This window comes from Simochromis diagramma, unplaced genomic scaffold, assembly GCF_900408965.1.
Source record: "Simochromis diagramma unplaced genomic scaffold, fSimDia1.1 OVJJ01000419.1, whole genome shotgun sequence".
NCBI lineage: Eukaryota > Metazoa > Chordata > Actinopteri > Cichliformes > Cichlidae > Simochromis > Simochromis diagramma.
This window is the reverse complement of record NW_024387244.1, coordinates 2820168-3108525: the sequence shown is the minus strand read 5'-3', so window position 1 is coordinate 3108525 and position 288358 is coordinate 2820168. Positions and strand designations below refer to the sequence as shown.

The 288358-nt window shown below is 41.2% G+C and overlaps 13 protein-coding genes and 1 long non-coding RNA gene across 33 annotated transcripts; 6 read left to right on the top strand and 8 right to left on the bottom strand.

Annotated features, from left to right (window-relative positions):
- Window positions 1–337: 337 nt before the first annotated feature.
- plpp2b (phospholipid phosphatase 2b) lies at window positions 338–16064 on the bottom strand. Its single transcript, XM_040052832.1, has 6 exons — window positions 15558–16064; window positions 6262–6413; window positions 5784–6046; window positions 5531–5588; window positions 4372–4548; window positions 338–3449 (listed from the first exon to the last, which is right to left on the bottom strand). The coding sequence occupies exons 1-6, from the start codon at window positions 15616–15618 to the stop codon at window positions 3294–3296; spliced, it is 867 nt and encodes a 288-aa protein (XP_039908766.1). The 5' UTR covers window positions 15619–16064; the 3' UTR covers window positions 338–3293.
- Window positions 16065–24212: 8148 nt separating this feature from the next.
- Window positions 24213–40428, bottom strand: mier2 (mesoderm induction early response 1, family member 2). 4 transcript variants are annotated; one of them, XM_040052963.1, is made up of 13 exons: window positions 40318–40428; window positions 38987–39158; window positions 37594–37707; window positions 37259–37367; window positions 36467–36546; window positions 35794–35863; window positions 33754–33899; window positions 33163–33244; window positions 31054–31148; window positions 30828–30958; window positions 29168–29310; window positions 28479–28579; window positions 26988–27098 (listed from the first exon to the last, which is right to left on the bottom strand). In XM_040052963.1, the coding sequence occupies exons 2-12, from the start codon at window positions 39131–39133 to the stop codon at window positions 28524–28526; spliced, it is 1173 nt and encodes a 390-aa protein (XP_039908897.1). In that variant the 5' UTR covers window positions 39134–39158; window positions 40318–40428; the 3' UTR covers window positions 26988–27098; window positions 28479–28523. The 4 variants fall into 4 exon arrangements, with proteins under 4 accessions (XP_039908895.1, XP_039908896.1, XP_039908897.1 ...); XM_040052964.1 differs by having other exon boundaries at window positions 28479–28576; XM_040052961.1 differs by lacking the exon at window positions 28479–28579 and having other exon boundaries at window positions 24213–27098.
- Window positions 40429–65215: 24787 nt separating this feature from the next.
- Window positions 65216–69851, top strand: s1pr3a (sphingosine-1-phosphate receptor 3a). The gene is made up of 2 exons (XM_040052955.1): window positions 65216–66134; window positions 66841–69851. Exon 2 carries the CDS (start codon window positions 66949–66951, stop codon window positions 68146–68148), a length of 1200 nt encoding a protein of 399 aa, XP_039908889.1. The 5' UTR covers window positions 65216–66134; window positions 66841–66948; the 3' UTR covers window positions 68149–69851.
- Window positions 69852–77436: 7585 nt separating this feature from the next.
- shdb (Src homology 2 domain containing transforming protein D, b) lies at window positions 77437–101683 on the bottom strand. Of its 6 annotated transcripts, none has more exons than XM_040052648.1 (8): window positions 101574–101683; window positions 97760–98134; window positions 95973–96123; window positions 92466–92687; window positions 83349–83426; window positions 82401–82575; window positions 80714–80833; window positions 77437–78602 (listed from the first exon to the last, which is right to left on the bottom strand). In XM_040052648.1, the coding sequence occupies exons 2-8, from the start codon at window positions 98087–98089 to the stop codon at window positions 78416–78418; spliced, it is 1263 nt and encodes a 420-aa protein (XP_039908582.1). In that variant the 5' UTR covers window positions 98090–98134; window positions 101574–101683; the 3' UTR covers window positions 77437–78415. The 6 variants fall into 6 exon arrangements, with proteins under 6 accessions (XP_039908582.1, XP_039908581.1, XP_039908578.1 ...); XM_040052647.1 differs by lacking the exon at window positions 101574–101683 and adding an exon at window positions 101367–101566; XM_040052644.1 differs by lacking the exon at window positions 101574–101683 and adding an exon at window positions 101079–101183.
- Window positions 101684–101777: 94 nt separating this feature from the next.
- ankrd24 (ankyrin repeat domain 24) lies at window positions 101778–115087 on the top strand. 3 transcript variants are annotated; one of them, XM_040052635.1, is made up of 22 exons: window positions 101778–101881; window positions 102118–102186; window positions 103909–104039; window positions 104479–104567; window positions 104654–104718; window positions 104853–104910; window positions 105084–105154; window positions 105237–105343; window positions 106071–106243; window positions 107194–107267; window positions 107617–107742; window positions 107869–107988; window positions 108115–108244; window positions 108409–108587; window positions 109231–109394; window positions 109846–110624; window positions 110727–111043; window positions 111708–111941; window positions 113217–113393; window positions 113477–113638; window positions 113924–113989; window positions 114701–115087. In XM_040052635.1, the coding sequence occupies exons 2-22, from the start codon at window positions 102151–102153 to the stop codon at window positions 114767–114769; spliced, it is 3327 nt and encodes a 1108-aa protein (XP_039908569.1). In that variant the 5' UTR covers window positions 101778–101881; window positions 102118–102150; the 3' UTR covers window positions 114770–115087. The 3 variants fall into 3 exon arrangements, with proteins under 3 accessions (XP_039908569.1, XP_039908570.1, XP_039908567.1); XM_040052636.1 differs by lacking the exon at window positions 101778–101881 and adding an exon at window positions 101888–102029; XM_040052633.1 differs by lacking the exons at window positions 101778–101881; window positions 102118–102186 and adding an exon at window positions 102225–103642 and having other exon boundaries at window positions 107623–107742.
- A 540-nt stretch (window positions 115088–115627) lies between these two features.
- On the bottom strand, window positions 115628–132387 carry shc2 (SHC (Src homology 2 domain containing) transforming protein 2). 6 transcript variants are annotated; one of them, XM_040052638.1, is made up of 15 exons: window positions 132014–132230; window positions 131265–131315; window positions 128797–129607; window positions 125640–125710; window positions 123374–123434; window positions 123026–123145; window positions 122328–122381; window positions 122111–122162; window positions 121347–121473; window positions 120207–120387; window positions 119482–119578; window positions 118654–118833; window positions 118101–118441; window positions 117843–117994; window positions 115628–117573 (listed from the first exon to the last, which is right to left on the bottom strand). In XM_040052638.1, the coding sequence occupies exons 3-14, from the start codon at window positions 129562–129564 to the stop codon at window positions 117866–117868; spliced, it is 2181 nt and encodes a 726-aa protein (XP_039908572.1). In that variant the 5' UTR covers window positions 129565–129607; window positions 131265–131315; window positions 132014–132230; the 3' UTR covers window positions 115628–117573; window positions 117843–117865. The 6 variants fall into 6 exon arrangements, with proteins under 6 accessions (XP_039908572.1, XP_039908571.1, XP_039908577.1 ...); XM_040052637.1 differs by having other exon boundaries at window positions 128797–130879; window positions 132014–132228; XM_040052643.1 differs by having other exon boundaries at window positions 128797–129057; window positions 132014–132221.
- Window positions 132388–132463: 76 nt separating this feature from the next.
- Window positions 132464–135435, top strand: cks2 (CDC28 protein kinase regulatory subunit 2). The gene is made up of 3 exons (XM_040052656.1): window positions 132464–132635; window positions 132852–132979; window positions 134867–135435. The coding sequence occupies exons 1-3, from the start codon at window positions 132577–132579 to the stop codon at window positions 134908–134910; spliced, it is 231 nt and encodes a 76-aa protein (XP_039908590.1). The 5' UTR covers window positions 132464–132576; the 3' UTR covers window positions 134911–135435.
- Window positions 135436–135479: 44 nt separating this feature from the next.
- On the bottom strand, window positions 135480–137367 carry odf3l2b (outer dense fiber of sperm tails 3-like 2b). The gene is made up of 4 exons (XM_040052693.1): window positions 137328–137367; window positions 136764–136874; window positions 136130–136243; window positions 135480–135984 (listed from the first exon to the last, which is right to left on the bottom strand). The coding sequence occupies exons 1-4, from the start codon at window positions 137365–137367 to the stop codon at window positions 135497–135499; spliced, it is 753 nt and encodes a 250-aa protein (XP_039908627.1). The 3' UTR covers window positions 135480–135496.
- A 1624-nt stretch (window positions 137368–138991) lies between these two features.
- cpamd8 (C3 and PZP like alpha-2-macroglobulin domain containing 8) lies at window positions 138992–185246 on the bottom strand. Of its 2 annotated transcripts, XM_040052631.1 has the most exons (44): window positions 183346–185246; window positions 181170–181321; window positions 179785–179807; window positions 179043–179208; window positions 178703–178755; window positions 178133–178150; window positions 177435–177489; window positions 177110–177223; window positions 176755–176839; window positions 175025–175133; window positions 174561–174788; window positions 174124–174294; window positions 173908–174036; window positions 173598–173796; window positions 173201–173376; window positions 172082–172231; window positions 171708–171869; window positions 171459–171601; window positions 169917–169979; window positions 168707–168938; window positions 166417–166570; window positions 165235–165350; window positions 165039–165090; window positions 164655–164953; window positions 163224–163292; window positions 162980–163136; window positions 162618–162794; window positions 161097–161178; window positions 156573–156729; window positions 156217–156291; window positions 154588–154753; window positions 153804–153890; window positions 153514–153650; window positions 153210–153365; window positions 152155–152217; window positions 147904–148166; window positions 147745–147832; window positions 145306–145380; window positions 144998–145103; window positions 144493–144603; window positions 144200–144412; window positions 142681–142752; window positions 140463–140664; window positions 138992–140018 (listed from the first exon to the last, which is right to left on the bottom strand). In XM_040052631.1, coding segments are annotated over exons 1-44 (5592 nt in total). In that variant the 5' UTR covers window positions 183432–185246; the 3' UTR covers window positions 138992–140017. The 2 variants fall into 2 exon arrangements, with proteins under 2 accessions (XP_039908565.1, XP_039908566.1); XM_040052632.1 differs by lacking the exons at window positions 138992–140018; window positions 140463–140664; window positions 142681–142752; window positions 144200–144412 and having other exon boundaries at window positions 144540–144644.
- A 111-nt stretch (window positions 185247–185357) lies between these two features.
- Window positions 185358–189969, bottom strand: sac3d1 (SAC3 domain containing 1). Of its 4 annotated transcripts, none has more exons than XM_040052652.1 (4): window positions 189822–189969; window positions 187797–188217; window positions 186299–186581; window positions 185358–186110 (listed from the first exon to the last, which is right to left on the bottom strand). In XM_040052652.1, the coding sequence occupies exons 1-4, from the start codon at window positions 189845–189847 to the stop codon at window positions 185629–185631; spliced, it is 1212 nt and encodes a 403-aa protein (XP_039908586.1). In that variant the 5' UTR covers window positions 189848–189969; the 3' UTR covers window positions 185358–185628. The 4 variants fall into 4 exon arrangements, with proteins under 4 accessions (XP_039908586.1, XP_039908584.1, XP_039908585.1 ...); XM_040052650.1 differs by lacking the exon at window positions 189822–189969 and adding an exon at window positions 189501–189733; XM_040052651.1 differs by lacking the exon at window positions 189822–189969 and adding an exon at window positions 189163–189449.
- Window positions 189970–190073: 104 nt separating this feature from the next.
- Window positions 190074–195822, bottom strand: haus8 (HAUS augmin like complex subunit 8). Its single transcript, XM_040052655.1, has 10 exons — window positions 195690–195822; window positions 195301–195365; window positions 194625–194686; window positions 194305–194422; window positions 193421–193531; window positions 193239–193342; window positions 192945–193103; window positions 191506–191647; window positions 190727–190868; window positions 190074–190571 (listed from the first exon to the last, which is right to left on the bottom strand). The coding sequence occupies exons 1-10, from the start codon at window positions 195752–195754 to the stop codon at window positions 190445–190447; spliced, it is 1095 nt and encodes a 364-aa protein (XP_039908589.1). The 5' UTR covers window positions 195755–195822; the 3' UTR covers window positions 190074–190444.
- A 9793-nt stretch (window positions 195823–205615) lies between these two features.
- On the top strand, window positions 205616–206962 carry foxe3 (forkhead box E3). Its single transcript, XM_040052696.1, has one exon. The coding sequence runs from the start codon at window positions 205616–205618 to the stop codon at window positions 206864–206866; it is 1251 nt and encodes a 416-aa protein (XP_039908630.1). The 3' UTR covers window positions 206867–206962.
- Window positions 206963–211631: 4669 nt separating this feature from the next.
- Window positions 211632–216164, top strand: foxd2 (forkhead box D2). Its single transcript, XM_040053080.1, has 2 exons — window positions 211632–211915; window positions 212012–216164. The coding sequence occupies exon 2, from the start codon at window positions 212110–212112 to the stop codon at window positions 213211–213213; it is 1104 nt and encodes a 367-aa protein (XP_039909014.1). The 5' UTR covers window positions 211632–211915; window positions 212012–212109; the 3' UTR covers window positions 213214–216164.
- Window positions 216165–231821: 15657 nt separating this feature from the next.
- Window positions 231822–275505, top strand: LOC120747329. The gene is made up of 3 exons (XR_005699091.1): window positions 231822–232835; window positions 258588–258712; window positions 274251–275505. It is a non-coding gene; the product is annotated as an uncharacterized LOC120747329 (long non-coding RNA).
- The last annotated feature ends 12853 nt before the right edge of the window (window positions 275506–288358 follow it).

The window sequence follows — 288358 nt, the reverse complement described above, 5'->3', positions numbered from 1 at the left end:
GGGGGTCCTTTTGTCCCTCTGTGGGGGGAAACTCCCACTAGGTTTAAATCTGGGACTCCCCACCATTTGACCTTAGAACTGAAGAAGCTTCTCGGATGAGAGGTGAAACGTCTTCAAGCAACTTAAAAGAAGTCCAGTCGCTTTTTCTTTGCAAGCTCCTTTCACATAACTCTCTTCAGCAACCTAAACCTGAAGTAATGCCTTTATAAAGCATGGCAATATCTATATTATATATGAAATCTATGAAGCTTCAAATCTTATTGTTAACGCTCTTCATAGCCAGCTCTGCTTGTATTGCAACATCAGTCATGCTAAAGAGATACATTCCAACAATACATTTGAAGTGTAAATTATAACTTTATTTAAAATTTGCTGCTTTAAAGACTATAGACATAATCTATAGGTTACACACAAGCAAACACAACATGAACCACAGGCACAAGTCGATATATAAACAGAAGTATCAAATCTAAAGTATTAAACCAATAAAGCATACACATGGAGACTTATCGCCAGCTGAGAACTTTAGTTTCCAAAAAGCTCGAGGGGAGTCGAACACCGTGATACCTCTACACCCTCATCCTCATTTTCTGCCATTCGTCAGGTTGAGTTATATACACATGCTTTAGATATAAGTAGCAAGCACAAGCAGAGCATTGCACATCTGTGCAACCACTTCCAGATGCTTCTTGTTGTAAATGTGCACTTTAAATGTGTGGAAATCCCTGTGGACCAAGGTTTGCCATAGGATACCCCACCCCCACCCCCACTACAGCACAGCTTTGGGGCCTCACAGTCGCTGCCAGTTAAGATTCCCTCCGTGTTCTTTTCTCACCAAGTCCATCAGCCTATCAGGTTTGTGGTCTGTCTGATCTATTGTCCATCATCCCTGTGCTTGTTTATACACTGTACAAGATCTACACATGAGACCTTATGCACACCATTCATCAGCACAGGAAGGGGAAAAGGAACATGGACCAATGTTTGAAGTGGAACCAGAGCAGTGTTACAAGCTTCAAATACACAGCTGGGTATGTAACTCTTCATCATTACAGCAGCCATTTAAGAGCCCTGCCAAGGCATCTGGCATCCGTTTGGACCTGGAATTGGATTTGTTTGTGTAGCAAATCCAACAGGCACCAGTCTGAGAAATCCCGGGCCAAAGCACACTGTACAGGTAAGACTAAAACATCCCTACATTTGAAATAAAAGCATACAATTTATATATTAATCATTCTTTTTGTTGTTGTCTGTTATTTATTTCAAATATAGGTGTATAAACACACACGTACTTCACAAAACTTAAAAACATGTCTCATAGCATTCATGGATACAGTATTTGTGGCTCATAGTGGCAAGCTGGGGTGATTGCACAAAAAACCTTAGAGCTGGCACTTCCAACCTTATAAAAGTACATAAAGAACATTTTATATTCAAAATAACTTATTAACCACTTTCAAAATGGCTGTCTCGTCCATCTTTGATTATTATTTGCTAAACAAATTTTTTTTTTCTAACAAAAAATTAGAAAAAAAAGTGGAAAAGGGACACAAGATAGAGGCAACGTTTCTTAATATTTGATTGATTGTATAGTAGTGGTATGACACATCAAGTCCAGCAGAAATAAAATCTACAGGCATCAATGGTGTCTGCTGCTGCAGTCCATTTCACATAGGTGATCAAACAAATCATTAATCTAATCCACAATTACATGTTTACATTTCAGAAACTTTCCAGTCTGGACATGAGCCTAAAAGCTGAAGATTCGATGTGTCCTCACCTTAGCTCAGTTTCATGCTAAACGTAATGAAATCAGTGATATCACATGACAGTTAGTGAAGTCTGCCAATATGAATGAGCACTAATCTAATTAGTGTGTTGTCAGCTGGTAAACCTGTCTAGCACTTTAAGAACAAAATGTTTGTTCTAGCAGAGACAGAGATCTGTTTGTACGGCAGTTATGAAACATTACTGGATGTTCTTGTTTCCCACGTTGGTTAACCGGCTCTACAGCTCATGTAAGCAGCTCTGGATGGTCTATAGCTAACGTTTCAGGAGTTTTTAGGGCCACATGCCAATAAGATTTTCGCCAGAGCCCAAGAAAAACCACCACAAAATCAGCAATGTAATAACAAATTATAACAACATTGTTAATTCGGGTAATATTTACTCAAGCATTTTAAAAATGTGTTTATCGAACAGGCAGCAAGATCCATAGATTTCTGTTGAACGAGGTGACACGGACTCCACGATTTGAGACATGCTGTCAACAGGATGGCATTATATAGGAAAATAAGTTAACCGACAGTCAGAAATTCAGTATTCTTCTACTGTAGGTCCAATAAAATGACATGAATCCACCAACACTTAGAAACATTCCTGCCTGAACATTCTTCTCGTTACAATTATTCTAGACAAATTTGGTTTTCTACTTTCACGAATCAAAAAATACACTCTAATGTTAAAGCTCCATTAATCGGTGTAGTTTGAATTAAAATTAAAGAACTCACTGGAAGTGAAATAGCTGCTTTGAATTCTGAAACCGTGCCCAGATTCTGGTGCAGTTTTTGGCACTTTTCAGGCACTTTTAGGTTATCACTGCATTCGCTCTGTATAACTGAAATCTAGGTGCTGTCACTGATCCATTCTGGAACAGATAACATGCATACTGTATAATAATAACAACCCTAATTTGCAAGTAATGAGTAAAGAAAGTAGAATATGTATCAACCCAAGTGCAGAGAGACTTTTATCTGACATTATTTTGTCAGTGTGCTGGAAAAAGACACTGGAAGCTTACAGCTATTGAAACCTGCATTGCTAACACAGGTAACAATGTTACCCATGTTGCATTTGGTTTGTGATGTTTCAGTTAATGCAGCTTTTTTTTTGCTTTACCGTTAATAATGATAGCTTGAAAATATGCTTCTTTCTCTCTTACAGGAGAAAAGTGTCATGGTTGTGTCTCAGGTGCCTAGGGATGGGCTGCATCCCTCAGTCCAGTGGAGCAGGTGGAAAGTGAGTGGTTGATGCAGAGAAAAGAGGTTGAAAGTTACAGGCCAGAAGTCTAGCTTTTCCTTTCTTTTTTAAAACACAAATACAAAGGGCCGATTGCAAAACTTACCAAAACATTAAAATTTGACACAGTTCCAGGACAGAAGGCATCCTGAAGAGTCAGGATTGCATATAACCCAGGTTATTACCTGATCTAGCCAGGTTGAAGCCCCTGGATTTGACGCTATCACACAGGTTTGTGGTCTGCAGGTTTGCAGTCTTTGTTCCTAAGTCCACTATCACACAGTGCCACGACTGTGGTAGTTGTAATGGTTGCTGTTCTCAGAGTCTGCAATCTGCACGCTGGGTTTCCTTTCTGGTTCCTCACCATCGCGAGTGCCCGGCCTCTTGGAACGTTTAGGACACTTCTCGAAGAAATCCGACACAAAGTGCACCTGCAGAGGAGAGGAAAGGAGAGATTAAGAGGGGACAAAAAAAGGAAGCCAGACAAGATTGCAGGTCACTTAGAAAATTATTTGTGCTACAGAGATTGGAGTATAAACAAGTAAGGGACACTGAGGAGGTCGGGCAGAGCTGGAAACTGTGATTACACGTGTCTGGAGAGGACTGTGAACAGCTGTTAAATGACACACTAACGCAGACTCTCACACACATCAGAGAGGAACACACAGAGAGCAGGCACAACCCCTGCAGACCATAAAATCCTATGCCCAGGAGGGTCTCTAATTGCGCGCAGCACTGTGAAGGCCAAAGGTGCAGGCTCACATCCCAATTAATCATGCATGGACACACACAGACACACAAACACACGCTCTACCACTCCAGAATTTCCACGAGGCAGAGCTGACAGTGGTTCAATCATAACAGGGAAGTGGCCAAACAATAAAGAAGCCCAGCTGGATGAAGGAGGTGAATGGACTTGTTACCTGCCAGCTGTGAGTATGTGGGTTTGTATCAAGACACACCATGCTGCTGTCACACTTCACTCTACTCATGCTTCCTCTCTACATGGCTTTTAACTTTGGGAATAAAATATATGTTTTGAGCTATTCTGCTAACGTTTCCACTAAATGTCATTTTTATGATTTAGACGGTCACACCCGTGTTTGCCTTTCCAGCACTTGGAAACCACAGGACTAAGATGCAAAGTTAATATGTCATCAGGTAGGAAGCTGGTGGTGCAAAAAATGTAATGAAAAAAAGTCTCCTTGTAATCATAAATTCTCAAGAGGAGAAGTAAAAAGAAAAACTGGCAAAAGTTCCCAGGCGTAAGCTTTTAAAAGTAATGGCTGTGTTACTATAAAATCACTAATTTTTGTAGCATTTATCTTGTAGGACGTTGCCGTGGAGACTCACATTTAGCAAAGCAACAAGCGCTCCCTGCAGCAGCCCCACCAGCACATCGCTCCAATGGTGCTTGTAATCAGAGACTCGGGTGTAACCCACATAAACCGCGAAGGCCACCAGGAAGAACTGGATGGTGGGCCGGAGAAGTCTGGCCCACTTTGCCACAAATCTCGCCTGCACGTAAAGCTGGAGGTGGAAACAGAGAGGAAAAAGAGAGCAATGATGCTATTAGCACTGCTGGAACCTAAAAAGGTTATCACACCAATACATAACAGCATAGTCACCAGTTATATTATGGCAATACTGCATCATACATCATAACTGCAATGTGATATGCTAACAAAACAGTAAAGTAGGGAAATTTCTGCCATTTCTAAATGTGCTTAAACTGCAACACGATCAAGATACTGGTTGGATCCTTTAAAAAAAAGGCTATGACTTTGGTGCTTGAGTTTGCAGTGAAAACAGTAGCTGGCACCTCTCAAATTAGATTTAACTTTAAAAAGGTGCTGAGTACAAATCTAATTTATGTTCTCCACAGACTCAAACCCCATTTATGCTGGAGAGCACCGATGCCAACAAAATATGAATCTGGCAATAGTTAAAAACTCTGCTCGGCTGCTGTTAAAGGTGTAAAAATTGGCATCGCACCACCGTCCGCCTGCCGTACGGCTACGCTGCATTCAGCACTATAGCATACTCTTTCAAGGCAGCCCAGAGGACAAGGGCTGGATGTCACAGCTGAGCTCTATGTTTGTTTGCAGCATATGCCTGGCAAAACAGAGAGCGCCAAAGACAGGAATGGACACTAGCTGGACGCTCTTTTTTTGGAACTGAAAAAAATAAAAGCTGCTTTGCTTGGAGCTTGCTGTCTAGCTGCGGTGCCTTTTAAAACAAAGAGATGGGGCCAAGTGGAATGAGCTGAATAGGCCTGGAAGACAGGTCAGAGCTCGTGCTTTGCCTTCATCATTGCTGGGAAAAGGGTTGCAGACTATTCCAGATCATTTGTCTCACTACATTCTTCCCCTGGACTCCACTTTTCCCTTTTATGTCTCTGAGTACAGATCTAAATGCATGAGAATGCTCTTAAAGGAGCCCAGAGGTTTAATTTTTTTTAACTGTACAGAGAGATGGGTTTTATTTCTTGAAGCTCACGTTCTGTACTTACCGCTAGGAAAAGCATGCAGTACATGCTAAAAGAGGAGTGACCAGAATAGAAGGACAATCTAGAGAAAAAACACAATTCAGATGTAACTGCTTTACACAGGGTATTTGTACAGTAGCATTTTGTAGCATCAATATCATGTAAAATATGTGTTAGACTTCCTTTTCACAGACAATGTCTGATTTTTTTGTGTGTAATTTGTGTGAGGTTCTTGTTTCCTCTATAAAGAAACTGATGGAAGTTCTTTCCCTCCTACCTAGACTCTGTGACATCCTCAGGAGTCCCAGTGCAGTTGATCACCGGCATGTATCCTGTGCAGACTTTCGGTGCACATACTGCCATGAAGTTTGGCCTTGGACGCCCAATAGTGTACTTTGCAAGGTCCGTAAGTGACTGGCTGACAGCTCCTCCAAACAGAAAGGTGCCTACTACCTTGTAGAGTGCAGCTATATACTGATTGAACTGTGTGTTAGACTGAATCCTCTGTCTGTAGACCAGATAAGCCTCTCCAGATGAGATCTGAGGAGAGAGAATAAAAAAAATCAAAGATTATTTCTTGGGTTTTTTCCCCCCACATTTTTCCTCCATTACATAAAAAGTCTTCTCCTACTTCTATATCAACTTATTGTCAAGTTCTGGCAAAATGCATTCATTTATTTAAGAAAGACCATAGAATCGTGTCAAATGAGTAAAGTCAGCTAGAACAATGTCATGAAACGTCCTGTTACACTTACAATGACGAGAGTGCAGCAGATGGTGATAGCTGCCAGCATACCGGGGGTGATGGTGTCTAGTTTTAGGGGATACTTGATGCTGTCATCATTGCAGTAAATGCCTCTTTGGTATGGCTTGGAGACAATGGTCATAATGATGAAAGGCAGTGCCGCTGGAGGGAAAACAAACCAGATGAACAGTCTTATTATGTTAGACTAATTGCATATCTGGATAAATTTTACTCTTGCTGGGATGAGATGGATGCATAGGTGTTCGACTGTGATGTAACAGAAGTTCCTGGGCTTTGGCCGTGATTGGGCGGCACATAAGTTAATGTACTTTAAAATCAAAGACTAATGAGGTAGAAAAACACATTTGGCTATTTTTCTGTATTTTTCAGACATTACCTCATGTCCTAACTTGGGGGATGAAATTTTTTTCTAAGGATAAATGCTAAGTTCACAAGGATGAAAACAACCCACAAGGAGAAACACATTTTGTGCTTTAAATGTAGGCAAAAATACACAGTGGGAAATAGATTTTATATTCATGAGCATATGCAAAAAGAAAAAAAAAAGATCAGACATCAGACATATACCCATGTGTACAATATAAACAGTTAAAAAACTGTACACAAATTCCTGCAGGCATGTGGTTGTGTGCAAAATAAGCCCAAATATAGCTGCTTACAGCTCCCCCGAGAATGCATGATGTCCTCGAGAGGTTCAGAAAACTCAATTCCTAAACCACACGCTCACCATCTTCCTCTGTCTAACAGACACTCACTAACAGGCACATTTCAGAATGTGAAGAACTAATAAACAGTTTCTGAATACATTTTGCAAATTGCTTCTTTGCTATGTGAATCAAAAACCTGTTAAATTTGCAGAAGCTCAAATGAGACTTGAAGATATGAGACTGCTGAAAAACAGCTGATACTTATTTCTACATCTTAGCAATGTGACCCAATTAAAACAAGCTTCTACTAGCTGTCTTTGGCGATCCCCTTTCAAGGCTACAATGCAGAGTGGTGAAGAATGACTCTAGGGAGATTTAGACAATATGTGAGACAAAGGCCTTATATGCACAGGTATAGGTATCTTTTGTCCCTTACACGGCACTGCAAATTTGTAGTTTTATAGGGTTACGGGTATTTCTGACATTCATTAGAGAAGTCAAAGACTAAACAATCAACTGACAAATGGCTGGAAATGATCAGGTGTTCCAGCCCTAGTAAGGAATGTGTTCTCCACCCTAATACCCACTACTGCTATCCATAGAAGGCAGACAGTCTTGGGCCCACTGTGAAAATACCAAGTGCCTGCATGCGAAATGCAACAAAAACAGCAATGCAAAAGCATCGCAAGAACTTGAAAAGTTCACTCACCAATAGCATTGAATTTCTGCGTAAATGAACTGTGCACCCCTCCCATTTAAAAACAAAAAAAAGTCTGCCCTTGACATATTTCTAGGAAGACTTCCAGTGAGCCTGACTGATGAGAGACCATTAAGACTGAAACTAAAGGAAAATATACAAGAGGAAGGCGGATTGGGATTCAGCTGAGATAAATGCTCTGTTGATTCCATGTTTGATTCCACCTCGTGACAGATATCTGAGAACAACCTACTGCAAATGTATGAACACTGTCACAAAGAAAAGCACTACTTAGTTTGTAAGTGGACCCGAAAACTGTCACTTCAGTACATTTAACAACTCGGTTAAATTCTTAGAAATACCCGTCGCTATTGTTCAGTATTCTCAGCAACAGGCCATGTATGACGACAGAAGAAGAATAACATGCACTTGATCTTATCTCTCTATGTCGAAGGTGACACGGGATGAGATGGGATATAGAGACATGTCGCCTGCACACCTGTGGACAAAGGGTTTTATGGGCTCAGTGAGCAAAGGCAGCAGCAAAATACAGGCTTTGTGCTGAGAGCAGAATAAACAATAGTGCTCAATTGGATGAACACATGATTGTGCATTGACCCCTGCTGACCTGGCCTTGATGGAGCTGGATTTAGACTAGACAAACATTGAAGGAAAAAAAGTAGAGACGTTACCTTTAACAAAGACAGTGTTCAGTCACAAAGTAACTTTATTTAAAAGCCTTTTGCCAGACTAGTCTTTCTAATCAAAGTACCCTGGGGAGGACGTGGGAAGCTTTCCCACTATGCGTAAAAACAATCAGAAACACTTCCCAGAACATGCAACTATTGTTACATGCAGCAGCCATAAATGTTTAAGTAGTTTTAGTGCCTACAGGCAGTTTAAGTACACTTATTATTTTATTTCTAAGACCAGTAACATTACAAGCAGCAGCTGGTTGTCACCTTTCACTGTGTGGCAGATTCCCACCAATCACTGCATGAGCACAGGACTCCAGTGTGCAGGATGTGGTAAACCAGGATTTTAAAGTCCTATTCCACACATTTTCCTGTTACAGCCACCAAATCCTGTCTGTGATAACTGTAGTGTAATACAGTCTCTTATATTTAACTAACATCCTGTCTGAAGCACCACAGGGGAGCTCGCTGATGCAGATTTACTGATGTGGCTTTTGGGTGGCAGCTTATCCATCTGTATCCTGCATCCTGCTACCAGCTGGAAAGAATGGAGCAAACTTAAAAAAAAACCCAACAACTACTACTTTTTATTTCTCTGTGGAGTCAGGAAAAAATAGTTGCACTAAAATCAGAGTCAGGTTTAAATGAAACCTACCTCCATGAATACATAGCACCAAGTTTGAAGGTTTTTATAAGGTTGGCCTAGACAAACTCTAGAGAAAAGTTTATTTACCTAACACAGAATGGTAAATGTCAAGCAGCAGTACAACATAATTATTTCTATGCTGGAGTCGCATGATAGAACCAGGCCATTAATCACAGCAAAGCAGGAGAAGAATTAAGGGGGAAAAAACCTTTAAAATGATGTGCCAGCTAATGAAATATCGCACAAATTCACACATGGCTAAACAGCTTTTGCACGTCCATCATCACCATTATTCTACTGCCTGCAAAAATGTATTCATCTCATCAGCTCAATATCTTTATGTTTTTTAATGCTTACTAAATCCTCTTAACAGGACAGGGTTTATGGACTGAATGAAGTCAGCCTGCAGGTCTTTAAAAAGCCCCTCTGACTTGTAAAAAAAGTATTAATTTTTCATGTCTGTTTTCATCCACGAAGCACTAATTCAGCTGACACCTGCCTTTAACTTTTAAGTCATGAATCAGAAGCTCAGATGAAAAGGGGGGGAAACGGCAGAAATAAAATGATGTAAGGAGTCTGGACTGCTCTCATGGGCAAAATAAATGGTACGCCCTGAGGTGCGTATGCGAGTGTGTCTCATGAGCAGTCCCCCTGCGTATAATATCTGCGAGAAACAAACCAGCCAGTCTCTGGAAAAGCAGACATACTGCAACACAGTTTTCAGACAAAATTAGACCCATCGGCACACAAAATAGGCCTCCAGCATACCACGAGACAATCCCACAACCCAAACTGACATTGCTCCAGAGCTGCCTCCACTTAAAGACCGAGCAGTGTCTCTGACTCTAATGGAGATTTTTCTGTTGAGAAAATCTGAAAGAACACAGAATACATGGAAGTAACAATAAAAAGAGTAGACTTATTTCTTTAGCGTGCGGAAAGCCTTGTTTTTGAATGTTTCCTCCAAAGATTGAGGGAGGAAAATGTGGCCAGGAAACGCTCCTGCCTGAGCCTCTAATGTGCAGTCCTTCTGCCTCCGTTTAAAGAAGGTTCACTTTAGAGTCTTTGGTTCCACTTTGCAGTAATACCTTGGTGACTCCCACTGCTACAATGGATACAAGAGCAAAATGAAGCTACATGAGAGTAACTGAGAATGACTGTCTGAAGAATCCAGCTCAGTCAGAGGGAGATTTCTGCATTAATTGATACATGAACAACAGCAGCATGTTCATTCTTTCCACCGCTGCTGAATCACATCCTCTCCCCCTGTTTCTCTGTCATGCTTAAAGCCATTCATTCTTCTCTTTCTGTCACTCACTCGATCACAGTGTCCTCCCACACACTTCTCCCTCTGTTGTAAATATAGAGGCCTCACTGGGCGATGCTTTATTTAGCTGGTAGATGTGCAATTATGCAGGACCATTTGGACCACAATCGCACTCTGGTGCTGACATTCAAGGCCCGTCACATCCTCTGCTAGCTTAGGTCTTTTTCTTCCATTTCCCTTCCCTCCTTTTCATGTCTACATGTATTTGCTGTACAGGGTCCATTTTTCTGCTCTGGAGGCCTTAGTCCCTTGAGTCAAACTGCCATGATTATCTGGAAGTCATAGTTTGAGAATAACTGACACCTACTCACCGTGGTTTCTCTGACATAACTTGCTGCACCTGCATAACCACACAGATGGACAATTATGTTCCCTAATTTGAAAAACATACAGTCTGGGTTTTTATTATGCATACCTAAAGAGTGCATAGCCTGTGTGTGGCGTGAGATGGGTGTTCCCATGCCCTTAGGATGCCCTGCGGGGCCTAAGACTTTCCTTCGGGGTCGTAGCTGGAACATTTGCTCTTCCATCTAATTTCTTCCACTCTGGTTTCCTGCCTTTGCAGCATGAAGGTCACCTTCTTCTTATTGTATTGCTAGCCTTCTTTTCTTCCTGTTGACTGTTTTACTTTCATCTTACATTTCACCGCTTCTTAGAAATCTGTGTCACTCTTTAGTCATTTACTCAATTCCTGACTGCTTCCAATTCCAGCCTGCGTGGATGAGGACAGAGGGAGGCTCCCCCCCTTTCTTTTAGCTGGAGTGTTTCCACTTTTTATTCCTTTGAATAAAAAATTTCTCTCCTTCGTTTGTTCCCTCCAATTCAAACATGTTTTTATGTCAAAGCAGGTCATGCTCAAGAAGATGTGTTGCAGTTAAAAAACCAGCTATAGCTCTCTCTCCTTCTGACTGTCGCCCCTCCAAGCTGGACTGACTAATGTGGAAGGTATGTGCTGAGCCTACAACCTCTGCCGGCGTAGGCCTCTGGAATTCTAATTCGCATGAGGAACGCCCAACTTCACCAGTCACACCAAATCCTGCTGCTGCTGTGGTCCATTCTTTATTTTTAATCCCACTGTTTCACTCCGTCCATCATTTACGCGTGCTTAGCTTCAAGCAGAGCAGAAGGAGACATGGCGGCAGGCGAGGCTGTGCGAGTAGTGGGAGAGCAGCTAAATCTGGGTGAGCAATCAAAGAGTCTGGGTTTGGAGGGGATCAAAGAAGTAGGCCACACAGGTTTCAACCTAAACCAGAAAGGCCTGCGGGAGGAGTTAAAAGGCAGTCTGATGTGTGCAGCTACAATGAATAATCCTGACCTTACTAAATAAACTGCTGCCTTGCTGTGTCGTACTTTATCCTGTATATATTTGATGTTGCCTTTATACGTTCTCAGCTTGTTTGGATTAGTCCTTAAAATCTAGTTTGGCTCGACATTAACAAGAAACATGTCTTTTAAACTGCGTTTGGCTTATTTACAGCTCGTATCTTTTTCTAGTGATCAAACAGCACTGTTTACATTTTTGATACTCGAGGTTTTATATGCAGCAGCAGCCCCAAACACCTGCTGTTCATCATTCAGAAAAAAAGGTTACCTAAGGAGAGAAGTGCTTATAGAGCTTATTCCAGAGTGCACGAATTGGGGGGTTACACCAAAACAAAGATTATTTTGAACTGTGAATCATGCTAAGCTCTGGTAAAGTCCAAAATAATAACGTAGATCTGCAAAGAGCAGTGGGTATCCTGTAATAAACATCAATAAATATACAGAAAAATAGAATATTGGATGTCGACATGGCAGAGCTACATAAAAGAACACAGAAATAAAAACTTTAAAAAACTGTAGAAACAAACAGTCAAAAATAATCAATGTGTGCCTATAAAATACCTGAATTCCACGCTCAACCTCACTTGCAACGATTTAAAATAATTTGAATATCAGCAACCAAAATATAAAGAAACTAAGTTCTCTGAGTGGAACGTGTCTGTTTGTTTAAAAGGGCTTCAGTTTCCATGACATGGCTCTCCTAAGGAAAACCATTCCCATCAAGCATCTTCATAGCTTTGCTCTGAGAACTCAAGCCAATCAGTCTTACCAACAAAAACCACATGAGAGGCCCGGCTCCCAGGAGACGCCGCTGGATGGCTTCACCGACAAACTAACCAGGGTTGGCAAGCGACACAGCAAGGGGACAGAGTGCATTAAGAGTAGAAAATGCAATGAAATGCGTAGAAAGTCTGACAGTTTTCCTGCCGTGGGAATCTGTGAGCAAGCGCTATTGTATGTGTCACTGTGATTGTGATCATATAAAATACTGAGAACAACTTGATATGTGCAGGCCAGGCGCAAATCAAAAACTCTGCTGCCATTGTTCTTTAGCTGTGCAAAAGAAACCAACAAATGCAGAGTGATAAGTGATAAGTATACAATTCTCTGAAAACAAAATTATAAAATACTGTAAATCTTAGAGATGGGCTCCAGCCCCCGTGACCCTAATTAGAATAAGCAGAAGAGACGGATGGATGGACTCTAACACCATTTTAAGAAATGCAGGTATGTTTCTTTTACATAATATCAACTTTTACATACTGTACAATACATACATAACACGTTTTGTAAGTGGGTCAGCAATCAATGACACAGAACAGGTTTGGCACAATCTTACAGACAATAACGAGCGGACACATGGGAAAACAAGAATGCGTTGGCAGTGCCTCGCCCCGAGGCCATTTAGTCTATTGGCCTGGTGTATTATCGAGCGCATTACTCACCATTCAAAATGTCATTCGTTTTTCCAACAGGAGCACCCATGAAATGAGGTGAGCTGTGACATACATGTTACACCTGCAGAGCTGTGGGCAGGGAGAGGTTAAAACCCGGTCTTTCCTTTCTCGAGCCAACACCCAATATCTATTTGTGCTGAGTGTAGACTTACACAGACGGGGTAGGGAGAGTGGGAGGAAGGGAGGAAGAATAGACGAAGAACCGAGGCCAGAAGCTCACAATAAACAAGAAATTCAAAACCAAGGTAGATCTTTGACGAGTACAACAACCTCAAATGTCCCTCACAAAAGAAAAAGAGACACGAGGCTTAAACTAGACAAATAATACACAATACGACAGACCTCGAGTAGGACGGCATCGGTAAACTGCCACAAACCAGCTATTTTACACCACATTCATCCATTAAGGTGCTCAGTAACTGTGTTGTGGACTGTATTAAACAAAAAACCACAACAAAAAAGACAGAGGCACATCTATTCATATGATACCACCAGTTATCAGTGTAGTTTGACCTGGGCAGGGCAGGGTGAAAGAGATAGAGAGCATGCCAAAGAAATCTTTCTTTCATGTTATCATTGATTTTGGCCTTTGGATTCCTGAACAAAGGATAGATGAAGGCAGTCTGCTGAATGTGAGACATATTTCTTCGGCTGAGCAAAAGTCCAGAGAGAAGAAAAAGGCAGATTTGAAAGGCTCACAAATTCAAGAAATGTAAACAGTCTGAAAATGCAGAAGAAACCCAACTCAACACTGTTTCCATACAGGCTAATGGTCAGCATAATTATAAGCTCTATCGTGTTGTTATTACACGCCTGGGGAAACCTCACATAAACTTGGGGTTGACTTGACGATTATTTGGGTGAATGACATGGGTGGCAGTAGGGAAAGCGAAGGCAAAAAGGGTGGATAATCCATCGAGATCTGACCAACCATCCGACCAACCCAACCCAGACATTAATCCCAGACTTGTGACAACCAAATGGTAAGGCTTATCATGTTCAGCAGTCTGTGGATATTCCCACTGATGGAAAATACTCCTAAGCTCTTTGTAAAGCCCGGGATGGAGTGGGGGCCCTGGAAGTCTTTGTCCTGAACTCCTTCCTCTTTTGTACCTCACCGGTAAAACTGAGACAAAACAAGTGATAAACAAGGTGCCAAACACCAGCAAGTTGCAAAACAGATGGCTGTCGTGCTCATGTGGCATTAACACAGTGAACCAACCTCCCACCACACTGGTATATTCCACATGTGCATATTATCCTTGTGTCCGCATCTGAAAACAACTTCTTCTGGACATGTCAGCTCAGAGTTTTTATGTTTGTTGTTTTTTTTTGTTTGATAAAGTTGATCTAATCATTATCTTTATGATGAAAACATTTGGCAGATTATTGAGCCCGGTGATTTTTTTTATTTTGGCATCTGTATTTATATGTTTTTAACAAACCCCCTTTGAATCTCAGCTAATTATTAAAACATTCACACGTCTGTCAAAAGTCTGTACAGTATGTACATGGTTATTTTCATCATGCAAATCTGAATACGGTGACATTAATATTATCTTTATAATGCATTGAGTTATTGATACAGCTGCACTGATTAAGCAATTTCATACAGTTCGTGTAAATCTCCAATAATGGATTCATTGTTTCCTCCCTAATCGTGGTCCATACCTTGAAGATGAATGTCAAAAGACACTCATCAGTGTGGAAAGCTGTTACTACAATGTTTGTTAGTATGGTGCATTTTCTGACCCTATCCAGAGGAGGGAGGAGACGAATCCGATACATATTAGTTCATTGGTTACAGCAGAAAATACTGTTTCTGCCTGAAGTTAAACGCAGAACATCCGTTTCCGAGCGCAGCAGAAAGTCAAATGTCGAGAAATGCACCAAACGTAGGAAGTTGGGAGCAGTCTTTTTAGGATTCCTGGCAGACAAAATATGTGGAATAAGCGGGGCGCACACATGCGTATCAGATTTCCATAAACAAATATTCAGCTTCCTGGGGCACTGTAAAGTCCTGCAAAGTTTTGGTGAGTAGGTTGAAGCATGCAAGCTTGCGAGGAGGATGACACTGAGATTTCCTCTTATGTTCTGCCATGGTGAAATTGCACCAACATTTAAGGCCGGGACGTTATCCCAGCCCGGATCTCCATAAACAAAGTGAGTGACAGGCTGCTCATTTAGCGCCAGACCCGAGTGTGGCAGTCCAGCTGCTGGATCAGCAACAGAGATTAAAATCAGCAGCCAGCCAGAAAACCTTTTGTCTGATTAAAAAAAAATCGCGCTTGAGTTTAACGTGCAAATAAACAAACACCGCTGAGTTCCCATTACTACAAGAGACCCTAAGCTGCTGTTATCGGTGCAAAACACACACAAAAAATGCGAATTATGAGAAGAAACGGATGTAGCCGCAAATATATTACGAGCGACGCCTGCCGACTTTTGCGCATTGTCCGTGTGCCAAATAAAAGGAACAGGTTGTTAACTTACCAGCTGTAACGCACAGCACATCCACCACCACGAACAGCTTCTTCTTCTTCTGATCCTTCATTTTCTTTCCGCTAATTTACTTTACAATCAGAAACTTTGAGAGATAATTTTTTTCTTGAATAAAGTAAACAAGTCCATCTGAGTTCGTTCACTCAGAAACGTACAAGTAACTCTAAAAACAAAGGGTAACCTGTACAACGAGTTCTTCCGGGATCCTGGTTCGTACCTGTGCTGCGATGACAGTGACAGCGGAGGTGTGTAAGTTTCTTATAGCGCCACTTTATCCAAACTCCTTTCGGAGCAGCACACCTCTGACGCTCTGCGTCCTTTTGCGCACATAACTGATTTGGGTATCAAATAAAGACCAGAGAGAGACCATCCGATTGAACAGTGACGGAGGCGTCCGCAGAATCCAGAATAAACTCTTTACTCCGGTCAAACCACGCCACTGCTCCTGATCCCTCCTCCTTGCTTCCTCGTCTGGCTCTTCTCTTCATCCGATCGCCACCAGGCACCGAGCTTTTGCGCACATGTGCGCAGAAAACAGGGAGGAAGACGTTTTTTTCTATTTGTGCTTTTGCCAGTGTTACGCCTTTCATGTATGTTCAGTAGAGACGACTCAATTACTGCTTTAATTGGAGCTGAAAAAAGTGCACTCAGATTTAAAATACGAAGGAAGAAGGAAGATGCCATTTCCCGAAACGGATAAATGTATTAACAGAAGGAATTGACTGATGGGGTTAATTATTAACGTTTACTTAAATGAACTAAAGCAGCCTCACGTGAATATCCAGCTCCCATTTCTTAAATCACACCCACACAACAAACTTGGTGCCCTTTTCTCTTGAGATCTTTCTTCCCCCAAACCCCTCTCACACATATAAAAGAGAGATATTAAAATATGGCTAAGAAGTAAACATATTAGCCAACCCTTTTATATAAGTTAGGACTGAGCACACGTGGTAGAAGACAGAATTTACATCCCAACAAAACCAGGGAGATTTTTACAAGGCATCCTGCGGCTGAAGCGAAATTAGCATGACTTTACATCAGTAGGACTCCAGGCCACAGTGCTTTATGCCCCAGGCAGTCAGGATGTTTCCCCTCCGCCAGTCATTACAAGGTTTGCTGTCTGCGTGCAGTCATGTGTGTAGAGCTTTAAGTCATGAGTGTGCATTAACAGTTCACTCTGTTTGCATGCCAAACACCACGTTTACCCCCCGAAGTATATTAGTTCAGCATCCTTGAGTTAAGCAGATAATCTTGCATGCACACACTGAAGCTTTACTTGAATTTTACACGTTTTTAAGCAGTAAAATCAACTCAGTAGATAAATTAAAATGTTATAGCGTGCAAAGTAAACATCAACGACACACAGAACAACAGAGAGCTGCATAGTTGGAGTCATTTTAAAGCTATGGCTTCTCTGCCCCCTTCTGGTTGTTCCTAACCATAGACGGCTTCTTTTAGGTGCCAGAAGAAGCCAGAAATATGATCCTCCCCCCAAACCCATTCGCCCCCAGTTTACAGTACTGAAGCTAGAAACAGGGATTCACAGAGTCATTCATATACTGAGCAGGCAAGAGCTTCACAAGTGTAGTGTACATTCATACGGGAATGAATGGTTGTGGTACTTGTTCATGCTCAACAATCCAGAAAAGGAAATCCCATCTGGACATAGAAATGCTGCATCCAGATGAACAGATTCAAATTTCAGGTATAACATTAAATATGTACACTACTGACCTGAGCGTGTAGATCAGTGAGTTATCAGTCTGGCTTTCTTACTGTTTAACGGAGGTTTTTCTTTCCCACTGTCACCAAGTCCACACTTACAGGGGATAATCTGATTGTTGAGGTTTTCTTTCTAATATTGTTGGGTCTCATTTTTACAATATAAAGTATAAAATATATATAAAATATATTTTTTACAATACAAACTAGAAACTTGAAGTGAAAACTCAAGAAATTCAAACACATCAATACAGAGATGGAGAACAATGCACAAGGAGCAGATTGTCGTATAAAACGCCAAGAATACTGCAGAAATATTATTCCTCTTAAACTGACACATTCATGAACACTGCAGGGAAATTGTTAACATGCTAAAATCAGTGGAACTATTGTTCATGTTTGTTGGGAAACTTGCTTTGCATTTTGGAGATTGTACCGTTACAGTTATGGACACCAAGCATTTTTGAGTGCGATCAGTCTCTTATTATTTTTATGTAGCTGTAGTAAATATAATGCAGACAGGCATATTTCACTGACCAGCTTTAAGAAAGCAAAAAGTGATTTGCAGCCAGCAGGAGTCTGCAGGGTGTGCCAACACAGACCTCCACCAGGAACAGAGAGGTGAAGCAGCCAGCTACAGCACCATTAATGTGAGCCTGCAAGCCATCAGCTGGCAGCTTGACACCCTGCAACTCCAAACTCATGAGCTCAACAAACTGTTCCAGAGTCACAGCTTTTCTGATGAAATTTCTAAAGCTAATGAGGAGCTGAACTATAAAATTCACACTCTGTAGCAACAAATTTAACAAAAGCCTGAAAGACATAGCCATGGCCATTGACTTTAATTAAATTAAAGCAGAACGTGAAGCCATAAACCAGCAGCATGAGGTGCTCAATAATGAACTTGAGCACATAGAGGAAGAGGTCCACAACAAAATAGCCTTTGAGGAAATGTGTGGTGAGATTAAAAAAGTCCACAGAGAAAATTAGACAACAAAACACAGCAATGCAAAAGGAAATCCAGCAACTCAAGGACAAGCATGAACAACCAAACTCACTGGATGTCACAAAAGCAGCAGAATGAAGCTTCGCAACAGGAGATTCAGGAGATCCACAGACACATCCAGAGCAAAATCTCTGCAAGAAACCACAACAGTGTAGTGTCAAAAGAGGCCTTGAGTCATCACAGTGATGCCTTACGACGGGAACGCCAGAATCTCTTCAAGAATGAAAGAAAAAGTAAATACTGGAGAGGCTCTGTGCGGTTAAACACAATGAAAAGGACAAATTGGAAGCTGTTGTCAACCATCAGCTGCGGATCGAACAAACTTTAAAGGACAGATACCTTTAACTGGAAGCTGAGGAGAAGGTGGCACCATGCAGGCACAGAGCAAAGTCCTAATTAAAACTCACGTGAAGGTCTACAGAAAGGCTCTGAATGAAGAAGCTTGGAAATATAAGCACAAGCTGAGAAAATAACGCTGATGCCTTGAAGAAAAGAATTACTCTCAATGAAAGTCAAAGTTTATGAAACTTTGAGTACTTATAAGACTAGTTATAAGTCAGGAGGTGCTGAGCAACACACTCTCAAAGGAGAAAGGTTTGCAGGGGAAAAATAATGAGCTAAAAGCTGAGAAACTCTGCAACAGACTCTGAGGTGAAAAAAATCTATGGTTTTATGTATGACTCACTGAAAACAGAGAAAGATGCCATCAGCCAACACATTGATTCTTATTTTGTTTCCTCCCCAAATTGACCACAATTTGCCATTTCATCAAAGTAACCAATTAATCAGTCACTCGGTCAATCAAACAAATTTGGAGATCCATTAAAATAAACAACTAAATAACTATTTTCATCTGTAAATGTGTGTTTAGTTTTCATTTCAAAGTCTTCTAACACCCTGGTGCACCTTATCGCCTGGTGATGTGTCAGCATGACTGTCCTATCAGAACGAAACAGCTGCACATCTTCATGCATGTAGGTTGATCCAAGCAGGAGGTATGTCCTGTACTAAGTCATCATAACTCTTAACTGCAAGTCTGCTTGATGTTCAAGCAGCTTGTTCTGCTTATGTTATTTCTGCAGATCGAGTAAAGAGTCTGAACAAAGAAACATTGTCTCTTCCTGTCTTTACACGCACGCTTAATGTGATCCTTAAGGTTCTTAATAAGTCAGAAGTGGTCAGACTCAAAATGTTTTCCCAAGACTGAGAGCGCTCTCTAGTGGCAGATCACTGAATACAACGTCCACATTCTTACTCCTGGTTTGTCTCAGAAGGTGGTAAACTCTCAACATGAATTTGGCATTTACCATGAAGCTGTGTAGTCAGAGTGCCCACATGGCAAAGAGTTTATGTGCAACTCTGGCAAGCTAGCATCCTCAGCGTGGACATAGTTTGCACATCCAACTGAGGAAACTGCTTTAAACTGATGGGTGGTCAGATCAAGTCCTGGTGCTTCCATCAAAGCAAGCACCAACACTTGTAATCAGCTGCTCAAAAAAATTAAAGACAGACTTTGAAAACACGTGAGGTCACAAAAATAATGCTGAATAATGTATTAGGAACGAAAGGATGCCACATCAATTGTCACCCTGCAGATCAAAGTGACAAAATGATGCGGCAGGCGGGTCCCTTTTGCAAATATTTCATTGCAGCATCTGTGAATGGTACTCACAAGTTTGTTTGACGTCCACGTGCCTGTACGCATGTCTGACAACATCAGGGCATGCTCCTAATGAGAAGACAGATGGTGTCCAGGGAGATCTCCCAGATCTGGATCAGGGCATCACTGAGCTCCTGAAGCTTGTGTCCTTTCTTTGCATCCATCTCTCTTTTTTTGTGGTAGGTGAATGTAGTGTTATTTGAGTGTTGAGTAGTGGATACACACCTTTGTGAACTTTTAACACACATGGAGCTGATGCCTGGGAAAGAATGCATGGAGCTGCAGTTTTTTACTGGTCCAATCTTCTTCTCGTTCTCATGCTCAGCTGTTTGAGAGGTGACCTTGTTTCTTTCAGTGTCTCTTTGACTTCTCACGGTCTGATGAATGAACAGAGTGAAAGATAGGACTGTAGGTGATCTCAGCTTCATTCAACACAAATGTGTAAAGGTCCTTGACATTCTTGTGTTGTGCTTACACTTTCTGTTACTTGCCAGATTTCAGATTCCAGTGGGAAGCTTTCCAGTCTGGCAATTAATGAACAAGCTTGTGATGTTTCTCACAGTTAGTCAATGTCAAGCCCCTTGACATGAAGCAGGGCATCTTAACAGGCAGTTAAGAGTCAGCACAGAGAGTCTAAGATGTTTCAGAGTGCTTAAGCATTCTTTGCTTAAATTCTAGGCCACTGGGTGAGTCTCTGAAAGCTGTCTGAGTGTCAAATATCTTGCTAAAGCAACAATTCAGGCATGCTAGTAGGCTTCATTATCATTTCTGTAGAAGGTAATGTCCATTTATTTTTTCAGTCTGAGTTATTCAACTGGAGTGATTGTAATTTCATTAATGAGGAGGATAAATACTGCAATACTCTCATGAAAAAGTGTTTGAATGGAGTGGTTTTGAATTGCTCTGCAACTGGAACCTTATTTAAGGTGACCCAGTTTGGTAACACCTGAGCAAAGGTGGAAACATCTACATGAGAAGGTGTTGGTATTGTTGTTACTAGCATGTTTTTTGCATTCATGTTTCTTTGTTTTTAACGTGCTTAATGTAGCATATAAAACCACAGTTTTGTCTCATATTTTATTACGATGAGCACAGAACACTTATCAAATGTTTAAACTGAGACATTTTACTATTTCATGGAAAATATTAGCTATAATATTAGTCTCAAAATACTGGAGGAACGTTTTCCGACTTATTAGTTTCACTGGCAACAGGTCAGTGAGATGATTAAGTATATAAATGGTGTCTTAGCTCAATTCTAAATCCGACATCTCAGACAGTATAGAGTTGCATTAGTGCCATTAGTTTCCACATCTGGAAAGCCATCATTTGTGATGAAGAGAAAAAAGCATTTGCCTCCTTCCCTGAGTTCTTTTTTTCTGTATTTATCACACTTTAATGTTTCAACACATCAAATCAATTTTGATATGAGATTAAAAAACACTTTACCCAAGTAAATATAAAACGATACTCTTCATGAAGGCCGTATCTTGCCTGTTGCTCACTAAACCCGTCATCTATGGCTCTGTTTTAGACAGTGTTGAGGAAATCTGTTGTCATGGATATGTATCAACATGTCTTCTTGAGTCATTTCAACGTATGATGAGATTTAACACTCAAAAATAAATGTTTTCTGTGTCTTTCTTATTTTTCTTAGGTTTCTTTGTGAGATTTCTTACTTTGCACACATGAATCTTCCATTGCTCATACACATGCAGCAGCTTGGGGACCTTTAGCTAGATTGCCCTCCTTCGGATTGTTACCTTGGAGAGTATACACCCACTACCAAACATTGGTGTGAATGTAATACTTTCTTTCCTTTGCTGTACTTGATCGCTGCACTGAATCCATGAGGGTACTGCTGAAATTGCCAATTAGCTCACGCGCTGTTGTGTGGGAGCACACGCTGACCCATAAATCCACACAGACAGCATGGAGCAAAGTAGCATTACCAGCAACAAACAAGACCTTCCATCATTTATCTGAACCCAGCTCATAAATGTCAATAAATGAAGGGCGTACTGTCGGGAACCAGGCCAGAAAACAGTATGCTGAAATATGTTGAAGTTCTGAGAAGTAATTATATTCAGTTTTAAAAGATAAAGACCATAAAAAGAAGGGAAATATATGGATAAAATATTATCAGTGTGGCATGTCAGTGACAAACCTCTTTACTGTTATATACGTCAGCTCACACAGTCATAAAACAAACACTCCCGTCTTCCCATTCGAGCTTTAATATTAAAAACTTTCAGGCCTTAGGTTGCAGAGTAGACTCGCAGCATAACTTTGCTTCTTGCTGAGAAGAGTCTGTTAAATATTTTAGTGCTGCATCGTTAATCTGTGAGAAAAGGCCCCAATATGTCAGAAAGCACAGCTGACAAATCAGTGGCAGTGGCGGAATTAAGTTGACTTATTGTAAACCTTCCTAAAAATTATATATAATATTTAATTGAACTTTATTTTTTTTCTACCTTTGTTTTTACTGAGTGGTGAAGTCCATGCTTCTCCACAGGGCCATGGTCCGCGTACAACGTAGGAAAGCTGCACTGCTGTTCTGGGTCTTTACCTGCAGCCTGGTGCCAGTAGAGGGCGCTAGAGAATCAAGTAGTAAGAAGCTACAAAGCTGCTTAAATAACAGTGGAGAGGACACAAAGGCAAAATCTCTTAAGATGGTAAAACACAAAATCTAGAGGGGTAAAAATTTGGGCAGAATTAAAGTTGTACTGACAGCAAACTCTGTTCTGCTTCAGCTTCTGATTTCCCAACGTAGTCTCCACAGCGGATAGATCCACATGTGATCTGGCACTGGTTTTATACTTCCTGACACAACCCAGGCTTGGGATCAGCACTCATGATCCCCTGAAGGTGGGTTGGTGTTTCCTTGTGGACTATTAAAGTGAATGTGTTAACAGCTACATTTGGAGCCAGGTTAACCAGCAACAGGCCCATTAACAGTTGCTGTTTTACTATAAACAGAGGGGGATAACACAGCGAAAATATTGATATAAACATATAACAATTATTTAAAAAAGAAAAAAGAAAGAAAGAAAGAAAGAAAGAAAGAAAGAAAGAACAACATTTCCATTGTTCAATTTATTTATTTTTTAACTTTTTCAAAGCGATTACAAACAAATAAGAAAGAAGCAGAAGCTTATAGATGGATAAATATGCTAGTAAAAAATAATAATGATAATAATGAAGAAAAGAGAAATGCTGTTAAATTAACTCCTTTTCCTTTGCAAATAACAAATGTGGAGAAAAAGGCCAGATAAAAGTCTGCTTTTTTCATGAGTAAGCCATTTATGTCTTAAAATACAAAGATCATAAAGACAAAGAAAATATACAGACAAAAATAATAATCTAAAAATAATTGTACTAGTTTCCCTTTATTGTCTTATCCAAAGTGCCTGAATATATAAGCATTTAACAACAAAACAAGCACTGATCTGAAACCAGCGTTAAACCTGGAGGACTGAAAGGCCCAGCACAGAGAGAAGAGAAACAGGGATAGATGGAAGGAAACAGCTGGGGCCAAATCTTTGTTTTCTGTGCAACTTGGACTAAAACTTACAGACATGCAAGTTTAGTACATTAATGTACACATGACATATGTACAATTATGATTCTGTGAAATTACCAAAAGAATCCATGAAATTGTTCCAGTAAGAGTCAATTTAATAGTATGCTGTGTATCATGCACTATACAAATATATATATATAAACTGGCATTCATCATCTCTTGAGTCATCATCATGTTCGCCTCTTTTTTAAGATTTGTTAGCTGAGTGCTCTTTTCATTCAGTCGAGGCTCTCAGTCACTTTGTGGCTTGCAGAGGTTTTGGGACATGCCAGCATGGTTCAATAAATTATCAATTATAAACTAAAAACTTGTCATTTTAAATATATGAGGCTCGAAGAGAAGAACGGGGAATTCCTCAGATCAAAGGTGGGACTTAGCTGGGAACTTGAGACAAGCAGGTCTCTGAACTTCTATGATGGAATAATCTTCATACACGACGTCTCGGACCAACAAGCTGTAAATATAAACCACTTTCCTCTCTGGATGTTCGGAGCGATGACTGACTTTACAAAAAGCATCATTTTACCAGAAACTGAGAAAACTGTTCACCTTCATTCATCAGAGTGGAAAAAGCATTAAGTGCACTCGTGCAGCATCACTACACTGCTGAATGTTTAAGTCAAACTTTGGGCGATTGGGTTTTATGCTAAAATAAAAACACGAGCAATATAAGAGTTTGTTCATCTTCTGGATTCTTTGTTGCTTTATTTGAAGTGCCCTTTGGATGGGATATACATAGAAAATTAAAAAATAAAAAAACAACCTCCAAGGCACTAGCTGGAAGGCAACACATGTAATATCAATATTCTTACAGCAAGGTCACATTTAATCTATAAAACTGAAGTTTTTAATTTTTTTTTAAATATTTTATTAAAACATTTAATTTATTATATTAAAAACAGACAAAACAGCAACAAAAATCTTGATTTTTTTAATTACTCAACGTGTTGGCTTCAATGTTCGACAGTCCTCTCAGCTGCTCCTTGTTGCTCTGCCTTTCTCTTTAAAATACTCTAATGGTGCTCTGTTCGATTCAGATGTGGTCGCCTCAGTTTAAACTATTTTCTTCCTATGGTACTTTTGGCAGTGACAATCTTTTTTGAAAATTCTGGAGACTTGGAGTCATCCTGTCAACCAGTAATTTATCTAAAGACATTTATCAAGATATCAAGAAACATTCCCCCAACACTTCATCCAGCCACAGGTCATCACAGTCCCACCTCCCTGCTCACTGCTGGGACTGTATTCACTGTGGTGGTCTTGGCCCAGCTTATGCTAAACATGCTGGAACAAATCTAGGGAAAACAAATTCATCCGTCATCTGACTAAGAAATCTGCTCCTAATAAGCATCAGGCTTATTCTCATGTTTGTAACAGTTTTGTGCTGGAGAGAGACTTCCTGTTCATTGTGGTGAACGTTATGTGAGTCATCTAACACGTGGCTGTGTTTTCAAGAGTTAGACCGTGCTAGAGAACAGCTACTGTGGTTTGATCTACTTCTTCTGATTATTTATGCATCTGTTCTTTTGCTGATAGACACCCATAAATAAATAAACCGTACGTTCTGATGCTCATGTTAATGGATCCGGGCTAACTGGAGATCTGAGAAGGACTTGTTTTGGTTTCAGTAATCAGATTTTCTGACTTGTCGCTGATCTTTTTGTTGTGGTCAGAAGTTTACATACATCACGGGTATGAACTCTACCAAATCTGCCAAGAAGAGGGGAGAAATTTACAGCTGGACATGTCAGCTACTAACGTGTCTGGTTCAGCTGCAGGTCGATAAAGGAAATTTAACCAAATGTATAAATTTGAAAAGCTCTATGTACATTTTTGACATTGTGTGGATTAGTGAAGATCCAAAACAAATTCAAACACAATTCATGTTTGTAAAGTCATTAAAGATGACTCCCCAGAAACTGAACAGTTCAAAGAAATAATTAAAAGCCCCAGATTTCAATGACATTCATGCACATGATGACTCGTGTGTAAGCTTCTGACCACAACTGCGTTTGTTTGTTTTTGTGCTTATGTATATTTTATGTTTTTGTTTTATCTTTATGTGGTGGAAATATTTCACTCGTGAACCGTTTTATATTTCAGCGATATTGCACACGGGTATTCTCACTTCTGTATATGGCAGCTTAGCATGTAAAGTTTTATATTTCAGTCTTTCATTTTTAAGCCCATTATATGAAACAGGCTCGTCATGGTAGCAGTTATTCATCATACGAGAAATGGTGTTCATGACCGATGACAAAACCCTGCACCTTTATAAATCTATATACATTTTCAGTGGTGGGAAAAAAAGAGGAAAATTTCCACAGAAGCAAAAAGAAAGGAAATTTAAAAAAAAGAAATAAAATACAATAAAACAGGAAGTTATTGCGCCCCATTAGGCTCCTACATTGCTGCATATTCAAATCAACCGTAGAACTTTTTTTCCTTTAAGGTGTTCATATTTTTTTTTAAATCTTAAGAAAGATGAACTTTTGTGTAGAATAAAGACAAAGCAGATATGTAGGGCCAAGAAAGGAGAAAACATTTTAAGTTAATGTTTAAATAAACTATTCTATGTTGTATAAGTGGACAGATTTTACTCTGTAGTCAGACCCCCCCACCCCCGTATTACATCAGGTGAGGTACAGTCCAATAGCAGATCTGAAATGGCTGCAGCAGTGAAAATGCTGACTGATATGTGGAGCATAAAAACAGTCATGTTGTCTGTATTCACGGTAAGAATCTGGGGGGGAAAAACCAAATCTGAGCAGCAGTCAAATTTGTCTGTTCTGATAAATAAGAAAACAAAGCAGCAGTGGTCAACATTGTCAATAATCAGTTTCAGGAATAATGGACAGCAGCACATAATCAATGCCTGAAAGTAGTGATTAACACAGTCATCATTCCACAATGGGCGTAGGATTCGAGCGCCTCCGTGTAAGAAGAGGCACACAAGTCACCTGCTAACACAGGTAATAGGTCCATCTGTTTTCAAGCAAGTTGCATTAACGCACTTTTTGTCCTCTCATTTCTTTTTCACCACTACCAACCAAAAACACACAGGGCAAATTACACAGAGTACCGCTTAGATATCTCCATGTCCCCTTCACTGTGTGAGAGAGCGAGGATGCTGGACGGGTGAGGGGTGAAGCAAACTGCCGAATGCCTGGAAGTGTGACGGGAGGACAGCGGTTGAGGATGATGAAGAGGACGGCAGGCTAAATTCCACCTGCAGCATGTGGGAAGCACTGGCCCCACTGCTCACTGTGCCACAGTCAGGGCCCTCAGAAAGTAAATGTTCGCCACGCATGTGTAGCTGAAAGAAACAAGAGTTTGGGAGCCCGTGGTTGTCATGGAGGGCCGGAGAGTTCCCGCAGGCCCACTGGGAGGTCTCAGCAAAGAGCTGAGACTGGAGCTGGACTGGAGCTGAAGGACAACAACTATCTGAGCCAGATTCCTGCAGGCCGTCTATGGGCGGGAGAGAGAAAGGACATCCGAACAGCTGCTGAGGACACTCGTCGCCGCACAGCTCTGACAAGCCCATCACCAGCTCGCCATCTGGACAGACGTATAGAAATTCACAGGACGACAGATTAATAAAACCTCCATTACTGTTGTCATATATTCTAGGGTGTATGTTTGATGTCTATGGTTACAATGGCATCTGAGGAGAGCTTTTGTGCTCTTCTAGCGTACCTATTTCTACTACAGAGTACCCAGCAAACATTTAAACGGCTGGCGGTCTTTTCTCGAACGATAGTCATAGTTCCAAAATGAAAGCTGAACCGATATCAAGAATGTTACCTTCACATCAGCACCAACTTCCTAATATAAACGAGGTTCTTGTCGAACGTCCTTGTTAGATTTTCAAGCACGAGAAAGTTTGTGTTTAAAAATTCTGTTTTACTGTCAGAATAAAGGAAATAGAAATTAAATTCTCTCAAGAAAAGCATGAGAAGAAAAGAAGAAACCTTAGTGGTGACTCAAACTCGTGACCTCACGCTTTCAGGTCGAGAAAACCGAACTTCATGTTTGAATGAAGCATTCCTGAGTCGACGTCGCAGACAGAGAGGGAATAATTGTCCAATGTGCTAAATTCACCAACAAAAAAATGAAAAGAAATTCAGATTTACGAAACTGAAAACAACTTAAAAGTGTTGTTTATTTAAAACATTTAAAAAGATTCCAGGAGCACGACTCTGTGAGTACGTGACGATGGAAAATCCACGGAAATATTCATGTGGATATCTGCTCACAACCACATATTAGTTGTGAAAAAATAATGAATAAATAATAAAAATGGCTATCATTCCATCTTTGCAATAACTTAATATTCATTTCTCACCGTTTAAGAGACGAGCCGACGTCCCTTTTGTTCTATGCGGAAACAACATCTACATCCATCGCTCTACATCGGCGTCGCACCCCGACCTGTCCTGACGAGGGACGCGACGTCGCAGTTTGAACCATGTTTGCTGGGTAATCTCCTCAAACATCCTCCTCATATGAGGAGATTATGAACTATCTGAAATATCTACACAACTCTGTTTCCTGCATGTTTTATACTGTGAATTCTACACATGCTGTGCTGTGTATATCAGCGAGCCACTGCAATAAATGCATTTTTAACTGTAGAAGTTTTGCTACACTGATTTTGAAGTTTATTTTAATACAGCCGTCTTATTTTGAAAAGATGTGACGGTATATAAGAGAAAAAACTGTATTTGGAAAAAACAAAGGGAAAAAAGCAAAAAGCAATATTTTAAATAACATCTCCAACATTATTCAGACACTATTTGCAAATGCGCTAATTATTACACAGCCAGAGGAGGCTGTTTACGTTAGACCCGTTTCTTTCCTTTCTCATTAAACTATTTATTTGTCTGATTATTTCCCAGTGACCACATCATTTTAGTTTTCTGTACTCATCCTCTTTACCTGCAGGCTGCTCAACCTGCTGTCTGTGGCCTGAGTGGACTGAGGTCATGGCTTTAAGAGAAAACGGGGAGTTCGTCTGCGCCTGGGGCGGCCCTCTTCTTCTGGAGCACCATCAGCATGCACAACATGCCCAAGCGCGCACACACAGACACACGCGCAGACGTGCATACATGCGAGCAAAAACACAACACAAAACAAATGTATACCATGAAAATATTGGGGAAAACAAAGGAAGGGAGACATAAAATGTTTCATATGAGACAGGGATAATAAATATGTCAAAATAAACAGGAAGAATATATAAACAAACAGGAAATCAATGGAGCCCATGTATAACATGACTGAAAGATGATTTGGCATGTATGTTTCACATGGCATGTATATGGTTTATGTACAAAAAGATGGGTAAACATACATAGCTTCAGTTTTATCAGACACTGAAACTTTTCTGTTTATCTACTTTTTCTTTTGTGAAGAAGAAGAAGAAGCTTGTGTCTTTACTTTGAACTTAAGGCCACAGTTAATAACACTTTAGACTGAAGCCTTTGCTTCACTATTATTTGAATATTATTTTAGTTCTCTGTAAGAAAGGACATTTTGTGTGGCAAGAGCTCACCAAAGTAAATATAAAGAGCTTCCATCTGAGCCATCACGTCAGGTGTTTTTATGAGGCGACCTCTGGTTTTTACCTTGTTTGTCCTGGTCCAGGTTCGACTGTGGAGGTAACGGGGACTCCAGCTGCCCTGTGCCCATGGAGCTGTGAGGCAACAACCTTGTGGAGCTGTTGTTTCCCTCGAGTTCCACCACCTCCCCATCCTGGTCTCCATCCTCCCTGCAACACACAGCAGAACTACTTCCAGCTCTGATAAATTATGTGTTTGCGACCTACAGAGCTCACAGTTTTCACTCAGACAGTAGTTGTTGTAAAATCTGTTCATATAACTTGGATTAACCAGCTCTTTGCAGACCACCAGCATCTTTAGACGTCCTTTGAGTTGAGAGACTTTAACAGATAGTTCACAAAAACTTTATTTGCTTACAGATCAAGTGAGGTGGAATTTGTCAAAATGCTGTTAAAGTGAAGCAAAAACATGTGGGAATGAAGAATTAGGCCCTTCCAGGTTCCAGTTGTAATAGGTCATCTGGTGTAACCTGATGTAGTTTTAGTGTAGACCTTTTACTTACCTGTACTACATTTATTTAATTTATTCGGTGGACTGGAGAAAGAGCGTAACAATGGTTTAACCTAATAACGCACTAAAAGCGCGCATCAGGTTTTCTAATTTGCAAGTTAGGTCAACAATTTTTATTTATCATGTTTCTAAAAATTCTGCAACATCTAAACCAGTTTAATCTAAAACTGAGCGAGCCAAGAGATCATCAATACCATCAGGATCATCAGTAACCCACAAAATATTAAGGAGGCAGTGTCTCATGAAAATACTGCCCAATGGCAGCATGTAAGAATTAAAAAGTAAGGGATTTAGAATTGAGCTTAGAAAGTAGACCTCTCTGAAGTCCAAAGCCTATCTGGCAATTTTACAGGAAGTGATTCTAGACATGTACCAAAGTGTAAATTAGCACTTCCTTTACCCGAACTCTACCTCTTTATCAAGTGTCATGAAAATGAGCTTCATAGTTTTTGTATGATTCTGTTATGAGACAGAATCATATGTTGCTGACATACAGTCAGTGTGCCCCAGGGTGGCTGTGGCTACAATGTAGCTGCCATCACCAGTGTGTGAATGTGTGTGTGAATGGGTGGATGACTGGATGTGTAAAGCGCTTTGGGGTCCTTAGGGACTAGTAAAGCGCTATACAAATACAGGCCATTTACCATTTTTACCATTTAGAAAAACAAAATACCAAAATTTTTGCAGGTATCACAAAAAAAAAAAAAAATCTTAAAGCTACTTTGAGCTACTCTGGAGAGCATGTTTGATATGGCAGAGTTTGGAAGTACTTCCTGACACATTCCTAAAAGCAGGTTTCCCCTTCAAGGCTGTCTCCTTGTGCAACACTTTAACACTTCAGAACTGCTCTCTGTAAAGTCCCACTCGGATCACTTGCACATGTACATTTGCTGGATTTCTGTAGTCCAAACTGTTTCCATTTAGATTTCATTGTGGGGTACAGGACAAATTCACAAAGAGGTTTGGGTGAATTTGTTGGCCATAATTAAGATGCAAGTGGACAGATGGGAGCAGCGGGGAGCAGTGCAGTGCTCCACAAGGAGACAAACCTGAAATCCGATGGCTGTTCTTGCTTTTTATGTGCCGTTCTTTCTGATTGCACCTTTTATCTAAAAGACTCTGGTTATCTTCAGATTGGTGTCCCAGCAACACTCACATGCTCCCTGATTGCAGGCTGTACTTCTTGCGGCTCAGCCTGGTAGCCTGCTGAGTAAAGTACTTGTGACGCTCAGACTTCTTCCACATGTAGTAATACTCCACACACTCGCCCACTGAGCGTGTTCGTACCTGTGGATAAGAAGAGGTTGTTTTTGCATTAGCGGAAAATAGTCAACACTTTTAAATCAGCATATCAGGTAGCAGGTCATCCTCTGGGTGCTCACCTTATTTGCCTGAATGAGGTGGAAGTTTTTCCCATAAACTCGATACCCATGCTCAAAGTTCCTGCACTCCTCCTCGCTCCAGGAGCAGAGCTCTTCTAAAGACAGCGGACATCAAAAATAAGTTTATAAAACTACATAATAATTTTACATTTTTACATAATTGTAATTACAATCACATAAACTAAATACAACAGAAAAACTGAAATGAAAAGTGACACTCTTAATATCATAATCTGTTAATTTTGCTTTCCTGTTTCTAGCATAATAAAACTGGACTTAAACTGAAGGCTCATTTCTGATTTAAAGGTCATGAGGTCACATCAGTGACTTATTCCTTCTCTGCAGTGGTGAAGTTGGCAGCTATAGTTCCACCGAAATGGTAATGAAACGTCATACTTTGCACCGGAAAAGAACTACACTGGCCTTGGGTTGTTGAATAAGCCTGCATTTCTCTCTTTTATTAAGAATACCATAGATTTTTCATTGACACTGGTATGCTGTTACTGCAGATCTAATTCTAACACAGGCTTTGTTGAGAAGACCAGGGGAGGCTGACTTTCAACGACTGAACTTTTTTCATACTCGCTTTTTTGTCATGGATACTTGAAAATGTTGTGGTAACACAACTATTTACACATCTACAGACCAATCAATTCTTTTCCCTGAAACAATTCGGCTTTAGACCAAAATATTACGCAGAAATAGTAACCTGTTATTTTACTAACACCATTAAGGGCTTTTTTGGTGGCAGTTTTGTGGGGGTGGAATACACACGAACTTTTGAGGGTCTTGTTATTCTTGATCTAAAAAACGCATTTGACACTGCCAACCATGATATACCCAAATGTGCAGTGTGTGATGGATGAACAAGAAAGAAAATTAGTGAAACTATTGAAAAACAGAATGGGCATTCCCCAAGGACTGCTACTTGTTCCAATGCTTTGCACTCTGTTTATCAGTGATTTGCCTGCAAGCTACCCAGAGGCTGATGATAACATTTTACGTTTTTAATAATAATTTGAGATCCGCAACTCAAATTTGATAAACATGAAACAAATTCAAAGACTGTTAAGACCAATCTGAGCGTTTTCAATCTTATTCGACACTAGATGAACTTTGCAGCAGCCCAGCTGTTTATGCATTCTTTCATATTTTCGCAATTTGTGATATTTTATGACAGTATGGGTCTAAGTATCACCATCTACAACTAAGCACCTTGTATCTTTTTATAAACAGGCTCTAAATAATGAATTTAAAAAAATACAGTCCACTTAGTTTTGATGGTTTCATTCATATCTTTTGTGTTAAAGTAGTTTTTAAATGCAGACTGGCCGCATACATCTAGATGCATAAGACGGTGACGGCAGTCACTAGGACCATGTTGGACAATTTTGGACAATCAGCATTCACCATAATGACCTGTCACCTATTCAGGAAGCATGTCCTGTCAGGCCTCCTGAAATCAAATTAATTATAGATATTGAATCTTATTAAAAGTCAAATTTTGGTTAATGGCAAATAAAAATCATTTGTTAATTTCTGTATCGTTTTATGTGCATTTCATTTTATTTATGTTTTTCCCTAGTTATCTCTATTTATTGACTTGTATCTATATTGTATAGTATGGTAACGGTTTTATGTAACTAAATATGATACAATTTTGTGTGTTGTGGGTATAAATGCCTAACTAGGGTCAACGGTTGAAAATAGGACACAGTTTCATGTCTGGGAATTCCTCAGTTAAGTTTTGCCCTTGCTAATGGATTACAAAATTGTATAAAATACTGTAACTGCAAAAATCTGTGACATATTCAATTCAATTCAATTCAATTTTATTTATATAGCGCCAAATCACAACAAAAGTCGCCTCAAGGCGCTTCATAGATACAGAGAAAAACCCAACAATCATATGACCCCCTATGAGCAAGCACTTTGGCGACAATGGGAAGGAAAAACTCCCTTTTAACAGGAAGAAACCTGTGGGTGCAACGATTTTCTGATGACTTTAAATTTACATACTACCAATCATTATTACAAACTTATTCTGGGTTGTTCACAAAGGTGTAAAATGCCCAGTTGGGGAAAGTAGGACAACGGGATAGTTCTTACCACTGAATACTTTCACGTTGAAACGAAATCGCCTCAGTGCTTCTTCGACATTAAAGTTGCATTTCACTAACTCGTACAGTGCCTGAAGGTTTAGAGGAAACACAAAAACTGTCACTCAGTGAAGACTTACCTCTCGGTTTAAGGCAAGTTAAAGAAAACAAGAACTCTTGATTATGGACATAAAGGCTGACCATGTTTAGCCATGGTCCACTATGAGTTCAGGTAATGCAGACTAAACGAGACAAGTAGAAGAAGTCTTCTGAAACGTCTTAAGGAGATTGGGATGAGGTTAGTAATCCAGACATCTGAATAACAAGACAAAAGTAAAATCTTCAAGTACACAGATCTAATAATACATGGACTTCTTTTTATCCAGCTGTTTGTTTCTTTCAGCGTGTACAGAAGGCATATTTATTATATTTTACCACAGCTAAAAACTTGGTTAAGATGAGTCATTCGCCTTTGTGTGGGGGGCAGTTGCGACATTACCATGAAGGAAGAGTACTTCGTTACTGAAGAGGGGTCGCTTACGTGTTACTACAGACTAGCTTAAACAAACAAAAGTAGCCAGCAGTGTTTGCTGAGATGTACCTGTTCATTGTCTTGGACAATGACCTCCTCGGTTCCTACTGCCTCCTCCTGGCCACGGGGTCTTTGTGCATTCAGCAAGAACTCCTCCACTTCATGCACTGGCAGAACCCCTGGCCTCCACAACAACTGGTCTTCGGTGCTGTAAGCTAGAGGGTGACAGGCACAGTTTCTCAGACTTACAGCGGACACATTAGACACGTTTACTCTGTATCGTGTTCGTGTTTGCACTGTGCTTTACATTATGGACTTGAATACACCTCGGTTTTTCTCAGTGCCTCAGCTCCTCTCTTTCACACTCACTCTCTCTTTCATGCATCAACATGCTTTGAAAGGCAGTCTTGCCGAGCACAATGAGGTTGATGTATTTTTTTGTGGATGTATTTGGGCGGTTTTTTAGAAGCAGTGACAAATTGTCCTCCCACATTCCTTATAGATTTGTTAATAATGTAACAGCAATTTTTAATGAAGGCAGCACGACCACACTCTGCACACTGAGCTGAGTCCAACAGAACTGTGCTGGTCCTACATCTTGAAGCAGGTCACAGCACAGTACACATCAATCACACCAACTCTGGGGAGTCAAAAGTGCTTGGACACAGTACTAAACAAGTAATCCCCTCTTCCATTAGTACCTCATCCGGTTCACCACAGTTTTCAGGATTTTCCATTAGATCATTCCTAAAAAACGTACCAGGCACAAGGTACACATGCTTGGCCGGGGTTCCAAGTGATCTGAGCAGATACTAAAATGTGACAGCAGACTGCATGCCACCGATTGGCTGGTCAGCGGTGTCACTTAATGAGTCAAGAGAGTCTCATTCACGAAAATCAACATCGCCATTTTTGAAACCCGGCAACGAGGGAAATGTCTACGGAAAACAACACTGTGGTCCCCGAGTGTGATGAAAAGCCACAGACAGAGCAACAGGTCTACTTCCGAGTCGAGTACATATATGTATATATTAGGGGTGCAACGATACTCGTATCGATATTGAACCATTCGATACAGTGCTTTCGGTTCGGTACGCAAATGTATCGAACAATACAACATTTTTAATTTATTTTATCAACTTTTCTTCTGACGATGCTGTCTGTGTTGAGAGCTCAGTGGATCTGCATTCGACTACTCCGCCTAGGCTGCACTGTCGAGCGCAGATCCATCACTGAGCGCAGTGCAAGCTAGCAAGACAGAAGCTCGTTGCAACATGGCAAACTTCCTCCCCCACCCTCATTCAGATCTGGCCTTTGGAACTATTTTGGTTTTCATGTGAAGTATGACCCTGAAGGTAAGCGCGTCATGGACAAAAGTAAAACAGTATGTCGGATGTGCCACGCAATGCTCAATTACATGGGTGGGAACTAGTGCGTTAGCGCAGTTAGCTCGTTAACGTGTTGACGCCGTCTAGCCCCATGCACGGGGCGATCCGCGGCAGCACGTTAACGGAGATTTGCCGTGTTGTGGCGTTAACGTCATTTCAGATTAACGCTGACAGCACTAGTGGGAACACAACGAATATGACTGCACATTTACTCCGACATCATCCTAGTGCAAAGACAAGTGGAAGCAGACAAAAACAACAAGCACGCACGCATGCTACAAACTTTACCCGAGTCATTTAGACAGCCGTTAGCACAGGATTCTCCTTATGGGGACCTGATATGTTTAATATGCTGCTGAGAATATAGCCCAGAAGAAGCGGATAGTATAGCTTTTATTTTGGAAAGAGCCATTTCTCTGTAATAAACTCTCTTTTCCAAAGATTAGTGATTTCTCGATCAGATAGATTTATTTTTTTTTATTACTTTGTTGTTTCAGCAACATTACATTTAAAAACTGTACGTTTGAGTTAAAATATATATTTATAATTTTAATAAATGACAAATTAAAAAAGCATGAACATTTATTTGTATTGAAAAAATATCGAACCGTGACACCAAAGTATCGAACCGAACCGTGAATTTTGTGTATCGTTGCACCCCTAATATATATGTGTATATATATCAGAACAACTGTCAAAAATGACATTTTCAGTTGCTTACCTCTCTCCTGGTAGGTGTACGGGCTGATTGGAGGGATTTTTGCCTGATACATGGAGCCAACCATGATCTCCTAAACAGGAAATCCAAACATGAATAGTCATAACTGTGAAACGTGTGATCATGCCTATAAAAGCTGAAATTTTATTTTAAAATGTACACATGTTAGCGTTCTTTGTGTCGACCTACAACCATGAGAAACACAGGCCTGTCCAAAACAAGCTGTTACATTTAGAAAGCTGAGCCACTGTGGTTTTAGAACTTGGGAGATTTTTTTTCCTATTAACCATTTCTCTGGCTTATATGAATTTGAATTTTCTTAAGTAGAGAATTTTTGGCCAGCCCATTAAAGGCATCGTGGTTCTGTTGAAATTAGGTCTCAGCTCAGTAGCCTAACTTTGAATTATAATTAGTGCCAGAGCAGGAAAAAGTGTCATGTTTATATAAATGTAACCAAAGCCTAGTGTGTATTCAGCTTTTGAGTGCACTGATCAAAAGAACCATTACCAAAGGGTTGATAATCCATATTTTATTGCTGCCTAACTGTCTTGCTATTGGCATTTTATCTGATTTGCTTTCCCATAAAGACAAGTTGCAACGTAATGTGTCTCCCTTAAACTTAAAGGTGATGGAGAGTCACTTAGTCAAAATAAGATTATTATGCTCAGTAACCCACCTTTTGCTCTTCATTGGATGGAATAGAGACATCATCAGAGTCTTCATCTGATGAACTGATCAATGTGTCTTTGTCTCCACCTAAAACACATGAAATATTAGAGAAAGATCAGGAGAACATTCAAATAACGCCACAAGATTTTCCATGCCATCTTAAAAGCCAAATCTTTCTGCTGATTAATAAAGGGAATCTTAAGCATATTTAAAACCACAATTCTTTATAGTCATGATAAAAAATAAAATGACTATACACTGCATCTAACTCAGTATGAACCACAATTCAGTATAAAGCAGAACATGCACAAAATCAATGAGCAAAGTGGCACCTCCTCTTTTTAACCTGTTCAGTGTGTTCAGTCTGTGCACCATGAACAACACTAAAGCTGCATACCTGCTGTACATTTGGTTTTCATGTTTTATAGAGTCAGCACCTTTCACATAGAATCACTATCTGGATATGACTGTTTCAATATATTAAAACTCCTGTAGTTTGAAATATCTCTCTGCCTTTGATTTAATGGTGTCATATGAAGAGTGACACATATATGCTATCAGACAGGAACATCTCAAAACAACTTCCACAGAACTGTATAGAATCAATACTTATTATGAGTGCATTTCCCTAGGATCACAAACCCTGACAGGTTGTGTTATTTGAAATGTCATCAAAGCACCAGAAATTCGATTCGATTCGATTCGATTTCAAACTGCGAACCTTTCTTTAGCTCAGAGAATTTCAGCGAGTTTTAGTGTTATATGAAAATGTGTTAATGCGTGTCTCCCTGGGTGTTACCTTGGATGCGGCGAAGCAGATCCGAGGTGTTTGAGGTGACTGAGGGGGTGAGGTCGTCGGCTAATGATTCTTCCTGCTCCCCAGGGAAGAGATCCTCAGTTATCTGATCCTAAACCAAACATATAATAAGACAAAAAAATAAAAACAAAAGACAGAACAGTAAAAATAGAAAAACAGAGTTAGCATATTCATTAGATGTACAATCATTCAATTTGATATTTTTGACTGATTCTCAAAAGTTCTCTGACCGATTCGACCAATCAAAATCTGTTTTGATGAATAAATGAAAGACGAATGAGGCCACGGGTGTGTTCTGTGCACCTCAGGTTGTATACCTTGTCCAGTGTCATGTCTGGCAAACTGGCAGCCATGTGACAGGTCTCCTTCTCTGGATCTGATACTGTATAGCCATAGAAAGCCAGCAGCTCCTCCAAGGGAAGCTCACTGGCCTACAAATAAGGCACAGAGGGAGGCAGTGACAGGTGGAGGGGAGGTGATGGGGTATGAGAGGGAAAGAAACCACAGAAATGTATAAATAACACCCACATTTCTTGAAAATCATCTACATGTCTGTCAGTTTAGCTATCTCAAACACACTTGACACTTTTCCCTGGTCTGTCCAAATAATGCCATCAGACTGATTGAGCAGTCTCCTTGTAAGATGCCTAAAACACCCCCAGAGTGTACTCAGTTTACTCAAAGTAATTGAACTGTTCTGTAAAAATGTCAGAGTCAACATCTGCACGTCCCATGTCATTTCCTGAACACGGTGTTCAGAATTTCAGCATTTTTAAAGGTAAAAATGAATATTTCTTTACTTTACATGTTATGACAACAGACGTAGAGATTATGAGAAAAGTAAATGGTTGCGTTGATTATTTAAATCATCTTCTTCTTTGACTGCTCCCTTTAGGAGTCGTCACAGTGGATGATCTGCCTCCATCGCACCCTATCCCTAGCATCCTCCTCTGTCACACCAACCCTCTGCATGTCGTCCTTCACTGCATCTATGAATCTTCCTATTTTCCTGCTGCCTGCCTTTCTCTCCTCTGCACATGTCAAAACATCTCAGCTTCCCACTAACTTTTTTCTCCAAACTGCTCGACCTGAATTGTCCCTCTGATGTACTCATTCCTAACTCCACCACCTTATTGCCATCTTATAAACCTTTCTTTTCACTCTTCCTGCTATCCTTCTGTCACAAATCACCCCTGACACTCCTCTCCACCCACTCCACCCTGCCTGCGCTCTCTTCTACACCTCTCTTGTGCACTGTCTGTTGCTTTGGATGGTTGATCTCAGGTATTGAAACTCATCAACTTCAACTTCATATTTACTCCTCTGTTAAACTACAATTTAAAATAATTCTGTTGAAATGTTATATTGAAGGCAAATAATGGCCATAAAAAGGGGGGTTTATTAAGAGTTATCGATGCTGCTGGTTAGAGTAATTATTAAAATTCACATTCACTTGCAGTATGTTGATAGATTTTGGTCCTCAGACTGTAGCTGTTAAAATTTCTATGAACTAGTAACTGAAATATTTCAAAAGCAAATGTTACATGACTTTAGAGTAACAAAACTGTACTGAACAATAATAGTCGATGCCATTACTGTCAGTGATGTAGTACACCCTGCAACTATAAGGTTCCCATAATCACAGGAAGCTATTTTGCTGAATATTTTTGTGTTTATCACACATATAAACATGGCAGAACGTGATCATACAGTGTGGGATGGTGTCGCCATCTTCATCGAGCGAGGACTCTTCTCCTCCTCCAACTCCTCTAAGACCCGTAAAGACTTCTGCTTCTCCAGATGAGGGCCTTCATTGCTGTATCTCCTCCACTCTCCACTAGGCCACAAGCTCTGCATTCATGTTTAGATGCTTATCACCCACCTACAAACATGCACATAGATAAAGACAGTATGTCTGTTATGTTGCATTCAAACTCATGTAAAATAGCACAGTACATTAAAATGGTGCCGTGGCACTCGGCACAAATGAACACATGAACAACACAGGATCAAATAGTGGCTGATCCTGGCTCATCCCATTACAGGTCAGCTGACTCCTCACTTTTCAAGGGCTCTTCTTTCAACTTATGAGACCTGCTGCTATCCAGACTTAGGTATTAAACTTAATAACAGATTGATCATAGCACTTGTGGGAAGTTTAAGTGCAATGTAATGTAACTTTAAAGATATTTAAATGTCCAAGAGCTCATTGTGAATTGTCACCACAGGATGGTCGGTTTTGCTGTGATACTACATTAACAAAAAAAAGCTTCACGGTGGTTTTCCTGATTCATCGACACGATTCCAGGCGAGGCTTTGGTCTGAACTAATCAGATACAATGTACGTACAGGATGAAGGCCACATAAAGAGTTTATAACCATAGTGGGAAACTTTGGGTAACACGCTTACAGCAGTGACCGTACAAGAATCTCGCCCAAACCTACTTCACATGAAGTCCCAGCGCTCTCTAAATTAGATTATAATCTACTTCTCACGACGCCAAAAGTCACCAAAAATCTCCCAACCCGTCGGTCGCTGTCTGACTGACCAGGGGCGCTTTCCTGCGACTTGGTGCTGAACGCCTCTTCCTCTCTCCGGCTCGCTACGAGTGGCAAGAAGGAAATAACTACTTCTCAATATTTCTGAAAGAGACGGTCGGAGTTTACCGCCGCCGAGTCATGACATGTCTCCCAACTTTTTCACTAAACCCACTTCGCCGGCAAGGCACACCTGAAATAGTTCAGCACCCCGGTGTTAGACCCTACCGGGCTCCCTATTGTTTTCTACGGCTTTACTATCAAGGCTGAGGGAATGGCTCTTTAAAGCCAAGAACGCGGAGAGAGGCGATACGCTGGAGAGGTTCTCCATTTCTTCCGCCGCTTCCCAGTTAAATAGCCCCCGTAGCTCTCTTTCAGCGGTCGTTCACCAGCCGGCCAAACCCTCGGCAGTCTTGTGTATCGTACGGAGTGACAGAAGTCTTAAATTCGGCCCAGCTTCTCTAACATTTGGGTCATTACATTTCTCGTTTTCGCTCACTTACCTCCGCCATTCCGTTTCTGCGCAAGCTGACTATTGCCCGGATGTTGTAGGTCTACTCTTCTCTGCTGCTCCGTTTATTGCCGCAACGATTCAGCAACAGCGGCTGCAGTGCAGCGTCGCACACAGTTACAATGACTTTTTTTCAGTAGTTTAGTTCATTTTGTTTAAGTTTACAACTTGATTTTTTTAAATCCTTCGTAGTTTTAAGTAATTTTTTTTTAAAACGCCCCGAACCAACACTTTCGGTATCACCTTTAAAATTTTGTTTTACTGTAAGTAACAATTCTAAAAATATTACTAGAAAAAGAAAAGGGAAATGTATCGACTGATCAGTTCAATTATTCTTCGCGTTAAAACTTAACATAATAGTGACCCAATTTCTGCTCTTCTGCTATTAAATTAGTAAACAATAGTTTGGCACTGAACGCATCTTTAAGTTAAATGTAAATGCCCCCCTTTACCAACACGTCCACGTGCGGTTGCTGAAAGACACTACGGTTTGTGCTGATTATGCGAGTGGAGGAGGGGACAGGACATGGCCAAAGCAGATAAAGATTGCTTATATGGCTTGTCCTCAGCCAGTGACTGCTCAAAGTTGTCAGCGATTATAGAAGCATATAATGTAGCTCTACGTGTTGTCACCATATCCTCTGACATGCCTTAACTAAACTTGAATATCAAGCAACTAAGGTGAGAATATTAAAAAAGAAAAAAGAAGCAGTGGGAAAACAAAAAGTATCAACATTTAACTAAGAAGATTAAAAAAAACTTGTTAAATACCGTTAACTGAAGAATGTCTGCGTAGGATGGCATAGTATTTGCATAAATACTATTCAACGTCTTCAAAGTCTTGCGCCACCTCTTATCTCTTTACATTTTGCTTTCAAGGAGCCAGACTTTCTTGTAATTTTATAAAATGGTTTCTGAAGGTCCTTCAAAATTTTTCTTTGGACATTGGTTGCTTTTTCAATTATTTTTAGTCCAGTTGTACCTGACCATTTCAAGAGGAAGCTTTTTCTTGTTCACTTTACCTTTGAATCACCGAAGCAGAGAAAAGCACCTAACTCATGAGACGAACCAGACAACTTAGCAAAGCCCTCATTTTAAATTGTGTCTTCAGGCATGTTGTTACTAACAGCTGAAACACATATAATCTGTTCCAATTTCTTTAGTTGAATCTGTGACGAATGCAAAAGATAACACGGGCACAAAATAATATTTCTGGACCATCAGGGTGCTTCCCAAAGAGCTATGAGCCAAAAATTGGTACACCTTGGTACAGAAACTTGGTGCAGTTTGTCTTTTACAACAGCTGGACATGTGGACTGTTCACTGAAGCCTCATCCATCAGGCCCTTCAGTTGATCATACTGTTCACTGAAGCCTCATCAGAAATTTTCTCAGGAAAAAGGGTGTTTGTCAAGAAGCTCATCTTAATGAGGGAAAAAGAGAAAAATTATACCAGAGCTGAACTGAACATCGGTGGCAATAGGTCTCACGAAGTGGTGAATACAAATTTGACATTTGTGGTTCAAATTGTTGTCAGTATTTGCAGAGGAGGTCAGGAGGGAGGTACAGCAGTGAATGTAAAGCATGGTGGAGGCTCTGTCATGGTGCATGGCTGCATTTCAGTTAGTGGGGTTGGGGATTTTGTCAAAAATTGATGGAATTTTGGACACATAAAAGTAGAGTCAAATTTTAATGCAACATGGAAAGCATCTGGAAAGCATCTGATTGGCAATGGCTGTGTGACAGGGTTCCCAAACACACGGCCAGTGCAGTAAAAGCACACCTGGATACAAGAAGATACAATGGAGCCCTATAAGTCATGGAAATGAACTCCCCAGAGCCCGTGTGTGGGATCATTTTGACACAGAACAGAACAAAAAGCAGCCAAGATCCAAATAAGAGCTTTGAATGTCCTTCAAGAAGCCCAGAGAACTTTTCTTGAGGCTGAACTTGTCACGGTTCTGGATCATTTTGACCCAGCTTTTTCTGTTTCTGTTTTGGTGTTTTTCTAAATTATGATTTGTTTGGGGTTTTCAGTTGTGCTGGTTTGATTTTGTATTAAGGGTTATTCTTGGTTTTGTTCTCTTTACGTTATTTCTTGTTCTGGCCTCTAGTTTAAGTCACTGTCTTCTCTGTTTTATGTGTTATATTCCTCCCGTCGAGCTCTCAGTGTCAAGCTTGCGTCTTTGTGATTTGTTTCTTATTTCCTGTTTTATTTTGATAGTCCCAGTCCTATGTCAGTGTATTCAGTTTTACCTGCGCCTGTCTCGTTAGCCCTAATCTCTCCCAGCTGTGTCTCCCTCCTGTTTCCCATTCCCTGATTACTCGCCTGTGTATATAAGCCCTGTGTTTGCCTTTGTGCTCTGTCCTGTTGTACTTTTGCCATGCTGTGTGTTTGTCGTGTTCCAGTTCTGAGTTTAGTTTTTGTGAGAGTTATTTTCAAGGAGATTTTTCCAGCATTAAAGCTGCGTCTTGAGTTCCAGTCCTGTCTTTGTGAGTCCTGCATGTTGGGTCCCTTTTCCTGCCTGCCTGCCACACAGCCATGATAGAACGACGCGACCAGTACATGGACCCAGCAGCACTCGCCCCATCTGATGAGCTTAGGGAGGACATAATTTATTCAGTTAATAAGTTATGTGACCTGTGGCTGGATCATCCAGAGGAGGAGTTTCAGCGTGCTGTAACCTACCGGCTACAGCGACTGGTTTCCGGCCTCCCCTGGCTTTTGGACTCGCTTCATCCACTCATACAGGAGATTTTCCTTAATGAGCTTCATCTGCATTCCCCTGCTGCTACCACTTACTCACCCAGCTCGGAGAAAGATGTGCTGCCCGGCCTGCCGGAGCCATCACAGAGGAGGAAGTGACGGCTGCGCTGCCAGAGCGTCACCCCTCAGCCAGATTTCGCGATATCACTCACTGGCTGTGGTGAGTGAAAAAGACAATTTTTCTGTTGCTTTGGACAATGGGACTATTTATTCTGGGGCTATGTTTTTTGGATCAGCTGCCCGGCCTGAAGCGCGTTCAGCTGCTCAGCTGTCCCCAGTTCAGTCTCCCACTCAGTCAACCTCAGGTCAGTGTCCAGTGTCCCCCCGCTACCTGTAGCTCAGTCTTCAATTCTGTCAGCCACTCAGTCATCATCATCTCTATGCAGGGAGGAAATCTCATTCCCACCCTGGGTGTTTCTCATAACTTAGCTGCTTTAGGTACATTTATTTACTCCAGGGCCTCCCCAGAGGCTAGATCTCAGTCCCCAGCTGATTCTGGAACCCTGAAGATTAAGCAGCCACCTGAGAACTGCACCGTGTCAGCGCTGCCAGAACAAAGCCACTGTCCTGTGCAGCTCCAACCAGCTTCGTTCTTGCCAGAGGTCTCCGTGCCTGCTGGCCCTGAGCCTGTCTCCGCTGGAGGGTACGAGGAGCCGCTTCAGCCATCCATCATTGATGAAGGGTCTGAGGAATCGCTTCAGCACCTTGTGACCGCTGACGGCTCTGAAACCAATCTGCCACCTCCTGCGTCGCCTGCAGTGCCTTCATCAGGGGCTTCCACGCCATCGCCTGCAGCTGCCGTCTGGATCCGCAGCTGCCACGCTGCCGTCTGGATCCGCAGCTGCCACGCTGCCGTCTGGATCCGCAGCTGCCACGCTGCCGTCTGGATCCGCAGCTGCCACGCTGCCGTCTGGATCCGCAGCTGCCACGCTGCCGTCTGGATCCGCAGCTGCCACGCTGCCGTCTGGATCCCGTCTGATCCAGCTCGGCCTGAACCACCTCACCTCTGCCAGCCACTTTCCAGGCCTCTAGCTGGACTTCATCGTTGTTGAGGGCAACCCCCTGAACAAGGTTTCCGCCGCCACTGCCTCCCACGTGGTTGGCCTCTGGACCTGCTCTGTCGCCGCCGCCACTGCCTCCCGCGTGGTCGACCTCCGGACCTGCTCTGTCGACGCTGCTGCCGTCAGCGCGGTCGGCCACGTGAACTGCTTTGTCGCCGCCGCTGCCTTCCCTGTGGTCGGCCTCTAGACCAGTTTTTGTCTCTGTCACTGGCCTCCGGGTCGGCCACCTGAACTGCTCGGACTCCTGTGCTGTCAGCCCCCAGGTCGGCCTCCTGAGCAGTCTCAGTCGACTCTAGTTTGGTTAAGCTCCTGGACCCCCACCACCCACTCTTCTCTGTTTTATGTGTTATATTCCTCCCGTCGAGCTCTCAGTGTCAAGCTTGCGTCTTTGTGATTTGTTTCTTATTTCCTGTTTTATTTTGATAGTCCCAGTCCTATGTCAGTGTATTCAGTTTTACCTGCGCCTGTCTCGTTGGCCCTAATCTCTCCCAGCTGTGTCTCCCTCCTGTTTCCCATTCCCTGATTACTCGCCTGTGTATATAAGCCCTGTGTTTGCCTTTGCGCTCTGTCCTGTCGTACTTTCTCCATGCTGTGTGTTTGTCGTGTTCCAGTGTTTCAGGTCCTCTGTTCCGAGTTTTGTGTTTTTGTGCGAGTTATTTTCAAGGAGATTTTTCCAGCATTAAAGCTGCGTCTTGAGTTCCAGTCCTGTCTTTGTGAGTCCTGCATGTTGGGTCCCTTTTCCTGCCTGCCTGCCACACAGCCATGACAGAACTACAGTCTACTAATAGTAAAGATATTATATTACCCCGCATTTTATACCCTACTTTCTTTTTTTTTTTTTTTTTTTTTTTTTTTTTTTTTTTTTTTAACATGGTTCAATATGTCTGTCATCAGCTTGTTAATTATGTCATGATGTTGTTATTTTACATATTGAAGAAATTGCACATGGGCTTTGGACATAAATCAGCATGTGTACAAACAGTAGGCTATAAGAGACAGTGATAAACTCCCTCACTGAGAGTGGGGTCATACAAGCAATGACACTCATTCCCTTTGTTTCTTTGGGACTCATTAACTGAGAGTTTATGCTTTATGTGAGAAGGTGAAAGTTGTCCACAAAACAAGCAAGTGAATGTTTGTGTAGGGTAAGACTTTGTTGGTGCTAAAAGTTGTATGAAAGTGTAAACGTTACAAACACTATACTTAACAAATCCTTCCATCACAAAATGAGGAAAAAAGGGAAGCAATTGATGAGGGGTTAAAAACAGTTCCTTCTTTTTGAATGTAGCAGTAATTTATGCATAATATGTGCATAACTGGTTATGCACATAACAACAGATGAGTGTAAGCTCTTGGACTCAACTGGGGAGAGATTTGTTATCTACCATTTACATCTTCAACAAATATCATCAGTTGTAATTTCTAGTATAAACTTGTACAACATTTATATCTGAGATAGTAGTTATGCATAATAATAATAATAATAATAAATGACCTAAAGTGGTATTTATACTAGCTTGTTAAGGAGGTTTTGCTTCTGTCTCACACTAGAATAAAAATCATAACTCAATGAAAGAAGTCATGTTAGCACACAGACCTAGACTTTTATGGCATGTAGGAAAAGTCAATGAGTGACATAGATTGTATTACAGCTCAAAAAAGCAGTTTGTGCCTTTTATGTGAAAACTACCTTCCAAATATTCATACTTAGAGAAAAATGAACAAAACAGAAGTGGAGTGTAAAAGTTACTTTTATAAGTTTACTGTCAGGGCCGTAAGTATTTGGACAGTGTCACTTTTGTATTTTTACCTCTGTGCATCACCATAGTGGATTTTTAAAATCAAATAATCAAGATGTGACTGAAGTGCAGACTTTCAGCATTAATTCCAAGTGTTTAACAAAAGTATTGCTTTATCTTATTAAGAATGAGATTTTTATACTTATTTCTGTACTTGTAGAGTCAAATAAATAAATAAACATAATTTTCAGTATAACAATTGTTTTTAATTCTTGGTTGAAAATCAAATTCATTCACTGTTAGGAGTCCCAAACCCAAAAGCTGTGTTTCTTCCCTTGAGATGAACAAGTTCCCTTCGGTTGTTGTTGTTTGTTTGTGTCTCATGCTTTTTTTAGTGACTAAAAAGCATGGACGACTGATAAGAGAGATCAGGTGACTGACTTTGCTATTTGATATTCATGCATTACTTTTTGGTTCATTATCCCCTTTGCACTACAAAGCACTGTTCAATCAATTTTGCAGTATTTGGTTGAATCTTAGCAGACAGTGTACCCTTCACAATTTGTCCTGCTACTTCCATCAGCAGTCACAGCATCAAACAGTAGTGGCCCAGTTCCACTGGCAGCCATACATGCCCATTCCATAACATTGCCTCCACTATCTTTGGCAGACATGTGGTATGCTTCAGATCACAAGCTGTTTCTCTCCTTCTCCAAACTTTGTGTGCATTTTTAAAATTAGAAACTGTTATTAAGAAAAAAAAAAACCCAAAGTGAAGCAAACTAAGATATTGAGGACTCTTGAAAGTTGTATATTCAGTATAGACTGCTTAGATTATGCCTACGTACTTAGTATTATATGGGTATTTGTGTGAATACTGCTGGTAAGTGGAGGGCATGTGTATTGCAAAGTCTGTTTAATGTCTGGACTGGGTGATAAGTGAGGAAAATACCTTCACTCTGTGGTTCTGTAGACATACAAATCTGAGCAATTCAACTGAGGAGTAAACAAACATGGTGTCTTTACTTTATATTCCATCTATTATATATAATGCTTTGAACAGTATGCCCATACCAAAGGCCAGCCATTCAAAGCAACAGACAATGCATACAAGAGGCGAAGAAGAGAGTGCAGGCAGGGTGGAGTGGGTAGAGACGACTGTCAGGAGTGATTTGTGATGGAAGGAGGAAGAGCGAAAAGGCAATGCTATGACGTCAGGTTGGGAGACAGTGGCACTGGCAGAAAGACAAGATGTGGAGCTGGAGATGCTAAGGTTTTCATTAGAAGTGATCAGGAGCAGCAAGATCAGAGAGACAGCTTGTGTTGAGTGGTTTGGAGTAAAAGTTAGAGAGGGAATGCGGGAATGGTTTGGATATGTACAGAGAAGAGATGAGTGAATCTAGTGGGCAAGCGATGTTTAACATGGAGTTGCCAGGCAGGAGCAAAAGAGGAAAATTACAAAGAAGATTCATGGATGTAGTGAAGGAAGACGTGCATGGGATTAGTGTGACGGAGGAGCATGCTAGGGATAGGGTGAGATGGATTTAGATGATCCACTCCTGTGATGCCTAAAGGAAGCAACCAAAAGAAGAAGATGAAGACTTTGCCTGGTATTCCAGACAAACTACAACTTGTGAATCCTGATTTTAAGACATGCCCAGAGTCCTGACAGGGACAGGGAGAGAGCAGATTTCTCCTGTATTGGCTTCCCTTCATTGGCTCCCTGTTAAATCCAGAATTGAATGACCTTATAGTACCATATTAACCCATTAGAGCACTTCACTCTCGCACTGCAGGCTTAGTTTTTGTTCCTAGAGTATTTAAAAGTAGAATGGAAGGGAGAGCCTTCAGTTTTCAGGCCCCGTTTGGATTCAGGAGACAGACACTATCTCTACTTTTAAGAATAGGCTTCAAACTTCAAACTAGGGCAGGGATAGCTCAGTAGGTAGAGTGGTGGCCCATGATCGGAAGGTCGGGGTCGATTCCCCTGGAACAGCTTCGCTACCCTGAGAGGTATCCCTGAGCAGGCAAGGTACCTGTCCCTAACACTGCTCCCGGGTGCGCCCAGTGGCGGCCCACTCTTACTGAGTGAATGGGTTAAATGCAGAGAGGGATTTTCCCCACGGGGACCAATAAAGTACACTTTCTTCTTCTTTCCTTTTTGCTAAAGCATATAGTTAGGGCTGGACCAGGTGACTCTGAATCCTCCCTAAGGTGTAGGCTGCTGGGGGATTCCCATGATGCATTGAGTATTTCCTTTTCAGTCACCTTTCTTACTCACTATGTGTTAATAGACCTCTCTGCTGAATCAGACTTGTTATTAATCTCTGTCTCTCTTCCACAGCATGTCTTTATCCTGTCTTCCTTCTCTCACCTCAACTGGTCACAGCAGACGCCCCCGCCCCTCCCTGAGCCCCTCCCTCCGCCCCTCCCTGAGCCTGGTTCTGCTGGAGGTTTCTTCCTGTTAAAAGGGAGTTTTTCCTTCCCACTGTTGCCAAAGTGCTTGCTCACAGGGCGTCATATGATTGTTGGGTTTTTCCTCTGTATGTATTATTGTAGGGTCCACCTTACAATATAAAGCACCTTGAGGTGACTGTTGTTGTGGTTTGGCGCTGTATAAATAAAATTGAATTGAAAGACAGAGTGGATCATTAATCCAAATTATCCTTAATTTTCTCTGATTCCTGGATTGAGGGTACACTGAAAACCCTAACTAAACACCCCGATTCAGTTTAAAAAATATTCTGCATGTGGTGTTAATATAGGAGAATTAGCTGTGCATCACAGGGATCTGGGACTGAACCATGACCCACGAACACCATGCTGTTATGGGGAGGACTACCTGTTCCAGCTCCAGATGAGAGGCAGATGTGAAGCAGGGATTATATTTAGTGTCTCATACTGTATCTCTCTTTTTATGACTCATTTTCTGTTAAGTGTACTGTATGTTTTATAAACTGCTTTAACATAAAATATGTGTAAAATGAAATGTAAGAAATATATAAACTGTACATTAAGTTGTAACTATTTTCATTTGTTAAAAGCCAGCTTGACTGTTACAATGTAACAGCTATCACCCAGTGTCTTTTTTTTAAGACAGAGCAGAAAGTCAGAGAAATGTAAACACAGAGAGGACACACTGCAGACATTACAAAGTGATGTAAATGATTAGATGTTAAAATGTTCATTAGAGCACACAGAAGATCAGATGTTTTTTTTTTTACTCGGTACATATGCTTTTCAAAAGAAGAACTCACGTCAGGAGGTTCAGACTGTCCAATCTGAGACTCGTTTGGAAGCTGTGCTATCCTGACAACCTCACGAGCCCCAGCAGAATGCTACAGGGTAGCAGTCAGCTGATAGGCCTCAGGGCACATTAGGGTTTGTTCCAGAACAACTGCTTTGCACAGAAAAGTAAAAACAGTAACAGAGGTGGGTGTTTGTGACATGGGCATTTGTTTGCGATGATTGTGAATATGTGCGGTCGTTTAAAATGGATCGCTGGATGCACTGTATGCGAATAGTGATTGCTCTGCCTGAGTGCAACTTAGACACGTGGTAAGCACTAAGTTGTCACAAGAGTCAAAGTGAAATGCCAACTGTGCAGCAAAGAAATGTGATCTCATCCCATGTGATAAATGTTTCAGAAATGATGCACTGAAAACACATTTAGTAATCTTGGGATTGATTTAATAAAAGCCAAATATACAGAGGTTTTTTGTAATATGATAAGTGACACTGTAATGCAATTAAAACTACTACAAAGTAGTTAAATGTTTTTTTAATTACTAACTTAAGTATTAAAATAGTAATCTATGATTTGACAAAGCGTGCATATTAGTTTGGGTAAGGTACTGGGTAGCTGGGGAGCTAATGGATGCCTACTTTGGTAGTTTGTGTTTTAATTTAACATCAACAGGAACAGGAAATCAACTTTTTTGTACCTTGTAAATAAAACTTGGTGTTGACATAGTTTGGGAGGAGGTGGAAAACCAACAAGCAAAGCATTTTGGAGTGTTTTTCACTATCTGCAGCTGATCTGTTTCACCTTTTGTAGTTCCTTATTTCACAAAGTAATTAGAAAAGAATGGGAGGAAGAAGTTATTTCCTTACTCCTCAAGTGACTTCCTGGGAATGACTTTTTGTTTTTTAAGTGTGGCTGACCGCGTTCATTTCTTTACCGAGCTCATGATTATCAACTTTTTAACCACCACAGCTCACCCAGTGTAACACAAAATCTCCTGTGCACGTACTTCACTGCAAAGTGTTACAATGTGTGCATAGAAGAATCTGTGCACGTACTTCACTGCAAAGTGTTTACAATGTTGCTAGAATAATGCTGACCTATACATTTTCTGTTTACAATGTTTCTTTCTTTATTCTTTTAAGGAACAGTGAAGCTTTGTCCTGATTTCTGTCTTCGTTTTAAATCTTTCTCTTCTGTCTGATGTGACTCAGAATAAGGCCTCTAAATATTTTTTCAAAACATATGACAAATTATATGTAACAGTATGCTTTCTTTTACACTGTAACTACCATTCCACAAGGGGGCAATGCTGACTTATGTATTGTTCAACTCAGGAGCTCGAGCTTGGCACTAAACTACTCTGTTTCACAAACTACAAGTTTTCTTAGCCATTAGCTCTATTAGTTCTACATTTAGTATACGTGTCTGGGGGGGTTTACAAAAGTTTTATAGCAGTACATTTTGGATATAAGTGGTCTTATTTTCAGGGTACTGGCTGGCATGTTTCCATCCCAGGGTTTCTCTAGGCTTATTAACATCCCTCATCTTCTACACTTAGTGATCCTGCATGGACACAAATTCTAAGAAATGCAAACACGGGTCCTGACAATCCTGTCTCTAGCCCCAGGTAGTTCTGGAACTTTCTACCCACCTTTTGTAAGACATACTTGCCGTTACCCGTTCTCATTCACTTATTCAGGATATTCACTGGAATTTCATTCTCTTTCTCTTTCTCTCTCTCTAAACAGGATGTTTGTGTCTCAGCGGGGACGCAGTAGACCAGTGGAAAGCTGATGATCTGATAGCCTCACCGTGGAGTGTCTAGCTTCCCCAATGATGTGACAGATTAACTGGGATTTAGGGCTTCTATTTGGATTCCCCGCTAAACCAACACACTGAAAGAGACAGCAAAACACAGGAGGTCGTGCAACCGACAGCGTGTGTTGAGAGTGAGGCACCCCCCTCCCCGTGTGATATTTCACATTGCTTCTCAGCCTCACGTGTCATACCCAAGCAGGCTCACACTCTGTGTAAAAAAAGAAAGAAAGTAAATGTTCAAAGAGATCTCAGGATGTCATACTTCTTATCTACAGGAGGTGATCTCTGATTTGTTTGGGTGCTGGTTAACTAAAGATCAAGTGCAGTAAAGAATGTTAGCGCTGTTATATATTATGACCAATAATACAAAGATGAATACAGTGGTAGGTGATATAATAAGACTCGGGAGACTTGAGTTTCCGTGTATTGTGCTGGTGTGCGTGTGAACAAACTCCAGTTAATGTTAGATGCCTGCCTGGGCAGTGATTTGGTAGCACAGGATCTGAATCATGAGTACAAGCTATTTCATGGCAAAACAATGTTGCCCCAGTGTGAGTTATCAAAGCACGACTTAGAATAGAGGGGAAACCTGAGGTGGGGCAAGACTGACATTTTTTTTCCTTTCCTGTGCTTTTGCAGAGTCTTAATTGTTTCATATAAAGTGACAAATGCAAATTGCAGAGTTACTTTCATTGAGCTGGGGATAACTTAATGTAAAATACAAAAATATATGCTATGGTTACACTCATATCCTAACAGCATATTCTGTCCTCGTATTTTATTAATAGTCTGCATGACTTTTCCTGTAGAAAAAGATGTTTTCGTGGAACAGTTGTGGGCATTTCCTGTGAGACACAACAAGCTCAAATAAAAACACAGGAGTGGAAATTTGTATGTGGTTCTGCCCTGTCCCCTTTTAGTGCTGCTCCACCCTCTGACTCCCATATCACTCTCCGTTTCACAGAAAGTCTCCAAACCACGTTTCCTCAGATTTACCATTTTTGGCCCCAACTTATTTCATTAGTAGCTCAGCAGCTGAGTTGACTTGAAACGTTTCATCTTTTTTTAAAAGGCATCGTTTTTCAGGTAGTTAATGTGCAACATTACCAAATGATGCCCGTTGCACTAAAGCGTCAACAAAATTCTATTTTAACCCAGAAGAAGGATCAAAGCAGGTCAAACATCTCCCATCTGACTGACACAAGTGATTCTCTGTTTGCAGGATTTCCGTTCGTGTTATTTTTTCAAAATATGTACAAGAACCTGAGTGTGAATTAGGGCGGTAAGTGGTGTCATTAAGTCACTGACGCCCAGACACATAGGCCTTTCACTCTGAAGACCCACTGGTGTGTGTACACACAAGTCCCATAGATACAGCACACAACCTGTCTACTGTTCCCAATCCACAGTTAATCTGCGATCGTAACCAGCTGCCTTTTACTGGCTCACAGTCATATGAGTGGATACAGGCTGTTTGAAATGTTACGCCATTACTTAACGGTCGCTGGTTTGCTACTGTAGATCACATAAGTCACTCAATCTTGCTCCATGCAAATTGTTCATATTCCTTATTGATTTTTTAAATAGCATTTTTCAGTTTATAGTTTATATGTGTTTGCAATGATCATACTTAATAACGAACAACCTAAACTAAAGTAGAAAAACCTGTCCCAGTAGCCTGTGCCCGTCTCTATTCTGATTGTTAACAAAAGTGGTGTGGTAATTTTCCATGATGACTGTTTTCCCTTAAACGGTTTACGGCTATATTGGAAGTAAAATGTTCCAAGACAGCAAGAATGCCAAGTGAGCGAGTGCCTTTGTGGTGACGGTCTCAGAGAACTGGCAGTCCACTGAGAGGTCAGGTCTTTATCTTTTGGCATGTGTCCACAAAAAACAAGACACAAAAAAATCCATTGGGTTGAGAATTGCAGAGGAAACAAAGAGGCCCAACCTCTTTAGAAATGCAAGTTTCCCTGTTTTTATTCGTCTCACCTTGATAAGCCTTTGCTCTGATGAGCACCTCAGCAGTATGATAAGGTGCAGAACCAAGATGGGAACTGTAGCAGTACAGCAGGCTGAAATATGGGTGCTGGAGACAAGTTCAAAACCTACAAACACAAGATAAAATGCCCTTCTTATTTGCGACTGCTAGCTTTTCATAACAATTTAGAGATCTTATCTAGAAGACAATGTTTTAAGAAGTGTGTGCATGTGTGTGTGTTTCCAGAATGGTGGCTTGTAAAGGTGACGGCTGTGTTGGAGACATATGTCTACTTTCCTGTGGTTTGATTGTTTTAGTTTAGCCTCCAGGGAAAATGGTCCAGAGGTCCAAGGCGAGGGCAAGGTCGTGGCAGTTGTGCATGTCAAGGTTTGTGCGCGTCTGCATGTGTGTGTGTTTGTGCATGTCTGTGCAAATGTCAGATTTACTTTACCTCAGTCAGAGACGTTGTGGAGACATTGGCTTTATTGCTTTCCTGTAGGAAAGGATGATCTCACAAAGCAGGCAAATCTTTAGTGCTTATACAGCAGGCGCACAAAGCTTATACAGAACTGGATCTGACACACTGCTGCTGGATCTACCGTTTGCAGAGCAGTTCATTTATTTTAACAGCACATTCTCCCCGGGCAACTCCAGTACACCTCTTCCACCCCCATTCCTCTTGCTTGTTCCTTTCAGCCTTCATCAATAAACAAACTGCGACGATCACAGCCACATTTTCTCAACCACCATTGAAGCATGCCATTGTTAGACCCTCTCAGAAACCACCAGAGCTCCCACAGCACACTCGCAGGGAGAAGATGACAGATGTGGCATGACTGGCTGGCTGGCTGGATGGGAGGTGGAGCAGACTGCTGTGATCTCAACAGTGTGATGGACCATCATGTGTTGGAATCATAAACAAAGGTAGACTTCTGAACCGCTGTGTGCCTTCTTGGAAATGTGTATGTGTCACCAGATGAACTGCAGCAACATGTGCCCCGCAGATGGCCCGAGCTTTTGTAACACATTTACTATACAGTGGCTGAAAACATCATTACTCATCACTGTGTTCAATCTGAGGAATAAGAGCTTATTTCAAACCTGTGTGCCAGTGAAAGCATGTTGACCAGGAACTAAAATTCAGTGCTTTACTTAAATGAAAGAGTCGCAGTAATGTGTGATTTGATTGTAATTATACTTATGCAATCAAATATATCTATCTATACTCAGTTAACTTACTATAATGTCAAAATTTAATAAATTAGAGTGACTGGTTTCAGCTTGATGTCGATGGGAAAACTTTTTTTTTAAAAAGGTCGGACAACTAAAACAAGGTAGTTGCAGTAGGCTAACGTTAGTTTTAAAAAAGAACTTACTTCCAGATGTTTCTTTAGGTTGGAGGTGGAGTCTTTTGACGCTGAGAGCAGCAGGTTGCTGACAAACAGAGTTTGCATCGCACGGTCAGATTTCACCCATCCCTTTCTTATTTAAATATGAAGTGGTGTTGGAGAAATTTATTCCTGCCCGTGCACTGCTGGCTCTGTTGTGCTGGCTCCAGGTCCACTGTGTAACTGACACCACCGACATTAACAGGATGCTTACATTAGAGCATCTTATTGCATGTTTTGTTTGGATTTCCGGCAATGCATTTAATCACCAAAATTAGAGAGGCCATAGCCTAACATATGAAACAGGAAAAGACCACCGTGTAATCCAATTATTTCAACAAAGTAACTGTATTCTAATTATCACCTATTTAAACGGTAACTGTAGCAAAATACAGTTACTTATATTTTGTATTTTAAATCCATAACTGTGTGAGGCAACAGTGCTAACACCATTGTACCAGGCTGCATGACAAAAACATGCTTAAAAAACATGTTTTTTTGAAGCTTAACATAAACAGGTGGAAAAACACTGATGCATTGCCTGGGCAAATAACTCAAAAGTAACTCTTCTCAGTAACCAAACTTTTAAAACTGAATTATAATCATTATTCCTTAGTAGAGTCAGATAATTTGTGTTGGAATGAAATGGTTGTGATATTCAGGCCCTTAGGCACTATTGCAACAGAACTGTCATGCACCCTTGGTTGGTTGTGTCTACACTGTGTCTGCAGTTTTTGTACTGACATGTGGGTTCTATGATGGGTTCACTATTTGTAGTTTTGCTTTTCTGTGTTTGTGTTCTTGATTGAGATCTTTTTGAGTTTTGCATGGTGAATGTTTGCTGTTTTTTTTTTTTTTTTAATGATTTTATTCTCAGTTTAGTTGTTGCCACCCTTGAAATCTACTTTCTGTTGGTGGTTGAGGCTGTGGTTTCTATTTGATTCCTTGAGCTTCAGCCTACGCATTTCCCTGTCAAGTTACTTCCTGTCATTTTTCTAATGTGTCTTGTATTTATTTTTACTTGTGTGTCATTACATTAGTCAGTGCTCCACTTCCTTCATTACCTGTTGTATATTTAAAGCGTCAGTTGGTAAGTGCTCTCAGCCAGAGCGTCTGTTTACCGCAACTTTGTGAGTTCCTGTTTATTGCCCCATTTTTCTTTTTTGTTATTGTTTTCTCTTCTTTTGACCATAATAATGAAGGTTTGGTTTATCAGTCTTTAAACCTGTTCTGTGAGTGCTTCCTCTGGTTGTTTTCCTGCTCCCTGTTTTAAACTTTCATGAAAACTGATATGATCCTGTAATGTCCTAGTGTTTTATGCATTACATTAAATCCACAGTTCATTGCTGCATTTATGTGACCTCTGGAAATCCCTTCTCTGGGCCTGAACTCATTTAAGGTGAACTGGGGGGATTACTTCAGTAAGACAATATGAAGCCACTTTGTAAATGGGTTACTCCAGCATGGATCTCTAGGAAAACAGTCTTGCTATAAAAACAGCCTGTCTTGCATTCTGTTTTTATTTTTATTTTAAAAACCATTCAAACATTTTAAGTATCATGGCTGTTTTGGTATGACAAAGGGTTTCTCAGTAAAAGTATGTTAGAGGGGTAATAATTATTCTTTACAAGCAGGTCTACCAGGTAAACATTTGATGATTTGTATTCCTCACATGCAGATTTTGGGAAGGTTACATGGTCAAGTCAACCTTTGTTGGGCCCTTAGTCGGTTATCACAGTGGGCCTGTCTAATGAGATGTGAAGTGTGTGTTTTAGCCTTTATTTTGTCCGGCATGTCCCTGGAGCCAGAGAGCTTTAGGATGGCTGTGTCCGATGGCCAACCTGTCTTATTGTTGTTGCTGGTTGAGTGGTCACCATGGCAGCCTTTACTACCTCTGCAGATCTCTATCGAGCCTTTCTTTATGTGAACCATCGCTATGTCACACAGACCACAGAGCCCACTGTCAGCGAGAGACCGGTACCCTGGCTGAACACCATTCACACAGTAATTCATTCACAAACATGCACCATTCATCTCAAACAGCGACTGTGGCAAGGTCACGTTCTGTCAGAATGCCCCTGAGCATGTCCACATAGTCTAACCCCATATATGAAAGGGTTTTGCTGTTTAATTTATCAGCACTATAGGAAGCTCCTTATAGTTAGTGGCTTACCTTGAAATCTGAAAAATTCAAGAGTTATATACAGAACACAATGAACTTTAGTTAAAATGCTAAGAGAACAGAGCAAAATGTGTCTGCAGAGTGTGTTTTATAGCAATAGAAAGTATTTGAAATGTCTGTTAATGTAGTAACCATATCTGAAGAGCAATTTGATCAGCTGGACCAACATAAGTTCATTTTCCTCATTTACATTTTATAATATTTAAAAAATGTAAGACTTTTTTGTATTATACAAAAAATTTAAACTTGTAATTGTGCATTAACATGTTATACAACAACTGACATGCTGAAGAATTTGTTATTAATTTTGTTACACCGTACTTTAACAAATTTACCAGTTTGTCGTGGTTAAGAGAGAGCTGAGTGTAAAAGCGAAGCTCTCGATTACTTGTCGATCTATGTCCCTACCCTCAGCTATGGTCACGAGCTGTGGGTAGTCACCGAAAGAACGAGATCGCGGATACAAGCGGGGAAAATGAACTTCCTCCGAAGGGTGACTGGCCTCTCCAGTGAGAGGCGAGGAGTTTGGCCATCCAGGAGGGACTGAGAGTAGAACCGCTGCTTCTCCACATCGAATGGAGCCAGTCGAGGTGGTTCAGGCATCTGACTAGGATGCCTCCTGGGTGAGGTGTTACGGGCATGTCCCACAGGGTGGAGGCCCTGGGGCAGACCCAGCACATGCATGGAGAGATTATACCTCTCAGCTGCCCTGCGAACACCTTGCTATATCCCCGGACAAGCTGAAGGAGGTCTGGGCTTCTCTACTTAGGTTACTGCACCCGCAACCCGGGCCCGGACAAGTGAAAAAAAATGGATGGATGGATGAATTTTGTTACCCTTTTTGCGAGTAAGAGGAGAAAACAAATGCCAAACTGAGTAGCTAGTGCTAGCTTAGCTTGACTTTGCACAAAGAATGGACACCGGACCACAGGCCTCTAAACAATTTTTTACATCCCGTCTGATGAAATTAGAGAAAAACTAACATATTGTGACAAGCTAATACTTACTTATATTCCTACTATTGTATACTGATGAAAAGAAAGAGTTCTGTCCTAGCCTGTCACGGTATATATTTTAAATCTTATTTAATGCCTTAAAAATATATAATTTAGAAAAACAATGTGGACACAGCTGTGGGCGTGTGGTGATCTGCAGCCACAAGATAAGATACAAATCAAACTAAGAAATCGTAAACTTTTTAAGCTAGTTAGCAGGTGGTTAGCTTGACTTAGCAGAAAGAATGGAAACGAGACCAAAGAGCCAGCCTCTGTAGAAAGATAACGCAATACAGAACTTTTATGTAATGTATGTAACATTTGTTGAATACATTTTTGATGAAAATTGAGGAAAAACAAAACGATATAGTGACAAGCAAATACTTATTTACCTACTTACTTTTATATACTGATGAAAAGAAAGTGTTTTGCCCTTTTTGTACCGCTTAACAAATTTTATACCTTGTTTAATTAAGTCTAGGTGTGTTGCAGGCATAAGATAAGATACAAATACAACTCTCTATAAGAAAACTGAGCATATCAACATGTTAAAAGTAAAAAGTAGTAAAAAGTTAAAAGTAAAAAGTTTCAAGTGACCACATTTAGTTTAGTGGAAGCAGCTGGAAGATGCGTATGCTGATGTCACACAGACATGGACATGGTCTAATTCTGACCCTACCACTCAGATGTTGAAATCGGGACTTATCAGGCCAGGCAACATTTTTTCTGATATGTTTTCTGCAGTTTCGGTGAGTCCATGTGAACTACAGGCACCGTGCCACTTCAAAGTCACTGAAATCACCTTTTCACTCCAACATGTGTACCTAATGAATTGGCCATTGGGTGTATATGTATCTACTGTTGTATAATTTAGCTTTGTTTAGGAATTTAGATCTGCAGTGTTCGTGAGGTCGGATCTGTGTACCACTTTGTGCTATTAGTTAAAGGACAGGGAGGGGAAAGCATGCACGTGCTCGTCTTTGAAAGGTCTGAGTGATTCTAAATCTGCACTGATGGCATTTGTAGATTGAGCCTGGTATGCTTCTGTCAGTGGGTTAGTTCTTTCTCAGGCTTCTGCTGCCTTTCTTTTTAGGAACTGAGAGTGTGGGGTTCGGTAAAGGGTTTCTCTGCACTCGGGAAGATTGCTGGTAATGGTGGATGTGGGGGTAGCGGATAGTGTCTGATTGGGGTCAGCGGTACATGTGTGGAGCAGACACACTGGGCTCATCTCAAGGGAAATGCACCTTTGATATCATCGTAAAGAACAGCAGCCGTAAAAATAGCAGCCGGTGAAAATAAACCTGCAAAAACAGGATGCATAATTCCTGAATGTAAAGGATGCATATTTTCTTCTGCATGACGGCCTCTTAAATGTTTGTGTTTGACAAATCGTCATGAAAACCACATGAAAACGGAGTACGGAAACACATACACACAAAAGTAATTAGACGCAGACATGCATCATGCCTACAGAAAAACTCATTCGTCTTGCACACACACACACACGCACACACAGAGGATTCTTTCCCAGACATTAGAGAAGCAGTTCTGAGAAAATTGGGCATGACTGTTTACATGAGAGGGGTCCAAGTTATTTTTACCATTTTTTTCTGGCAAATAGTTTGAAGTTTAGTGTTTAGAGCCCTAAAGAATATAAATAACATCATAAAGATCTTGACATGTGAAGTCGCAGGCTTATTGTGTGAGAAAATAGATGGTGACATTTCAAAGTTGGGGGTGGGGCGGGGGCTGGACGATGAGAAGTTCAGATATGGAGCTGTGTTTACATGCACTTAATGTTATTTTGAGGGCTTTTTCATTGTGTTTTACTGCGAATCTTGAGAGTTTAAGTCATGCAGCTGTTTCTGAACATGAATTTTGCAACACAAGAGATCTCAACCTCCTGTCTCAGATCAGATTTTTTTTCACACATTTTCCAAAGTGCACAGCAAGAAGGGTGTGTTTGCGTGTTTGTGTGTGTGAGAGTGTGAACCAAGAAGGGCTGACTGAGGATTTCTAGCTGATAATTCCTCTGCCTTCCTCCCCCCTGACAACTGATTACAAGCAGGATGAAGTCTTTGTCAAATCACACGTCGCTTTATCTTCCCATATCCTACGTTCATATCTTCCTGCACCTGTGTGTGTGTGTGTGTGTGTGTGTGTGTTTATGTATATAAAAGAGAGACTTTGATGGAATCTTAATGTAATGTTACTGTGCCAGTTAACAAAGCTAACTTACCGCTAAATATGTACATCCATCTGTCCTCCAATTATTATTCCAGCTGTGCGTCCTTTGATGGAACTATTTTGGGCTAAATGCAGATAAGAACATTATCTAAAAGAAGCAGTATGGCTGTATCTCAGACAGGCAGTCACCTTGTGCCCTTAAAGATTTCAGACCTCTGCTGATAACCCACCAGCAGCACCAGTCCTCCAGATACACTATCAGCCCTCAGAACTCTACTCGCAGCCTCCAACAGTGAGGTAACATGATTCACGAAAGAAAATATGTGATGGTACTCAGTATCCAGATAATGTTAAAATCATGTGGGCTGAGCAGAATCAAACAAGGCGTTTTGTTGTTATTGCTGTAATTTTCTGTTTGGATCCACTAACTGCAAATAGAATATTTTTACTCCGGGGAAATCAAAGGAATAACACCTCAATTTTTGTGCATATTCGATAATGAAATTTAAAAAAATACACTAAACCCCAAAAGAGAGAATGCATTTATGTTTTAGTAATAAGTAACCAAGCGAGTGAGTTAAACAGAGAAGATGTTTTAAAGTAAAACCAAGTAAAAGTAAACAGATCCATTTCTCTTAGAACCATCAGTCGCTTCAATCGACACCAGCAGAGTTTTTTTTTTTAATCTGTCAGGAATTAAAAGGAAGTCACTGATGTAGTCTGAGGTGATCTGGAAAGTGATTTGAAAATCAGAATAAATAATTTTGCCTCTAAGCAGTAGAGCTGCTTTCATTTTAATACTTGTGATCATTAGTTTGGTTGCAGCTGTGCAATCTTGATGTGTGGTTTGTTTCCACTGTGGATGTCATAATGCAATAATAAAGACAAATGTAAACAAAAAGTGTGGGTGAGTCTTCACTTTTGTTGTGTGAGAAGATGCTTTAAGTGTTATAAGGCTTTTGATGTTTAAATTTTGATGAATTTAAAGGATTCCAGACTCAAGACTGAAGGCTCTCTATGGTCATTACAAATAAAAACTTAAATAAGATAAATATACTGACACATTATAAATAAAAATACAATAATTAAATACAAGTTAGTAACATGTATTAAATAGTAAACATGTTTATGTATATACACACACCCGCACATATAAATACGTGTATATATATATATATATATATAAGTGGTCCAGTCAAAGTCCGAGTCTCAATTCAACTTAAACACTGATATGAGTTTAAAGAGGGATGTGCATAAAGAAATGCCTGCAATAACTTTCAGGTTATTGCTACTAAATGTGGTTCTACAAGTTACTGAGTCATGGAATCTACTTAGTTTTTCATAGACCGCACAGAGTCTTGTGAAAACCTTCTTTTCCTCATGACTGTGCATGTACAAGATTGTAAACTAAAGGTTTTTACATGGAATTCCCCAACGATAAATTTCAGTCAACATGTTAGCACATGTACATGCACACATAAAACTGTGAAAAAAACTCATCCTTTCAACCTTTCAATGAATATTCATTTTGTGAATAATGTTACAGAGATCCTCTGCCAAATAGCTATAAGCAAAAAAGAAAAGAAAAGAAAAACATCTGTCAGATTTGCTAACCTCTCAACTGAAAGCAAAATGTTCCCATGATGAGAGAGTTCTAGAAAACAAATCTGCACCGCTTTGGCAAAATTCCAGCAACCAAACCCAAAACTGAAATTAATAAATGGGGGCTACACCAAATTAGTATATCCAGAGGTTCCTCCAAACAACATGTCACTATCCAGCCAAAAGTCTAGATTCCAAAACCCAAAGCCTGGGCTGTGGTGACTGCCCCAGAGCTAACAGCTCAAACGCTCAATTTAGACATTTAGACATGTCACAACACTACTTGAATTTGAATAGCTAAATTCAGTTCATACCTATTAGTTATGATGTAGTTTGGCAATTTCACAAACCAAATGCCATCAGGTAAAAAAAAAAAAAAAAGTCTGGCCAAATCTTCTCTGCCCAAAAACTCAGACAAACACTGATGTAACCTTAGCCCCCGTCCTCAGACGGATCCTTGTGGTGGATACTTCCACCAAAAAGCAGACAGAAACTGGCAGCCCTTTAGAAACGAAGGAAAAGTTTTGTCTTTACTAACATTCTCTGTCACACTAAAGATAAATCAAACACTGCTCGGTCTCTTCTTGAGCTCAGTCCTTTCAGCCTGCCAAATGGTTGCATGGTTTATACAAACTGAAATTTGGCTATTTTCATCAACAACAGATGGATTTGCGAACCAAAGGAAAATAGAGTCTAATGCTGCTCTCTTCCAAACTTCAACCAAATGTAGTTATCAAAGAAGTTAATCTAATCAGAACCCTGTGCTTTCACACTACAGCATACCACAACATCACATCTACAAGACAGCAAGTAGGTCGCATATATTACACATATATTACACGCACACGTTACATTTATTGTTACATATATCTGCATGGTGCCCATCAAAAGTTGGATTACGGTGGTACATCAGTTGTCATTTACTTATCGAGGACATAAAATATTCTCAAATTCATCGTTAATAAATAAAAACGATGTGTGCATACTTAATATACGTACTGTAAATCTATGTATGTCTAATTTTGTAACGGAACTTTTTTTTAGTGGGTGTGGGTAAACAGCAGGAGTGGAGGGCAGTGGGTCTACGGCCTGAGAGGCCTTCCTTTTCCACCACCACAGCTCCTTCTTCGCTCCCACTACACTTTGCATTCCCAAACATCTAACTCACCACTGGAGCTTGCGTCATTGTGCCCTGACTCACTCACTAATGTGCATGCATATGCACAATGCACACACACACAGCAGAGCAATGGCAAATTACTGGGCCTAGTTTTCAGGATCTGGTGACCTGAAGCATTTCCTCTTTCCAACACAGCACCAAAAATCTAGGAAGTGTGTATCCAACACCGAGCCAAGGCCTTTGGAGTGTTTTTCTTTGGTTATAAATGTGTTGTCAGAGTGTCTGTACATCTCTTGCTCTCAGGGTAAAGTCAACAGCTGTGGAGGTCATTCATTAATCTACCATCCCTGGGCTGACATTTGTAAGAGGGCCAGGCTGCCTGTAACCGCTCACTATCTGTGATATCACAGAGCCAGCGATACAGCGGGAATAAGAAGAAGCTGTCTGCTCGGCTGCACCTTGGCCTCCTGCTTTTTCTGTCTCTTACCATCTCTTCTTCTTTTCATCACTATTTGTTACGCTGTCGGTCTGAGTTAGCCAGAAGAGCCATTTTCCAGCCTGTCCAATGCTACTCAAGCTCTTTCGATCCAGGAAAAACAAAGAATGTGAAAACAAAAAAATGGAAGTGATGGACACTTTGAAAAACAGAGCCATTCTTAGAAAAGAGAAAAAGGGAAAACAAAACAAAATAGCCCCCGCTTTCACTTCTTTTTTAGATGCTTTTAAAACATATCAAGGATGACTACCTTGCCTTGGAATAGGCTTATCGAGCAGCACAAGTCAAATCAATCTGTGACCGCAGAACAAGGCCTTGGATCCCGTCCTTAAACTTCACTGCAGTATATTCATGTGCAGTTTTGTATTTTTTTACTTTCACTTTTAGGTCGAAATGACTGAAACGTAGTCACATTCAAAGTATATGTAACCTAAACAAACACACAAATTATGCTGGTTATAGGTTTAACATCGATCATGTTATTGACATATGGCTGTATTTTATTGAAAGCTAAATGAAAAGCTAATTTTTTCCATGCGCTTATACTTTTCTCTTGTCATTTCTTTTTCTTCCCATAACTGTTAAAACTGTTCACAACTCCTTGAGCGTTTTTTTTTGCCAGTTTTCTTTAGGTTTCAGTAGGTATACAACCACAGATCAGCAAATTTCTTACTGTTTTTAGGGCAGATTTCCTACGAGAGTGTTAACTTTCATAAACTTGAGTGAATTTATGCAGATAAAAATGCAGTGCAGTTAGTTTCCACATAAAGTGGGGGAATGTGGTCTCACTACTATTTATCCGTCTTTACTTAACACTGAAAGCTTATGTTTGATTTGTTACAAATCAATAATGTCAGGAATTAAAATAGTCTCTCCATTGTTACACTATAGCAGGAAAAGTGGGGAAAGCACCATTCATTCCTCTGGTATACCTGTTTAGTTTCTCATTTATGCAAATATTCAATTGGCCAATCACATGGCAGCAAAGTAGCGCATTTTAGGAATTTGGGCACGGTAACGACAACCTGCCGAAGTTCTAACCAAGCATCAGATTAGAAAATAAAGGCAATTTGAGTGACTTTGAATATGGCATCAGTGATGATGCCAGTTGGACTGGTGTGAGTATTTCGAAAACTGTTGATGTACTGGGATTTTCTCACACAACCAGAGAACACTGAAACATCAGAGAACATCGAAAAAAAGAGAAAAAAAGAGGAAAAATCCAGTGGGCTGCAATTCTCCGGGTGAAAATGCCTCGTTGATGCCAGAGGTCAGGAGAGAATGGCCAGAGTCCATGAAGCTGATATGAAGGGAACACCGAGCCAAACAACCACTCATTACCACCAAGGTATGCAAAACAGCATCTCCGACCGCACAACACTGAACCCTGAAGCAGTAACAGGGAAAACCACACCACGAGTTCACACGTGCCCACCAATGTTAGGGAATAGAAGCTTGAAAAAATGTCGCTTGCTCTAATTTCAGAATTTGTTGTAAACAATATGAAACCATGGACCCATCCTGCCTTCTGTCAGCGGTTCAAGTTCACGATGGTGGTGTAATACTATCAGGGATATTTTGTTGGCACATTTTTGTTACCTTAATATCAATGGGACTGTCACTTTATAACCAGTGTACCCATCTTCTGACAAGCCATGCCACAGAGATCAAATAATCTCAAACTGGTTTCTTGAACATGACAATAAATTCACTCTGCTGAAACGGGCTTGACAGACCTTTGGGATGTGGTGTAATGGACAGAAGGCAAAAGGAGGTCCAACCTGATACTAAGAAGGTACACTAAATAAAGTGGTTTTATGCAATAATGATAAGGCTTGCCATAGTGTTTTCTACCTTCTTACTTATGTCCAATTTCATTTTTGTTTTTTCCCTTTGAATGCTGTTCTGACTCCCTTCTGACTCATAATTAATAGTTAAAAGCAAACGAAGAGTTGAAGGAAAATACCACCCTGCTGGCCAGGACTGATGAGACTGGGACAGTCAAAGCTGGAGAGTCAAAGTGAAAGGATGCTAGAAAGTTAGTACAGAACCTACTGTGGATATTAAGGAGGTCAACTTTACTACTTTTTAAGCAGACAAGGACATGAACCTTTGATTTTACATTGAGTATATCTCCTTTTTGGAACTCACAAATCCATCCCTAACCTTTTTCGCCAATATGGACCTTTCTGCAATGACCAAACTGTCACAACTCCACAAGCTAGAGATGACACCCATGTACGTAATACCCCAGTATCTTATCTGTTCAGAGTAAGTGCATAAAAGGAGAAGAAATTCGTAACTCTTCCTTTTCCATCCTTCCAGTTGGCTCCAATGGGAGAGGTCTGACCTATCTCACACTCCTAGAGCACTAAAGGGACTCAGTGATCCTTTATCTGAGCATGAAAAACAATGAGTGGATTCCAGCAACTTCTTGGCCTGTCAGTGGAGGAGAATATTCCACAGATGGCTGATTGTGTTATGAAAATGAAATATTAACCTTTGGATAGAGTGATATACTTTGGTTTGTGATTTTCCTCTGCAACATGTTTTTAAGGAATATGATTTTATACTGGTAAACATCAAACGATCAAAACAACAGGCGTGCTACAGTGATGTAATGCAAGCGGCGTATAAAGGCCCAACGGGCAAAATCTATTACATGTGTTGCAACAAGTAAGAGCAGCAATTTTATGACACACTGGAAGCAACAAATTAGACGTTCTTCTCTGAAATAGTCAGCTGTCCTTTGACCACGGAGAACAAAAACAAATCGCTTTGACCTACACTTGGAAAATAAATGGTATCATTCACACTGCACGGCTCAAAAGTATAGCGCAATGACTCGCGTGGGTTCGACTTCTCTCCTGACTCATAATTAATGGTGAAAACCAAATGGAGAGGTGAGGGAAAATCCCGCCCAGTTGGCTGTGAGGGGTGAGACCGGGACAGTCAAAGCTGGAAGCTGGAGAGTCAAAGTGAGAGGACGCTGGAAAGTTAGGACAGAACCTACTGTGGATATTAACGAGGTCTTTACTTTACTGCTATTTTTAAGCGGACAAGGACATGAAACTTTAATTTTACATCGAGTATATCGCCTTTTTGGAACGCATCAATTCTGCATCTTTACGCACGAGAGGAAAAAAAACAAATAAAACAACAACTTCGACATTTTTGGAAATCTGCTCATTGCAGGGATGTTCAAGCGAGCCACATCATTCTGACAGGTAGGATAACTTTCTAGCATACTGTTGCGGGAGCGAAGAAAAACACACCGATTGCGCAAAGACTGTGCGCTAACAATGCACGAGCTCTATGTCATTTTTGATAACTTTCACAAAACAGGAAAGTCAGGAAGAGGAAAGTTACGCAGAGGCAGGATTTCAATTAAAGCCTCTGGCATTTTTTACTTCTGTAAAGAAGTTGGCTGTAACACTGTGCCTTGTTTCTGAAACTGGAAGAAACTTAATTTATGTTCAGCGTCATTGTGAGGGGGGCATTTCTGGATCATTTAAAGACCTTTATAAAAGTCTTTTCTTTTTTTAAGGAAAAGAAAGAATAATAAATGATGACATAAACACTCCCTAGACTCATTATTCAACTATAATGCCAAAATTGTAAGTACTTGAAGTAAGTGGTAGTGGATAGAACAAAAGAACTGGCAGTTTAGATCATCTGATTGTTTTCAGTTTCTTCATGAGACTGTGTTTTGGTTAACCTGTAAGTGCCACTGCTGTCTGTTTCAGGACACTTGTCTGAAGGGATTTTTGTTCTGATGTACTTATTTGCTTAGTTGCATAGCTTTAAATTGGCAATGCTTTCCTTTTTTTTCCAATGCAGATTTGATGTTTCTATAGAATAATCTTCTTTAGTTCCTAAGCTCAGAGAAAACCGAGTCATTTTTAAACGTTATCTTTTAACTTTTCTTCACAGGCTCCTCAAAGGATGTGACTCTGCCAACTTGACCACCCTTGCCTCTGTGTCCAGTGCTGTGCCGCCCTCTGCTGTGTGACCGAGGAAGGTCAAGAAGGGCCAGGCAGTATGAGTAATCAAATGGAGGAGGGGATGAACCCTGTCATAGTCATCCACTACAACCACTCGGGAAAGTGGGAACGGCCCCGCGTCAGTGGGGCCTGTAAAATGGTGCTGCTGCTCCTCATCTGCGTGCTGATTGTTCTGGAGAACATTACAGTTCTCCTCGCCATCTGGAGGAATAAGCGCTTCCATAGCCGTATGTACTTTCTCATTGGAAACCTAGCGTTATCAGACCTGCTGGCTGGGGTGGCTTATATGGTTAACATCTTTAACTCGGGACCAAAAACCTTCTTCTTGACGCCACTGGAGTGGCTGGCCAGAGAAGGCAGCATGTTCGTAGCCCTCAGCGCTTCCACCTTCAGCCTTCTGGCCATTGGGATCGAGAGGCACATGACAATGGTGCGTCTGCGCCCCTGCGAGACAGCAGGTCGAGGTCGGCTTCTAGCACTGCTGGTAGCCTGCTGGCTTGTGTCGGTACTGCTGAGTGCTCTGCCCAGCCTGGGCTGGAACTGCCTAAACAATCTGCCTTCCTGCTCCACAGTGCTGCCGCTCTATGCTAAGAGTTATATTGCTTTCTGCATCAGTGTGTTCAGTGCCCTGTTGGTGGCCATCATTATACTCTACATCAGGATCTACCGTCTGGTGACCTCCAGTAGCCGCAGGGTGAGCAGCCGGCCTTCAGAGCGTTCGTTGGCCTTGCTTCGTACGGTGGTTATTGTGCTTGGGGTTTTTGTCATGTGCTGGTCTCCCTTGTTTCTCCTGCTCCTGCTGGATGTTGGTTGCAGTCCAGATAAGTGCCCTGTTCTCTACCAGGTGGACTGGTTCATTGCCCTTGCTGTACTCAACTCTGCTCTTAACCCCCTCATATATACTCTGTCCAGCAGAGAAATGAGAAGCGCATTTTTCCGGTTGCTGTGCTGTTGTCAGACCAGCATGGAGCACACTGGGACTCCTGCAGTGGGCAACCCCAACCTAGGGACAATCATCCCCACAGGAGAAAACAGCAAGACAAGTTTTGGTGGAGGAGGGGGGAGCGGGGATGGGAAGTCTACAATGAATAGAGGGAAGGTTCCCACACCTGTGAACTTAGACAACAAGCACGGAGATCCCTCCGCCACTGCCGTGCCCCATCCTTCAGGGCCAGCAGACCTGCTTTCAGCTGTACTTGTCAAGGCGGGAGCGCTGCCAGCCCTCAACAAGTTTTAAATGGAAAAGCCTAAATGAGGTGTTACAGTTACACAGAAACAGACTGGTCTGAAATAATCCTGCTACCAGCCACTTTTTGCTTGTACAGTGTCGTTTGGGAAGCATGGCTTAGATGAAGTAATGATAAATAAATTCAGAAATTCATTTGGAACCAAATGCATCTGATTCTGAATCATAGTACAAAGGAACTCTTTTAAAGCCACTATTTACAGGAACTCAGATGTCTTTTCCAACACTAAACTCGCTCGAATACAGCGTCGGAGACTTACTTGGATTTAGAAATTTTCGACATTGAATTCATATTGACTGGGGATGCCGTAAAGCATGATTTACTCTTTTAGTGTTTTGTCTGTCATTGAGTTTATTTTTTTTTCTTGTCATTTTAAGCAAAATGATCAAATTCTTGCACTTTTCTTTTTTTTGCATGTACTATACGCAGGAAATCTTCAAACACCTGCATTTTTCATTACTTGACTTGATAGACTATTTATTTTCTGTGAGAACATTTGCCACCTTAATGCTACACAGCAGTGTTTTATTTTTTGTTTGTTTTTTGCTTTGTGTGCATGAAACCCATCATGGTACTAGGACTTTACTGTTCACTTTATTATTGGTTATTTGCAATGCACTGTGAGAGAAACCTATTCTATAAGTTTAGTGCCAGACTAGCAGCCTCATCAGGCTGTGATGTGCATAATTACAAACCAAAAACAACAAAAAACCTGTTGGTTGAAGGAAAAATGACACTGCTAGTAGTTGATTCTTACCACTAGTGGGCAACATAGTAAAGTATGCCCTGATGGTAGTGCTGCAGGAGGTGGTGTGGGATTCAACTCATGGACATTTCAGGTTCAGGTTAACAGAAGCTACACTGTGAGCAAAATCGGCCTGGCTAATAGCGACAATCATGAAAATTTTAGGGTCTCATCAGCACATCTACAAACCACTTGCCCATCAACTAACCACTAGTAAATACGAGTGTTGGATGTGAATTATTTAAAAGTTGTAGACTGTAAATGACATTTATGCTGAGGGTGATGTATTGCCTGATACGTTAAATAGCAAATAAAATTCTATTCGCTTTTATCCGATTTCTATGCGTCATTTTGTTTTATGGAATCAGGGGCTCGTTCCAAATCCCCTTCCTCTCATTTCGTCTGTCCCTGTGATCGCCAGCTGCATAAATTTGCTAAAGAATAGTCATAAAACCCGATGATAAAAACCTTTTGCCAAATGAATGGCAGATTCTACTACTATCAATCCTTCATAAGATCCTTATTGAAGCCTAAGCCGTGAATTCCACACATTTATTAATGTGCGGTATAATTTGCCGTTGGTTTATTAATTGCTTTTCACAGAGGAGAGAAGAAATGTCATCAGATTTAACCTGCTGCACTCATTTAATACCCTAATGGGAGCACGTTCCTGCTATCTTACACGCCTACACATGCAGACATGGGTCAGACGCTGATGAATAATGCAAAAAAAATTCTTCATCCTTATTATGACTTGATCTTTCCGGTCAGTGAGGTCATTTACCGATAAAAGGCGTACTACTTGTGGCTACTGTGGAAAAACAGTCCGGGTGTTGTATGAATTCTATGAAAATCATTTAGGATGTTTCTTTAACAAAAAAAAAAGAGTGATACCTGTGTGAATGATTTGATTGGCAGAGTATGACAGATAATAATCAGATGTGTAAGCAGCATATTTTCTAGACGTTGATAACTCAAGACAAGGAAAGAATTTGTTTGTTTTTGACCTAAAATACTGCTGCACTAAAGCGTACTTTTACACTGAGCTGACAAATGAGCAGAGTTTGATCTTTTTACTGCACTGCGAGACCAGACAGGTGCTGTCAGAGTGGCATTTTATACTTGCCTCAGCTAAAGGATGTGTCTCGGCTCTGCACTTCCAGTTCTGATGAAGAGAGACAGCGAGGACGCAATACCGGCCGAACATTTCCAGCTTAAAGGTCACTGACTGCTTCCTGTCAGAAATGTCTGAACACGTTCTTTTCTGAATTAGCTGGGGATGATTGTGGCCTTATGCCACGTGGAACACCGGAAAATGTCCAAATGTTGAGCTGTGTAGTGTGATTTATAGACAGTGTATCCTGTGTTTCCTGAAACAGTTTACCCAATCTCTGCTTCATCCTCACCATTGCTTTATTAAATCACATCCTCATTTTAGTTCCGCTAAATCTGTCTTTTTTTTTTGGTCTGAAAACAGGTTTGCAAAGAATAGAAGATAAATAAAAATCCATAAAAATAAGCAACATACAGAATAATAGAAAATTTCACTCTCGGAAATTTCACCGAGGGGATCCAGCGATATTTAAAACACGTTAAATTAAAGCTATTCCAAAAAGGATGATTATTCTTCATCCCCTCCTTAACATAAAGTTTGGAGCTTGAGATAAATCTTTTAATGTCATGGCAAAAAAAAAGTCAACTAAATATTCTGGCACTATCATGTACAAATATCCTAATGTAACAGCAAGATGGACTGCTACTCCAAAATATAGACAATACAATGAAAAACAAGGAATGAATAAATAACTTGGAAAAAAAACCTCATAGGCAGAATTGTCAAAAACAGAAGCAACACAATCACAGTGGTCAAGATTACAACAATGTGGGATTTTTACAGGGACCAAAATATTTAACAGCTGTGCAGATCAGCTGATCTCAGTGTCACCAAGCACCGGGTGACGGCTCAGCTGAAGCTGTTTGAGACATTCCACTCGCCAAACCTCAGCGAAACAGTCCATGCTGACTTAACCTGCCCAGAGCTGCGGCATCTTTGCAAGCCACTTTGCAACCCACCTGTATTCCACCCCTTTTACTGCTCAGTTCTATGCTGGGATTTTGCTACTGATCTCACTCCTCCAGCTGCCTCCAGAGTGGGGAGGTGAGCTCCTTATGTTTTTATGCTTTATGAGAAAGGGTGGGGAGGTCCCAAAACCTACACTGACATTTACAAATGACTACAAATGTAACCTAAGATTTTCTTTTGACTGTAGTGGTGTTGGCCGAAATGTTATTTTAAGGACGTGTGTAGTATGTACTGTGAGCAGTTAAGAAAGTACAGTGAATTACAGTTTCCAGCTGATTTTAGAACCCCTTCTTTCATTCTGACCTTGTATTTGGATCAACGTATTAGAAGCAAGTCATAAAAAGATGTCAGTCTGTCTTGAAATGACAGACAGTTCTTGGTACATTTTCTTGAAATAACCTGCTTTACAGTGTCGGAGATGTGCTGGCAAACGTTTAATAATATAAACCTATAATAACTTACAGTATATATCAGCTGTGGTTTCCTAACATCACTTACTGCCACTGATAATGATTTTTGTACAAAACCTTCTTAACAAACACAGAAGCAGACAACAGTCATTATTTTTTTAAGAGAGAAAACAAAAAGCCATTCTATAAAGGTGGAAATAAAAGACACAATGTTGCACATGTCGGCATCATTTTCTAATCCAAAAGCCTTCTTTCATTGCCCAACATCTATGCCCAGATAAAGAAAAGGACTTTAGCCCAGGGGCCTTAATTTGGGGACTGTGAAGACATAAAGTAGAAAAGTGAATAAATGTTGTTTTTTTAAATAATAATCCTGTTCTTCAAAACCAAGCTATGACAGATTCAATTTCTCCAGTACCTGAAGCAAACACCGTAAATGGTCTGTGTGCTAACTAGGTCAATCACCTTAATAAATCATGTTAACTAAATAGCCATGACTAGTGTTCTTTAAGGATTTAGACATGGTGGATTTGTGTTATTCTCTGTGCACAATGCTTATTTGCATATGACTAATGTGAACACAACGGAGGACAAGAGAATCACACCCCCTCCCATCATCACAATCCTGGCTTTATACCGCTGTGTGCTGAGGAAGTGTGCATGCGTGTGCATGCATTTGCACACATCCCGTTTTTGTGCACAGACGTGTGCACGCCGCGTGTTTCAGAGAAAGAACAAAGACTCCATCTGGTCCAGTCACTGAATGTGCCAGTATGAAACACTTCTGTCATTCTCAAGTCCCTTTTTGATGTAGCTTGGAGGTGGAGTGGAGCCAGGCCGAGAGCTGCGAGGGGTCCCATTTGAGGCGGCCACTCACGCTGGGAGCTCCCGAGTTGAAGCCATTCCCTGCTCTGCAGCCGAGTTGTACCACTCTCACCAGAGGAGGGAATCATTCATCTGGTGTGTGATGATTCTCCTCCCCTGCCTTCACCTCCATTGCTCCTCGATTCAATACAGTGTAATTACACGTGGAACAAAGAGAGCAAAGACTCAAACAGACTTTGGTGATAAGCCCCCCAGGATCACGGGGCTTTATCTAGGGAGCAGGTGGGATGAAGCCGAGGGAGCCGAGTCAAAGGTCACTTTGCAGGAGGATATCTGGAGGAGCTTGCTGAGATTTGGATTGGTGGACACTCCTCCCAGCATTCCCCTCAGCACCCCATTGCCATTAATTCTCCTGTCTAGTGCTGATCAAGTAGAATGAAAGCAGAATAGTTGAATTTGACAGCCTTTTTTTATCATCTCAGTTAAGTCATTTTTAATTTTTTACTTTTTGTTTCTCAGCATCAACAAAAACATCTTAATATACTAGACAACCATGAGACAATATCTGATCAAAGATGAGCACAGAGCCAATTCTGTGGCTTGTAGGGCTGCGACTAATTATTCACTCTTAATTGATTTTTGATTAATGTACTAATCCTTCTACAAACTGTGTGAAAATAACAGAAAACTTCTCATCTCCATTTTCCAAAGCCTGCTTAGATGTTTTTAAACAGCCTATTGGCTTAATAACAGTGTGAATGGTAAAAAACAGAGACAAAGAAAACTGCACATTTTTACATAAACAGTAATATTTGCTAGAGAAATTACCTAATGACCTATTTATGTCTGATTAAATGCTGAGAGACTTACTTACTGGTTTTTCATATGAGAATAGAGACTCTGTTTTCATCTATTTTTATCTTTAGTCCTAGCCATCATGTCTGCGCTTGATAGTGGAAATATTTTATTCTGTCATGATCAGCTGTCCAAAAACAGTCTGAAGTATTTTTCATCTGTGCTCTGTGTCTGTTTGCAGGAATTAATATTGCGTTCATCACCCAAACTACACAAACTACACGACATGCAGGCAACAAAAACAGGAGATTTTTGTAAAGTAATATTTTAATGTCTCCCAGAAAGGCTCAAGGAGGACATCATATCTCCAGTTTATCAGGTTATCAGTCATGACGCCACACAAATACCACACCTAGAAAGTCTGAAGTCTAATGCATTGCACCACATAAATGGAATTTAATATTTCACCGGCCACATAATTAGGTATACCAGTTTAACTGCCCATAAACACAAATATCGAATCACCCAATCACATGGCAACAACTTAATGCGTTTATGCTCATTCATGGTCAAGACGACCTGCTGAACTTTAGAGGATCAGAATGAGGAAGAGAGGAGATTTAAGTGAGTTTTAATGTGTCGTGGTTGTTTGTGCCCGACTGGCCGGTATGAATATTTCTCATTTTCTCACAAACCATCTCCAGAGTTTACAGGAAATGGTCCATAAAAGAGAAAATATCCAGTGAGCGGCAGCGCTCGAGAGATCAAAGAAGAATGGCCAGACTGCTTTGAGTTGATCGGAAGACAACAGTAACTCAAATAACCACTTGTTACAACCAAAGTATACAAAAGATTATATCTGAATGTAGTACAAATGGAAAAATGAAGCCACTGGACTACAGTGTGGACCACACTGTGTGTCATTCCTGTCAGCTGAGAATAAGAAACTGAGACTACAGTTCAGACGGAAACATGTCGCCTGGTCTGATGAGTCTTGATTGTAACTGCAACATATGGATGGTAGGGTCAGAATTTGGCAAGAACAAGCTGAATGGCTCCGTCATGGCAGCAGTTTAGGTTGGTGGTGGTGATGTAATTATGTGGGGGTTATTTTCCCGGAATATTTTGAGCCTCTTAGTACCAAAATGAGCATTGTTTAAATACCACAGCCTACCTGATTACTGTTGCTGGCCCGTTTTTGACCACAGTGTACTTTTTTTTCTGACGGCTGTCACAAAGCTCAAATTATCTCAAATGCCCTGCACAGTCACCAGAACTCCATGGTCAGTGAGTGTGCATTTTAAACCTGAGTGTGATTGTGTGTGGTGTGTTAAACAAGCTCATCTTTGTTCTATTTTGCAGTACTCGGGTCTCTCTTGCAAAAGAAAAATTAAATACAGTACCTGATTAAATGAACACACGTCATGTTTTCATCAGTCTGAGCAACCAGCCGTTCGGCAACAGCTGAACAGATAGGTGGCAGGAGTGGGTAAGCAATCTCTTCAAAATTCCTTCCCTCTCAAAACCCCCCAAAACAGCAGCTGCCTCCCTCACCCAGCCTTCTCTGATTGCAGTCTTCTGGCAGGCTCTGACGGCAAACACACACCTGCTCACACTGACCTCCAATTTATCTCTTGTACGCCTGCCTGCCACGACTGTAGGGATTAACATGTCTGGAATAGGGGTTTAAGTGAGAGGGAGGATGGCGGCCTCTTAGTCTGACATGCATGTCCCGTCCCTCACTTGTGGCACTGAGTTTGTGTGCACAGCTGGCTAATTCCCTGCCTCTGTGCATGCAAACAGCCTGGAGGTTTCTGTGCAATATTGTGCGAAAGAGAAACTGAGGCTGAAGATCCAAAGTGTGCATCTCATAAATGTTAAAGCCCAAGGCAACTTGGGGCTGGAGATGGAATAAATATTTCTACATAACATTCATTAAACACAACAGATGTCTGAGTCTGTCATCAGGTCCGGGTTTAAACACTGCAATATTCGGATGGGTCACCTAGTCCCCACCGAAATGTCTCGTAAAACAACCAAAATCTTTTTTTGTCTTTGTGTTCTTTTCACAATCAGGCTTCTACAACAGCAAGACTTTGACCCTGAAACAAAAGGTATCTAAACTCAACTAAAGGTTCATTTTATTATTTGCAACTCTGTAAGAAATCCATTTATGCATTGAATACTTCTACTTGCAGGGTACTTGCATGTTATGGATCTGTGTGTATACGTTATGTGGTTCCCTAAATGCTGTCTGGCTCGGAGGTGATCACAGGTGTTCATTCCTCCAAGCTTATCTGATGGATTAACAGCTGGCGTCACCGCATAATCGTCGACACCCACCACATCTGACATTACACACATTCTGATTCTGATATGACAGCCGCTCGCGCGCACACACACACACACACAGAGACAGGCACAGTGGAAGACACACATTTTTCCGTTTACCCACAGAGAATTACTGGATATTGCTGAAGGGATGGAGCCACTTCTCCAACTTTCACAAATGCGCTCATAAAAATATAGCTTAACAGTAAGCAAGTTTCTGTCTGATAAAAACAAAAGAAAACCGAATAAAAACACCCTTCAAAGCAGAGAACAGCTAAGCGCTAGACAAAAGCCAGAAAAATGTGGGAATATTTGTTTGATTTTTACATGCTGCATTCCCGCTGTCGTTATTATTCATATTCCTCCCCAGGGAGGCTTGTTTGAAAAATGGGACTGAAGCAGCCCCCCCTCCCCGTAATGTCACCGTCTCACTCTTAGACTCACAAACACCCACGCGCACACTTGTTTGGAGTCTTATTGGGGAAGTACAGCCAGACTGCGTCTCCCTCCCATCCCTCCTGCTCCTCCTCACTTTCTTCATCTCCCTCCCTCCCATTTCCCCCCCTTCACTCTTTCTCCCCAAAACAGGGTGATCCAGCTCGTCTCCTCTCTCCGTCACGCGGGTAATCAGCCTCTGCTATTTCATTTGCCTCAGTAATGAAAGCAATCCCAGTGCTTTTCACTGCAGCGCAGCTCAAATAATGAGGACTGCCTCACCCCTCCTCAGCCACACCTCACCCCTAGTTCTCACCCTCTCCCTCCCAACCCTGCTGTTAATGGATGAAGGAAAGCAAATGTGTGTGCGTGTGTGTGTTTGAGTATGTGAAGCACGCAATCTTGCCAAGTCCTTTGTGCCTCTTTTCTCCTGCTGCAAAGGAGCCTATTGTATACAATTTCATCAGCAATGCTCTTAATCAGAATATTTTGGAAGGTTTTTCCCGCCTACATTAGTGGTTCCTAACCTTTATTACACATGACTAACATCAACGTGTTAGAACTACTCACAGGATGCACATCTAAGCTGCAAGCAGTTATTCTGCTATTTCCCATTCCCCAGTAGCTTTTCCAAAGGAGGTAAATTGCAAACAAACAAAGAAAATTATTTCATAATAAGAAAATCAAAATGAGTAAGAAATTAAAAAAATGTTGCAAAGCAGAAATGAGATTTTTATTGTTTCCAAATCTTCTACATTTCCTCCCCAAGTCAGGAACCACTAATTGTGATTAAAAATGTACAAGACAACCCTTTAAAAACACTGATTTGATTACAGGGTAATGCAGAGGTTATAGAGTGCAACCTAACATCTTTCGCGCCTTTTTTAAATTTTCATTTCTATAACCTTAAGAAACAATGATTGAAATTAATTTTCCTTTCGAATGCGTCTGGTAGAAACCATCCCTTTCCTAACAGGAGTTTTAAACCACACAGTCAGTGCTGTTACCAGACAGCAGCAATGAGACTCCATCCCATTTTGCAAACATCTAATTCATCTTCAAGAGGGCCTCTGGAACCAGCTTCCAGTTTGGATTCGGGAGACAGACACCATCTCTACTTTCAAGATTAGGACTTCAAACTTTCCTTTTTGCTAAAGCATATAGTTAGGGCTGGACCAGGTGACCCTCAATCCTCCCTTGGTTATGCTGCAATAGGTGTAGGCTGCCGGGGGATTCCCATGATGCATTGAGTATTTCTTCTTCAGTCACCTTTCTCACTCACTATGTGTTAATAGACCTCTCTGCATTGAATCATAATTAATCTCTGTCTCTCTTCCACATCTTGTCTTTTATCCTGTCTTCCTTCTTTCACCCCAACCGGTCGTGGCAGATAGCCCCGCCCCTCCCTGAGCCTGGTTCTTCCTGTTAAAAGGGAGTTTTTGCTTCCCACTGTCGCCAAAGTGCTTGCTCATAGGGGGTCATATGATTGTTGGGTTTTTCTCTGTATGTATTATTGTAGGGTCCACCTTACAATATAAAGCGCCTTGAGGCGACTGTTGTTGTGATTTGGCGCTGTGTAAATAAAATTTAATTGAATTGAATTGAACTGAATCTTCTACTAACAGCATGTAATGACTATCCCAGACAAAAATTGTGCAACATTCAATCAAACGCGATTTAATATAGCCAGTGTTCTTAATAATCCCAATTTGTTTTGGCTTTCAATATTTGATTCGCATCTCTTTCTTCATACGAACCTTCTCCTCAGTTTCTGGGCTTATCTTATCTTTAAGTTAGTCAAAGACGAGACCAGCTTTTATAAACCCAGTATTGTCTTTCAAATGCAAGAAACAAGAGATAAAAGGTCAGTGAGGTCAAGGCAAATACAACACAGCTTCTCTTCGCTTATGAAGGAAAATCAACAACGTAACTCTGTCAAGCAAATCAATAGAAAACTGTACGGAACTGACTGGATGGAAATAAGCAAGACTTTATGTAGAAAAGCTTTTGGAATATAACTGCTGCTGGTAAAAACCTTTTACACTTGAAAATAGCATACTTGCAACATGGACTTTTCAATGTTTACAAAAGGGTTTCCCAAGCCTGAGGATGAAGAAAGAATCTAATCTGATACAGTAAAACTCAACTGACTGATTCTAGCAGAAATATGAAAAATCAGCACAATGGCTGCAAGGTTTTCACCTAACAACAGCAATATTTTACCAGTGTCGATGAGGTGTTAATGTGGAACAGCAATAATTTAATCTCAGTCTCCTGCTGGTCTTCGGTACATTCAGAATACACACTTTCTCCTCTTCGGAGCTCTGCAAACATCCACTGGAAAGAAATGCAATGAAATGAACGTTTTTTTTGTCCTTTAGTCAGCTTCGTTTGGATGAGAGAGAAAAGGTGCCTCAAGTTCAGGTACTGCATTTCACGTGAATCAGTCCCCAAGATGTTTCAGCTTGGCACGGGTACACAGCAGTGGTAGGTAAGAGTATAAGCTCCTCATGTGTTGAATCATCAAAAGTCTTCCAGTCAAAATAGAGGAGAACGCTTTCACTCCACTGGGAAGATCCAGTCAAACATTCGTGTTCGAAGTGTCTGATCACTGAAAGGGCGCTCCAGGGCGGTCAGAGTGTCTGCACCAGCACTGGGAATAGCAAGGACAGGTGCTCGGCGCCTCTGATCGGGAGTTTGTGTGTGGTGTAAAAGTGGATGAGCTCTGGGATGGTGTCAAAGGGCGGGCTGTTCTGTCCCAGCACGTACTTGCCATCTTTACACTGGGTGAACTTCATGTGCATGAAACCTTGACAGCTCCTGTGAGAGTAAAAGCAGAACCGTAGATTGAGGACGGACATAAAAAGGAGAAAGAGCGAAAAAAAGAAGAGGGATGACATTAAACGTAGGGCACATAAAACACCATTCAGGCTTCCACACATTTTGTCGCGTAATGACGGTGAAAGTGACAGGCCAGATTTATGCTCACGCCTTTTTTTCTTTCGCTTTGAGGACACAATTTTAACCAACATTTAACACCACGTCACAAATTAGGAAGGAAGTGACATTATGATGGATGGATAAGCGGTGTTTTAACACATGGTAGAGAAACACAAAGTCAGAGCGAGAGCGAGAAAGATGAATGCTCCAGACTGTGAAAGTGGCTCCGCTCAGAGGACCACACCTCCCCTTTAAAATCGGTGCAGCCGCGACAGGACTTCCCCTTTAAGAGCCAGCCAGCCAGCCATGATGTATGTCTAATTATAGAAGCGGAGGGAAAGACAAGGGCTGAAACCGGTCACCATAATTATCATTGTTCAAGTAAACCAAATTAAATTTTGAAGAGCAGTGAAACCAAAAGCACTCACTGCAACTATAAACAGCCAAACAACCGGCAGTATGTAACGTCCCACTGGCTTCCTGAGCACCAGAGCCAGACGCTCCATCATGTCAGAGCTCAGAGTTGACGGCGTGTTTCCATCCAGTCCTGTATGTTTGGGGATTCTTTGTACTAAATGGTAGATTACAACCTACCAGTGCTTGTGCATATTACATGTTGGTTTAAACCTAGCAGGCCTGCCTACTTCAGTGCTGACTCACTTTGACACGGCTTCCTCCTGTCTCCATTAAAACATCCTTAATCAGTCACTGCTTCTATTGTTCACATTTCTGTGTAATCTTAGAATAGCGTAGGTGGGGTTCACATTTTCCAAGGACAGATAAGAGCAATGGCCGAAAATAAACCCACCCCAAAACATACAGATAATGCATTTTTTGATAAAATGTAGGTAGTACTGCTTGTTATTACACAAAGAATCTTTTCTGAAGGTTCTATTGTTGGTATTAAATTTAAAAAAAAAGCCTACCAATCAGCCAAAACACCCTGATAAAGATTAAACTGATACATCTTCATAGAAGGACAGTTTTCTCCCTTATTTCAATAGTTTAGTCTTATTTCAGTAGCTTAGTCTACCTTTTCTAGCTATGGTACTGGCACAAGTCAGTTCTTCTTAACAAAGCTTTTTTTTGTATTCATCAGGTTGCTTGTCTTTTTGGTGTCTTTTAGTGATGTATGTCAGCAGATCTCAGGATCATATTGCTTTAGCTGGACCCTGAAGGTTGACTTCAGTGAAGGCCAGCTTCTTTATGGTTCAAAGAGTTTCTGGATATACGACTTCTCCTGCACATTTTCCAGCTGTTGAACCATTACCAGTACTGACCTTGTTGCTGGAGAAAAACGTGTGTGTGTGTGTCACATCCATCTTTTCATGTAAATGAGTAATGCATGAGCTTGTTTATATGTCAGCACAACACGGTGACACACTGTGCCTCCCTCTCCCCTCACGCTCCTCTTCCCTCTCTCCTCTCTCTGCCTAATTTCCTTCTTGTGTGTCCCACAGAAGGTAATTCATATTCATTAGTGATTATGTGGAGGATGATGTGTGCACTGAAGTGTGCTCTACCTGGCTGATTACCACTTAGAAGGCCCGCTGGGGCCGTGAAGGAAGGCCACAGAGAGAACCCAAGGTTGGTGTGAGGACAGAGCGCTGATGGGAGAATGGTGGCGAGGCCAGGACAATGGATCATGCTAGTAATTACAAGGGAGAGATTTGACCAGATAAGCAGTATTGTGCCCTGCAAATGAGTATCGGGAGGAGAATCAGTGTGGCAGTGATCTTAAGTGGAGGTGATGGTAAAGGGAAGGGAGGGGGAGAGAAGGGGGAGAGACAGATGGAGCGGTGTGGGAGACTGCAATATAATATCAGTAGCTCAGGTGGTGACACACACATACTTTCCACACACTCCTCCTACCACACTTGGCAAGAAAAAAAGAGAAAGATGCAATTAAACTGTATAGCTGTTCATCTGAAAGGGTGCTCAGGTGTTATGCTGCCTGTTGTTGCGCGTGCATGCATGCGTGCGTTTCTTACCGAAGAGAGAGGGAGTAGTCCGAGCGGTTGGCCTGACTGTTCCTCACCAAGTAGCTACACTCTTTACACAGTGTAAGCAGCGACTCCGCTTCCAAACGTGACAGCGAGCCGTGGTACCATCTGAGCAAACGCATAAAGACATGACAAGGCATGAGGGGGAAAAAGCCAAAACCAATAAACAAAAAAAAGGGTCAGTTTTACACCTTTGGGAACAGATGTTGACATGTGTTATAAAAATATATTGTAAGATTGACCCCGGTGCGTGCAGCAGCAGTCTTTGGTACAATGTGGACCCGAGAGTAAAGTTTTTCCTTCTTTCTTCATTTTTTTTTATTATTACAAAAAATGTAATGATGACAAACTCAGAGCATTTTACTTTCCTAGCTCTAAAATGTCAACAAGCCAGGATGCCTGCTAGCAGGTTGTGGGATCACACAAATTAAATCCATCCTCAGTGGGACACAGATATCTGAAGCAAAGTTCGCTGCAATTCATCCAACAGCTGAGCACTTAAAACTGCAAATGCCAAACCCATCAGTTCTTTCTCTTGGCTAGCATGAATGTCCAGACAGAATTTTAATGCAGTGCATCACTCACTGCTGAAAACCTTCAGTGTGAACATAAGCGTTGGACAGACTGATAGTGCAAAGTGCAAAGAATCTTTGGAGTGTCATTAAAAGGGGGGGGCTACAAAAAAAAGGATATTGCAATATCCATTTCTATAACGATGAGCTTTTATTAGGAGATGTCTGAGCAAGGGGTGCTGTATGTTACAGACCGACAGAGATGCTGTTTTCTCGCAGAGGAAACCACAAAGCTCAAAACAGCCTCTAAGAGATCATCAGGGAGTAATGGAGCGTAATAATCAACACCATCCTCATGTGAATGTGTACAAAGGTTCAGGCTTGTGAGAGCAACCCAGAGTGTTGCATGTGTGTTTGAATGTGTATCTGTGCTTAAGGGGTGTGTGTGCTTGGATTTCATTAGTAAAACGACCCTTAATGTGCGCAGAAACAGCACATAAATTACACCAATGATGTCTGAAATTAAGACTAAAGTAAATGTGTGTTTTTAATGTTCTGACTTAATTAGCTCTCGTTCTAACCTTACTCAGTCCTGTAAGGTCTGATGAGTGCTGCTTAGCCGAAACACATAATCGTTTCACTTTAATGTGCCCGAGCCCTTAATAGATCAAAGCAGTGCAATCAGACAAGCTTTGGCTTTTTTTATTTTATTTTTTTCGTGGGACCTACAATCCCCCAGTTTCAAAACCACTTTTATAGGGATGCCTTAGGTATGCGCATAGCAGCAAAGCATATATGTTTGCAGACTTTTCTTAGTTGATTTACAACACATGAATCTGCGTTATGAAGCACCTGGTTTGATTCTACATCTGAACATCCAACTCTTCAATGTACTTGGAGTGATCTGTGTTTGAACACTGAATCATTCACTGCATTGCCCGTACAGTTTGATGCCTGTAGAAATGTCTTTATCTTGTGTTACAGTGAATGTAAATGAAGTGACAGCATCTAGGGCACTCACTCATTTCCTGTCAGAAGTAACTGAACATCAGAGCATGCAGGCCTCTTAATCTGATTAAAACCTGACTAGTATGGCCCATACTGATAAACAGAAACTGACGATGCTGACTTTCTATGGGTTTCAAAAAAGACAGCGTACATACACCTGCTTTTCCAGAGGCAGAGTAGGGTCCACTCTCTCCCCCACCATTGCGAGGCCTTCGTGGGGCATTCGAAACTTCATTCCCCCTCCCGCCAGCGGACTGGATCTGGGCCCCAGGGGACGCAACCGCTCTGTTGGCGATGAGGAGCGATCCCACTCTGTATTATCAAACTGCACTGTTGGCAGGCGGGGACAGAAAGAGTGAGTCATGTTATTTACACAGCAATATTATCAAAAGGGATTAAGCCTCTCAGTCAGACTAGGGTAAACATCAGACATCGGGCTACTGCAAAGCTGCGCATGCGGCATAGACCTCTCATGGGTGGGTCACACTACAGGACAGCACGTCGGGGTCCAACAGTGACAAAACTATCAGCAGTATTATCACAATTACCACGATCGGTGGGTTTGTAAGATTAGGGGGGCAGCGGGATGCGGGAATTTAGCGTCTTCTCTGCTTCCTTCTCGCACATGTCTTTGTTTGCAGTAGACAATGCAGATTACTCGATGTTGACTGTACCAATACTACTTTGGAGCAAATTACAAAGACTGAAGTGTTATTTACCCCTTTTCTGCCTGAATTTTGTGAAATTGAACCTAGTGAACTTGTAATTAAACATTAAGTGCACCACAGCACTACTAAGTACCCTGACATGAACACAGCCGACATCCTCGTTTATGGGGAGCTTTTCATGCATGGTTGATGCACGAGGGGAATGCGGTAAGAAGGGAGTGCTTACATCCCCCAACACCACATCCAACAGTTACAACAGGCAGGGACAGACGCAGGTGCTGCAGATGCAGGCCGCTGGTGGCTCAGAGTGGAGGCAGAGCAGATGCAGGACAACAGCTTGGGTCATATAGGTCAGGGCGACTGCATGTTTCAGTGCTTGGGTTGAAGAAGGAAAGCAGGGGAAGGGGGCTGTTGGTGTTCAGGGTGAGAGGTCACCTTGTTCTTTGGTGGGGTGCTCCTCCTCCAGCTGACCCACAGGGGCAGGCCAAGGCAACTCCGCCAACTCCCTCATTTCTAATAAAAGGCGGGAGCAGGGAGGAGGCAAGAGAAAAAGGAGTGAGAAAACAACAGATGGGTTTAAGCAAAGTTAAGCATGAAAAAACAGACAAGTGAGGAAAATGGTGATGATTAAGGAGTGAAAGTGAACTTGGGTGCAAGATTTTAGAGTGAAGAGAAGTGAGAAGTCGACGTGACAAAGAAAAAAAGAAAGAAAAGAAAGAGGAAGCTGAGAGTAGGAGAGAAGACGTGTCAAATGAGAGATATGTAGTGCCATTCAGCGCAGTTAACTAAACCTAGGCAGAAGGGGAGAAGTGATATACTGTACCTTCTCTCTCCTCTTTCTCCACACATGTGAACAAACATAGCGTAGTGTTTCACAGCCAATATTTAAAGTCATTTATTGTGGAAGAGAAGACTAAAGAAAGCAAAGAAAATGAAACAGGAGAGAGCAGCAGATGTCAGGCGTGGGTTATTTATCTCTATAAGTTCATCTTAAGAAACTGTCCCTTAGCATTAGATGTAATGAAAACAAGGATTTCATATGCAAGACAACCCACAGCGCAGCGTGACAGAGAAACTGTGACGCGTGGGGACGAAACATGCTCCATTTACCGTCGTACCTACAGCTACTGAAGGTGCACTCCGAGGCAGATCTGAAAATAGCTCATTACATACCACGGCAGGCGACCATCTAATGTAACAGTCATTACCGCAGCCTTACACACACAGACACACAAGGAGACACACGTACATTATGCATCTTTCCAGCTTCACACTATGCATTCAGCTCCCGCTCACCGCAAAAACGGATTACAAAACAAATAAAAGGGAAAGAGGGGTGACATCTTAATGAGCCGACAAATCCAAAGACCCCCTAGGCCCACGACATCAAAGGCCATTTGAATGGGCGTTTGGAAAGAGACCCGGGCTGTACATACATGCCTCTCTCCCTCCCTGGTTAATTATTGAACAGGCAGACACACTCCGCCACTTTCTCTGGCTCTCGGTGAATTATTGATGCATGGCGCAGTACAATGGCCCCATCTGGAGCGGGCCGCACCTCCGCTCAAGCCAGGATTAAAGTGTGGCCTGGCACCCCTCAATGGGAGACACGCACGCAAACACAGGTCCACACATGCACACATTTAACCCGAAACCCCGAAAACGCCGCCACTGCAACACTCTGCTGCCTGTCAGCTCACCTCCACATCACATTTCACACCTCTAATTCTCGAGTAAAACTGAGAGGGATGTGTGGAACGAGAGGAAGGTTTAACATCAGAAGCACACAAAAGCAAGTGAAGGGTAACAAGAAAAGAGAGAAAGAGAAATTGGAGACAGCTGAGACAATTTATTAGAGATCAGAAATGTGCTCAGCCATCTGAGTTAGAGATAACCTCAGCTAGTGGCGTGTTACAGGAGGAGAAAAGTCCATCAAGCTTCCTCACTTTTACTGTTATTGTTTGTCTGGTATTCTTGAATCTTAATTGCACTCGCTCATCAAAAAACTGACTTAAAAATTAAATAATTCTTGAAAGACTGTGAAGTGGTTCAGCTGTTTATCCCGTCTCACATCATTTGTAGATTTTTGCTTTAATTAATAGAAAAACGACTCATCTTTAACTGAATCCGACTGAATATTTTTAACAACGCACTGGTTTCAAGGTGTTTTACTTAATTTATTTATTGATCGCACAACTTCTATTTAGACAGCTCATGTTACTGCACTAGCCTTGATTATCACCAAGAAGAAGCCTGAGAGTACGAAACCTTCAAAAGCTGGCCAAATAATCGTAGTCAGACAAATAGTACTGGGAAAAGTACTAGGGGAAAAATAAAGCGACTGAATCAGCAGCAACAACAGTCTGGGAACCCTTACTGCTCCTTAAATATCAGGTTACATTCACGTATTAAATAATAACTGCCCAGAAAGTAACTGAAACTGTCAGACAGAAGACAGATTTTGTGACTGTGTAACTTGTGCTGTGACCTTTGCACACATGCTACAAAGACTACAACAGCCCATGTGTAACAGGGAGGGCTGCACCCGTATATCAAAGGTGGTATTTTGTGGTAGAGCATCAAACACTTCATGAGGACACGATATGAGACTCACTTAATTTATTAAAGGGCTGTAATACAAGAGCTTTGATGGACATCTTTTTTTTTTTTTTTGGTTTAAAGAAACAAAAGAAAAAACAGGTTATCTTTGCGATCCAAATGCATTTCTCTTCTGGAAAAGACTGAGCAGAAGCATTACAGCACAAACCACAGAGCTCCTCCATTTAATAACAAAAGACTGAATCCCAAGCAAGCACACACACACAGACACACACACACTTATTCAAATTCACACACTCACAGCATGTCACTGATTTACTACCAGGGAACATCTGTTTTCCATTCACTCCTAATGGAACCTGTGGGTCTGTCATCCTCAGAAAGTTCATCAATACAAAACAATCAGAATAATGGTTTACAGACAAATGCGCGCCCACATCAATACACAAAGGCAATCTTTTTCATTTGTAAAGTAAATAATGTCTATGCAAAAAAAAGAGTGTTTTTTTTATCCATTTTTAACCCAGATAATGAAGCAGGTAACAGCCATTTGTGGCCTGCCAAGATCTCCTGTTGCCGAAAATACCTGATGACAATTACCAGAAATGATCTGAGGGGGAGGGAAATGAGAGTAGGTTTGACTCTGCGTGTTGCACAGAGGACACATCTCCTCATGTGATGGATAAGTAACTTTTCAAGTGCACCAGCTGTTTTCTGTGTCCTCATAATTAAGGGAGAGCAGACAAAGACAATATAACAGCATCATTAGGTCCAGTAATGAAGACAGCTGTTTTTCCAAATACCTCTGGCATCACAGCGTGTCTCTACACACAAAGACCTTCTGCTGGACACAAAGACGCCAGTAAGATTTATAATTATCACCTTATACCAGAAAAATGTATATTCAAACAAGTTCCCTTTCTACAACAACTCCTTACCCATCGTTTCTTTCTTCATTTTACAGACCTACATTATATCCATGTCCCTCTGGATTTATAGTGCTCTCCGTCTTTTTTTTCTCCATGCTGAGCATTCCTCCTTCTTCATCACTACTCCTTCACCCGTTTCCCCCTTTAACTGGGACATTGTCTTTCTTTTCAGGCTACCTTGGTCGTCTCTTTTCTTGCCCTACTCTACTTCTGTTATCTCTCGTACAGGCCAGTGAAGAAGAGACACAAAAGAAATGTCTTTTCATTAATGCCAGTCAAGGTTTAGGCTGAAGGAGGGAAAAGGGAAAGACGGAAGGCGGGCAGAGTCTATTGTGTGAGTAAATTGATGAAGAGACTGGTCAGATGCCCCCAGGGCCTGCTTAGAGATACAGAGAGCAGCATCAATCCAGAAATGGAAATCTCATTTGCTGTTTCCTTTTTTTTCCCCCTCACACACACACACACACACACACACACAGGTTACTGTATAGACACACAAACAAACAAACATGCAGACACACACGTGCATGTTCAGGGTAGCCCTGGGAACCTTGCCTTGTCAGAGTACATGCATCAAGATAAAGCCTATACGCACACCCCATTTGTCATGGTGTCTTTGCAAGCTTTGCACAAAAAAGCATCTACTTTGGTAATCATGAACACTTTAAACCGCCCTTCAGCATCTGGCTTACGGTGCCATTTAGTTAAGAGAAGGATTTGAACTATTCATCTGTATATTTTCTTGGACAACCTGCAAAGCAATTGCCTGCAGATAAAAGGTCATACAGCTGTGATCAAAAGTTTTCATACACATTTACATTTGAAAAACGAGGACTGGATGCACAGGTTTGAGCTAATTCTTTTCCTAATCCACACATGTTCAAAAGTATACATACAGGCTCAAATATACACAAACACAATCACTTAAATCTGTTAACAAGTTATACTGGTTCTACAATGTTTACCTTGACAAGGCCATGGCTTATTAGCATCATTAATAACATCATCATTGACTACAACTGGTAGTTTCTCTTAAGCAGGATATGCTTGTGAGGGCTCATTGGATCGGCCAATGCTCAGAACAATGGGAAGGTTCAAGGAACTCAGTGAAGATCTAAGAAGGAAAATTTTAGGATGAGATTTCTAGGATCGGTTAGGATGTATAGCAACACACCAGAAACCACCAAGGTTCAACCCTGATGAACTGGAAAGTGTTGGAACACCCGCGGTCACTGTCCACACTGACCTCTGCTGCACATCACCATGGACTGAGAAAGTACTGACCAAGAAAAAGGCCCTGCCCTAAGACGGACACCCCCTAGCTTAACTTAAATTTGCAGCTACTCACATATTCAAGCCAAAAGCCTTCTGGAGGAAAGTTTTATGATTAAATGAGAAAAAAAAACAGAGCTATTTGTCTACAATAAGAAAATGTTTGCAGTAGTAAAGTAGAAGCTTTCAAACCTAAAAGCACTGTAATAACAATCATGCATGGTGGTGGTACCATCATGTTCTGGGGCTTGGACATAACTGTGTGTTCCAATAGTAAAATGATACCAAACAAACATTTTTTAATGAATAAAGTAGGCTAACATAAACGATCCAGACAGACCTTTCCAAAGCCCCAACCTGAACCCTATTAAAAAATTGTGGATTATTTTTCAAAGCATGGTCCGTACCAGGAAACCAGCCAATTTAAATGAACTCTACCATTTCTGCCAAGAAGAATGGTTAAATATTCAGCTAGAATCACGCACACTGTTGTCTTTATCTTTAACCTCCTAGGACCTGGTGTCCAAATATGTGGGCATCACATTTGGGGTTGTCTAGACCAAAATACTAAATTTTGCTCTATAAGGGCCTGATGTCCACTTACGAGGACATTATGCTGCCACTGTTCTATCAAAATTTAAAACGAATGTCCTCATATGTGGATCTCATTTTTCTCAGAAACAAAAATCTGGTAAAAAAGAAAAAAAATCTGGTAATTCTTTGTTTTTACATTCATCAAGCCATTCTCCGCTAGCACAACCTACTATTTAAATGCATCAGTACTAAGAGCTAAATCCTAGCAGCACCATGCTAACATGCTTACAGAAATAATACTGCTAGAGTAATCCATCGCTGCACATAAAACACAAACCAAAGCATATCAAAATTCTGACCTGATGATGTATGAAAAGTTAACGAATCATCAAAACAGTTTGGGAAATGTGAAAGTATAAACCAAAATTCACAGCAATCACCTAGTTATCAAAACATTTGACTAAAAAAACAAAACTGCTAATTGCACAATGGAAATGGAAGAAGAGCCATCAAAAGTCAAACATAAAAGTCACCAGTATGAATCTGCTGCTCTGGTGAGTAATACCTTGCCACAATGCAGGGTTTTTAAACTATGGTGCATTTACCAGTGCTATACTTGCACAGGCTGCAAAATCCCTACTGCAACAGAAGTGGAAATTTCACCTTCTTTTTAGCCTGAAATAAGCTAATTTATGTATATTTAATGCACTGTATTTAAAAAGAAAAATGCACTATAGATTCAGAACTATTTCACTTTAATGTATTTTTGTGCTGCAAGACTTATTCTGAAGCTAGACCCAAATAAGCCCTGAATTCACCACCACCTTGCTTTTAGGATGCAAAATATTCATAATGAGCAGCTTCCGTGTATGGGGAGGTGCAGTCCTTTGGTGGTGCCTAATGAGCAGCTGCACAGGAACAAGTGGAGGATAAGTGCTTTGCTCAATGGCACCATAATAGTAATCACTAGGGGTGGCAATGTTATTCATTCAGCTTCCCTTTTCCAGATTTCCAGCTGATTTGTGCCTCTCTCATCATGTGCCCACTCTTTCAGACTTCACACAGCCATCACTGGCATCACATGGCTCAAAGCTATTGTCGTGGACTATAAAATACAAAAACATGAAATACCTTATACGCCCACTCATCTGTTCATTAAGTGTGGCCATCGGAGAGCTAATAAGACTGTGCCTTTCATTAGCTCACTAATAATGCTGAATGGCTGCAAGGCCAATCTCTCACTGCTGGACCGTCTATTAACTTCCAGGAATTAATGACTGCTGTAATTTGAGCTGGATGGTAGTAACTAGTGACAGCTTTCTAACGTTGCAATTAAAACCCGCTGGGCTGAGAGAGGCCCGTCATGCCCGACTCCTCGGGCACTGACAGGCTCAACCTCACAGCACTGGCTGATATGGACCTGGTAACCAACAGAAAATAAGCACAATGCTTTGGAGACAAGCTTATTTCTGATAATATATGAAATACAGCTACAGCGTTCAATATTCATCCATGTGATTACATGTAACCACGGATAAGCTGTGAAAATCACAATCAGAGAAGCTTTCGCATGAATGCAGTGCAGACAGATCCACACACAATATGCAACAGCAATCCTCCCAACTCCCCCACAGCCACACACTCATCTGTGCCAACAGCACGCAACACCCTTGAATTAGGTGCATGGTGATAATCAGAGCTGGGAAACCTAGTAGAAACTCTATTTTGTGTGTGTGTGTATATTTGTGCATGTGAGTGGGTGATGATGTAGGGATGCTGGCAGATAGCATCCCCCTCCCCGCTGCCCCCTTCAGCAGGTTATCTGAGTGAGTATGTCACATCCGCAGGGACGAAGGGCTGAGGGGACAGCCCTGTCACGGCTGCTGTGTATGTGTGAGCCTGCGTTAGTGGATGACTGATTGCACCCCGCTACAATGGCCCTGACTCTCCTTCCTCCACACCTCGCCATAGCTCCCGACCATTAATACCCCTCACCGCCCCTCCCCGCAGAGGCACTGGGACTCCAAAAAACATCCAGTGAGCTGCCACCAAACATACCATAACCTTGGATGTCCCTTTCTATTACGCTCCAGCTAGCATTCTCTCCGTTTTCATCTCTCTTTGGATCTTTCTTACTCTCTTACCTAGTTCTCGTGTCATTTTTTCCCCTTCTTTACATCCCCTCTATTTCTCTGACCTCCCCATCTCTCCCCATCCTTGCAAGTGGGCCATGCCTAGCAACGCTGAGAGGGCCTGGGAATATGGATTAAAGTGAGAATGGAAAATACTGTTTGTGTGTTTACACTTCAGTGCTTTGCTGTGCTCAGACAGACAGCACGCCAGCTCAGAGTGCTGACTCCAAATGGAAAAAACAAGGGGTCAGACGACTCGAGCTGCACAAGCGTTTTCCTCCACTGCGTTCTCTAATGGTGCTGTAAGCGCTCCTCTGCAGGAGTGCACGGTGTATGTGGCAACAGGAAGAAAAGCTGAAGAGGAAGTAAATGACAGATAAAGCAGGAATAAATGCTAAGTAGGTGAAAGGTGATATTAGCTTTTAAATGAACTGCCATGCACCTCTTTGAAATCACTCTCAAATAGGTTACCGTGTCTTTTCATTGCTCCTCTGCGTAGTGCGATTTGGGCATGAACACAGTGTGCATGGATATGATTCTGAAAGTGTGTATGTGTCTGACAATGGTGTACTGACCATGACTCTCCTATTAGCACTAGATCAGTCACGCACATGTAGGCATGTAATTAACTGAGAAGAGGGGGATGGGGTGGTGGGCATACACACCAGGGAAAGAGAAGGGAGGAGAGTGGTATTGGAGGGGAGTGAGGACAAGGCAAGTTGATTTATTATCCCATCACCTTGACCTTGGTGACTTGGAGATGCAGCTCAATTAGACTGGCTTGGCCTGGCAATGCCTTGCACTGATCCACTCCTAAATCATCCATCAGTCCTACTGTGTTTCTCTTTACCCCTCGGTCTCTTTCATTCCCAGCTCATTCTTTCCCTCCAACTTGACTCCTTTTATGGAACATAACGAGATGTGAGACATGAACTACACAGCTTTAACAAATAGGAAAAAATGACACGCTATGTCAATTTTTAAAGACATACTGTAGCTAATATGACAATGTTGATCTTTATCCGTCTCTTCTTGACAACTATTCCTTTCCCCCCCATACGGACACAGAAGAAACCATTATCGGTTTTAATGATCACTTCATAGATTAAGTCCACGGTCAGCCACATGTGTGACAGCAAGAAATCAATATTCACCAGAAAGCATTTAAACATTAAAAGAGAGGCTTTTCGTCATTTGAAATGAGAGTGAAAGTCAGAGCCCTCGCTATTTCCAGGGAAAAAGGGTTGGAGATGTAATGACTGGGTGGGGTTGAGGGGGTGTAATAACTATATTAAAGGTCAAGAGAGTTAGACGATTATTTCGCCATGTAGTATCAGCAGTAGGGGTTGTCTGTGTGCTCCTAGGAGTGCTCTGACCTTTAAAAACAGAAAACTTTAATCCTGATTTTAACCATCTTGACATATTCTACAGATTCTTTTTTTTTAAAAAAGCTAAAACTAAATTTGAAAAACTAAACATGCCTCATGGATCAGACTAACATCACACCACCTGGTTTCAAGAACTCTCTGATAGGCATTTACAGGTTTACTCCGAGGTACTTTTAACAGAATAGAGAACTGCCAATATGTGGGCACTTTTCTTTGCAAATAACCTGTTATTATGGGAGACTGCATTGACTAAAGCAGTTTCACACATTCACTGCAACCCCAAACCTTTCTATATATATTACCTGATGGAGTGCCGACGAGAATGCAAATGTTCAAATGCCCCCGTGTGAGAACAACACGTGTAATTGTCCAGTAAAATTATAGTGAGTGAGTGGGCATCATGCGTCCTGCATGCTCTATCCAGGCAACACCCTCATTTAAATTAAACAGGACATTATCAGCAGTGAGCAGCGCCGCTGAAGTGAATCATGTCCTGTTTTGTGTGACATGTGAAAAAGGAAAACTTTCATCTGTTTCTCTTAACACTGACTGAAGGGAAATGGTGTGATTCACCGCTTCTTCATAAATTACTACCTAACTAGGCAGTATAACTATAAAACGAAGCGCAGTTCAGAGTCTCCATTGCTTACATTTTGTGGGAAATGCATTAAATAACCTATAATCTGGAAAATATTGACAAAGGTTTAAAAAAAGCACTACAGTTAGTTTTCTAATTACCTGCAAAAGCTTTAGAGATGTTGTCCTTTTTCCATTCCCAGGGTTGGTCATATTCATCAGCCGGTCTCTCGTCATCTTGCGGCAGCCTGCTGCTCTCCTTGCCCTCTTCTTGAGCTTCTCCATACACCAAACCCAGACACTGGCCTCGGATGTCTTCATAGGGGGTGTCATAGAGCTGGAGCCCTCCACGCGCCTGTCCTCCTCCTGGGTTACGCTGCAGCTCTGTCACGTCAGATCCAAAAGAACACAAGTTCATACATCGCCACGAACATATACATGCAAAAATATGTCTGTTGCATCGCGTTTAACCAGTCTGAAAGAAAACAGATAACATTACAAAATATTATCTGACACAGATGACGTTCCCCTATGCTAATATTATTCCGAGCTAAAAAATTTAAACGAAAAGCCTGTTGAGCTCTGCCTCGACTAGAATTAGGGGAAAGAGACAAATTATGTTTGCACAGCTTGCTGTGAGCTCAGAATCTCATATGGGGGGGCTTAATGATGCCTTGGGGTAGATGCTGAGCAGCAACACAGTAGACAGCCCACCACCCCTCCTCTTGTCCAACCTGAATCCCAGCAGCAATCTTGCACAGCTCAACACAGCATCCGCAATTCCCTGTTAACATTTTCATTACCTTCTCTGCGGGTTTTCAACCAACAAATGCTACTTGGCACCTGCAACTGTTATGTGGAGTCAAACGTGGCCATGAGATAAAAGGCTTTAAGGTTATTGATGCAACCAAGAGGTGAAAATCAGATTTCCAAATGCATCAGTGAGAGCCTCTATGCTGCAGCAATACCAATCAGCAATGACTTTTTATATGTAGACCTCAGAAATGTGCCCGCTTTAAAAAACACAAAGTAGTGGTAGTAGTGAAAATGAGAGGAAAAAAATAGAAGAGCAGACATTTCTGTGCACACATCTGGTTGTTTTGTAAGGAAGAGTAGATGGAAAGGTTTGCTTTCGAAAGGCAGAGAAAAACTTTAACCTTCACACGGCAAGATACAGCTATTGGGCGGTCTTGTAATCACCATGGTGACCAAGTGGTGGGCCCCTCGGGAAAGACCCAGAGGTAATGGAGATGAGGGTGGAGGGCAAATCGTGAAAGAGAAGGAGCAAGGCAGAGAAGCGAGGGAAAGAGGAGGAGAGGATGTGGTGGAGCCGTAGGAAAAGGAAGGGGAAAGGGAAGCAATGAGGAAACAAGAGGAGGACGCGAGAGAAAGGCAAGGAAGGGCGGAGGGAGGATTGGGGTCTGTCAGTGTTTGATGTTAAGTCATTGAGACAGAAGCACAGCGGGGCTGTATGCTGCTCTACCTGCGCTGGGAACCCGTGGTGCCGTGGCAGCCTGGAGATGGAAAAGATGAAGGTCGGGAGATAAAAACCGACATGAAGGAAATAAAATGATAAATTCACAGAAAACACGATGGAGAAAAACACAAGCAGGGGGTGGGGGTGGCGGGAGTAAGAAAACAGCAATTTGACAGAGTGACAGACACTGGAGATAGAAGGGAATGACGACAGGAAGTCTGCTGAGTGTTTAGGCATGCAGACGCGTTGGGAGACCAATCTTTTATCCCCACGAGCACAATTTAAGAATCACGACGGAGCTGCTTAAGAAGAGTAAGCTTTAAAGATCTTTACTACTAAAAAGCACCGTTTTCAGGACAGTCTTTGTGTGAGATCATTAAAATTCTGATTGCGCACCTGATTTTGCTGCTTTGCTGTTCTTTAGCGGGAAACAGCAGATTTAGACAGAGGGACAGACAAAAGCAGGCAGACAGACAGCCCAGGAGTGACAGACTCAATGCAAAGTCAGTGAAAGAAATTTGACAATGGCCTCCCAAATGCTGCGCCATCACCACTGCACATCTAATCTCTCCAATAGCTCCATCCAGCTGAACCACAAAACAATTTCTCCAGCATTTCTTGGTTTAGGCGAAGGAAGGGATGCACCATGCACTTATCCATGATATTATGAATTTCACGTGACGACTAAAAGGGCAGCACAAGTGACGGCGGAGAAAGGACAGGGCACAAAATTCGGTAACGGACAGATTAGAGTGACAGCCAATGACTCCCCTCAGGGCCGGGGAGAGCCCTTGAGATGAAGTGAGATAGAGAAATGGAGAGAGAGGAGGGGGCAGGCTTTCACACTAAATGATTGGGACAGAAGAGGGAGAGAGAGGGGCTAAAGGGGCAGACAGAGATGTTATAGAAGGAGAGACAAATGGAAAACGATAGATGTGAGCTAGACGATGTGGGAGAAAATAATCACAGAGGTGGGGAGGGGTTCAAGACTGTATCGTGGCTAGACTCTTTAAAGGGACTTTTCGTGAGGCTGAGAACTGACACAGCTGGCTGCTAAAATACTCTGGGATGGTCTGTTACAAGGCTCAAGGTGGTGAATAAATGTAGCAATTAAATAACATATTATACGATATTTATACTGAACTACAGAGAAAAGGATTGTTATATCGGTCTTCTGGTTTTGTTCAGTAAAGGGAGAGCTGACAAATTACATATCGGTGATTTTGTTACTTGCATTTAATCACTTACATGTAAGAGCTGCGTATATTAAGAATGACAATTTTACTTTTATAGCAACTTTAAAACCAGTGTTTGCAAAGTGCAGCAATGTGAACGAGAAAGAGTAACAAAAATGAGAGAAAATTTAAAAAAGGGAAAGTTAAAGCAACATTATGTTATAGAAACAATCATGCACGAATAAAAACTTCACAAGTCTATAAAAATGTGCTTCAGGAAGTAAAACGGCACTTATTCCGCAAGCTTTATGCTTTGGGCGCCTCCAAGCTGGAGGGCACAGTCTTGACTATGAATGACCCGAGGGCTGTGAAGCAGCTCGATGGAGGTAATGGTTTGGCTGTGTAGCTTGGGAACAGACCAAGAAATACTTTAAAAATGATCATAAAATCTTTCTAATCAAGATGTTTAGTAAGCCACAGATGAACCCAGCATCCCTGTACAACAGACAGTTACAGTGGTTCACTGGTTCAGTTATACTTGTATTTTTCATAGCGGGTTTCTGCGTTCTGGACGAGGTTTCTGGCACCAAAGTGCAAAACAACAAAGCTTTATTCAAGCAGCCATCACTCACATGAACGAGTCATCCTACAGGCTGTCCTACATGACGTTGTGCAAATTTGGTATTATTATTTATTTCTTAGTATTTTGCATTATGTCTGTACTTGTACTCAAAATGTGCATGTGAAGATGGATGACGTACTACTGCAGACCAAATCTACCCCTGGGTACAAATAAAGTAACCTGAACCTAAAATGTACAAGGAGCTAATGAAGAGAAGATACCATTAAGGTGACGTAATGCCATCTGCTAAAATCAGTAACACATCCAGCTGTTGTATTCTGAAGCTGCAGGAAAGAGGGTGACATTTAGATGAAAAAGGCCAAGGATGAGAATTAAAATTAAAACCTGTGGCAAAACTGGGACTGGTTAGATTAGGGTGTTAAGGGCCCCCTGACCTGTTATGACCCTTTGGGCCTCATAGGGCTCCATATAGCCGTTGTTTTCACAGGGAACAGGTCGAAGATCTGGGTCTGGTCGGTGGTTCAGTCGAGCATCAAATGGGTCCGAGTAATCTGTGTCTCCGGCCAACGGAGCGGACGGCACCACCTAAAGGACAAAACAAACTTCCTCATGAAGGAGAAGATTTACACAACTTTAACTTGACCCTCTGGAAAGAAAATGCTGACTCAGTATAATGAGTCACATTTTCAAAAGGAGCTAGAAGTCCAGCGACAGGCTATAATTAGTTGGACTTTTATCCATCATTTCTGGAGTTGCACATCAAACGAGCCAATCCTAGAAAACAAGAGTTTTTTGGATAATTGGGAATCACAGTCTCCATGTTAATGCCAAAAAAGTAAGGAGTGCTGCACAGAAAGATCCCCACTCAATGGCATGCTAAATAGGTGTTTGCTCACAAACAAATACACATGTACCGTGTATACTATATTTAGCAGCTAATTAAGGCAGTTAACTCTTGAATCCCTTGAAGGAAACATACTGCATCTTTCTTGTCACATTAAATGAATAAACAACACAGTGAGAAATCATCCTATCTTAGCATGACCCAGTTTTTGGCTGAAGGTAGAGAAGAGGAGATTAAAGAGGGAAATGTCCAGTTGGTGGCATTTGTTCTTTCTTACAAGCACAGGAGGAAAACAGTTGTAATCTGGCACAGTGACAGCTACATAGGAAAGCATATGGTCGCACATGCATCTACAAACCCATGCGCACGCACAATGTTCTTTGTCTGTCACTCTCTGACAAAGGAAATCACTGTAGCGAGACTTGCTGGCCAATTTCAAGATAAACACATACACGCCCTGGTAAAATTACATCCTAATCCCATGTTGCTTCTGTAACAGGTTATCTATCAATGCACAGGAATCTGCAATGTTAATTAGAATGCGGATGTTCCCACAGACCATGGGAAATTAATGAGAACAGAAGAAGAGTGGGGCAGAGAGGGGAGCTATTGACTTCAGTTAAGACTGCTACTTCAAGCCACTTCAGGACATTTGCACTTGTAGCATTTTCCATGAGTGGAGTCATAGATTTAACTGCAGTGATGAAAAGCCTGAAATATTCCATAACTTATTCAACATATGTTGCCGAGTTGATGTGTACGCCATACTGCTGTAAGATTTTTATTTTTTTCTTCAGTCGTTCTGTTAACATCTGCCTTTTTTTTGTAATTCTCAGTAGCTTTTCTACAGCACAATATGCAGCGCACGCAGCCAAGAGAGCAATACAGTCCTGATGACCCAAACAGCGCCAAAGAATAAATTTCAGCTCCCTTTGGCCCTTGACATATCACCATACACCATACAGTATATGGTTCCTAACATCTGCTCATGTGGAGGTCTCTCTCAGCTTGCAAAACCAAACCACATCTATTATTTATAGGACATAAACTCAGGGGACTGTGACCCTCTCTGATTCAATGGTCCGCTCAAGCCATCAATAATTCTTTCTTCAATCTAAGGTAGTAAGATTATGTGTTGCATAGGACATATCATGATTTATGTAAACAACGCATATTTCAGACACAAATTAAAGTCACTTGCTTATGGAGTCTGATCAATAAAACTGTCACAATGATGGAAAATGGGATGAGAGAAATGGGAGAGTTTCTTTCCTTCGCTAGCCTTCCGGTCATCCCTCTAGTTCTCAAGAGATAGGCCACATAAAAAGCTTGTCATCGCCTACATTTTTCCTTATATAGGTACAAAGAGAAACTCACGGGCTCTTGCTGATCCTCTAAAGAGATGGTGCTAAGTAGGATCTTGGTGCGTCCCAGTTCCTGTGAGTCCACTTTGATCAGTCTGTGTTTAGGAGACTTCACGTCCACACTGGATGACTTCATGGGAGACCCATAGACGGGTGTTGCAGGTTCAGAAGTTCCAGACTCCCCCCTGGATCTATTTTCTGAGTCCTCATAGGGATCTTCAAAATCGAGGTCTCTCTGGAGCCGATAGGCTTTGAGGATCTCGCTCTCTGTGTAGTCTGGTGTTGGAGGCTGTGGAGGCACCTTCTTGCCAAAGCTCAGATAGTCTTTTAACCACTTGGCCATTTCCACTCCAAATATGCCAGTGTGTGGTGAAGGGAGAGCAGGAGGCTGGAGGAGATAGACATGGACAGATAAAGGGTTATTGCTTTACCTTTTTTTCTTGTAAGGCTTTGTGAGCTATGTGCTGGATTTGCTTTGTGAGATTGTGTGCTTTTCTAAATGTGACAGGTCAATGATTAAAAATTAAATCTTTCAATTATAAAAAAAAAAAAAAAAACCCGCGACGATAATAATCCACAGGTCCTGCTTCACTAACAATATTTGTGTAGGATTATCTCCCCCTGATCACAGAGCCACGATTTCGGTGCTTTTACATGCATTCGTGTGACATTAAACTACACCGACAGCTGGGCTTTACGCACTCCTTTTGTTTTACGCAGGGAGCAATAACGTCTGGCATCTGGACTTTGCCCAAGGCTGCAATTACATTTCACACCCCAGCAATAAAAGGCGACTCTAACGCGGTGATACAAAAGTAAAAGCAAAGTGTGGAAGAGAATATTAGAAATAAACGAGGAGTTAAATAAATATAAGTTGTTTTAAATTCTAACGATTTCACTTTTTGGAATTTGAGGAACACAAATTAATAAGTTCAGTTTTGACCCAGTCTTATTTCAGAAAGCCGAAGATACGCGGATTTCCCTAAACTTCCCCTCAAAAGCAATGACCAAAACACTGAATTTAAACGCCAGAGCGAGCGCTGCGCTCCGAAAGCACATTCACTCACCCAGCCAATTCAGTCCTTCAGCCACTTTGGATGCTTAATTCCGCGTTTTTCCATCTCGATGACAACAAAACGACACCGACAAGTGTCAAAACCTTCTACTTCCACTTTTTATTCCACAAAAGCACAAGAAAGAACGAAAGAAACCAAAACAAACAGTATCCTTTCTAACACAAGAGCCCTGAAACCCAGCAGAGTTCCTCCAACGACTGGCGGAAAATGCGCGAGTGACGAGAACGACTACAGCTCCGAGAGAAACTCAACCGAGCGATTAAAGGGGAGGTGCTTCATTCCCTGTGGAATATCATCCTACTCCCTTTCGCAGTCAGCCGACCGTTCATTCATTGAAATATCTGCACATCGCACATGCTTCAACAATAGCTGCATCCTCTTAAAGCGGTGCACGAGGAGCACAAATCAAAAACTGAATCTAGGAGCTGAAATAAAGAAAAAAAAAAAAACAACACCTCGCACGAATGTCATCCAAACTTGTGCATTATTTATTCGCATGACATCATTGGACAATTTTAATGTTTCAGCGTCAGTTAAATGATTTTGCCTTTAACAACTGGGAACTTCAAACGCACTAATAGTACTGAAAATGTCATCTGCTTCCCACGCAGTTGACAACATGATCAGGGTTGTAGGGACCAAACAAAAGAAAGCCCTACCACACAAACAAGATGCCAAAAGGCATCAAGTCCCATCCACTCTGAGGAAAAACTTAAAGATGTTTGTGTTTCATCTTCTCTTTTCAATCCTTACTGACCTCTCTGAATGTGTTTCATCCTCTCACAAACGTCACATCATCCACTGCACAGGCAGGAAAATTGGATTGTGTGCAACAGCGGTTAAGGACCATCTAAGTCTGTTAAAAGACCGTAAATGCCTCTTTCTTTATGAGCTCACTTTCTCCCAGGGGTGAGAGAGAAAGGATGAGGTCAGCAAGCTAGAATCCACCCCCACCACACTATCAGCACAGCCATCAACATTATCCCATCTAGCTTTTTACATCTCCGCCATTGTGCCTACTGAGTCTGTCTCCACCAGTGTTTACCAAGTACTGGCTCCATACCTAAAGAGGGTCAAGAGATCAAAAACATGGCTCCAGGTGTTTCTGAAAAAAATCCGAGTGCACTTTATTAGTGTGAATGCAAATCTTTGTGGGCCCCGCAGCTCAATTTAAATCAATTATAGCAGTGAAGCAGTAAATGTGAGGAAGGGATTCAATTTCACTAGCCACTAAATGCCTGCCATTATTCTTATTGGGGAAAAGAAAGTTTCCAGAGTTGAAAACAAAGTCTCATTGTGAGGTTTAAGTAGTCTGAGAATCAGTCGTTATCATATGGGCATTGTGCTAAAGATTTTATCTTATGGGAATTAGATCCATATATTTATTAACAAAAATATGCCGTCCCCACAAAATCATGTTATCAAATTACCTACAATCTTTTCTCCCAGATGACAACGGAAAAAAGCCATCTTTTGCTTGTCATTATTTCCTGGAGCTTTACTAGCTCCCGATATCTCTTCCCCTGCCCTTTCTTTTCCACCTTTGAATTTTTATCTCCTGTCATATCTTTCACTGTAGCTGTAATATCTCTTCTCTTCCCCCTCCCCTTAGTCACACCTTCCCCTTTTTTCATCTGCACAATCCCTTCAATCCAACACCTCCTCTAACCCCCTAGCGAGTACCATATTGAGGACACATCTAATTTTTTATTTCCATCCCGACCAGGGTGAAAGCCAGAACTCAAAGACAGAGACTAAGCAGTAGATGGAACAATCAGAGATGAACAGACATGCAAGCTGTCAGAGTGAGCAAGAGGAGGACACATGGAGAGCACAGAGGGGAGAAAAAACTGAAATGGAAAATTTGGATCTCTCACCGACATGAAATCAGAGACAGTCAGACTGACAGGCACACAATCAGACAGGTAAATAGTGACTGCAGTTTTTTTCCATGCAAAATAACCGCAGTTACATAACAGAAAAAGAAGCTCTGTATTTTTCTTTTCATAGAATTAATAAGGCTGCCTCATTATAACGGGCTAAATATAGAGGTGACATTTCCTCTGAACTCCAAGCTTCACTCAGATTTTGGCTTCAATGTGCTATCATTTATGAAATTTGACAAACACAAACATGCTACAGGTTTCACACATACACAGTGATGCACACATATATCAAAGCCTTGAGTTTAATCTTAATGTCAGCATAAGCGTTTGCCTTGACAAAAGGAGGTAGTGAGGGGGGTGCAACGCAGACCTGTAGAAGCAGCGGATTTCCATAGCTTGCATCGACTGCCCTCATTTGGTGGTTGGTGTGCATTGCATTCCATGTGCTCTTTAATAAGCATGAGCACACCAATGTCCCACTTTAACCACAGTTAACTTACTTGTCATGCAGTTATGACAAAGAACAGGGCAACTGCAAACAAAAAAACAAAAATAAACCGCAGAGGCAGTAAAGCGAATCAGCCTAGTAAAACACACACTCGTCTTTACGTGGCACCTGTAATGCAGTAACATTAAGGTAAATTCTATTTTCCCTCACCTCACTCTTTATTGCATAAAGGTGTTTGCTTCCGGGGTCGGGCCCTCCAGTGTTGCCATTGGTGAGGTTTACTTTCCGTGATTGGCTAAAATTTTCTAAACTGTGGAACTTTCCCACCGCTACCACTACCCGCGTTGAACTGCGAGGCAAGGAGACTCCCGCGGCAGAAAACAGCGACAAAACAACAAATTATATATGACGTAATACCTCGATAATGTCACCATCACCCTATGAAACGCCTGTGCTCGTCACTGCTTCTCTACGCTTCTTGAAACCACAACTTTTAGAACAAGCCTGCCTTTGGCTGGCTGTGCTGCACGCGACAGAACAAAGTTGCCATCCATCATCTCCAATCAAACGCTGATCCGGCGTTTCCTGCAGTGCTGATTGGTTAATTTACGATTAGGGCGGGCGCATTCTTGCTGTCCGCCAGGCAGCAGTGACTTCAGTATTTTGCCGCGAGGAGCTCGTGGGACAGATGAAACCCTCACCTGGAGCTAGACGGTCGTCCACGGGTAGGCTGCACGTTTCTCCAGCTGTGTAATTGTGTGTCTGCATGAACTGCGTTAGTGTTGATGCTAGCCTGGTGGTGCATTCCCTATGTACTCCCCAAATTTTAGTACTAACCCTGTGGCTGGTCCACTGTTGAGAGCTGAGTAATGGGTAAATGAATCAAACCCTCCTTAAGACCCACTGAGAATTACACTAGCATTTTAACTTTAGCTCTTTTTTTTTTATTCTTACCTTGCAGTGCACCTGTTTAGACAAAGGCTGTCCAACCGTTATGAAAAGCCTGAAAGCAAAATTTAAAAAGATTGAGGTAAGAGCCATCTGTTGTGTGGCATCTTGAGTTTTACAGGTGCGTATGTTTTAAAGGAGCACACCTGTCTGATATGCTGCTTCAAGTTATTTGGTTTTTAAATGAATGTTAAGGTGTTGAACTGGACTGTGTTATGTAGTCATTTATGCAGTCCCAGGTTGCTTTCTGTGTGTATGTGTAATGGGGGGCAGTGGGATTTGGTGTCACTGAGCAGCAGGAAGGCAGGACTGTCTCCAGACTGCAGCTGTAACCAGAGATCTCAGGTAGCCCTCAATTATTCACATGTACCTGCACACACACACATGCACACACAAATAGCTCCTATTATCCTGCTGTCATCCTTTTTCACATGAAAGCTGTTTAAAATGTTAACTTTACTTTTTAAATAAGAACCAACAGAGAATTATAGCAATCCTCTACACGATGCAGTGTGGTGTATTCAAACTGATAGGCTGCACTGAAAGTTGCTGGTTTATCTAACTAGACCTACTTGTGTTAGCATTTTCATGGTGGTGATGCTTTTAGAACAATTATAGGCTTTTCTTTGTGCTGTATCACCCTGACTTAGTGGCAATGAAGGTTACCTCTTTAGGTGAGACTGTGTGGAGTATAACTTAACACTCCAAGAGGCCAGATAGGTAAAATGGCTAGTTCGGGCTGTCCTGTTTTTGTGGTTTGTACCTATTTGTGTTTGTGTGTCTTGCTTTTCTCCCGTTCCCTATAAATGACGTCCCAAACCTGCAGAGCAGCGTGCAGCTTGTCCAGCTCCCTTTTCCTGTTTTTGCTGAGTCCTCACATCGCACAGGCCCTACTCTGAAGCTGCAGAGGCACAGATCTGTGACGCTGACGCCAAGGGGTACTGTTGGAAGACCTGGCAAAAAAAAAAAAAAAAACTAATGAAGAAAAGAAATGAGGTGGCTATAGAGAGGAAGGCACAAGAGAAAATGTTAGGTTAGAGAAAGGAGGGCAGTGAGGAAAGGAGGGAGAGTGTGTGTGGTGCAGTGGATAGACTGTTACGACTCTGCTAGCAGCTGGAGCAGGACGAAAGGATGCTGTTTTAAATGCGGAGAGGGAGGACAGAAAATAGCTGTGTTATGTGTACGTGCGTCACAGTTTATGTGTGACAGTCCTTCGTTTTCACTGGAGGTATGATTTCACAAGAGCATAAATTCTCTGGTAGGTAGAGCTTTGCTGTGTTTTTGCTCTGACCTCTAAAGGGTAGCTTAAAGAAACTTAGGGGTAGCTGATTTTTCTTCTCGATCATTTGGAGTGTGTTTGTATTGTTATGAAGCCAGGTGGCAGTGTGTATTGTCTGATAGGAAACACTGCGGTGGCTTCGTATACTGTAGCTGTATTTAGTTGTGTGTGACACCCTGTTAGCAGCATGGATCCTCAACAGCCTGTTTATAGCCTGATGAAGAGGTTCTGTCCTTGTTTCAGCCTGCTACCGCTGCCAGTAGGTATCACATAGAAATATAAGTGATTTTTTTTTGCTTCCGTAGTTTATAATATTTCTGTATTTAAGTTATTTTGCATAAACTATACAATTGTTGTGCTCTGTTGTCTTTACTGTGTTTTTCTTTTCTTTACTGGATCATTATCACTAGTTGTTGCCCATTCTAACTGCTCCATATTTCTCAGTCATCTGTTGTGTTGAATGGCAAGAGAAGTGGTACGGTATCAGTTTTCGTGGTGACCTGTTCTCTGTTTTGGCCCCCTCAGAGTCAGGACTGGAGTAAGAGTGATGAAAGGCTCTTGCAGGCTGTGGAGCAGAATGAACCCGATAAAGTCTCAGCTCTCATTGTCAAAAAAGGTCTCTGTCCTACCAAGCTGGATGCTGAGGGCAAGTCGGCGTAAGTTGAGTGCCTAAGTCTGCTGTGCCTTCAACCCTGTTGAAAATTTGTAGCCAGGTAGTACCAGGAAGTCAATCAGTTCAAATGAACTCTACCATTTATGCCAAGAAGAGTGGTCAAATATCAGCTAGACCTGTGCCAGAAACTTACCAACAGTTACCAAAAAGTGCACCTTAGACAAAAAACTCTGGGGAAAAAAACTGTCCAAAGAAATCATTAAAAACCTTAAATTACCATCACATTCATGTCCATAATTAGGGAATGTCAATCTATGACCACAAGTGTAAATAAAAGTAACTAGAATCTTGAGCTGAAACTTAACTGATGAGAAGGTTCACTAATTGTGACATTTTGCAATAGAAATGCAGATATAAAAGCCATTTTTATTTTTATCCTCTCACCTGTAAGATGTGGTGCCATGTCCTGTTTCTCCTGACAGGTTTCACCTCTCTGTATCCCGAGGCCGGCTAGATTGTCTGGAGGTTATCATCTCTCATGGTGCAGACATCAGCGTCACCGATGGGGCTGGTGAGGGATTTTATTAAACAGAAACATAGTTGTATCCTGTAAGCCACTGGGCTGTTTATAAAATACATGTAACTGTCTGACTCCAGGCTTCAGCGCCCTTCATCTTGCAGCCAAAAATGGCCAGTCTGAGTGCTTAAAGAGACTGTTACAGGTAAAAAAAAAAACAAAACCCAACAATGACACCATAGCTAATCAATTAATTATTGAAATCATTAATAAAAATAATGGCCATTATTTTAAATATTTATCCGGTTACCAATGATGCGTGCTTGTTTCCTCTAACAGGAACGAATGGCGGTAGACTGCACGGACAGCATTGGAAGGACACCGCTCCATCTTGCAGGTCGCTGTTACAGCATAAAATTATTACACCAGTTTATTTAATTCCATAACAGTTTGCTTATAACAAGATTTTATTGATCGTTCTGTTTAGAAATTCAGTTGAATTTAATCATGTCATTGCAAAACGTACTATATGCAAACTTTTAATTGCCCGAACGCCGGTTATACTCACAGCGGTCAGTGGTTGCATGTCCTGCACTGAGACCCTGTGGGACTTTAAAGCCAATCTGGATGCCCAGGACACTGTAAGTTTGACAATTTAGCTGTTTGGTTTGCTGTTTTTGCTGACCAAAAATTAATTTTATTTATTTTTATTTATTTTTTCAGGACGGGGCCACCCCTCTGATATTGGCAGCCCAGATGAGTAGAGTGGAACTGTGTGTCTTTCTATTGGGTCGAGGTGCAAATGCAAACATACAAGATAATCAAGGAAGGTAGTGAACCGTTATTGATAGTATCCCAAATATTGTTTTCCTTGCATGGCTTGGTGAGGCAGTGGTATGACTGCTTGGGCCTTCATTTCCTGTTTCTTGAAATCATTATAGATGCAATGACTGAAGTGTCAAACAGGTTGGAATTTCACATCAATAGAAAGTGTCATGAAACCACTAGAACCCTCTAGCTAAGCTAGAACAAAAATAAAATCTCTCCAGGATTACTCCCACAGCAGTCTGGGTCTGCAGAAAGGATTCCCATAGAATTACTCCAGTAGTCGAGAGATTTGGAGGGATGCAGGTCAGGATCTCCAGCTGGGGCAACAGCTTTCGGGTTGGCTTTAGATGGCCCCTTGGAGAGGATTACTAGAGAACAGTCCTCGGGTTAAAATTAACAAGGGAAAAGACACAAATTTGGCATAAAATGAAAAACTGCAGTATTTTCTGCTTCATATTGAGTATCCTGCAGTGCGTTTGTTTTTCAAAACACATCCTGACTTTTATAACTGGAAACTTTGAACAAAATGAAACATTGCGCCCTTTTTTTAGCATATTTTATTTTGCAATGATTGACATGCCAAACGAGATAACTCTGCACAATATGTAAGTGAAGGCCTGGAAAGAAATAAACATTCTCTAATACTTCTGTAGTTTCTTTTTGTATTGCATTCCTCATCGTAAGTATTTTTTTTATTGCCTTGTAATTATATATTGTGTGGGGTCACAGGTCTGCGTTGATGCTGGCCTGTGAGAGTGACAGCGTTGAGACTGTGGAGGCTCTGCTGAGAGGTGGGGCCAACACACAGCTGGTCGACGGCCTCGGACACAAAGCTACCGACTACAGCGTAACCACAGGCAACCAACGTATCATTGAGATGCTGCAGGATGGAGTACCTTCAGGTATGAGGCCCAAGTCTTCTTTCAGTAGTGTTTGCATTTGCTTTTGTTCTAAGATCTCAAAAGACCTGTCTCAGTAGTGCAGCTCAGATAATCAATCAAATTACTGAATGTTTGGGAATGGTGAAAACACAGCTACTCTGATCCCCACTGTAACACATGGTACACAGTGACTTTCCAGAGATAATCAGACCCAGAGTATGGTTTGAGTTGCTGTGATGTTCCAGATCCAGACGTTCCCATTGGCCTCCTTGGAAAACAACTGTAATAGAGGGAAGTGGATCAGAAGGACAGCTGGGCGTGATTGTAAAGTGGGGCATAAAAATGAAAAAGGCTGCTTCCGCTTTTATCTCTCAACAAAGACTTTGCTGATAGGCTACATGGAAAACAGATGTTTGACTTTTTTTGAGAAGATGAAGGAGGTAATTTGGTGTGCACATGATGCCTGACCACATCGGTTCATAATAATTTGAGAGATTTTCATAGATTTACTGCATAATACATGAATGGCACCCATGTAAACTGCATATTAGAAAGCGATTTCAGGGCATTGTCTGCATGTTTTTCTAGCTGTTTTCTGAGTCTCTGTGCACATGAGGTTTAAGTGCTTTAATGTTTCTTTCCCTATGCATACATAGTCTCTGAGGGCGCAGGGGAGGAGGTAATGTTGCATATTCTTGTGCTGCATCACTCCTTCCATAAATGAGATCATGGCTCACTTTGGCAATCATATTGTGCATGTTTTCCAATATGAGGTCATTGTTTTTTTTTTTGTTTTGTTTTTTTTGTGCTGCTTTCTTTTTGTTGGCTTTCTTTCTCTTTAGTTGGCGACCTTTTGTCTCATCTTGATTTTCTCCATTTTTTCCCTTTTGTTTGTTTTTTAAGTTGAGTTTGATCTTTGCTTGCTTGTTATCACCCTCTCACCTCAATGCAGCCTTCTCAAACCCCCTCAGCCGCTTCATCAGTGCAAGGGGGGACTACCCCCCGCAAACGGAAAGCTCCTCCACCACCTCGGTCTCCTCTTCAGGTACTGTAAGAAACATGTTAGTGGGCACGAAACATTTCTCTGTTCAGTGTTGTCAGTATCTCCTGTACCCTAAACATGAAGTGATATTAGTTTAATAGTTGAGAAATGTTACACCTGAGATTTTCTTTTGATTGACTGTAGGAAATAAAAAGATGTGAATGAATTTTTAGTTTACAGCTCCACTTGGCACTCTGAAAGAATTGGCAGGTGTCCCTGTTTATACCAATTGTACCATCATTTCTTTGGTGAAGTCTCTAAGCTACAACATTGCTTCTCAAGACATTAACCGGATTGTTTATTGATCTGTGTGATGTGATTCTCTTGATTATTTTTTTTGCTGATCTCAAAGATGCAGGGTGTGCCACCTTCCCAAAAGTCCCAGAGTTCAGCTCCTCCTGCCCACTCTCCAGAGCCCCATCAGTCCCAGTCCCCACCTCCCTCTCCCCAGCCTCAAGAAACCCAGCAGTCACCCCAGGTTAGCACTGTAATGTTGGCTCTTATTTGGCTTTTAAGGGTTTCTTCCTTTATCTTAACATAAAAGGCAGACTATTGTTGGTTTAATTATTTTGTGTTGGGTTGTTTTTTGCTTGTTTTGTTTTAGGCTGAAGACGAGGAGGTGTTTGAGGAGATTCGGCGGCTGCGACTGGAGAGAGGCCGTCTGCTCCAGAAGATCAAAGCCTTAGAGCAGCAGCAGCAGAGTGCCCTCTCTGCCTTGGAGGAGGTACTGAACAAGAGTCTCCTTAATGCTTTGCGTGCACTCCCTTATTTTGTTTAAACCTTGAGTGATTGAAATTGTACTTTCTGAATGCAACTGCAGTGGCCAATATTATGTGTGTTTGCTCACTAGCTTTCCCAACTAAAGAAACGTCTGGAGGAGGCAGAGGCAGAGAGGGACAAACTGCTTGAGGAACTGAAAGCAGTCCATGGTATTGGGGCGAGTGACTCTGAGGACCTGGACGAAATGCTGGACTTCCCAGGTATGCGATCCAAGTATTTGTGAGCGTTCCCGTCCCTAGCACAGAGCGTGCATGCGCTTCATGCCGGTGTCATTGCTGTGCCACTTGGGTATTCTTACATCTTTCATGTCAGGGAGTCATGCTGATTTATTTTTGTCTTTGTTTCTTTTTAACTTTCGCTCTAGAAAAGCTGCTCTCCAAGCGCTCCAGAGCCTCCCCTGCTCAGGATGAGGCCTCTTCTCAAACGGACATTGACTCAGTCAGCCCCTCTCCTGCCCCTGCAGACCCAGGAGCTGTTGCTGAGCTGCATAAACAAATAGAGGAACTTACTTCCCAGAATGCTGAACTTGTTCTGAAAGTTCAGGTCAGGCAGCATAAATGCATAAATACACAGCTAATGCATAAGTACCTACTCTCACACATGCACAGACACCATTTTCATGCCTTCATTATGTTGGCTCATTAACAAAGATAAATTGGTAGTCAAAAGAGTATTAATTGGTTTCCTGGCAGGAGATGAAGATTCTGTTTCAAGAGTTGCTGAGTGTCCTTCATTCAAGCATTAGTCATGACCACTTAAACTTTGGGATGCTTCACTTTGGTGCACTAATGTACCCAGGCAGTTAGTTCATTTAGGTATAAATAGAACACAGCAACATCAGATGTAGACATGGAGGCATTTTGCAGGCGTTCTATGCTGACCGGTTCATGCTAGTTGAAGTTAATCAGAGCTTATTAGTGCTGACGGTTTTATGAAGCATTCTGTTATAGTGTGATTGTTCATTCCCCACTGGAAACATGAAAAGTCCAAACTCAATAAAGACTGAAATAAACTGAAGTAAAATTGAATTGAACTGGCAGTATATGCTCATGTGCTCACACTGTCACAAAAACGTGGTACTCTAACGACACTACCTGAATTTTCTGTGCACATTCTGTTGGGCTCACATATTGAAGCTAACTGAGTTTTTAATAAGCTGCTATAGTTTCACCTCTGTTGTGTACAGATGTTGGAGATGTTCGAGAAGGATGACACAGACATGCAGACCTCCAGTTCGGACTTTGTCCCTCTGGTTCAGTATGAAACCCTGAGAAAAGAGTATGAAACCCTTCAGGAGCGCTTCTCTCAGGCCCAGGCTTCAGCAGAGGCTTCAAGTGTGGAAGAGCAGCAGTAAGAATTTATTTGAAATGCTACCACTTCAAACTAGAATCACAGGAAGAGTTCCCGTTCACTGGCTCTGGCCTTCGTTCTAAAATGTGCTTGTTTACAAATTGAGTCCTCGTGACATAAGGTTTCATGACTGCTGTTGCATCATGTGTATTATTTTTCTTTGAAAAAATATAAAACCTCATCTGTGTTGCAGCTAAGCAACAAAACACTTCAATAATACACTGAGAAAGTGTTATCTAATTCTGAAGCAGTCACTCATTTACACCCTTGTTTGTTTAACAATAAGCTGTATGTCACTTGTTTTCATAAAGGCTAAATATTTATTTTGTTTTTTGTTTTTTTTGAGGACATCACCTTGTGCGCTTGTTGTTTTCTGTAATAACTAAATGTCTGACTCATATGAATCTAGCATGTTTTCTTAATTTCACTTCAAGTCTCTGTTGTTTTGCAGTGATGATGAGCGCTCTCAGGGAGGAGCTGCAGATTCAGAGAATACAGAAGCTCTGAAGGAGAAGCTGCGTGAGCTGGAGGAGCAGTTGGCCTCTTCCAAATCTGAGCTGGAGGAGCTAAAGGAGCAGATGCGTGTCGGGGTGCTTTCTGTGGAGTGTGGTATAGGGGATATTGCTGCAGCAGGTGCTGGGGCTTCAGAGGAGGGCCCGAGCCAGGAGGCAGAGCAGCTGAGAGCCAGGGTGACAGAGTTGGAGGAGGAGCTTTCTAAAAGAACGGGTGAGGCTGGGGGTCAGAGCAATTCGGACAGTGACATAATCAAACAGCTGACAGAGAAAGTAAAGGAACTCCAGGCTGCTCTGGCCCAGAAGGAGTCTACAAAAGAGGAAGAGGAGAAAGAAGACAAAATAGAAGATACAGAAACAGTGAAGTGCCTACGTGACAACGTTGCTAAGTTGGAGGCAGCCCTGGCAGAGAGCAGGTTATCAGAAAAAGATGGAGGCGGAGCAGGAGATGGAGATCAGGTCCATCGCCTTCAGGAGCGTTTGCACGAGCTAGAGGGAGAACTGAGGAAATGTGTGCCCCGCTCGGAGCTGGAGGAGGTGCAGGTGAATCTGGGACTCCAGTGTGAGCAGCTGGCGAGGGAGAGGGCGGATGTGGCTAGAAGGCTCAACGATGCCCTCCTGGAGCTGGAGAGACTCAGACCTCCACCACACGGAGAAGAGGAAGATGAAGAAGATGAGGAAGAGCATTCAGAGAGTTCAGAGCCCTCAGTCATATCAGGTACAACTGATAATGCGGTGTCATTTTGCATGAGTAGAAAACCATTGTATTTAGTTCACAGGTTGAGTTCATGTGTTATTATTTGTGCCTCTGTCCAATCAGAGCACTCCAGACGCACCTTAGCAGCAGTGAGAGAAGAACTTGAAGTAGCGAGGCAGGAAGCAGCTCAGGCTCTGGATTGTCTGTGCGCCGAGCGAGAGAGCCGGGCACAGGACGCCCTGCAGCTGAAGGACACGGTGCCACTTGCGAAACATAAAGAGGCGCTGTCGGCGGTGTCAGAACAACTTGCTCAGACACTGCAAGAGCTCCAGGAAGAAAAAACCCTTCGGGGCCATGCTGAGGAGCAGGCTGCCTCACTGGAGGCTAAACTGCAGGCCATGCAGGATGCCATTCCCAAAGAGGAGCATGAGAAAGTCAAGGTCAGCAGAAATGTACAAATATGATAATAACAGCTCAAAAGGTCAGTGATCAAAAGTAGCTGATAAGGCCGGGCTCTTCTTAAATATGTTAAATATAGACTCAGCAGAAGAAGCTTGTTGATAAATGGAAGGAAAACCATTTCCTCCTGTTTTAAAGGACAGGTTCACATTTTTTCATCACCTTAACTCACGTGCACAATATACAGTAATAAGTTGCTGTAATTGTTCTGTAAAAAGCTAATTGTGAGTGAATCTGCCTGCAGTGAAAATTAATACATTTTATCTGAAGCATGAAACTTCAGGGCCTGAATGATGCCTCCATTTTTTCCTGAAAAATCTTTAATATTAAATACAACGAATTACAAAATGGGCATTTGCAGTTTCTTTAAATTGTTTATTGAGGTATGGAGAGAAGTAAGAGCTGTGCACACGTGCTTTTAGTTGACTTCTCCTTCTGCTTTTAATTTTATTCAGCCACAACTCTTAAGCAAACAGATCCCTTGTTAATGAACCTTGCCATCTTGCATATTATTAAATGGCATATGATGATAATAATAATAATAATGATACTGATATTGAATTTCCAAATTTTAGAAGTTTGTTTTAAATGCACACATGGTCAGACGGAATAAAACTCTTCAGTTAATCCTGGCTCGTCTCACAGGCAGAGCTCCAGCACGCCCTGCAGGAAAGTGAGAGCGGTGCAGCAGCAGCTCGGGATGCTCTGAGTGAGAAGGAGATGGAACTGAGAGAGCTGAAATCCCAGAAGGCTGCAGAACAGGGTCTGATTTCTAAGGAGGATCACGAGGCCCTTCGGCTCTCTTTGCAGGCTGAGATCAACGCCGTCACGGCCCGTTTCAACGATCTTACTCGTAAACACGAGAAGACCTGCACTGAGGTCTGTGTGTCTATGATATTATGTGAGACCTTAGATGTTATTGTTTTGCAACAGCAGCAGTAGCTGTGGGCCTTGATGCCCTCCTGCCTTTCTTTACATTATCCTACTCCATTACTTCTGTACTTCTTTTTGCTGCAATGACCCATCCTTATGTGTACTGAGTCATGTACTAAATTTGCTTGTCCATCCATCCATCCATCTTCATCCGCTTATCCGAGGTCGGGTCGCGGGGGTAGCAGCCTAAGCAAAGAGGTCCAGACCTCCCTCTCCCCAGCCACCTCCTCCAGCTTGTCCGGGGGAATACCAAGGCGTTCCCAGGCCAGCCGAGAGATATAATCTCTCCAGCGTGTCCTGGGTCTGCCCCGGGGCCTCCTCCCGGTGGGACATGCCTGGAACACCTCGCCCAGGAGGCGCCCAGGGGGCATCCTTGCCAGATGCCCGAACCACCTCAGCTGGCTCCTTTCGATGTGGAGCAGCAGCTGCTCTACTCTGAGCCCCTCCCGGATGGCCGAACTTCTCACCCTATCTCTAAGGGAGAGGCCAGCCACCCTTCGGAGGAAGCTCATTTCTGCCGCTTGTATCCGCGATCTCGTTCTTTCGGTCACTACCCACAGCTCGTGGCCATAGGTGAGGGTAGGGACGTAGATCGACCGGTAAATTGAGAGCTTCGCTTTTACACTCAGCTCCCTCTTCACCACGACTGACCGGTGCAGCGTCCGCATTACTGCAGCCGCAGCCCCAATCCGTCTGTCGATCTCCGGCTCCCTTCTCCCATCACTCGCGAACAAGACCCCGAGATACTTGAACTCCTCCACTTGGGGCAGGAACTCATCCCCGACCCGGAGTGGGCACTCCACCCTTTTCCGGCTGAGAACCATGGCCTCAGATTTGGAGGTGCTGATCCTCATTCCCGCTGCGTCACACTCGGCTGCGAACCGCTCCAGTGCGAGCTGGAGGCCCTCACCCGATAAATTTGCTTGTGCACTACCAATTCAAAATATAACAAAACAGCAGAAAGCAATACAGCTATCCTATTAATTTAAGTTTTTATTATATATTTTTGCATTTAACTGATTTTAATTGCTGTAAAAAAAATTAACTTCCCAAATGTGGGATAAATAAAGTACATCTAATCTCATTTTAGGGACGCTCCAAATTGAATTTTTCTTCACATCTGCTGTTGCATTTAAATAATAAACTAAACGGCTAAATGCAGAGATTTTATTTTTTATTAAGAGGCAGGATGAGACTGTTGGTATTATTTGTCTACTGCAGGTATTCCAGGTACAAAGGGAGGCACTCTTTAACAAGAGTGAGCGGCAGGTCGCAGAGTCGCAGCTCGCCACAGTTCAAAAACAACTTGCTGAACTACAAGCCCAGTCAACCCATATCCAGGAACTCCACAAAGACATCCAGGAATCGCAGAGCCTCGTGAAAGAGAAGGACCGCAAGGTGAGATGCTAGCTGTTCATGGAGTTCACGGCTGCTCTTGAAGAACAAGGTTGTGAAAAGCGATGTGTTCAATATGTGTGCAGATAACAGAGCTGTCAAAGGAGGTGTTCCGACTGAAAGAGGCCCTGGGTGCTCTCTCGCCTCCTCTCGGAATCACCTCTTCCTCCTCATCAACCCATCATGGTAACCCTGGGCAGCAAATGGCTCTGCAGAATAGGATTGCCATCCTCACTCAACAGCTCCAGGTGATCTATTAGATTCAAAGGGAAAATGTACTCATAAGTCTGGACGAATAAAAAGGTTTTGAGTGGTTTTTCATTCTAAATGTTTGGATAGATATAATTGATCTGAGGCCAGCAGGGAGCTTATTCAAATGAACACAACCACAATAACTGAAGTCAGCTTTTAGTGCACTTGGATCTAATTCTGGGAACAGTTAAAAGATCTACACTTGATGACTGGAAAGGCCTGACTGGGTTGTAGACAGATTTGTACTGTAATATGATAATGATATTGTCCTTTTTTTGCAGGATTGGGAGAGAAAGCACAAACAAGTGGTGACTGTATACCGCTCACACTTACTGGCAGCTGTGCAGGTCAGTTCAGTGCACTCAGATGCACAACAATTAGGACTGAAATGGAAATTTGTTGAGAATTTGTTTGCGTGTCTGTGTCTACTTTGGATCACACAACCGCAGTCTTTGTATAATTACATCAGGTGCGTACACATTGTTGACCCTGTTGTTCTGACTTTTTAACCCTCAGCTGTAAAAGACAGAGTACTGTAGTCATCCTGCCAGGCAGGCAACGCTAACACACACGTTTATGAGTGTGATAACTCCAGAATGATGCAACATAGGAGTTTCAAACTGATACAAAGGTGTATCTACTATAAATCTCGGACAAATTTAGATCTCAGTGACCTTGACCTCAAGGTCAATGTCAAATTGATACCAAAGGTATATCTAATAGGAGCCTGAGGGGTACCACTGGCTGCCGCCTGTATTTTTCAGTTGATTTATCTAGATCACAGTGATTTTTAGTGTTCATTGTTCATTTGTTATTACCTTTTGGCGTGCTAGCTATAATTTATTGTTCTATGTTGTTGAGCTGGCTGCATAGTTGCTTACCTTTAATGCTTTTAGCAGGTAGGAATTGTCTTCTTGATGCCTCTCTTAAAATGGGACAGTTCTTGTAATGTTTAGTTGGTGGTTAACATTGTTTTTCTGGAAATACAACTATCTTGGACTGCTATTTGCAGTATCGGTTACCTTTCATTTCAAGATGGCATCATCGTCTGTCAACAGGGTCGCATGGATGAAGAGGTGCAGCATTTGCTACTCCAGATCCTGAAGATGACACACGAGGGGCACTGAAATTTAGAGCATCTGCAAGTTTCTCTCAGCTCCAGTCCCCTCTACAGGGCAGCATAGCAGCTCTATCACAGCAGCCTGTGGGACCAGTACCCAGTATAAAGCCAAATACAACTGATCTGTGGTCAGGTATAGCTGCATGCTTGTAATGTAGTAACCCAAACAACCGATAGAAAAATGGAACATGGAGTGCCTTTATTGTGTAGTATGTGAGGAGTTTATGAAAGCAGAATGTGAATGTGACAGAGTGGATATTTAGACGATACCAGATGCATTGATTTGTTTTTTATATAATAGTTTTAATTAAAAAAAGAAGATAAATTCTCTGCAGTTCACTGTGTTCTTTTTAAAGTGATCCATCAAAGAGTGTCGGTTGACTGACTCTGGGCTTAACTGTGGACCCGATACATTAGCACACAAATATAGGATCCATTCCAGTAACTATACTATGGAGTGTGCGAGGAAAAATGCATAGTAATATGTCAAATGCATATTTAAAACACTAAGGGTCCTTATTTTACAGTATGTAAGCCAGCATGCTGTTCTGGCCATCCTGATCCATGACCCTCTGCAGCAGTATACACATACATTAAGGAAGCTAGAGATGCAATATTTGAACCAGCTAATATGCCTGAAATACGTGCATACAACCATTTATACTTTGTGAGGATAAAAACACTGTGTAAACAACTTTCAGCTGCTTCCTTACTCACAAAAAGTTGCACTGCATTTTTGATCATCCGATGCCATTCCAAACACAACCCCAGTGGGATTTGTGCCCTATTAGGTGGGATCTAAACATGGATCTTTTGCTTGTTGGTTAGATGGTTAAACTTATGCTCACAAATGACAACCCACCTTTTTTTTAATACATTTTATTAACAAAAAGTCAGTCAGTTAATCATAGAAGAAAAGGTCCAGGAAATTCCTGAGGGGAGATACAAAAGAATGACAATGATCTGGATCTCACAAAAAACTGTTGAAGTTTACCTCATCTTTATGTGCATTTACGAGGCTAAGAACAAAGGAGGGCCTGATTAAACTTAAGTAGCCAAGAACAGAGAGGGGGGAAAAGGGCAGAAAGCAGACAAAAATAATTTTAAAGTATTACACTGTCAAAACTGGGGAGGAAACGTTGTGGAGCAAAAACACACCAGCAAGTCAGTAAAATGTACAGACAGGGAATAAGGACAATAAAGTGATGCACTTCCCTGAGCTGGGAAAAATTAAGCTCCTTCTTTAACATGTCTATGACTGACCTCTGACTTAAAAACTCTGAGGGACACACATATAAGACGATAACATTTAAGACCATCATAGACAGTATTACTCATTCACCCCAAAACAAGAGCAGCTTCCGTTACTGTTTACATGTACACAACTTTGAATCATCCTGAAGTTTGTTCATTTACTCATTGGCGTGGCAAGAAAACTGTTCTTTTGCAACAAGAGCATAAATGCACATTATATACACGCTGACACAAACGCCTGTCAGTGTAGTTATTAAGGCACTGAAGTGGGAGAGGCTGGGGAGAACGGGCATGGCTATACTGAGCATTAATGCGGAGGAGTTTTTACCACACATGACTTCCTAAAATAATGAACAGCCCTTACAAACAGCACAAATAGCAGATTTAATAGCAAATGTGATGAAACTTCTCAGTCAGGACAATGTATCGATCTCCACTGCACTGATAAATACACTAAAGCCACATTAAAAGCATCCATTGTGTAGATCCCGCTTGTTCCACCTAAACGGCTCTGACCGATCGGTGCAGCAGGTGATGTTTTGGGGTGCGCCGTGTTGTCTGGCTCTTTGCATGGAGTCGGTGCAGTGGATTGGCTTGTTCTGGCCCATCTTGTGGCCGAAAACAGAACCTGCAGGGAGGCGGGCTGTTTCAACAGCTTGCACTGTTTGTCATGTTCTGCAACTGTTCCTGAGGAAAGCACTTGAGGTTGCTGTTACTTGGAACTTGTTTATGTGGTTGATGTCTCGAGATAGCTTCCACTTGAATGCCAGGACCCAATGTTTCCCAGGTAAATCAGTGATGTGCGCTTCACCTGTCAGTGGTTTTAATGTTGGGGCTAATCGGTGTATCATGATTATGCTTTTTTTTTTTGATGCATGTGAGGCTTAAAATAGCTCAGAGAAACAATAAAGGCTTTGTGGCTGTTATAAATTCAGATACTGCAGACCTTGAACATGAGCATTTAACAGTCTTTACATTCTAAACAGTTGCAGAATTTTCATTTCCTGCATTTGTACCGAGATGAACTACTGGACGAACTGGACATCTTGTTTTGAATTTTTTGGTGCACCAGAAAATTAGTGACAGTTTGTTCTGGTGATTCCCACAACTGGTTGATTTGAATAACCTGTGACTTACTAGTCATGCAAGTTGTGGTTTAAAGGAAGCACTTCACAATTACAGGCTTTTCTTCACTGTGCATTAAATCCTTTTGGGATTTCCTGAGGTTGGCTCCTCTCCAGACAGGTTGTCAGTTTAATTTTTGACCTCGGTTGGTGATTATCCAGCTCGGGCACAGCACAGACTGTGGATCCTGGTTGGTTTGTTAGCTTAATAACTGCATGCTGAGGAGTTTATGACAGATGAGGGATATTTGGTTTATCCTGGTAGTCAACAAGCAGAAGTACAGGGATATATCAGATACTGCAGACTCCTTAGAAGGATTGTCCATGGAAAGAAAGTATTGCTGATATTCTTTCTTCCCGTTGAAAAATCATCCCATAATGAGTCCTAGATTCAGTTTTTATGTGATTTGTATGGGCACATAGGAATTTAGCACTGTAGAACGAGAGAGAAAGAAATACTACATTATTTCTACTTAGATCTATTGTAACCAAGTGTGTGAATCTAAATAATCTACATGCTAAAATGTGAACCTCCCCTTTGCAGTTAAAGACAAATTGAACACCTCAACAATGTAAAGAAATAGCAATGCTTTTTAAAATGATAATGTTAGCATGCACTCCTTGCTTTACGTCTGCATTATAATCCCTTAAATTATTCATGTATCTGGTTTGAAAAGTCCATAGTGTATGCTGCTATCTTACAGTCCCACACAGGTCCAGGTAATTCACTGCTTCCTCCTCACACCCCGTTTGAGATGAAGCTCGCTCTCTGCTGCTACAATAGGCAGCTCATTCTTCAGGTGAAACGAGACGAGGTGGGTTATGCTCTCAAATAACATGTCTTTGGTCCGGACCTTTTTTTTTAAGGGAAAAGCAAAACAAAAGGAGTACACCAGTGTAACTTCATAACAAAACAAATAAGCAGCGTGATTTATTGGAACTACTTCTTAAGAGACTCACCACTCCTTCGGGGTCCACTAGCAGTAAGTGTTTAGGGAGGCCACGGTGCAGGCCGCTTAGCACATACTGGCCAGGATTGGTAGTGCTCTCCCTTACCAGAAAATCTCCGTCCCGGCTCAGGAGTTTTTCTGCGTCTCGCCGGCTCATCCGGCTGTGGTACCAGGGCTCACGGCGAAGCTGCTCCTCATTTGGAGCAACGGGGGCTCTGCGTCGTGGAGGGCTGGGCCACTGATCGTCCAACACCCGACCACCTCCCACTCCTCCCTCAGCACCAGAGCCTCCAGATATAGTGGACCCAACACCACAGGCCTCGTGGAGCTTCAGGGCATCCTCAAAGGGCCCTACAGAGACGACAAAGGCGCTTGAGATGTTTCACAAGGTTTTGTTGTTTCCTCATAGTGTAGTGGTCTGCCTAACAAGCAAAAGATCCGTGGCTTGGTCGTAAAAGGACGGTGTCAAAAAGGGAATCTGGTGGGAATCAAACATTTGAGAGAGAGTCTGGCTGTCGTTCTGTTATATATATATGTCCGAAGATGTCATAGGCAGGACTTACTCATGTCAAAGAGATCCTTTTTGGGACTCTCTGGTGCCCTGGTGCCTCTGTGCCCATCGGGACCCTGCGTGAGTGAATCCAGGTTTTCCAGACTCTGGGTGTTAACATATTGATGCTCCTCATAGTCTCTGCTGCCTGGAGGCTGACCGTCAGCACACAAATAACCATCTGATGTCAGACCTAAGACAGAAAGGTGCGCACAAAATGCGTTTCATTCACTAGTTTCTGCCCCGTGCTACAGCACTGTTTGCTGCTAACGGAAACAACTGATTATATAAAAGAAAAAAAATCACAAAATGTCACTTAAAATTTCCAACTACTAAAAGTCTAACTATTATTTTCTATATTTTTGAAAGGAAAAAGTTAATTGTCGTACCTATCTTGATCATCCTCCTAGCATCAGTCTAGTTAAAGATGATAAACAATATGAAGTATGAAGGGGGCCTTATTAAAAAATGCCAAGATCCTATTTCTGTTAATTAAGAGGGCAAACGCTGAGCTCCCCTCTCCTCAGGCAACGAGAACTGTGATGATTAGCTTTGTAATACAATAAGGATGGAAAAAAAACAACTAACCTCCTTCAGAGACAATTTAACATAAATATATACACAAAACAAATCTGACAATCCTCATTGTTTAGTATGTGACTAGAAAACGTTGCAACTCATATATTTAAAAAAAAAAAAAAAAATCCTTAATTTAAAAACCTGTTTGAAATCCCCCCAGTTAACTACATCACCTCTATATAACAACTGTATTATAAAAACTAACCTAAAAGGTCACAATGTTTCAGCTGTTACAGCTGCTCCCTGCCACAGGATGTCTCACCTGAGCTGCAGGTTGTCTCCGTGTCCCAGTGAAGCTCATAACACAGCTGACCAGGCTGGTAGGATGCTTGATCTCTCCTGGCTGGTGAGCTCATCTGCTAACACATAATCACACCACAAGAACACAACCTAAATACATCTGGATCTGTATAACCAAGAACTCTCATCTCGTGTCCCTGCATAATGTAGTTTCGAAGCACTCTATTTGAAACATTAGCTGCAGCATGTCACCCTGTTGTGAACAAGTTGCAACAAAGGGGGCAATGGGTCCTTTCACCTGATAGGCTACAGAGAACCCAAGGCTCTTCGTGTAATCGTATTTGTCTTAGGCAATTATGCTGCAGGCACAGTTATGGAGTATATTTTCATGATCCTATGCTTTAATTCCATGTAACAATATGAGGCAGGAGCATGAAAACACATCAGTCACCAGTTCACGAGGGAGATGTCAGAGAGCTCTGTTCGAAACATCAATCCAATACTTCATGATAATGACCAGATGTTTTAGTTTAGTCTGTAGTGCAAGCATGCAGGTTTTACAGTTTTACACAAAAATGCACCGGAGGTCTTCTCGATGAAATTTGGAGAAGCAGAAATACACCGTACAAATAGAAAAATATAAATACACAATATGCAATTAGCTCAAAACTGGATTCAGCTACAGTAGAGCTACAACATGCAGAGCCTGATTTAACAGTATTTCTATAGCCATGTCAGGACACTCACCTGAGCTGCTGTCTTGCTCTGTGGTTGAGTGTGCATGTGACCAATGAGGGTTCCACTGGGCCTGAGTCTGGAGTCTACCACACCTCCAACAGGAGGCTCCTTCCCTGGAATACGGTTATAGTAATCCGGCTCAGAGAAGTCCTCATCATCCCTCCAAATTGGTTCTTCTGTCCTGGCAGACCTGAGGAGAAATATACTGTGAGTGTAAGTCTGACAACAGAACTACATGTCCAAATAAAGACAGCAAAAAACTGTATTTTAACCACAACTTCCAAATATGATTATGTATTCATTTCTATAATGATGTTAACGCTACAGCATTAATTTGAGGAGGAAATCAGCGTTGTTAAATTGATTTGTTCTGATCAAGTAACATCTCCACATCCGAAATTGAGAAGATGTTTATTTGAAACCAGGAAGAAACAAACTGCTTGTCTGGAGTTATGCTGGTGACTGCGGTGGCATCGCTGCGGTAGCATCTCATGTGTGAGAAAATCTATGTATTTACAACACTGTAAGACTGATTTTGAAGAAATACAAGAACAAAGTATCACATCTCCTTGTAATAAATAAGAAAGAAATCTGAGAACTCTAAACTAGATCAGGTTGGTGGTGGCTAAGCTCTTTCTGCTGGATGCTTAGAATAGAATAAACCTTTATTATCCCACGGATGAGAAATTTCGGTGTTCCAGAGCTCTTACAGCAAGTGAAAGTAAAATATAAAAGGAAGACACAAGCAACCGATGTTCGTATATGCAGGTATATACAGGTAACAATGTACAGAATATGTATAGAAAAATAGAAAAATTGTACAGAGATATGCATAAAATGTGCAGTAAACAAACAAGCTGGTGAGTAAGATGACCAAAAGAGTGTTAAACTGCATTATAGAGTCTGACAGCTGCTGGTAAGAATGCTTGGGATGTATACAGTCCTGGGAGTCTTAAACTGAAGTCTTTTTTGGTGCTTTTGTTACATGAAGTCAACATACTAGATTTTTCTATTTGACACGTTGGGATAATTTATGAGTCACTATCCCACCGCTTCACCGATGTCACTGATTTTAAGGAGAGTAACAACAACTCTTAACGTCTTTTTCATCCAGTTAAGTACGTGAGAAGTGGCAGGACTTTCTGTTACCTCTCCACAGATGTCATGGTTTTTGGTGGACTGTGCAGATACTGTTTGAACTGCAGCTCGAAGGCTTGGCCGAGGGTACTGATGACACTTTGGGCTAAACCATCTGAGCACTCCAGGATATGACATGCTGAAAGAAAAAGAGAGAGAGAGAGTGAGGAGTTAAAAAGTTGCCACGAGCTATTCAAACTCCCGGTACAGCAAGGAGCCAATAGTTTATTGGCTTCTACATATGTGGATTTTTAAAATATTAATATTTTTTTAAGACATCAGCAAACACAATGTTTATTAGCTATTTAATTTCCAACAAAGTATATTTTGTGGTGCAATATTTTATAACAATACTGGTTTACGATACTGGCATATTACCACATTTTATATACTTTAGTTTTTTTTAAATAATTGTGATGTTTAAAAATGAAATACTAATATGTTTACAATGCAAATGATAAAATCAAATCATCAATATTGTTAATAAAATATTGTTTTTAAATGATTTTGTACTGTTATTGTTACAGTCTCACCCACCCTAAACCCATAATAATTGTAATTAAGCCACAGACAGACCACATAATACAGTTAGAGGTGGAATCAAAGCATTTTTAAGAAAAAACGTCTATAGATATCGCAATAGTAATGTTATAATCCACAGTAAAAAAGACAACAGACATTATTTTCTAATGCAACTTATTTTGCCTTACAAAATAAACGTGTTTGTCTAGTGGCTAAATGTATGGAAGGAGAAAGGGAACCTTTTTAGAACATACCTCTCTGATTCACTGGGTCTTTGGACACATATGCAACATAATCAGGTGTGTCCTGCAACATATCAGTTTGGGGGAAAATCAGCTCGATAAATCAAAACCATCAGTAATTTTTGAAGCTCGAGACTGTTAACGATTAATTCAAGTCATACATGTTTGCATAGGCAAAATGTTCATTCCAACAATTTAATGGAGAGTAAATGTTAAATGCTGCACTCACTGTGTCTCCCCCAGAGGCAAATGAGATGGACTGCAAGGGATGATGAGCTATCACCTGAAAGAGAAAGGAAGCCATTCGTTATTTTGTCAATGAATGTACAGTACTGTGTAAAAGTTTTGACCCGCCCCTCATTTATTCATATTTTGCTTCCAAGGAGCTAAAATTTCTTTGAATTCTTTTAAAGTGGTCTTGAGCAACAGCCCTCCAGGTTTTCTGAAAATCTTTCAAAGTTTTTCTTTGGACATTGGCTGCTTTTTAACTGTTTTCATGTTTTTTTTTTGTTTGTTTAGCCACCTAACTCTGGCCTATTACTCATTCAAGCATAAAAAAGGCACCCAACTCAAGCGATGAACCTGTTGTATCTACACATAATGGACAACTGGGCAAAGTCCCAATTAAAGGTTAAAGGTTTGACTCTGTACCTCACAAAAGTGGTATTTATTTATAATATTCACATAGGAGCGTAAAATTGTTCACTACAAACTTCCAACAAAAAATTTGTTTTTTTATCTCATCAGTGATTTCGCACATATTTTACCCAGTGATTAACAGTTAAGAGAAAATATGCTAACGTCTATGTAAAGCTAAGCTATAGGAATAAAGAAAAATGCAAAAATAATAGCTGGCACATTATAAAGGTCTTAATCACATTGTGGTCATGCAAGTACATTCGCCACCTTAATTAAGTATCAGCTAACCTGTCGTGTGGTAGGAATGAGCAGATTAATACCATCGATGGAAATATTGACTGCGATGCTCATGCCTGCAAATCGTAGGTTACTCTTCCCCATGACTGACTGCAGAGCTTTGTTTGGAACCTACAAAATAAAGGATACGATGAAAATTACAGTTATATAGTTTCAGTTGTAGATACAGATAAAAATGTCATACTGTATATTAGTTACCAGAAAAACAGCCGCATGGAGCAGCAGCAGTCCTTTCTACCCTTTGTTGTTATTTTAATACATCTTGTGTGTATATAAAATTACTATTGACTGCTTGTCAAAAGTACTGCATGTCTGTTAGAATTATAAATTACTGTTAACCTTCTTCCTCCAAGCCCCCTTTCCACCTGGCACAGCTTCGCACAGTCTGTTGATGGCTTCCCTAAAGAGAAACACGAAGAAAGATTTCAGATCAGACTAAAGACGAATATACTGGTCACTGATTATCAGCCATTTGTAATAATAATAATAATAATATTATATAACGTATAAATCATATGGACTTGTGTTGTCTGTGCAAAAATACAGAAAACTGAGTCACAACACAAAACGCCGCCCCACAGCAATGGAAAACGTTAGGTTAAACATGAACAGACGTTTTCCCTTCCTCCAAACAAGCCCATAGGTCGTAGGCAAATCGTAGTTCAAAGGTCACGAAAATAGATAAGAAAGTCACAACATTCTTATCCATTAATGTTGGAAATGTTAACCCGAGAAAGGAAACAATAACAGCATTCATCTGTTGATGAATAATTTGGGAATTTCAATTCCCAAAGTATGGGAGAATAAACAGCATCAGATGAAGAAAATAAAAAGTAAATAGTGTATAAGACCTCTTTAGGGCATTAGCATTAGCATTTATTTTCTGCAGTGCAATTCTCCCTGCACATTTGTTACAAGTTGGCGATAAAACTGATATAACTCCTGGGAATGACTGCCTAATGGGCATTTAAAGGGTCTGTCCCTGTGTGAGCATGATGGCACGGCTGAGCCATAAAGTGGATTTGAGGCGGGAGCTCACGCGCTCTCTGCCAGGGGACAGTGGGAACAATCAAGAACCTAGCTGCCCCTATCAAGTGGCTCGTAAATATTTAAAAAGCAGCGTCCCGGGCCCCATCTCGAGTAAAAGTCTTCTCAGGGATTTTTGAAAAACACCACAATGTTCGAATGACTCATGCTGATGAGAGAGCAGAGGGAGGAGGAGGAGGAGACAGAGGAGGGGGGAGAGATGAGCTGTTGTTTTCGACTACAATAAAATGCTGCACCTCGTTTCACTCATTTTGCAGTTAAACGGCAAAAAACACAGAGAGGACTGTTAAGAGAAAGCACCTTCTTTAAATCCTGGAGCTGAATTACATTTTTGAAATACTGGAAGCTACTGACTGTTTCGTTGTGGTCTTCCAGGACTAAATCAAGTTGTGTATAAGTCAGGAAGCTGAAGAATGGCCTGTTCTGAATGGATATGTAAGCCCTTACTGTGCTGCCTTTAAATGATATCCAGCAATTCACATACACACATATCACGACTTTGGCAAACAAAGTAAGGAAAGACCCAGGAACAAAAGCCTTGTGTTGTTACCATCATGGAGGACTTGAACCTATTTTGAATTTTAAAAAATGCCTTATGTGAGCTACTAGGTGAAAAGGGCCGCTCTGACCTTGACCGAGGGGTAAACACACTTATATGGGACTTTAAAATCAACCACGACAGGAATGCAAACAAAAAACATTCATCATTGCTGGAAATAATCATGACTCAGTCAGTCACATAAAAACAAGACCAGACATAGCCATCTTACTCTCTATGGCTACTCCCAGTGCAAACATTTTGTTTTGCTGCTTTGTTTTGGACATCTTCCTCCTCCTCCTTCTCCTCCTCCTCCTCCCCCCTCAAGAAGTTACAGCCGCAGACATTATCCAGCAGGGTGCGTTCATGGGGACCACTGCAGCTTTCTACAGTCATTAACGAACATCATCAATAATAGATCTCCCTCTCCATCACTCCATCTCTGCTACCTCCTCCCCCCTGCACTTAAGCCTCGGATGCACGGTGGGCTCAGATTACTGCCGATCGATTGTGCAGGAGAGAGGAGAGGGTGAGAGACAGAGAGCGAGGCAGACAGGGAGGGAGTGGGGAAAAGGACTTCTCCCATGAGGTTGAGGACTGCAAAAAACCCTGTTTTTATAACAATAACATGACGTGTAGGGCATAAAAACACCAAGACACAGACATAGTAAGGCCCTGAGGCATAGTTTAATGTGTAACCTTCTGGCCTTTGATGCCAGTGAACACAAATACAGCAGCTCTGTTTATCTATTAACAGTCCCACACTATAACTGCTGTCTTCATGCATGTAGTTCTTGCAAGTGCATGAGTTATTGGACAGCTCCACTGCAACGTAAACTTGAAATTCAAAGTTGTGGCTCTTGATCAAAAAAGACTAATGTGACAAGTGTAAATCTATTGGCCATGCTAAAGCAAAAGTATTTATATATAGTATATATATATATATATTTAAAAAAAACTCTTCACACTTCAATTAATACTACACATCTACACTGGCAGATATGACGGTTACCAGCTTACCTTGTCACTTGAGTGCGTGTGGTGAAGTCCAGGGATCGCATTGATTTCAGCACCTCAATGCATCCCATGTACTGTAAAGAAAAAACCAAAGGGAGAAAAATCATTAAAATCTAAGTTAAATACCTTATTTTTAATTTAAAAATAAACTCATGAAGTGTTCAAATATGTTTTATGATCTGAAAAGATAATTGAATGAAACTATTCAAAAATACAGAACTATAAACATGCGCTGCATTTAAATTAAGTTTGTATTTTAACTACACCACAACACTTCCAGAAAGAGATGTTACGTTCACAATAGACTATACTCTGTTGGTACATGTGATTACTTTCAACAGTAATCTAAATCAAATCCCCATATAGCCCATTAATGTAGTGTCCTCCAGTGGGAAGGTCCCAGCTGAGCAGCTTCCTAATGCCTGTCAGGTTGGGGTGCTAATGGCACTGTGACTAGATTAGCAGCACTCAGAGCTCCAAATCATGGATAAACTGCAGCTTCTCAGCCCTCTGGGGGATGTGAGTGTGTTTGCGTAAACAATCAGCATGCGAGTACGCCCTCTACATCTTATTTGCATATCTGTGTGGTTATCATGAAAAGATGAAGTGGTGAACGAATTGCTTGGCATTTGTTTGCCTGCCATAATCAGTCTCTAAAAACCAACTCGGAGATAATAACTCATATAAAAAAGCTTCTACCATCTACCACATTCCTGCTGCATAGGTAAATAAACCCATGAATACGTAAAAACAACAGATGCAACATTGAATATTAATAATTAACATTTTTTCCTGTGTTTTTTGCTACACTGATTGAATCGCAGCCTCCTTAAAAACACGTGACACTCATCTTAAATGCAGCACATTGCATTGGGGATGTAAAGCACAGCTCTTTTTGAAACTTATTTGGAGAGACGGAGAGAGAAACAGAGTGGGACCTCTGAGCCAGAGAACATAACGAGCTCACTAACAAGATTTGGACATGAGGGACGTCTTCCATCAGAGAAATTGTCCCTCTCTTTTTTCTTTCCCTCTCTCTGCCAATGCTTCCATTGTCACAAACTCAATCTACTGATGCAACATCCCTACTTCTATCACCCTATCTGCACTCTTGTCCTTTTGGCCAAGTCTCTTGCACACTATTGCTATGACTACAGGGACGTAGACTTTCCAAGACACATTCCTTAGAAATTTAATAACATTAGCATGTCCTCTTTAGCCGTGTTTTGCTGTAGCGGCTGCCTTTGACATAAATAATTGCCAAATTATATCGTTTGTCACTGTAAAAGATTTCCAAAAGAAGTTTATTAGCCAATGTGATCAGACTTTACAACAAAACAACAGCCGTGTAGTAAAGGATGATCAGATAAAAGTATGTGATTAGTTACTCTCTATTCCTGGTTAACCGCACACTACGCAGAGCATATTCAAAAATATATGACAGTAAAATTACAACAACTCAAGTCTACGGACGCTTCTAGAAACTGCATCAATTAGCAACAGGCAATCACATTGCAAATATTTATGCTTCGCTTTGATAGTGAAATAAGTGAATAGCACAAAATAGAAACAGTTTGTCTTTCTCTCTCTGCAAATGATTTAGCAGAAGCGGTGTTTTGATGGTCGGTGCAAAATCCTGACTAGCAGAGGCGGCAGATGCAGGCCAGACACAGATCTCGACGTGGCTATGCAGCGAGAGAGAGGGAGAGAGAGCGAGTAAGAGCATTGCTAAAAATCTGATTTGTGTCTTTCCCAGCAGAGGAGTGGATATGTATGAATATGTGAGTGAGAGAATGAGAGTCGCTCAGCATAGTGGCCGTGCTGCTTAAAAATGGCACGGTGCAGCAGAAATCAACCGTCACTCTGACACTAATACATGCAGAGACTATGCCTCCCTGCATAGATTTCCCATTGAAATGCATGCTGCACATACATGTCTCCTGAAGTACTACGTCAAGAGGCGTGAAACACGTTCAAACACTGGCTCTTTCAGGTCATCTGCAACAGTCAGAGGGCAGTTTCTGATGACAACAACAAGCTGTTAAAAGCCTGGTCCCATCATTAATATGATTATAAGTCAGATATGAAAAGAGCACTTGTTATCCATTTCAGAAAGCCCTTCCTGGCTGTGAGAGCTCATATGTAATCGACATTTGGACTGCTCCCATACAGATCCAACCATCCTCTTCCACATCATATGATGCAAATGACTGGTGATTAAATGTAATTGAATATGGGAATGAATGGTGCCTGTATAATGTTATTAGAAAGCGTGCTTGGGCCCCAGTCTGGGCTAATCAAGAGTCATGTCATTAGTTTGAGGAGGAGGAGAGCACAGGGGCAGAGGTGAACAGTTATGGGGGATTGCTGAGGGGACATCGAGCATTCTGCTCAGGCTGGTAGCCCTTTGTAAACACAGCGAGCTCGGATCGAGAACAAGGTTTCTTTGAAACTCAGATTTATCTATATCATTTGAAATGATCACATTCATTTCTATATGTATCAGTTTATTTTGATACAAATTTACAGAATAATAAAAAAGCTTATTTTGAGCATATTTTCATGATAATGAAATAAACATTTGGTATCGACTATGCTGAGATGCTGTAAATAACATTTTATGGGTAAAATCATAATAATTCATTGCACACAAGAACGTAAACAATCCCGAAACAAAACAAAGAGCAACCACTCCCACAAGCTTGCAGTGGGAGCTTACAATCAGACCTAAGTTACAAGCTCTATAAATACAGATTCTCATTGTTTAAGTACAGTATGATAAATTCTACCTTTGGTAAACAGTGCAGCTGAACCACAATCCTTTCTACAGTCTGTACACATAATTTCATGGTTTATCTCTCTCCACCCTGACGCCTGCATGCTGTCTCCCAATGAGCAACGCTCAGCCATCTATCTGGATTAAATTATGTACTCCCCAGTCTTCCCACATGAGCTGCATAACAAACTGCCTGATAGTGAGGTGTCCTTTTGTCTTCTGTGCAGTCAGACAGAGAATATTTAAGTGGGGTCATATATTTAATATTCTGCAATTATCTTGTTCTCTTTACTCATTGATGAGTACCTGAAAAAAGTTACTGCATATTTCCTTTGGTTGTTTTTTATTTCTTTGAAGAAAATAAAAAAGTGCCAGCTAGCTTACCCTGACAATGTAGGACGCTCCTTGTCCTACTATCTTCTTGTCAGGGTGCAGCCAGCCTTGAGAGGGTTTGTGGATGAAGCTGCCCTTCTGGTTGAAGTCCTCTCCCCCAAGCCACATGCCTTCGACCCTTGTGCTGCGCGTCATTCCCGATCTGAAGTTGCTGGAGCCACCGGGGCTCGCCATGACCTCTGCGGCTCCAAATACGTGCCCCCCTGGACTGGCAGAATTTGCCGCTGCTACTGCTCGCTGCCCCCGAATGGCCTGTAGGGAACAAGGAGTGACACACACCGGGTCACAGGAGTTAAGCACTGCTGCAAGGCTCGCCACTGGGCCACTGGCTGAGGCTCCACCACCGGGCCTGTGTGATGATGAAGAAGACGTGACAGAGGCCTGGGAAGTAGCTGCCGCTGTCTTGCCCGAGTCCTTGCTAGAATTGGAGCTGGAACTGGAGTTGGATGGACTCCGGCTAAGCAGGGAGTTGGAGAATTTCCACTGAGGCATCTTAGGAATGAGCATGCAGAAGGTTGTCGTGGCATCTTGTTCCCCATCCAGGCACGGAGAGTCGGCCAAGGCCATAGCCCCAGCAGAGGAGGAGGACCTGGCACTGGGATCCAGGGGAGGCAAAGGAGGCAGAGGAAGGCTTGGCGTGGAGGAGGGAACCACTGGTGTGGCCACAACTTTGCCGCTCATGGCTAAGCTCTGCATTAGGTCGTCGGAGGAGGTCACAGACTCATTGCGAAAGCGGTCATACTTTGGCTTAAGGAGCATGCCCGGAGTAGCCGCCTGAAGCAGGACCTGTGAGTGGGGATAACTGCCACAGGATGGAAGAAAAAGGGGAAAGGGGGGAAGGGGAGGGGGAAAGGTGCAAAGAAGGAGGAGGAGAAAACTAGCAGGAAAATCTTGTTGGTCTTATATCCTTGTCAAAGTCAACTGAATGCAGTCTGGTCCTCTCCCGTTCACACACACACACTGTCCCGCTCTCATGCTGCTCTCCTCACTGAGCTGCCCCGCTCCCTCTCCCTGCCTTAGGCAAGCTGTGCTCCCAGTCTTGCTCTCTCTCTCTTCTCTCTCTCTTTGGATGATGTCATTGGTCTATTAGCCCTGCCCAGCTGCTCTCAGACTGTATTAGCTAAAACACATCTGCCTGAACCACCCGGCTCCCAGACACACGTACACATTGACACTACAGAGCACCTGTGTTTCTACATAAAGGACATTCAGCAAGGCAGTAATTGGAGCCAGTAATCATTACATTTTGGAATCTACTCCTCAAATGAACTCTATGCCCGCATTTGACCTCATACAATAAAAAAAAACAGTGATATTAAGATTATAAAAAAGGCTGCATTGCTTTTAAGACGGTAAAAATATGACTGAAATAAAACAATATATCCATCCACTTAACCACTTAACCAGCTGGGATCCCAGCTAACACTGGGCGAGAGGCTGGAAACATCCGAAGCATCTTGCCCATCCACTGTCAGTTCATTATCATTTGGAATTTTTCTTATCTATGGATTTTCTGTTTATTTTTTATCTATGCCTTCTGTATTTCAACTGTCTCTGCATTTTGATAACTAACACAAAATAATGTTCTTAATTTAAATTCACATGTTCAAAAAGTAACCAACACTACACAAATGTACAGCAACAGAAGAACAAAGCTCTAGAACTAGCTATATTGAGATATAAAGTTAAAATATTTAGGGTATTGAGTTTGGATATTGATGAATATCAGAAAATTTCCTGTCCATTTAGTTAAAGTGAATTTTGTATGATTTGATGTATGCTTATAATTGATCCTGGTTATAGGCAAAGACTTCACAAAGAAAACAATGCAGCCACTCTCCTAAGGGACTACATCTCTAAAAACATCCACCCTATTCCATCTGCCTGAATTCCCTTCCCATCTCCCTCCCAACCGTCTCCCAAGAGAACAATCAGCCATCTCAGCAAGATCCTTTTAGCTGCTCTCTCTTTTTCCCTTTCCCCCGTTCAACCTCTTTCCTGCTTCTCTCTCACAACTGCATTCCTCCGTCTTACACAAAGGCAACAGAAGGTACGCATCAGGAGTCAGGATTCTCTGTGAGAAACATAAAGCGAGTTAAACGATGATTTTCAGTCGAATCACGTAAACAGGTACAGTAGTAAAAAGGATACTGACACAGAAGACAGAAGGAAAACCTATTCCCCAAAACAAGTTTCTAGAAATATATTGTGTCTAACCCAACACTCTGTCATGACAAAAAGCTGAAGAAAGGTCTGTAATTCACGGGATTTCTACAGCGCTTCAGAGAATCTGGAGAACCTGGAGACCATGGCATTTATCCAACACCGACTCTAGAACAACTACAGTAAACAAACTACAGCCCAATTCATTCAGAACAATAGTAAAGAGATAATAGATTATACAGGCATGCGACTGACAAATTTGCAATCTTAAAGTTAGAAAGAAGCATGGATCTTACCTGTGTCAGGCTCTGAGAAAGCTGCTACATGACCACTGCAGTGGTTGTTTGCTAGAGTATAAAAAGTTACTGATAAACCAGATGTAATCGATGCATGTTGACAGATGCAGTAGCCTTTCTCGGTATTTTCTGTTCCCCATTTTCCCTGGCAAAACACTTGAGTGTCATGTATAAAATTAAAGTGTTCATGTTATTTCCTCAAACTCTTACTTCCACTTTCATTCTACAAATGATACCAATTCCAATTTAATTCACACTTTTTTTTTTCTCTGTATTTCAAGAGTTAACGGATTTACCTCATGAATTTACATATACAAGTGGCACAAGTCATGCTCTGAATAACACACCACTCATTAGCAGCCACTGGCACAACCTAATACAACAAAACGTCATAAGGTACCTGCAGCACAGAAAATTTAAGCTGTTATTTGGTTAAAATGTAAAATGAGTTCGCAGTAAGTTAGTAGACTGAGAATATAATGCTATTTATACAAAACATATATATAAAATTTGGCTATGAAAGTTGGGTGTAAACGACCTGCAGCTCGACTGTACTGTTTAATCACTTACTGATGATGCTGATGGATGCTTTTCTAAATATTTTTGCCATATTCACTTTCAGTGTTCTATGACCAAAGTGCTTTTTAAAAATAATAAAATTTATGTAGTCATGCTAAGTGTTCATATTCCCATGCTGTTGTGAATACACCACAGGTCGAACAGAAAGTATAGAAGTGAATCATACATACGATTTCACCCCCAGTGGATACATCGCCAACCCTGTGTACTTTTCTCCTGAAAGTTTACCCTCCGTTGTCGGCTCGTCTACGTCAAAAGTACTCTCTTGCAGAAGATCAACTACGTAGCAGAGATAATTGAGAGCCGAAGATCTTTTACTGTGTCAACTTCTCAACATATCTGACAAAACGACCACAAACTTTTCAAAATACATCACAAACCTTGGGTTTAAAAAATCAAAAACGTATTTTTTTTTAAATCATATATATAACCATTCCTAATATACCGTTAAATGTACAAATTCTATCGCGATAGCGCTTCGCCTCAAGACTTGTGTTTTCCTTGCGGAGGGAGTCATCTTTCTTTGAATAGACGATCCTGTTAAGTCCGCGTGCTGCTGCTTTGACCAATCAGGGGAGTGCGGGTAACCGTTGGGGTTTGAATCATCCCCAGAAAACAGCGGCAGATGACAGTAGCTCGTTGAGCTTGTAGATACTGCTAGCGAACATATTTGGTTCACATTATTCAATATCAGCTCTTTGAAGCTCAGTTTTGTTGCTTTTGTCAACTGAAAATGTCGAAAAAACAGATTTTCTATTCTGACAAGTACACCGATGACGACTTCGAGTACAGGTATTGTGTTTTTAACGTTTTCAAGAGTCCGTTAATTTAGTTCGAGTAATTAGCTAAGGTCAAAGTAGCTTTTGAACGTGGTGGAGATAACTTATTGCCGCTGTAAATTGAGACTTCTTGTGTTAGCGTTAGCAGTTGATATTAAAATATATCAAAATAAACTGTCTGACCCCTAGTAGGCAATTAACAATATGTTTGTTATATTTCCATCCTCAGGCATGTTGTGCTTCCCAAGCAGCTGTCCAAACTGGTGCCCTCCTCCCACCTGATGACAGAAGAAGAGTGGAGAGGACTTGGAGTCCAACAGAGCCAGGGCTGGATTCACTACATGATCCATAAACCAGGTCAGTAATCACGGTGTGAAGGATAAGTTCACATTTTTCCTCAGTCTTGTCTTGAAAATTAAGTCAGACGCCCATGTGTGCATCTAAAGAACTACAAATTGACGTCATCATTCTTTGAATCTAAGGTGGTGAAAATACCACGTTTCTGTGTATTTGTCAAACCTTTGGAAAACTATGAAGCACAGTAAAAGCAAATATGTGTTTTAGGGCTCTTTTCTTTTTTTGTTTTAAACCAGACATTTCACCATCTGTTTACTGTCACTTGAGTAGGAAAGCGTCTCCAGGGAATGATCAGGGTTGCTATTATAAAAAAAGCTATAAAAGCCTCCCCTCTGTCAGTGCGCCCCACGGCAGCTGTGGCTACATTGTAGCTTGCCATCACCAATGTGTGAATGACTGAATGTAAAGCGCTATACAAATACAGGCCACTTACCATTTACAGGCCATAACATTGCTCACTCTACGCTGAAGCCTTTAGCTTTAGCTCAGCCTTTTTACATGGTGTGTATTCTATTGGCCATTATGAACAGATCTCTTCCTGGTATATGTATCAAAGAAGAGGGATGACTATATCAGGGTGATTTTCATGGTGACCCTATATCAGGGCCAAACTCATAAGAGCCTAGTTTGATCTTGTGTGGGTAAGAAGTAGTACATCCACAGGAGAGATGGTCGAGACCCTGAGAAACTGTAAGAAAAATAAGCACAATTTCAAGAAGGTGTTTTGTTTGTTTGTTTGTTTGTTTGTTTTAAAAACAGCCAGTACCATTATGACACATCCTCCTGAGAACCAGCCTATTCATTTATGTCCTTTGTAATGGGCATTTGTTTTTGGTCGATATCTTTTGACTTATTTGAGCTATACTACTAAGTCCTGAGGGACTAAATGGAGGACATTCTGGGCTTTCCATTGATATCCCATGTGTTTGGGTGGCCTCTTTTAGCTCCAAAGAGGATGGTAATCACAAAAAAGTTCAATGGGAAGATTCTTTTTTTCCTTGGTTCTCAGGAAGATATATTAAAATGTGTAGATCACAGTGAATATACAAAATTAGAGAAGATTTAAATGTTAATTTTTTTTGGAAAGAAGCAATATTGGGGTTTTTTTGTTTGCTTGGATCATGAAAAAAACACAATCTGAATTAAATGTCCATAAATTATCAGTCATGTGAAGAAACGCTGGTAACGGCAAGGTGTTTTACTGACTAAAAACATTTAATAATTACCCTATAGAACCTTGTTATTGTTGGTAAAAATAAACAAACATAAGAACGTTTTTTGACATCCATACCATTTCAATTATTATATTTTATAATTGCCCTTGTATACAGACCCACAATGTTTCTGTTTCAATGTTTCTTATGCATACAGCATGTGTATATAGTTTCACTCACATATATGTATACATATGTATTGCTTTTTATTTTATTTTCTTATTTATTTCCCCCCTTGTTGTATATTGTTTTCTCTTCTTATTTTTGCACCTTTGTGGTCCAGCTACCCAATTTCACTGTGCAAGAAACTGCACAATGACAATAAAAAGCTCTAAGTCTAAAATTTCAGGTTATTGTCTCAAGATTTTGACTTACTAACTCAAAATTCTTATTTTTTCAATTTCAAAAAGTTGATAACAAAATTTTGACTTGGCTCTGCATTTGCTGAGCTGGATTTGGCCCCTGTGTTTGAAACCCCTTCATTATACTTTCAACAGCATATGAGTATTGTGCTAAAGTTGACATAAGAATTGAATCTGTCATTGTACAGCTTCTACACTGCATTATTTGGCCGCGATCAAATTTGGGTGTAGACGACGTACAGCTGTAGGCTTGACTGTGTTTGATGACTTACTGATGATGCTGACAGATCCTTTCTTGCTTTACTCCCTAGAGCCACACATACTGCTTTTCAGAAGGCCTCTCCCAAAGGATTAAAGGGGAAGCTGTCTGTTAAAATACCTGCTATCTCCTCTGCTGATATGTATTGTCTTTCGATCCTATATCTGTCCTGCACATAAATCTATGTGTTGTGATATATTGTGTAGATGCCCTGTAGTTTTGTGTGTATATATTTTTGTGTTTCTTCATTCAAATTTCCTCAGTTTTTAGAGGTTATGAGAGACAAAAATGTCTTGTTTTCACTGTGAATGATAACTTAAAACAATTTGAAGGTGGAAGTTTGCCTGTCAATTGTACAATTTAACAATTTTTTTTTTTTTTATCTTTAGGTGTAATGTTGTCAAGACTGATCTATTTACTTAATGGCCATATGAGCATATGATTTTATTTTGCTCAAACCAATGACATCCCTAACATTTTTGTTAAAACATTTCTTGATAATTCCTTAAATGTATGTATTTTATGTGCATATGTTATTTCTCGATATACATTTGGCTCTCCGTTATGGTTGATTTGTCAAGTTCTTTGATACTGGACAAATAAAATATGCTAATTCCTTAATACTTGCTGCTTTTCTTTTTATTTAATTGAAGGATGATGTAATTTTCTCTCAGATGACTGTTTAGTCAGAAATATTGACAATAAGTGGAGTAACAAATTCTGAGTGTCTGATACCCAGGGAGTAGGCTGGTGCCCGGGCCTTGTGGACTGTAACTTTCTCTGGATTATATGTTCCCGGACCTGGTTTCTTGGTGCCATCTCTGGGTAAACTGTGACGTCCCGACATGGAAAACGCTGGCCGTCGGAGCAGATAAACATTTGGGTCTGTACTATTGTATCTGCAAGGCGCAGGAGTCTTGGCTAAATCCTCAGCTGGTCCCCCTATGCTGAGACCACCTGATATTGTGTAGCTTGCACTGGATGCCTTGTTTGGGACTTGAGTGCCCATTAGTGGCGGTAGAGAGTACTTGTTGGGAGCTGGGACCGAGTCAACGCTGCGGTAGTGTGTGCGAGAGCCCATGGTGTAGGATGGAGGTCTGCGCTGCAGGTTGCATGGTGGGGCTCTCTCAGGGCTGTATGCACCGGGTCCTGGTGTGTGGAAAAGCTCCTCTAGTGAGCAGAAGACAATCACATGGGGTTCTCCAGAAGGGTCAAAAGTACATGTTTTCTTCACTAATCTATTGATCTGACTGATATACAATATGTCACAATTAATTTTAAAATAAACTCCAATAATGAAGGAAAGCATACTTACTCTGGGCTTTGACTTTACCCAGCATTGAGTATGCAGGTGTGCCATCCTTTCCAAATCGAGTGATTCTTGCATCAATGTGATACCGAGGCCCTGGACTGGAGTCAACACTATACACTGTTAAAAATTAATTGGATAATTACAAATGTATATTTTTAAAAAGTAAACTTCTTTTCATTCTTTTTGCTTAGTTTGATTTGATTTGATCCTGAAAATCTGTAGATGCAGTTTAAAAAAAAAAAAAAAAAAAAAAAAAAAAAAAAAGTGAAGAAAAACGTCTTGTCTCCACCTAGTGGTTGAATTTGACATCACACCAAACGGAAATTTTTGTGAGATCATTTTTACAGGAGAGGAAATCATTGTGAAAACATAAACACATAAACGATATAAATTACTGTACACAAATTCTGTGAAATGTGTGTATTGGTGACTGTAATGCTTTCAGCTAATTTGTGTCCTAAATCAGCAGTTTGACGAAAAAAAGGTGTTATTTAGTTAGTCATAGAATAAATAAAAAGAAAAAAAATCTGCAAAAAAAAAAAAAAAAGTAAAACTTTAGTTAGCTTTAAATTAAACTTGAAAACTAGCCCTCAAAGTACCCACTTCTGATAAACCATAAAGCAAGAGCGGGGCTCACTATTATCAGTCATCCTTCCATGGAAAGTGTAGGCAGGGCTAGTTGACTTTGTGAAGTCATGGCCAATAAATCCAATAGTGGGAGGAAGCCCATAGCGACCAGGTCCAGGCCCTTGAAACAGCAGAAGATGTCACAAAGTTGCCATAACCTCAAAATACACGTGTCTTAAATTACATCCAGTTTACAAAAATCATACATGTGGAAAATTCTAAAGTGACAGTGGCTCCTTTGATTGTGAACGCAGCTTTATGTAAGGTTCTCTGCAAAGGAGGTCTGTATAATTTTGCCTAAGATAACTAGACAATACAAATTAAAATTCAAGTGAATTTTAGAGATTAGCCTTCCAGTTTTCAGCCTTGAATGAAACACTATTATGCACACTATGTCAAACAGCTAACAAGGTGGGAGCATTTTTTTCACCAAGTGGAGCAAGTCCTGACAGGTCTGCCCGCTGCAAAACGACCCACTCTGCTTAACTGCAGTATATTAAGCTACTGATATTTATTTGTAAATATTAATTTACATTTAAAAAAAGAACCATGATCGTTATTCAAGATGACTTACCTTTTTCTCGTCCAGCAATTACTGGGTATTTTTTCTCCATCTTACTCTTTGCAGAATTGATAGTTACTTCAGGAGTCCAGCAATGGTAGTGGTTCTATAGAAGTATCAGATTGCTCTGGGCATTATATGCTCGTAAAATCATTTAAAAATAAATAAAAATAGCTGAACTGGGGGCTTTTTTGTACCTTGACACAGGTAATGTCCCTTTTCAGCTAAAAGTGAGGCAGGCTTCAGGAAATTCAGTCATCAGATTGAGAGGCGCAAGTGATTCCTTCATTCAGGCTGTTCTTGGTCTATTGTCTGTTTCTTTTTTGTTAGATATCTGTGCTTCCTCTTGATCCAGCATCACCAAAGCCCCAGGTGACTTTAGAAACCCAGAACCCTGCCTGATCTAGGATCAATCACCAATTTCCTCCAAAGCAATCAGGAAACCTGAGACCTATAATGCTTGTCAAAGTGTCAACAACAGAGGAGGATCTACCCTGGATAGGGTTTACTCTGTCTGCCCCTTTGTCCAAATGCTTCATCAGTGGATGCTTGGTCAGGTCATTAGCCCTTCCTCCATGGGGGTAGGTGTATAGGTGCACTCAGCTGGCACTTAGAAACAATGTCATCACTCCGATTCACTCTCATGTAACGCTAGCTCGCTCCCCCCGCAAACCATGAAACCAAGATCCCCCTCTCCGTCCTTTCTCTTTTGACTCTTTCTGCTCATCACAGCGTGGAGACGCAATATCACTCTTCAGCCATGCGTACAGTTACCACGGAGACTGCTGTGGGTAGCTTGCTGCAGCCTGGTCCCCTGCACCGCTGCCTCGTTGTCACAACAAGAACAAAGTTTTCCATTCAGAATGAGCAGCTACATCAGCTGTCACTGCTCAGAGTTTGATAACTTCAAATTTGGCCTCACGCTGCTGACGGTACCAGATCTCTATACAGTGCAGCCACATGGCTTTATATTATTTCTGTAAGTACGAACGCAGAGAGAAGATGAACGGACAAGCACAGCAACGCTTTGATGCAGAGTACACGCTATAAAACCCCAAACCGGAGTCAAATGTAGTGCAGCACACATGAACCTGTATTTTGGCATCTCCTGTTGAACTGATGGAATACACAGTGAATTAACAACCCCCTGATTTATCAACCTTAACCTCGAGCCAAGCACACTTTCCAGACACAGTTATGTGTTGATTTGATTCGGTTTAAAGGCCTGAGCTGCCAGTTTCCAGAGACAACTGTAACCGAGAGGGTTGACAAGTGACGTGCAGTAAGCAAACATTAAACTTTCACAGGCTTTAACTCTCTCCTGGGGGTGCCCTCCTTTGGCAACCTAAATAACACCAACACATTAAGGCTCAAACATGTGCAAGTATGCAGTTAGGTACAAATTCACACACACTAACATGCTTTCTGTCTCCAATGCAGCTACACACAAGGAATAAGAGAGTGAAAGCAGAAGACCCTTTGAAACAGCTGAGTATAATACAGTTGACTGCTGACTTCACCGTCCATTTAAGGGAAATGGAGCAACACATCTCTCATAAAGAACTGCACTGCAGCTCTGCTAGTTGAAAAAAGAGACACGTACTGTGCTGCAGATGCAGATATCTCAGTGAGTCAGTTGGGGAAACACAGGTAGTGAAGTAACAAAACCAAAGGCCTAAACTGCATACAAATTTTATTCTCATTTGTTTTAAAAATCACAATATTTGATATCGATCTGGGTTACATTTGATCAAATTTGGTACTTTTACAGAAATCAAAACTTCATTCTTTATTATTCTTTAATATTTTTAACTTGACTGCTTCAAAGATCAAAATTGAACAAAAAAACAAAATAGCTTATGAGCTGTACAATCAAATCTCAATGGTGAGAGGAGATGCTGGTATCTTGGCAGAATAGTTTCAGAAACACTACAGCTGGGTCGAACTGTAAAAGTCAGAGTCGGCCAGAGGCCTTTGTTGCATGCCAGTCCCCTTCTGCCTCCTTGTGTTTCTTGTCAATCTCTACTCTGCTGTCTAATAAGACAAAAATGCCCCCCAAAAATCTTTAAAATGAAAAACATTTCAGCTTATGTTTCCGTAAAGCATATGGTTAGCATATGTCTGTTTTCCAGCAGGATACCAGAAGAGGAATTTCATCAAACATTGCAATAACTGGGTTAAAGCTTGCTATGAAAGAAAAAGAAAAATGCCTTGGATAGTATAGCATACATCTTAAAAATCCACAAGGGGCAGGTAGATTGTACTGAGGGGGCGACTTAGAAAATAAAAATGATATGATCTCTATCTAAAAATAAATACCACAGATAGAAAATATAACAAAATACGTTGCATAACATCAGGTGTAATTACAAACATAAATACTTGATTATTTCTTCTAGTGATTATTAAGGCAGTACAGTGATTAACAAATATGATATTGTGCCTATTGATTACTAGGAGTCTAGAGGAGGAAAAATACAAATCTGGAGGATACTAGCTTAATAAAAAACGTACACAGTCACATCCAAGCGCACACACAGGCTTATAAATGCATCCACTCTGACTCACACAAGGTCAAACACTCATTCTCCAGACCCCCCCATGTCTTCCTTTCAGCAAGTCTCTCTTCTCTTTCCATTCACTAGCATATTCACAAATAATGTACAATTCGGAGGTGGGTATGGCTTCACTCTGGGAGTGTTTCTGTAGATGACAAGAAAACAGAACACATGTTCTTTAAAGGATCATCTTTAACTCTTTATCCCTTGAAAGCCTCCTAGGAGTAACTCTTGAAGCCTTTAAAACAAAGTGACTGGGTTTTTATCAAAAGTAAGTGAGGACAGTCTCTCCCTGTGCAGCTACCCTTTGGAAAAACAGGAAAGCTAATGGTCATCAAACCACTTTATTGATATATACCGAGGTGTCATTTGGGAACAGGGGAGATTAAATGTCCTCTTTATAGGGGAAAGTCTTGCTGAAGTCTGTGGAGACATAATATTGGGAGATGTACAACTGCTTTTTTATTCCTTTAATATTATTACCAAAGATGAATATCCACAACAGACTCTTCCAGATACCTGGAAAACATCAGAGAGGTCTACTAATCCAAAGTCTGTTAAACAAATACATCAAAGATGTAGCTCATACCATCGCTCAGGGGTGTTTTTTGTGTCCAGTGTGGGTAGCTGGGAATCTACTGGCAGGAGCACGTTATGCTCCACACCCCTGCCGCCTTCAGGAAGATCAAAATGGTCCCCTCCCTCTGCATCAGCAAGGAAAGGATCAGAGTCTGGGTCGTATTCATAGGAGTAGTAGGACACCTCTGCCATAGAGCCCTGCTCCTCTTCGCCTGGAGAGAACAGGGTTAGTGAGAAACACAGACACAAGGTAGGCGAGATAAAAATGAAAGTTCTGGCTGTCATGGATACTCTAAAAATCTGTCCTGATGTGAATATATATATAGTTGGTGTTGTACTACTACACTAAACTACAGGGGGTGGTAATGTGCCACGAAAAACATATCAATGTTTCAACACAGGGATGAGGAAGACTTTTAAGAAGTAAATAGTGATGTAAACTGTGAGGAAGAAAAATGTTTTTAGACCTGCAGGATGCAGATCGTAATCCTGGCTAGCAACACTAAATCTAAACCTAACCCTGCTGGCTTGCGAGACAGCTCCACAGGACACCTCTAATATACTGCACATCTGGACCTCTTGAGGAGCAATACCACATCACACACAGCAGGGGTCGCACCTTGCTTAAAATGTTGTATCCTCGTATAAGCGTGCTAGGCTTGAATCGGTCTTTTCAAGGTATAGCTTTATGAAAGTTCGCTTTATTCTGAGTAGCCTGCAATCAGAGTTTCCTTCTTTGAGGCCTGCAGCACATATGGTGAGAGTTAAACAAATTTAAGACAAATATGATGTGGGAATTTTGTAAAGTCTGTAACCAAAAAAAAATGTATGTATGATGACCAAAAATCAGCTGAAGGAATGCCTGTACAGGTATTCTACTGTATGTTGTCCTCTGGCAGAAGGTCACCGACATGACAAGTCTGCACAAGGAAGCTAATTCCAGAGCTCCAGCGTCCTCCGCTGTTACACTGGAAACTGTCAGGTTCATGGCAAGACTCACATTCACCCATTACACTCTCGGTGCACTTATCTGGCATGTAGTGAACATTCTAATGGTTTACAATGACAGTGTTTTTACAGTACTTATTCAATCTAATCACCCCAGGGTTATCTTATTCTAGATGAGTGTGCACGTGTGTCTCTGTGTGTGGGCAAATATCTGCCTGTATGGACATGCAGGAAGTGTATGCGTTATGTGTGCGCGTATAGATATGTGTGTGCGTTTGTGTAAGTGCGAAACAACATTCCAGTGGTGAGTGTGAAGCTTTGGCTTTTGTACTAAGGAGACCTTTGAGTGAGAGAAGCTTAGTGAACTGCAGCTACCGAGGGTAGCGGGCTCAGCAACAAGTCAGTGCAGGCTGTGCCACACGGGGTGCGCGCGCGTGCACACACACACACACACACACCTGTAGGCAACTCAGACTTTCATGCAGGCCGAGTTTAAAATCATGTACATAAAACAGCATGCGGTGTGCGCACACAGTATGCAAGTACACGCTCCTGCAGCTTGTGAATGACTGTTTTTTTTTTTATGCTTGCACTGCCAAATGTAACACAGCTACATCCTCCTTGCACGCACAGCCAAACATCCTATCAGGAATTTTCTGGCTGCCTCCCTGAAAATGGCAGCTGATCTAAGCTCATGACAGAGCAACAATCAAGCCGGCTGTTTGAAAACGATCCACCTATTTATCACACAGACTGTAAAAACATGACGTGGTGGCAGGGGAATGTGCTGCCGTACGCCCCACCTGCATATCTACTTTCCTATACTCTCCCACTGACCCTGTTCCTTTTCTCTTTTCTGATCCCATCTCCTGGTCGTCCCCTTCACTCTTTTTTCTCCTTTTTAGCTTTACAGCCCTTACACACTGTCTCAACCTTTTCACCCTGGTCTTAAATCCTTTCTTCTTCCCTGCCCTTGCAAACTCCAATGTGCCACAAACACGGGGTTGCTCACTGCCCACTGCATTTACATTCAGTTAACATAGAAATAGAATTTCACCTATAATGGCAGAAAAAGCGGATTAGTCAGTAGATTTAAGATTTAGATTTGCTTTCGGGTCTTTAAAACATGTAAATAATGAAGGAAAATAAGAAAAAAAAAAGCAAAGCTTTGTCTCTAAGACAAACTATGAGTTTGAGAAAAAATGCCTAGAAAGTGCAGAGAGGAGATGAAAGAATGCAAAGCTGTGTAAGTGGGGAAAAGGTGTGATATGGGAGGCTACCTGTGTGTACAGGCACTGAGGGTTGCTCAGTTTCCTGACTCACTATTGGTTGCCTGTCCTCCGTGGTCTTCACTGGAAGTATAAACAGACACATGTTAGATTATTCACATTTATGTGGCTGCCACAGCACCTAAAAAACAAGTAATGAATTCAACAGAGTTTCATTGTTGCATAATCTAAATACTGGCCAGAAGCATTATCCACCCCACTGAGCAACACTTCTTGGCAAGACAATGATGCACACTCAGTCTGAACAGAGGCTCGCACTAAATTCTATCTATCCAAAAATAGCAGGGGCCAAAGCATGGCCAGGAGGCCATGTGTGGAAGCAAATCATATCTTTTTCCTTTTCAAAACTGGGAAACGGTGGCATGAATCTCCCTCGCACAACTGTACACAAACAAACAAGGTCAGAGGGCCCTAAACAAAAAAATACAATCCTTTTGATAATCTCTAGCATGAACGACTTGGCACAAACTGAGGTCTTTTCCCACCACAGTTTTGTCTATGCCTTTTCCCAATCTGCTCCACAACATGAAGGCTCCTTTGTTGTTGGGCTGTGCGTCGGAAAGGAATGTGACAAGGATTTCAAAGGCTGGACAAAAGCACTCTGTCATTTGGAGGGAGCCCTGTAATACAGCAGCGAGTGAGAGAGGATGGTGGGGGTGGGGGTGGGGGGTTGGGGTGCGATGGGTAGTTTTTCCCCCCCCCCCCAAAAAAAAAACAAACTCATTCAGTAATCAGCTCAACACCTGAACAGCTGTTTCCCAAACTCAGATCACTGCACACACAGAGGCATGTGTACATGAACAGACGCAAATAAAAATAAAGGGAAAAATGAGGATTACACATTCATATGAGCCCAAGCGACTGTATTCCATTAACCTACAATGAGAGTTGGGAAAAACATATACAGTTAAGGAAAAATACACTGGGGCACGCTGTTAATGCCCGAGAGCCACAGACCACTAACTGTATAGAGAAATGAAATGACACATGCTTTATATTCACTGAAATTTGTCTATTTCTGTGACATTTCTCTTCCAGAACAGAGAGAAATGTGGACGTGTACACAATAATTTAACAGTAGTTTTGGATCATTCATTCCGCCAACCTTTGTGATGCGAGTCAGGTATAAATCTGGTCTGTGACATTTCCTGTTGATACTGAACTTGGCAGAGGATGTTTTCACAACTTTTTAACATGTGGACTTGCAAAAACTTGAAATACATTTTTGATGAACAGACATGACGGATCTATTCTTACCACTGCCTAAACTGTGATTGCTCAAATGTTTGTTCAGCCATTGGGTGGAAACAAATGTCAACAGGAACCAGACCTATTTTAATCACTACAAATCCAGGATTTGGGAGAGTCTTTGGTCTGCAGCTTGGCTATGGTATTGTGCAAACATCACTATTAGAGGCATTTTTAAAAAAAAATAAAAAAAACTAAGGTTAAACAAAGAGGTCCAGAATCTGTGAACAGATGAGATGATGCGTGATGACAGAGCTCTTACCGTCTGGACACTGGGACAACGGAACCTGCTTGATTCTTGTGCCATTTCTGCAGGCAAAGACCTCCATCTGACACTGGTTCTGGTAGAGCTGCCCATCTGACCCACAAACAGGATCCCCATCGTAACCGCAATCCCTGTAGCACGTGCAGCGCTCAAACCGCTCCTCCTCCAGACAGCCAAACACATTGTTGCACTGGTTCGCCTGCACAAAACCTGCAGAAACAGAATTTTTCATTAGATTCATGAAAGTGAGGCCTTTCCACACTTTTAGGAGCGCTGCACATGTTTCTCACCTATCCACTGATTGGTTGAACTTTCCACCTCATTGCACGTAGGTCCATCACACAGCTCCCGTGCAAGTGGACTGCTCTCACTAACATTGTAGAACCGGGTAGCCTCGAAAGCTGCACGACAAGCACAGACCCACACGAGCATGTTCACACATCCACACACATGAAACAATGAAGCTCACCATTAGTAGGTCATAAAAAAAAATTGTTTAACTCCTTAAAGAGGAGCACTTAAGCTCTTAATGCCCAGAGTTTTTAAGACTTCTTCATCATCAGTGTGATTTTCTCCCCTATTAAAAAAGTCTTAATATATCAGACAATATATTTAAGCAATAAACTCCAAAAAAAAAAAATGGAGAATGTAGCAAATATGATACATGCATACTAATATGTATTTATTTATTGTCAAAAGGTTCAATAAACACTCCAGTTTCAAATAATATGAATTTTATGGCAATTATTTCACAGTTCAGGCTTTAAAGGGTTAAAATATTCATCAGAGGCACACCTGGTTCGTAGTAGTCATAGATCTTGACCGGAACAGGCGCCGTCTTGCCCACAATGTACTCCCTGACAGCTTGGAAGGCCACGCACGTCATACACTGGCTGGGAATCTACAAAAGGTCGAAACAGAGAAAGACTTATGAAAGCACCCTAGCCCACATACACATGAATACAGACACAAACATGGGTATTATTAAACCTGCTTAAAAAAACCAAATAAATAAATCAGAGGTTCTTTTTATCTTGTGTTTACAGTGATGCAACAGGTGTGCAAAATCAGACGCAGCAATCAAGAATTTCGATTGCACTCACCTCATCAAAGTAGAACAACACTTTTCTCCCATTCAGCTCATATCTCTTCAGACCGACTCTCTTGTCCATAAGCAGCTGTTGACCAGCACAGTACATAAAGAAATCAAGCTTCATACGCAAATATTAACCTCGATCTCTTGACATTCTCATTTAAAATAGTAAAAGTTTAATAACGTTGATTTTATAATGCTGGAAGGGGTTTGTGAATATCTCTTGCCTTTGTACCTATTGAGAAGAATTAAAGGTCCTTTTTATCAGATCCTGATAAAAACGTGTTTAGATTTTCTAAAATTGCAGTCGAGTAAGATTATAAAATGTCAATTTAAAAACGCATAATGCATGGCATCCAGCTAAGTCAGCTACATGTACGGCTCCAGTATTTATATATGAACATGCAGAGAAGTCATTAACAATGGACATTAGCAGTAATCAGCACCACAGCAGTCTGGACAGCTCCACCTCATGCCAACCGAGGTTTACCGTACACAGACCAGTAAATATAATATGTCAAACATGAAAGAAAACCCACAGTTCTTATGTTAACCCCGTGACCACTACACTGCAGTGCATCTAGGATATTATTATTTAACTAAAATGCTCCCTTTTCTGCTTGTACAGATTATGACTGTAGTGAATATAAAGAATTTCTATTATTGTGTGGCATGTGTGAGCAACAACAGAAATGCAAACCATACCCACTCTATCATGAAGTCATGTCCACAGTGGAAAATGAAAAAGACTCAGAAAGGCTTTTTCTAATGCACAAATAATCATGTTTACATGAACATCTTACTATAATGATCATAGGGTTTGTATGTATATATTCCTGTATGTACCCTGGGGCAATATGAATGAAACTTTGCATTAACATCACCACAGAAGGAGCAATTTTCATGTCTATATGTTTTTAAAAAACATTTAACATCAGTATTCTTGGGATTTTTGTATTCATCATCCCCTTGCGAATGCAACGTTACTGTTGCCACGTGTCACGTTCGCCTGTACGTAACTTAATAGTCACAAAAATTTGTCTCTGCAATAGAATTGTATTCGACTCACCACTAAATATGGAAGGAAGAATTTGAAATAGGCAGGCCTGGCTTTTGTTACGGTCTAATAATTAGGACGGTATGAATGACCGACGAGGATGCTGTTTACTAAGAATCAGAGTGTGTGCATAGAGAGCCAGCAGTTAATTCCCCCCACCGGGGGATTTTCATTCTGTCAGAGGTGGCAGCCTTTGGACAGCAGGGGTTTATGAGGTGCTCAGCCTGAGCTGGCGCCACCACGACACACGCACTTACACACTGTTTACGAAAGCATTGTTTGTCTATATAATAACCAAAAATTGCTCATGAACTCCCATTGCTCAAATGTTATACCCCCAAAGTGCCCTGGGTTGTTAAAGAAAGCTCATTATATTGGGTGATAAGAGGCCACGGCTGTGGCAGCTTCCAGTCAGTCACTGGACTAATCATTCAGTACTGCAGCATCAATGAATGCAACTAGACATCACTGCAGAAGCCAAGCTTGCCACCATAAACTGAGGAATGCAAGTGGCAGTCGGGCAGGCAGCAGTAAAACTCCAGGGGTGTAAACTGAGCTTGTTAGCCACTACAACTCAGGGTCAGTCATGACTGATATACTCACAGTACTATGTGTGTATGAGTATGCGTGTTTTACATCTCTCCAGGTAGCCAGAGAGGTGGCTCTTTTGGAGGTGGAAGCCTGCAGACTTTAGCCCTATAACCGTCTAGTAATGAGGGACAAGTTTCAGATTGGTGGCTGGAGGGCTGACCTTGATACAGCCCTTAAATTTACCTTACTCTCCATTACTCATTTCATCCATCCAGCATAATGCTGTCTGTCAACTCTACACTTTACAAGTTTTCTATGTACCCCACATGGCCTAGTGAAGTGTATGTCTACGGTCTCGTAAGCCCAGAGAGGCCTGACGACTTTTAACCTCCAAGTTAAAAATGATCCCCATCAGCAAGGCACATACACACACATGCAGACACATGAATATAACATTTCAGCAGCACATATTGCATAACATGCAGTAGTTAAATGACCTGCCTCTATCTGAAGGATGTTTTCCGGAGCTGTGCTGTCAAACAACACGGGACAGAATGCTTCACTGTGCTATTTACGCTAAAACCCAACAATATCTCAAATGTGTGTGTTTGTTTATGTGAGTGAATTAAATGTTGCATCCTGTTTGGTTGTGAAGCGTGTGAGCGTGGTGTTTGCAAAGGGGTTTGATCAATTCCATGACATACTCATTATTGTTAAATGGCCTCAAGATGCATCTGTCTCTTTCTACCTTCTTTTCAGTTTAGTCAACTACCTGATTACCTGCCTGTCCAGCAATATGTCAGTCACTATGGCTAAATGCTAAATGCCTCTTTTAAAGTGTGGTCATGTGCGATTACATACCCGCTCTAGACTTTCGACATCTGCTCGGAAACCAGAAATCATGGGTACTTCTATGACAGCCATGTTAGACGAGCCTGAATGAAGCCACCTAGACAAAGGATTGGCGATGAATACATGTTTTTCCCCAGCTCTGTGTGTAAGTGTGTGGTAATCATTTACCTTGCACAAACTTCTAATGAGATGTGATAATCCAATTTGTCCTGGTGGGCTGCTGGGTCATCATCGTCAATGGGTGCCCGTCGCTTCCAGTTAAGCTCAGAGCGGTTGTCAGCGCGGCTCCGGGATCGTGAAGTAGAATGACGGGAAGAGGAGGAGGAGGAGAGGGGCTGCAGGTTTCGTTCCTGAAAAGGCTCTTTCAGATCCACCTTGAGATGAAAGGCTGGCTTGGAAACTGGGTCAGGTACATTATAAGACACGTCGATCTACAGACACACAGAGAGAAGGAGATACTTGTGAAAATCAGGCACGCTAGCAATGTGGCTTCAGGGTCTGTACCACTGAGCTACAGTTATAGTAGAAAGAAAGCACAACCTCTGTCAATCCTAAGGTTTTACTTATCAGGACATAATAAAAGCACCTTTTAAAATGAGGTACATACAAACTCAGATGACCAACAACACAGGTGATTCTTTTTTTTTTTTAATAAAAGCAAAGCCAAGACCAAGAAGTCGAGTGTGAACACACCCCACCTCACATGTGACGCTAGAATACTTTAGTATACAAAAAAGTTCATGGTTGATTCAGTGATTGCAAAACAAGCCAAAGTCATCACCTCGCCACCACCGTGCGTAACACTTGGTATGTGTAGCACTCTCGTGTGATGTGACGAGCCAATGATCACTCTGGATGTTGGTCCGCTGTAAAACTTTAATGCGTACTCCAGCACACGACAAAACACAATGGTAGTACCGGAAGAACAAAACTCCCCCCACCATACTATTCCGGTTGGACTAGCCCCCCACAGTTACGGCAGGTCTGCATAAACAAATATTGTTTGGCGATCATTTAACCAATGATCTACAATATGAGTTTATCCTGTACGTGGGTTTCTTCAAACATGGTGCTGTACATGAGGGTCAAACATCTCCATTTTGGTATCATTTCATCCGAAGGACATTGTTCCAGATGTTGGGTGAATTTTGCAAACATACATGTAAGCTGTACTGCCATGCTTTTTTAGAGAGAAAAGACTTTCTCCTGGCAACCCTTCCAAATAGGCCACACTTGTTTACCTTATTTTTTGGACTATAAGGCGTACTTAAAATCCTTTAATTTTCTCAAAAAATCGACAGTGTGCCTTATAATCCAGTGCGCCTTATGTATGACTTCTGGTTCTGTTTACTGACCTCGAACCAACTTTATGTTGTACATGGTGCTCAAAAAAACCTGTCAAAAATGTTTTAGCACGACTTTGGTAAGCTACGAAGCCGCACCGGTTGATGGATTGTCGGAGCATTAGGGCTTACCGTAGTCAGGAGCCTCGCGGAGTAATCTGGGTTCAGGTCCCAAAGTCGCACGAACACTGCGGCATCACTGAGAGTTAAAAACTGTCTAAATTCTTTCATCTTTAATAAAATGATCAGCGTTGCTGCTTTACCAGGTGTAACAATTAAGTTTAACATCCAGGCATCCATGAAAACAGAATTTATTAAATTTAATGGAGTTAGAGTTAGCATAAGTTAGCTCGCTAGTTTCCACCTAAACACGATATAGCACTGACTGACTGAGAGATTTCTGAAAAAATTAAAAGGTACAGCTCTGCTATCACTTCCAACATAAATCAAGACAGAAAACTAAACAGCACTTTTGCAGGGTTACTGAAGTTGGGCTAGCTGGTATATAATGATGTGCTACGTGATCGCTAGCGACACAGCTATGTTAGCATAACACAAACACAGTGAAGCTGGAGGATGAACGCTAACTTTTTACCACTCGATAAAAGTTAACCTGAGGGTTCCCGATGGTTAGAGACAAATGCAATCGCATGGCAGGATGCTGTAAACGGACCAAACTTCAGTCAGGAAAACAACTGAGATAATCCATCAACAGTATGAGGTTAGTCATTAATATACTGCAGTAACATGAGAATAGAGCAGCTGGCAAAGAATTCAACATTAATGAATCAATGGTACAGAAGTGGAGGAAGCAAGAAGAATGAGTTGAGTAAAGTTTGACTTATCTGACTGTTTTGTTTCGCTTAATGCGCCTTATAATCCAGTGTGCCTTATGGTCCGAAAAATACGGTAGTCCTTTTCTAACTGTACTGCCACGAACTTTAACATTTACATGCTAGCGGAGGTCTATTGAGTCTGAGATGTACCTCTCAACTTTTGGACTGTTTCCCTGAGAAATGAATAGTCAGATCTTGGAGCAAATTTGCTGGGATGTTCACTCCTGGGAAGATTGTTTAAAAAATTTTCTACTTGTGAATTATATGTCTCACTGGAGAATGATGGACTTAAGATTGTTTGGAAATGGTTTTCTAACCCTTTCCAGATTGATGGGGAGCTACAATTACTTCTCCAAGATCACTGTTGATTACTTTTCTTCCTGGCATTGTGTGAACACACCTGAATGCTCCAGACCTCCAAACTGCCAAAACTTCTGCTTTTACAAACATGGTCACACTTGCTGATGATCAAGTAATCAACTGCATCTGATTAGCAGCACCTTCTTAATTCCCGTGGAAGGAGTAAAGGTGTACTTCATTTTTCACATACTGCTTCTTCATTTTGGCTTTTGATTAAATAATGACGGATGTAATACATCATGTTTTGTTGTTCATCTGAGGTTGTGTTTACGCAATTTTAAGACCTTCCAAGGAACAGAATGTCGTTATGTCCTGTTGCGTAAGCTCTTAGAAGTGAAAGTGAGTGTACTTTATTTTTACCATGACTGCATTTTTCCATCATTTTGCAACTATTTTCCAAATTATGGTAAAAGCTCACATATTTCATGAAGCCTGCTGACTTTAGTATTTCCCCAACTTTCCCCTGTATCATTATGTTGCTTAATGGACAACCATTAAAGATGTTATCGACATTCACGCTCCCCTCAGGTTGAATCTAACAACCACTTTTTCCATACCACAGGTTTAATGATAAATGCAAATAGTAATATTATTATTCCTCGAGGTGCCTTATGCTAACTGAAAAACGTTGATGCCTAAGAACAGTTCTGTCTCATAAAGCCAGTAGTATGACTGTGACCTGTTGGTCTTGTAGACTTCAAATGCTCCTTTGTGATCCGGATATTAAATCTTGATTAGTAGTCCTTGTCGTATTTCAAGTTTATTCTAAAAAAGTGAAATCTGATTATTTCCTCTTTATTAACTTTGATCTTACAGTAAATCTAGGTGAAGCCTTTTGTTTTCAACCAAATTATTTCACTTTTTGGATGGAAGCTTTACTTTTTAAAAAAAAATACCAACACGGTCAGTAAAATAAAAAAAAGTAACAAAATGTTTAAAAATTTGACGCCTTCTTTTATAACCTCTAACATCAAAAAGTGAAAGCAGAAAAGGTCTTTAAAGTATAAACTGCAAATCATATTCTGTGGACAACAGAAATGCATTCAGCAGCTTGTATTTTAGCCTGCGGACAATTCACTGCTTTGATGCTCGTTTTCATTTCACAGAAGATTATTCTCAACAGAACTGTCCACATTTCTGATAAATCATTCAGTGTTACCCGAGACCCTAGCAGAGCTGCTAAATGATATTCCTGAGGCAACTGCACATACTCATTGCATGCCTACAAACACATACACAGGCAGGACCGCTCAAGTATTTCATTAGAGCCCAGGTGCTGCTGGCCCCAGGGGCTGACAGAGAGGTGTGTTGACTCACGGAGAGGTGTGGATATGGGGAAAGCAGAGAGGGAGAGAGGTGTGAAGAAAAAAAAACATGTTTGTGTGTGGGAACCGTGCAGAGGGGAGAGAGCTGGAAGCCGACCACCACATCCTCTAGTGCCTCGTTCAAATCAAGTCAGATTTCAAATACAGGATTCGGAAAATGGGACTGTAAACATCTTTGATCGCACATGCTTTTTCATTTACAACTTGTTTAGTTTTAAAGCAGACACATGTTTGAGTATGAGTGATAAGAAGAGAGGCACGGCCATCGTCTACAAAGAAAAATAACTCTTTCTGTTTATAAAAGGGGCTTTTGTTTGTCTGTGACAAGACAGGGAGAGACAACAGGGATCAACACACCCCAAAACAACTGGCCAAATTATGCCAGATCATTTCAAATTTCATGTTGGAATTTGAGGCGTTATGGAGCCTCTCCCCTACTGGCAGAGTGTTGCTGTGAGTCACTGAAATAAGCATTGCATTAAAGTTCAATTTTGGGCAATTTTCAAGAATGCAAATGTGTGTTTGTGTGAGCCTGTGTCTGTAGTAGCACAGTACCTGCATGAGACAGCAGCCTTCTCCTTTAGCGCTGACGAAAAGGCCTGTGGGGATACTGGGGATCTGAAAAAATGGGAGAGAGAGGAGAAACAAAGAGAGTCAGGGGGGCAGAGAGAGGTGAATGAGTCATTTATCAAGTGAATGAATGCTGTAGGCTGCTACACTGCCACTTGTGGTTCCCTGGCTACTAACCAGCAGGCCTTAATTGCCCCAATTAAGATGACACTACTAATCACAGTGGAGGAATATGCCTGGCAGAGAGAACCTACTGAACTCTCACCTGAACCACTCCAGCTGGCTGATGGAGCGCTTTCTCTCTCTCTCTCTCTCTCTCACACACACACACACACACACACACACACACACACACACACACACACACACACACACACACACACACACACGCACACAGAGTAGTGCTGACCTGACACCACAGTGCTCTGGCCAAGGTAGTTCATGCCCAAGCTGTCAGGTTTGTAATAAATCCAGTTATTAAATCAACAGACCAACAAGGTGCTTTTGGGAAATCCGGCCCAGTTAAGCCTGGTATGGTTTGGCAGTATCAAAAGGTCCTGGCTACTGCACAGTTGAACACGGAAACGGGGATTAATGTTTAATACCGGTGTGTGGCTCTGGTACATAACTGCTCATCAATCACAGCTCCTAAACTGCATTAAAGTGCACTGGGTTCTCTTAAGGAGGATTTACCACCTCAAGTACTGGTAATGATTAAGGGATTTCATTTTTGATAAAGCGCTGTCAAATTAGGTCATCTTCACACACCGCACTGCAGTTCCAGACTTTTCAAGACATTAGCTATTGCAGAGTTCGTCCTTTGTTGCTCCCACATGAGGATAGCTTGTTTATTGTCAGAAGGATTCACAGCGACCGAGTGGGTGTTGTGTGTGTGTGACCACGCTAGCCTAAACTAGATGTGTGTATATCCTGCTGTGTGGTACATGTGCGTAAGGACAACTTCTTCATTTTCCTTCATGACCTGTGTGCAAAAATGCTGAACAGCCTTGACATTAAACTAGACCATGTATTCAGGTTACCTTGGCACTCTGGAGGAGCTTCTTGTTGTCCCTATTGAGTTCAAAGGTCTCCTGGAAGTCAAGGTTGGTGGAGGCCAGAGAGATAGTGAGGTTTACCCCTCCGACATAAGACAGGATGGCATACTCCGACAAAGCATGCAGAGCCACACATGTGTCCTGGCACAGGGGGTTTTCAAGAAGCACCAAGTTAACAATTTATACTTTAGTAGTAACTGTCCATAACACTGAAAGACAGTTTGCTGTCATTTATTACTTATAGTTAATTTAATCTACAACAAAATACAGAAAAGAAAAACAGAGGTACCTGTGTGGAGGAGAAGCCACCCAAGGCATTCCTTTGCTGGGAGAGCCATTTGACGACGGGTAGGGCAGATGCCACATCCCCCAGCAGCGTGTAGGTCAAAAGACCGTACGCGGTCATCTCCACTTCTGCTGATACCACTACAAATAAAAACTGATTTTGAAGGGCAGTATATTTTCTCAGTGTGTTTTTATTGACAGAGGCTAATTCAAAGCTAGTGTATAGTACTGTGCTGTCACCTCCTTTGCATTATATTACACAGGCAGGAGCTATTCTGCAGATGTACAATATACCTGACTGAGCGAGGCCATCACTGAAGCCCATGAAAGTGTCTTCATCTGTCATTGTGCTCCCAGTTAAACTCCAGTGGGTTAGTCCATCTATAAAGACAAACCAGGTGAAACAGACAGGCAGGGGTAACGACTCACCGCTCCTTCCATCAATCTCCTTTGATAAAAACTAAAAGAAAACATCCACCAGAATGGGGACGGTGCCAGCCCAAAGACAAAGTGAAACAAGCAAAGTTCAACACATTAGCTCACTGTGGGCTCACTAACTATGCTAGATATTTCATGGATCATTATCCTGATTATCCTTTTGCTACCCCACCCTATGCCTTTACTGTACCTGGGGAATAAAATTATTGCTATCAAGGAAGAGCCCCACTCCCCCTGACGCCTGCAACGTTGTTAAATCTGCCAAACTTGCAGAACGTTTCAGGCAAGAGGAAGACAAGGAAATGGCCAAAGGAAATCAACAATAAGATAAGAAAGACAAGGGGAATGGGAGGGGTGGAGCGAACTGCTGCTGAATACTGCAGCAGCTGGTTTTAAAGTAGCTGCTCTCCTATAGTTTGAGCCTGACTGCTTGTTCAAATTGTGAGCAGGAAGCTGTAAATATAAACCAGTAATACTTTTGTTTTGCTACAAAGATTTGACCAAAGAAGATCTAAATCTCTACATTTTAACGTGCAATATTGTCGTGGGTACAAAAAAATACTTGATTCAATTTTCCTGGTTAAGTTCTGATTTAAAATACTACTACTACTACTACTAACAGTATTGCTCATAGTGGTACCTTGGGTGATAGCCATGTGGTTGAGGCGGCGCAAGGCCAGCGGGGCATAAGGACTGCGTAGCAGCGCCAAGGCATACGCAGACAGAGCGGTAGTGTAAGGATCATCAGCAGTGTATGTGTTCCCTTCCAGAAAGTCCTTGGCTTTAGCCACCGCCACTTTCTCTTCCTGGACCAGACAAGAAAGACCACAGGGCAAACACAGATGAACGTGTGATCAAAAGTTTACAAAATGTGGCAGAGAGACATTTTTCTAGAATCTAGAATTTGTATGCCTTGATACAAGCACATTTCACATCTAATAGCTGATGTCCGCTGTTCATGGGTGAAGCAGAAATTTACATTTCACATTTAATGCGCTGTTAACATTGCGACAAAATCTCTATAGTTTACATTGCAAATAACAGAGTGGGTTATAGTGATTTGGTCTGTCTGTGCAATTCTATATCCCAGGATCATCAGATATAGCTTTTACTTATTGAAACTACTGCTACACTTTTAATCCCGTGTCCCCAATGCAAACACACGCACACAAAATCATCACCAACCTAATGTTTTTTTAGAGGCTGCTCTGTCCAAAAACACGACAGTAGTTATTGAATAAACACTCATTTTAGCCATTAAAAAGTTGAGAGTGACTTTCATCTCATGCAGACGTGACCTTCCCTCTCATCCATGCGATGATAGGCCTCCAGAGCCACTCACTGTAATTGCAGCAGTCATCTTTTAATTAAGTGAAATTGAAGGGGTGGGGGGGGTGTACTGCTTTGAAGTGAAGGATACCTTTTTGGTTTTTATCAGTTGTAAAAGCACAGATTCTCTGAAGAAACCTTCTGGGAGAGATAGGAGAGGAAGGGGGGAAAGACAGATGGGTGGAGAGGAGCCAGGCGGAGGAAATGCTAAATAAAGAGTCAACTATCTGGACGATTGGTGAGCAAAGACAAAAACAATCTGAGGTTTGGAGGCTTTCATGTTTAAGGAATTTCCAGCACACGCTGAGGACGATCATAGAAGACTCTTTTCCTAACTTTTCCATTTCTTTTAGTGAACACTAATGTTTATTTATCGAGGGCGGCTACTAGTAGGAGAATAAAGAAAAAGCAAGGTGGGGAAAAAAATAGAGCAAAGCGGACGGACAAAGGGAAAAAACAGATGGCAGAAAGAGAGCAATGCAACAGAGGTGTCTTTCATGGGAATCAAATGTCTCTGCACATCAGCCTGAAACTTTTGAAGTAGTCCTAAACGTGATAAGACGGTACATTAGCAGCACTGGGGCATAACAAATTTGAGTAGGCGGACTGCCAACACATCCATCTTCACAACTATGAGGAATGCAGCGATACGTCCACACACGACCCAGGCTGCGAGGAAGGACTTTAGGAGTATAGGGCAGGTATGTTTTATTAAGTAAAGCACCTCACTTTGAGACTGGATGAAACCATGAATCAAATTTTACACCACTGCAGTTGATTTTACGTGACGTATTAGTCAAAATGAGAAACTTTAGCATGTTTTAGTGGGTTTGTTTAGGCCTGCCTAATTCAACACTATTTCGTTTGCCCCTGAGGAGCAACTGTGAAGCGAGAGGAATAAATAGTCTGCAGTGTCATTCAGTGTTGCTGGCCTGCTTACCTCTGTGGTAATCCCTGTCTCCAACAGAGCTGCTACCACATAAGCTGTAAGTGAAATCTTCCCATGGATTCCTCCCTGTGGTCAAAACCAGACATGTTTTCACTTAATAACATCTCGGCTCTCATTTCTCCGCAGTATAAATATAGTTAAACTTTAAATGTATTCATCGGTCCAGAAATCCTTTAGCTAAGAAGTCTGACACCAGGTTCATGCTGTAAATTTATGTGATCATTGCCCTCTCAATCAATGCCATTATCCATCTTGTCTATCCAATCGACTTCTTACACCCCTTCCTGCTTTGCAAGCACAGAAAATTAAACATCTGTCACCTCACATCTATGTAGACACAGCCCTACCTGCAGGTCTTTGTTGAGGATGCGTCCCATAGCGGGGAAGGAGCCGTCATCTCCCTGATGCTTGATGAGCCAAGACTTGGCTGCATGAAGCTCATCGGGGTCGATGTAGATGAATCCTTGAGACTCGGCAAAGGACTTCAGCACAAATGCTGTCAACCTTAGAGGAAGGACAGATGGAGGTGAGAGAAAAAAAGACGGGTAAGGGAAAGGAAAAGATATCAAAGGTCTCTGACAACATATGGAATCACTATTTCAGTGGACTGAGACGTTTTTCCACACTCTTTCTATCTGTCAACAAATGGGAAGAGGGGCTGATGGAGACGTCCATAAATGTTGGGATGTTGTTTTCCAAGAGGACTGGTATGTATAGATGGAGCTGATGAAATGGAAAAAAGCAAGGAAGTAAGGAGGGGAGCAGATGGGTGCGGCAGGGTTTGATCAGTGCTACAGGATGCGGCAGCTGTGCTCTTGGGAATGTGAAATTGCACACGGGCCAATCAAGTATGTTTCTGGTTGTGATTCGAAGATTCCCCGAAAGCATTCCGAAACTTACACAAACATGAATATCAGGAACGAAGGTTGGGAATCCAGTTGGCCTGGGAGTGCAACTGAGAGTTTATGAGCTGTGGCTTTAGTGGGCCACAGTGGAGAAGAACCAGGGGAGAAATGGAGAAAGGCTAAGGTCAGCCCCGGGGGACACGGCTGAGCTAATAAACATACACGCATCCATAAACAACAGACCTCCCGGTACTGGTAGAAAGCAGCAGTCTCTGGCCAACAACTGCTCAGTGACAGCAAGACATTCCATTACAGCACCCCCTTACCAAAAGAGACTCACAGGATGAGGTAAGCTGTTTACAACAAAGAGAAAGAAACACAAGAGAGAAATAACGGAATAAACAAACAGGTCACACTCTAGTTTCTCAACGCAGCTTGTAAGTGAGATCACACTCCAAGAAAAGAGTACCAGAGGGGATGAACTGGAAAAAAAGATCTTTGCACTCATAAACCAAAAACATTAAATCTTCCGTGGTTGGAACCTGGATTATTCCTCCCCAGAGACAAAACTAGGGCTGAAGCCACAAGTCCGCTGGAATTTTTATAATGTTAAGTGATATTGTGTCACTGACTTTAAATGTTAGGCTTCAGGGAAAGGTACTGGAAAATGTAAATATGATTTAGCTTGGAGAAGGAAGGAAGCAGTAGACAAGCTCACTTCCACCACTCACCCCACGACTAAGGTCACCATCTCACGACTCTCGCCTTCGCTTATTGTTTCTCCTGTTTTCTGACTCAACACATCCAAATCCTCTCTATGAGCTACACTTATCCAGCCCCGTGCTTCAAAGGGCAGAGCTAAAGGACTTTTCTGAGACAATACATGGGTGTGCTCCATGATAAAGCTGAGGTTGATAAGCGTTAAGGAGAATTTTACGAGGTGGATTCAGAGAAAGTGCTTATCGTTACTGTAACGAGCCTGGATTCACTATATATATATCATATAGTTAACACAGTCAATGGCTTTACTTTAAAACATATTTTACAACACATCTGCAAACAGAAGGCAAGCGACAACACAAACACTGACATACAGGTTTGGCACAGGAATGGAAACAGATATTAAGTTAATACAGCAGTGTGTATCAGTTCTTTTAATCTCAGGTATTCAGCCTGTAACCCTGCTAATGCTGTCAGATCAATCTTTGGGTCGAGACACAAATGACATGCCGGTCTCAACACGTAGAGCCAAGAACTAAACCCTATTATTAAGGATAATTATATAAGGAAAAAGCAACAAGTTTTTAAAGCACATTTTGATTTACTACAACTTTGCTTTATTCTTTTAGCTAAAATTAAAGAATACAAGACAATTTGAAGGCTTATTGCAGTTTGCAAGACAGCCTTCACTCTGAAGTTTTATTTACTGTCTGCCTGGAATATTAAAAATATTGTGCAGGGGGAATATAAAAATCTTGTAATTGTATCCGAATAGTGAATTCATACCTCTAGTTTGAAATGAAGTTCAAGGCTTCAATTACTTTTAGGGGTAAAAGGTCACATTAGGGATTAAATGAGGGGAAACTGATGTTGTCAGTGAACGGGCTTCACATCTTAAATTGAAGACAATCCAGAAGTACTTTAAAGTACAATATCACCAGGTGCTGGCTTAAAAAAAACAAAACAAAACAGGAATCTCTGCCTTCAATAGACCCCAAATGAAAATGAGTCAACCTCTCTCATTAAATAGTAAGTCTGTAAATTGGTTCCACAAGTCCGTGTGATGTCATTCGCTAAACCCACTTCATACGATTCGGTGTGCTGGTGATCATCTTGAAATTAATTCCAATATGAAGCAAATATCAGGCCTGAAAGGAGGTATTTCTAGGGGCGTGGTTGGCTTAAAAGACATGCCTGGTCTAGAGAGACTGACAAGGCAATTTTGGCATTAAGTACAATGTGTACACATTAGCTATGCACCCCAGTCAGGATCAAGTGGCACTCGTCTGCTCTAGCTCCCTTCCCATATTTGGAAGATCCTGGCTCCAACCAGAAGAGATGGTGTGGACCATAAAGCGAATTTCTAGGCCAGGGATGTCGAAGTCATTTTACATTGTGGGCCGCATACAAATCACTTTGATGTGGGTCGGATCAGTGAAACTCTCCTTTCTGTCAGTGTATAGAGGTTAAAATGCACATTTAATCTTGGAGATATCTTAATATAAGAAAAAGAAGTGCAAATTCAATTGTATGTCTCAGTTTTTCTGTATGATAAAGAAATTCTGCTTGAAGTAAATGAAAAATATCTGTCAGCACAACTCTTTGGGGTAAGAATTGGAAAAAGGAAATGTGTAAAATTACAGAAAAAGATGTGGCTTCTCATTGCCCAGGTGTCTGTTAATTCTAAGGAATGCCCTATTTATTGTTTTAACTGTGGACACTGTAAAAAAATGAAATTTCTATAGGAGAACTTTTTGGTCCTTTAATTGCTAACTATTACTTAATTACTTCAGTGTAGTAAGAATGGCCATGGGAATGTCTTTATCATTAGAAAAAAAATTCTAAAAGTTAAGATAAAAGTTGAAAATTTAGGCCCTACTTTACATTTTCCAAAGCTGGGCCGGATTGGAGTCTTTACCGAGCCGATTCTGGTCCCCGGGCTTTATTTTTGACAGCCCTGCACTCAGCTTAAACTCAGCTCCAGTGCGAATGAATGGGTGAAGTCATCACTTGCTTCTTCTATCTCTATATTTTTGTATTTGCAAAATATTGGTCTTTTAATTCTTATCACCATAAGAATGAAAGAGGTAAAGGGTCAGAAACACATCTCATAATTTCTTTCTTTGCCAGCGTTTCTCTACTTTTGCACAACATCAAGTCAGCGAACGTTCAGCCCAGTTTGTGAACTGTTAACGGCCTTGGCATCAGAGATAATTAGCGCTACGCACCTAACCATTATTGCCAGCCCGTGTCATTCTGCTCTGTATTTTCATTAAACCCTGTCAATTTCCATACTGATACATTTTCACATCCTGGGATACATTAACACTGCATTACAGCTGCTTTTAAGCAGGCAGTAAAGCAGTGCTCTGCTCATGAACCCGGAGTCTGAAGCAAAAGCTGGGCTTGTTTTGGATGCAAACATGTTGTTGATGGATTCATAAAGTGTCTGATGCAGTTTTACTGAATGTTCACCATCTGTGTCCATCTGTGTTGTGCCCACAGCCCACACTTGTTACCCTGGGTGCCAAGGAAAACTCCAAACCGCTGCTGGTTACATCCTCATATCCTCTCACAGTCATCAGGGGAAGAGTTCGAGCTTTCAGCAGCGGTTTAATGTTACCAATTACACCCAGGTAGTGAGTCATAAGGAGACATGCACCATTTCTATTTTCTAGACCATGTCAAAAAAAGGTAAAACCTTTTTGGTAAAGTGGCTCCAGACAACTTATAACACTGTCTCCAATAGTGGCATTAAGAGCTTGTTTGTGGGGCCAAAGCAGCATGGGTCCACTCAGTGCTACGGATATGAACCCTGATTAATTGCAAATAAATCTTGACAACTTTGCCTACCTCAGGGATCCAATTATGCAGTTTGTTTATGATTCTCTGTCATTTATGTAACCTGCTGTTTCACGGTGTTAGCTCTACTAAATATCACAATACCCACCTCAGTTCATAAATCAACCAGAGGTATGTACATTCTGCGTGGGCCTCAAAATACAAGCAGTGGAGCTCCCCATTGAGACAACCGAATTGAGTTTTATAAATATTAACATGGTTGTCTGCCTGCCTGCCTCCAGGCAGTGTAAACATGCAGTAAACACTCGAAAGGGAAAAACTCAGAGATTTAAACATACCAACAGGAATAGATTAATATGAGCACAGCGTACGAAGGTTTTGATAAAAACTGCTTTGGCCGGCAACCTATGTCCCACTGAAAGCTGAAGAATGTGGCTACAGCCAAGCATAGCTTAGATGGTATGTGTTGTGCACATTTCAGCAACTACACCTACAGCTACTTACCACATGCTGCCAGAGGAATCCCTCTCTCCGAAAGCACTGTATGATCCATCCCGCCGCTTGTAGGTCAGCTGTCTCTGGTAGCCTGGATGAGAAGAGAGTACTGTAAGAAAGGTTGGTTCCTAAGAACACGCAGAAATTATGTACATCTTTTTCAGGTTTGCTGATAAATCTCGAGGTGGATGTATTTTTTTCGTTTTTATCCACCACTGCAGAAATGTGCACTGAATAAAAGTAATGTGCAGGAGAAGCACCACCATGTTAACTAGCCCGTGTGAGCTTGGAAGATCAGGCAGACCAGAATCAACGCAGTGAAACTAAACACGGTATATTAAAAGGCAGCCAAAAAATTCAAATACATTTCAAAAATATAACATTTGTGGTATTCTTGGATCCCTGAAATTCTCTTTTGGCATTGATTTCTGATTCTTCACCCAGCTCTGTGGTGCATAGTGTGCTGCGACTAAATAAATGAAGGAAAACAGAACGTTTGCTCGGACATGCTCCCGGTGTTCTTACATATGCAGTCAAGTGGTTTCACTTGCAACTATGCAACGAAGCAAACTGTGCAAAGATGTTCTGGTGCTTGCCTCCAAGAGGGTGAATCCAGCATAGTTTTCAGGTCTTAAAAAACACAAACGAACAAGAAAAATAGCCCACAATATAATAATTTACCAATATTCAAACATTTGTTGCTGTACCTAAGACAGTAAACACTCGGTAGCTGAATTTCCACTTTGTTTTAGGGTCAGCCCCAGTGTCAAAGGCAAACTCTTGAATTTACATATATGCAGGGTGACCTGTCCTTGTGTGGCACAATAATAAAGCCTATTGACATTTATTAAAGTTGAAGTTTTCCTTTTATATCTTTGCGAGGGACAAAGACTAATCTTGATAACTCTGAATAAACCTTTATGTTTCGGGTTACGATTCAAAGTTTTGAATCCCAGCCAGTCTAAGCCTCCGCTGCCAAAAAACTTTTTGTCTGATAAATGAACTCCGTTATTCAAGGTAAACTATATTCTTGTTGATTGCAGACAGCCCAATTATGGTGCATAACTTTAAGAAAACAGCAAACTGTTAGAAATCATTCCTTTCTTTGAGCATGACGCCACTTTGCGCAGCTTCATGCCAGAAAGGATTTGACTTGTTGAGATTCATGACACACTCTCGAAGAACTTAAATAACTTCCTTGTTCCTGTGTTTAAAGCGCTGGTCTCTAACTGGGTTTACATCGGTGGGTATTTGGGAGGGCACAAATGGCAGAATCTGTGGTACTGAAAGTAATCCTATATGTTTAAGAATCACCATATTGGTGTTACTGAGTTAACTCAGCATCTCGTTAATATATTATTTATCTTAAATACTCTGATGGCAGCTCAAGCACATTTGGACATGAAAAAATAATTCTAAAGAAACCATCAGAGCTCGTCTTAGCGAGGAGGTCATATTTAACCTGCGAGGAAAAGAAAATACTGAATATCTGATCCAAGGAAGCGATTTGTCAGGATTCAGTTTCTTTACCTTGAAGTAAGTAGTCAGTTGCTTCATTTTCAACCTCAGGGCTGAGCTGCCTGGTCTTCTGCAGATACTTCAAAACAAAGACATTGGGGGCAAAGTGGATCATGTTCTGCTCACCACACCCAAAGGGTAGCCTCAAGAGCTTGTCCAGGTTATGCAAAGTTGGCCCCATAACATCACCTGATATTAGAGCAAGATACACAAACACACTTCATTACTGACACTGCAAAATGTGCTGTATATTAGTTCCATTCGCTTGAGGATTGCATGATCTAAAATAGTTTTTTTTCAGATGTAAATGACACAATGGTGGAAGTAATAATAGTATATGGAATATATCAGCATCCAACCAGAAAACAGTTTACCAATCATAAATGCAGCAGCTCTTTCTGATCCAGGCACCATGTTTTGTGGGACTCCAAGTGTGAAAGCCTCATTGTGGTTGTCATCAGAGTCTTCCTTCCTCCAAATCTTGAACTCCCCTACTGAGCCCCAGCCTGTAGAAAAGCCTATGTGCCGCACCTGGATGGGAAAAAAAGTATTTTTACAGAAATGATCTCTAAAGAAATTTCCTGGAGTTGGAACAAAGATGTCATAAAAGTGTCAAACCTGTCCAGTGAATTGGCCTGCCCATCGCAGGATGACCGATTCATTGGTTGGATGTAAACCATGGCCCACCTGGAAGGAACGCAGGAATAATTATTTGTAATTATTATTCTGCATTTGCTTGAAATGTTTCATTATTTTCGCCCCATAATAGACGATACCAACAAAAACACTGACACAGATTAGACCCAAGATAGCTGACAGCTAATCTGTTACTGAAACTATGCTCCAAGAACTCAGTTCCCTCCTCACCCCTTTATTGTTTGACTGCATCTGCAGTCTCATAATTCATAAGTGGGTTCTCTTGCTACTTAAAGCAAGACACAAAATCCATCCAGACGATCAGGAGATGGAAAAGGTCCCAAATCCACAGTGGGCACTGCCTGGATGGTACCCATTCAAACTGAATAAAATAAGGGATTTCCACTAGTGTGCTACAAAGCAGGTGCCCTCCTGGTCCTGGTTAACCACCAACCAACCAGCCAAAACATCAGGGAAGTTTTTAGAAAATGGATACAGGAAGTAGAAAAGAAACCCCCCTCTCTTTTCTCATGCATGCAAGTTTAATAAAGCTATAAGTTAACCCAATGCTATTTCAATTTGCTCTCATTGTCCCGTTGTCTTAGCAGAAAACTCTGCGTTGGTCTTAGAGTAGGATACCAACTACCAAATAATGGTATCTTCATAGACACGCTGGCTGTTTGAATCCGTGTTTTTAAGACTGTCACTGGTACATAAAGAGGTACAAAGTGAAAATTCTTAGCCATGGCTTTGACTTCTCTCATAGCATATATATATATATATAAAAACCCATATGAACATGCTAACAGTGTTAAAGATTTTAATTTTTATGGGATAGGTTTGTGAACCTACTGGTAGAGTTCCTTTCCAGCTGGTCCTTCTTCCAGCTGTTGGTGATGCCATTGTGATTCATGCACCTCCCACAGATAATCCCAAAAACAAACACTCACACAGACCCATGCAGAGCACACTTGCTCTCCCGTATAAGAGTTTAATTTCATAATCACATTACACCATAAGACCATGAAACTCATCCATTTCCCAACGCGATTGGTGTTGAAGAAAATAAACGTATTCCCAAAGTACTTTGGGAAGTAATACGCGGCTTTTTAATTACTGCCTTTGGTGAATGGTGCAAGTCTAATTAATGCTGTGGCTGGAGCCGGGAAGTGGTGTGCCAGGCATTCACTGCCATGCAAGTCCTTGGCCATGGATCATCGACTGCCCTCAGTGTCCCCCGTTAAGTGTGAGTTCACCCAGAGGCACACCAGTAAAAACGGCGCCAGCTCTCCTAACACACAGACCCCATGGCCTGCCGCACTTCTTTTTGTGTCAGAGCATCCGAGCACAACCTCGAAGCAAATCTGCCGTACATTTGGAAGTGTTACATCTATGATTCCTTTCTCTTCTTACCTGTACCACACCTCCCTTCCAACTGATCCAAAAGCTGCGGAACTCATCCCAAGACAGGATCCCTGGCGTAGGGACGCTGACAAGAGGCTCGCCCATTTTGCCAGCGGAAATCCAGGAACGAGTGTTCTGCCTGCCCCCGAGTACGATCTCCAGCATCTCTGCGCTGTCGTGGGGACTGGCAGAGAGGGCAAAATGGGCATCGTTGTGTGTCTTTACTGCCACCAGGAACTGGTTCATCCTGCTTGGCTTTTTCACATACTGATACTCATATTTGTTGGGGGTAGAAATATGAATCCTCTCTGAGAAATGAAATGCAAAATAAACTTGAACTTTGTAAAGTTTATTCTCATTATGCTATATCAATTAAAAATGATTTGCACTGACCATTTGGACAGAAGAAAACACTGTAGGTGTATTCTCTGGGCAGGCCTTCTGGCTGTAAACAGGGTGGCAGCAAGAGAAAAGATGCAGAAAAACATTACAGAAATACACAAAACAAACAATAAAAAAGTAGTTCTTTCTTATTAAAAGATTAAAGGATTAAAAAAAAAACATTAAAGGAAAATCTCAGCTTTCTTACCTCAACCAGGACAGTCCTACGGACGTAGTCCTGGCCTTGGATCATGTCATTACTTATTTTGCCTATCTGGAATCCATCTGAGCAGCAGCCTGGTTCACTAAAGGCAATGGCACGAGCTGTGAAGGCAGTACAGAACAAAAGTCAGCTTAAGATTTTGTTTTTGTTGACACCATATGCAGCTTCAGAGACAGTGGCTTGAGCAGTTGCTCTTCTTTAGCCAGGGAAACGAGGCATAGTGAGCCTGTTCCCATCTGTACTTCTGTAAGTCTATTTGGGATACTTTTTTTTTTCTAATTACCTTAATTAGTTTCTTAGTGAGATGATCAGCAGTCAAATAAATATGTTTTGCAAAATTTCCAGACATCAAAATACATTAGACAAGACAAGCATATCTGTAAAAGGATTCCCAGTTCTTTTGCTGGGGAGCCCACTGGAAATGTGGCCCTGTGCCAATTGTGTCTCTTTGTGTGTGTGTAGTGAGAAGGAAACACAAGGGGCTAGTGGACTAGGAGTGGGGCCATGGGGGGCCCATTGGCCGCCAGTGACCTGCAAACTCATCAACATGCCACTGAGTGTCACAGTGCAGCTCTGGTTACTCCCCCACTGCTGGCCTGCTTTGTTTTCACATGCGCTCCGGAGGGGACTATTTGTAACCTGGGTGGGTGACCAGATCACACACACGGCTCCTTGGCCAGCAAAGCTTTCCTCAGTCATAGGCTCGCCCTTTTGTGTGGAATCACACTGAGTGGACCAAAGTCCTGGTGAAAGCTTGCTGTTGCTTGTAAGTGCCACGCCACTAAAGAATGTAAATAAGGCCATTTCCATGAGTCAGCACAAATCAATCTTGTAACATTCACATTAGCATCAAAACCTTGCATCATTCTTTTTTTCTAAAGAATGGCTGATCTAGAGAATGGGAACTTTATGGCATTGTCAGGTCTGTGCTTTTATAGTACTGGTAACACAATCACCATCCATGAGCATGCACTGCTGCAGAGATGCTTCTCCACAGTTGGAAGAAGTGAAAAATTGCCCTCTGACTTTGCCCTGTGGCTCAAATATACGTGTCCCAACAAAATAATTATGGCTTCCTAATTAAAACATTTCTGCCACTTCATCAACGTAGTACTAGAAATAAAATAATAAGCGAGTTTTATGAATTTGACTGAGCTCTGTGGATACCTGTGATGTTAACTGATCCCAGCTCAGTGAACGACAACACAATATTTGTAGGAGCAGCCTCTCCAGGAGCAACACACTTCTTCCTGGTGAGATAAAGCTTTCCAGGATGGCCAACAAACTTGATGCCCTCTGGAACCGACACTTTTAAATGAACCTGCGAGTGGAGAGGAGAAGAAGAGACAAATCAGAGAAAAGCAATCTCCTCTGATAGCCTTTAATGACATCATATCTGTTAGGCACGCCCCTCCCTCATATAGCGTGCTTCATCAAAGCTCTGAAAGCAAGGGCGAATTTTTTAAATCACACTGTGAATTTTCCATGCTGACTGACTCATGCTTCTCAAACTCCCTGAAGGATTAAGTTCCACTCATCGTCCAATTTTCACAGGGCTCAGTAATGCAGAAGGATCTTTTAACTGTTCTTTATCCGCATGCCACAAGTCATAAATAACTGAGCAGAAAATATAGGAATCACATGTTGCTGGGGTGGACATCAAAGGATGGGCTATTCTGGTTTGCATATTCACCTAACATGACATCAGGGCAGCACACGCACAGGCCATTTAACAGGCTCATCTGCAAACATCATGATGTCATCCGTATGGCGTGCAGGATGGACCCATTTAAGGCCAGGACAGAGCTTAGAGGGCTCTTCGGAGTAAGTGCTGAAACAAACATACTAGGCTAATCTCTTCATGGTCACATTACAAACCTATACTTACTACCGAAGAAGTTATTTCACTTGAAAATATTTGTTCTGCATGTGTATATAATATCGAACCGGTTCTGATACATGCAGAAATAATAATTTAAAGAAATAGATCAACACAGTTATTTGCATCTTATATTTTAATATTTCCTACCTGGATAATCGTCTGTGATTTATGGCATGTACCATTTTTAGTGCAGAGCTATGAACAAAATGAAGGACTGGACAAATTCCAAGACGTATCCGGTCTGAACCACAAGCTCTGCATAAAGATCCGCTGGAACGAGGTGTTCTAAGGGGTCCTGAAGTGGTTTGAGAACTCATTTGTGTGTTGGCTGGTTTCATCCCGTTCCAAGATTCCCAAATCTCTATGACTATGGATTTTATCAGCTTATCGTTGACCTACTTCTGTCTAACAACTAAACGGAGCACCTACTTTATGCCTCATTTGACTGACAAACCTCCAGTTTCTTTTTTGATGATCCTTCTCTCTTTTCCTCTTAGAAACCTTTTTCTTAACCAAATCTGGGGTCTGATCATAGTGAGAGTTGTGAGCAGTCTGTCTGTCTGCCTACGTCTTTTATTTAACTATCAAATTCAGATTACTGAGATATTTGCCTAGTGTGGTCTTTTAATTTTTCGGGCGCTACACTACGGGTTGCTCTTCTTCACTTTAATACAATTTCAATGTCATTTTTACTTATACGCAACACGTTCTCACTCCCAAAGCGTAACATTTGACGCTAGGTGACAAATCGTCGGTATATTACGCTTCCGGGCACCCAACACGTCTCTATATTACGAGATCGGAAAAATTAGGAAACAGGAGAACCGTTTGGAATGAATCTACACATGTACGTTTATTTTACTTAAATCGCTTTGGAAAACACTATCTAACGTCATTAAAGTGGTGGTTAAGGTTAGGGATGAGGTTATGGTTAGGGCTGGAATACATGGCTGGAACGCCTATTACCACGGGACCGTCGTTCTACTGGATTTCATCCACAACCCAGCACGCAGCATAAGAATGCTGAAGGTCACCTGTCACGCCGGGCGCGTTCCTGTGGAACACCTTGGGACGTGACAAATCGTCGGTATATTACGCCTCAGGAGTGAGAATGGTCTGTTATACAGCACCAAATCACAGTTGTCTTAAGGTGCTTTATATTGTAAGTTAAAGACCCTACGATAATAGCGAGAAAAGCCAACGACTCCATGTAAGGAAGCACTTGGCGACAGTGGGAAGGAAAAACTGCCTTTAAATAGGAAGAGACGTCTCAGTGACGTCATTGTGGTTCCTAACTTGATGTTCTAATAGACTCTTAGTTTAGATGGAGTCATTTTAGGATTAGTGTTAAAACTAACTGTTAAGAGTTTGCATAACATGTCATACAAACCTATAATTAGTGAAAATGTATTAAAAAATATGTTCTGCGATGGTTTACAAGTCATAAATGATTAAAAAGCACAGATGTGACATGTCCTGTCTTAAAGAATATGATGTCAAGATTGGACTTGAAGGCAGTTGCTAGGAACTAATGTCAGAGACTTGTCCATCTGCCACATTAAGAAAACATCTTACCGCAGAGCAGGTAGGCAGGTAGTTGTAGACGGTGAGGGGAACTTTGGTCTGCTCCCCTCTGATTAAGCTGTAGGGCAGCGTAAAGTCCACAAAGAAGCGCTTGAAGGTGCGAAGCTCTGCTCTCGTTCCTAAAGCCAACCCCTTCTGCTCGGACAGGGAAACAACTTCTGCCACCCATGTGGTGATTGAATCCGGCGCATCCAGGTGCAGTTCAGCTTCCCCAGTTTCAGAGCTGTCACGTGGAGATACAACAGTGGAATAAAATAATTCGAGCATATTTTCTTTTTAAGACAAGCTATTAAAATTCATCAACTACAAGGAAGAGCTTGATCAAAGGCTGGAGATTACTTTAATGTTAGCACCTGTGTCAACACCAACATCTGCACCAATATAACTACAGCAAACACTCTAAAATGGACGGTTTCAAGGGACGGTCAGGTGTTGACCCAATCTGTTTCTTTGAAAGAAATGAGCTGGAGTCATTATTGGCAGCGCTCACTGGATGTTGGTCTTGGCAAACTGCAAGAGGGCACAATAAACTTCAAAAACTGCATGTACAGCCTTCCTTTTGATCAAAGCCGTCCAAAATCCATTTTAATATACTTTTAAGGAAAAATCAGAGCTCTGCACTTCACAGGAAATTAGTGAGAGCTGAAGTCCCATCCAAGGGAATCAAGCATATGGAAATCTATGGGCAATTCATTTATATTGGCTAAACATGAATGGAAGGAGCTCTTGAGAAAGTAAGAGTCTGTTCCAAGATTGAATGAGGCATTTCACACCCAGTGGGAGAAGTGGCGGATGCTGCTGCATGATGGAAGATCGGCCGTCTGGCATACAGCACCGCCTCGCACCTTTCCTCTCACAAATTTCTTCCAAGAGTCTGTCATGTTCACGTTTTCCTTTCCAGTACTCTCCAATCTTTTTTCTTCCAGCTCTACTCTCGCCTTTCTTCTTCTACCTATATTCTGCTTTTCACATATTTCTCGCCTCCTTTTTGCTCTCTGTAAATGTTTTTCCTGTATCTTTTTCACGCTATCATTTCTTTTCCACATTTGCTCCTCTCTTTTCCATTTCTCTATTCTCTCAAGCACTAAATCACATAAAAGGATAGACAATCTGTTGCACCTGATATATCTAGCCAGAGGCGAGTAACGCGGACACACAGAAACGCTCACACAAGACAAATATTATTTAAAGATTTAAATACCTGACGTTGAGGCAGTGCCACACCCATGTCTCTGGGAAAAATGTACGCCTCCGCCTCTCTACTCTACAGCCAAAACACAAGAAGACATCAGTGAAAAAGCTTTAGCTAATAAAATAACAACATAATGGAAAAATATACTATTTAAAATTCCACAATGATAAGTCACATCATGTGTTTGAAGTTCGGCACTAAAATGAAAAGTATTTGTAGCACAGGGGAATGCAGGCCTAACATGTGAAATCAAACAAAGAGGGCGATCTTGATGTAATTATTATTCTGTTATGGGTTTGTGTTCAGATTCCTTGTTTTCGGTAAAGTACATGCCCATATTACAGTGTGTGGTCCAGTGAAGGATTACAGTTAATCTTCTTCAACAATAATAACCACTTTTTTCCCTCTGACATTAAAGAGGGTGGAGTAATACATACAAGTACACAAATTTAATGGTTTAAAAGAACCTCCAAACAGACAAGGATCATCTGTTTTTATCAGTTAATGAGCCAACATACACAAAAACAACTGAATAACCTTGACTATGACATGACACCACACCCAAGTGGCTCACAGTTTGGCTTTTAATACCAATAGAGTATGGTATTTGATAAGCTAGTTTCCTACAATTCATGTTTTTAAAATTTATAATGTCCTGTGTAAAAGTCTTGATCCACCCCTCATTCCTTTATATCTTGCCAGAAAACTGCCAAATTTCAATTTATGTGCAAAACACATTATTTAATGTGTTTTGCACAAATGCAATTATTTGTATAGTTCTAACAAATAAATCTCTTGAATGAGCTTTCTTCTGATTTCTCTAAGTATTTTTCAGGAAGAGTTCTCCAGGCTTCTTAAAGGAAATTCAAAGCTCTTCTTTGGATGTTATTTGAATAACGCTGCAGCCAATCAGATACTTTCCAGCTGCACTGCATGGCAGATCAAAATCTGATGGGAGTTTTTGACAGAGCCTCTACCGTATTTTACAGAGGGCTGTAGACACTCACTGCTGCACCTCTCTCCTGACCTCCTCCATACATACTGACAACAATTTGAACAAAAAAATGCCAATTTTGGATTCATCACTCAATGAGACCTGTTGCCAATGGTTTTTAGTCCAGTTCTTTGGCAAACCTCAGCCTTTTCCCCTGTTTCCCTTCCTTTACAATGGCTTCTTTGACAGCCACCCTTTAACAGAGATAAATTCTGATGAACAGCGGGCAGTAGTGAACAGCAGATGGATCAGTTGAAGGGCCAGATCAATCTCTTAGGTCCTGTGTCAGGTCTTTGTTGGATTTGTCCAATTTCCTCATTTTTTAAGGACACGCTAGTTTTTGGCTACAGCTCTTTAGGAATCAACTCAATGGTGCAAAAACGCTGACAAATAGAGATTTTTGTAGATTCAACAAAAAAAATGAAGAAATGATTTAATTTTGCAGCGGGCTGCTAGTAACAAAGTGTCTAACGATACAATTTAAAATGGTTTTTTTGCTAAGTTGCCCATTATGTGTAGACACAAGACTGGTTCATCCCTTGAAGAACATCCTGTACCTGTTTGTGGGGCGGGAGGGCATAGCAGCCACCAAGGTAGAGGTGTGCGGTTGAAAGGCAGGAACAGCTTCATCTGTGTACATGCCCCCACTCTGCCGATGGTTTAAACTCACCATATCTGTCATCACAACCAGTCCCGTTTCCTGTATTAAATATAGAGAGAAGTAAACATCTGCACGCACTAGTACGATTACCTTTTAACCCAGTGACAGCACTAGCTGAGCTCTTTCACTAAGTGTACGTTCTCACTGTAAAAGCAAAGCGCGCGTCCTTAGTGATGTCCCAGTGCCATGGGAACACGGAGGACCGCCTCCGTCTTTTTGCCGTCAGCCCGGGCCACCAGAAGTGTCCGTCATCTTTAGGAATGTTGAAAGCGTCTGAAACATCAAACTCTGCCAGCTCTTTAAACACCTGCAGAGTGAAAAACATATTTATATAAAGTTACAGTAAAAGTAAAGTTATGTACAAAAATACAGCAGGTAACATCTTAAAAACTACGATCTAAGAAAGTAATTTAAACCAGCTCTCTAAATCTATACTATAAAGCGATTTTAAGTTACAGAACGCTTTAATCGATTGTTTATTAAAGTGTAATATCACCATAATCTATAAATATGACCAACCTTTTCAGGACTCAGCTGAAAGTCGGGCTTCAGCAGGTAAAGACTCTTATCTACAGTGGCCACGCAAACACAGGATCCCCTCTGAGCCCGAACGCGCAGGGTCACCGAGTCCCCCGGCATGGACTCATTGGTCGACATAGAAATAGATACCTGCAATCCAAAACATGACACATAAGTGCATTCTGCATAAACAAGGTGCATTTAACACATTTCCGCTCCACAGAATTGTGAATTTGTAAGACTGTACGGTTATAAATTTACTGAAAAGGTTCACAGAGATGTCTTCAAATTGCTCACTTGAACATAAAACTTGAACCAGAAGACTGAATGTTTCCCTCATGAAAGAGAAAAATCTGAAATATCTATCAAATATCAAACTGTCAGGTCAAAAACTAAATAATTTCAGCACTAGCTGGCAGATCCTCAGTGGCATTCGGAATAATATCAGTCTGAGAATTCTAAGCAGCAAACTTTGGAAAGCTCTGACTGAGAGTGGAAAACTACAGCCTTTGAAAGAGGGAGGGATGGCCAGAGTCAGCTTTCACACATCAGAACTATTTCTCACCAGCACAAAATCACAAATTAACACCGTTAATCGGTTCCGCTGCCCTCCTTTCACCATTCTGTAACCTGTCATCCTCTCCTGTCATGACCCCACCTATCTGCCTGCGGCCTGTGCGGCCGCTGTCTCATCCTGCCCTCACAACCCCCTCCTCCGGCACACATACGCACAACACACACACACACTTAGTGTTGTAAGGGCATACCAGAGAGCTGTAAATACTTCAGGGAGTTAACTCCACCTAATGCAGGCAGGAACTGGGGATCTCTCCCAAGCCAACACAGCTGTTTGTTTACAGACATTACACTGTGGTGTAATGGTTGGTGCATGGATACTTAGGCTCAGCTCCAAGATGTATACAGAGAGTGCACCCTTTTCTCCGGGTTTTAATAAATCGCTATTTTAGCAGCAAAAAAACCCCCAAACAAAACATGAAAACACAAACTTAATTTTGTATATCCAAAAACACTGGTGTTTTCGTAACAAGCATATGCAACAGCACCAACTGCAGTACTTTTCTCTGGATAAATTAAGTTATAATAGTTCTGTTTCCAAACCTGGTTCTCAAACTCGGGCTTGACAGGGATTTGCAGACTGTCTGTGACACCCTCACCGTTTTCCCTCACATAGTAGACCAGCAGACGGCTGAGTGGTGCCATGCTGTGACTAACAGGAAAACGTAGGTAGGACACACATCTGTCCATCTCAGTCTGGGAGGAAGAGCCTGCAACATCTGGCAGAGTGACAGGGTGACAGTGCTTTCTCCAAAACTATCTGGCATTCTGATGTCAAAGACCACTACGATTGAGAAGCTTGGACACTGATTTCCCAAGCACTACAACAATGAAAGAAAAAAAAAAGCTGATTCATCAAAGGATTATTCTGTGAAACTTTAGCTCTTAAAATTACCTGGATGACAGTGAAGTTAGAGCTGTAATAAGAAGAAATGAGTACCAGAAGCAGAAGGAGGCAGGTGGGTGCTGTGAATGTTCTTGTCAAAGGTGACTGTGGCCCTTTTTCCTCTGTGGGAGGCTGTCAGGTTGGCTGCCTGTTGGCCTGATAGGACAATGTTTCCCCTGGATGCTACCTCGTAATGCAGGGTGAAGTTACAGGGACAAGTGGATTTGAGAGCCACTTCTGCCTCTTGTCCAACCTATACATGCAGACAGGTATAAATATACTTCACAATCTGATGTTTTGAAACATGTTTAAATCATCCAAAGTTAAGCAAGAAACTCATACCAACGAAAAAGGTCACACCTACCTTGAGTGGGGTGCTGGGACTTTGGATCTGGATGTGACACCTGCTAGGAGAGTACCAACTACTGATAGAAAGGTAGCTGGGCAAGTACTGGTTTCCAACTGTCCTGTCCTCAATGGATATCACCTTGGTCTTTGTCAAGAAAATGCAATTAAGATTAGCTTCAAATTACTTCTTGCATCACTCTGTTTATATTACGTGACAATAGGAAGTTCTGACCTCAAGCCAGACATACTGAGCAGCTGCCGGGATGGAAGGGATCTCAAAGGTGGCCTGACCGTCCTTGGAGATTAGCTCGCTGGTATAGACGTTGTCCTTCGGGGTCAGCTCTGCTTTAACGCGCACCTTTACCCCTTCAGCAGGGCTCCCATCAGGATAGGTGACCTCGATCTACAAAGCAGAGGGAAAACGACTGAGTGTGCAAATGCAGACTCATTTGTGAATCAGTAATGTACGTGGCTGAATACAGGCTTAATTTAGCTTTAGCATCTAACTGACTAGCAGTTAAAGTCATACTTTATTTAAAAAGCACAACAAATAAATATACTTTGAGCTCTTCTCAAAGCAAATCCCAGTGAGATGAAGATCCAAGCTGATTCGTATTTCTCTTCTCTTTTTTTCCCCACGGTGCCAATAACTTTTTTGTGGGCTCTCACCTTCCCTTTGTAAGGCAGACCAGGCTTGAACTGTTTGCGTGTATCCTTAGAGTACTTGATGTCAATGAGCTGTTTATGGACTGGTGTGGAATCATCAAATGTGGCTTGCTTGCTTCCATCTACGCTGGTCACAGAAGCCCAAATGCTAACAGTCCCTCTGAAGTGATCAGCCACATCCAAGGGCATCATGTCTTTGACGCACAGACTGAAATTTGCAGAGCCTTTGATCTGACAGCAGAAAAGATGTAATCAGGTACAGCAGGACATGTATAATTTTGGTGTCAGGGTTTGGAGCTTAACCTCTTAGATAATAACAATGATTTACAGTGTATGCATAAAACAGTAGCACTTTGAAGGAACTCTGAAGACAAAACAACAATCAATCAACAACCCTGTTTCCATATCAGCTTGGAAGTCTCTAATACATTCACAAAGCATGTAGAATAGGGATTAAATAAACTAACCTCCATAGTTTTTATGACAGGATGGCCCATCTCATGGCGGTAGTAGCCGACCCCATTCACCGTCATATTTACTGTCAACTTCCCAGTTACGGGTTTCCCAAAGGTATATCTGCAAAAGAGTGACATGCCAGAGTGTAAAATTGATGTTCTTTTTTGTTGTATTGTAAATAAACATTACAATAATAAAAAAACATTTATAACCTATTATCAGAGATGGACATGTAATCTGATTACTTTTTTCAAGTAACGAGTAAAGTAAGGGATTACTATTGCAAAAACGGTAATTAGATTACCGTTACTTTCCCGTAGGAACGCTGCGTTACTGCGTTACTAAAACCATGATTTTTTTTGCGAGAATGTCTCACGCCAGTGACGTAAGCGAGTGCGACGTTCGTGACAACAGCTGTGTGCAGATCAATAGTGGATCATATATCGAGTGCGGGAGAGAGTATGAGCGTGCAGCGTTTAAAGCGTGGAAGTACTGACCTTACTTTGAGTTTGATTCCATAAAAAGTGACAAAAACATTAGTGTCCGTTGTGCGTGGGAAGAAAACTTCTTTTTACACCGAAAAAAACCCCTAAACTTCCGAACAAGCACCGAGTAGCTACATGACGTAATGGGAAACTCACAGAGAAACTCGCGGATTCTTCCACTGACCGCTGCGGCACACCTGCACCAGGGTAACCCTCCGCCTACCCTGCTCCTGCTTTACAGGTGAAAATAGAGCAACAGGACCGCTAGTCTTTGATGTTATTTATTTTCTGCTGTGTTTTACTTGCATCTATTTGAAAGACTGAGTGTAAACACAAAAAATATTTTATTTTATGTGCTGGAATGTGCAGAAAATAGGTTTAAATGTTAAACTAATTTCTTCCAGTCAGAGAATGTTGCATATAATTTAATTTTTGCTTGATGCATAAAGTTAAAAGATCAAAACTGATAAAACAAGTTTAAAAAAAAAGAGACTTTTCTATTTGATTACATTTTGTATGATGGATTATGCAGAAAAAGTAGAATTGGGCTGAGCGATCTATCGCTTTGTCACCTATTCAGGTTGTAAATAGTGTTTTTAAAAAGTAACTAAGTAATTAATTACTTTTGAAAATAAGTAATCAGTAAAGTAACGGGATTACTTTTTTGGGGAAGTAATCAGTAATTAGTTACTGATTACTTTTTTCAAGTAACTTGACCAACACTGCTTACCACTGAGTAAGTCCCCTTCATTCTTTCAAAACTGCTCTGACTTGTGGGGGCATGGAAACAATACCTGCTGGGATTTCATGTGATGTATAACACCGGGACAATGGCAGTGGGCTCTGTGGACCAGGGTTGTTCTAGTGCACCCCATGGCTGCTCTGTCATGCTGGTAGTTAAGTTTAGAGATCAGGTCAACGCTTTGTGTGCTTTAATGTGTCCTTTAAGCTGATCCTGTGCAGTTTTTGATATGTGGCATATGAGAGCACACCCCCTAAAGGAGGAGGCTACTACCATGGGAAGATGTCCCATTTTGCAAGAATGTTTAGCAGCCGCTGTGTGTCAAAGTCCGCACGTAAGTACCCACCGTTTCTCAGAAGAGCGCTGCACTGGAATGAGATTATGACTTCACCATAGTCAATGGTTTTTATGCTGTGGCTGATTAGTGTAAACAAAGAAAAAAAGAAAACACTCCACAAGTCCAGGTTAAAGTCTTGTTCCACTTTCGTACAGCGCTGAATATTTAGTGACTTACCTGGCCCTGACTGTGGCCTGCTCACATAAGTTCAGATCACGGATGTAGCGCGGTGGATCAATCACCAACTCAAATTTGGGCGCCACTGAAAGAGAGGCAGCACAATATTTTTTTTTGAACTTTTTCTTGTGTTATATCTTATACGGCAATAGCCTTGCTGTTTATTTGTAATATATTATTTGACAACTACACACATTTTAGTAGAGTAAAACAGTAAATATGCTTTTAACACAACTTGAAATAAAAAGACAGGCATTTAAAAGAGCCTACAATGTTAAAAAAAAACATACACACACACTCATTACAGTGCTCTCAATAAACAATGGCAGGTGTGCGACAGTGTGTAGGTCCTCACCATATTTCTGCACTTCAAACGACTTGTTATAGGTGTGGCCCTGCACCTCCACGAAGACAAACCAATCTCCCAACACAGGCTGGTCAGACAGAGGAAAGCTCATGTTCACCACCCCTACAGGACGCAAAAATCTAATTAACACATTTAATTCCTGTGTCCTTGATAGTGATTAACCAAACTGTAGCAATCATATATCACCGTTCTTCAATTATGAGTCCAGAAAAGTAGTGTTTTAATTCAATCCCCCAGAGCAACCTAGCAATGAAATGTAAACGTGCAGCTTACACAAAGATGATGTAAAAATACTGCAAATGATGCGGCTCACCACAGCAGACAGAATTAAGCCCTCTCCACTGCACCATCCTGGATCCTCGTGGATCCTGGAAGATCAAAGCAGGATGTCACAAACCAATGTTAAGATTCCTCAACCTCACATACCGAAACAAAAATGTGGTACAAGTTTAGTTGCTCAGTGAATGTTGTTATCACACAATAGAAAAAGTCATAAATAGTTTTATTATTGCTGAACAGTCCCCTCACTGAACTTGACCCAGATATCTGGGTTCTGATATATTTTCCAAAATACTTTTAAAACTCTTTCCAAAAATAACATATACTGTAGTCTATAACTGAGGAAGAAAAATGCATCTGTGTGCTCGTTGCTACTGTTAACTCATGTATAAGCTTTTCTTCGCTTCCCATGAAGTCTTTGCTTGGTGTTTTCCAAATATTTCCTAAGATCTGGAAAGATGAATGAAGATCCAATGTGAGCTAGGTTTGCTAATACAGGGATTATAGTGTGTTGTAGATGTACAGATACAAAAAGACAAAGGAGAAGAGAAGAGAAGAGGTTCCTTTCATGTTGTTTATCCTTGTACTGGTCCAAAGAGCACCCTGTTATCTAGGTGAGCTGCCCTGACTTCTGCTCTGTAATCTCCAAGCAGGCTGGGAACTAAAATTGCCACTGTCCCATCCCGGACGTGGCTCTGCCAACCCTGGGTGGTCCTGTCAGCCTGCACTCACCAAAATATATGCCTCAATCTGCAAAAAAAAAAAAAAAAAAAAGAACAAAAGAGAGAAACACAAGAAAAAGTTGCAATAAAGTTGATAAACAAAAGTACAAATCCTGTGTTTTATCTCTATGCTTCATCCCATTCATTTCGATTTCAACAATTTTCTGTCTGTAAAATTAAGTTTTGCCCTTTTACCTGCAATGTACCTTTATAGCTGCAAACATCAATAAGCTGTCTGTGTGCACAGTTGCACAGTATGTTTGGAGTCATTGCTAACATTCCAAGAGAAATGAGTCTAGCTTGGCTACAGTAAATAAGCAACTGTACATTTGCTTGCGCACAGTGCAAAGTTTCTCCTCTTAACTCCACCAATTAAAAGGTGGAAAAGTATGCCTGTAGTAAACACTCGGTCATAAATCAAAGTCTGTCTGTCAACTCTGTCGTAAAAACACAGGTTTTGCTAATAACCCAACCCATTTTTATTAAAGGTTATCATTCAATGGGTTTACTGTTTATCTGCTGAAGAAGCACAACAAATTGCTTTAATATTTGTCTGAATATGAGATCAATTCGGAATTACCTTCTCGTTTACTGGCCTCAAGTCAGGGTCAACTGTGTAAACGTTGATGAGAACTAAAGACAAAAAAAGAAATGCAATAATCTTAAAATAAGTCTTTCGTGTTTCTAATCAGAAAAATCTGCACGCACATGAAAATCTTGATACTTCTAAAGAAAACAACCCCAGCTGTCTGAAGTCATTTGATGGGTTGAAATCCTTAATTATGCAATCAGCAGCTATGTCTACAACATTTGTACAGCTCAAATGCGGCATCAACATGCCTGCATCCCCTGACTTATTTCCACTAACTGGCATTACTCTGTGATTAACTGATTAACTACCAGGTGCACTATGAGGGAACCTTTATGTTTGGGTTTGTAGATGGGTTTGTCAGTCTGGATGAACACAGCTGTGCCCTTGCTCTCCACGGTGACGGTGGTGTAGTTGTGGAAAATGTAACCTCCTTCCGCGAGGTGACGGTTCCCCCAGACCTTCAGGTGGGCCTGGCCTCTCAGCCCCGAGGGAACCTGGTGGCGTATACACACATCCATAAACGCATACAAAAGCAAAGTCAGCGGGAACTGAAAACGTAAATTAGGACTGAAGTGTTTACTCGAGGCTGAATTATTTGCCGTGATTTATTCAATTTCATTTTCTAGAGAACAAAAGCTCCAGAATAACAAAAACAGATTTCAAAAAAAAAAAAAAAAAAAAGCAGAGAAGACGTCAGCCTCCAACAGAGTACGCTTCACGCGACGGTATTTTACGAGAATGAGGGTAGAGGTTATGAGAAGGGAAGGGAGAGAGAGAGACAGAGGCAAAGAATCTCTAAAAGTCGTGCATACTAGATTGATCTATTCCAGCCTTCGGGGGCGGCGGACCATACATGCACGTCAACAGCTGTTGCGTATTATATCGAGGCTGTTACCTTATTCCCAATGAATGAGCAGAGACAGATGTTGCATTACAAATAATGTTAGTGTTGATTTGCATGTTGCTTGAGGAATGTGCACACAGCGGACAGGGGGCTCTCACTACTGTGCAGCTGTCACCGCTGCTGAGAAAATAAAAGCGCACTTAGTGGCACACAAAGTTCCACTCACCTTTAGTTTGATGGCGCCTTTGTCTAAAAGGAGAAAAAGTGAGATTTAAAGTAAGATTTTTTTCCCCCCACAGGCTCTGCCATACACACCCGATTAGACCACTGACTGCACCTCAGATTTAAGCGCAAATAGATAGAGGAATAAATTGATTTTGAATGGGTTTTGTTGGGTTACAACCACTCTTTTAGAGGTTTCTATTAACGATGTGCTTGATGATCAAGTCCCTGAGACTCAACACAATAATAAGCTATTCGCTAAAATGGGAAAAACTGGATTTCTGTAGTTAAAGGATGTGCAAAGTTTTTGAAACCAAACCCAATGAAACAATTCGTCCAGACTTTGATATTGTCTCATCTTGATTATTGCCCAACATTACGTGGCACAAAGTAGATTAAGAAGTAGCAAGTGGTAGAAAACAGAGCAGCACATGCTGTCCTTTGTTGTGTGTACAGAACAAACATTGTAACAATGCACAAACGCCTCAGCTGGTTAACTGTGAAACATGGATTCGTTTATTCTTTTCTTGTATTGAACTGGGATGCTTTTGTTACAAACACTCCAATGATTTTGTTTGAAAATGAATGACAAATTATTCTACCAAACACGCCACAGAGAGATTTTATAACACACAGCAAGAACCAGTTCAATCAGTAGAGCAGTTTTCTATTGGTCTATTATGGAACAGAATTCATTGCCAATGTAGCAGAACTAGTGTGCACGTACGAATAGTATGTCATCAGTGCCTAGCTTGATGCGGAACACCATTTGTGTTGTGAGGAGCTGTTTGATTGTTTGCATGTGTGGTTCGTTTTGTTTTTGTTAAGATGCTGTACGGCTTTGAGTAATCAGTTGCAGTCAAAGTGTAGAGATCTGTGACCCCAGGAAGAATAGCTGCTGTGCTGCTACAGCTAATAGGGATCTTAATAAACCAAGCTAAACTAAACCTCAGTTTCTCACAGATCTGTAAAGTGATCAATAAAATGCATGCTTCTAACATGCTTTAACTGTAAGCGCTGTGGTTAAGTCAGTTCAGTTGCTGTTCCAGCTGCAACCTGTCTCCTCTAAGCAGAGTCAGCACCATCTATCTATGCTGTCAAACAAATCACACAGTGTGTACATTAAGTGGCCGATGAGCTGGACTGAACTGATGCCTGCAGTCACAGATAATCTATATAAAAGCCAAAGCTTGTCTTGTAGCAGAGGCTCACACCGTCTGTGTGTGTGTGTTCTTTAATCTATGTGTATATTTTGCCTGCCTGCATCCTTTGAAAACATGTGACATAAAGGGGGTATCTTTTAGCTTGCCTAACTTGTCGGTGCATGCTTTGTTTCCAAACGTAACCCACTGTGCCAGTGTAACTTTAGCTTAAAGAATTTGTTCTCACCGAGCACTGAGCCATGGCTGTGGGCAACCGTCTGTCCCTTCACCGACAGCTGCACCTGGACGCGGGTTTCTGCTTTCGCGTTAAAGATGGTTACGCTCACGCTCTCCTCGACGCCCGCTCGAAAGACAGAGGGTGCAGCGACCAAGTAACCCCTGAGAGAAGAGCAGGAGGGCAGAGAGAGGGAAAGAGTTTAAAGGAAGGAGGGAGCAAGGGGGTAAAGTGAGGTGAGATGACAGTAGGGGGAGAATACAGGTGATGGCAAGGGAGGCAAAAGGAGATTGGAGACCAGGTGTAAATACACATTTTTTTCTGTCTCGCTTCATCTTTTTCACTTCCATGCACGCACAAGGTTAACTGCAGTTTTCACCAGGGACGCAGTACCTGACGACCACTGAGCTTGTTGCTTTAATGTTTTCTTTGGGTGGTCCGGCACCCTCTGACAGAACCTCGACATCTGTTTGGAAAAATAATGGCTGAGATTCCTCACAGTCACTCTGACATTTAATTGAGGGAAGGGGACCTGTCACTGAGGTCACAGAGCAAAGGTCATTCTTTGATGCTTATTAAGAGTCTAGGGTGTGTGTGTCTGTGTGTGTGTGTGTGTGTGTGGGGGGGGGGGGGGGGTCCAATTTAAGTTTTATTTTGAAAGAACATGCCTTCTGGCACAAAGGGGCTACTTCTCTCAGGTAACAAAGGTAGAATAATAGGTGCTCTTGTTAGCATGCTCCAGTATGACTCAATCACCAGAGTGTGTGGAGCAAGTTCACTGAAGTGTCCACCAAATGTTGAGCTGTGTTTGAGACTCAGTCAGTTTAATTATTTTTGACCATGTGATGACCGAGGCTGATACAGCAACGCAAGTGTAAATATCTTCCTGTTAGTCTAACTCATTGCTTGCTCACCCCAGCCTTGCAGCTTTTTTCGACTGGGCCAACTCACCCCTTAACAACTTAACTGAAGATCACACAAATTAGAGGTGAGCAAATCCTTGAGCACAAGCCCAGTTGCATGCATGAGAGAAGGATCAGGTGGTTGGCATTACAGCACAACGGCATTACAGCTAGAGGCAACTGCAGTTCCTGAGAGAGAGAAAAAGTCATGAGAAAATCCCCTGGAAAATAAGGCTTTCGGGAGAATGAGGATAATAAGAGGAAATTGACTCTGTGCGTTTGATCTACAGTGAGTTTAACCAGCTCTTGGATGAGCTGGGATCAGGTGGTGGAGACCGTGCTTATTTCAGTCACATGGCTCCATTTACTCAAGTTCTAATTGTTTTTGCTCAACTTTTGTCCTGTGGGAGTTAAGAGCCTGCTCTCATGTGTAGGTGAAGCCTTTAAGAGTCACATGGTTTCATGTTTTGCTCATTGCTCAAACTTCTAAGCTAACTTGTTTAAAGCTTCACAAAAAGATCTGCTTTAGCTTGAGTTTGATAGTAACCCCTCCTCTCTTCCTGGAAGAATTGCTACAACCATCGGCGTAACTTTGTGCTGATCTCTGTCTAAATAAATAAATCTGGGTAAATTCCCAGATGATTAGACATGCAACTATTTTGCTGGTAATACCTGAAATGAGTAAAGAAAATCAACATCCTATTTATGCAAGATAATTCATAATTTTATTGGGGGCAGGGGGGGTATATTGGTTGGGTCTGATTATTGGGGGGGGTCATAACCCCCCTAACCCCCCTGGAAATTACGCCCCTGGCTACAACTAGTTGGTCTGTTATCTCCCAAGGTCACAATTAACCCCTCAAGCACCTGACTGATAGAATCGGTCCTGGGTCTGGGTTAAACAAAACAACAACAACAATGAAAGACACACAGGAGTGCATCTATTCATATTTGGCAAATTATGGGCTATCATTGACCTAATGCATCACTCTGTGTGACTCCTCACAGGTCAGTAACACAATTAATGAAAGTATGACAACAATACATTAGTGGCAGTGTGGTTGGGACAGTAATGACATTAAATTGTGGCTTATTCACAAAAAGGTTTTAATCTGACTGATCCGTACAATGAAATGCACTCAGTTTAAATAAAACTATTTTTAAAGATAATTTTTAAAAGTTTTTCAATGAACAATCACAGTCTATCCATACTTAAAGCACCGGGAAATGCTTGTAGTAGAGCACACAGCAGCTCAAAGACACCACATGTAACACAGGCTACTTACTGTCTTTCTTGTGCAGAACTTGTGCTCACGGTGCAGATGTACAAAATCCACGAAAGCCTCAAAGCTGTCAGAGACAACCGTAACATTTTGGCTCCAGAGCCCAGGATACTTCAGGATACAGTCTTTACCGTCTGAATGAGACTGGCTCTGAAAGCCCTGATTAAATGTTAAATGAAATTTAATCCCAGCCCTCACGGTCTATCTATTTATCCATTGAGATCGGTAGGAGAGAAAGGTGTGCAGAGCTCCGTTGAGAACCAAAGATCAACTTAATGAATTCATCTGTCTTCGCCAAATCCAGGTCCAAGCAAATCTTGCCTCTTTTTTTTTTCGTCTTTTAGAGCCCGGAGTATACGAGCAGTCCTCACCCATGTGCCTTCACCCGCCCCGGCTTCGCTCTCTCATATTTCAGCATTACAATTTGTAAGTGTCCTCCCACTTCAGCGCGGAGAAATGTCACCGTTACGATTTGTTTGACATCTAAAATCCGCGCAGCTCTCGCTGTCCCGGTTGTTCCCGGTGATCTCAAGTCGGATGGTCTTTTTTTCCCGCTCCTACAGCATCGCGTTGAGAGGCATCAGACGGCGCTTCTTTCGCTTTGATACCTTCTCTTCTCTGCAGAGAGCATGAATGAGACCAGCTTAAGAAACAGTAGCAACGTGTCCTTTTAGCCACTAAAAACTATCTGCACGTTTTTAGCTCAGCCAAAAAGTCAGAATATCTCAAATCTGCAGCTACTCTGTTTTGTTATGAAACATAACAGAAATGCCAAGCGGTGTGAATGACACAATTCAATTACTGAAGGCATGATTATAACAGTTTTACTCACTTAAATTTGCACTTTTGGAGTTCATTGATGCCCTGATGAGATATCTGCTGCCCTCTAGTGGCACTTAGGTTTAGATGCAGTCGTGAAGTCTACATACACTCATGAATGTCATGGTTATTTTGGTCTTTTATTTACTTTTTCGAACTGCTGTTTGTCCAGGGTGGAATGATTGTACAGTATACATGTTTTTAGTAAAGTTCATTTAAATTGGTTTCCTGGTAAGGCGTTTAAGCGTATCCTAGCTTCCAGAAGCTTAACGTTAGCCTTCTTTATTCGTTTTCAAATAAATTTTGATGTGTTCGGGATCATTGTCCTGTTGGATCACCCAGCTGTGTTCACGTTTCAACCGTTTAACTGTTGATTTTTGTGGTAAGGTTGAAGAATTTGGAGGTAGTCACGCTTCTTCTTTATTCCATCCACTGTGCAATGCACCACTACCACTGCCACCAAAACCGGCTCGTCCATGTGGACAGCTGCAAATTTCAGTTGGACTGGAAGGTGTCAATTTTGGAGCAGGGCCTTTTGGTCACACAATCTCAGTCCATGTTGATGTAAAAGCCCACTTCACTGTATACAGTGATGCTGGATAACCAGCAGTTTTCAGTTCATGGCAGGTTTGAGCTTTTGTGGTTCCTGAACGTCGTAATCAAGTTCCTCTCATCTGAGGGTGAACGCCTGGGTGATAGTGAATAACTGAATAACTAGTACTTGCGTACAATTGCTTGAACTGGTGATCTTAGAATGCAGTTGTTTAGAAATGACCCCAAGATACTATCCCAAATCTACAATTCTCCTTCTTAGATCTACACCAAGTTCCTTGGACTTTTAACATTGTGCCGACTACTGGTCAGTCCAACGAGTGCTGACAAATCCTTTTTGTTTTTTAAACTGGCAAAGAAACTACCAGTTTCAGTCGATGATGATCACCATAAGTTAATAAGTCTTGTCAAGGTAGAAGACACTGTAGAACCTTCAGCACCACTTACTAACAAATGAAGTGAGTGCACGAGCCTGTGTGGATTACAGAAAATCCTGAATAAATTCATTTTGTTTTTAAAGAAAAAGCCTTTAAAGACGTACACTTTACAGTCATTCCAGCCATTAAAGAAAGAAATCATTAAAAGCTCAAAATTACCACGACAATCAAATCCATGATGTATGTAAACTTCTGACCACCATTGTATTTCGACTGTAACCAAATTTATTGAAATGATTCCAAAATTTGAATTTATAAGAATGAGTAAACAGTTACACCTTTGAATTTCTGTACAGTTCTTGTAAAAAAATACTCAAGGGAAACATCAACACAAAATATTGGTAGTAATATAAAAGTAATTCACATCTTAATGTAACTCGTGGCCATCAGCTCAGTGACAGTCCAGATTTCTTAAAAAACAAACAAACAGTCAATTTCCTAATTTATAAGAATACCGAGCGGTATTTGTATGGCTTGTTTACTTCTTATTTGTCTCAACACAGCTCTGAACAATATTCTTAACAGTGAGATCTCTCTGTTTCTCAGATGCTATGCTGTGATACAGTTTACAGTGCAGTGTTCCTTGTCCCGGCTCCGTGAAAGCAGCTTTAGAGAATACTACTTGATTGTCCTTGTTAACCTCAACTCCACATGACCGGCACAGTTGAGCTGTAAGTGATGCGTCTAAGAACAAGAGCTTAGCCAGTCTGTCAAGAGGAAAGCGACAGTTGCGGCTGCTGTATCCGTGGCTGTATATGAGCAGCAGATCTTGACGACATGTCATCAGGTGACGGTGCAGCGCGCAGGTCTGTAGGAAGTTTAGCTTTTGAGCCAACCGAAGCAAACGGACAGGGTTTCTCTCAAGGAAAGCTTGGTTGATGAAAAGAGCAAGTTTGATGTTTGGAGTGCTGCGCAGTCGCAATGGGAGTTGCATGGTGTGCTGCATAGCCCGAGCTGAACCTGTAAGAGAAAATAAAGCATACAAAATTAATTGCTTTCTGGAGGACGTGGAGGAGTCCTTAATTTTTAAAAACATTCCCTGCATCAAAAATCTGTTTGCACAACACTGAACTAATGCATGCATGACTTCCAGCTCGAACATGCATACAAATACACCAAAATAGCAGATGATAAACAAAGTCACCAACCCAAGTTGTACAGCAAACTGAGCGACTGGAACTCTTCTTGGTTGGGATGAGGTCCTGTTTTGGTCATGTAGCAATCCAGCAACCAGCTGAGGTATTCCTGCAGGTGTATATCATTGATACGTGGGTCGTAGAGCCGCAGCGGCTCCCCACAAAGACGATAAGAGGCATAGATGAGGAAACGAACGGTTCGCTCTAAAATGACCACGCAGTCCAATCCTGACATCCTCTGGATGATCATGTCCTGCTTCACAGCACGAAGACGGTCAAAGACAAAGGTATAAACCTGCGCGACAACAAATAAGTAAACAACAAATTAGTCATCTTTAATCTATGATGATAGATTCTGTTTTGCTATTTTTCCATCAGATATTTTCACATATTTTAAAATGAACAGACAGTGAAATATTTGTCGTTCCCTGCAAGGCTTGATTTAGACTTCTGCTGGAGAGAGGCTATAACATAACCTACGTAGGTGGCTAATGTCGTTGCTGGCATTTATGCTTGTGCTGGTGTATTATGTTTTAATTACCTTGTTGTAATGTCCCTGGGTTGTACAGCGAGCTGTGACCCGCCTCTTTGTTGTGGTTAGTTATTTTCGGGGGCAAATATATTTGTATCTTTAAATTTTTCCACTTCTTTGTACATTTGCTCACATTCATTCTGATAGTTTCACCAATCTCCCTTCAGGAAATTTGCTGACATTTGTGAGTGTTTATATCGATGTCATGATTATTTGTTCAAGAGAAAGCGATTGTTATTCTTTCCCTGATAAATTCAAAAACTGCAGCAAAAAAGTAGCTGTAGCAATAGTAATGCACAGGGGGAAGTGACCATATTGAAAGAGTCACTCACAGCAAGTAGCCTATGTCGACCCAACGATTAGTTACAACGTAGCAACGCTGTAGATTTCCAGCTGAAGCATAAATTCCCCTTTAAGAATCACTTGCAATACAGTTTAAATTTATATAGCAGAATAACCTACAGCAAGTTTAAGACAGGAAGGTTCAAGAATTGGGATTATGACAACAACAAAAAATTAAAGTTTTACAACTGCACTTTTTGTCAAAGCACCGTTAGGTTCTTGGTAAAATAAAGAACTGGCTTCTGCACGTGCATGTTGTTTTGAAGGTGGTAACACACACTTCTGCAAAATAAATAAAATGGGTCCTAAATTTAAATTCTTTAGCTGTCTTTAAATAATAACACGTTTAATTTCTAAGTCACCAATTCAGTTATTAAACACGAATCATTCCCTGATATTATGTACCATAAACGATGAAATGATTTTTGCTGAGAAATGTTACTTCAGAAAGACTCTTGTGAATGCAGTATTTTACACATTTTACAGCCTTTCTTTCCTTTTCCAACATTTTTAAAATCTGTTGCCATCATCCAGTTTTAAAATATTGAAAAAAGGTTGGACTTATTTACTGTTACACAAAGTCCCAAGCTTTTGTGGAAATCAACAGTTTGAACGATCGGTGTAAATATTACGTACCTCAGTCCATGGATACAGGCTTGGGGCGGCTGCAATGTCATTAATAAGGTAGTTAACAGTTTTCAGCAGCACAGGAGGTGGTCTGAGGTCACTGGGTTTGGTTGAGTCCTTCCCAGCTGCTGGTCTGGAATACTCCTTAACGGCACGCGATGGGTCTCCTTTTGGCCGCCGATCTTTCTCTGTGCCTGGTAACATTTCAAAATGGTGAAGTCGGTTCTGAGCCTCACGATCCCGTAACTCCTGAGCGGGGCACATCGTTTGGCAGGTGCCCTTTGGCACCGTGTCCTCTTCATGCTGTCTGGGTTTCTGCTCCTCCTCGTCCGCCTGTCTAACTTGTGCTTTCCCTTCACCTTGCCACTGCTCTTTATCCCTTTGTCTCCATTGTCCTTCTGATGGTGCACCCCTCCTCTGTGAGTGAGATCTGTTTGATTGACAGTTTAATTAGTAATTAATATTGATATTGCAAAGCAAGTATTAGAAGCACCTTTTACCTCATATTTACCTTTTTCAACAACAAGTAATCTCTACTCGTTGTCAAGCAAACTTAAATGAGCCCTGCTTTGTGCCTGAATCCGTCTGCCACGGTAAACAACAGAGGCTGCTACTTCATTTCTGTGCTGCCTCTAAAATCATGATCTTTCCCAGCATCATCTTAACATTACCGCTTATACTCAGTCTTTGAAAGCAAAGACGATATATGGATAAATATCATCCTTGGGGATTGTGTTCCTGGATCTTCAACTGAACTGGAGCTGACGATGGTAGTTCTACACCAGGGAACTGCTGTGAGGTAGAAGCCACTGTAGCTAGCCCCTGCAGAAGGTGGAGAACTGGCTCATCAGCTGGTCCACAAAACTCAACAATAACTGCTGAATAGAACAAGGACTATCTCTGGAGCTGAATACATTTTCTTTGTGCTCTTACCGCTTTCTCTGGTCTCATCTTTGCTTCTAACTTTGCCCCCAAACTGCTCAACCTGAACCGTCCCTATCTTTGCAATCCTGTGGTCATTCTCAATGGAAATCCTAGCATTTTCAGCTTAGCCTCCTGTCTTTTTGTCAGTGCCACTGTCTCCAAACCACAGATCAGGTCTCACTACTATCTCATAGGTCTTCCCCTTTTCTCTTGCTGCTGTCTGTCACAAATGTGTCCCAAGATTTGTATCCTCCTGCTCCACCCTACCTGCACCCTCTTCTTCTGTTCTTTTGTCTTTTGGTTTTGATGGCTGCCCCCAGGTATCTAAACGTACCTACCTTCAATACCTCTACTTCTTACAACTTCGCTGTTGCGCGTTAATCCCTCTTATTCACACATGTACTCTGTCTAGCTTCTACTGACTTTTATTCCTCTCATCGCCAGAGCATACCTGCACCATACTCTCGCTAAAGAACACAATATCATCTGCAGAGATCATGGTCCATGGAGACTCCTGCCTGACCTCATCTGTCAGCCTGTCCATCACCACTGCAAACAAGGAAAATCTCAGTACTGATGCCCGCTGTACTGCACACGCCACCACCGTCTCACTATCCTCATACATGCACCAATTCAACATTTTTAAACTGCAGCATAAACGTTTTGCTAACGTTTGTATTATAATGTGTATATTCGAGTTTTATCCAAGTAAATATGCAACAAGCAACTTTTTTTAATATAACGTTTTCATCCCACCGCTAAAACAGGAAGCCCCAAATCTTAAAATACCTCTCTTGCTCCTTTGCAGATTCAGGGTTAGAATAACACAACGCAACAAAGGATACGGTGTCGTGCATGCAATGTGTAGAGGATAAATCACTGCATATACATATATATCTGCCACAGGTGTTACTGCAGCGCTGACCATCATGCTAATGTCTAACTTGGACGGCTAGCTAGCGGTCTGGAGGGTTGGCTACCAAACAAAAACACATCGTTATTTCCACGCAAACATCTGTTTTTTCGAAGCAAAAAACATACAACTGACATTTGGTTTATAATACAATTTTAAGAAATGCTCACTTTATGTGAAATAAATGTTTTACTCACATGCGACGGCTTCTCCTGCGATTCATTGGCTCTCAGTAAAGGGAAGGTCGTCACTTTCCACAAACTACCAATAGAAATGAACCATTGTTGTCTTGATTAACGTCACATCCGGGTGAGGATTGACTCATTTAAGGTCGAATGTTTTATGACTTTAAAACGTAGTTTTTGATGTTTAGTTAAAATTGCAAAATAAAACAAGCACACATAAGGGGTCGAACAAAAATTCAAACGCGTTGTTAGACTCAAATCAAATTAATAATTTTGCCAGTTTCTGAGATATCACAAGTTTTTGATTTAGTGACAAGGTATGTTAGAGTTATTTGATCAAAGTTTCAAACTCCCCTGTATTCAGCAACCTTGGTTAGGATATTATGGATTCTTAGTGCAATGCGATTTTTCATGGTCTGCAAAATCTAAATTCTTTCTTGTATTTATTGGTCACATCTATAAAAAAGCAATTAGTCCACATTTACAACATTACAACACAAAGAAAATCACAAATGTACACCTACACAGTACACACAAAAACAGACAAAACCTGTGAATATATAGAAATCATAAAACGTGGAGTTGGAGCATATCCAAAGTGCTTGTTCTGTGTATCCCATGCTGAATGCGATCCTTCAGTGTTTGGGGCAGTAGAGCTCTCTGGATCTTGAACTGCCCAGCTGCTCCTCCTCTGTGCTCTGCTGCACATAGATTCTTTGACGACAGACCAGTGATGACAGTTCCAGCTGCTCCTTAAAGGCCCTGGAGGGGAAAAAATAGAAAAATAAATAAAAGTGATTGTTTTTAAAAAGGTTTTGATAAAGCTGCCATACCCACACTGTTACACAACCTGTGAAGGAACAAAACAATCATAACCTAACACAGCAAAACACAACATTCTTTATACATGTGCCTACCCGGACAGCTGCTGACTGATGTCCTTTGATGTTACTTTTATGTCTCGAAGGCACTCCAGAGATGTGCTGTTGTCCTTATAATCACCCTCTGTGCACTCCAACAGCAATTTCTCACTCTCCTTTAAGGATGCCACAGCTTTATCTGAAAGGGGTCAATTTAAATTTAAAAAAAGAGGGATCAGAAAACAATAATTTTCTCCAAGCTACATACCACATATGACTTTTGTTGTAACAAAAGCCCATGGTGGTTGTACAGTTTTAAATGGCTCATGTAATCACTCATGTAAATGCCTGAAAAATATTTCTAAATATATAATTAGACTTAAAACAAGGGTCTTACCATAGCCTTACAGTATACCACTATCCTGTAAAATTCAAGCAACAGAGCCCAAGCAAAACATGATTCATGGAAGAATTTTATTTTATTTATTTTTAAATGCAGTTCTTTAAGTCTTTATTATTTTTCCAGTCAGAGCACCCCCTGCTGGGCACTTTGTTATTAAACCACAGCTAAATCACCCCAAGTATATTTTTAAATTAGTGTGTGTGTGTGTGTGTGTGTGTGTGTGTGTGTGTGTGTGTGTGTGTGTGTGTGTCCTCCTCCTGTCAACAGTTTGACATAGAAAGGATTTCTCCATGTAGCTTTTTAAATTTCACCAACATAAGTAGTAGATCAAAACATTTATTGGAGGCTCAATGGAGTCTGCATCAGTGCAATTTTGTGGTTTTTTTTGTTTGTTTTTTTAAAATCGTACTTATGAGTTTAACGTAAAAATTACCTAGAAATTCACGTCTATCTCCATCAATGTAGAAATTCTTAACAGGCAGCTCATGTCGGGTGGTGTCAACAGCTGTAGCAAAAGACTTGTAGTCCTTTGTAAACTGACCAACAGCCTCTGCCACAGGAGTCAGTGTAGCAACCTGAGGGACAATAATTATAGAACATGAATCAATTATACGCTTTGTGTGTCCACCATTTTTCACTTCAAAAACATGTTTTGACCAGACATTAATAGAATCCAGCATCATTCAAAAGAGTGTACAAAAGAACCAAAGTTTGCTACCTAAGTGTATTTTCGCATTAGTTAACCCAAAATTCAAATGGACATTAAATATACTAGTGCGTCACCAAAAACTAGAATCATAAAAAAAAAAAAAAACCCCAAAAAAACCAATTGTAACTTAATTCAAAAAAGTAAAGGTTTAATATAGTTTATATTCAGTATGTTTAAAGTGAAATATTTCAAGCCTTTTTTGTTTTAATTTTGATAATTTTGGCTTACAGTTGCCACATGAGGAAAACCGATGACAGTTGTCCAGTGCTATTCAGGGGCTGCATCCTTCGGAAGCCGCATTTGAAGGCCGATTACCTCACAGCCAGGTGATGAAGGCTGTCCCAACTCGAAGGCTCCAAATGCAGCCGAAAAATGAGTCCTTCATTTCCCCGAATTTGAAGGATGGGCCGGGTGTATCCGTCGTGGCCCAACCTATCCCAGAATTCAATGACGGCAGCTACTTGGTTGTAAGATTTTTCTTCTTACTCTTTTCAAATACAAACAAATCTGAAGGCTAGACCGTCCCATTTCACAGCCTCACACTTCTCGGTCTTTGAAGGAGCTGGCCCACGTAGACCGCGAAGGCCCGATCCTCCAAAGGATGCAGCCCCTGAATTGGGACACAGCTCAGGTGACAATGATCGACACCCTCTAGAGGACAGCAAAGGCTGAATGCTCACAGAGTGCTGTACTAAAGCATATTAATAGGAAGTCAACAAATAGGACCTCTCCAAAAGTTGATTCTGTTCATCTGGACGTAGCGTTTTGTGGGAGAAACGTTTCGTCACTCATCCAAGTGACTTCTTCAGTCTCAGCTGACTGCAGGTTTCCCCCATCTTTCCTATTTGTTATCTTATCAACAAATAGGAAAAAAAAAAAATGTGGTAGGAAAAGCTGCACAGCCCTGAGAGGATTGTCAAGAAAAGTTGATTCAAGGACATGTGAGAGATTCACAAGGAGTGAATGAAGGCCAGTGTCACAGAATCCAGGTCCAGATCACTGCATTTTTCATGTCCAAAATCAACACAGACATCTACCAGCAGATTTTAGAGAACCATGCTTCATCTGCTTACAAGTGTTGTAAGCAGTGCCACAACAGAACACACAACAGTATTAATTAAAACGCATGTTAAAAAAGGAAAACACCATTTATTATTCCAGACCTGCAAATCCAGCAGTTCATTCACCAGCAGTTTCTTTTCTGCAAGGAGGTACTGACGTTTCTTCTCCTTGACCTCATCATGCAATGACTGCTCTTCCTCCATTGCTTGCAGAATCTTTGTTTCTGCCTCAGCCTTGCGTTTTGCTGTATTGCTCTCCATCTTAAGTAAAAAATTGTAAGCATAATATCTCTCAATGTAGAAATCACCAAAATAATAAAATAGATGACTATGTTTTTACTTAACATCTTACTGTACACTAACTGAACTATTATCAGATCTATTACATCAACTAACCTTAGCTGTGAGGTAGGCCAGAAGAAATGTTTCCATCTCAACCATCATCTTTTCATTCTCTGGATTTCTTTCAGGTTCTACTGCATTTTCAATGACTGTTCGATCTTGGGAGATAGAACAAAAAACAAAGTTACAGGACAGTCCAAACCATAAAAAAATTTCAGCATTTTTATTCTGTTTACCTTTGATAACCGAAATATCTAACTCTGGTCGAAAGCGGGGATTATCTGAGAATGTGGACTGCAGAACACTTTTCCCGAGAAGTGATACTTCATTTTCACGTGACATCATTGCTAAAAAGGAAGAAAAATGAGAATGTGAATGTGTTATTTACAGCTATCATTTAGACCATAGACGCTTACTCAGATACTTTTTTGCACTACTAAAGATATTAACTGAAAACTATTCAACTAGAATCAATCTAAATAGTTGACTGTATCCATTTGTCAGTTGATAATATTTTTCCAGAAAACATAATTTCCATTGTCCCTTTTTTTTTTTTTTTTTAAATATATACAAGCAGAGCACATCCATATCCAGGAACAGTGGATTCGGAAAGCCGCTGAACTGAAAAGAGGCACAAAACTACATTCCATCAAGTCTCAAAATGATGGAATGTAGTTGGAAAGTTTTATCTTAGAAGAGTCAAAGTGAGGGATTTTCTCACTTCTCACTTCTCTCTTTTTAAATTTTTATGTGTATCCAATTTCTCTCCAGAAGGCTAGATCGCATGCTGTATTGTAAACATCATGATACAAGATCTTTTGCAGTCCAAAACTAAAAACTGCCAGTAGCTGTAATATTTCAAGTGGTTGTGACTTGGTTGTTTGGCAGCCTACTTGTAAATCTATTATCATAATGCATGATTTTATTGGCATGTTGGCTAAGGTGGACCTAATTACTGAGCTCTAAAGTGAACTGGATACCTCTGATCTGCATCTAAGTCTTGACAGATGAAAATAAAAGCTTTTTATAAAGCTGATAATATGATTACAGCGCACAACACTTACCATACATGTCTGAATCAGCACCCACAGTCACAACTATGGCCACAGGGATTACTTACATGTTGCATATGGGGCCATTGAGCGTCTTGTCGGAGTACCCGCCTTTGGTTTGACACCTGTGGGTTTTGGTGAAGATGGTCGTGGCACAGTGATCGACTCATTGGTCAGTGAGTTACTCTGTTAATGTTTACAGAGATGCAATCAGTATGAAAAATGTGACAGCAAAATTCAAGATGAAATTAAGACGTGTGCTAAATATAAATGTGAGGCTGAAGACAACATCTCAACATCTTAGCTTTGAAAGCTATGTAAAACGATGAATCTAATGAACAAGTGAAGCACATATTTTACAGAAAAACAGAAATAAAAATAGCATTACCTTTGAAAGAGATGTCTTCTCAGCAGACTGAAGATATCGAGACTTAACAACAGTCCCACTTGCTAAAGATTAATGAGGACATTTATATTATATTATTTATGATTTTATTTAAGAAAGAAAAAAACCATTTAGACTGAATGTTGCTGTAACACAGGGGTGGGGAAACTCCAGGCCCCAACTGCCGGTGTCCTGCAGGTTTTAGATGAGTCCTTGATCCAACACAGCTGATTTAAATGGCTATATTACGTCCTCAACATGTCATGAAGTTCTCCAGAGGCCTGGCAATGAACTAATCATTTGATTCAGGTGTGTTGACCAAGGGTGCTATCTAAAACCTGCAGGACACCGGCCCTTGAGGCCTGGAGTTCCCCACCCCTGCTGTAACACATCTGTGCAAGCCTCACATCACTAAAATCCTCTATAAACGAAAAATAGTTCAGCAAGTTCAAGAAAAATTGTGTCATGATTATTTTATTTATACCTAACAGCTATCATGCAAATTGAGTTGCATTATTAGATCTTTTGTGGAAAATCACACAGACAGTGATCAGCTCAAATACCTTGTGGAAGACCCTTTGAGGAGTTTTTAGGACTATAAATTAAAGTGATGTCTGACACTGACGGCTGTAGGTAAAATTAACAATCTATTAAGCCCATAGTAGTATCGCATACTTACATTTGACAGTTTTCTTCACAGATCCGACGTTGTTGGCTTTATTAGCAGGGTTACTGCTTTTTGAACTGAGAAGAAATACAGGATACAGAAATGAGGACGAAAATGGAACAAACAGAAAGTATGCTAAGCCAGACGCTATAATGTTAGCCGAGCTATCCTCAGCTTTCTTTACACAAAAAAAATTCTTGTAAATGTATTTCTACTTATAAACTATTTCTAAATACGTCTAGGTCTGTCGCTAAAGAAAAGAATATATAGTGCGTCAAAGAAAAACCGCTGAGCTTCAGTGTGTTTTCTGCACATTAAAATAAGCTACAATTTAAAACAAATCAAACACCGGAGAATGTTACAACAGCAGTGTAAAAGAAAAAGGGAAATATAGAAACTACCTTTTAGAGTCGGTGGGGATGCTTTTAAAACTACTTGGAACTGTTGTCGCTCTTCTCGACGCCATAATGTTTTGAAGAAAACCGCCTGTCCGCCGACTCTGTAAACCGGAAGAAACATGAACTCACGCTTTCTTTTTGTTCCGCGTTCGACCTTTAAAAGCAACCGGAATGTCTGTTGCACCTACAGTACTGAAGTAAGTACAGTTATCACGGCTTATCTAAATTAGTTTTTTTTACTAAACGATTTGTAGCTACGTAATCTTTTCCTTCAGAATATCCCATAACCTCTAGTTAAGTTCCTTCTCCTTATTCTGAAGCTTGCTTCATTTTTAACAGCAACAATTGTCTTTGCACATAGAGTTACGTCCTTAGGATTTTGCAAACTGGGACAATTTTCTGCAAATGTGCCTCTGTACACCACCACAGTGGATTTTGAATCATGCAGTCAAGCTCTGACTGAAGTGCAGACTTTCAGGTTTACCTTATGGGGTTTAACTGCATTAACTGTCTTTTTATACACAATTCCCTATTTTGAGAAGCTCAAAATTAAGGACAATTTCAACAATTTTAAGTATAAAAACAGTTTTTAGTTGTTGGTTGAAAATCCTTTGCAGCCTAAAATTCATGGATATCACCAAATACTGTTTTCTCTCTTTACTGAAGCACTTTTCAGCTGTTGCTTGTTTGTGGATGTCTTCTAGATGTTTTCTCAAAGTTTAATCTGCCCTTCCCATTCTTAAGTGTAACTAGTGGATGGCACTCTGCTGTAAACCCTGGATAATGATACTCATACCTCATTGAGAGTGTTCTTGACTTGGGTAGATGTTCAGATTTTTTTTTCTTCTTTACCACAGAGAGAATTCTGTGATCATCTTCTTTGGTTGTCTTCCATGATCTTCCTGACCTTTTGGTGTTCCCGAGTATTCTTTTTTTTTTTTAAGATGGAACCAGATTGCTGATTTTGCAACTTTCTCTAATAGATTTATGTGGGGGTTAATTATGGCCCCCTTCACTTGCACTGACTGAATTCTAATGAAATGCTACAAATTGCAAGTTCAACACTTGGGATCAACTCCAGATCTTTTAGTTTCTTAATTTGTCATGGAATAATGAAGGAATAGACCTCGCCTGGCCCTAATTTTTCAATTACAATTGTCCAGTTACAATTTAATATGGCCACTATATATAAAAATGACTGTAATTAAAAAAACTGATACTTAACTCTTATAGTTATTAACTGCATATTGTGACCAAGCCGAGAATCTCCAGTCAAATTATGGTTGGAAAAAAGAATTCCTACTGACCTCAGGTAATTTCAGAGACTGCAGTTGATCTGGTAACCACTAGATGGGTGTAAGAGCCTGCATCCACTGTCAGTGTAAGCTCAACTTCTTTGACATTCATGTAAACTTCATTCACTAAAAAGCTAAAAGCTGTTATTGTATATTTTTCACATATTTGTACGGAATATTGTATTTATTTTAATTGCTATGTAGTTATGTGGTGCATGTGTTTTTGACTTTTGCTGCCATGACGCCAGGTCTCTCTTGGAAACGAGATCTTTAATCTTAGTGAGATTTTTACCTTGATAAATAAAGGAGTAATTAAAAAAAAAAATCATTTTTAAAACTACATTTAAGTCTGTATTTGTTCTGCATTTCAGTTGATGTAAAGACGTTTTGATTTGTTTTTTGTTTTTGTTTCTGTTGAGGGTCAAGAGGTGTCTGGAGCTAATCTCTTTGGGGTGTCAGAAGAACAGAGATGACCTGGCTGGAACCTGTTCACAGACAGATGCAGAGGAGAACATGCAGACCTCATGCATGTACCTACATGTGTATCTTCAGCCCATATGTGAATATCTGCTTAGTGAGTTATCTTACTTGTGGTGGTTTGTGTACACTGGTCTTAGAAGACATAATGAATGCTTATCCCACCTGTATAGGCTAGTCTTAAACAACAGGAAGAACAATAGGAGGAGACAGGGTGTGGTACTGGATGGCAAACATTGGTCAGCTACTTCTGTCTTAAGTCCCTTCCACAGAAATGAGCACACAAACCATTAGAAGTAGACAGCAAGAGGGAACATAAGAATAACTGGGTATCTAAAACTGAATGTACTTTTGGCTTTATATTCTTATTTCTTCTTATCCGTGTTTATTTGAGGTGACTGTAGCTCAGGAGGTCGACCAGATCATTTACTAATCAGAAGGTTGGTGATTCAATCCCTGGCTGCTCCACTACGAAAGTATCCTTGGGCAGAGTTGCTCTCCAGTGCGTTCATCTGTGTGTGAATGATAGAAAGCGCTTGAGTGTAGAAAAATCTGCTTGTGTGAACAAAGCATGTTATATAAAGTCGTTTGAGTGCTCAAATAGAGTAGAAAAGCGTTTCCATTTCCAGTAAGGTTTTTTTTTCTTCATATTTTATATTTATACGTGTTGGAAAACATCCAGCCTTTGAAACTACTTTTATTCTGACCTTTCTGTTTTAATGAGTTTTTCACGATGAAGGCTGACCATTTGGACTTGGCACTAAAACTGATCTCACACACAAGTGCATGCCTGTATTTGTGTGTGCATACAGTTTGTGTGTGTGTGTGTGTGTGTGTGAGAGAGAGAGAGACACCTTAACCCTACATTATCAGTCTGTGTAAAGGCCGGGTCTTATCGCGGCTCTCTTCTCTCTCAGAGTAATAATGCCCTGAAGATGGCTGCTGTGTGCTTGCATGCTTGCTGGCCATCTCTCACCACCAGGCAATGCCAGCACCAATGACTGCTTTGAGATATACAAGAAGTGTTGTTAATGATGGTGACATAAACACTGACACTTTTGGTGTCAGTTTGTAATACTTGTGATTAAATAAAATTAATGTTCTACTGGAAATGTGGCTTCCTTTTGCTTCCTTTCTGGAGTAAAATAAGACATTCAAAGCTTGAAGCTTGAAGCTTGAAGGCTTGCACTGAAAGAGTGAGAAGTGCATGTTGAAAGATAGTTTTACAAGGAGACATGGAGGGGCTGAATGAAAGTCCTTGTCTCCGCTCTGAGCCCACCTCTCTTGCCTTTTCACTCTGCTCCGAAACTCTGACGTCTAATGAAGGATTTACCTATGTCACTGTGACCTCACTGATACTCTGCTCTGCAGTTTGGGATGATTATAATGCAAGGTGAAACAGCTTTGAAGAGTAAAACACTTGTATTTACTCCTAACATCTGTGTGCATTTGATAATATGTAAACAGACACAAGCCAGCCATGCCTTTCTTCCCTCTGTGGTGAGCTGTTACTCATCACCCAGTCTGCCAGTCTGGTCCACATAGCCTCCCAGGAATGCTTCAAAAACACAGTACCTCATACAGTAAAGCCAACAAACAGTATTTCCAACGTTCAGTATCTGAATTAGATCACCATGCTCTATATTTCCTTCTGTTTAAAGGTTTGCTTGTGGGTATATGTAATGCTTTAAACAAGGTTTAATTATTATGTTTTTATTTATCTATGTGAAACTATTTTCAGCAGACAAAGAATTTCCTTCCTTTGTTTTCTGGCCACCTCAGCTCTCCAGGACAGAGGGGCGTATGGTTTCCTCTGTTTGCTCTTCTGTCAGCGGCTCTTGTTATAGAAAAGCACCTACAGACCAGTCAGCCAAGACCTTTACACTCAGCAAGCTTCCTCCTGTTGACTGATCATACTAAGGAGCGGAGTATTAGGGCAGTGTTTGCCTCTTCACTTTATTATAACGAGGCTGTTTGTTGTTTTCTCTGACTACTTTAGCCCCTAAATATAAGAACTTCTGTGTTTTATGTCATTAAACTAGGGTGGCTATGGCTCAGGTAGTAGAGCGGATCGTTTACCAATTTGAAGGTTGTTGGATCAATCGTGTCCTTGTGTCAAAGTTACCTTGGGCAAGATACTGAACCTGAAGTTGTCCCTGATCTGAGTGTATGTGTGAATGTTAGATAAAATGAGTGCGATTGGGTGAATGAGATTTATAGTGGAAAGTAAATGTGGGCAGATGGATCCAAATATGGGTAGTATCATTAGTGATAGTACACCAGCGCCAGTATTGGTATTGGATCAATACTAGCAAAATGAGAGTGATACTTTGTTTCCATCTTATAAGTTCAGTATGTAAAAGTTTGAATTGTGTTTTTAAAAAAAACATTTTAATGAAAAAAAACAAAACTTAAACATCCAGTATGAAAAATGTTTGAATGTTTTTGTGTTGACCGTCATCTATATTTTATTTATAGCCTGTAGCACATTTAAACAACACAAGTTGACCCAAAGTGCTTTAGAGACAGGAACATTTACATTCCAGGTCTCCAGAAAAACCCAGCTTTACAAACACCCGCTGAAGCTGTAAGGTGTGTTTTGACAGATTAATCAATTATAGTAGAAAGTACAAATAATTTAGTGATCATTCAAATATGTTCAGAATTTGCAAATTGATGAATATTCATCTCATAACTCATAACACCCTGCTCTCCCATACATAAGCTGCCTTTATAGGTTAAAAGTATCGATATTGGTGTTGGGAGTATGGGCTCTGTATTTACTTGGTATCGGATAAATGCCAATTTTTGCAGTATCACACAGCACCAGTGGAAAGTGCTGTATAAGAACTAGTCCATTATAATAGCAAATGGGTAGAAAGTCTGGAAATACCTATATTAGGCTATGCAATGTTAAATTAGAGAGCACTTAAGATGTTAGGTGAATTCTTTAATCCTTCAGATAGGATATACCAAGGCTTGCTGTTTGCTTGCTTTCACTGTGTATGCTAAGCTAACCATCTCCTACTATAACTTTATATTTAATGGAAAGAGTGGACTTAATCCTCTCATCTTTCTAATGGATGCATTTCTAAATTGGCCAAATTATTCCTTTAATGATGTTAACAGTCAGTTATTTTGATATTTTTTGGCTTAGACATCAACACTAAAAGTTTCGCCGTTATATTTTGCTTTCCCTTCTCCTTAACCTTCAGTTTTCTGTTTATGCACCGCTTGCTTCTTGCTAAAAGAATCCCCTGAAGCATTTCAACAGACTCTGTCAGATGGTCATGTTTTCCACTTTATGCACATGTTGCTCACTTCCTCATTGTTTGTGTTTACCTTAACAGGATTTGACCTCTGCTTGGTGTTCAGTCTTACGGCTGAGGGATTGTCTGGGTGTCTTGGGGGCAGACAAGTATTTATCCAGGAAGTAAGTTAAGTATCACATCTTTAATCATATAGCAATGGGTCAAAGGTTTATGTTGGCTGGTGAAGGAACGATTGCAGAATAAACTGTATATTCTGTATTAAGTAAAGTCTGTTTCTTCATTTGAATGGTCAGAGGTCAGTAGTAGAAAACTGGGGTTTGCTCTAGACAGTTTATTATTGCATTAACGTCCCAAAATGTAAAAATTATAATAATAATAATTAGAGATGATTACTTTTAAATTACTACTTGTGAAGTAATTATAAAGCTATTTATGATGCATATATTCACTCTTTTTTTTTTATCTGTGTGTGTTCATGTGAAATTTTGAAAATGAGATATGATTACCTTATATGTAAGCATCAAGCATGACTGATTTGTGTGTGTGTGTGTGTGTGTGTGTGTGTGTGTGTACATGTGTGTGCGTGTGTGTGTGTGTGTGTGTGTGTGTGTGTGTGTGTGTGTGTGTGTGTGTGAGAACCATGCGCTGTGCTTTAGCGGGGCAGTGTAGCGTGCAGTGCAGGAGTGAGCAGAGGCGGCCCTGGCCAGTACAGCCCCTGTTCCCTGGTAATCCCTGCGTTTTCAGGAGCCCTGGCCCGTACTTGATGAGCTTGAGCAAGAAAAAGGTTGCGCTCTCCCGTGTGTTTCTCTCTCTGTGTCTCCCTCTCTTTCCCTCTGTCCCTCGCTCATTCATTCCCCCACTTTTTCTCATGAACCCCTCCTCCCCATCCCCTGGAGCCACTGCGCGAATGAATAGATTCCAAGTGTTTACTCAGCAACTTTGTCCATCCATCTCACCCTCTGTACTTCTCAGGATTTCATGGAAAAGGAAAAGAGAACCTGTGAACTTGCTACCATCAGTGAATCTCTTAGCAAACTGGGAAATATGACTGGAAATGTAACTGAGATTTGCTAAAATTTGTGAAGAACATTAAAACAAAACTGGAAAAGTACATGCTGTAGGAGTCGTGCTACATGATTTCCTACCAGTGGCATAAGTGGTTCAGAAAATCTTGCAAACTTATGATCAGTTCCGGAGAGAAAATTCCCCCAATGTCAAACTCTGGCTGAAGTGGATAGGATGTATGTAATATCCAGTGTGGCGGCACAATGTGGAATCAACATTTAGAACAAAATAAAACTGGACATGTGAAATTGTCTGTCTGAGATGAAGTAGCCATCTTTCCTTCATTCGATTACCCTTAAATAAGCATCCAGTTTACACTCACAGGACACTTTGTTAGATGCACATTGCTAGTATTGTTGGACTGCTTTTTGCTTTCATAAGCGTCTTCATTATTTGCAGCATAGATTGAACAAGGTGCTGGAAACATTCAGTACTGACATGATAGCATCATCCCACTGATGCAGATTTGTGAGCTGCACATCCATCCCACCACATCCCAAAAGTCTATTTGACCAAAATCTGGTGACTGTAGATGACTATACAGTGAAGTCATTGTAATCTTCAAGAAACCAGTTTGAGGTGATTTGAGCTTTGTGGTAGTGTGTCATCCTCTTGCAAGGAGACTTCAGAAGCAGGGTACACTGTGGTCATAAAGGGGCAGACATGTCTATCAAGCATATTTAAGCAGTCTGTGGTGTTTAAATGATGCTCAGTCAGTACTAAGCAACCCGAAGTGTATGAAAAAATCTCCCCCACATGATTACACCACCAGCAGAAGCCTGAGCTGTTAATTAAAGGCAGGAAGGATCCACGTTTTCATGTTGTTTATACCAAATTCTGACTGTACCATTTGAATGTGGCAGCAGAAATCATGACTCGTCAGACAAGACAATGCTTTTCAATCTTCTATTGTCCAATTCTGGCGAATCTGTGAGGACTGTATCAGAGATGCTATTCTGCACACCTTGGTTGTAACAAGTGGTTAGTTGAGTTACTGTTGCTTTCCTATCAGCTCTGAGTTGATATTTTTCTCCTTTTCAGACCATTCTCTGTAACCCCTAAATATGATTTTGTGGGAAAATCCCAGCAGACTAGCAGTTTGAAATATTCTGACCAGTACATGTGGTACTAATAACCATATCACATTCAAAGTCACTTAAATCAACTTTCTTCTCTATTCTGATGCTCAGTTTGAACTTCAGCATGTTGACTTGACCATGTCTAAATGCATTAAGTTGTGATGTGAGTGGCTGATTATATATTTAGGTTAATGCGCAGTGGAACGGGTGGAACTAAAAAAGTGTCCAGTGAATGGCGGTCTAATTAGTTCATGTTTACCCTTTAAAGCACAGTGGCTGCGACGTTTAACTGTGTGTCTGATGTTGGTGAAAAAAGTTACCTGTTCATATTTTGTCTTCATGCTCTTATAAATATATGCTCTGCTCTGTATGTTAGAGAAAGTCTGTGACTTCTGTTTACTAGTGAATTTGGGGGATTCTACGTTAAAATAATTTGTCACTTACCAAGTCGTTTCCAGTTAAAATCCTATCGATATGATACATGATTCATCTCGCTTTAGAATACAGCATATAGGTTCAGAGGGGTTTAAGGAAGTCGGGTTTTTTTTTAACGAAAAAACAAACAAATATTTCCCACCAGTGAAGTTACTCCAACTGACTGACTACAGTCTAATATACAGTTAAATATAAAAAATAGCAAATGTATGAAAGTTTAATTTGATGAAAAATGTTCTAATGGAGCTATTAAACATATTAAACAACTGGATTGCAGCTAAGAGTTGGAGTTAGTTTTAGTCACTATTCTTGCAGTTATTTAGAATTAAGCAGGGTTTTTGTACTCTAAGATGAAACTTCCACTTTTTGGGTGCTGGTAACTTCTCTTGTTCTACATTTTAGATTAATTCTCCCACATCCACAGACTTCATTTAAAATGTTTTACTGTAGCGGGCTTTTTCTTGACTAGCCACAACATAATAAAGTAAGTAAAAGTACGGTGTGACAGAGAAACAAGCACGCAGACTGGCCGTACAACATGACTAATGTACTGATAGTGTTGAGGTACAGAGAGGTGTGAAGGCTCTGACAGGGTAATGAGGTGGTCAGGGTGGGGATTAGCAAGAGGCCGCAGGCCCCGAGGCAGAAGGCCTCGTTTCCTGGCCTGAGCCCCTGTTTGTCCTGCCTGACCTGACAGCTCTGGGGGCAGATCCTGCTTGGATACATCCCCGCTCCCACGCCTGTCTGAAGCTGTTAGCCACTGGCTGTGAGTAGCTAGCTGGGCTTAGTGTTGTCTGAGCTGTGGCTGGGTGGGGAGGGGTCCAGTCATCTGTGGGAAGGGGTGGCAGCTCCTGTGTGCTGGCAGAGAGAGGGTGATCGGGGGGAAAAGGCATCTGGGAGAAGAGTGGGCAGCGATGATTAATAGCTTTGGTCTGGCTGTTGTCAAAACTTTTTTATTTGTGTTACTCATGTTGGAAGGAAAACGAGCCATCTCGTCTTTCTTCTTTTGAACATCATCGCTCTGTCTCCATGGATCTGTTCTACCTAGTTGTCAATGATTTACCACGTATTTGCACAGTAATATTTGGGAGATCAACTAAAAGGAAAAACAACAAAAAATATTCCAATATGGTGTCTGGCAAATGCATGCTCCCAGTTTAGTTTGTCATAGATTTGACCCTTCTACCAAAAAATGTAACCTTGTTGAATTAGATTTTTGGTGATTGCATGACTTATAACACTGCTCACGTAATATTTACTTATGAACTCTTCCAGGGATTCCACCCACTTCTATCCTGGGTTTTCCTTTAATTTGTTGCTTGGATGTCATTGACATTATTAAGCTTCCCTTCAGCTCGCTTCAACACCTTAACCCACATTTTAAACACTGGTAGTTCATCTCTGTGCGTTTTACCTGTGCAATTAACTTCAGCCTTCTCTTTTGCCTGAATGATCAATTAAAAGCACTTTCAAGTTCTGGTCTTCAAAGAGTGTTGTCTGCATACCAACTGTGTGCACAACCCTGTTTTTACTTCAAAATCCATAAGATAACACCTCTCCTCTACACCACGGGGAGTGTTTGATTATCACTCTCCAAAAATGAAAATGAAATGAAGGGATATTTACTTTTCTTGCCCAAAAGCTTTGATAGCTCAATTGCTTGTTTTCAGTGGCTTGTTATTATTTTTCAATTGGTGGATTGGCTGTTGGGTTTGGAGTAGCATGGAGCAGCTCTCCGAGTGTTGTTTCTGCCCTGGATATACACACAGGCATTAGTGAAAGCACAGAGAGAGCAGCTGAGATACAGACACACAAGGAGAAAGAGAGAGAGAGAGACAGAGAATGCATCGCCACTAAAATTTTTGTTAGTGTCTCAAACATTACATCCATGTGAGAATGACAAATAAATGCAATTTTATTGTTTGGTTCTGCCATATACGGGCCTCTTCTGATTAAAGATGTTAAATCCTACAATGTAAAAATGCAACACTTTTTACAATCTAAAAATTTAGCATTACATGCAAGTCTTTGTATTATATAAACAGCAGTCTGTTAGAAAATTGTCAATTTCTGGGTGAGTACTCGGTGGGTCCTCCTGCCTCAGTCGTCACTGGCTACTCAGTGGCGTCATTCCTGCCCTGTCATATAAAACTGTCAACGCCTTTCTCTCACCTGAACTGACACACACACTACCCCAAACACCAGGGCAGGATAGGGGCCAGAGCAAGGGGCTGTACATGCACCTGGTTGATTCTTTCCCCTGCTGATCATTTCGACAAAAAGGCGATCGTTGCATTGGTTCTTTTATGAATCTAGCAAATTATTCCTACTTCTCTGGCATGTGCAACATGACCGCAGAGCAATCACCTGCCGAGGCAAGTCCTGTTGTCATGTCTCCAAATGTGAGCCTGGACTCGCCACTGCCTCCGCCGCCTTTGATGCTGCAGGCCCGGTCAAAGGAAAGCATTTTGATCAAGTCCGAGCCCCGAGGAAACAGTCCCAACACGGAGGACGGAGGCGCTCTGGGTCAGACTGAAGAGCACCTGCCCTCGGGGAGCCGCAGGAGGAAGAGGCCCGTCCAGAGGGGGAAGCCTCCCTACAGCTACATCGCTCTCATCGCCATGGCCATTGCTAACTCCCCGGAGAGGAAACTCACCTTAGGGGGCATTTATAAGTTCATAATGGAGCGCTTTCCTTTCTACAGGGAGAACTCGAAGAAGTGGCAGAACTCAATCCGCCACAACCTCACGCTCAATGACTGCTTTGTGAAGATCCCCCGGGAGCCCGGCAGACCAGGTAAAGGCAATTACTGGACGTTAGACCCCGCAGCTGAGGACATGTTTGACAACGGAAGTTTTTTGAGGAGAAGGAAAAGATTCAAGCGCACAGACGTTAGCACATACCCCGGTTACATGCAGAGCTCCAGCGCTTTTACGCCAACGCCAATGGGAAGGCCTTCGTATCCAAACGCCCTGTATGCCGGCATAGGGTCAGGTTACGGCTCTCAGCTGACGGCCACATCCCCACACCCAGCCATGCTGCATCATTACCAGACCTCTGCTGGAGTCAGCCAAGGACAGCCGCGCATGTTCAGCATCGACAACATCATCAGTCAGCAGACGGTTGTGCAGAGCGGCCCAGTTGGGGACCTCAACTCCCAAGCGCTGGGGCTGGGTGGAGGCGATCTGAGCACTATGACCTCCAGCTGCTCGGTAACCGGCACCGACCCGTCTGCTTGCTTCCAGACTCAGACTGTCAACCCGTCAGCGAACATGCTGAGCAGAAACAGCGGGAACCTTTCATCCAACCTGACCACCGGGTACCCATATTCCTCTCCGGCTTCTCCTCCAAATCTACCCACCATGACCCAGTCCGGATTCTCCCCGGGCAGCTCCCAAGTGTACTGTACGAGCAACCGGCTCTCCCTACCGGCATTGCGCCCGAGCTCCTGCGCCGAGCACTCGGAGCAGCTACTGGGCCTCTCCAGCCCCATGAACTACAACAACACTTACATGAGACAAGCCAACTTTGCGTCAGGATTAGAGCGGTATATGTAAGATGAAAACTAAAAACTTAATTGAGTGCAGACAGGAAGGATTCTAGACCTAAATTGCCCATTAAAGGAAAAAGCCCCAAATTAATCAGAAGAACAGCTTAAAAATAATAAATCCATATTATTCAGTCAGCATAACAATAAATGATAGATTTAGTTCACGCTGGAATTTCGGAATTTAATTTTTGCCAAGCTCAAAAGGACATGACACAATAAGACCGAGCCTCACTATGAAACATTCCTATTTGAAAAGGTGTAAAGCCATTTAGTTTGACACATTCCATGAGTGTATCTCAATATGTATTAATCTGTGAAACACTGCTTTCGTATTTCCTGTATTTTGCCGTTTGTTTTTAAGTTTACATGTTACTTATAGACTGTTCACGTCTGCTGTTTCACGTCTGCTGTTTCACGTCTGCTGTTTTTTATGTAAATATTGTGCTGATGTAAAGACTTTATTAAAGGAAGGGTGTTAGCATTACACGCGACAAAGGATATAAAAAGGAAATAAAAAGGATTTTTACAGTAAAGTAAATGTAGCCTTTTTCCTTGACCATTTAAAACTTTAAAACTATGAAAATGGGTAATATTTATTTTTAAAAGATTCCATGTCAGTGCAAGCTAAAATCTATGAACACAGTTTTCTTACATTGATTTAACCTAAATTGGTGTGAGAAAATATTAAACCAGTTCACAACTAAACCACTTTAGTCAGTTCTTTGGAATGAATCGTTGCATCACCACGAATCACCAATGAACCATTCAAAATCCACACTTTTAAAATGACGTCTTGAGTTGGGTACAGGTAGACTCGACATTTTTGTGTTCAAATGCACGAATGAATAATTATATTTTAAATGTGTTTCACTGACATAATCAATAATAAATGACATAAAACAAATAGAGTTTTTATTGAGAAGTGTTCAATTAAAAAACTAGACTCAAAACTAAAAATAAAATCATCTTTACCATCATTCTTGAACTTTGATACAAATCACATGGAATTCAGGTTAGCAAAGATGCATGGCGATTTAACAAAGACACTCAAACTGTAAAAATAAATAAATAAATGCCCCAAAACCTGCATTAAGCCTTTTTTAAATTTGTTAATTAATTATTAATTACTGTTATGCTATGTTAAGCATCCCTGCTATAATAATCTTTAATATCTTGTAGGCTTTTCCTCTTTATGGATTTTTACATGTAATTTTCTAGACTTGTGAATTGTAACAACAGCAACACAACACAAGAAAAGAAAACAACAAAAAAAGAGCCACATATGAGCCGTATTTTGTGGAAATTAATTTCCTGGTAATCTAATGAAATAAGGACATAAAGAAAGTTTGCATAGCAGTTATTGCTGGAGACAAAATATGTTTCAGACAACAGCTGGGACAATTTTTATCTCTGAGGTATATAGTTGGGATAAATTATCGTGTAAACAGTTATATGACTTATATATGACTTATAATACAGATTGAAAAAAGGTGTAAGAAAAACATTCCGTTTTAGGCACCTGGGACAAATTTGTGGAAACGCAAACATACCCATGAGTAAAGCACTTACTTGCAAGTATAAACTGTAATGGTTGTTCCGTTTGAAGCATAAAACCCAACAATTTCTAACAATTCTAACAGAAAAGTCAAATTCAAAGTCCAGGTCTGCTCATCACCGCCCAAACCTCACGCCAACCAATCACAACAACCGTGTATTCAGCAAAAACGCCCCAAAACTTTTATTAGATAACTCTGAAGCGCTGAAGTCGCCGAAGGACTCGGACAGCTGCCCCACCACTAGGTGGAAGCAAAGGCACGACGTGTCCAGCTTGTATAATTTTCTCCACCCTCCATTAAGTTTTTTTAATCATTAACTTTTTGAATTATGATTTACCCGAACATATTTTGAAGAGCAGTCACCAGTGAAAACACTTTCTGATTTATTGAAATGAGCTTATTTAATTTTTATTTTGTTGATAAGTCTTGTTCGGTGTTCGTGTTTCATCACTGAGATGCAATCTCAATCTAATTTTCATATTCAAGTGCTGAAAAGTGCTTAAGTCAACAAAACGAACTGAAGGTTTGAGACACACAATGTGACTGTTTAAGCAAAATGTTATTTTTTAAGTATCCCAAACTATAAGGACATCCAGGAAAGCCACAATCCAATCATTATGATCACATTTTTATTCTTTATTTGCCATCAATTTAAAAATAATATCCAGCAGGCGCTCATGTGTAGCTATACCAGGCTTCATTTACATTACATACTTACATATGAGTTTTCAGCAGCTGTTATCGCGTTATAACAAGTCTCACAGTACAATCTGCTCCCTTAACCTCGAGTCAAGCACTAACCGTCTATTCAGCCAGACAGTTTATTTCAGGAAGTGTTGTGTTGCACATCAACAGTAGTTGATATTTTATAGCCTAATATAGAAGTTATGTACTTCTCTGGCATTATAAAAAAAAATAAAACTATATTCATTTTTCTAACAAAGGCTTTTGCATTGTATAAAGTGGTTTCCTCATTACGTGAGAATGTTTCAATAACCTCTGCCAGTCAGTGCAAGTTTTACCGATTTGCTGCTTGAATGAGTCACAGCTAGTCTCACCTGCGAGTGCAAGACTTTAATCATCACTGCTCTGCAAACAGCAGAGGGCGCCTTAACACCATAAACTGAAATAAGCCTCTTCTTTTTGAGAGTCGCAGAGAATATGAACTAACGCCTACTGAAGCTTTAAAAGATGATAACTTCTCAAAAGCTCCGGTAACTCTTACTCTTCTTACTTCCACGTGATTACACACGTAGCATTAAGTAGACTGACAATATTTTTACGTAAATATGTATATAATTAATTCATTGGTTATACTGTAAGTAAAAAAACAGCATTAGTTATCAAATGAAGGCAATACGAATTGCTACCCCTTCTGTTCGTAAGGCAGGTCATTGTGACATATGGTCGGTGTTTTAAAAGATAATAGAGGGAATAAATAAACAAATAAGAGCAATATTTTCGCTGATCTGTGAATAAAACTAAGGCTGGGCCTTGGGTTCCGTAAGAATGATCTAATATAAGTTAATGTGTTATGTCTCTTGAGTAGCTGTCAGGCAGGTGTCAGAGCGTCTATTTCAGATTTTTTAAAAGACTTGTGACAGGCAGGTCAGAGAGCAGGACACATGGATCAGCAAGCGCTTCCATGTTTAAGGTTACGCATGCTCGATTTGAACTTGCTCTATCAGTAAAAACAACACACACACACACACACACACACACACACACACACACACACACACACACACACACACACACACACACACACACACACACACACACACACACACTGTTCAAGAAAAGGCAACAAACAACAAAAAGAAAACAAGTGTAGTCGAAAACGCATGAAAGTCTTGTTCTTTGACGTGCCAAAACCCAAAAACAAACAAACAAAAAACCCACCCTAAAAGCAAAAAATATGACATATATGAATCTGATCTGTTTGCTGTTTGACCTGTAGCTAGGATTAATGGGGTGCTGATGTAAACGCATTACAGTAATTCGATGTTTCTGCCCCATAATGAACTGGAATGTCCGCCTGCTTTAAATAAGCCCGCACACATTGCACTTTGTCATCTGCTCCTGGCCTTTCACGAAGATGAATTGAAGCAGGTTGCGGCACACTATACCCCCGTGTAACACTGTAAAATATGCAGAAAATGCCCACGAATAATGCTGCGAATTGTTGATGAGGAAAACACTAAACCCGTGAGAATTTTTTCTTCGTTTGAATCACGGAATTATGCGCCTGTCTGAAACCTTTCAGACAGTTGTGCATGCTCCGCTTGTACAACTTATTTATGCAGCACTTTGGATACTTGAATAAACAAAATGGATTTAAGGTTACGTTACATTAGATAAAATCGAAAGAAAAATGTAAAATACTGAACAAAAAAACAAACAAAAAAACGTGTCGAGGACTATTTTAGTAAAATATGTATATTTAAGAAAAAATCTGTTTCACACTCGGATTTTAAAGTGCTGTGCACTCTACTTCATAAATTAACCTCAATTAAAAAGCTTTATAACAATACTAGTAATAATAATAACTTGAGCTGCAGATTGTTATTATCTTTTTTTACTTTATGAACAGATTCAAAATTTTGATTTCTCTCAATATACGTGCATTATTATTATTATTATTATTATTATTATTATTATTATTATTATTATTATTATCATTTTATTATTATTATTATTATTATTATTATTATCAATAATGATAATAATAATTTTATAATCTTTTTTCTGATCAGTCACCATCAGTGGTGCACCTTCCCCTGAAGTCACGGTGTCTTCTTTAAGTGAATCAAACACTTCATGTCCAGGTATGAAACTTTTTTCTTTCTTTTTTTAAAGTGAATAAGAAGCTACCAGTAAGACAGTTTTTCACTTTTAACACATACATTCACATACCTATTTCTTATATTCTTTTCCCTCTGATAAAGCATAAAATATGCACAGAATATTTGAGATCTTCGCACTTGGAGGTCTTAAAATATGTACATATACAAGGGAACAACTGATGTCGTTTCAACCTGTGTAGACTTGAGTGCTTCTGTTATTAGTATAACATTTTAACATATGATATAATATTCAAGAGCAAATGCAAATATTGTTTTTTGCTGGATAATTTCGTCCAGTTCCTGGTAACAGTGACTCAAAGACCACGTGATCAGCGTGGCCCTATAAATACCTTTTGAGCACTAAGGAGGATAGTGTGACAGTCTGGCTGGATACCTACCCAATCTTGTGCGTAAAAGCTTTTTTGAAAAGACATTTGGATGCCCCGAAGTAGGTTTTTGAACAATAAGAATACGCTTGAAGTGATCACAGACGGAAACCATCGTGTCTGAGGAAAACACGACTTCTTATCGGTGCAAAATCGTTGATCTTTGACTCTGTTTTTTTACGCGTGACTCCCAGAAGTTTTCTCGATGAGAGCGTCGCACGGCCCCGCTTGACCAGACTCGGACTCCGAGGACACGCCAAATCCACAGGTCAAAGAGTTATTTGTCTTTTTCAATTTTAGCCATGTGTGATTTCGGTAGTTGGAGATAAAGCTGCAATAAAACCCTTGTGTGGTTGTAAGGCAGAGAGGAAGGGTGTGTGCGCGCTCTCGCTCTGTAGCCTCACCGGACGAGAGCAGGAGGAAATCTGGGAGAGAGGAGGAAGACAAGCGGCAACTCCAAGGATGACTTTAGGGACGGATATGTCCGACAGCTCTGCATTGTCCGAGGATGTGGACATCGATGTGGTTGGTGGTGACATATCGGTTGGAAAAGACGGAAAGTACATCCACCATGACTTCAACTTCGACAATGACTCGGACGATAATTACTCCCAGAACACGGCCGAGAGGGTTGCCTCTCCAGGGCTCAGCAGCTCTGACTGCCCGTCAGATCAGGTCGGGTCCAATGCAGAGACCGGGACTGCGATTGGGGACAAACCCAGAAAAAATGCACTTGTGAAACCACCGTACTCTTACATCGCTCTGATCACCATGGCCATCCTGCAGAGCCCCAAGAAACGTCTCACTCTGAGTGAGATCTGCGAGTTTATTAGCAATAGATTTCCCTACTACCGGGAAAAATTCCCTGCGTGGCAAAACTCCATTCGTCACAACCTTTCCCTAAACGACTGCTTTGTGAAAATCCCACGGGAGCCCGGCAACCCCGGGAAGGGCAACTACTGGACTCTCGACCCGGATTCCGCAGACATGTTCGACAACGGGAGCTTCTTGCGCAGGCGGAAGCGCTTCAAGAGGCACCAAAATAATGATATCCTCAGGGACTCCGGTGGCTTTCTACCAGGATTTGGATATGCGCCGTATGGATACAACTATGGACTTCAGCTGCAGAACTTCCACGCAGCCCACAACCCTTACCACCCACACCACACAGGTGGTTCCTTCCCGTTCCCTAACGCCCCCTGCACCTTGCCCTCGTCAGCCTCCATATTCCCCGCGCCGCATCATCTGCCCTCCCTTTTAGGGACCGATTTAAGAAAGCCTTTTTATCCTCAGCTAAGCCCCTCTCTGCCACCCCTCAAGACGGACTCCAGCGCCCCGAGTCGACCTTCGTTCTCCATTGATAATATCATTGGTGCAGCCAACTCCACCGCTTCTTCCTACAGCGCACAGCCGGGAAGCCAGGCTCAGATTCTGGCCATGCTGACCCCAGCACTGGCCTCTGCCTCAAGTCATTTGAACTTATCACAGGAGAGCATATTACAACCTGGGCCGCAGAGTCAAACTTTTTCCAGTAAAACCCCGAATATGAACACTTGCCCTTTTTAAGAAATAGGAGAAAAAGAAAAGACTGCCAGAATGCCCTCTGAATATTTTTCATGAAAAAAAATCAATTGTGGCGTCGTCCTCTGTGAAGGTAGGGTAAACATTCTTCGTGAAGTAAGAATGTTTCTTGTTCTCCCAGTTTCTTAACAGTGTACGAGGAGAGACAGGTTTATTTATAGGGTGTAAATATGTGTATAATATTGAGAGACAAAAGCAAGAGAAACTCGGAGAGGGAGCTTTTTAAATAATGCTGGCCTGCAGTGTGGCATGTGGCCTTCAATTGTCAGTGGAGGGGAAAAAAGGAGTCTGTTATTTTAACATAAGTTAAATTTGTCCTAAGTGGTTACGGGGATTATTTTTGATTTTTTTTTTCCAAAATACAATTGAGAATTTTATTCTGATTTATATTGTTTTTTATTTTTATTTTGTGTCTATAGAAAAAGCGGCACTGTTGTTGAGATATGCTGACAAGAGACTGTAAACTCAGGTTTTTACTTAGAAAGCACACGGAGACAAAGGGGTGTTTCTGAAATTTAAAAAAAATAACACTACAATTTTTCCACTATCACTCCCCCTGAATCTTCTCTACATGGTAAATTTGTGACAATATCATTTCATGTTGTCAGTGGACCCTTAGGCTATGTGACTTTTGGTATTAAAGAGCGTATTACCTCTCTCAACCTTTTAATTGTTCGTTCCTACCTATTCGCAATTTAATCTGTGAAGCATACAGTATGTCATGTGTTGCCAATAGAAAAACACCTAAATGTTCATAGGTCATTTTTGTTGTAATGACAAGAATAATAAATGTTTGTGACTTAAAGAAATGTTTTTTTTTTATTGCATGGGAAGATGACCTTCAAGCAGACTCGACGCCATAGACTGAACAATAACGAATTGCATTCATGTTATATTTGCAACAATTTTTTAAACTGAAAACTAAATGTCGTTGATTTCATTGCATTTAAGCTACTTTTATTTATTTATTTATTTATAATGACACTTACAGTCCATATCCTGCCCACCTGAATAACCCACAGTTTTAACGATGTTTGTATCAGTCGTTCAATTCCTAAATGTGACTAATTCAGGTGTTGATTTGACCAATTAAACCAATTTGGCGTCCTGGGCATGCAGTCCGCTAAATTAAGACTAATTTAAGCTGTGAGAAACGAAACCCACAAAATTCGGTTTTAAATGTTTCAAACACGGCTCGACGTTTATAACACTCACGAATATCACGCAACAGTGGGCATGCATTCCCCTTGTGTGGCTCTTGCTCGCTTGTAAAGGACCATTTTCTAGCGAGTTACAAAGGCTTTAAATGAATGGGAACATTAGCGGGCCTCGGCGGTCTGTAATTGAAAGTGAACAAGGATATACCCACGGTCTTTTGGGCTTTCGTTGCTAATTTGTAGCAGCATTTTTCACCAGGCTCCTAATCCACCATAATGCGGCTTTTTGGCCGTTTGTTGATGTTGTCAGTGTGGACCCCTGGCCCAGGGGAGTGAATGTGCGCACAGCGAGCGGTCCCCTGTGAGACCAGCCACATGCATTTGGACCCTGAAAAGCAATCTTCTCAAAAGGCCCTCGGTTTGCTCGGCTTTCATGTCATCTGTGTTGTCTCGGGATACGTTCAAAAGAAACAGTGGGACAAGTCCGGCTACAGAAAACAGGCCTATTGGTCTTTTTCAGAGTTGTTGGAGCACATGTTTCCAGACAGAAGCTGGTGTAAAGCCTCTTTTATTTACCAGATCTGTGCGCAAATGGTTAAATTAGTTTGTGGGTGTTTTGACAGATGATTATTAAGGATGAAGGGTGGGAGGGCTGACTCCTGTGTTTTCCCCTCAGCACAGCTCACTGAAAGTCTTTGAAACGAAAACCAACACATGACTACTTTCTTTACTCAGAAGCAGCCTTTATTTCATTTCTATTTCTTCTCCTCTCCTTGTTAGCTAAAAATTGGACAACTAATAAAAGTCGCATACAGCTTTTGGGAAATCATTATGATTAGCGCCTCTCCCGGTATATCCACAGTGTTAATTGATATCCTCTATGTATAATTTGCAGAGTAAATGAGGTGGAAAAAACATTAGCGCACTATTGAGAGTTTTCTCCGCACGCCCACGCTGATAGGGAGTCATTATGCGCCGCATCAGACCATTAAAATCCACATCAAGCGTGTGCAGAGGTGGTTAAACGGTTAAATAACGACAGGAACGAAAACGAAGCCAATAAAAATCGCGAGACTTTTAATGCAAGCTACAGATCCGCCACGGGGAGGTTCATGCAGAGGGAAAGAGCTTTGAAAACGGACCATTTGAGACTGAACTAATTTGTATGGATTTTCAGCTCGAATGCGCACTGACCATCCAAGCTCCATCTCTGCTGTAAGATTAAAGGCTTGTGACCAGAATAGAAGTGGAACTTGCTCTTCCTCAAACCACTGCGAGCAACGAGCACAAACACAAAGATACCAGGGGCGCATCTTTAAAAACGCTCTTTAATTTCTCATGCAAGTCCCACGCAGCATGTAATCACTGCATGCACACTGATAGCTTAATGCTTCATAAAGTTCTTCGGCGCTGTTGTCACTCCGAGACCACCCGTGCTTTCAGCACCAGACTGCGACTTGATCCCGACACCACAACGACATTCGTCATTTTCGTGACGTTTTCCCTCAAACGAAATAACTGAGTGCTATGTGAAGTGACAGCCAAATGACTCAACAGTCACCATAAACACATTTTAGTTTTCGGGGCAATTCCAGTCTCTTTCTAACCGCTTCCATATGCCCCTGCTTGGGCGTATAAGCAGCCTTAAACCCGCTAAAATTTATTTATAGGCTTTAGATGTCAACATACATTTAGAACTATTTTCATTTCATTCTAAATATTTGTTCCCTTTAGGCTCTTCAAGTCCTCGGGAAAAATAAAGAGCTAGGTCATATAATAATAATAATAATAATAATAATAATAATAATAATAAATTATATGGTAACCAGGATTATGATGATAATGATGATTATTATTAATGTTTTTCAGTACACACTATATGACCCCAGAGGATTAAATAAAATCGTTTTACTTAAATATCTCACAGCCCTGCCAATAACGTCATGCCCCCGATCGATGCATCGTTCACCGCTGCATCTTGAAGGACGTAAGGACAGAGTGCGCTGACAGTACAAGGACACCATGAGTGTGTGTGTGATTTTTCTGCGGGATGTGTGACTGTGTACTATAATCAAGGTCAAGTTCCTGATTTCGGGGTGTTAAGAGAATAGTCACGTTTACTCATATATAATATAATGTAATATAATATAATATAATATAATATAATATAATATAATATAATATAAAAGACCTTGAGGTTCACAATACCCCGCTTAAATAATCAGTTGCACCTTACAGAAGATTTATTATTAAAATTACGATGATGCTGTAACATCATTTGATTGTGTGTGTGTGTGTCATATATCTATATATATATATCTATATATATCTATATCTATCTATATATATATATATATATATATATATATATATATATATATATATATATATGTAGACACTATGGCAAGGTTACAACATGCCAATATGTAGGATGAGAATACCCGCCTCCTGTAGCCTTAAAGGCACAAAAGCTGGCTTCCTATTTTAAAAGATTCATCTATAAGCTTTAAAATCCGTCAACTTTGTTCTATGAGACAAACAGATTCCTCTGATGAGAGAAATCAGATTCCTCCTTAACCTCCGCTGGTTATGCTCCTACAGGCCTGCCTGGATACATAATTATAAAACCTGCTGCTGCACAGTTGGGATAACTCTGGAGTGTGCTAATAATAAAAACAAACCATTCTCCTTATACTGGTGGGGACATTCTGGACACACACACATAGACAGAGACACTCCACGTTGTTTCCCCTCGACTTGTGAAAGCACTGGTGAGGCTTCCTTCCTTCATTTTTATGCACTTTTCCCCCAGATACTTTGACTTGTATACACGACCATTTCTTGTCCCATGGAGATCACCCTCTCCACGTCCCTTGTGTTTTTATGTGCGTGCAGGCGAGCCTCCCTTTCTCGCCCCCGCACAGGAATGTTGGCTCGGTCCGCGGCTCCCCGGCCTGGAGGAGAGGCGATCCGCGGCCCTATATCTGCACCGCCGCAATAAATCACAGCCTCCCCTCGCTGCACCCAGCCTCCCTCCAGCCTCCGTGTTTTTGCAACAGACAGAGGAATCCTTCGCTTAATTAATTTAGAATGTGTAAACAAAGCGAGGACAGTGAACTCCCCATCATCTCTGGAAACACAATATTAACTTTGGAAGATCTTCGCCCTGCCGACTCGACAGACTAAAAGAACACCTGCTGCAGAAAATAAAGACGATGGCCGGCCTGGTCTATGCACGGACACACACGCTTTATCGGGGCAGGGGTATTAATGACTGAAGATAGTATTACTGCGCAAGGATCACCAAAATATGATATCGGGTAAGGCTACTGCACCCGTCATTCTAGCCTGTTTAAGAAGAGTGGGGATCGTGTAAAGTCTGGTTCGTGTTTACTGGATTTAAAAAAAAAAAAAATTGGTCATTTTTAATTTGTCATATTTTACGATCCACGTGGATAAAATAAAGCTTTGGGAAGTGCCTGTGACTAATAAATGTGTCGCTTGTGCGCAAATTGGTATACATTCTTTTAATGGCCACATACGTGGACTTAGGGGTACATCTGCTTTGCACGCCACTGAAGGCCTGCGCCTACGCGACCCCGTGACTGTTCACACATCTGTCTCTGGAAGCAGTTTAAAGAAATGGCACAATGCGCAACACATAGTTGCGCATATCAGCAAAATTTAGAAAAATAAAAACACTACAGTGACAGATCATGTAGCACACGGACAGTTTGTTTTCTACATAAACAATGTCTAAGTTATTTTAAAGTTTCTGTTTTTTTTTATTTTAGCTGTTTGTATTCGTGTATTGGTTCCGTTTTTAATTGAATTTACGCTCTTATTCTATCACACAAGCAGGGATTTCTGAAAAATGATTGGTGAGCGACAGTTTTTGGGACCTGAGCACTTGATCCTCATCTTCAGGTTGAAGTGTCATGTGAGTGTGTCGTATCCTCCCTTAGAACCCCCCCAGAACTATTGATCTGAAAGCATTGCACACTCACTTTCGATGCATTTAGGGCTACATCGAAAAGGGACCTAACGAGTGCCTTGTAACGCCCTCAGGTAGTCCTCGGACCTTATGTTTGGCACTCGGTTTCTCCTCCCGCAGTCCGTCTCCCCGGTTTGGCTTAGCCGCACTAACGGAAAGGCGACAGTGCAACACTTTTCTCTATCGCTTTGACAGAGAGGCGCAGCTGCTGCCCGTCGCTCTTGCACACTGTGAGCGGTGTCACTGCGGGCGCTTTTACTGGCTTCTTCCAGTTGACCTTTGATGCCAGCGCGTTAGACTCACAGCGAGGATCTACTGCGATTAATGGCTGCGACCCACTTATCAAAGCCTATAATTATTGATTTAGGATATATTCTCCGAGCAGATAAAGCGTTTAATTTAACCCCCATAGAACAAACAGCGGGAAAAAGCATTATGTTGCTATTGTTTTAATTAAATCGGGTTGTTGACAAAACTGTGGATGTTAAACCTTCAGATTTGCCCTTTCGTGTATTTAATATGAATTAAACCGTTATTATCAGCGAGCCACTTATAACAAACATTCATATTTAAATACACAAATCTTTCTTCTAATGAAGGAACTGATCCCAGTTCTTATAAGCGAGGACAAATTATGCACACGTGTACTCCCGCCAGTCTACTGTAGGCCAGCTTCAGCGTGTTTGGTTGTTAATTGATCACAGGGCTGGTGGGTTTCAAGAGCATAATGATTATACTTCAAACTTGGTTGCAAGTGTATTTCTCACCAAAATGTGAACACGAACTTTTTGTTTAATCTGACGTCTATTTTTTTTTCCAGCGTGAAAGTGTGTTTTCAAAAGTCGTCGAAAACCTCGTGATAAAATTCAAGTTTACTATCCAGAGTGAAATGCGATCACGCTGAGGTCGTGGGGCCAAACTTTTTAAGACTAATGTTTATTTAGAGAAGTGAGCGCTGTCTATGGGACTCCCCGTCCTCCCAGAATGCTGCACTAATGTCTTTACCAGGCCCGACTGGACCACCAGCAAGAGCGCATGCAGCTCTGTGCAGTCTGTAGCCTCTTGTGGCCTTTTCAAACACGACCACATTCAGCACAAGATACTGTGCAAGCACATGTCCCCCTGGCCCAACATTAGGCTTCATTTTAGCAGGTTTGCTGTCTTTTAAACTCGTAACGTGTACTACTGCAAGCAGCAAAGATAATCCTTTCCACTGAGTCTTAAGCTCCTATTTATTTTTTTAATCTAACAATAATATTGAATCGGATTTTTTAAGCTGTTTTAGACTACCAATCTTTTAAAATCTCCCTTCTAATAAAAATATCGAGGAGGGATTCAGAAGCCTTCCTTGTTCGGTTTGCTCAACAAGCGAAACGAAACGTTGCCGTTTCCGACTCACTGGACGAAGAAAGAAGTTTGATCACGAAGTGTAAAAACGGACATACTTGCAGCACATTTTCCCCAGCGCTTGGAGAGCAGCAGCAGCAGCAACAGCAGCGTGTTTTCTTACAGTTTGTAAAATTGAATTAGATATGGTGGGGAATCTGACCTCTCTCCAGACCGGCATACTTTTCACCCCTCAGGTTTTAGTGCTCCGTGGGTATTTTTGTTTTCTCAGCTGGACCTGCTATCAGACATTGTGTCCACGCTGTCCATTTATTTCTATCTTTACAATCTCTCTGTGCTGACCCACCAGCACACACCACCACCCCCACTACCTCCCCAACACCCTAAGGTCCCCCAACACCTAACTTTCTCCTCCTCGGAACAGCTCACAGTCAGCCACCAGCGTTGATCTGAGAAGCAGACTTGACAAGGCTAAGGCACACAGGGAGCCCTGCAGCCCATGAGCATGCGCATTGTGCACACATTTCACCCAGCGGAAAGCGCTTGTATACACAGAGGAAATCACATGTGGACAGGAACGACTGTCAAATGACACTGTTAATCACATGGGCCACTTTTTTTTTCCTGGATAGACTTGCTCTAATGGACAGGGGCTGTTTTCTTATTTTATAAAATTCAATTTCTGTGCAAAATATGCTCTGTGACTTAATTTGAGTCCATGCTTAATAAAAGGGACTGTTTTTAAAAACTTTATGGTTATGATTTGTGTGGTTCATTTTAAATTTAAAGTGGTTGGCCAAGTCTAAAGGCCAGGTGAGGGTGCTTTCGAAAAGAAAAGTTTTTATTTATTTATCAATCTCATAAGTCATCAATATGTCTATGCCTGCAGCTGCTCTAGGGAAAAAGTTTATAAACAGATAGGTAGATATATCGATCTGTTTGCTATATGTTTATGTATGATTGAAAAATAATATATATATATAGGTGGTTATTGTTAGTGTTCGTGTCTGAAGAGTTTTGCTGTGGATACAGTTTCTATGTGAGTTATTGGCTGAAAGTGCTGTACAATTGCACACAATATAGGCCCATATGATTCTTCAGCACATAAGAGCCCTGAGGAGCCACAACATCAGTTATAGAGTCAGCAGCAACATAGCCTGCGAGCAGCCACTTCAGTGGAGAGGCAGAGTGTACAGTAAGAATTACAAGACTGAAAGAAGTGGATAAAGAGAGATAAAAAACAAAACATGGTTACAATATTGTGCTTAAACAGTTAAATTATTTTGTCTCATCTGGTAGAGCTGAGGTTTTTTTATTTGCAAAAAGAAACAATGCAGGAGGATCCCATTGTCTGATTTGCAGGGAGTTTAGGGCTTTATTGAGGACACAATAAGTTAAAACAAGAAGATACTGCATAAATATGCATACATGGACTCATGTTTCTTCTTATAAAATGATAAGTAAAGTAAAGCCAGCGTATCTGTGGTTTTATATTGGTTTGAAATGTCATTTTTAGCGGTATAGTTCATCTATGCATGCAGGTAGACAAAAAAACAACACAGTATGAGCCTAACAAAGGTATGACTGTACAAAATCCATCTTTAAACACCACAAACATGTTGACTCAACACACACATCACACACCTCATTTATGAAAATCGTCCCTGAAAAGCATCAAAGAGTGCAACGCCTTTGTTTAGATTTTTTCCCCTCTTTTTCATGTTATTAATCTGAGTCGGTTCATAAAAAAAAAGAAATAATGTGATAAAGACACTGTGGTTCATTTCAAGACCGTGTACGTGTTCTTTGTACTGAGGCTGGAATGCTGAAATCCAATTAGGCCTGATGTATCATAAATGGAGTGTATTTTAACATCTGTGAGTTCATCTGTGTGTGTGTGTCTGTGTGTGATTGCAATGGAGTTCACAGAAAACCCAGGTTCAAAGGCGAGCCAAATGAAAAGGCCAAAGATGATAGGGCTACTCTGAGGCCCCATCCAGAGGAGAAATGTCACACATAAAGAAGGGAAAGCAGAGCAGAGAAACAACAGAGAGAGAGGCTGATGCAGGGGTGAAGTAGCTTGAGATTGCACTCTAAGTAGAGGTAAAGGGGCATCTGATCACATGTGTGCTCGTACGTGCGTGTATCGATGTGTGCGTGTGTTTGTGTGCATTTGGATGGGGGAGGTTAATGTTGTTCATGACTAGTAGAGTCATTTCACAGGGCTAGAGGCGCGGCTGGATGATGGATTGGAAGCTGAAGGGGCGAGCAGATGGGTAAGTAGAGAAAGTGAGGTTAAGTGGCAGTTAGATGTTGCAGATCTAAGTAGATCAAGAGTGGGGGAGTGGGAGTTTGTATGTGTGTGAGAGAGAAAGGGAGCAAAAGCGTTAGAGCAAAAGAGTTAGACAGACCCCTACTCACAAGCTATATTTCAAAAAGTGCCACCAAGACATAATCGTACTCGGAATGCTGCATTTTTGACAGATTTCGCTATTTATCTATTCGGCATAGGAACACGACGGTGGAGTCACTCTGTCTTTCCTCCTGTTTCTCCATGATGTGTTCCCGCAGTGAGAAACAGCTTGAAGTTCATTAATTTCTAAGTGGAACTGAGTGACAAAAGTGTGGGTAATTAGCAGAAATTTTCCTGTTCAATGGTCATCTGCAGTCGTAAAAATGAAAAGTCTGGTTAGTGTGTTAGAGTCTGTTTGATGACTAATGTGGCTTCAAAAAATGAAATTCAAAGGTTTCCAGTTGCCTTTCGTTTTCAGATTATTGGGGTTTATTGGATCACTGGAAGTTTTGAAGACATTTATTTGGTAAATGTGGTCTCATCTGCAAAACAAGCAAACAAATAAACAAAAAAAATCAAATGTAAGCCTTATGAAGTTCGACAAAATGAAAATTAACATATTAACTGGACACAATGTGTGGATCATAATTCATAAAAACAAACAAACTTTAAAATTCCCGTTGTTTTCTAATGCAAATGTTAACTTCAAGCATAAATTGAGATGAAAGGTTGAAATAATGAATCTTTTTCTATTAAAGTAAAAACCTCCACTGAAATTTGTCCTCAAGAAAGGCTATTAACTATGAAACTGGGGTGGGGATCTTCCCCCAGTAGCCCACTCTCTTTTTAAGGCAGTTGGTTCTCAAACTGTGAAGTGAGCCACTGTAAGTGGGACCCGGCTGAATGCAGATGATTTTCTTTTATTTTTATTTTTTTTTAAAACAGGAGAATTAACTAAAACAAACAGTTATCAAAATGAGAATCAGCCTAGCCCCCCCCCCCCCCTTTTTAAGGTTAATGACTGATAAATAAATAAATAAATAAATAAATAAATAAATATTGTGCAGTGTGGGATGGCACGTTTTTGGCTCCTGAAGTTGGGCAAGCCAGATAATCACAACTTTGAACCATTTTTTTCTGATTAGCTGCCCCTTGGAAACAGAAGGTGGGTACGGCTGCTGTGCCTGAGATAACCATATGATGCAGAGAAGAAGAAAAAAAAGTTTGAACTGTGGTCTTCAGAGCAGCTTGAATCCTGAGGTTTGGACTTATTTTCTTGCACACATGTTGACTCTTTTATTTGAAATTTGGGCCATGTTTAATATGAGCATCTACAATTGTAACAGCATATATATGAGAGAAAAAAAAAGGCATAATAGGTCCCCTATGAGAAATTTTACTCAAATACCACAAATGTCAAGTTCTTGGTAGGAAAAAATGGATCATCAGCATCACTGGGTTTCACTATATGGGAACCTTGAATGTCTTTGCAAAAATTCATGGCAGCTGTGGGTGTATTATTCAGTCTGGACTGAAGTGCTGGACTGACTGAGAGACCTACATTGCAACCCTAGAGCAATCATGCAGTTTTACAGCATGATATGGAGGCAGGTAGCAGGCAGTGACTTCGCTGAGAGAAGTTTAGACTGCATTAGCAGAGAGAGGCAGGACACGCAGTCAGGCGCCAATAAGATCTGGAGAGGAGGGAAATGAGTTGTTGGTGTTCCCGCCTGTTTGTCTTTCACCATATTGTGGCTGGTTGGGGCAGGCTGTCTGGGTGGCAGGTCAGTCACAGGCCTGTTAGTGTGCTGTCACAGACAATTGTGGCAGCGTGGGATTGATGAGGACTTGCAACAGGAAGGCTGCTGGAAACTACAACAGGAAGAAGAACAGATGAGAAGTAGAAGGCGAGGAGGAAGAGAGATGGAGATGTGATGACAAATTAAATAGACAGATTGATAACATGACCCATCCAGATAACTGAAGTGCTTATCAAAAGGTTAGGGATTCATGTCTGTAGGTGGGAATGTCAGCAAATCTCTTAAAATTAAACTCCTACTGGTCTCTTGGGCTAAGGATCTCTCCTGCTCCCTCTATTCTTACATTTAGCCCTTCAGGATCTGGTCTGGATTGAATATCAATGAGAAAAGTTTTAAATGTCAAAAAAGTAAATAATTTATTGGAGTTGTGACTGATTAAGCACATAAAATCACTGGTAAACTAACATTAATTTTCTGACAAACTTTACCCAGGGAAAATCTTGGCACCCTATCAGGGTTTGAATTGTTCTTCCACAGTAAATACATATAATGCTTTGGGTGTCCAGGGATCTCCCAAAAACCCCTTAGTCCCTCTGTCCATTAAACCAGTCCCACCTGTTGCTCGCAAAAGGTTAAAAATAAACAATATTTGCAAAGTCTGGTCTTAACCTCTTTTTCATCCGAATCTGCTCTCCCTTTCTTAACTCCTTTCCAATTATCGTAATCCTTCCATCCACTCTGCAGTATTTCTTTTTTTTTTTCCTTCACCGACAGCTGCTAAAGGACGTAACGGCTGATGTACGAAGGGTAATGGTCCTCTTCTTCCTCTTTGCACCCCTGCTTTCCTCTCTTCTTGGTTTGCTTGGTGGCGCTCCCTCCCCTAATTCAATTCTACATGCTTTTCTTGGCCCGACCAGCTCCCATCCTCATTCAACAATTTTCCCCTCTGCCTGTTGCATTTCTTCTTCGACTTCTTCCTTTAAACTCACCCCCCCCCCCCCCCCACACACACACACACTCTTCTTTAACTTCCAGCAATCCCTTTCTCTTTTCCTCTCCAGCTTTCTGTCTCCTTGTTCCCAGTTGCTGTGCTTTTAGTGCTGGCTCTGATATGCAACTTCTGGCTTTTCCCTATCTCTCTCTCCTTCTCTGGGCCGTCTGCTTCACTCAGACAGAGCAGCACTGGGGCTGAGAGGGGTCACGCCTGGGTGAGGGATATCACTTCACACCTATCTCTTTCTATCCCTTCCCTATTCCCCTTTCCTCCTTTCCCAACCCTTCTCTATATTTTCTTTCTCTCCCTTTGCAGTGTCCCTTTCTTTCCTCTTGACATCCTTCCTTATCCTCTTTCTCCTCTTTTCTTCCTCAGTTTCCCCCTTATCCTCCTGACATAATGGATTTAGTGAATATTTCCAGAAGCACATCAAGTTAAAATACTCTTTTTGTTTCACTTTAACTGGCTTGCATTCTGAAATAAACACCTTTTTTTTTTTCCTGATTTCACTTCTCCCAGGTGCTGCATACTGTACGTATTCAGGAAATTTTAAAGGTACACAGATGTGCATATCTTCTTTGTTCCAGCAGAGGAATGCTTTGGGGAAAAGACTGTGAATGAAAGTGTGTATAAGAGTGATGATGAATGGCTGTATATGTGTGAAGCAGATGCTGCTGAAGGGCTGTGTACACAGATGCCAACACAGAACGCAGAGAGATGCAGAATGAGAGAACCACAAACAGAGCGATGAGGAGGAAAGTGACAAAAGGCAGAAGATCACGACTGGAAGAGAAAAAAAGATAAACTGGTTAGTGTGCGTTCTTTTGGGGGGCAACTTAGGGGATCATCTTCCCCCCCTTGGCCCCTCCCTGGCCCCAGCCAGAAGCCTCCAGGGGTCCCTTGGTTCCTGAGGAAAAACATCTCGGCCCCCATCACCCCTGAACCCGGTGCTGGGCTGTTTACCTTGGCCTGGCTGCCTGACAGCTTTACTGATGTTACATACAGGCACACAGGGACCCTGAGTCAGAGAGGGAGCAGGAACACAAGGAGAGAGGAGGAGGAAGAGAGCGGGATAGATGAGGAATGGAGAAGTGAGGCAGACGAGTGATGAGGACAGAGGGTGCAGGGGAGTAAACATAGGCATGGAATAAGGTGAACAGAGTAGAGGACTAGAGAAGGTGAGGGAGCAAGAGGCGCGAGAGGAGAGCAAGAGTGTTAGCTTACTCTGATCTTAATCACCACAATCAGATCCATTTGTGGTGATCTCCAGAGGAGAGCGCTGTTCAGAGGGCAACTAAGTGCACACTGAGTACACACAGTGAAGAAATATTGCCGGAAAAAAAAGTCTGCACTAAAAACACAGGCATTAATTTTCATCAGCTTTCTAAGTTGATCCCTGTGTATATAAAGCAATATTTTGTTTTTAGGGTGATTGCTCACAGTAGTATGTGAGATTTAAAAAGCAAATGTGAAATGGAGACTCAATATTTTGACAGGAGCTAACGTTACGCATTACACTGCGCCGTAGAAATGTATAGGCACTTTCCAGACCTTTCGCAGGGAGAGAATGCCGCATGGAGGGGCCCTCCTTACATAAATGTTGACCTAAGTATAGCATATCTACTTTAAAGAAATAAACAACATCATTTGGAAACAAAGCTGTGCATCATGGAAACGCCTTTAATAACAGAACAAAAGCACACTGCAGTTAAGAACGATGGAGCCCGTTCAGAGGAAATTCAGTAGAAATGACTCAGATGGCCAATTTTTTTCCACAAGTCACGGAAAGCACAAAACAAAGGATGGACGCTGCTTTTAGCAGTGATCTGAATTTGCATTCCTTCTTTGCTGCTTTCCAGCAAACTTCTCCTCATGCCTGGCAGTTTATCTACGCAGGCGTTTGTTTGTCCATTTCTGAACCACAATGCTGGGCTGGGCTGGACCACAGGGGTTTCTGCAATGGGGTGGGAGGTCTGTGTTTTGTAGCTCAGAGCTCTAAGCCTTGTTTGTCTGTACCGAGCAGCTGCACAAGCTGTAATAATACAAACAGGCCTTTGAACAGGCTGCTGTGTTGTGCCGCTCTGGCTTGGGTTACATCGCACACACTTGCTCTCTGCGAAACACACGCATACGCACTCATGACGGCCAGACTGGCAACAGCACATACTTTTAAAGTCATGCCAAAAACACATGTTCACACGCTTATTAATACCAGTCGGTGTGCAGGCATGCATGAGCACGCAAACAACTGTGCGCTCTTAATCGTTTATCACAACCAACTGAACTCACTCATCCCTGCCTGTCGAACTTTGATTGATCATCTTAAACTCTGCCATCACTCTGCCCGACGGCCTGTTTGTCCGTCTCCTCTGCTTGTTTGTTTGTTTGTGTGGACAGGCGGGTGGCTTGCTTGCTGTTTGTTTATGGCCGATCATTTGTCACAATAAATCATTAGGGAGGGACGCACACACATGCGCTTTTGAGCCCCCTGGATCGCTTCCCCAGACTCTCTCTCAAACTGATTTAGGCTTACACAAACACTTCAGACTCATTGCGCTGTCAGCCTCACACACTGGAAGCGGCGGCTTCCTCACAGAGGGAGAGAAAAAGGGGGACATAGCTGCGGTCCATCACACTTCACTGCACTGACGGATGACTTCCCCTGTCATTATGTAATGAAGTTCAGAGGTTCACCTACAAACTGGCCTCTGTGGCCCAACAGGATATGAGAGGACAGGGAATTGTTCTGTAGGTTGCTCGGTCTCTCCTCTGGTGCCCTACATCGCTACCAGTTGGTGATAAATGGGAAGGAAAACATGTCCGTATCCATGTGTACAATACGTCAGTGCAAATTTAATTTCAAGTCCAAAACCACTGACGCTAAAAGATAACACAGGCCCATATATAACAGCTTTCTGGTTTGGACTACTGGTATATCTCAGTGGAAGCACACATGTAATAACATTTTTCATATGTTTGACCTGAGTGAGCATTTGACCTAAGGCCTAAGTGGTGCATTTGATACAGTGGATTATGGTATCCTAATCTCTAGACTGGAGAGCTGTGTGGGCCTTAAAGCGGCTGCTCTCCAATGTTTTAGATCTTCCTTAACAGGCAGAAGGTTTTCGATCAGTTTAGGTGGCTTTTCGCTAACACCTGCTCCCCTCTCAGTCTGGGGTCCCCCACGGACCAGTTCTTGTTCCTGTTCTTCTCATTCTACATGCTCCCATTAGGTTCAATTTTCCAGAAAAATTGGAATTTCATTTCAGTGTTATGCCAGTGATTCACAAAATTTTCTTCCACAACCCCTTTGAAAATCATGCCTGACGGTCTTGCAAACATAAAATCAATGATGGCGCTAAACTTTTTGAAGCTGGCTTCTTCACACTGGCTCCCAGTGCACTTTGGAGTTGATTTTAAGATTTATTGTTTGTTTTTAAGAGTCACTAAATGGGTTAGCATCTCTTTACCTTTCTGATCTTTTAACTATGCCCAGTCCCAAAAGATCATTAAGGTCAACTGACCAGATGCTTCTCATTGTACCAGAAAGCAGATGAAAGAGGAGCGCAGAAGAGATTTAGCCTTTGCTGTAGCTGCACCTACACTTTGGAACAATTTTACCTTCAAATTAGAAGCTCACCAACACTCGCCATCAGCAAATCCTATTTGAAATTTTTACACCTTAGCATTAAAAAGCGAATGAATCTTTCTTTTTTATTTGTTTTTTTAAAGAATTTTTTTTCTTATTATGGTTTTTTATTGATAATTATGGACTGCATTTATATAGCGCTTTTCTAGGCACCCAAAGCGCTTTACAATACCACTATTCATTCACTCTCACATTCACACAAACCACAGTTGTAGCCACAGCTGCCCTGGGGCAGACTGACAGAAGCGAGGCTGCCATATCGCGCCATCGGCCCCTCTGGCCAACACCAGGAGGCGGTAGGGTAAAGTGTCTTGCCCAAGGACACAACGACCAGGACAGAGAGAGCTGGGGGATCAAACCGGCAACCTTCCGGTTACAGATGAGCTTCCCAACCCCCTGAACCACGGCCGATTATGGTTTAATCCTTTACTTCAGGATTTTGGTGAATGTTTGTTGTTTTTAAATGTGCTCATAAATAAATTGACTTGATGGTTGTTGTTAACAAACAATATAATGTCATAATAAATTAAGTCATATTATTAGAATGCTCTTTACATTTATATAATATGACTTGACTAATAAGGTTTACTTTATTTACATTTCAGTCTTAATTTACAGCATGTTAAGTGAATCGAAGGGATTATCAGTTAGTATTAGGCGTGATTATTTTAAAGATTGTATTGCTAATCTGTTTACACGTGTGATTCTTTATCACTTTCCTACTGATTCCTGATCAGTTTTCTTGCTGATTGTTTATCTCTAAGATAGTCTGAATGCAGCCTTAAAAACTGGTAAACCAAGTGTACAAAACCTCCGCTGCTATGAGTTTGCAATGTGCAACTGTCAGAATAACATGCCAGCGATGAGAAAAGCAACTGATACACAATTCCCATTCCTGAATGCCTAGTCAAAATAAAGTACAATTGGATAAAAGCAAAATAACTTTGCAGGACTTTCCTGTGACGGTCCCAGCAAAAACTGAGGTAGGACGTTTCTGCTTCTTAATTCAGATCAAACTGAGGTTATTGTACTCGGCCCTGAAAAGCTTAGAAATATGGTATCTAAGCAGATTCTTACTCTGGATGGCATTACCTTGGCCTCCAGTAACACTGTGAGGAACCTTGGAGTCATTTTTGACCAGGATATGTCCTTCAACGCACATATTAAACAAATATGTAAGACTGCTTTCTTCCATTTGCGCAACATCTCTAAAGTTAGAAATATCCTGTCTCAGAGTGATGCTGAAAAACTAGTTCATGCATTTATTACTTCCAGGCTGGACGACTGTAATTCATTATTATCAGGATGTCCAAAAAACTCACTGAAAAGCCTTCAGCTAATCCAAAATGCTGCAGCAAGAGTCCTGACAGGGACTAGAAAGAGAGCAGATTTCTCCTGTTTTGACTTCCCTTCATTGGCTTCCTGTTAAATCCAGAATTCAAAATCCTGCTCCTCACATACAAGGTCTTAAATAATCAGGCCCCATCTTATCTTAATGACCTTGTAGTACCATATCACCCTAGTAGAGCACTTCGCTCTCACTCTGCAGGCCTACTTGTTGTTCCTAGAGTATTTAAAAGTAGAATGGGAGGCAGAGCCTTCAGTTTTCAGGCCCCTCTTCTGTGGAACCAGCTTCCAGTTTGGATTCAGGAGACAGACACTATCTCTACTTTCAAGATTAGGCTTCAAACTTTCCTTTTTGCTAGAGCATATAGTTAGGGCTGGACCAGGTGACCCTGAATCCTCCCTTAGTTATGCTGCAATAGACGTAGGCTGCCGGGGATTCCCATGATGCATTGAGTTTTTCCTTTCCAGTCACCTTTCTCACTCACTATGTGTTAATAGACCTCTCTGCACTGAATCATATCTGTTATTAACCTCAGTCTCTCTTCCACAGCATGTCTTTTATCCTGTTTTCCTTCTCTCCCCAACCGGTCGCAGCAGATGGCCCCGCCCCTCCCTGAGCGTGGTTCTGCCGGAGGTTTCTTCCTGTTAAAAGGGAGTTTTTCCTTCCCACTGTCGCCAAAGTGCTTGCTCATAGGGGGTCATATGATTGTTGGGTTTTTCTCTGTATCTATGAAGCGCCTTGAGGCGACTTTTGTTGTGATTTGGCGCTATATAAATAAAATTGAATTGAATTGAATTGGACCCAAGTTGATATGTCTGGATTTGTGCATCTATGAACAGCTCGCCACAAAGACAGCAGAAATACAGTTACTCATTTCTGACAAGAAGATCGGGAGATAGAGATGACTAGAAATTATTATTGTGCTGAAAAGGATGTCAAACAATCTAAGAGTCACTGCTACTAGTACTATCAGTTCCACTGAGAATCAACATTCAAGCATCTTTTAAGTTAGTCAGGTTTTAAAAACATTTCAGAACAAAACACCAATGAATATTTCAACGGAGTCGGCTATTGAGCGAGAAGACTTCAGCAAGATGTCCATGTAGTGTTCTAAATGGGTATTGCTGGCCACAATGAGCTTAGGCAGCTGTTAGATTAAGTGTGATTTAAAAAATATAATTTACCTAAACAATCATTTTCAGCTTTACTATTAATATTAACTATAGTCTTTGCTTTTATCCTAAGGTTGAAGGACACCATGTTTTTCATTTTACTATTCAGGGCAAACAGGCAGCACAATGACAAATAAAGGAGACAAAAGGCAAACCAGTGCCAAGACCAATAAATATTATGTATGTTACCATGCTGCTCATTTGTCTGCCCTTTAATGTGTTTGGCTATTTTTAAGGTAAGCCTATGTTGTGTGGAGATCTGCACTTCTAGGCCTATTTGTATATGAGTGAACTGTTTTGTTCCCTGCCTCATTCTCTCTCACCACTTTTTGTTTTTACATGACATGTTGAGATTTGCTGTTTTGTTTGGTTTGCAACTCCTTAGCCACAGTCTTCATTATATAATGAGGGGGGACGGTATTTGTGGTGGGCAGATGGAGGTCAAATCTGTGTTTGGAACACACATGCATGACTGGTCAGTCAACCACGGTGGGTTATGCAGACTGAAGATTCAGCAAAACAACTGCCATATGTGTTTTGGTGCAGATCATAGCTAGGGAAGCAACTGTAGTAACAAAGACAGATTTAGCCACAGGAACTGGTGCTGGATCAAAAATGAGATACTGACTTGCTATTTAGTATGCTAATGTAGTATTTGAGATATGTATGCCAAGTATTTCTGGTGTAATAACAAAGTATGCAAGAACCGGACAGCAGGCCAACATAAATATCTCATAATGCAAGGCCATTGCTTGACGGTGACAAAGGCAGCTGAGATCTGACATCAGTAACTCTTCAACTTAAGTATTTAAATTAAAAAAAGTTTCTTTTTGTCCCATGTAATATATATTTTTAATGTTTGTCCGTACTTGGCCAATCTCAAACAAGGTCAGGTTACCATGACAGCATGTCTCTAACTGTGAAGCTCATGACTTGCAACCTACAGTGGTGCAGCCAACAAAACACATACTACTGACATTAAAGTATTTTGAACAGTGGTGCATATACTGGATATACAGTGCATCTAGTATGTGATCTCAGACACAAAACGGTAGCATTGTGTAGCCTATGAAGAGATCCTAGAAGGTAAAAAAATAAAATTGTTCATATGAAAAAGAAACCTGACATTCAGAAAGACGACAGTCTAAAGAAATAAAAGGCAGGACAGACATGAAACACTACCGATGTGGTTCTTCCTCATTAAAGGTTTATCGGGAACATGTCTTTGTAATCACTTCAACTACCAGAAGTGGGAGACAAAAGTGATGCAGGTTTGAAAAATTTAGCAACATTTATGATAATTTAGCTAAATTTTCACAAATAAAAACTGCTGAATAAAGAAAGTAATACACAAAAACATGAACTCGACTGGTGGCAAATACAAACTGACCTCAGTTACAATTAGAGGGGTGAGCAGTAGAACAACACGTGGTGTACATAGAGGAAAGTAATGGTTTACCCGAGGGGGAAAACAAAAAACAAACAAATAAATAAAAAAAACAAAACAAAAATATTAAACCTGTAAGTGTGACGATTGGGCCGTGTTTAGTAAGTTATGACCACGTGACCAGATGGGGAGGAGGGGTTAGCCAAAAAAGAAGACAGCTCCTATCATTTCAATTAATTATCGTGAACCCGTTTGGGGTTAGTTTGGTCTCAATGCAATTAAGCCAGCGCTAGTTTGTGTGTGAAGCGAATTACCGAGGATTTTGATTTTAAAGTTACAAGAACCCAGGATGACTGGAAGAGAACTGAATCCCAACGAACGAGGGAGTTTAGACGACGGGAGCTCGTGAGGGACAAAGGTAATCCGGAAAGGTTAATGGCACCGTTTCATCTTCCGCTATTTCCAGCTGCTTTTGTGCCACACATCTCTACACCTGGAACAAAACAGTAAGTAAAATATTTCATTGATTTTTATGAATATGTGGAGCGCGTTCTTTGAGAGCCAGATACTTTTGGATTTTTTAATAGATTCATTGGTAGGAATTTAGACATTTTTATAAGTTAATGTTTGTTGACATTTGTGTGCAGCTTTGAGTTGTTAATTTAGTCTATTCATCAATTTTCTAAATATTTATTTTAAAGTATCAATATTTTTAATTTAAAGCAAACTCATTTTGAATTCTTTGCATATTTACTTTTTTTTTTTTTTTTTTTTTTTTAATTTTTGTAGTGGGTTGGATCCCCTTTTTACCACATCAGTTCTTCCTGCCATAGATTCAATAAGCTGGTGGAAAGATTCATCAGAGGTTTAGGTCCATGTTGACATGATAGCATCACACACTTGGTGCAGATTTATTAGCTGCATATCTGCCTGCATGATTAAATACATTACAGTAAGCCTGAACCAATTGGCTTGTTGTTTCTAGTTGCAGGTTGTAATAAATTCATTTTAAAGAGGAAAACTTTTGCATATAAACCCAAAAGCATGTCCAAAATGATTCTGATCTAAACTCAGTTCAGCCATAGCTTCAATTGTTGAGGTTCCTTTTCCATCTCTTTTTGATTCGTTTCTGGTTTACAGGAGGTAGCAGCAAATGTGACCATGGCATGAGTAATATGAAAGATGCTAAAGCTAAAACTAAAATCCTTAAATGCATTGATTTTTCTATTAGGCAAATGTAAAAATACTATGAGTTGAACTGTGATCAGATACTGGATATGGACCTATAGAACACGAGCTGCAATATGAGTGGATGTGTTAGTTAGTATGTCATATATTGAACGGGCTTTATTTTACCCTTTGGACCCGTGACTCACCGGTGGGGTTGCATCAGTGGATGCTTGTGTAGAAACACATTATATGTCACAGACCCAAATGCATGCACATATTTCCATGGCCTCTACCCCTCCACCCCTGCTGTTTGAGTAGTGTTAGGTTTATGGCAGCCATGTTAGAACATAGGCAATCTATCTTGGACAACAGGAAAGATGTAGTGAGATTCATAATAAGAAATGGACAAAGAGAAAAATCGAATGGGAGTCACTTAGAATGGGAGGTCAGTCTGCAGGAATCCTTAGCTCAGGCCTTGAATTGATAGAGTGTGATATGTGATAGAGTTGGAAGAAGAGAGGTGAAAAATAAACTGGTAGAATCATACAAAGAAGCAAAAGGCTGGACTGGAGATGGTGGCAAAAAGCAAGAGGTCACATGGAGGCTACGTAAACCACAAATGAAAAAAATAGTGATTGGTTTGATTGCTAGTGTGGGTCAGATCAAGTGTGCAGTGAGGTAGAGAGAGCTAGGGATCAAGGCTAGAGGGGCTATCAGGAACAACACATCTGCAAAAGCCATTAAGAATTGTGTATGTATGCGGCGTGATGCTGTGTTTCCCTGGCAGGCCTGGCTTTGGCCTGAGCGGTAAAACTGAGATCAGGTTTCGTCAGCGTGCAGTGGGGGGCCGTCTCCAGTTGACGCGTGATGATTTAGTCAGGTGTGAGCGTGCACTTTCCAATTTGGAGGGAAATAAATTAGAAGTGATTTTTTATGAGACCTCTGTCTCAGGCTGTCTCAAGGCTCTCTTTCCCTCCCGCTGTGCACTGTCAGCCCAGCTGATGTGTTTATAAAGAGGGCTGCAGTGGCCCATAAACACACACACGCACAAGCACACAGAAGTGAGTAATGAAAACAACAGCATGCATGAAAAATTCACATGTGCGGACATCTATGAGAAACCCACATATTTGACTGTGTGTGCAGAAAAACAACTTTGCAAGCTGAATAAAATGTCCCTCATATGCCATTCATGCGTGTATGATGTGCATAAAGCATGCGAAAATATTACAGTTAAAAATACAATAGTTAAAATAACAAAAGAAGCTATTAACTCAACCATCGGAGGAAGTAAATGTGCGCATAACCAACCTCATTAAGAGCAATTCTTTTCCCTATTGTTCTTGCTTGTGTAAGAGCAGCTCCACTTAATATTGAAATAAAATAGAGCAACAGGTCACTGCAAGCAGGAACCCCAAATCCCACCTCACCTCTGCGCTCTGTTTGGTTCCCCTACTACTGGGCCCACATATGGTCCTGGCTGGAGTTACTAAAAGACTACCTGACTTGTCTTATCTGCCTGACGTTTTTCCTGCATGGATTTAGTTTAGCTGTCTCTTCAGTTGTCTGTATTAAAGACAGGACTATTCCCTGATCTTACAGTGTCAACCTGTGCCATGCTTAATTTATAGCAGAGCGATTGTATCTGTTTGTGGAGGTGTTTCCTTACAGACAGGGGTTTTCAGCCAAGGCAACTTTTCTGCAGTCCTCTAAAATTCCAACTGCATGGTGCTCGATGGGGACGATGTGTCGGTTAAATGTCGATTTGGTGAAAAATCGGGCCAGGACAGGGAAGGGAGCGACAGCAGAGTCTACATGTCAAAGCACAAAAAACACCATTAAAGATCAAAACGGCAGCATGAAAAGACAGTAAATTAGTGGTAATTCCAAAATAAGGTGATAAGTATTACTTTCAAAAAATGAATCCAGATGATTTTGAACTGGAGCTGGAAAATCATAAAGTAGCACTGCTTATCACTCACAGCCCTCACATAGACAACTTCAGTCCATTGTAAAACAATGGTAAGTCATACACTAATACCACAGCTAGTATGAAAGATGGATGTAGTTACTGTGATGTCGTCGCCTGGTTTTTGAAGTTCTGTTTTGAAGCCTTGAGATTAGTGTTTTCATCTTAGTTTCAAAACACCTAATGTGATGAAAGGTGGGTCTGACTGTCAAACCTCTTGGTCTTTGGCTAAAGACTTGTCAGTCACGAGTCCTTAGCCAATGAGCATAAATAATCCTTCATTTTAAAACACATTTATTTCATTTGTTTATTTATTTTTTTAAATGTAGTTTTCAGTATGACCTGGAATGAGTGACAGGCCCCATGAACTCATTAGGAAAGTGTTTATAAAGGTTAAGTAAGAAAGCGTTTTCTCATAGACTTCTACAGACTAAATGTCTGTTTGCTACCACAGCTATCGCCACCTGGTGGCTTTGCAGAATGCAGCTTTATGGCACATTAACATTAGCTTAATTTTTCCAACCTGGCAGCTAAATCCATGTTTTATGCCGTCTATGGTAAATGCAGAAAAGAGGTAAAAAAATAAATAATCTCATTGTTTTTGTAGATTTTTATAATAAAAATTCTAGCAGCCATAGAAGTCAAACTGCTGTCAAAGTGTCAAAAACACGAGTCATCATGTAAAGGGGTTTGGTACAAGTGCCAAAAAAAGAAGCTATGAGACAAACAATCAGTAAAGTATATTTCACAGTTATGGCACATCTGCAGGAGACTGTCAGTGGAAATAAAGTCAAAGAATGAGGAAAACTGACTTTTGGAATCTAGCAACACCAGCAATACGCAGCATTGACATTGTCTTTTTGTGAAATAATTACAACTCTGTATTGGTTTCTAACACTTGTCGTCAGAACAGTTTGGAGTCTTGAAAAGACAGAGAAGTCAGGATTTGCTCCCTCTAGAGGGATGTCCACTACAGCCTTTAAAGGGAGAATTTCACGGGAGGCATTTTGCAGGACTGGAACTTCTTTCGCTGTATGCTGAAAGCTCAGCTTGTCAGCACTGCACAAAGATGTAAACTGAAAACACTCACCGACTTATTCAGTCTATTAAGTGAAGAACATTCATTTTGAGTGTCGTTTCAGGAGCGCTTTGACTTGAGAGGCAGTAGGCTACAACGTGAAACAGTCTGCATCGTGTTAAAAGCTGATGGCGTGGTATTTCCACCTTGTCACTAATCTCACGATTCGACAGTTTATTTTAGCATTACGAGACTAAATTTAATGCAGTTGTTTAGAGAAGCTGCACAATCCATTTTTAACACCGATCTATTTGACCCATCGCTGGGAGATAACTGTACCGATGCAAATATTGGGCCAAAGCATATGTGCTGAGAGAAATTTGTTTTCATACATTGATTTTATAGCAATGGCCGCCATACAAAAGCAGCTTGGCTGTGTTTTTTCATCTTACCCCTTTTTAAGTTTACAGTACTGTTTAAAAGGGATTGGTCATGACATTTGGTATAAGTCCTATTTGTACGGAGTTTTAATGCAAGTCAGTATTTTGTTTCAATAAAATCCGTTTAGTAGCTCTGACATTTACAACGGGACTTTGAACAGGATGTGAGATTGCAGTCGTCATCTCCAGAGAAGTCAGTCTGAATTTGCCTAGCCCACTCCTACACACAGCAGATGAACAGAGGCGATTGGGAGCTTTTTACAGAGGGGGTCAAAGTCTCCTTCCTTTACGAGTTGTTACAACATGAATGGGAGCACTGAGAGAGGGAGGGAGGGGGGAACTAGGTAGGGAGGGAGGTAAAGGAAGTGAATGGTGTAGTTTTTCTCAGCTATAGTGCCTCTGAGCGAGGTGAGAGGTGGGGCCCAGAGGGCACTGGCTGGGTGGTCAGCGCGATCGCTGCCCTGTGTGTGTTTATTTGTGTGTTAATGGTTGTGTGTCCATATAAGCAGGCAAGAAAGAGAAGAGCGAGAAAAGGGACTTGTCCATGCTGAATTCGTGCGTGGGGATGATGAAAAAGTCGTCCGTATTTGCTTAAGGCTGTTTGATCCTTTCTTCTAATGTTTTTCAGAGAATTTTCTTTCCCTCAGAGTACTGCTTCTATTCTTGTGTCATTGTTATTCCACACAAAGCTTACACATGCACATTTTCTGAGGTTTTGCTCTTTACGGCCTGCAGAATGAGGTGTAGACCAAAATGACTGGTCTAATCGAGTAGCTGCACGAGTCCTAAAACAACAGACCACATTTAGCCAATATAATTCATTCCTCTTGACCATAAAATATCCAGGCTTAATAAAAAAAGGCATCGAGCAATGAAAGCCTGAGTGTTTCATTTCATACAGACCCGTGCTAAGAAAAACACAAGCAAACAGAGTGATTTTCAAATTAGGGAAGAGGGATGATGCTGTTAATGGAGTAGTCCGAAATTTGGAGAAGTAGGCTTTTTTAGTTTTTGTGGAGGGTTTGATGGAATGATCATAGCAGTCATATCTGTGTTGCGACTACCTTCAGCAGACTGGGAGCAGTGGGAAACTGGCAGAGGTCTGTTCGGCAGCGTTTTCCAGAAGAAATGTAAGAAACAAATACGAACAAAAAATTGTTCTCTTCCCTCTGCTTTAGCGCTTTACTAATTATAAAAGTCCTTTTAGTGCTTTATTAAAATGATATGCTTTAATAACATTTTTTGAAAGCTCTGCTGTCATGACCTCAACACGGTAACTGTCCGAGTGACCACAAAATAACATTAAAATGCATTCATGCCTCATTTAGTCCCTTCAGCCCCCCTCCTCCAAAAACGCAGAACTAAATATATCTCCACGGAGAATAAAAATATGTAAGAAAAATCAAGATGTTTTTATCAAAACAATCGGACAGACTAACTGCTTGGCTGTCACACATCCTGATAATGATGATTAGTAAAAGATGCTGATCTGTTCAGCTGATAAATCGTAGGAAAATGTGACTGTTCTCTTGTCTCTGCTTCCTCTTTGTATTTAGAGTATTTAACAGACATCGACACTTGTTGTGTTGACAACAGGACACACATACAATAATAAAACAACAGGTTCGCCTCCAGAGGCAATGGCTAACTTTAGGCATAATTAAGCAGTAAATGAGAAAATTGATGCAATTAGGCAAACTGCTGTTCTCCCATGTAAGGAGAGAGATTGCTTTCACTTTGCTATCATTTTAATTGATGCCGTCTTCCCACAATGCGTAAACGATCGTCCATTGTCCCAGGGCCATACTTTTAAGTTGCTTTTTTAGAGTGGCTAGAACAAATAAATGAACCGTTTTATTGAAAAGTCATTTATCCAAGGCACCAGTAAACCTTTGATCTACTGGTCTGGCTGCCAGTGGTTACAAAATATTACACTGAACTTTGAAGCATGGATGCATCATTGTTTGCCCAAGAAAAGGGAGATACCTCTTACAAAAATAAATCCGACCTAAACCTTGTTTTTGGTTCCAGAATAAACACACTTCCTATGACTCTGCTAAGTACTCACTAGCCAAAAGTCAGTTGTGACAAAGCTTGCTGTTTACTCCGAATTTACATTTTAACTTATGTATTTATTTATTTACCAGCAACCCCGCTGCAAACACATAGTTGATCCTCCGTTGATGGAGGCTGACGGCTTTCCTCAACCTATGTGTTATATGCAGCGAGCTGACATATTAGGAACAAGTCATCTGACAGATCTTACGCAGATGAAACGGACTGCTGCGCTCCATGAGACTGGTATCAATTTTCTGAATTAACTCTTGGCGAGAAGCTAAGTAAGCATCCCAAAATGTCACAACACATCACTAAATTGAAAATATATTTTTGTTTGCAACACACTGACTCATGTTTTTAAATGCATTATCTGTTTATACACCCCGACATCCTCGTTATCTGTCCACCAATCCACTTAGCTGTCATGCTGAGTGGATTGTTTTGTCATATTTTATTTTTCTATCATTTCTACTTCTGTAGCCCCAGTGTGGGCAGCGTGTAGCCACATTCAAGAATAGCGAGCTGTCATCAGACACTGCTAAACCTAAACACTAGCAGCCACAGACCCTATTCTCTCTTAGCCAGTCACTACACTCCTGTTGGCTTCCCACACGATGTTAAACAGGCACACATGTTTTTGCTCCTTCAGTATTACTCTCAGACTTCTTTTTTCATATTTTTCCCTCCCCACTCTGTCTCCTATCTGATCCACACCCATCTTTGATCTTCCAGTTCTTTTGTTTCCCATTCTTAGGCGACTGTATTTTTGTCAGATGCACACGTGACACGTAGCTGTCAGAAGTCAGAAGTGAAGCATTTTAAATTTATTAGGCTGATCCGGCGGGTTCGTGTGTGACGTGTTTGGTAGGAGGGAAATCCAAACCAGGCAGGAGTAAAGGTACGGATCAACAAGATCAAGCGAGAACATTCATCTCAGATGGCCCAGGCCGTGACAGAATTGGTCCTGCGTGCTGTTTTCCACCGAGCACCGGTGTTATGTTCGCAGAGTCCATGTGTTGTAAAGTTGGAGTGGTTTTGGCACGGATGGTGACGCCAGCTCCTGTTCTGAGGGTGAACCCCTTCCTGGCCAACACATGGTGGGCTGCAGAATGACACAGGATCAGGCGCAGGAGTGAGAGTGTTGACAATGCTAAAGTTGGAAACCGAGCCTATCCCTGACACTGAATACTCAGTCTGCCACTTCATGTTCCCCTTCACAAACATCACACTCCTCAGGGATGTTTATTTTTCCCTCTGTCTGTCACTTTTTCTTACTTTTTATCTTCCACACTGTTTCTTTTTATTTGTTTGGGTTGTTTGGTTCAGCTTTCCATGCCATTTCTGTCTGCTTTTCTCTCTTGCTCTCTCACCATTGCAGTTTCTCTTTCTTTTTCTGAGTACCTCAGTTCGATTCAAGGAAGTCATTTGAAAAATGCTGTAAAAGGTTAAAAAAATCCAGCTTTAACAAAAATGAAAATATCAACCCTACCTGCACATTTCAAAGTGCAAGTTAAACAAATGAAACAAAAAAGCAAACAAATGTAAGAAGCCAGCAAATGGTTTTATGTGTATATCTTTGTGTGTGTGTGTGTGTGTGTGTGTGTGTGTGTGTGTGTGTGTGTGTGTGTGTGTGTGTGTGTGTGTGTGTGTGTGTGTGTGTGTGTGTGTGTGTGTGTGTGTGTGTGTGTGCGCAAGATTGTCTGGGTGTCACAGGTCGACACTTTTTGTATTTTATACATTTTTTTCCATGCCTTGTTTTATTTTTCACGGCCTCTTTCTTGATTGCTGTCCGTTGTTACCCTGCTTACTTGACAGTTTGCTCCATCATAAAACTCCACAAAGGCTTTACAAGTTGAGTCTCGTAAAAAACTCAAGTGACATAATATTTGTACTTTAAAACAAACTGCTTCTTTGGATCACTCACATTGGAAATGTGCAGTGGGATACCAGTTTTCTTCCAATTACTAAGCAATACAAGGCAAAAATGATAGAAGAAGAGAGGATAATACACACAGCCAGTGTAGTCTTGTGTGGTTTCACTGTAATAGATTTATGTAGTGAGAATACATTGATCAAAGGTTATAGTTTACCACCAGTGCAGATGAACAGTCAGAAGTTAATCCTTTAAATGCACGACACTTGTAACCAGCTGCAGTGGGCGCTGTTTTGTCGTGGTCACCGAGTTCAAATCTTCCTGTTTGACACCTGCTCAATGTAGATAAAAGTTCTGAGCATGGTGGCGATGGTGATGATTGTTGTGAAGGTAGAAAAAGTGGCAAAGAACTGTGCTTAATAGCACCGTAAACGGCTGATAAGCTGCAGCCAAGTTTGGCATCTTATTCTGCAGTAGCTGTAGATTGCTGTTGTATCGCTGTCAAAATCTGATAAGGCGTGAAATATAATGAGTCATATCATAGAGGAAAATCGACAGGTGTTTTTACGTGAAACATGACTTTATTTTGTGAGCAAACATGAACGGGACAACGGCATCGTTTCATGGGAGAAATAAGCGAGGAGTTTTAAGACAAGCTAAAAAAGTTGGAGAAAAAGTGAGATGGAGAGTGGACAGAGGAAATTACAGAGCGAGAGAGAAGCGTTCAAAGGGAATGCAGCTTTTAAAAGCTGTGTGGTGGAAGCAAAGAGCTGGGACACGAGTTAATGTTCGTTTGAAAATATTCAAAGACTGTTTCTTCAATAATGCCTGTAGAGCAAATCTATGAATCACAACCATAACATCCATTTACCACTCACAGCAGTAGCTCTGCTCTGTTTGGTGCAAGTAATGATGCAGTCAGGGTTATAGCTGCTCCTTCTTACTGTACAGCTACACTTTACCAGTTAGAAAAAACCCCTTTATGCTCATGTAATATCTAAAAACCTGATACAAACACTTGAAGCTCCCCATTATGTGACTACTTTTATGCTTTAGCACACAAGTGGATAAAACATTGGTCATTAATGCGCACCAGCTCTCTCAAATCCATACCCCTAACAAAGCCGACCTCTGACATACTCCATCAAACTGTCCTTGCTTTTTCGTTCTCGCAGACCTGCATAATGACAAGCTGTTTCCATACTTTTCTTCATCATTTTAAATTATTAACATAAATTGAAATGCACATAAATATCTGTTATTTGCAGCTATTTTGAGCTGCTTTCCTTTTGAGACTACTCTATTTCAAACAAGATCAACAGCTTTCTGGGTGTAAGTGCTGGAAATAGATCCAAGCGACTGATTTAGATATTAGTGGTTTGATAAATCGCTTGTAATACAAAATTCTGACCTTGAGCAAATCTGTACACAAGAGACTTTTATAAATGACAATCCTGACCACTCATGGACTTCGAGTTTGTCTTCTAGCATTTAAAGACCTAAGCAACAGCTTTAAGAGATGGCTCTTCTCTCGTCTTATCGTCTCCTCTCTTGCTCAATGAGACATATTTTCTGATGTGTCAACGACTCTCACTTGATTAGCTAATAAGGTGGAATTACACATGCACTTGTGGTTAATGCTTCAGCGTTGTGTATTTAAATGCTCAGCGGGCCCTGTTGCGTTGTAGAAAATTGAGTGATTCGTCTGGTATTGATTGTTAAGAAACACTTTAAAAATAGGTTTGAGCTTTCACATATCCTAGAATAAGATCATCTACATTTTCTAATATATTTGGCAGTTTTAATATTGAGTAATTTTTCATATGCTTCCTGAAGTCTGGTTGTTGTTGTGTTGTAAAGTACTGAAAATACCCGATCCAACAAGTATAGTTAGTCTTCAGCTGTATAATGAAGGGCACCAGTTTAGGGGACATTTCAATGTGTTACTTGTGTTAAAGCAAAAGTTTTTTAATACGTGTGAGGATATCCTTTAACAGCATTTTCTTATTTGATGATGCCTGAAAGCTGTGAGGCTTTAATAACTGCGTTGTAGCATGAAATAAATTCAGCATGTGAAAGCACCTGCTTGTGTCATTACTGAACTTCCACAGTGAGAATTTAATGTGGGCAGTGAGAACTAAAAAAGTAGACAATTTATCTTTAAAGTAAGTAAAACTATTTATTCAGTTAGGGCTACTTCTATCAACACTGAAGATGTAACACTTTGAGGCTACAAATAAGACTTTCGCACTCCATCCTTCTATCTGTTTATCCAATCATCCAGGCTGGAGCCTATCCCATCTAACATTGGACAAGAGGGAGGATAGGTCGCCAGTCTACCGCAGGGCTAATGCAGAGAGTTACTCGTGCTCACATTCATACCCAAGGCAAATATGTAGATCCCATGCAGGCACATGTAGAGACCAACCAGAAAGGGCACAGCTGTCCAGTGGGTTTGAACCACTCAGAGCCATTTTGCTGTGAGGACAATCCTAACCGCTGCACCAATGAAAAACATGATCTGAGCACAGAATTATTTAATATATGAAAAGAAATCCACAGTTACTATGGCCAATATGGGATTCTTCTTCAGAAAAACTGAAAACTTCTAACATATTTTTTCTGTTATCCAGCTCAGGTGTTGCATGGAAATGTTTATGCAGCAAGTCTTACAGCGTGAGGGGAAAACTCAGATGCTAGCATCTATAGCTGACAGACAACAACGTATGCACTTCAAAAACATTCCATTTGAAGCTCACACCCTAGGATTTCCTTTCCAAAAGCACAAGTATGTCTATATAAATGAACTTTTAAATTGTTTAGCTTATATGGTGGATAGAGCCAAGACCGCTGAGTACTAAAACATGTCTCGTACTAAAAGGATTGAGTCAAATAGACCTGTCAATAAACCCCAGCACACTTCAAGTGCATCTCTATCTGGTTAAGCTAGCAGTTCATCTCTTGGTCTGTCCTTATCTTGCTTGTTTGCCAGACACTTAAGTGGCTGTGTTCTGTGACTTTGTTTCTGAGGGTGAAAAACGACTAGTAATTATGCCTGATAGCCAGCGGGTAACTGCAACTCAAATAAGATAAGCGCTTTGCATGCAACATGTTCATATAAGCATGCATGACAGAAAACGTCTTCCTCCATGGTGACCGTTTCCGATAATATATACAGACTTGTCTGTATATATAAATTACAAGTGGAAATGCTAAAAAAAATACACAAATGGGCCTCATAAGAATTTAAACCACATAACTGACAATAACTCAGCACAACATTCCTATAGCTTTGTCTTATTCACGTTAAAACGAAATTATCTTCAAAAATTAGGAAAATGCTTAATGTGTCAGATTTCTGGCTGATGTTATTCATTTGCTGAAGTCCTGGATTCTCTGTGTTTTTGTTGTGTTTGCTTACAGAGCTTTGTAGTTCATTTAACATCTACAAAACATTTATGCCAAAGATCATGAATTAAATAGATTTAAATCATTTTTTTAATGTGCACGTTGCTCTCAAGTCTGTAAATTCTGTAGCATAAAAGGAAACTGACGTTCCCCATCAAACATTTTCTGTCCCAGTGATTGAATATTAAAATATAGGTTAAACACAAGTGACATTTCATTCCTTACGCAGAAGAAAATAAGCAGAACTTTATTGGGAAAATTTAATTTAAGTACAAAAGTGTGATCACTCGTGATATCATCTCTCCAGCTTAAAAAACAAAAACAAAAGCTCTTAAACTCTTAAGCAGCCTAGTACATACATACACACACACGCCCTTGTACAGTTACAAAACAAGAACAACAGCTTGTCATGGAAGTACAGTAGGTTGGCAGGGGGAAGAATACAGTTTTACTGCTCTGACTAAAATAAAACACGAGGACTCTGTGGTCCACTGTGCAGCTGGAAAGACAAATATTATTTTTTTTATGAGCAAGAGAAGCCTGGGGACAAACTGTATAAAACGCCGTAATGATTGAATGGCTGAAGTATTAAACCTTGTAACTATGCCTGTTGGGCCCTGACCCGGACAGGGGTGGAGAAGAGACTAGTCCTTTTATAGCAGCTTGATAGGGGAAAATCTACCAGTGCACACACCTTTCAGATGCTGTATCAACTAATACAGTGACATACACACCCCGGGACTTACCTTGGCAAAGGATTTGCCACAGTAAATCTTTTTGTTGGAATGGATACTGAAGTGAATGATTAAATCTGAACAAAAAGCCTTCAGTTCCCTTTAAACACAACAAACTGTAATCAGACTTTGACCCTCAATATTTTCCTTCTTCGTGATGCTGGCTAAAATTACAATAAAACAAGTTTCAGTAGCCTTTTCGTTCGTTTAATCTTACAGATTTTAACAGTAAATATTCGTTATGTAAGTGTTTCACATTTATATCTGCAAGTCGTTGCTTATTTTTTTTTCTGCATACATATTTTAAATATTTTTTCACATTGATATTATCTCATATAACAATAGCAAATACTGGCTTTGTGGCATTGGATATACAAGTGGAGCTTTGAAGCTCAGCCACTGTGGGGCACCATCAGGTTCTCTGAAAGCATCACACACACATACAGTAAAAGCTGGGACTTCCTCCACTGCTGAGGCACTTTGAACTGTATGCTAATGTTGACATACCGGACTTGCAGCACTTAACTTGCAGTGATAAGTTTTATTTACAATGGAGAGTGATCGCCATCATTGCTCCAGCAAAACTGACACATCCATTCATGGTGCTGCGTGGAATTTGCCAAATTCTAGGCCGACCTTTTTCACGAGTCCAAGCAGCCCCAGTGAAAGGACAGATGGATGGATAGATGGGTGGTATGAAAGCAAAGGGCAGAGGATCATCCAAGAATGTAAGATATGTCAAATGCAAGCACATAAATAAATAAAGGTAGCCAGATGTATGCATGACTCTCTCCTTCGCACACACACCTCTGATGTCTGTACCTATCAAAATCACAGGTGTCAGAGACCGACAGGTGGTTATGGCAGAAATACACACACGAACACACACACACACACACACACACACACACACACACACACACACACACACACACACACACAATTTGCAAACCATGAACATAAATACAGATGTCACATTAATGTCCCCTCAGAATTTAGACTCAAGTAAAACACGTGAAACTGCAGAAAACCGTCATGTGCGTCTGACATTTAAATAAAAGACTCAACTGTCCTTGTTACACTTTGCTTGCTCATACACCCCACTTCAGTGTGTGCATCTTGTGTCATTCTAGTGCATATGTGTGTGTTCGTGAACGTCCCTCTCCGTTTCCAGCTGCACCTCTCATGCTGGGGCCTCCTCCTGGTAGCCATTATGGGTGTATATGTGTGTGTGTGTCTGTGTGTGTGTATGTGTGGGTCTGGGTGGTCTAGTCCCGTCTTCTTCCTTCTAATAGTTTTATACTGTTCTGCCCTGGCGGTGCCCGAGGGCAATGGAGGTCTGGGAGGAGGGAGGTGAGGTAAGGCGGCGGGTGTTGCAGAGGGGGTGTTAGCGGCCCTGGTGAGAAGAGCAGACGACAGGCCTAATAAAGCTTCACAGGGTCTAGGCCCATCGCTCTCAGCACTTCCTCCCCGCTGCCCTCTTTGCTCCCTTCTGCCCCCTCGGTTCGCCACCCCATCCCACTCCCCCCCCAACGAACACATGTGGTCCAGCCCTAATGGGACCCAGCTGGACTTCCACCTTCTCTCTCTTACAGATCCCAGCTCTCTTCCACTCAGTGTTCAGCCCCAGATGGCACACCTTTAGCCAGGATGTTCATTGCTTACGGATGTGTTTTTCCTTTTCTTTTTGCTGTCTTCTTTTCAGTGTCCTTCAGCTTTTGTCCAACGGTTTTAAATTCAATTTTATTATGGCTGTCTTCCTCACTTCTTATTTCCCCCCCTAGAAATTCTGTTCTTATTTCCTAGAAATAAGAAGCAGTTGGTCAATAAAGCCAGACAAACAAAGTGAACAACAAACTGCTCTTTCTGTGTCACACATGGTGATGCACAAAAAACTCCAAGCAAACAAACAAAAAACAAAATGTATTAATTTGCAAACGAGAGGAAAAAGCACAGAAACCCCCCCCCCCCCCCCCCCCCCCCCCAGCATGGTCTACACCAGACAAATATTTAGACTGATGCTCAGTGAAATCAGATCTCTTTTTTTCTTGTGGAAGATTTGACATCATTTGTTTTATCTGGTGTTTAACATTTGGGCTATGATGTTTTTCTTTTGAGAATGATGCTATTCTGAACTGTGCCAACTAAGGAGAAACAGCTTTTGGGTCTAATTGGTTTTTTTTTTTTTTTATGAAAATAAAAAATTCTTGGTGACAGTCCGATGTCTTCCTGTAGCATTTAAAATTTTCTGCACTTCTACACATAGTAAAACTATGGTAGTACTAGTACTTAACACTTTTCTACTGTGAGTACTCAAAGCACTTTTTACTACAAGCCACATTCATGTCTTAGGCTAAAATATGTATTTCCTGACCAATTGAGAAGTGGCTGCTGGATGCTGCTGACTTTGGTAAGTTATATCAGCTGCAACCAGGGTTGCTGCAACCAGGGTTGCATGAAAGAAGCAGCAGTGAAAAATGGCAGGACCAATAAATTTGCCTTAGCGTTATAGCCGATATATTTCAAAAGGCACAACTTTTACTCAGAGTTTCACTTCTGCAAGTCATTGTTGAGTGTTTGCAGACAAGTAAGCATCTTGCATGCAAACCACAGGCAGTCTGCTACTGAGATTTTCCACCTCTTTGATTTCAGCAACCTCCAGCAACCACTCACCAACAGGTTGGGGAATACAGTTTTTCTTTGCGGTCAGTGGTTTCGATGACTGGTCTCTAGGGATGTGGACTGGGGCCGTAACTGCCCAAACTCAGACTCTGATGGGTGGGGTCCAAGTTCAGTGCAGACTGCAGGAAGCAGGGATCGTACTACTTACTCTCTGATTGGTGGATGAATAGCTCTGCCTCTTAAAACACTCCCATGTCCAATGTTCTCATTAATTGTAGTATGATTAAGTATAGTGTGTTAATCTGGCATGCATTCACTTTATCATTAATATTTATTTCCAGTCCTAAGCTGTGAGTTAAGTGTCCAAGCTTTGGGAATAGGATGTAAATTATTCCAAATTTGTTATTTGATGCCCTTTTTAAATAGTCCTCATCATATCAACAGTGGCCTTTGTGTAAGTGAATTTTGTTGCTGTGCTTTTACAAAACTTCTTGGATATAGAGAAAAACCACCAAGAGTTCTTTTTAGTTTGGTCTTTGTCACTTATGTTGTTGTCTTCTCCACTTTTTCTTGGTAATGTGGTTTTACTCAAGTTTCAGATTTCCCAAGACAAGCAGTGGGACCAAACAAGGAGGAGAGAACTCACTAATGTCTTCTATTCATCTTTTACCCGTCCCCAGTCCCCAAACCGATGTTTGTTTACTGGTCAAACTCCCTACGGCTTCCTTTCTGCGGGAAATTAACATGGGGAGGCATTTGTTCCCCCGAGCTACTCTGCTTCATCTCTCTGGAGTTGCAGTCCCAGTTTGTACAGTAAACAGGGCAGTGCCAATTGCATGGCCTTGAGTTTTTATGGTACCAAGACAGAGAAAACAAACAAACTAGAGAATTTTACGCCACAGTCTGTGAAACATTCTCACAGTGCCACAGGGGACAAGTGTTGCCAAGTTCCCTCAGCTGTAATTCAAGCACATACACAGGGAAGCCTGCTGATGTGAAAGTAAATACATGTACTTGAATTTACACACACACATGCAATATATAACGGGTGTCATACACAGAGATTACTGATAGACGTGTTTTTGTTATGCATGACTTCATGGCACGGCATTCTGTTTTTAAAAAAGATTACTGTAAATATTTAGAACTTTACAGGAGTAAAACAGTGACAGTTGAGACACAATGTTTTATGCAGTTGCGTTAAACCCTACCATAATGGCAAATAATTTTTAATTACTTCCTCTTTGCAGCAGTGTCTGCAGTAAGAGTGGAACTATTATCGTAATCACACTGGGGACAGACAGCCCATGTTGCACAGTTACCATAACGTCTTATCATTCCCAAACCCTAACTAGATGTTCACACTGATGAATAACTGAGCTCCTGCTGTGTGGTCCCTCTGTGGCCCTTGCAGCTGGTGTCATAGCGGTTCGCCTCCATGTTAGAGATGAGAAGGAGTTGGGTGCGGCAACACTGCGTTTGTGTTCTTGAATTCATTATCTCTGACCAAATCCGTCCCCTGTGATCAGAGCAGTCAGAATGGCAGGGTAACAGGACAGGGAAGTCGTTCTTCCCGTTCATCTTTCAAACTGCATCTGTGCTGCACGCATCCACGCGCGCACGTGCACATACCTTGTTTAAGTGGGCTCTGTGTTGTAAACATCTGTAGTGATTGATCCAGTGATTGTAGTTTATTTAATTGATGCTTTTAACAAAGTAACATACGGTCTCTGCGAGCACCACAATTGCATGTTGATTGCTTCATACACAGCTCAAAATTAAACAACCTAAAAGCAGAGAGCAAAGCAGAACAACTATGTATACTTATGCTAGTGACCTTTTTGTTACATATAATTAAATCCAAAGCTAACTTGCGCCCTATGGAGTGGACTTCTGTTTGTATCTTGTGAGTTGTTGCTATGTACACAGTGATAAGTGCGCAGGTTGCACAGTGCCTGCAAAATGTCAACACAAGGTGGGCAGAAGAAGACCTGTCAGTAAGATTTTATGCATTGTAAAGCCAAGAAGTGTCCTTGGGTGTGCGTGGCCGCTCTGCCGCAATTGGTCCATGAGGAAATATGTGAATGAGATACACCTTTCAAAACTCTTTGTAGTACTTTGCTAAAGTTTAAAAGGAGCTACATGAATACAATGAAGGCCATGTACCAACAAATTGCTGATCAGCCTGTAAATCTATTGTTCCTTTAGTGAACTTTATATAAATGGTCTGCAAGAAGTTTGCAAAACAGGATACAACTGTGCACTTGTTGGCTTCTGCGGATTTACATCAGAAGGATGGTGTCCATGTGTGTCACGATGAACATGTCACCTATTGCAACTTGTCTCATTTTATCATTGTTAGCCAACTTCAATTCAATTTCATTTTATTTATATAGCACCAAATCATAACAACAATCACCTCGAGGTGCTTTATATGTAAATTAAAGACCCTAAAATAATTCAAAGAAAACACCAACATTCAAATGATCCCCTGCAGAAGAGCACTTTGCAACAGTGGGAAGGAAGAACTCCCTTCTAACAGGAAGAAACCTCCGGCAGAACCAGGTTCAGGGAAGGACAGCCGTCTGCTGGGGTGAGGACAAGAGTGGAGGTCTACGGCACAGCAGAATTAATTACACATTACAAGGCTTTAGGTACAAAAAAATCGCAATTATTTAACACAACGACTGCACTTTTGAAACAACAGCATTTGTTGAACATTTGTTAGCAAAAATTGCACTTGTGTTTGTTCATCCTCAGTGAACTGTGTGTGCTTTCCTTGATGACTAAAGCCTCTTTCTGTCATTTTTGCTCTAATCGAATGAAACCTACCACAAGAGTTAGGTTAAATTCTTAGGTGTAAAAGCCCCGCGCTATGAAGAAAAAGCGCGTGCTGGGTTTAGAAAAGAAAGTGGCACAATAATTGCTTTATTTCCATTTTCTTGTTTACATAATTGTCGACAACTATAATTGTACTTGAATATAAATTCCAATTAATTGCACAATCTTATTAGAAAGTCAAATCATTTCTTGTTTGGGCTCTTTCAAAGGAATTGCTGACAAAAAAGGAAAAGTGTGGAATATTGCCTGAGTAATTCTGTGTGGCTCTACGGCAGGAGTCTGCAACCCTGGGCACGCATGCCACAGTTGGCACGGGAAGGGTTAACTGATGGAACGACCATAGCTGGACTAGTCATGTGTGATTTTTCGTTTTTATGGGCTGATGTTTTTTTTTTGTTTGTTGTTTTGTTTTTTTGTAACGGTATAAACAATGAAAGGTGGTGGATTGGCCAGATGCTGGCCGATGTGTAAAATGTAAAAATAACTCAGTTGTTTGGTGGTTGCTATGGCGGAACTTCCACAGAGGCCAGCAGGGGAATGAGGGAAAGTGGAGGCTGGAGGAGGAGAGACCCGAGGCGGTGAACTGAACTTCAAGTAAGAAGTTATGACCTGCAGTCTATCTGGGTCAGATATAAACCAAGTTTAGGTGGAGTTTATTTTCGTTGTGCTGACTTTTTACAGTCAGTTACAATAACTCGTACTGCGTACTAGCTAGCATAACGGAGTTTATATACAGCTGGGTGGGTGCTATGATGTTACTGATAGTGAACTTTATTTTATTCATAAGGTTAGTTAGTAGAGTTGCCAACAAGACAAGTAACACCAGGATCCTTTTATATGTAGCTGACAGCTGGTAACTGTGCAGGGGCGGGTCTAGCAAAGTTTTGCCAGGGGGGCAGGTAGGGCATTAACAGGGAAAGGGGGGCACAAAGAAATACTTTTCTTTTTTTATTGTTATTTAAAATGTCTCGCTTTTAATAAATAATTATCTGAATCTTACAACCAAAGTTTTTGTCTGATGTAAAATGTATAGAAATCATACATATACCGACAAGACAGTTTGCATCATTGTCACAACAGCATTTATTTTCATTGTTGTGAAGAGACCATAAATAACATTTGCATTTTATGTTGTACAGTTCATTTACTGTTATGGATAAAAAGTGTATTTTTTTTTTGTTTCAAAATAGCTGATAACTATTCGCTGATAGCTGCCAACATCTGTAAACAAATATAATTCTGTAAAGTTGTTCTATATAGTGTGTAACTGTTCATATAGAGCATTATTACATTTATTGCTAATGCAATCATATGGCACATTGACTTGTGAGGAAATTTTAGATGGCACTCATCATAAAAAAGGTTGCCGACCCCTGCTCTGCAGCGAAGGGGTTTGCACATGTGCCTAACAAGCAAAAAGATCTCTGGTTTGATCCTTGGAGGAGACATAAATCTTTGTGGGGTTGCGTCAGGAAGGACATTTGACATAAATATTTGCCAAATCAAACACGCCGAGTCACACTCTGTCCCTTCTCAACTCAGTTTCTCCACTGGCCCTCTTGGAGGTGGCTTTCCTGTGGGATTGAAACCATGACTCTTACCCCTGACTTTCATACATCCACATATTGTGGAGCAGAGGAGGCCCCTAAAATGTTTATGTGTGGCAGACGCCCAGGCTAAACAGGAAGGGACAGGAGACCGTCATTTGGGATTCAGAAATCAGACCTATACCCAAAGGGCGCCCCCTCAGCATGCCTCAGGCTTGCCATTGGTCATACATGATCACCGTTCATAACACCTGTAAGTGACTTCATATAAGTCAAAGCCCCGCTGTAAAGGGATTTGTGTTTGCACCTGCAATATCGAGTCTGTACTCCTGTTTGCAAGTCGACACGTGCTTGGACCTGGTGTGTTGCAACAGTCGTGCCAGTCCAGGCAGCAGGCAGACGGTACACTGTCCATGCAGAGCCTCTGTGTGCTATTCAGACAGAAAAATAAATAGTGTCAGAGGAGGAGAGGAAAGCAAGTATGTTTGAAGTCGGGGAGCTGCAGAGTGAACTGAGAGACAGATGAATCATCCTGTTTCAGAAACCTGAACGCACCCTTGTTAAGCAGAGGTAGTATGTTTGCGTGTGGCAGCAATAACACAGTTCTGAGACTTGGCTCTGTGTGTACACATACGCCAGTGTAACTCTACACACGACTCAGATGACGTCAGATTAGCATTAAGCGTGAGTTTGAGCCTGTGTTTATATGTGTGTGTGTGTGTGTGTGTGTGTGTGTGTGTGTGTGTGTGTGTGTGTGTGTGTGTGTGTGTGTGTGTGTGTGTTGAACAAGATGTCTGGTATTGTTTTTTGGGTAGTAAGAGAAATGTAAACAGCGGAAGGTAGTGGCTAAGGGAGAGTGGAAGACCAGAGACGTTCCATGCGTGGGTTTGTGTGTATGCATGGGTGTGCGGTAGAGGGATAATGACATCAGCGGCTGGGCAGGGAAGGGGTGAAGGGGCTCTGGTCAGTGTGAAAGTCAAGTCTGTCACACAGACGTTGTGCGACTGCAAGCCACACTCACAACAGAGCACTCAGCCACTGGCAGTGGTTTGAGGGCTGGCTGACGGTGGTCTGCCAAAAGCTGTCAGCTCCGTGGCAGCTTAAACGTTTCAGTGCAGCAATCTGGACTGAGAAAAGTAACAGTCACAGGAAAGGCTGGCATTGGATTTCTACATTAAAAGGTTTCCATCTCAACCTCGTGGCCGTATGAAGTTAATGGTGTGTACTTTTCTATGGTAAATTTAACATTTTAAAGCCAATCAGATGTAGCTGATTGCGATTTTCTCTTTTAAGTGGATTTTCAGTTGCTTTAATTAATTTTCAACAAACTCGGTCACAAAAAAAGCCGAGCAGAGAATCCCTGTAATCTGCGATGCAGTTCTGTCTCTTGATCGGCAGTGTGGCTGTGTGCCAGTCCAGTGTGGATGTTGCCAGTTCCAGCAGTGAGACAGTGTGCAGAAATGCCCACCTGTTTCCCTTCCTTCAGTTTTTATATTTATTTATTCGAAATGCTACCGTGATAAGTGCTTATTTTGCACGGCTATCAAGTTTTGGGAATTTAGCCTTTATTTAAATCAAAACCCAGACAGACAGTTATTTCGCTTAACTGTCGCTTTTCTTGAAGAAAGTTGAGCTTTAACAGAAGCCAACTGCTTATATAGCATTTACGTTTTTTTTTTTTTTGCAGGGTGGCTTACCAATCTGAACCTAAAGTGACCTACAGAAGCCCAGTAAGTGTTGCTCTGCAGCTGAAGCAATATCCTGACCTTCCTGACTCTTGGAAAGTGTAGAGAATATTCCCCACAGGCATCAGTGAACTATTACTTTTATAGTTTTGTTTCATAAAGTATTTTGGTAAGGACCACCACTGAGCATCGAGGTCCAAATGCAAACTTAGGAATGATGAAATTTCTCGTAGTCCGGGACTCATTGGTTCTTTTTCTCCTTCTATCAGAGGAGGTGGTCCTTGCTTTTTCTGTAGTCCGTCTTTGATCCCTCTCTCTTCTTTTCCTGCAATTCACTCTCCTGGAACAGACAAAGACTGTCCTTCCAACAAACGCAGCCGCTGCCTTTCAGGGCCAAGCGTCAGGCTGTTGAGGGAAAAGTAGACAACCGGAGAGGAGCAGGGGAGCAGTGAGGACAGAGAGGAGAAGAGCGGCAGGGAGAGGAGAGAAGAAGAAAGAAGAGAAGTGAGGGGACGAGAGGAAAGGAGAAGAGCATGCAGTTTCACCCACCCCGGAGGTCTCCGGCAGCCCCCTGCTCTCAGTACCCTACCTCCAGAAGGCCTTATTCAGAGACTCACCTAATGAACACTCCTGCCCTCATTCAGCCCCACAATGGAGCCCTCCACAGCCATTGAGCCTGCTCACAATGGAGAACATCGCCCCAATTAAACCCCAGAGACAATGAGCTGGGGTAGGTGAAGGGGTGGAGGTGTGTGTGTAATATGTGTGCATATATGGGGTCGAGCTGGGAGGTCAGCAGGGTAATGAACAGGCCCAACGTAGTGGATCTCATTGGAGGTCCACTGAAGTGCTGTTGCCTCTGATGTACTATTTGGATCAGTAAGAAGCAATTAGGTGCCCATTGCCAGCACATCCCAAACCTTTGTCCTTCCCCAAGCACATCTAGCATGTGTGCTTACATATGTGTGTTTGAAGTACGAATAGGAAGGAAAGAAGGCAGTGAACGAGGGGAAATCATAAATAAACTGCCTCAAACTTGATTTCTTCAAAACTAAATAAAATGTCAAATAAGTGTTTCTGTGTTGCAGTTAAAAAATGTCAAACAGTCATCCAGCTGTCAAAGGGTTTTGCCAGATGCCAAAAAATAGATTCTCACAGGAGTCGTGCAGTACCTTTAGACATATTTTAAGAAGATCTGGCGTTCAGACTGCATGTGATCAAAAACAGAGATGAAAAATAGCAAGGTACAGAGACGGAAACTGTGACTGGAAAAAAACGGCAAGGTCTGTTTAAATTCATATTTAGGGATATGGTGAAGAAAGGGAGAAAGAAAGCACAAAACCACACACATAAAAATGTATTAATGTGTCTTGTGCAGGAGGGTCTACGGGCTTCCATAATGTTGTATGTGTAATTATTGACATTGATGCTCAAAATACAGAGTCCGCAGAGACGTGACATTTGACAGAGGCAGAGGCGGGCAGAAAAGCCAACAAAGGGCAGAACAAAGGCAGAAGCTGGGCCATGATAATGCAGCTCAGTGCAGATCCCTCTCATGAATATGGCAGCTGTGGTGGTGACTGCAGTAAAGGCATTAATGTGCGTGTGTGTAAAATACATGCACGTACTGTATTCTACTGCATGCATGCACTAGCATTATGTGCAAATGTAATTTGACCCACAAATAATGTATGTCCTTGCACTTGTGTTCTATCTCAGTGACAAGTAAATGTATTACTATATCAAACACAGTGATGTTAAGGCATTTATGTGTCTCTATCTGCCTGTGTTGCTGCCCAGTGGGGCTGAAAAGTCAATCAACTAGTCTGTCAGGAGAGCAGGATGCATATTCTGCACAGGGATCAATACCCTTCACCCCTGAGGCTCTTGCTTAGTCAGTGGGGGTATTGCAAAGCTCCTTAAATCCCTCGTACTTCTCTGACAGCTGCCTGCCGGGAATACTTCTCTAAGTGTGTGTGGGTATATGCCTGAATGTGGGTGCAAGTGTTCATTTGGACTCTTAATGAAAGAAACACATTCGGTGCAGTGTTATTATTATAATTAATGCTTTTCAGCTTGGTTTTGTCTGCATTGATCTGAAAAAATGTAGTTTTAAAGTGGATGTGACTGTGTATTTCAGACCAAGTGTATGTGTGTATTTGTATGTGTGCGTCTCTACCTTCTAATGTTTAATACGTGTCAAATTCCTTTACATTTTTATTTATTTTTGTTCGATTCTTCAGTAAAAATTAATTTTTATATATAAAAATCCACATATCTTTCAGACAGTAAACTAATAGCTGTCTTTGTCCTCGTGCCTAGCTTCCCTTTATGCTGTTCAGGACTAGCCCCCGTACTCTACCCAGGGAATTTTTCTAGGCGCTAGCTCCACTTTGTTCGGGATCTCATCTGCCCCCAATTTACTTTCCTAGTGACCTCCCAACCCTGACCTATCAGTGCAGCGTTCCTTTCTTTATTGCTGAAAGCCATATTGTTTTCAAATGAAAAAGGGACATAAATACTTGCTAATATTCTAGAGTCTCACTCAAGTGGAACTGAGAGAGTAGTAAATCAAAGGCCAAGAAGAGGAGTCCAACCACTGTGCCCGTGTGTGCTGTGGTGAGCTCCCTTTTTTGTGCATGAGAGTGTGTTTTTCTTTGGCTGTCGGGGAGTGTGTGTTTCTACAGAGTGTGGGAGGGTGTTCTCTCTTTCTCTTTTTGTTAATCTCTTAATCTCTGTTGTCTTCCTCACTGGTGTTGCCACAAACCTCCTTTTCTCTTCCTCTCCAGTTCCTAGGAGGCCACAGGAAGAGAGACGTAGGACTGCCAAGGGACGCTGACGATGGTGGTGGGGGTAGAAATTTGGAGGAGCAGGGTGTATCATGTTCTCTCTTTCTCTCCTACTACAGATTTATGGGGGCTCAGTCCTTCTCTAAATATTTGCCTTTCCCCCTGTACTGTGGGAGATTGATGGTCTTTGATGTGGGAGGGGTGGCGCAATAGAGGTTTGAGGTGCAGAGGCTCAGGGTGTTGGGATGGAGGATGGAAGGAGTGTACGGATAGGTAAAAACCAGGCTTAAGGCCACAGAGGAGTCTGCTGTTATATACAACTGTGTCACCACAGTGCATGTCTGATATATATTGACGTTACTGACTTCTGTGTACTTTTATCGATATAGGCCACCATGTTTTCCCTGCATCCAGCATATCTTATAGTCTGAAACATAATATAATTGACGATCTGATGGTTTTAACATAAATGTTTTGGAATAATAGAACAAGGTCTGCCAATTACATCTTCCACTGAGGATTATGTTGGAAAGACCTGAGCAGAACTGCTAATAATAATCCTATCCAGAGTCAGTCATAAGTTACAAAAACATCTGTTATGAAGCTAACTCTCAGTCTTTCCCAATCTCCTTTTGTAAATAATTGGTTTCAGATTCCCAGTTCTGTTTCCAAATCCAGCAAATGTTGCATCATCTGGAGTTAAATTTGTCAGCGACTGTTTGCTTTTTGAATACTGTCCTTGCTTTCGCTCCCCCAACACTAATTGCACACTCACCACAGCAAAGGCCAACTTATCCCAGACAATGATGTTTATATGTATGTAATTTTCGTAACTGCGCAGCATAACAACCCCATTCTCTGTCTTGTTTTCTAATCAGTTCAAATAAATCTTATATAGAAACGCAGCCAAAGTAGTAACTGCACTGTGAAAGCAAATAATTGCTTTGGTTATTAGAGCTGAAAGAAACATAAACAAGTAATTTCAGCTATCATGGTGGTGGTGACATAAACTTTTTTTTGGTTGCCTTCTGTGTGCTGCACAACTCTATTTTCGCACTCAACACACACACATGCATGCACATAAAAACCCTCCACCCAGTGCACCCTACACATCTCTTCTACTTTTCCCAGTTAACAGCTCAGTGTCAGGGGGTAAGTACTGGGGCCCTGCCTCTCCACCCTGCAGAGGGGGGGTTAACACACTCACACACACACACAGACCCCCCCACACACACATAGACATACATACTCTGATTTTCATACCCATGCACAGAAAACACAATATGTACTGTAAGTAGAGATGCTTTTCACACACATACGTAGGCTAAACTAAGCTCACCTCTGGTTCCTATTTACATCCCTCCTCCCCAGGCAGCTATTGCTTCAGAGCAGTGCTATGTTAGTGACAGGGAAGGAAAAGGAGAGGAACAGAGAGGTCATTCCGATGACTAATGGCAGAATTCACAGGAAACTCCAGGAACATTCTTCCTCAAATTATGCTATTAGCTGCTTTGGGGAGCAGTAACAGAGAATGAGGGGGGGCAGCCATGGATAATATGTGTGTGTGTGTGGGGGGAGGAGGGGGAAGGTCTTAAAACAACAGAAACAGAAAGAGAAAGGAACTTGTAGCCGTTTGGCCTCCCCTTCTTTCGCGGAATGCAGTGCAGTGGCATTTACACGTTCACAGTGATTTATTGGCGCTGACGTTCTCCCTCTGTCGTTGTCAATACAGGCCTCTCAGAGCCAGGAAAAGGCCCTAAGCCCAAGGAGACAGTGGGCCTAAGCGATTCTTCCTCTCCGCCTGCACCTGTTCCCTCGGCGGGGGAAATGAGAGCCAGTAATTATGTGTGAAAAGGGCTCTGCCGGATAGCCGGTGTGATAGTGTCAATCCGCTAATGTTTTGTATTGGAGTCTAAATGATCCTATGAACATGAGGGGAGAGCTCTTTGAGGATTTGTGTCAGTGTGTCACATGCAAGCATTTACATGTGATTGATTTTGCAGTGTTGTGTGTGTGTGTGTGTGTGTGTGTGTGTGTGTCCATGCATTATTTTTATATTTACTGTGTGTATCTTGGATTTTTTTTTTTCTTATACGTTTCACAGAGATTAGAACTAACTGCTTGCATGGGAAGCACCTATCAACTACAACTGTGGAGCTGTGATGTGCTGAAGAGGTGGATCAGGCTCCCAGCAAACAGAAATGATTCAGTGGAGAGGATTCTTCCAAGGTACAGGCTGTGTTCAGCTTTTGTCCTGACTTGGTTGCCTATACTGCTCTACCACTTAGTATTAAAACTGTAGCCTATTGTGTGTAGTCAAGTGTTCCTAGGACCACAAAAACTAGTTAATGGTTCCTGTTTCAATGGAAGCATCACTTTTAAGATTCACTTATTTATAATGTGCCTGCTGTACCTGGTGTTATCTCAACCTTAAATAAACCGTCATTATTTAAATTCCTAGTCAGTACAGGAGAGACTTTATCTGTAAGTAATGTTAAATTCATTTTTCTACTGACAGTGTAGTTTGAAGATGCTTTGTTTGGTTCATGTTCATGTTACTGTCAATTACAATTTGGCATCTGTTTTAAATGCCTGTAACAACCCGCTTGGCTTAAATTACATTTACTCCCATTTAGATATTTTATAAATAAGTAAATTTTTATTTGTTAATTTCTTTTTAATCTGCTATGTTGTATTTTACCAAACTGCCAAAGCTCACTCTTTAAGTTGGCTCTCTTTTTAATCTGTTGGTGTGCATGTGTGCAATGTGGTCACGCTTAGCAAATGTGAACACGGTTAAAACTGCACACTTGGACTAAAATTAGGGATGGTGTCCTCATTGGACTCACGGTCCAAAATCTGTATTTTAACATACCAAAAATTGGCTTATGCAAGTGGCTGACATCATTGCTGGCATTTGTGCTTGTACTGGTGTATTATACATTAGCTAGCTACCTTGTGTTCTATATGCAGTGCCAGCCATGACAGAAACAAATAAAATGCTAAAACTTTGTTTTCCCCTCCCACTCTTTGGGGTTTTTTTCATATTCAGAGACTGCTGTGTAAAATATTTGGAAATGCACAGGAGGAATTGACAAAAATGAAAAGGCCAGTTACAATAGATGCAATAGATGATTAAATCATAAGCATAAATCCCTGGTGGCCTACATCAAATATACTGTTGATCAATCTAGTGGTCTCTAAAGGAGTCCTTGTTAGATGATATGTGTGTGTGTGCGTGCGTGCGTTTTTTGTTTGTTTTTTTACATCGTTTTAAATGATGTAGATTATTTATATATAATTCTGATTAGAATTTAACTTTATTGTCATTGCACATGCCACAAGTACAAGGTAATGAAACGCAGTTTGCATCCATCCAGAAAGTGCTTTAGCAATAATATAGATATTAATTAATATAGATATATATAAACTCTGGGATACAGGGGAAAAAACAAATAGTTTGGAGGCCTTTAAAGCCCCTGATAATCCTGATGGTACACAGAGAGGGCGGATACTGCAAGTCCACAAAAAGGATATTTTTGTTCCATTGGCAGTCAGAACCTGCTTATTAAGCTGTTGTTTAACTTGTTGGTGCTCAGATGCAGCCATGTAAGATTGGGCTTAATGCTGAGAGGTATTTGTTCAACATTTAGTACTTGTGTCAGGTATTTCCATCACTTGTTCTCATGGTCACTGTTTTAACTGAGCTCCTGAAAAACTGTGTAAAGGCCTTGAGTTACTATATCAACTATCATGAGCTGTCATTTATTGAACTTTGGCTTAACCTATTTTTAAACAGTTTGAACACTGCAGTTTAAATAAAGTCAAGCGTAGCCTGCAATAAACTCCAAATAACAAATCTTTCAGGACCTTAGGCTTGTTCTCAAGGCACCGCTATTATAGATTCCCAACTTGGTGTCATCCATTTTTTGTACTGACACAGAAACAGATAGGAAAAACTTTTGAAGAAATCACAAAAATATATCCCTGGTATCACAAATGGAAAGAAAAATGATTATTTTCTTCACTGAAATGCTGACTTTTGCTGTCCTCATGGCTGATCTAATAACAGATGAATCTGCAAAAGGCTTTTAGCTGTAAATCTGGGTCAGATTTTTCCTGCTTGAGTGTGACTTAAGTTGAAAATGGCTGCCGTGGGAATACGGTCAGCTATTAAATACCAATTTCTGTCCTCCAGGTAGCAGCCCTGTATACTCAGTAGGCAGAGGAAAGTTGTTCTTTCTAACTGTGGAAGTTTTGATGTCTTGGCAGTGGAAGCTATAGAGTGGGAAAAGATTGTGTTCTCTCACTCATCCATGAGAGAGACAAGGAGACAGGAAAGGTTATTTCAGTTTTGCCAGGAAATCTGTCTGTATTGTGTGTGTGTGTGTGTGCATGCATGCGCACACATGTGTGTGTATGTGTGTGTGTCAACAGCAGTCAGCACATACAGGAAACCACAGAACGCTAACATTTGTCTCCATAAAATGAGGGAAAGGTTTTGCTCCACCTGCCTGATACAGCGAAAATCACAAAGCTCAGTGGTCAGACAAAATAACCAATGATTTCTACAGCCACCACTAACTTTATAAGCCATCTGACTGTGTGTGTGTGTGTGTGTGTGTGTGTGTGTGTGTGTGTGTGTGTGTGTGTATCTGTATGAGAGCAACACTGTGTGAGTCATAGCAAGACTGCAGGTGATTGGTCAGGAAGTGGTCATGTTATTATCTCTAATTGAGGGGTAATTGTGGAGCTGAGTTTACCGTACTGTATGTGTTAGTGTGTGTGTGTGTGTGTGTGTGAATGTGTATGTGTATCTTTCTATGTGTCTGTGTTTGTGTTTAGGTGTATGCAGAGTGGAAAATTACATCTAGAGTTTAGGCTTGCTGTGATTAAAAACAAAACAGAGTAAACACTGGGATTTAGTGGGCAGCAGTGGGGATGGTTGAACCTTCTGTATCCTGTGTATGTGATAGTGTGCTGCTCTGTGCGATAGCATGCAGCCTTCATACAGGCAGCCAACTGTAATGGGTGTTTATATTGTCATATTTCATAGATTTATCAGTCCTATAAGTACTACAAGTCCATACAAAGATGGAGGGGGGGAAAAAGACGGAGCTTGTCACCAATGCGATGAACTCAGAATGGTAAAAAAGTCATATATATTATAATGAATATAAGTAAATATATATATATATTTATTTAGTGAAGAAATTACATTTTGCTTGCGTTGATTAAAGCATTTAAAACTGCAATTTAACTAATGAAACCTGCAAACTCACCACATTGAAAATAGACAGAACTCCTGTTTTTTTTTTTTTCTTTGCAATTTGACAAACTCGTTAAAGTTCAGGGACGCATTACAAACATAATTTAAAATCAGCGTAGCAGGACGGGGGGATATGATCTCTTTTTGCTATACCTATTTTTTTTCAATGTCAAAACACAACACCTTCATTCCCAACAATGCCAGCTAACTGCCAGGAGTTTAATTGGTCTTTCAGATGTGTTATTTTAGTGTCAGTTAATGCAACTTATAGGTAGGTTGTAGGAATTGCTCAGAGATGAGGTGCGAACTACAAATTACTGGAGATTTTGTTGCACTGTAAGACCAGCGTGCAGGATTTATTCACGTCTAGCGTTGAGGTTACAGAGTACAACCAACTGAATACTACACTTAGGAGAACTTGTAGTAGCAATCACTTCAGATGGGTTAAAATGTAAAAGGCATTCTCTGTATCCAGAATAAAACATTCATCGTAAACTAATGGAAACACAGTGATTTATTGGTACAGGTGATCATACACTAAAGGAAACATACATGTAATTTCTGATAATGCATCCTTTTCCATAACTAATATATCTAATGTAGGGTTAAAGGGGGGCTGGGGCTTACCCCAGGGGTTGGAGGTGCACATTGGACATGTTTCTAGTCCATAACAGGGATAACAGATGCCAATTTAGAATCAACTGTTATCCCAACAATCATGTATTTAAGCTGTAGGAGAAAACCAGAGTCCTCAGAGGAGACAGGCATGCACAGGGAGAAGATTCGTCTTCTTGCTGTAAAGCAACAACTATTGCCCTACCTATCAGTATTATGTCACGTGGCTTGTAGCTTAATCTGCTTCGAATTGTAGGTAAGAAAAATATTATTTTGCATGCAGTTCAGTTGTTATTGGAAAATAAATGTATATTTCACAAAAGTAATTTATAGGACACAGAATGGTTTGTTTTGGCACCATCGTGGCAGCTTGTGGTTGTTCTCAACATTGTATGTGTTGTTGCTTTTAAGCTCAAAGCACGTTTCAGTCTTTTTTTTTCTGTCCCTGTGGTCTAACTGTCCTGTATTTCTCTGCAGTGAAATGTCCCAAAAAGAGTATTTTCAAAAACAGATTGATTGTGTTTTTTTCTTTTTCTTTCTTTCTTTACTCATTCTGTGTCTATGAACTGAAAACCACAAACACATTTCATTTTTGGTCCTCAGCATGAGCAGGAAGAGCTCCCCTTACTGATTGATGCCCCATCTCACTCTTCTTGCCTTCTACTGGTTTGAACCCCCAACCCTCCCCTCTCCAGATAGCTGTCTGTTCTCACCTACTCTGATCAGGGATCTAATTGAGGGCAATCATTCAGATAAAAAGCCCCCTATACTGCTATGTGTGTGTGTAGGGGTGTGCGTGTGAGTGGGGGGCGATCCTCTGCTTCTAACCCATCCAACCCGACCACCTCCCCTCCTCTCTCACTCTCTCCACCACCATTAAAATGCCATGCAGCTCTCTCGACCCGTCTACCTTACTATCCCCCCCAACAAGCTTTTTGTGTGGCACTGAGAAGAGGCACTGAGGCTAAGAGAGAGTGAGAAAGAGAGAGACATGAAAAAGAGGCAGGCCAGCTTCTGTTGTTGACTGGTACCATTGTGTCGGACCTCTGGGAGCACCTCCTTAACATCAGGAGATCCAGAGTGCTTCCAAAAGCGCTCTACTTTTAACTCCTCTTAGTCCACCCATCCTGTCCACCCGCCCACCTGCATCCGCCCACAAATAATGACCCCACTCAGGCTCCAACCTGTATCAATGACGCTTGATTATTCATTTTCATTTATTTATTGATTCATTGTGCATTTTGTCCTCAATCTGCTGCATCCAGGCTATGTACACAGAGACTCACAAGTAGAAAACAGCTGCTGTGCAATTCTTAAAGCTCATATTGAACTGTGACTGTTCATGTTTAATTAAAATTGTCTTAAAGGGCATTCATTCATTCAGTCATTCATTCATTCATTTTATGTCTGTTATTGATCGTATGAAGTATTTGTTATGGTAAAATACACCGTAGTACTTATAAGACACTTTTAAGTGTTATTGTTCTTGAAAATAAATAGTAAGGTTGGTTATCCTACCACCGCCAACCCTTATGGCTCCTTCCATAGGGGTTGGACCTCAGGAAGGCAGACCCATGTAGCTGAACTTAGTCAGGCAACTCACACAGGAGGAGTTTTAACTTGAAGAGCCTTGGGCAGGATACAGAACCTAAGTTATCCCCAATGCATCCCTCAGAGTGTGAGTGTATGTGAATGTCATTAAAAAGCACACCTAGAAATAAAAGATTGTATGAATGTATGCGTGAATGGGTGAATAGTAAGAAAGCACTCAAGAAAGTGCTCAAAGCAGAAAAGTGCCAGTTAATTTATAATGTAGGGATCTGACAGGCACATAAATCCTTCCACCATGTAACGGTGGCGATTCATAAAGTCAGATGACAAGGCCTTGGGAGTCCAGTTCTCAGTGAGTCAAACTGGCTTTTGGGGCAGTGAATACCACCTCTCTGGTGCGGGGAAGAAACCCAAATACTGGTCACATCCAGTTAGGTTTAATGCACAGCAAGGGTTCTGGAACCAATCTATGTCATCTACATCAAGGAGAAGTGACGTGTATGTCCCATGTTGGTGACTATACTTTGGGGGGTTTTTTGGGCTCTGGCTGTGCTTATTATGAATTTATGTTCTGCACATTGGGAACACTCAGTAGCTCCATAGAGAAGCCTGCTCATGACTACTTAAATCTTAGAAACACAAAAGCTCACCAAAGCAACAACCTTTTTGTAATTTCCTTAAACTGCAAGATACTGAAATATTTGCAGTGCAAATTTTCTTTAAGCTTGAGCCACAGATTTCAACTACAATGATACTGTGCATCTTTAGATATTTGCAGCTATTGCAAAATCCCTCAACATTAAGAGCAACCTACTGTCCCCTTTCAAGCTCTTTTCTGTCTCTGTATCCATTCACCCAATAAGAGCCAGTGATGTTGTCATTGTTCTACAGCTGGTAGTGCGCCTCCCTGAGCAGAGGAACACGGGTAGGGGGGCAAAAAGGGGTATGGGGAGACTCAAAGGGTAATAGGGTGAGACAGGCTGTTGTCGAGTGATCTAACCCCATTTGGCACCACTTTGCTCCACAGTCCTGTCTATATGAAAGAGTGCAGGAGTTTTCTAGTTCTCTAACTCTCCTTTTCAGTTGTTTTTCAAGAAGTTTTATTAGCATGAGATCATTATATTTTTGCATTAGTTATGCTTTGCCTGAGTTCCTTCATCAATACAATATCATGACACACATGGTTATATCATAAATGTTCTAATTTAACCCCCTAAGACCCGAACTCTTTCGTGGCATGCATGATTGGGACCTGATGAATGTAAAAACAAAGAATTACCAGATAATTTTTTTTTTACCTGATTTTTGTTTCTGAGAAAAATGAGATCCACATAAGAGGATATTCGTTTTAAATTTCGATAGAACAGTGGCAGTCTAATATCCTCGTAAGTGGAAATCAGGCCCTTGTAGAGCAAAATTTTTTATTTTAGTCCCAAAACGTGATGTCCACATATGTGGACGCCAGGTCCTAGGAGGTTAAAGAAAAAAAAAAGGCTTTCGAAAGTAAAGAAAGGTCTTTCAGAGGAATCGTGTCAGTCTTTGTTCTCAAAACTGGCACAACTGGTTTGATGTAGCTAGAACGCTAAATTTCATTTGACCTTGAACTCAGGAACCATAAGACCTCCTATTTAGACACTGCGAAGTTAGTACCTGGCTTTTTAAAAAAAAATAGTTTTGCTTATTTTGTGTTGTGTGTGTGTGTGTGTTAAGTCATGTGCAAGTCAGAGAAATAGATAAAGAAAAATAGGGAAAATAAAACCGGAGGAATGTCTGAGGTAAAAAATCCACGTTGGGAAACGGTATTCTGCATTCACTCACGCTATAGTTGGCAGATGCAAGAGGACTAAGTAGAGCCGAATGAAAGTTCTACTTTAGCTGTAATGTGATTTGGATACTTGGGTTGTTCTGTGGGTGGCTACTGTACTTGGTGTAATGTGGTTTTATGTGTGTCTGTGTGTGGTGGTGGTGTTTGGCACAGTGGGCTGGTGAGCAATCCATCCAGAAGACCCCTCTCCAGCATCAATTAATTCACCAGCTCTCTCCACTTGCGGCTGTCACCCAGGTTTATCCGGCTCTCTGCTGCAGCCAACACACAAGCAGGGCAAACATTAACATAAGTAAGCTCTCTGTCAACTCTCCCCTCTCTATTTCTCTCTCTCTTCTTATATTGGCCTCTCTTCTGCATTCTCTTTTTCCTTTTTCTCTCTCTGTTGTTCGCTGTGTCTCTCTGTCTATCCAGCAGGGAAAACATCATTGTCATGGAGAGAGGGATGACAACAATGAAGCGGCTGCAAATCACACTGATTGTTAGTGCTGGACCCGGTGGATGGGGAGAGGGCTAATGTAATTGTCCAGGCCCTTGTCACTGTTGATACTGGCTCTTCAGAAGGCGGGGTGATTTAGCTAAAAGCTATCTGTAGGCCAAGTAATTAGACACACCATTCAGGGTGGCATTAGCACAGGCTTCTGCCACTGTGTCCCTCACACTGTGTGTGAATACAAACACGCAGCATTCACACACACACAAACACATCTCACTAAGGCATTATCAGGCCACTCTGGGTGTTATTCAAACCATTAGCAGGGTGCATGATGTTCTAGGCTCGGAACAAGTGTGTATGGATTTCTGTGTGTTTATATGTGAGAAAGGAAATTCACGTGTGTGGCTCTTTCTGCTCGTGTGTACTCGCCTGTTGTGTTTACTGTCATGTATCATCACCATCGGCTGTTTCTGCCAGCTGACACAGGCAGTCTAAGATCGAGTTGAGGTAGTGCAACACACTTGACTTCCCTAAAGCATCCCATGTTCCCCATCTCCCACTATGACTCCATGCTCTCCCATTAAATCAATTAAACCAATCCAACACTCAGCTCAAAACAGACGGGGCAGAGTAGAGCAGGCACTGTGCCCCCCTGTTCAACGTGTACTTCAGTGGCATTCTAACCTAAAACCCGTGGAAATTGGACTGAAGTGTGTTGGATTGTTTAGCTATACTCACTCCAGGATAATGCCTTCTGTAGAGGCCCGTTTACATTTGAGGCCTTGAGATGAATAACAATATGTCCATTCTGATTTCTTCTCTCTCTCTTTTTTTAAACTGTATGGTCAATTTACATTGTTTGAAGCATGAATGACGTACATCACCCAAATCCTATAGTGTCTGTTATTGAATTTTTCCTCTTTCATATTTGGTATTAAACAAAGACGTGAACAGGAGTCTTCAGCTTCTCCGTCATGCTGACTGATGCTGTTAGATTTTATGACTGAAATAGATTTTTAACAAAAGAGAAAAAGGCTAAATATAAATCAGAAAGAAAGACGTTGAAGTCTTTGTTGAGCTTCTGTTCCTGACGTCCATGGTCAGATTATGTTAGATGGTGCCGTGAATTCATGGATCAGTTTGCTGTTCTGCGTAGGCTCATAAATAAAGTGTGATTCTGGCTGAAATACATTCTGAATATTGAAAACATCATAGTGTAACCCAACAATTACTGCTTTCTGCTTGTTTGTTGTCCGAGTGCTATTAACAAGTTGTGTTTGAGGAGGCGTCGGTTGCAAACACTCTGTGATCTGATAACAGTTTTGTTTTTATCAGCTTTTTATTAATTGTTTTTATTAACTGCATTAATAAGGCTTCTCTAATTGGGAGTCACTGTTTTATATTTTCACTTTGCGTGGCGTACAGTTTAACAAAAGCATATTTTAAAAGTGAAATCGGCTTCATTTGTGTGATAATAAAAGTTTCAATGTGCAAGTTTAATTAAATGTTTACCCTGCACTGATTCTACCTACAGCAGCGCTTCGTACGCTTCATCTAAACGTGAATTTTTCACTAATGTGGGCCTGTTAAGGTGTTAGCTGTGAGGACTTTTGCATATTTGGATGTCTCAGGTGTCAAGAGACTGTAAAACAGTGACAGTAACTTGGTAATTCAAGCAGCCATAAAAGACGATTGGTAACGTTGCTGTTGCCTTAGCTTTACCCTGCAAGGATCCGGATAGCCTGAGGGAGTTTTGCGTTTAAGTAACACAAGTGGAAAGCACTAAAACTCCCTCCTAAAAATCACTCCCTTTCTCTTTATTTTCCACCATTTACCCCTCCCCACCTCTCCTCCTGCTCTACTCCCTCTTTATGGGGACACCGGACTCTCTGACAGTTTGTTTTAAATTTGACCGTGCAGATGTTTTTCTGGGTGACTGACTTTTATAGTTTAGAAAAGATTATATCAGCTTTCCCTAAGATTGTGTTACTGTATTTAAAAATGACTGGAGAGTCAAAAAAAAGAGGGGTGTGGGAGAGGAGGGTTGGTTGGGGGATTGGGGATTTGTGCAGTGGGTAGGGTAGGGGGGGCACAAAGGGGTTTCTAGGTCTCTAAATCCTTGGTCTACTTTTCGGCCTCAGCAGCACAGATTGGACAGCGAGTTCTTGGGGGAAGAGAGAGGATGGAAGAAGAACAAGGGGGAGATGGAGATCAGTTGAAGGAGGTTAGAGTTCACAGCAGCTAGGTTTGGCTTACTGCATTAGACACAGCTTCTTTCTTAATTTTAAACAACAACACTAGCATCAAATTCGAGGATATTGGTTTTTGATAGGCAGCTGAGGCAAAGCATATACTAAGAGGGTGGGCAGGGTGAATCTTTTTTTCATTATAGGCCACATAACCGTCTAAAAAATAATAATAAAAAATGTGTTTCTGCAGAGATCTTTTCTTATTATCGCTGTATATCCATGCAAAACTTTCTCACTTTCCTACTAACAAAGTCAACTGTCAACTAAAGGTAAAAATATAAAGTTTGAAAAGTTTCGAAGACGATTTGTAGCTTGACTGTAGAGTTGGACTAGATCGGTCTATTATGGGTAGAAGAGAGACGGGATGAAGTATGAGGCAGATAGATGTTAATTAAGGGAATGTATATCATTTATCTGGAATCTTTACATCAAGCATGCGTTTCCTTCCATAGCCGTGTCAAAAATTATCAGTTAGGTTATCCATCCACATTCTGTAAAAGGGCAAAACCCATCAGCAGCAAGCTTCTAATGTTTCTTTATGAAAATACGCAGAATAACGCAGTAACTATAATTGAAAGATTAAAGAAATAGAAGGCGGCCGTTTCGTCTGGCTCTCACTGTAGGTCTAAGAAACTTTAATGAGAGATGAATAAAAGGCGATGTGGAGGTTTTCCTTACAGGTTCAGCCTGTTTGTTTAACAAGGAGCTCAGGTTACATTCATTAAACCATGGGCTTCTGCTCCACTGTAAGGGTGAAATGAACACGTTATCAGACTGCGTGGCAGGAACTGTTTTGCACTCTCTGTCCTGTCTGACTGCTGGCCTCCTGACTCCCCCACATATATATATATGTATGTGTGTGTGTGTATATATGTGTACAGGGTTATTTAATGAGTAACACGGGATGAGTAACACAGGAAAGGCTGCTTCTCCAATGAGGATTAAGCAGTAGCACTGACTGGGGTTAATTACAGTTAAAGTTAATTGTCCATCAGTTCCAGTTGTGGTTCTGCTGCATGTAGCAACATCAAAACCGTTCTTAACATTGGACTTGCATTTACTTGGTGCATGAGAGGAAATTGGGCTTAGCGGTTGTAATTTTCTTGCTGTGGTTGCCCACCAGTGTTGAGGAAATGCTAAAGGACAAGACAAAGACTGCACGGGCTGTGGTGGACTTACTGGCTTCCCAACTGACCCGTTGCCTGACTTATCCGAGCTGCTGAATCACCACTACTTCCTTTCTGTGTGCTTGTGAGGTAGGGGGTGAAAAGTGTGGATTACTCCACTGTACTTGACATAAGATATAAGATATATACACAAGGACTATGGCAGAGTCATAAATGCAGCTGGGGGGAATTCATATGATACGCATGTCTAAAATACACAGACTGTATGAAATTTGCTGCTGTGGGCCTGGGGCTTGGAACATCATCTCCAATCTCCATGTACATGTACGTACATTTCTACAAATGATCAAGTCAAAATACATAAATTACTTTGAGTGTGGCCAAGCTCTTAATTACTTTATTATTACAAATCCGTTTTGCATGTAAAGTAACTGCTCAGCCAGAGATATTTGAATTTAAGTGACTTAATGTATGTGTGTTTTTAATTTCCTCCCAAGCTTACTTTTTTTTCTTTCCCGTTTATGCGTGCTGACTTCTGGGTATGATTTATGCAACAAAAGCTCTTTGGTTTCAGTTAATAAAGTAAACATGTCCCGTCTCATACTCACCCTTAAACTCATTTGAATGCCTAATCACAACCATGAAAAATGTCAACCATGCTTTAGTTGCTGCAAATGGAATTGCTATTCTGTGGGCTTGATGTCTCTGTCAGAATGCATTTGCTGTTGCGATATAAAGGAGACGGGGTTGAAACAGAAGAACAATAGTGTGTTGTCTTACATATATTTGAACTTTTATTCCACAGCCAGACCCATCAAAGTAGCAAGAGAAAAGTATTATGCAGGAGTTAGTTGTGCCACCACCTCTTCACTTCTTGCTGCTTTTGGCTACTTCTGTTGGCAGCAAAGATTGGTAGTTTGCAGTAATGCACATGTAGAACCCAACATGATTGTCTTGAAATAGATGAAAGGGCATGTCTGCCTTGAACTTTGAGTGGCTTCCATCTTTTTATCATCTCCCGTTCTGTGCGTCCTCCAGGCTACTCAGAGATGAGGAAGATGGCAGGGGAGACAAAGAGCCTGTACCTCCACCATCTCGCCTTTCCTTTGTAGCGCTCTCTCCATCGCTGTTAGTCACACATGATTATGCCCTGTCGACGGCCGACCAAGTGTTGCTATTTGCCTGTAATAGTATGACAATCAGTGACAATCTGTGCTGGGCTCCCAGTGTTGTTCGCACTCTGTGTCCTTTGACTGTGTGCTTTACATATGGTTAGCATACACAGATTTTCCCTCGCCTCCACTCTTTGCATGCTGCTTTTACATCTATCAGTGTCGAGAAGTCGTGCTGTACAGTGCGTACGTATACACTGCTTATAGCGATGTCCTCATAAATACCCACTTGGAACTATATTGTAGCCAACATCTAAAGTATAAAGAGTTGACTGTGTGCACTTTTCAAATCATTGGTGAGTATGCTGTTTTAAACTGTTTTCATAATCAACACCTAAGAACGAATGTTAAGAAATAACACGCTGATTGGAGAGGAAACGAATACAAAGTTAAAGGAGAGCAGAAAAGGCAGCGAGGAAACAGTATTCATCCACCTCAAGCACATCTGCTTCACCTTTAATCTATGGAAATGTATGGAGCAGATGAAGTATAATTGCAAGTTGGACTTTGACCATTAAAATCTCTCAAGTGCTTGTTCCAGGAGCAGCTAGAGACAGACCAGGCAGTAATCACTGCAGGTTCACTCTGTTGATGATGGGGAGGGAATTAATTTACCCTGGAGGAAAACAAATTAAGGCTCTGCTCATCCCAGCGCTCCGTCTCACAATAGCATATATAAATATTTTATCTTGGGCAACGCAGGTTAGCAAAGGTTTAGTACATCTCCATTTACACAAGGGCCTGCTCTCCACGCTGTGGCCTCCGCTCCTCTCAGCTCTCCTCCTGATGAGTGCCTACTGCCCTTTCCTTCACCTCCCAGTCTTCCTCCTTTCGTTTTCCTTGCCTCCTCTTCATCCTCCAGTAGTATCCTTCTTACTCTGTACGGTAGAGCTCTCCTCCTCCACACAAACTCTCTCTCTTGCCTACTCTTTTCAACGGTCTTGTCCATTTGTTAAAATGCAGAAATTCTAATATTCTATCATAAACTGAACTTGAAAGGCTCTGATGTCTTAATCCCCTCTGACACAGATGTATCACTTGTAGACAGACGGGCTAGAGAATACTGTGAAAAACAGGATTCAGCTGACACCGTTGAAAATGCCACAGTGATTTATAGACCCATGTATAAATCAAGTTTGAGGCTCCAACAACTTGTGCACTTTCCTTTTCAAAAATGGAGCTCTGATCCTGTTGGATGTTTTGGATTGCAATAAATTCGCCCTGGCAAAAGTGGGGTTTGTTATTTTAGCTTCCTGTTTCACTCACTTTCCAGTCGAACAATAAAATCTAAGAGTGTGTCATACTATATTATGGGAAATAGAATAATATTATAAATTGGCCTTCCACTGAATTGGACTTCACTTTGCTATTGCTCCTCGTAAAAGAAAAAAAAAACTTTCGTTTTAAGTCTTCAGAATGTATTTTGTAGCCCAAAGCTGGGCATTTTATCAAATCAGTGATAATAACCGTAAATGTTAGCCCACTGCTAGACTGAGCTTTCGAAAATGTTTGTTTGCCTCTTTTCAAGTGTATGCTGAAGTAATGAATGCTCGCCAGCTTCTTTGTGGAGCTAAAATTAAACATGCAAACCTGCTTTATTCACTACGAGTATTTCCATTTGATTCCTTTATATACCTCTGTGGATTACAGGAAAAATAGGACTTCACTTTTATATGGAAAACTTAAGATATACTAACGCAACATGATAATGTAATTATACTAAATAGAACAGTGAAATGCTGGCCAGCTGTCGGCTACTGATCATTTACTAGTATTGCTCCTGTTTAGTCTTTAATATGTTTAAATGATGACGCTTGCATTTTACTCTGGCTTTTTCACTGCAGGCCTTTGTATATGCATTAACTTTGACTTAACTTTACAGTGCACGTTTGAGTTAAAATAAGCGTTGCGTGCGTTGTTGTGCTGTTGTTGTGAACAAAGTGAGGCAATTAGAGCCCCAGCAAGCCAGTAATGACTGTGGTGTGAAGGGAGCACACGAGGGCAGGCTGACACCCGGTGTGAGAAACAGCACGCGCCTGCCGCTACGCATCCCGGCTCGCAGTGATGAGGCCCGCGCTCTAATGAGAGGGATTTAATGGATTTATAGGAGTGGAGGATTCCTGCGTGTCCGCAGGCTCTTGGCTTCACTGACTAGAAACGTCTGTAATAATTGGTGAGCCGCCTCCACATTAGCACGGACCAAAGAGGGTGAAAAAAATGCCTCTCAAACTGCTTTCCCACGGCAGTGATGAGAACAGGTAGCTTAGGCCAACACAGATGCAGTGCAGTGAGAAGAGGACTGTGGGAGTAGTGTGAAAGTGTTTGTGTGAAAATCAGTTTCGTAATGAAGGAAATTCTCTCACATTCTTTTTCACAGAAGTTTCGCAGCTTATAGAAGTTGAGTTTGTTAAAGGTGGAATGAGTAATCTATACAATGCCGCATGTATTTTACATGGGTAAGCGTTTAGCAAGCTAATACACTAAAAATCCTTCACTTAATGATCTCAAAGGCATAAGATTAAGTTTACATGTCCTGTTAAGTGGACATTTGAACTGACATTATATACTAACGTAGCAGGAGGGACAAAGACAAGAAAAACAGGACCATCTGTAAAATGAATTTCTCGCTGGTGAATGTTCTGACACGCCATCAATGACATCATCGTGTCTTAATTTCTGCCAATGAAGCTTTGGATTTAGTGGACCAATTTATGCCTGTAATTCTTTTTGATCCAGCCTTTTCAGACTCAACCTCTTACCAGCTGTCACCAAGTCACAATGTCCTCTCCTTTGGAAATCAATAGGTCTAGTCTGCTAATTTATTGTTAATAAGTCCATTGATTATGTGTCCTCGGGGACCAGATTGGGAACTCACAGTTAAGCCTAGTTTAACTAATTCCTTGGGTAAGATCACACATCACAGAAATATCATTAAGCAATAGTCATACATTCTAAATAGACATTTTTGGAACTAAAAAGTTCTTACTGGTGATGCAATAATTTACAATAATCAGAATCAGAATGGGGTTTATTGCCAAATGTTGAGCAGGTTTACAACATTAGGAAATTGCTGCGGTGCTTCAGTGCAAACATGGTGTCATAAATAACACTTAAATAGACATGGAAAAAATAAAAGTAGGGATAAGTAATGTAACTAATGATGATATTTTTGTGTTTCTGTAATGCTGTCATGAAGCAGCAAATATTTGACTTTTTGTATTTGCATGAGCATTCATAACTGATAACAAATATAACCATGTTTTATTGTTTCTAATCCAAATATTGTATCCCTGCAGTCTCACGCCAAAATAAAAGCCACGAGCGCTTATTGCGTTAACAAGCTAAATTCTCCTTCCCCTCCCCGGCTCGCCACACGCAGGATGACGAGAACTTCAGAAACAAAAGAAACATTTAGTGTCTGCTTGTTTATTCCTGTGCTCCCTCTGTATTTATTCACTCCTGTCACTCTTCTTTTTTTCCACTCTCCACCTCGCTCTCCCCTGTGGCTTTCTCTCACACACAGCCAGTGTGATGGTGCTGCAGCCGAGAGAGAAAGATCTGGGTGACCATCTGAAACCAATTATGGCGGCGCTGCAGCCACCCAGAAACTCAGTGACGGATGGGGATCTTGTATTTATAGCTGGGGTAATTGGCAACACTCAGACACGCACACACATTATACACGCACACGCAACACAAGACAGTACAAAGAAATAGACACTTTTGAATGCTCGCTCAGTTAGTGTAGGCACACATTGTGTTTACGCTCGGGAGTGGATTTCACACGCACAGAGAAACACACACCCAGGCCTCACAGGCAGCCGACGAAAAGGTGCACGCTCCCCGGGCGCTCGCATGTCTCGGTCGCAGTCGAAATGACGCACCCCGTGTATGATTCAAAGACCTTTGTCATGGGAAGACAAATAAGGCTCAAGGATGGCCAAAGAGTCATGTTTGTGTTTTGCCCGGTTTAATCAGAGCCAATGTTTACAGCCATTCCTGCAGTCAGGACAGAGGTTGTACATCTCGGCTATCTGTCTCAGCCTGTCAGAGCGTCAAACCTGCATGTGAAAACATATACAAAACACATCTGCCTCTTGTTAGGCGCAATAAATGGCTGCCATGTGGTGTGCTGATAAATAAGCTAGTCTATTTATTGGAGCACAACAAATTGGCTACAAACACTGACAAGGAATCGAAGAACTATAAATATTGCTACGTGATGAAATCTTTAAACGTGCCGCAGGTAGTTTACGAGGGTCCCTCTCCTTTGGCTTTTTTATGTAGTAGGAGGTATTTCTTTTGACTGCTTTCCTCTTTCACACACCGCCTTGTTAAATAGGTGGGGGCACAATGGCACTCTCACACTGAGCAGGTCCAGGGCTAAGTGTGAGTGGAAGGCCTGGCTGCACTAAAGCTGAGCAGATCCGCCACTTGAGAACGATAAAGAGCCCTGTTACACCCGAACTCTCAGAGAGACGTAACCAGAAATTCCTGAATGAATCGGCAACAGACAAGCCCTAAACCCCGTGTAATTACATATTTGGAGTTTATCGGGCTTTATGCGAAAATGCACAAGTTTCCCTTCCCTGGTGGTCCTTAAACACATCCATATGTCCAGCATGTTCCCATTTCTGCTCCTCCCTCTGGCTCTCTCACCCTTTCTCTTTCTCTCTCTTTCTCCTCCTCCTCTTATTTTCCCTCCGTGAAAAATGGCTGCGGCGCACAGACGGATGATATGACCCATTGGAGTGGTGTTTTCCTATTGTTAAGTTGTTGTTGACTCTCTAGACTCACAGTGTGACAGATCCAGTTTGGTGTTTTGGAGTGCGCTGAGGCCATCAGCACCGGGCCAGAGCTCTCGGTGGTACTGTGTGCAAACATAGGAAGCCGCAGCCTGTCCACATCGCAGAGAGTGGAACACACACACAATTCTGGGGAGGCCTTCTATCGTGTGTGGGCCGCTTTTTTCATTTCTTTTGCTCTCTGTCTGAGTCTCTCTCTGTCGCTCTCGTCTTCTCTCTCTCTTTTTCTGCTTCCCCAATGCTTGAGAAAACTGATCTGTTTTAAAACACGTGCTAAATATTACCATATTTACATTTTCCTGTTTCAAGAAGGCAACAAAGTCCGAGTGTGCGGTGTGGATTTTTCTTTTCTTTTCTTTCTTTTGGGGGGGAGTTGAAAGGTCTCAGTCTGGGGTTGGGCTCTGTTTGAAACTTTAAACCTTTTTCATGCTTATTTGTTTTATGATTCTACAGGGCACCGTGTTTACACTAAGAGTGCAACATCTGGATTAGATAATTTGTTGAGAATTAACAAAGCCCAAATGCTCATCAGCTTCATCTGATTACCTTTTTTATGTTTTTCTTCAGCATTAATGGTTTTTCAGCCGCTAACTGATATTTGTTTTTTGCTTTTGTTAAATGTTTTTCAGGAAAATAGAGATTAATATTGGGCAGCACTTCTAATTACAGGCGTCGGGAGCTCTCCAGCTACAGTAATGCTGGCCTTTTCATGATGGCTGATAACTAATTAAATCTCACCAGTGATATCTGACCTTCCAATCATGCATGCAGAGGTTGGTAAAATGGACATCTCTGCAATAAATGGTGTCTTGCTTGTGCCTATTCCACACACACTATTTATATAAAATATATAGAGAGCGGATAAAATAAAAACTAATAGAATCATATAAAAGCTGAGTAATTGGTGGCTGTGAAAAAAATGTCCTGGCTAAAGAAGATAACTAAAGAAAGCAACTTTTTAATCTGCAACATCTCTTTAGTGCACTGGTTTAGATGGTACAAATACTTACGAGGGGATTTATCAATGAAAGTTTTTATTATGAGTTTCCAAAAAAAAACCAAAACTTTTTTTTTTGTGTTATGTTTTTCAGGATGTCTCACTTACTTAAAAAAAGTGCTGTGTGACTGAGTTTATTGAACAATATCTTAATATTTTCCCACCAGGCAAGTTAAATTATATTTAAATAATGTATAGTGTGGCTAATACTTTGTTTCTCATATCGTTTTTTTTTTTTTCCAGTTAAAATCTTTCAGTTACTCAGAAATGATTAAAATAACCTCTATGCTCCAGCCCTCATCACAATCAGTACATATGCATTTTTAATAAATGTAAGTAGCAGTTGCTACATCACTTTTTGTCTGTTCTCACTGTGCAGAGCAGGTTTCAGCTGCTTACAGCTGACACACTTCTACTGCAGGTACACACCTTAAACTCCATATGAAATCAGACTTTCAGGGCCAAACCATATATAACACTGACTGTCAAAAAGCTTAAGTGACAGCGACTAAAAACAAAAAGTTCCTCAGCAGTAACCCACGATGGCCCATTTATTTCTACTTCCTATGTATGCTACTGACTTTATCGGACTAAAACATGTCCCCCCCCCCAAAGCCTCGATCGGACTTCATCTCCATCCTGCAATCCATTACAAAGCTGCCTGCTGTCCCCTGAGTGATCTGCCCCGTTCCCTCTAATCTGACCAAGCTGCTGTGATTCCATCACTCCCGTTGAGCCACACAGAAAGATTAGTCAGACTCTACATACAACAGATGTGTCCAGCACTTGATTTGTGTGTGTTTTATTGACTCTGGCCATCTGTTAATACAGTTGCTGGTTTCGCCGCTTGTGTTTGTTGATGCACACAGACAGGGAAGCTGAGTGCCAGAGGAAACATTGAGTGAAGAAGATATTAGAGATAGAGAAAGAAAGACACAGAGAGAACAGAGTTGTAGTTTGGAGAGCGATATTTCATAAACGGCTGCTGGTTTAAGTGTTAACCTGCGACCTGCTGTGTCCCAGCATATAGAACAGAAGCATTTGTCCTTGTTTTCAGTTTAGGTGGAGCACTGATACACGATAGCGATAGCATATGAGCCGCGTTAGTCGATGAATATGTCTCAGATGTTGAGTGCTTTCACAAAACGGTTAGATCTCAAATTCCTGCACTAGGAGGAAAGTGAAAGATTGTTTTAGAGATCTGAAATTCCTCCTTATACCATTGCTCAGATTCTCTCTCAACACTGAAGGCGCATGAGGACCAGTTGCTGTCAGCATTCCGTGGATTGTCCGTTCGTGCATGTATGTGCTTGTGCATGCTTATTTGCATTGCAGGAATTTTTTTTGCTGCTGCAAAAGGATGATAATATCCAACAGTTGCAGTCTCTTGTGTTGTCTTCTGTTTTCTTGGACATTCCACCCGACTCCTTGTCTTCCTCCTTTCTGTATCACTCCTCTTCACAGTCTTCACTCCCATGGTGTCTTTTTCCCTCTCCTCTTGTCTCACATAACACTTGTACGAATGCCTTGGAAGCCGCAGGGCTTATGAAAACTTTTGCCTCACATTAATTATCCTCTGTCACACTAAAATGCCTAAAATGTGAGATGGATTACATCTTAAAACTTAACCTGCCCAGTCAGCAAGAACAGCATCATTTAGTTACCACAATCTCTGATAATATTTTTATTCTGAGCCATTTCATTTGCCCTTTTCGTATTAGCTGACTAATGCCCTGCATTCCTCCTAGCGATCAGTGAAACTGCCTGTTAGGTACCCACAATAAGAGCAGACTTTATTTAACTGTCTTGCTCTGTGCAGCAGCACAGTGATTCTTGCTAACCTCTCTTCCATGTCATGATGATGGGATTTCTTGACACAGACTTCACTTGGCCAGTTGAAACCCCAGAACTCCACGTGAACCTGCTGAAAGGGAGGTGGCGCCCCGCCTGGGTAAACACAGAGTGAGGGGGAGCCAGGGACACAGCCTGTTGGTCCTAAATGTGGAGGAAAAACGTCCAATAACTAAGCCTGTGGGGAGCGAGCAGCGCCAAGGCGCTAACCCTTACACATGCTCGCTGGGAGCGGGTAAAGGAATTGCATGACAGCTGCTCGGAGGGATGTATAGGTAACACACAAGATTTGAGCCTGGGCCTTTTAAACAGAAAATCATTGTCTAGGGAGCAGTATCCCATTTGCAAAGTAGAAAAGATTAATTCACTTTTAAGTCAATATATTAGGTAGATTTTCTTGAAAATAAAAGTTGAAAACAACCATAAAATTACTGTTCTAACCTACAAGGAAGTGAGTGAGGATTAGATTCATGTTATCATTTACTTAATTCCAGTTTTAAATTACATGCTAAACTGAGCAAACCAAGAGCAAATTGACCACAACTCTACAGGGGAGCTTTACATGGACATGCACCGCTACTTATGTATCCGCTCTGCATCCTGTACATTCACCCCTCGGAAGAAGTATGGATATCGTCTTTAGTGCTTTTTACCTCACTGACTTTCTATTCCCCCTTCAACTTTGACTGTTTAAGGTTTAAGCGCAGACCATACTACCAGCATGGGGTCAATGAAGGGGGGAAGAAAATCACACAGAGAACAGTGTATTCAACAGAGAGCCTGAGGTCTTACAGTAGTTGTGTCTTTGTGAGGCATAACTCAGCCAGAGTCATATTAAATAGTGTCCTGAAATTTTGTGTATTTTAACCTGCGTGAAGTTCCAGATGGGTGGACTTTACCCAGTAAGAGTAACCCAGACACTAGCAGGAAGATAAATATAATTAATTTACGTGTTTGCCTTTAACTTCTTGGGACTGTCACGTGACTGGATGCAGGGGGACAGAAAACCATTCAGAATTTTGCTGCTGCTGATTAAACATCCATCAACAAAACCGCTGATGGCAACTGCAAAATGTTCAATTCATTTACTTCTAGAATAAGTTGGTAAATTTCATATCATCATTGGCTTCTGAGCTAATAATCGAACAAAAAAACAGACTTGGAAAAAAGTCTGTTTCATTTAATTATGCACGGACAGCAGGATAAATACACTGATTACTATTCTTGCTCCAGTAGCCAAGCTTCTTCTTCTTTGTCATTGTGTTTTTGGAAATGAAACCCTTTCATACTTGTTCAGCCCCGTGGCCACCTGCTCAATGTCCCACCCCCGTGCTACCTCACAACCTCTGGGAAACAGTTAATGCTTTAATTGGCACTTAATTAGTTAATTGACCCCAGCACTGTTGGGCTAACAGTGTGACAGGGGCTTTCGGGGCGCAGGTGAGGGTGGAGAGGGTTGGCCCAAGGTGCTTCCTGTGTCACATCAGCAGCGGAGGTTCCCATCAACCTCTTTGAACTGGGACACAAACACTGGAAACACTTTCATCGGGCCGATGTGTCATCACAGCCGGGTCCCATGTATATGTATGGGACCGTCTGAAAATATACAAAGTCCAATTTGCCCGGGACAGGCCAACCTCAGGATAATGAATCACATGTGATGTGTATCTGATATGCCGACTGAGTCATCACCAGATGTTTCAACAGGATTACTTCCAGTTCTGGAGAAGAACTGTGGGTTTTCAAAAAGAAACCAACAGCTCACCATGGAGAAAGACAAAAGAAGTCAACTAACATTTGCCACCACGATGAGTGGAACATAAGAGATTATAAAAATTATGTACCAGAATGCTCTCAGTGCCACTGGAAGGCAGACCAAAGCCTTTCTTGTGTCTGTAATTGGGTGTAGACATGCCAGATGAGAGGAACTTTGAGGTCAAGTACAGAAGAGGAAGTAACTTGGGTACCAGACCTTCAGATAAAAGCTTACAGGTGGACCCAAGTACAGTTTTACATATGCAAGCAAGCTGTGGCGCTTGTTTGTTCTGGTGTCTGTTTGTATGTAGAAAATGCAGCTCCCAGCACATAATGTGTTTGCCCTTTCAAAGCATAGCATGTACTCTGGGTAACATTCCCTGTCTCTTTCACTCTGCAAAAACAAATGAACCTGTGTGAATTTGAGAAGCCTTTTGGAAACTTTGAGCATACTCACACATGCAAACACACATGGCTCATTTTTACATATACTCCTGTGTGTTTTTGCACAAATAAGTTAACGTTTCTTTCTTTTCTTTTTTTATCTTTACCTTTGTGTCCGAGGTTTCATCTGCTTTGCTTTGTCCTTAGAGATTAATAATATTTTTTTGGGAGTGTGGGGGTCAGGCCTGATCTGTGTGTGAATCTGTGTGTGGGTTCCTGCATTAGCCCCTGTATGTTTGTGGCTGTGTGTGCATCAGAGAAGGGCGCCCAGCAGGCAGTGTTGTTGTAGGTGAGGGTGAGGAGCCCCCTGATGGGCAGCTGTGGCAGAGAGGCCAGCTTTGATCAAAGGCCCAAGAAGAGGAGGAGGAGGAGGAAGAGGAGGAGGAGGGAGGGGGAGAGCAGCGGGCCATCCAGGAGAGAGAGGAGGTGAAGGAGTGCTGCAGAATGGGGGAACCCAGGATGACTGTGTCCTTAAGGCCATAGTGGGACCCTTGAAGAACCAAGAGAAACCACCTGCCTCTCTGCTACCTCGCTTGAGTCCGACTGACTGGAATAAACTCCTTGGGCATGGCTGCAGACTCACATTTGAAAACTTGTCATGTTCATTGGAGATTGTGGTCTAATAACTAATTAAAGTACATTTTCTTCAGAGTTCATTTCCTAAACATTTGAAGAACTACTGAGAGGATGCCGAATTGGCTCAGCATTAGATTTCGCAGTCTAATGAGATGAAAAAGGAGTGGGCTGTGAAGAGTTTTCCAAATAATTGAATAATGTATTTATTCAATAGGCTCTGGGCAGCGTATTGATTGTCGACAGATTGAGTTACCGAAAAATCTGTGGGAAATCTACGAAAGGAGACGACCTAACCAAGGGCATGTGTGCAAGCAGCCGTGTGGCCAGACTAATGTATTCAGACGAAAACCATGTCGCTTAGGTCATCCTGGCTTCACGTTTGCCTTGAGGGAGACACGTTTAATCTAGCCCCTTAATTCCAAATGAGATGCTGTCCTTCTGATCCCTTTCTTTTTCGTTCTTACGCTATTTATTTTGTTTCTAATTATTTAAACACATCTTAAGCAATTTTTTAAATTATTATTTTCCTTAAAGCGACTTTAAATGTCCCTTAAACTTAACGACGCACTCTTTGAACCCATCATTGTAATAAATACTCTTCCATACAGACCGATGCATTTAGAGCACATTCGGCAAAGCTCGAGAGCTGAGAGATTATATTTAAAAATGAAATAAACTCATGAAAGTCTTCTTTGAAATACGAGTTCGTGCGATCTGAAAACTTCGCCAGCTTTCTTTGCCAAGCACAACTACAAACATGCCGACAAAGCTGGGCTTCACTGGCATTGGCGCACTCCGAAAGAAAATTAAATTTGACAAAATAAATTAATACCAGCGCCACTTCAGCGGACCTGCAGCTGCACCTTCATGTAAGTCATTCCGTTAGATGTAAAACACTTGTAAAATGCAATGGCGCCCCTCTCCTTTTTTTTTTCTTTTCTTTTTTGCTGGTATAGCTGATGAAATTATTTTTAAAGGACAATAATGACAATAATTATATTAATAGTAATAATGATGTTAAATCTTTATAATTTTCATAAATGATCAAATAAATTATAAGATTAAAATACATAAATAAATAAATAACAGGCTCGTGTTTTGACCTGAAATCGAGTCCTAAGTATTCAAATAAAATATTTCGGGCGGATTATGTTAATGAACGATTTATAACGACATTTACGAATTATACTTAATGGATGCTGTTATGTTGTGGTCACAGTGGAGTAAGTGACTGTATGTGGAAATGGAGAACATGTGTTTCAGTCTTGACTCCGTGATGAAGCGCGTGGTACAATGAAGGAGAATTATTTTCTTAACCTCTTCATTCACCTGCGTAATGTCGCGCCTCTGTGTTGTAGTAAATGACGTTTAAATAAGGATAAAGACGGATTAGGACAGAATTAACAAAAAAAAAGAAAAAGAGTCCGGTGGCTGTTGGATCTTCAAAATGGGTGTTAAATGTAGTCAGATCCGCTTTTGTTGGCTGGAGCAAAAATACTGAATGCGGGAGTGAAGTTATGACGAACGAGGAGGGGCTGCTGATCTGTGCAGCCTAGCAGCAGGCAGACAATTAAAGGCAGCCTGAATCGGCTATGATTTAGCTCACCGATCCTCTCGTGTCATTAGTGTTTCAGAATAATGAACGGATCATTAGACTCGCTCATTTAAGCAAGTAATTTTACTCCATGTTAAGCCCCAAAGTGTCACGAATTCCCGCACTTAATCCAAAATTGGAGCTGACGTCTCCCCAAGAAAAAGGCATCGTTATCAGAACAAATGTAAAATTTTGGCTGATTACATGCTTGAAATTTAGAAAAACGACTCTAATTCGTACAGAAATCAACCACATCATTCTTTTTTTATATTGTTTTTTTTTTTTCACCGACATTACAATTTTAAGAATGAATGCGTGACTAGGCGGCTCGTTCAGATGCAGGATGCATTTTTCAGGGCTCTTCCTCATTGATGCCAAAACGAACATTACTTCCGTTATAATTATGGCTGTGTTGATCTCCATAGAGAAAGAATGACGCTTGTCGGGCCACAAGCCCGAGCCTGGCGCTCTGCATGCAATGGGAAACGCTGGCCCTGCGCAGAGCTGTTTAGTGTGGTTTCAGAGGAGTACCGATGCCATATGCGCTGCCTGTCCTGCATGATGCATGTGCGCCTTGTGGGGCACGCTAAAAAAGAAAAACAACAATTAGACATGAGTGTGTGTGTCCAAACAAACGAATCAAAGGCCCGTTGTGTTTGCGGGAAAATGTCTGGTGGGGGAGAGATCTTCCCCCGTCTCTCTTTCTCTCTGGCCTGACCCCGCGTTTGAGTCCTGCAGAGCGAGGCCGAGACACACAGATGGGCTGTGGTCTCTCTTTCTGTGTCGCCTCTCACGCTTTTATTTACTGTGCTTTATTCTCAGTTCAGTTCATATGAATTCAGTTCAATTTAATTCAACTCACTAACTCGTTTCATTTCTCTTCTACGGTCTGTTTAGGCTAATTACATGAAATCGTTTTTTCAAAACATTTAGCGTAAATATCTATCTATATATCTATAGACAGAAAATCTGAAAATAACAAACAAACCAACAAACAAAAACACCCTCCTCTCTCTGTCACACACAACAAACAACCTGCAGTTAGTCAGTCAGTCACGCCTGTTCCAGACAAGCCAAAATACAGCCTTGTCAGAGTTTTCCTGCAAACACGTGAGGATGTGGTTTCGCTCCATCAAACACAATGACAGGACCAAGCAGCTGTCATTACGCTTAGGTCATACTATCCAAAAACTATATGACGTGTTATGTTTTGCTTTAGCTCCACTGCCCAAATGGAAAATGGGGCACAATGATAAATAAAAAAGAAAAAGAAAGAAAAGAAACCAGAGGATTTAGTAAAAGGGTAACAATCAAGAGACTTTAAAAAATAATTTTACATATTGTTTGAATCCCTGCAAACGTTGCCATGTTTTATATCTTGTGTGATTTTTCTCCTATAAATGCAACTTTTTAAAGAGTAAAATCCCTGCCAAGCTCTTGGCTGGATGTGACACTGACGCTGTTTTGAAGCAATTCTCTCTCTCTCTCTCTCTCTCTCTCTCTCTCTCTCTCTCTCTCTCTCTCTCTCTCTCTCTCTCTCTCTCTCTCTCTCTCTCTCTCTCTCTCTTAAAATACCACAATATTACACTGTAGACGCATGAAATCTGAGCACAACTTGTGTGGGCCCACAGCGGTGAAAACCTCATGTCCCTTTAGCACGGATAACCCGGCTAGTCTCGACCATGTTTCTGTCCCTCCCAGCCTCCTATGCTGCACTGAGAAGGTATAAAGCTCCAGGAGTACATCGGCTCTGAATAGACCGGGGGCCAACAAAGCGGTGCAACTTTGGGGCCCCGGCCGTGCAAAGTTTGTGTGCAAGTCTCCGGTGGTTGAGACGAGGCGGTGCACTGGGGGAGTGTGTGTGGTGGAGGGGGTTTGGGATCCCACTGCATTAGGCTGTAATAGGTTTGGGATGACCTAAACGATTTGTTGACTGGGACAATAAATCTGTTGTGTGTTTCTTGGCATGCTGAGGGGAGGATTACAAGTTGTCACACAAAGGAATGCAAATTGCAAGCCAAACTCTCCGAGAGGCCTGTGGAGTAGCCAGCTATTTAGAGCATTTGTGCGGATCTGAGCTTCTCTCGCTCACTATTTTATGTTTCTCTATTAGTCCTAATAACTGTGAAGGGCCTGAGAGTAGCCACTGTATTCATCTCAAATCAATGGCTGTCCCGCACCAGGCCCTATAGACCCCTGCATTTGCATTCTATCCTGTGAGATGACCAGCAGGACAATTGGCGTTAAGTCTCTTTCAGGCGGCCAAATGGAAATCTCAGATCCTAAATGACATTTTTCCCTTCAGCTCTTTTTCTAGAAGCCACTCCACATTATTATTTTCTGAACAAAGTTCTTTGACACAGATTGTGTCCTAAAAAGGGTTACATACATATACTTTAATATTTAATTCAACTCTCAAAGTGTATTTCCTAAACTGTAGATCCTCCTTGAAACCCATTGGTGGACAAAATCCACTGAGCACTAAAACAGTCATCGGTATTATTGCGTAAACGTCGTTTTTTTTCACGGCGGACATTGTCTCAAAGTAGGAGAAGCGCAGGTGTAGGTTAGTCGTGATATTTGCGTTCTACTTGGCGGAAAGCCTTTCGCATGCTGGGCCATTATCATGGCTTACTGGTACACTTAGGATCCATCATTAATTCCACCTGTGCTTTCTGTCAGACCTCTACAGAGGGCTTTTGCAGAGGAATTGCAGGAGTCTGTCTTCAGGCACATCTCCTCCTAGCGTCTGCGGCTTGCAGTACAAGGCAGCCGTTCCATAAATTACATTAAGATAATAGAGAGAGCCCAGCAGCTGAACTGCATCAGCAGTAAGCATAGGTCAAACAAATGAACAGCGACGTGTTATCAACAGGAAGATAGGACTAACAGAGCACCTGATAAGGAGTTGTTTGAGCCCTGACAGAAATTCTCACTTTACTCGCGGTCCTTTTTTTTTTTTTCTTTGTCTGTGTCCGTCACTGTAAACCGGACTGTGTTCTGTACGCCAACTTTCTGTCAAGCATGCAGCAGATGCCGGAATTCAGGTTGACGAAGCCACAAGACACGAATCAACACGGAAGATAGCGGAATTATTACTCTCAGATTTCAGCAACAGACCTGTCCGTTTGACGCGTCAACGCGTTACGTGAGAGAAATTACGGAATACAACGGCTTAAATTACTGCACTGTGTCAAGCGATCATCCCGGCACATTCATCATAAAAGTGAATTCTGCCTTAAATGCAATTTGTTTTAGCTTATGTATGATACATGATTTACCATTGCATACTGTAAAAAAGATTTCTATTTATTGCAGTTATACAAAAATAAATTTGTCACAACAACCTTAGCCGGTGAAACACACGCCCCATCCAGGAAAGCTTGTAACTGATTCTGCAAGGATGTCAGATTAAATATGGGCCTAACAACAAGAATATTATAATAAAGCAATTTTATCAGGATAAGGATAATTTGAATAAAATTGGTATTTACACTAGCTCATCCACAGACGAGCCAGTGCACCAACAGTACATGTGTGTGTATCTCTCTCTCTCTACATACATATCTTCTGATATTATCTGTGGTGTATATATCTATGTCTATATACCTCTCCTGTATATTATCTGTCTGTATGTGTGTGTATTCTCTTGTATATGTATGTGTATATCTATTTTATCTATATATCTATATATTATATATAATACCTAACACTACATATATTACACATATACCACACATTATATATTATATACTGTATGTATGTGTGTGATATATTATATGTAATATGTATGGTATATATCTATACCTATCTATCACAATATACACCCAACACACATATAAATATATACATATATATGTATATATTTATATGTGTGTATGTATGTATATATATATATGTATATATATGTGTGTGTGTGTGTGTATGTGTATAACAATGACAGATATCTAAAATCTTAACTGTATTTATTCAGGTGCAGCTTATCTTGAGTGTAATACAGGTACAGCACAGATTTAATAAAAATGCTTTTGGAGGTTATTCGTGTTTTTTCACAATGCGGTGAGACCCCAGTGTGCACAATGTTTAATGCAGGTAAAATTACGTTCCAACTTTTAATCTTATAAGTTGAAGTAGGCTGATCTCCTTATGCCTGTAATGATCTCTGATGGTTTGATGGTTGATCCATAACTGAGACTCCAGGCATCAGGTTCTTGTTTTGTCTAAGAGGCAGGTTGTTTAAATTGGCGATCAGGCTGGAAAGTACACAGAGACCCAGATTATTAATGTGCAACAGTTCTAGCTCAAAAGAAATGCCTCGCAGCTTACAATGTATTGTTATCTTTTTATTCATGTTCATCTGTGTGCCGAAGATTTCCATGCTTCGAAGCCTTCTACCCCACTTCTCCGTGGCAGAGATAGTTTAATTAAAGAAAAACATTATCTTAGGGCAGCTGCACTCCTTGCCCTGTTTTCTGTGCTGTGTCAGAACAGAGAGAGAGAGAGAGAGAGAGAGCATACCGTCTTCTTACGCACTTGTAGCCTATGTGGCCCATGTTCTTTTAATGGTGTGATTGTAAATCACATGAGAGAGTTACAATGATGTTTTACGGCCCCCAGCTTTCAAAGATGAGCTGAAGTATTGCCCCCTGTAATTTTTAAGACTTGCTCAGTGTGTACAAAGACTTGCATAACACCCAGGACCATCATTTTCAAATGTTCACTTAAAGAGTACGTGTGTTTTGATGTGGATCATAAAGTGGACACTTAACCCAGACCCAGATACAGACCTAGATACATGCTGCACATATACTGCTGATAAAAATTCACATGGTAACTACCAGCACAAACACGGGTGACAAATTAATGGAAAAACGTGACCCTTGACCTCTACAGTGTGGGGTTTCTGTCCACAAGTTCCCCTGTGTTTTAGATGGGATGGCACGCATAAAGTAATGGTACAAAAGTTATAGCATCAAAACCTAGTTAAAGTAGCTGAAGGAAAAGTACTAATTACGCAGATTTAAGAGTTTCAGAATTTATAAATATATTGTGTATATTATACAGTATATAATTTATTTATTTGTGTATTACTTTAGCTGTGCAGGTGGACGCTTTAATAACTATTGCTGATGAGTGGCTTTATCTATAACAGGTTTAGCAGGTTTATCATATTATTATTTCAACATCTCCAAAACAATAAGTAACTGGAGCTTAAGAATAAATGGTATGTAGCAAAAATTAAGATATTTCCATCCATTATTAAAAGAATAGAAAGTAAACTTTAAACTTTATTTCAGTTCTATTCCGTTCATATTTCAGAGGAGTCGTTACCACCCCATGACCTCCCTTAGGACACTGCGTCATTAACTGGGGTGAATTCTGATGGCATGGTTTAGGTCGACCCGTGAACTTATGAGGAAGAGACACAAATTAGCAAATTAGTGCAAAATAGTTCTGACTGAAAACCTTTAAATTATGATGCAATCATAGTCCTTATGAGATTGATATCTTCCATTTTCCAGGATGCCTCCATTCACAGGGGCACGAGGGGGCACTGAATGGTTAGAGTATGAATGTGCTGTGGCCGTTGCAGTTTCTAGACCTCTGGC

Bases quoted from the DNA above. Each gene is read 5' to 3' on its own strand.
- shdb (XM_040052644.1), bottom strand. From the start codon at position 101,141: ATGCACACCAACCACCAAATGAGGGCAGTCGATGCAAGCTATGGAAAT. The intron at 98,135-101,078 runs GTCTGCGTTGCA...TATCTCCTCCAG, and splicing joins GAAATCCGCTGCTTCTACAG to CCTCCTGCTCTCCCTTCACC. The intron at 78,603-80,713 runs GTAAGAAACGCA...TTACTCTCACAG, and splicing joins GACTACTCCCTCTCTCTTCG to GAGCTGTCAAGGTTTCATGC.
- plpp2b (XM_040052832.1), bottom strand. From the start codon at position 15,618: ATGAAGGATCAGAAGAAGAAGAAGCTGTTCGTGGTGGTGGATGTGCTG. The intron at 6,047-6,261 runs GTAAGTGTAACA...CTCTCTCCTCAG, and splicing joins TCTGCTGCACTCTCGTCATT to ATCTCATCTGGAGAGGCTTA. The intron at 4,549-5,530 runs GTAAGTACAGAA...TTCCACCTCCAG, and splicing joins ACTGCATGCTTTTCCTAGCG to CTTTACGTGCAGGCGAGATT.
- foxe3 (XM_040052696.1), top strand. From the start codon at position 205,616: ATGAATCTAGCAAATTATTCCTACTTCTCTGGCATGTGCAACATGACC.
- cpamd8 (XM_040052631.1), bottom strand. From the start codon at position 183,431: ATGTTACGGTTGTCTCTGACAGCTTTGAGGCTTTCGTGGATTTTGTAC. The intron at 176,840-177,109 runs GTGAGGACCTAC...CCTCTCTTTCAG, and splicing joins GTTTGAAGTGCAGAAATATG to TGGCGCCCAAATTTGAGTTG. The intron at 166,571-168,706 runs GTAAGATGTTTT...CTCCACTCGCAG, and splicing joins ACCTGCCTACCTGCTCTGCG to GTTCATTTAAAAGTGTCGGT.
- cks2 (XM_040052656.1), top strand. From the start codon at position 132,577: ATGTCGAAAAAACAGATTTTCTATTCTGACAAGTACACCGATGACGAC. The intron at 132,636-132,851 runs GTATTGTGTTTT...TTCCATCCTCAG, and splicing joins GATGACGACTTCGAGTACAG to GCATGTTGTGCTTCCCAAGC. The intron at 132,980-134,866 runs GTCAGTAATCAC...TTTACTCCCTAG, and splicing joins CTACATGATCCATAAACCAG to AGCCACACATACTGCTTTTC.
- odf3l2b (XM_040052693.1), bottom strand. From the start codon at position 137,367: ATGGAGAAAAAATACCCAGTAATTGCTGGACGAGAAAAAG. The intron at 136,875-137,327 runs GTAAGTCATCTT...TGCTGTTTCAAG, and splicing joins AATTGCTGGACGAGAAAAAG to GGCCTGGACCTGGTCGCTAT. The intron at 135,985-136,129 runs GTAAGTATGCTT...TCTGCTCACTAG, and splicing joins GGGTAAAGTCAAAGCCCAGA to AGGAGCTTTTCCACACACCA.
- haus8 (XM_040052655.1), bottom strand. From the start codon at position 195,754: ATGGCGTCGAGAAGAGCGACAACAGTTCCAAGTAGTTTTAAAAGCATC. The intron at 193,343-193,420 runs GTAAACAGAATA...CTATCTCCCAAG, and splicing joins AGATATTTCGGTTATCAAAG to ATCGAACAGTCATTGAAAAT. The intron at 191,648-192,944 runs GTCTGGAATAAT...ATTGTCCCTCAG, and splicing joins ATGAACTGCTGGATTTGCAG to GTTGCTACACTGACTCCTGT.
- sac3d1 (XM_040052650.1), bottom strand. From the start codon at position 189,568: ATGCACGACACCGTATCCTTTGTTGCGTTGTGTTATTCTAACCCTGAA. The intron at 186,582-187,796 runs GTACGTAATATT...GTTGTCGCGCAG, and splicing joins GCCTGTATCCATGGACTGAG to GTTTATACCTTTGTCTTTGA. The intron at 186,111-186,298 runs GTTGGTGACTTT...TTTCTCTTACAG, and splicing joins CAGTTTGCTGTACAACTTGG to GTTCAGCTCGGGCTATGCAG.
- foxd2 (XM_040053080.1), top strand. From the start codon at position 212,110: ATGACTTTAGGGACGGATATGTCCGACAGCTCTGCATTGTCCGAGGAT.
- mier2 (XM_040052961.1), bottom strand. From the start codon at position 39,133: ATGCAGAGCTTGTGGCCTAGTGGAGAGTGGAGGAGATACAGCAATGAA. The intron at 33,245-33,753 runs GTACATCTCAGC...CTAAACCTTCAG, and splicing joins TTGTCCAAGACAATGAACAG to GCACTGTACGAGTTAGTGAA. The intron at 27,099-29,167 runs GTAAAAACCAGA...ACGTCTGTCCAG, and splicing joins CCTGGACCAGGACAAACAAG to ATGGCGAGCTGGTGATGGGC.
- shc2 (XM_040052638.1), bottom strand. From the start codon at position 129,564: ATGCTCCTTAAGCCAAAGTATGACCGCTTTCGCAATGAGTCTGTGACC. The intron at 118,442-118,653 runs GTAAGTCCTGCC...TCGTCTCTGTAG, and splicing joins AAAGGATCTCTTTGACATGA to GGCCCTTTGAGGATGCCCTG. The intron at 117,995-118,100 runs GTGAGTCTCTTA...TTAAAAAAAAAG, and splicing joins TAGTGGACCCCGAAGGAGTG to GTCCGGACCAAAGACATGTT.
- ankrd24 (XM_040052633.1), top strand. From the start codon at position 103,571: ATGGATCCTCAACAGCCTGTTTATAGCCTGATGAAGAGGTTCTGTCCT. The intron at 104,040-104,478 runs GTAAGTTGAGTG...TTCTCCTGACAG, and splicing joins GATGCTGAGGGCAAGTCGGC to GTTTCACCTCTCTGTATCCC. The intron at 105,155-105,236 runs GTAAGTTTGACA...TTATTTTTTCAG, and splicing joins ATCTGGATGCCCAGGACACT to GACGGGGCCACCCCTCTGAT.
- s1pr3a (XM_040052955.1), top strand. From the start codon at position 66,949: ATGAGTAATCAAATGGAGGAGGGGATGAACCCTGTCATAGTCATCCAC.